Source organism: Homo sapiens, chromosome 2 (genome assembly GCF_000001405.40).
Source record: "Homo sapiens chromosome 2, GRCh38.p14 Primary Assembly".
NCBI lineage: Eukaryota > Metazoa > Chordata > Mammalia > Primates > Hominidae > Homo > Homo sapiens.
The window spans coordinates 220,676,111-220,964,468 of NC_000002.12; the positions used below are offsets into that span (position 1 = coordinate 220,676,111).

A 288,358-nucleotide genomic window follows, 5' to 3' on the forward strand; every position below is an offset into this window, starting at 1 on the left:
AAAATGGGCTGAGTAAGGCTGGAGGTACACGTTTGAGAGTCACTAGCACCAAAGTGGCAAACCGCTCAATGGAAGTAATTATCCAGCAAGCATTTGGAAAGAGAAAAGCATCAGTGTTGAAACCCTGCTGTGTGAAGACATTTAAGAAGGGAGAAGAGTTATCACCAGAAGGGGTCAATAAAGAACAGTCAGAGATATACTAAGAGTTGAGGGTAGGGATAGGAGTTATAGAAAATAATATAAGAACCATAAGCTATAAAACCATTAAATCAGAGTTTTAATGACACAGAGAAATGCTTACTTGAAAATAAAGAAAAGGAAAGGAGGGAAGAAAAAGAGGGGAGGGGAGAGAGAAAGAGAAGAAGCACAGTAAAAAGGCTTTCTTCTTTGTTGACTTTTTTCACTAAAAATACAGATTAGACTCTTAGGCTAATGTGGCAGTGATAGGAAAAGCCTGCATGAACAAGAAGAGAGAGATGACAAGGGACATTTTCACACCTGAGTTTGGAATTTGATGTGCGTGAAAGAGGGTGTCAAAAGATGAAGTCGGCATCTAGGCGGTGCCAAGGAGCTTCAACTTTATCTCAAAGGAAACATCAAAGCATTTTAAGCAGGGCAGAGATAAATCCAGGGTTTTGCTTTAGAAAGAACATTCTGACAGCTATGCAGAGGAAGGCTGGACCAGAGCAGGCCTACAAAAGGAGATTAGTCAAGAGGTTGGTGAAATCCCAGCCAGGGAAGATGAGACCCTTCATGAGGGTATGCCAAGTGGGCACCAACCCCATGACTGCTTGGAGATTTTCTTATCTGTCTTTGATAGAGTGTGGCTTGTTGGTCCATCCTGGGGGTCCTAATAATAGCCAGCAGTAGGAGCAACAAACCAATTGCCCAGCTTGCTCAGAAGGCAGATACTAAGCGTTGCTGCTACTTTGTATGACCATTCTTGGCTTTCAACAGAACAGTGTTTCTACTCTCCCCTTCACCATGCTGCAGCTCTAGTCTGGAAGAAGGATTGTGATTTCAGCACAACACAATTGCTCAGCTCAGCTCTAGAGGTGCATTTGCATCTGAGCTCTATGAATGGTACCCACCAAAGGCTTGCAGTATGCAGCTTTTAGCCTTTGAAGGGATTTTCCACCTTTTCTGCCATCCCTCACATAGAAGAATTACTAACAGTAATCCTGCAATCTTCTTGACCTATATTTTAAAGCTGTGGTTCTCAACCAGAGGCAATTTTGCTGGCCCAGGGGACAATTGACAATGTCTGCAGACATTTTGGTTGTCACAACTGGGAAGAAAGATGCCAGTAGATTGTTACTGGCATCTAGTGGGTACAGGCCAGGGATGTTGCAAAATATTCTACAAGGCACTGGACAGTTGCCTCACCTGCCCCAGCCCCCTACAAGAAAGAATTATCTGGTTCTAAATGCCAACAGTGTCAAGGTTGAGAAACTGTATTCTAAAAAGCTGGAACACTGTTTTCTTCAGAACATTTTATTTCATCGCTTATCACAAAAATGTATTTGTCAGGTTATCTCTTTCCAGCCATCTTGTATCTACTGCAAAGTGAAATGAAGGGTTGAATAAGTTGTCTGGCTAGGTTAAACCAAAAATTTAAAAAGAATTTTACTCATTTATTAAGTATTACTCTAATTATTTTTTTAAAAAACATTAATGGTTCAAAGTGTGCCTAAAGGTGCTAAAATTCTCCACTGTAGTTTCAGCTTTGGACCGTGAATTGATTGAGAAAACAAAAGTTGAAACATGCAGATAGGTTATCTTACAAGATTTTGGTCAAAAATATTAGTATTTTCAAGTACCTGTAAGCTTTTCCTACATATACTTAAACTCTGGTAAATCAGAGAAGATACCATCCTCTCTCACCCACTCCACTGAAATAGGATCCAAAAAAACAAATGCCCCAAACTTCAAGTTTGTACATTGAGATTTAGTCAACAGGTATAGGGCATTGACCCTCTTGAGAAATAGCCATCATCTAGCAGCTTCTCTCTAGAATATTAGCTTCATTTTCTTTTATTTTACTCAGAAAAGAGATTGTATTCATGTTATAATCCTCTCTTCCGGGATATTTCGAGGAAAGAACACATTCTGGCAGAATGCAATAGATCTATGCCTCTATAAGGCAGAAGACAATTCACACATCCCACAATTACTAAAAATGTATTAGGCTTATATTAGAAAGATAATCTGTCTTCTTAGCAAAGTTTCACTTAGTTTTTGCCACATTCTGACTTCCACTTTTTTCTAGCCATTATATATGATGTTAAAAAAAATTCAAACAGAATGCTGTATTTATCATAAACTAAAAATAAAACATATGTCATCAGGGCAGGTATTTAAGCATTCAACAACTCAAGTGAATGGTTAAAAAAAAAGTGTTCTCTGGAAGGATTATTTTATACTGTAATAAGTGAACTCCTTAGGATTAGCATGGGGACCAGTGAATTGCACAGGAACCTCAGAAAGGTAGTCTGGGGTGGAGTCAGAGCCCACTGTGTTCTTCCTCTTGGCAGCATGCTGATCAGGACCTTTGTCTAAATTGAATCTGAAATTGCTTTTCAATGTCATCTTGGAATTTCTAGAAGGGCACTCTGGCACCATATGTTCCCTTCTGACTTTGAGTAGGATTACCATGAGAGGCAAAGTCCTAAAATGTACCGAAAGTCATTTTTTTATGGTTAAAATATTTTCAAATAAAATAAAAATCCAATATGATTGTAGAGAAACCTGTTGCTGTTGTTTGTTTTGGAACACACTTCTAATCTTTGGTTATATGACTTCAAAATAAAAGGAGTCTGGCAGTTTAGACAATAGTTTGTATTATTACATACCCTCTACTCTGAGCTTCTTTAATAATCCATGCATATCTCTGCCACTGCATTTATCATATTAAATTTGAATTATCCCTTTATGTGGCTGTCTCCTTCATTAGAGTGGAAGAATTCAAGATAAGGACTATGTATTTGTCCATGTGTCATACCCAATGCCTAGTCCAATTACAAAAATAAATGCACAGATAGGTGGATGGAATGGAATTGGGCACTGAGAGATAGCATTGAGAATAGGTTGGAGGTGGCATTAATTTGGGCTCAGGGATAGCTGGAGCATATACTATTAATGAATTTTCAGGGAAAAGTCAAAGCATCAGGGTAAAATATATTTAGAAAATGCTGGGTTTGTTTTTTATAAACAGAAAGAGAGTTTATCATTTGTCTATATGCATTGTAAAATTTTGAAAAGAAATAGAGCATATAACGTTTCAGAAATTTATTTGACCACATCACACCCATTAACTATTTCAGAAATGGTATTCAGCGAAACATCATTTGGAGAGTGTTGGCTTATATCCAGAGGCCTTCTTCAGTGAACCATCTTTATTTTATTTTATTAATGTTATTATTATTATTACTGTTTTTAGAGACAGGGTCTCGCTCTGTTGCCCAGGCTGGAGTGTGTTGGTGTGATCATAGCTCACTGCAACCTCGACTTCCTGGCCTCAAGTGAGCCTCCCTCTTTGGTCTCCCAAAGTGCTGGTGTTATAGGCATAAGCCACCATGCCTGGCCCACTGCACCATCTTTAAAAGAAAGTCCAGAGCTATTGGTGAGAAAAAAAAGGAAGAAAATAGGAACTTGAAAGGTTAGGTTCTGGAAACTTAATTCTCTGAGTGAGTAGTGTGGGTTTGTGGAAAAGGTAAATTATTATTAGAAATTATTGGAAATTAGAATATTATTATAGAATTATTAGAAATTATTAGAAAACTATGAGTTGGGTAAGTGCCAAGCTTCAGGGGGGGAAAAAATACAAAAAAACCCTAGAGATTTAAAGAAGTAGGGTTCCTAAGTCAAACTAGTGACAAGATACCCAATTGTACTTGTTTTTAATACATTTTTAACCCTTCATAGTTATATATGAAAGTGGCTTTAACTACTGTTTTTCTTGCCTAATCAATGACCTTCAAACCACTACCTCAATGTTATCATCTCTTAAGACTCTGTCTCTCTCTTCCAACTTTAGCCACAGGAAATCATTGCTGTCCTTCAAACACGCTGATCACACTCTGGCCTCAGAGTCCTTGTGTCATTTTTTTTTTTTTCCCTATGTCTGAAAAACAGTTCCCTAAATACAACTTCTTATTCTGCTCTCCCAAAGGGCACTCCCTCAAAGATTCCTTCTCTATCTAAAATATCCTGCCAATACTGTCTCTTAATCTTCTTTACTTTTCTTCACAGTGCTTACTACGGCTTGAAATATTACATATATATGCATGGTTTGTTTTCCTTTACTGGAGTATAATGTTAATAGGGCACTGGATCAGATATTAAGGGTATAAAGACAAATAAGAGACAGTCCTTGCCTTCATGGAGCTTCCAGGCTTAGGTGAATATAGGTCCTTCTCTGTCCTCCATTCCCTGGACACCCCAGTCCTAATGAAGATGCCTTAGAATCTGTGACAAAGTAAGAAAACCAAGAATGGTTCAGTAATACCGAATTTTGCACAAATTTGCCAAAGATGTGAGAAAATCCTAGTCATAGAACTTCTTCACAATGTGGTTGTGAATTAAACACAACTTTGTAAAAGGTGAAATACTGTAAAACCACATATTTGGCCGGGCGCGGTGGCTCACGCCTGTAATCCCAGCACTTTGGGAGGCCGAGGCGGGCGGATCACGAGGTCAGGAGATCGAGACCATCCCGGCTAAAACGGTGAAACCCCGTCTCTACTAAAAATACAAAAAATTAGCCGGGCGTAGTGGCGGGCGCCTGTAGTCCCAGCTACTCGGGAGGCTGAGGCAGGAGAATGGCGTGAGCCCGGGAGGCGGAGCTTGCAGTGAGCCGAGATCCCGCCACTGCACTCCAGTCTGGGCGACAGAGCGAGACTCCGTCTCAAAAAAAAAAAACCCACATATTTATTATTATTATTAGTGTTTAACCAGCACTTACTTTTTATTTAAGCTTGTATTTCTGAGCTAAACTAATAAATTCGTCTTTCAAATGAACAACTTGTCTCTAGGCATAAATTGGGTACATTCAGAAACACATTAGCAATTTTAGGCTCACCAACTTTTAGAATTCTAATGCTGGAAGGGACCTCAGAGATCACCTAGTACAATCCCCTCATTTTCGTATTTATGCTTATGGCACTAATTATTACAATCTACTGCAATGAACAGTGGTCAATAGGCATTAACAGAGCCAGAGGAGCGCTCTACCAACTTGGCCTCTAATTGGCGGTTGCAACTCAATCTTGGCATAAGAGAAGGATTTTTTTTTCTTTCCTATAAACATATAACCTTGGTCTACATAAAGTGTTTCTTTCCATATTGAAGAGTGAGACAGTGGAGAAATTATACATTAGAAATTAACTGAGCTTTTCTGTCTTTGCCAAAGTGCATTTTTGCAGTAGGGAGAAAATAATCTGGATTGAAAATTGTTCATTTAATGTTCTGAGCCATTCTGAGATAAATATTCTGATGTGAAAATTCAATGGACTGCGTGATCTAAAGGAACATTCAAACAGGAAGTAGTCAAATCAATAGTGCAATGATCACGCTAGAGAAAGAAAAATGTGTTCTTTTATTAAGACACATTTCAAGAACCAGGGTGGCCTTCCTTGATAATTCACTTCAAAAATCAGCTTGTGGAAATGAGTGCAGGCATTTGTCAGTGACTCTGAGGACTTTAAGAAGTCTTTGCACTGTTTGCACTGTTTTTATAATTCCACTATCATTTTTTTAATCCCCTGCTATAAAGTACAAATGTCATTAAAGGGTCATTTTGGGCTTTTTGTTGTTGTTGTTGTTGGAGGGTGGGATAAGAAGTGAACATTATCCAAATTTTAACACTTTTTTTTCTTTTTCTTTTTTCTTTTCTTTTCTTTCCTTTTCTTTTCTTTTCTTTTCTTTTTTGGAGATAGTCCCACTCTGCTGCCTAGGCTGGAGTGCAGTGGCAAGATCTTGGCTCACTGCAACCTCCACCTCCCTGGTTCAAGCAATTCTCATAGCAATTCTCATGCCTCAGTCTCCCAAGTAACTGGGATTACAGGCGCAGGCCACCGCACCTGACTAATTTTATATTTTTTATAGAGACAGGTTTTCACCATGTTTCCCAGGCTGGCCTCAAACTCCTGGCCTCAAGTGATCCATCCACCTCAGCCTCTCAAAGTGCTCGGATTACAGGCATGAGCTACTATGCCCAGCCCCCTTTTTATTCTTCATTATTTTCATCGATTAAATTAAGGATGATTGAAATATTCTTATCACCATAATTATTACTTAATATTTACAGATCTGACTTAAATTTTTATTATAATTGGTTTTAAATATTTTTAAAAGAGTTTGCAAGGAGCAGGATTGATCAATTCAACATATAAAGGATAGCAAAATAATACTCTTGACTTGGATATAAACTATTATATGTTGGAGTTTATATATACTGCACACTAAAAAAAAACTTTTAAAAGTTGTACAACAGTTAAATGGCTTTTTAATTCAACAATACACAGCATCTGGTTTAACTGACTCTTACTGGCATTCACTTGTCACTTTGGGATTGTGGACAGAGGCTAAACTGTTTACCAAATGAATACTCAAGCAAAGCTCCACTGTTACAATTGAAGAGGGATAACAGCAGTCAAGCATTGTACCAGCGTATGACTAATAACTCCAGGCAATAAGCTGCCTTAGATATAGATCTGTGTTTTGTAATGAAAATGTAATCATAAAACTTAGACTGGAGTTTCTATCCTGCTAAGCCAAGTTACCATCAACAAACATGTTAATACCTGACAGCACATTTCAGCACCTTAGTGTCAGAAAATCAGGGCATGCCAATTTTATTCAGAGCTCAATGAATTCCACCTACTTAGGCATCTCCCAGCTTGTGGGTTAAATGTAATTTTAAAATTCTGATTGCTCGATAATTGATAGTCATATTTTAGGAATTGTATTGTGTTTCTTTCTTTCTTTTTTTTTTTTTGAGATGGAGTCTCACTTTTGTTGCTCAGACTGGAGTGTAGTGGCGCGATCTTGGCTCACTGCAACCTCCGCCTCCCAGGTTCAAGAGATTCTCCTGTCTCAGCCTCCAGAGTAGCTGGGATTACAGGCATGCGCCACCACACCCTGCTAATTTTTGTACTTTTTTAGTAGAGACAGGGTTTTGCCAAGTTGGCCAGGCTGGTCTCAAACTCCTGACCTCAGGTGATCCACCCGCCTTGGCCTCCCAAAGTGCTGGGATTACAGGTACGAGCCACCGTGCCTGGCTGGAATTGTGTTTCTTATTCAAGAGGCAAGTAATAATTTATAGTAAAGGGTTTTTTTTTTTTTAAGTAAAATGTGTCTAATGTTTCACAGTTTTAAATACCCTGTGGCTTATTTAACAAGGATATTTTATAACAGAATTATTCTATTCCTCTTTTTCCTTCTCTCATGTCCTGTGTTGTACCTTATCCCATGTGTCAAGACAAATGTTTCCTATTAACAAGACTGCGTTATACGTTTTAGGACTTATTTTTAGTCATTCATTCCCCAAACATTTATTAAGTTTCTTTTCTAGGGCAAACAACACTGTTAGGTGCTAAAGCTACAAAAATGAATAAAACAAGAGTCCCTTCTCACTGGGAGCACACAGGATAGACGTTCATGTAAATAGATACCCACAATATATTTTCATAAATAATGTAATCAAGTTAGGGATGAAGACAGTAGAAGTTTGGGAGAAAGAACAACTCAAGTAGACCAAGCAAAGCCTGTAAAGAGGAGGCATTGGTTTTAAATCTAGAGAAGAAGTAGGAATTTCTTAAGGAAAAAAAAAAAAAAAGAAGAAAGTTTATTCTAGGGACAGAGATGGCATGGCCAGGGCCCAGAATGGCTTGTAAAGGGACATTTACCTTTGAGGAATGGTGAGGAGTCGGGTGGACCTGGATTGAAGAAACCAGTTGGGAAAAATGCCCTGGGGAATATGTGGGCAATATTGTTAAGAGCCTTAAATGGGCTTTGCCAAACTAGTTGGACTTTATCCTGACAAAACGAAACAGTACATGGTATTAAAATACTAATTTAGACTTTTAAGATTATTTCCTGTTTTTTCACCTGTCAGTTAAAAAAATAACGTTTTGGTTGGCTTCACTTACTTTGCATATGTTTCCATGGGTTACTTTAACACCAGAATGGCATCTGTGGAAAACAATCTGAGCCCAAGACTAGAGTCTAAACGCACAGGGTTTCTCTGAATGACAATATTCAAGAGACTCACATAAAGCCCTGATCATCAATCCCCAAAAAGATTAATGTCCAGAACAAGTTCGGAAGATCAATTAGGGAACTTCAGAACAAAGCCATGAAGCATGTCTCTACGGCTATGGCGGGTGGAGTAGGTAGACGGCTGCATGTTGATATTTATGGAACGTTAAAATAAATAACTGTGCCCAAATATCTAACATCCATAATTGAATGTATTGAGGTGGGGAAGGCACTGTCCCCTGAAATTGCTATTAAAGCACTAGCATCTTGCCTAGAAGTTACTGTGTGAGCATATTAGCATCAAGCGCCCCAGCCACCTAAAACACACCAGGTATTCAGTGAACTCTCAATTGGAAAGGAAATTTGAATCTGAGGTATCGCCTTCCCCACACTGGCCAAATAATGGCATGGCAGAAAGTCCAAAGGAGGCAGAGAGATGGGATGGAACTAGGGAGAGGTGTGAAAAAGCTTTAGTTTCTTCTGACCCAACTATCACATCCATCATCATTCTGAAGGTTTAAAAGCCTGAGTCACTAAGTCATAGAAACTAAATTGGGGGAAACAGAAGCAAAACAAAGACACTTGTGGCTAAATACATTCAGGTGTCTGTGAGGTACCAGGTGTTAGATTTGAGTTAACTCCTTTTCCAGATCGGAAAGGACCCTCAGGTCTCCCTAGATCTTTGTCATTTGGTCTGACCACCATCAACCTTTCTTTCTGGCATCATCTTGGCTCCACTTGTCCCCTGGAAGGAAAAGATCTTTCTTACATAAACTCAGTATTTTATCTCTCTGAATTCAGACTGACTTCGCAGTTGCTCCCATCCCCAGTGTCCTAGACAATTCTAGGGTTCCTGGTAGGGCCTGACCAGTCCGTGGCAGCTTTTGTGACATGCTGATCATTGTCTGATACATGTCCCTAGCCAGCTTAAAGCTGAATGTCTCTAGCTCCCAGCCATCGACCTCAGTGGTGGTCCCACCTCATGTTGCACTATTCTCTTCCTTGTCAGCCCTCTGTGACAGCTTAAGGTGGAGTGCTCTTCTCCCGCATCAAATCCCCTTGTATCCTTCTTTCCACCTAGTGAATGACTATCTCCATTCTACTTGAATGTAGAAAACGTCAAGGATTGACAATACAGAACTCACTGACTGGCCAAGCATCCAGTCCAGATTACTTCATCCATAATAATTTCCCTGGGATGTGTATATGTGTGAGGGGAGGATGGGGCTAGGGTTGCGTAGCAGAATCCCAGAGTCTCCATTATCACTGTGTATTCACATAAATGAAATATGTGCTACAGTCATCATTATTATAAATTGAAAATAGTTATTGAACACTTACGGTGTGCCAAGCATGTAAAAATGTTTTTCATAATTTTACAATTTTAGCTCTAAATGTCATAATGTACTGCCCTTAGAAAAAAGATGCCAGTTCTCTACATTTGCAGAGCATTAGGCTTGATATGACATTTTTCCAGAGCTCCTTCTGGTTTCCTCAATAGAAATCACCACTCTGCCTCTCTTGACTTAATGCGGGAATATTGCCTGTCTCTCAGACACGTACACACACAGGCACACAGCCATGTGCACACGCACACACACACACACACTCACACACGATTTTCAATTTCCTCCTGCTTTGTGTTTCATCGGGGTTACGGTCACAGCGGCTCCCCTGCGGGCCCCCCACTTTGTTAGCATTCTGATGTTCACTTATCAGTGAGTGAATCAAGAACAACACATCCCCTGGTAAATTGGGAGTTTAAAAGGTGTAGTCACAATACGACAAAAAGTGCACATACGACATTATGAGCCAAAGTGAAGTTTTTGAGCAATGTAAAAAAAATAAAATAAAATAAGCATTTTTCTGCAACATTTCTCACCTAAGAATAGCAAAGTTGGAACATAAAGACAAATTTCTTAAGGCTCCCAGAAAGCCCAGGATTTAAAGAAAGTGAAAGGAAGCATAGATCCCACCTGTGCCTTGACCCATTTTCTGAGATAATAAACCAAAGATCCCCTGCCTCCTCACTCGCCACCCCCCGCCCAGAAAAAAAACTCATGATGTTACACAGAATTCTTTATTATTTCCACAATTTGTCAATACCCTATTTTCAATTTTCCCATGGAGAAGGAATTTCTGCCTGGTTGAAAGGAACATAAAAAAGCTATCTGGATATAATTCTGCTAAATACCCATGATTTCATAATAAAGCACTCAATTTAAATAGCTGTTCTCCAGGGCACTGATTATGGTATTTCCTCCTTAAACTGAACAAATTTCCCTTCCCTTTTCACAGATAAGTGCCAAATCTTAGACATAACAACCTGCTTTTATAAATTCAGAGTATTTCTAGAGTGGCAGGACATCAAATCTGAAATATGTAATATCACCAAACTAATGTTTTGGTTTGTCCTCAGAGCCCAAATCATGTTTTAAATCAACATCAGCAAGCACTTTACTAAAGATCTCTGAAGAGTTAAAAAGATCATATAGTATGGCACATAAAAGTAGCATATTTTCCTGGTATATACCTATTTAACGGTGTTAATTATATAATCATGGATTTAATGCATTTGAGTTTTACTTCCTTTTTTATTGGGAAGCAACTAAAATATTTTTCTTACCTTAAAGATACTCTATTATATAATAGGACTATTAAAGCACCTCAAATATCATAATATGTTTAGATTTATCCACATTTGAGACTTCCAAAAGTCATTATTCTTGAAATATGTATTATTTTGATAGATGTCCATTTTAATTATTTGAAAGATTCAACTTTAGACTCCACCTTAGGGGAGGCCTTTGATCTAGGCTAGTTGATAATTAATGTCCACAAATTCAGTATTCTCTTTGGACTATTTTCTCCCTTTCCATGCTTGTAACTTTTAATACCTGGTGCTTACACCTTACGAAGTTTATTTTAGTGTACATGTCCTTCAGGATGGATTGTTATTAAATTGTAGTAACCAACAACCCCCAAACTGTAGAGAGGCTTCCGACGAGGAAGGTGGATTTCAGTCATGCTGTACTTCCATCTGGAGTCAGCAGGGGGCTCTGTTCTACACTGTTCTCTCTCCGGGGCCCAGCCCGCCCAAGCAGGACAATCTAAAATATTGCAGATCATGGTCATGAAGGGAGGGAACATGGTGAATCATACACCGGCTTTACCCAGAAAGTAGAAATTTTTTTTTGGTTTTTACCCAAAAGCGAGACACAAATCTTTTGCTCACATCCTCATGACCGAAACAAGTAATAATGTGAAGGGGTGCAGCAATGCCATGGTATCACGTGCCTGGATGAAGGGGACCCGGAAACGCTAGTGAAGAGCATTAAGGAGCCATCCCGTTCTGAAATACATAGTACACTGTCCTTTGCACGTGCAAAATATGCTCAGCCTTTTTTTTTCGGGTGAGACAACCCAAAATTGCCATTCGGTCACAGCATGTAGCTCAAAGTGCAGGATCTCTGGGTGACAGGAAGGATGGGAAGTCTTCACAGCAGGGGGTGAGGTGCAATAGTCTGTAAGTCCAGTGCCAGTTATGCTCCCCACATGCTCAGGACCCCAAAATGGAGCAACCAAAGGACTACTGAAATAAAGACTCGCATTCAGACAGAAGAATGGGGGCACACACAGCAGACATAGGACTGGCTGTAGCAACTCTAAATTCTTATTTCTCAAGTATTTTGAGGACTACCTTTACATTTTTATTTTTTGAGACAGGGTTTCACTCCGCCACCCAGGCTGGAGTGCAGTGACACGATCTCTATTCACTGAAACCTTGACTTCCGGTGGTCAAGCTCCCATCTCAGCCTCCCAAGTAGCCGGGACTACAGGCATGCACCACCACACCCAACTAACTTTTGTATTTTTAGTAGAGACAGGTTTTCACCACATTGCCCAGGCTGGTCCTGAACTCCCGAGCTCAAGTGATCTGCCCACCTTGGCCTCCCAAAGTGCTGGGATTACAGGAGGACTACCTTTAATTAGGCACTGTTTTCACTTCCTGGAAGTAACCCCCTTGTCCTTGGATCTCTGTGGCTCCTGGTTCTGCCCTCTGGGAGAGTCCTCCTCTCCATTACTCTCCTTCAAATCCAAAGTGGGTATCCGAAGAATATGCCCACCTGAAAACTGAGCAGTCTTCTTGCCACACTTGCTGCCTGCAGACAATTGGGGGTCCCTGGGTCATTTGGAATTTCAAACAGTCAATCAATTTTAATGTAAGTTGATGATCCTTTTGGTAGTATAACTCCCTCAAAAATTAAGTTGGCTTCCTATATACTTGACAGTGAGCTCTGTCTCAACCACAGTCCTTTTAGAGACAAAATTCTGACATTCTTTGGCTTTCTCATGCTCATACCTTTCGCTTCCTGCTTCATTAAAGCTCTGCTGAGCCCATCAAGCTTTAGTGGAAGAATTACATACTTAGCCTCCTTTTTGTTCAATTGAGTGGATTTAATGGACACCACATCTTTGGTGAGACCTTTGATCTGAGACCCCTTAATTCTTTCAGTGATTTTAACAGTAGGTGTGAAGGCCGTACTCTAAATTTACCTTTGTGAAAAGGCTACATGTTCTTGCCTTTGTTCCTCTAAGATTTTTCAGTTTTATCTTTTGCTGTTAAGGAATGAAACACAGATGCTACTTCAAATTCTAAATGTTCTCTAATTTATGGACTCCCTCTATTTCCTTTCACCTTATTGCAAATTTCTCATTTGTTCTCTGGGCTTATCCCTTTTTCTGTAATATACCTTCTGAAGCAACCACCAGCAACCGATACATACTAGCAGTTTTCAATCTCTTCCCTTAAAGCTACCAATGCATTAGGTACATAATCTGCTGCCCAGACTACTGTGCGGTTTTTGAGACAATTTCACTAAAGGTTTCACTGTGGTATTGTGTTGGTCATCACCTTGTTTGCCTTCAGTGATAGCTTCCGTGTCACCTGTTGCCTGAACACTAAGCCACTGTCATAGAGTTTGGGATTGTGGTCTCATAGTACTCCCCTTCAAGTTTCCATTTTCTGTGTTAATCCAGAATGACTGGGTTAATGCTGAGGCAAGAAGAAATTTCTCAAATCTCAGTGGCTTAAAACAACACAAGTTTATTTTCACTGGTTCTACATGTCCATCTCGCAACCTGAGGAGGCTGTGCTTACATATGTCTCACCTAGAGATCCAGGCTACGGAGCCTCCACTATCTGCCCTGTCCTCAGGAAGAGGGAAGGGTGTGTAGTGAATCAAGGATAGGCTTTTAAGATCTTCTGCCTTGAAGTGGCCATTTTGAATCATTGGCCAAAGAAAGTCACATTGTGGTGCCTAATTTCAAATGGTTGCCGGGAAGTGCGAAGTCCTTCCTAAGCACGCCGTAAATCCTTTAATACTAATTTCCGCTTCATCTCTGAGCATTTGCACATGTTGTTTGCTCTTCCTGGAACATCCTTTCCTTTCTCTCCTCTGCCTTATAAAGTCCTAATTCAAAACACAGTTCACAGGTCCCCTATGTCAGTGGTCACCAAACTTTTTGGCACCAGGGGCCAATTTCATGGAAGACAAATTTTCCCTGGACAAGGGCTGTTGTGTGTGTGGAGTGGGGGTGGGTTTCAGGATGAAACTGCTCCTCCTCAGATCATCAGGCATTAGATTCTTATAAGGAGCGCACAACCTAGATCCCTTGGATGCGAAGGTCACAATAGGGTTTGCACTCCTGTGAGAATCTACTGCCCCCTGCTAATCTGACAGGAGGAGGAGCTCAGATAGTAATGCTTACCTCTGCTATGTGGCCCAGTTACTAACACGCCACAGACCAGTACCAGTCTGCTGTCCAGGGGTTGGGGGTCCCTGCCCTATGTTACAAAACATTTCTCAATATGACATTGAAGAAAAAAACCCTACTCTCTGGTGTTCTTATGGAATGTTGCTCCAGCATTTGCCAAACTGCATCCTAATTATGCATTCATGTGATTTTTCCCACTGGACTTTGGACTCTTGGAGGATATGATTTGATTATTTTTTCAATTCCAAGTACCTACACAGTGCCAGGCACATGGTAGATGCTAAAGGAATTATTATGGAGTGAATTTGGTTTTGAGATATCAATTATAAAATCGAAGGCTGATTCTTTCCTTTAGATTAAGATGTTAATTATACTTTTTGTTATAATAATTTTGAATGAAGGATTTGGTCTTGCAGTTATTTTTATTTGAGATGATCTTCCATTTCTTTCCTTTCATTCCGTCTTCTATTATCACAGTGAAGGCTTTCAAAACAATGCGCTTGGACTACTCTAACAACTTCTTAGCTAATGTGCTTAGTTTTACTCCTTCTCATTCATTCTATGGCTAAGATAATTTCTTCTCATCATGAAAAAGCCATTGTTTTGACCACACCATGCCCCATAACCTACAAGGATTTTCTATCATTTGTCGGTTCTTGCTCTTAAAATACTATCAAATTTGGAACTCAGTTTTCATCTCACAACCTATTTCTGGTTGTCATTATCCATTCCTTCTCAAATCTTCCACTCTCCTTCAGTCTCAACTAACTTCCCATTGATTTCAAAATAAAGTCAAGGCAACTTTAGGGTTTTCTAAGACCCTTCATGACCTGCCTCCTTTCTTTCAACTCTAGACTCAACTTTCTCCTTATTCAATTCTCTACTTCCATATACAACTAGAGCTACATCTAACTTACCCAATTTCTTCAAATCTGTCTCTTCTCTCTCATTTCTAGAACTTTGACCTCACTGCCTGAAACTCTCTTCCCCTTCCTTTTAAGAGACCAATTCTACTTTCAGTATGACATTCTTCCAGTATGCCTTTAACTGTTACTTCATTGGAATGCAATCATTCTCGACTCTGCTGGACTTGGTCATGGATCTGTTTAGTATGCTATACTCCCACATAACATCACCTGCCACGTTTTGTTATTTTCATCCATTTAATGGTCTAGGGCTGAGTGCTGGATCATATCTGCATGTCTACAATGATAATCATAATGGTTAATATTTATTACACACTTTTGCATCAGACATTTTGATAGGAATTTTGTATAATGTTGCAGATACTAGCTAGTAGTTCACTAAATCCTTTCTATTTCCTGGAAACTCAGCTGGATGGCATTTCCCAGGCTCCTGTGTAGTTAGATGTAAGCAAATGATCACATTCTATCCAATGAGAGGTGAGTGGGATGATAAGCGTCACTGTAAGATCTAGTGTGTAAATCCTCTCGCCCAAGATCATCTTAGTTCTCTCCCATTTCCCTGAAGAGTACAGCCTGAATAATCCTGTAGAATGGTATCATACCAAATCAAATACCGATTGACCTCATAGGAACCAAAAATAAACTTCAACTGTATTAGGCTATTTTTGGTTACATTTTTACAGCACCTACCATTTTCTAATCAATGCAAACACATTTTTATTAAATTATTGGGTATGAATATTATTATAATTACCACTTTTTATATGATTAAACTCAGATAAGGAAAGATGAAGTAACTGCTCGAAGGTTACACAGGTAACTGATGGGGCCTAGATCTAAATCCAGACAGGCTGACCTCAAAGCTCAAATTTTAACAATAGTGCCCTCTATTATTATATTACATATTAAAATGACAACAACATATTAAAGTGATAAAAAATCAAGCAGAAACATGTTTTAAAGCTACAGTGATTGAAAGAGTGAAAGAAAACAGAGAATACTGGAGTAGAATCATGAAGCTCAGAATCAGTCCTATTTTATAACTATTGAGCCAATAATGGTAATGTTTCAAATTAGAAGTGAAAGTTACATATTTTCATACTTGTAGATATATATTATAGATGGATTAAAAATATTAAATATAAAAATAAAATCACAATAAAATTATAATAAAATGGCAGATTGTATTCTGATTTTATTTCTAACTTTTAACAAAACATTCAGTACTTAGTAATATGTTCAACAAATATGTTAACAATGAATCTGATTTTATGACTACCTGTCATCTGACTTCATGCCCCCATCCATTCACTTTGTTTCAGAAAATATGTGTTTTGCATACCTGTAGAGAAAAAAAAACCCTACTAGAGGTATAGTTTTCAGGTTCTGTGAGATTTTACGTTACAGAGGATATTTTAGTTTATTTTAGAAGTGTTAAACAGTCTTATTAAAGAGTATGAATAGAAAAAAATGTACCTGGGTAAAAATCATGAAAACTTAAATCTTATATTTCTAAGGACAGAGATCAGTTCAGAATTGTTTAGTTCATACTCATGTTCATTTTACTTATAGGATGTTTACTGCTAACATGATTAGTTGAGGCATTTGCTCAATATATTGAAAGGCAAATAAAATGTCATATTCTATGTGTTCATTAGCAGAGAGTTCAAAATGATTTTCTGTTTATTAGGTCCCCAGTTCTTCAAAATCAAAACTTGGAAAATCTACTCAGAAAATTTCTAGTGGCCAGGAATCTTTTATGAAGAAGACCTAGGGGCTTAGGTCAGTATTAGTGTTTTTAATAGAAAAATACATATATTTTATCATATGTCAATTTTTATTTCAATTAAAGAACTTATATGAGAATGCCTGAAATATCTGTGATTTTTCCCAGACCTAATATATAATCGTTTTAGCAGGATGTCAAGGATTAAAAATTTGCCACTCTTCCTCTGGAGTGGTGAGGTCTATCTTTCCTTCCCTTGAATATATCTGACCGGACGTCTAGTAGAATGCAGTGGAAGTGATGCTGTGTGGCTTTAGGAGCCAGACCTTAAGATATCTGCAGCTTGTGCTTTTGTCTTCTTAGAGTCCTGCTTCTAGAAAGCAAGCCACCATGTAAGAAGTCTGTGTTAGTTTGCTGAAGATAATAGCTTCCAAATTCATCCATGTCCCTGCAAAGGACATGGTCTCTTTCCTTTTGATGGCTGCATAGTATTCCATAGGTTATATGTACCACATTTTCTTTATCCAGTCTATCACTGATGGACATTTGGGTTGATTCCGTGTTTTTGCTGTTGTGAATGGTGCTGCATTTATTGAACATACATGTGCATGTATCTTTATAATAAAATGTATCTTTATAATCATTTAGGTATATACCCAGTAATGGAATTGCTGCATCAAATGGTATTTCCTGTTCTAAATCTTTGAGGAATCACCACACTGTCTTCCACAGTGGTTGAACTAATTTATATTCCCACCAACAGTATAAAAGCGTTAGGAAAAATAGCTAATGCATGCTGGGCTTAATACCTAGGTGATGGGTTTGTAGGTGCAGCAAACCACTATGGCATACATTTACCTATGTAAAAAACTTGCACATTCTGCACATCTACTCCAGAGCTTAAAATAAAATAAAATAAAAAGTCTGTGATGCCAGTAGCCAAAGACGTTCCTTTATGCTACCAGCCATTCCTATTATGCATGCCTTTAGGAGTTCCCTTTGCTAAAATCTGGGCTGGGCCTGTGACTTGCTCTTGATTAATAGAGAGTGGCCAGGGTGATACTGTGTCACTTGGAATTCAGGTCATAGGAAGCCTAGAAATTTCTTGTCTGAACTTTTCTAGATACACACTCTTGGGATGCTCCCTCTTAACACCCAGCTGCCATGATGTGTGAAGTCAAAGTCACATAGAGGAGGCCAGGTGTAGGTGCTCCCAGTGATGCTTACATTTGTGCTCCCAGAAACAGTCAACATCAACGGCCAGTCCTGGGCCCAAGCTTTTGGGTATCCAGATCAGTCAAGCCTTAGCATAACTATACCCCAGTTAATATCTGACAGCAGCCACATAAGAGACCTCAATACTACGAGAAATTATCATAAATTATTGTACTGTTACAAACAATGGACAGCTGGAGCAAAATCTGACTACTCTGAGACTTTCATAACAGAGCAGCCTTCTCTGCCACTGTGAAGGATGGCAGTATGACTTCCCCAGAGGAGCTACTGGATTGGCTGAGAGTCTTATTATCTCTTAGCCATGCAAGAAGAAAGAGACCACATTCAAGAACACAAAGAGCCAGATATGCAAGTGAAACCTTTTTGGACTGGCCAGCCCAGGCTAGCCACTCATGAACACAGATGAGTGAATAACCCCAGGTGACACCACAGGGAGCAGAGAAATTCTTCTCTGAGCCCTGCCTAAGCTCCTAGCACCCAGAATGGTGAGCAAACGAAAGGTTGTTGCTTTATACCACAATATTGTGCAGTAATTTGTAATGAAGCATAAGATAACTCTGTATTTTGATAATCTCAAAATACAGAGTATCTGAGATTAGATCTATACATTCAAAGCTAGATCTTTTTAGACTTTGATTTTAATGTGTGTATAAATTAACAGGAGCAATGGACTAAAGTGTGAAAGTGCTTTAGGATAACTTGCTGAGTGCATCGAGAAGAAATGAAATTATTTAAATACTTATGGCCAAAGTGTTGGATGGGAACAGTGATGGAAAAGGTCGGAGAAGGAGGCTGAGCTGCTCCTCTATTTGTGGAGGACATGGGATAGGTTATCTTGGAGGATGTAGGACTCTGGTTGCTCAGACCTGTCACTATCTACCCATGGCACACAGAGCATGCATTTGTGGGCTGCTTCTCTCTCCCACCTCCTTCCCTTTGACACCTTTTTCATCACTTCTACATCTCCCCAGAAACATAGGCATATTCTCACTCCTCACTGTAGTGTTACCAGCATGTCAACTGATCACCAACATTTGAGTTGTTGGGAGAAAACCAAAGAACACAACCAATACATAAATCTCCCTATGACGGATAATTCTCTCTTCCAGTTGCTTTTTCCTCCAGCCACTTCTCCAGATAGACAACAAGCTCAGTGGGTGCTGCTAGAATCAAGGCATCTGCTTACCCACAGTCCCCTGCACTAGAGCTATCAGCAGTTTGTATGTAGAGCAGGGAAGCCAGTTGATATTAGCTGCTCCCCAAAACCATGCATCCTGTCATTTCTCTTCACATTGTCACACTAGTTTGAAGCCCACCACTTTCCAGAAAGCTCCACCCCCAGAACTTGGTTGTTTATTTATGGACAACATGCTCTTGGACCCTAAAATTCTGGTTGGAGTTTGATCTGAGCAATTGTTAATTGAACAGTGTAATTGGAACAGAAAACAGAGCAACAATCTCTGCCACTGTGAAGGTCAGAAACATGACTGCCCCAGAGGAGCTGCTGTATTTGCTGAGAGTCCTGACTGTCAGGTCTTTGACACTGTTCCCTTGGATCCAGCCCTCAGAGAAAGAGTGCTTTTCCAGAGTGTCTCCCTGTCCCCATCCATGTGCAGGTCAGCTCTGCAGAGCACGGCCTGAGATTTTTCATTTCTTTCATTAAAAAAAAAAAATCTAAAGTATGCAAATGTTTAGCCTGAAGGAAGAGCTGGCACTTTCATCTTTCAGTAAGTAAAGGAAGCAGTGGTGGGAACGACTAGTCTGGATTTAATTCTAACCTACAAGGAAGGACATGTCGATGGGCTCTGAATAACAGGAAACTTAGAAGAAAGAAGTGATCTCATGTTAGAGTTGCTAATTATAAAACACAAATATAATGAGTATATCAGACACAGACTCAGGCTTTATAAAAGCAAATTTCAAAAGGTTCCAAGAAAATGTACAAAATAAATGTCTCAGTTGGCTAGAAATTCTAAAGTAATGGAAGATGGACATTCTAAAAATAAGTAAGCCAGGAGCAAGGAAACAGAAAAGGACATGACAGTCCCATAAATGTTTTCAATGAGGAAAACATCTGGAAGAGCCTGGAGTGGAAGGTGATACAAAAAGAAATCAGTGGCTGGCTGTGGTGGCTCACGCCTGTAATCCCAGCGCTTTGGGAGGCTGAGGCAGGTGGATCACGAGGTCAGGAGATCAAGACCATCTTGGCCAACATGTTGAAACCCCATCTGTACTAAAAATACAAAAATTAGCCAGGCGTGGTGGCATGCACCTGTAGTCCCAGCTATTCGGGAGTCTGAGGCAGGAGAATTGCTTGAGCCAGGGAGGCAGAGGTTGCAGTGAGCCGAGACTGCACCATTGCATGCCAGCCTGGAGACGGAGCGAGACTCTGTCTCAAAAAAAAAAAACCAAAAAACAAACAAAAAAGAAATTAGTGTGGCTGCACAAGAAACCTCTGACTCATTCATATTTTAAAATACCATACATGGAAGACAGAGGGAAGAATGATGGCCCAAGCCAAATAAAAATGAGTGACAAACTCGGCAGGTATAATGACAAGAAAGTTAATGATTCACAGTAAATTAAGGCTTGTAGAAAATGCATGTAACACTTAAAACATCTTTGGGTGAATTTAGGTTATAAAGAATAGGGAGGACATAGACTTGTTACTGAGGCAGGATTATTTACAAATGAAAGAGAATGAAATAACAAAACCAATAAACAAATACTCTACTTCAATAATTCCTATAAGGAGAAAGGAAATCTAGATATTAAAAAGGTAAAAGACTGTATTTAAATAAAATTGGTGTCTAAAATGGGTTAACAAGGCACTGACCCAACAGCCTGAAATGGTTCCCTTCTCTGTGCCCAGGCAAACTGTTCCCCAGAGTACTGCAGAAGGAGAGAAGCATAGCCAATCTGAGGGACAGTGGCCGATAAGAAGCCTCACTACTTGAAGTTTGCTCCACATCCTGGCAGTGCCATATCACCTCGAAACTTGATGAAAATACAGTCACAGGCTTCACCTCAAGCCTTCTGAAGCTGCATTTTAACTGTATGTCTTGTGATACACACACACAGTAAAGTCTGGAAAGCTCTGTTAAAAAAAAAAAAAGAGAGACAAATAACATGACTTTCAATACAGGTCAACTCTGTACACTAAAGCTTGCTGAGTTTTGACACTAATCTCAGCAGAATTGGAGGAAGAAGGATTCCAGAGATGGCTTATGTGCATATTGAAGGGCTGTAGTCATCTCTAGGCCTGGGAGAAGTTCCCTAGGAACTAAGCACACGCACTCAAGCCATCTCAAAGTAAAATGAGGGTGGTATATCAGAATGTCAGGTACTTTTGTGTGTTTGTGAGAGAACACAGCATAAGGGTTAAAAAAAAAAAAGGCTCAGCTGGGCGCGGTGGCTCACGCCTGTAATCCCATCACTTTGGGAGGCCAAGGCGGGTGGATCAGCTGAGGTCAGGAGTTTGAGACCAGCTTGGCCAACGTGGTGAAACCCCACCTCTACTAAAAATACAAAAATTAGCCAGGCGTGATGGTGGGTGCCTGTAATCCCAGCTACTCGGGAGGCTGAGGCAGGAGGATCACTTGAACCTGGGAGGTGGAGGTTGCAGTGAGCCGAGATCGCACCATTGCACTCCAGCATGGGCGACAAGAGTGAAACTCCATCTCAAAAAAAAAAAAAAAAAAAAAAAAGGCTGGGGAGCCAGGGTTCTGAATTCAGATCCTAGTTTTGCCACTTGCTGTGTGACTTTCACCAATGGCTTATGTTCTCTGTGTCAGTTTCCTCATCTGTAAAACAGAAAAAAACAAAACAACAACAACAAACAACAATGTTGCCTGTAGCATAGGTTTCTGTGAGGAGGAAATAAGCTGATAAAAGTAAAGCACTTCTAAACACATATGGAACCTGGATTGGATCTTGGAACAGAAAGAGAACAGTGATGAAAACTGGTAAATTCCAAATAAAACCTGTAGTTGTAGTTAATAGCAGTACATCACTGTTATTTTCTTAGTTTTGACAAATGTGCATAGTTATGTAGGATGCCAACATTGGAGGGAAGTGGGTGAAGGGCATAAGAACTTCCTGTACTATCTTTGCAATTTTGCTACAAATCCAAAATTTTCTCAAAGTTTACTTTTCCAAAAAATAAATACTTCCTTACGTAATAAACACTCTATAAATGCAAGGCTAATTGTGCCTAACACATAACAGCACCTAACATATAACAGCACCTAACATGTAATAAACACTCAGTAATGTGAGCTATTATAATTGTTTTAAAAGTTTGTTTATTGATAGTCAGTACATAAAAATTGAGAGAGTCTAATATAGGAATACTAATCCTGATTCAGCAATGCCTCTTGGATAAAGATTTAGAAGATACAATTATCATGTTTTGAGTTAGGATAAAACTCAAAGACAGCTAGTATATTTAAAGCTTCAATCCACTAGATTTCCTTTAAGCAAAAGACATCCACTTTAGCTTTAGTGTGGCTTATAAAATCAGAGGAGGTGCAGGATAACAGGCCCTGGAAAGGGAGGATTAGGGAAACTCTGGCGATCTAAGAAGCAGGAATGAATGGATAGTCTATTCAGCAGGCAGCTCAGGGAGGTAAAAACCACGGTAGTTTTCGTCTTTGGGTCCCTGCAAGACTCATATTCCAAGGAGCAAGAGCAACTAATTAGCCCAACCTGAGTTATACATTCCCTCTGGAATCCAGCACATGAACAGAGAAGGGAGGAGGAAGCTGTAACAAGAAGGAAGGGAAATAGACCCTAGGCAGGCAAAAGGAACAGAAATCCAGAGGAGACCAGAGTTTTGAAAAGATCTTAACAAAATGGAAAAGGATTCAAATACTATAAAATCTGGCAACACAGTGGGACTCAATCTGCCACCTACCTGCCCAGACAATTCACTAGGAGGAGGTTAGAGAGCATCCTCAGTGGGTGAAGGTCCTCCTGACACAGCACTGATGAGAAGGCCTTCCTGCTCTTGTTTGGGTTCCATATTTTAGTGGAAATTTTTAATCTGAAATAAATAAGGTAATGTTCCTGGAGTTTCCATTGCTGGGTACCATGATCTCTAAAGTGAGATATATGTAACCCAGAGAGGAGCAAAATAGTTCTTTGTGGGAAGGTAAAATTATTAGAACTGCTATTAATATTTACATTTTATAGAGAGAAAGAAATTCATTGAACCTAAGTGATCTTTGTTCTACAGATTGTCACTGGCATGCTCTCTGGGACCAGAAGTTAGATGATGGTGTGTCACGTACCCTGTACCATATATGGGGTTGGAGCAAAGGTTTCATCCTGGTGCCCACACTCCCATGTGCTCTGGGGATCACGACATACTTCAACTTAAACAGACCCAGTTAAGTGGGTTTGAGAAGGGACTTGAGAAGTTTCTCTCAATGAGGCACCAGATCAAAAGTAAAACTAATGGTAGAACAAGGAAACCAAACAAGATAGGAGAACTTGTACTTCTGTTCCCAGCACAAACTGCTTATTAGCCACATGAAGAGCTAAAAGCAATAGCAATCTAAATAAGCCTAAAGAAGCTGGCTAACACATTTGAAATAGTCAAGAAGAACATCTGAACTATGGATCTGTAACATTGAATGATAAACCTTGCCCTAAATCAATGGTTCTAAATCAGGGGTGACCATGCCCCTGAAGAGACATTTGGAATACTAGCAATGCCTAGATATTTTTAGTTATTAAAACTGAAACGTGCTATTGGCCTCTAATTGGGAGAGACCAGGGATGTAGTTAAACCTCCTATAATGTACATTGTATAGCTCCCACCACCAACAAAGAATTATCTGGCCCCAAATCAATAGTGTTGATGTTGAGAAACCTTGAACTAAATTAAATATGTATTGTGCCTTGAGATAGCAAATGTATATTATCTAGGCATATACAATTTATAAAGTAACATATAAAGTTAAACTTATAACAATATATATTCAAAATACATTTATGGGAGACAACTGTAAATCAGTAAAAGAGTTCGGACACCATCAGAATAGCACATATCAGATGCTTGTAAAAGTTATTGTTCGCCTTTATTTAAAGGCTGGTTAAAGTTTTTGAAACCATGTCACTGGACTTATTGAAGAATCTGTGATTATAGAATATAAAATAGAAGATGAAGAAGCGCATTAGCTGCCTTCAGAAAGCTGAAAGAGTATTCTGTAGAAGAAAGATTTGTCTTAGTGGTGTATCTCCAGAGAGTCAGAGCTAAGATCACTTAAAAACCAAAAGGACTATTTTGATGGAATAGAAGGAAGATTTTTCTAACAATTTTCTTGTCCAGGTGATGAAATGAGCCGATGCACTATAGGCTGTTCTCACTTGGGATGGAATGTTGGCCAAGATGAGCTATATGGGCCTCAGCTTGACAATTCTGCAAATTTCTTCTTAAAAGTGTAAACAGCTTCTCATGCAGTTTGTGCTGTACTCCAATGTGCCACACTATGTCTTTAAAGTAGAGGTTGCTAAGTTGTGGTTCTTAGAAATGTGGTTTGTTTTCAGAATGGTGTTTAAAAGCAATTATAAAATAATACTCAATATTTAGCAATTTTTTTTTCTTATTCAACTTTTATTTTAGAATAAAGAGGATACATGTGCAGGTTTGTTACAAAGGTATATTGTGTGATGCTAAGGTTTAGAGTATGACTGAATCCGTCACCCAGGTAGTGATCAGGGTACCCAATAGGAAGTTTTTCAGCCCTTTCCTTCCTCCTGCTCTTCCTGCTTTAGTTGACCCCATTGTTTATTATTCCCATCTTTATGTTTAGCTCCCACTTATGAGTGAGAACAAATGGTATTTGGATTTCTGTTTCCATATTAGTTCTCTTAGGATCATGCCCTCCAGCTGCATCCATGTTGCTATAAAGAACATGATTCCATTCTTTTTGATAGCTGTATAGTATTCCATAGTGTATATGTACCACATTTTCTTTATCCAATCCACCACTGATGAGTACTTGGGTTGATTCCAAGTTTTTGCTATTGTGAATATTGCTGCAATAAACATAGGGTTGCATGTGTCCTTTCAGTAGAATGGCTTATTTCCCTTTGGGTACAACTTATGGTAGTTCAACTCTTCATTTTTGAGAAATCTTCAGATTGCTCTCCACAGTGGCTGGGCTAATTTACATTCCCACCAAGAGTTTGTAAGTGTCTCCTTTTCTCCACAGCCTTGCCAATATCTGTTGTTTTTTGACTTTCTAACAAAAGTCATTCTGACTGGCGTGAGATGGTATCTCATTGTGGTTTTGGTTTGTGTTTCTCTGATGATTCACGATGATGAGCATTTTTTCATATGTTTATGGGCCACTTACATGTTTTCTGTTGAGAAGTGTCTGTTCATGTCTTTTGCCTATTTTTTGTTGAACTTGTGTGGATCAGCTGGTTGTAAATGTGTGGCTTCATTTCTGGGTTCTGTAATCTGGTCTATTGGTCTATGTGTCTGTTTTTGTGCCATTACTATGCTGTTTTGGTTACTATAGCCTTATAGTATAGTTTGAAGTCAGGTAATGCGATGCCTCTGGCTTTGTTCTTTTTGCTTAGGGTTGCTTTGGCTATTTGTGCTCTTTTTTGGTTCCATATGAATTTTATAGTTTTTTATAGTTATGTGAAAAGTGACATTGGCAGTTTGATAGAAATAGAATTGAATCTGTAAATGGCTTTGGGAAGTATGGCCATTTTAACACTATTGATTCTTCTGATTCACGAGCATGAAATATTTGTCCATTTATTTGTGTCATCTCTGATTTTTTTCAGCAGTGTTTTGTAGTTCTTGTAGAGATCTTTCACCTCCTTGGTTAGCTGTATTCCTAGGTATTTAATTTTCTTCATGGCTATTATAAATGGAATTGTGGTCTTAATTTGGCTCTTGGGTAGAACATTATTGGTGTATAGAAATGCTGCTGACTTTTGTATATTGATTTTGTATCCTAAGACTTTACTGAAGTCATTTGTCAGTTCTAAGAGCTTTTGGGTGAAGTTTTTAGGGTTTTCTAAGTATGGAACCATATCGTTAACAAAGAGACATAGTTTGACTTCTTTCCCTATTTGGATGCCTTTTATTTCTTTCTCTTGCCCGATTGCTCTGGCTAGGACTTCCTGTGCTATGTGGAATAGGAGTGGTGAGAGTAGGCATTCTTGTCTTGTTCCAGTTCTCAACATTTGGAAAGCAAATGGACTTAACATAAGCAATCCAGGTTTCAGGTTTCAGATTTCTTCTGTAATATGAATAGATATGTCAATATCAAGTCCATATTACTACCTAGCAACCAGAAGCTGGGATTGTCTGCTTTGCTCATTTCTATAACCTGCTTTAACCCTACAGTACTTGAGTTTTGGAGGTAAGTAGTCGTTTAGGAAGCTGACTATAGCCACAAGACTTGGCTGCTTATCCTTCTGCCTTCATTTACTAGTGGTGTAACCTTTGGCAAGGTACTTACCTTCTCTTTAATTTTTTCATCTGGGATATGAAGATAACAATAATACCTACCTCATAGGGGTATATAAAGATTAATTGAACTCACTACATACAAAGTCCCTGGAATAGTTCCTGACACATAGCAGGTGTTCAGTAAACGTGACAATTATTTCAGTTTGTGGCCCCTGATAGAAAGGCTGCCTGCTATCACACATTCTTGGAAGAGTGTTTGAGTCAGCATGGGTCCATTGATCTGACATTACCATTTTAATGGATGTTGCACTAGGAACACAAGTCATGTTTCCATGCAGAAATTGAAGCAATAGTCTAGACCATTTTTATATGTCAGCCCTATGACTACATAGAGTAATGAAAATGAAATAAAAAGTGGTTGGGGAGATGAGAAAGGACAGTTTGCTCTGTTTTATGTATCTTTGATAATTTCATGTCAGAAGTTCACCGTGGAAACATGAATCTACACAACTATGACTTTGGGGGAACAATGGACACTATCACTATAGTTCAGCACAATGACACTGGAGACTAGAGGAGAGAACTTGAAAGAGAAATTTAGACGAGATGGAAAGAATAATGTTCAAAGATGTCTATTCAAGCACCAAAGGATAACTTCAGTTCCCAAAGACAACTAACCTAGCATTTCATCATCTAGGATATTCCAATCAGTTAATTTCAAACGAAGCTTGAGTTAAAATTGCATTGTCATCTTGCCTTGCTCGAATTAAAGGTTTATTTTTATTAGTTGGATAGGTTTTCTTTCAGTTTTACGGAAAAAATTGAAAAATGGACAGAGTCCATTAGGAGATATATGGGATTTAGTGAATTTTTACCCAATGAACAAAACCTGGCTTTGAAATTGGTTGTATAACCTTCTTATTTCAGGATCAGGCTGATCAGAGATGCCACACATACCTTCTGCCATTGGTTGCTATGCAGAGCAAAACCACAAGGCCTAGAAATTGCAGGTTCGTTCATTCTTCAGTGCTTAACAATCTCCCAAGGAAGGTAGATGCATTTTCCAAGATAGCAGTTTCATCAAAGAACAGCCGATAATGACAGATAAAGAGCAGCCTGGCGGCTTGAGCTTATGTCCGTTTCAAGGATTTACTGAATACTAATAGAACACAGCTTTTGTTGAGAAAATGCCTTTGCAGTCAGTGATTGCCTTGTGTCGTTAAACCTAGCCACCAATTGTTTTGCCCCACAGGATCTGTAATACTTTACCAAATCAGGGAAAAATATTAATTAGATTTTTTTTAATTTAGGAAGAAGTTCGACTTTAAGTATGTATTTATTTATTCAATAGTGAAAAGATTTGTGTGTATGGTGAGTGATTTCCGTTTCGTTACTATAGAGTGACACATGGTACATGTGGGAGGCAGAATGAAATGATCTGTAATCCCATTCTAATAAAGGCAGTTTGAAGCATATGTTATTGGGCCATCCCGTACATACACACCCTGAACTACACAATTATGCTTTTCATTACATGTTATGTTACACTTTCTCTATTTGTATACATTGGTTTTTACCTCTCAAGCTGTAATATACATTTCACAAGGTCATGGTCCTAGTACTTCTTTTACTCGTCCATGTTGTTATTAAGAGAAATTGGGCACATGTCATAGGTTGAAAATACATGTTAATTGAGTAGCACAGATTGTGAGTTCAGAAAGTGACAGGAAAAAAGAAGGCGGCTTTGGCAGATTCCAACAGAAGCTGAGTTTTTAAAGGAGTAAATGGAAACATATGAAAAATTTGACCTAAGTGATGGAAAAAATAAAACTCTGGGAAGGCGGCTTGTTCCAACTTTCTGCTAAGCCAAGACCTTCAAAACAGGAATTGACAATTTTGAATGATGAAGAGAAATCTTTGGCTATACCAAAATAGATGTAATCTTCAAATTACTTAGATTACGGAGATGTAAAACCAGATTAAAAATCTCAGTTCTTTGAATATTTGATATACAAGTTTCCCTCTCACTTCTCTCTGTTTTTCATCTTCATGACTTTTGGCCTAATAAAGACTTCATTAAAAATAAACAAAGGGGTGTCTGGTTGCCTTATTTACTGGTGATAATCATAGGAAATATGTTTACTTTCCTTCTGAAACCAATGGTCTTATCTCCATTCACTTGCATTTGTATCAATGAAAGTTACTTGAAATCAGCATCACATAAGAATTTCAACCCGGTATCTTAATATGGTATCAGTCAAATATTTGGGCTGAGGTCACAAACACAGCCGTGAGGTGGGATTAGTGCCTTCAGCACTTTCTCTGAAGTTGTTAGAGGGGGTGAATGCCATGCCCACTGTCATGGCTTTTGAACAAAAGTTCTGATGATTTTTTATGTAAATACCAGCATTTTTGAAATGTACAATTAATCTGTGTGTGAATCAAAATGCTGCCTCCTCTCCTACAATGGATGAGTGATGGATTTTGATTGTATCAGGGCATACTCAGGCCCTCCTGTGTTTGGGTAGCTTTCAGAAAATCAATACATCACTGAAGTCCTTCCTACAGAATTTAAAGTAACGGAAGCAACCACCTTGAGTCACCACATCTATAAATTTTTACAGTGCAGTTCACCAGACATATGTCCTTTATTCTTTTCTTTTTTTTTTTTTTTTTTGAGACGGAGTCTCTCGCTCTGTCACCCAGGCTAGAGTGCAGTGGCGCGATCTCAGCTCACTGCAAACTCCACCTCCCGGGTTCATGCCATTCTCCTGCTTCAGCCTCCCGAGTAGCTGGAACTACAGGCACCCGCCACCACACCCGGTTAATTTTTTGTATTTTTAGTAGAGACGGGGTTTCACCGTGTTAGCCAGGATGCTCTCAATCTCCTGACCTCGTGATCTGCCTGCCTCGGCCTCCCAAAGTGCTGGGATTACAGGCGTGAGGCACCACGCCCAGCCCTATTCTTCTATTTATTGCATAAGAGAAAAGACGGTAACTTAACATTTGTTGAACAAGTCCTATGGGTCAAGTTTTGTTTAGGGCCTTAACATGATTGACTCTTCCGTAACACTCTGAGTGAGGTGTGGTTATTGTCATTTGTACAAAAGGAAATTGAAGCAGAGGAGTTAAGTGACTTGCTCAAGGCACACACAGCTAATGGATATTAGAGTGGGGATTTGAATCTAGATCTATCTTAAAACATAGTCCATGATGATTATTATTTTTCTTTGTCTCCCATTAAAAATAACAATTTTCAATTTTCTGCAATTCTAGCACCCTAATTATATCATATTTATAGAACTGGCATTTACTAGGTATGACCACATTCCACAGCTTCACTTTACTGCTTTAAACGTATGCTTTTAATCCTCATCATAATTCTGCAAAGTCGGTAAAATTATTACCTCTTCTACATTATAAATGTGGAAACTAAGGCATAGGAATGCTATTTAAATTTCCCAAGGTCATGTGACGATTTAGTGGCAAAGCAGGATTTGAGCCCAGGCATGTGGCTCTAGAGTCTGTCCTTGCAATCACTATCCTCAACTGATATACTCTGTATGCTGCACCGTGTTAAACAGAGCACAGACATAGCTCTGATCTTGAAGTATGCCATTTAGTATATTGATATCTAATTACCTAATAGGGACTCAAAATAGAGTTTCTCTGGGTGTCTCCTTTCAAAATAGTTTATGCACTAGCTGAATTGGGGTGAATAAATAACATTTCTCTGTGCTATGAGTTTTATGTGTTTAGGAGTTAATTTCTCCTACTTAATAACACTGTATCTGTAAAAGACCAATTCTCTCTATTCTGTTAAAAACACAGGAGATTCTTTAATAAAAGTATAATTTATGTGATGTTTGCCCACCAAATTATCTTTTCTGTTCACTTTAAATTAATTACAGATGGTATATGGGCCAAAGTGGGTTACAATATATTCAGGCATTCACATTATTTCCAATAGAGGACTCAAAGTAACATCTTACAATTGCTTTGACTTTTTTTTTAATAAAATAAAATAAATGGGCATCTTGCTTGCCTTTGAAGATCCCTTTGCTAATCTCAGATTGCCATCTGAAATTTTAATTAGTGAATTGAAATGTGCTTACACAAAGAACCTTGTCCAAGTTGTCTGTTTCTGCCAAATTAAACTATTAAACTAAGTAACCTAATTAAAATCCTTTTAGCTTTTAATCAATATTTTATTTACATCCATATTTCCCAGGAAGCTTAATGAGTTTTTTGGAAGTGATAGTTATTTCTGTCCCATTTATCAGAGTTCAATTTTAAGAAGTAAGTTATCTCCTCTAAGGCCATGGAGGCAGCAAGAAACAGATGAGGACATCTTTGGTGCAGACCCCTCTGTCCTCTACCAGCCCTGGGTGCACAGGAAGCTGGGCAATGCTCCTGCAGCTTCCGGGTGAGGTAGACAGCTGTGGGAAAAGATAGGAGCAGCTCCACTGCCCTACACACAGCCAGCCCCTCTGCCCTTTCCTCCCAGAGACGCTGGCAACATACCTGGCAGTGATTACAGAGGGTGAAAACCACAATGTGCTCTCCAAGGAAAAAAGTAGGTTTCCCTATTGCTTATTCTTGAGAGTCAAATAGTTTCATGAGGGGCCTGGGCATGGTGGCTCACGCCTGTAATCTCAGCATTTTGGGAGGCCAAGGCAGGTGGATCGCTTGAGGACAGGAGTTCAAGACCAGCTTGGCCAACATGGTGAAACTCCATCTCTACAAAAAACGCAAAAATTAGCCAGGCATGGTAGCAGGCACCTGTAATCCCAACTACTCAGGTGGCTGAGGCACAAGAATTGCCTGAACCTGGGAGGCTCAGGCTGCAGTGAGCAGAGATTACACCACTACACTCCAGCCTGGGCAACAGAGTGAGAGTCCATTTCCAAAAAAAATAGTTTAATGAGGTTTATGAAAATAGCATTCTTTTTATTCATTCCCTGGTCATCCTTCCTCGCTCATCCCGTTTACCAGAGGCAAGCACTTTCAGATCACTTTATAAATTTATCAGTGTCTCTAAAAAGCATACTTACGTGACAACTTCCTGATTTCTAAATTTTAGACCTCAACTATTAATTTCCTACTGTACAAAATAATGACTTAGCTTTCTTTAATCTCCCCTACTCCCATCCACATCCACATTTCAACCACACATCCCATTCTCTCAATACAAATACAGCAGAATTTTGGTTCTATAGGTATTTAATGTTGATAAACACTATTCTTACTTAAATCAGTAGGATAGAATAATTTCTTCTCTTGCCTTGAAAACTCTTTTTTCTTGGGTTTTATGTCCTTGTCTCCTTAGTTTTCTGTGTCCATCTCTAACCTCAATTTCTTCCCTAATGGATTAAATCTTCCTGAATACAATCAAACATCCTACATTGTAAAAATGTGATACTCTTGGAGACATCACTCCCAGAGCCTCTGTCCAGGCTGGTTGGTCTTTACAGGTGGTAGACAACTGCCACTCTGAGATCACCCTTCACCATCCTGGGGAGTCCTTCATCTCTCTATGGAGTCAGGCCTCTGCATTCCTGGATTTCAGTCGTCATATTTGTTGGTTTATTCTCATGTCTTGGTAAGGCACATTCTCCTACATATTCCTGAGAATAAGTACCTGGAAGGTAAATTTTCTAACATCTGACATGTTTGAAAAATATCTTCATCCAACCTTTGCACTTAATTAATAAATAGTTTATCTGGGTACGGAATTCTGGGTTGATGTGGGATATTATATTTTCCAAAAGTAGCTACAACAGCTCCCATCCCACATGCTATTAGAATGTGACTTTGATGCTCCTCTCATAGAGATGGGAAGGGGTCTCTGTTCCCTGATCTGAATTGAACAGACATGTGACTCTGGTGGTAGTGACGCTATGTGACATCCAAGGGTAAGACACAAAATGTTGTCTAGGGTTAGGGTTTTCTTCTTTTTCTTTTTTTTTCTTGAGACAGTTGCTCTTGGAACCTGACCAATGGGTTGTGTTCCTCATGCTGTGAGGAAGCAGAAACCACTCAGTGGAGACACCCACATGAAGTGGAAATGATAGCAGCAGCAACTCACCAGCTGCGTGAGTAAGCTCACTTGGAAGGGAATTCTCCTGATCAGCCACGCCATCCTGGTTCATGCTACATGGAGCAGGCAAGCATTCTCTTGTGAACCTTATCCAAAGTGCAGATTTGGGAGAAAAATATATGATTTAGAGGTTTGGAATTGTTTGCTACATAGCAAGAAATAACTGGGACTGTTAAGGAAAAAATCCCTAAGAGTTTTGAAGGTAGCACTCCTGTCTCTTAGACTTCCATACTGTTGTGATAAGCATGAAGGAATTCTAATTTCTGATTGGCTTCACATAACATTTTAAAATTTTTATGGAAATTTGTATGGTTTCATTTCTGGCTCTATGCTGAAATTTCACAATGCTGAGCCCTGGTGTGAGTCTTCTTTCATCCATTGTGCTGAATACCCACTTGATGGACCCCTTAATCGTGGTAAATGATCTTGCATTTGATCTTTGATGTCTTTTTCTCTTGCCTCTATTCTTTCGTTTTGAATATCTATATAAATATTGAATCTCCTGGACTGATTCCCCAAATTACCTATGCTCTATTTCATTGTTTTGTTCTTCCCCCTTTTCTATCTTTTTTATGATTTGTTTTACTTTCTGGCATATTTCCAATTCTTTGTCATTCAACCATTCTTTGAGACTTTAAATTTCTTTGAGCATATTTTGAATTCTCCAGCATTTGCTCTTTGCTCTTTGAGTTTTGATAGTTTCCTGTTTTTTCTTCTCATGAATATACCATCTTTACTTACCTCTAAGATAATACTAATGATAAACATAGTTTTTAAAAAAACTCCCTTTTTTCCTTTATGTTCTTATATGTCGTTTCTTGTGTCTCCTAAGAAATCAGCCCTAGAAAAAACAAACACATTTAGTTACAAATATGGCATTTTTCTTTTTTTTTTTTTTCTGTTGGCTCTTTAGACTAAAACAAAACAAAACAACTTTCTGCATTGTCTGCCTCCTTCAGGTTACCTTTTTCTTTGTATTTGTCTTGACCTCTGTCTTTTGTGTTAGAGAATTTCCATGGAAATTGAATGCTCATCAGCAATCCAGTTGCACTAAGTGTGGTGCACCAAAAAGCAGAATAAGCTCTGTGCTACACTCTTGTCAATCGTGAGCTCCACTTCAGGGTTAATTTGGGTGACTGGCCATTCCACTGGAGGAGCACAGATGTCAGTATATGGGTCTCTTCTGTTGATCAAATTTATGTGGAAATAATCTTTTTCTTTCTTTCTTTCTTTCTTTCTTTCTTTCTTTCTTTTTTTCTTTTTTCAATAAGATTGGCTTTCTGAGTTCTGAGAGGTGAGTGGAAAAAGAGAGCTGGAGCTCACAAAATGCAGAATATGAGATTTCACTTAACTCTCTGTTTCTCAGCCTTCATTAGGACCCTCAACTGTGCCTGATGTTCTCTACTCCAGAGGCCCTCTTTTTATCTCATTCATACCAAAGGAGTGAAGTACAATAAAACCTCACTCCTTTTCTCTGGGTGGCCTATGGAGAGAGTCGAGATTGGATCTCAAACTATGTTTCTCAAAGGGACTTTAAAAAAATCATTTGTTTTATGTCTCTCTCACATAAACATATCCCTGCAAGGGCCCTGGTGTCGTAAATTTCTGATCATCTTGGAGTTTCTGCACGAAGAATTGCGTTTCTTCTCATTGTTTTCCTATTGCTAAGCCAGCTTGTGTGTGTGTGTGTGTGTATGTGTGTGTGCACGCATGTGTGTGTGTCTGCTAAATCCATCATTAAGTGGTCCTTTTGTTTTTGAGCTTCCAAAATGTTGTTTCTCTATTCTGTCCATTTTTTCTTTATCCTTGTGGGATAAAAACAAAACAACAGTAATGGATACAACCCTTTATTGTCATTAGACTGAGTTTTTGAGAGAAGTGGAGATAAACACCAATATCATTATGCTATTTTTGTGTGACGAACTATCAAACGACTTTACAACTGAGTGTCTTAAAGCAGTAAATATTGAATATTGCTGAGAGTCCTTGGATCAGCTGCATAGTTCAGGTAATCTCACCCAGGTCTAGCCGACCTCTCCTGGACTCACTTAGATATTATGGTGAGCTGACAAGTTGGCTGGACTCTGACTGTCCTAGGATGGTCTGATTCATATATCAGAACATCAGCTGGTTGACCAGCTGTTTGCTGAGGTGATGAGTTTGCCCAAGCCATGGGTCTCTCATCATCCAGGCTGTTCTAGGCTTGTTCTCTGATGGTTCTTAGGATGAGCTTTCCAAAGGCAAAAGCGAAGCATGTAACCCTTATGATTGCGCATGGCACATCATCACTTCCACCACAGTCTATTCACCAAAACAGGTCACAAGGGCAATCCAGATTCAAGTAGTGAGGAAATCTTGGTGGACAGAACTACAAAGAGACATTTCAAAGGCTTCGATATGGGGAGTGGTGAAGATGTGAGGATATTCCTGCAATCAATCTACTACTTAAGTTCAATCCAGTGATTTTAATCAGAATTCCCCTTGTGATAAATAGAATAATGGTCCCCCAAAGATGTTCACGGAATAATCCCTGGAACCTGTGAATATGTTATCTTTCGTGGGAAATGGGGCTTTGCAGGTATGATTAAATTAGGGATGTTGAGATGGGGAGGTGATCTGAGATTATCCTGGTGGGTCCAATGTAATCATAAGGGTCCTTCTAAGGGGTGGTAGAAGAGGAGGAGTCAGAGGAGATGTGAAGACAAATCAGAAGTCTGAAAGATGCCATCACAGGTAGGGCCCACAAACCAAGGAAGGCAGAGAGTTTCTATGATATGATTTGGCTGTGTCCCTACCCAAATCTCGTCTTGATTATAACTACCACAATTCCCACATGTCCTGGGGGGAACCTGGTAGGAAGTGATTGAATCATGGGGGCGGGTCTTTCCCATGCTGTTCTCATGATAGTGAATAAGTCTCATGAGATATGATGGTTTTAAAAATGGGAGTTTCCCTGCACAAGAACTTTTCTCTTGTCTGCCACCATGTGAGACGTGCCTTTCACCTTTCACAATGATGGTGAGGCCTTCCCAGCCACGTGGAACTATAAGTCTATTAAACTTTTTTCTTTTGTAAATTGCCCAGTCTTGGGGATGGCTTCAGCAGCAGCATGAAAATGGACCAATACATCCTATAAGGTAGAAAAAGCAAGCAACAGATTCTCCTCTGGAGCCTCCAGAAGTCACGCAGCTATTTCAACAAATGGATTTTAAGACTTTTGATTTCTGAAAGTTTTAGATAATAAACTTATGTTGTCTTTTAAGCCATTAAGTTTTTGATAGTTTATTGTATATTATTAGAGAAAACTAACACATCTCACTGTTCTTTCAGTTCAGCCATGATATATTTGGATTTTTGCCATAACTACATGCCACTTCTATTATTATTTTCTTCAAAAAAGAAAATCTATTTTGAAAAAAATATATTCCTATGTAAACATTAATATATCTGAAATAAAGAGGTATTCCAGTTTTTTTAACACACATAAAATAAATGAAGTTATTAAGAAAACGATTTGTTCATATTCCACAAGAGGGGTATATAGTATGCAGCATTGCTCAATTTTATTTGACTATGTTGCTCTTTCTTCGTGAAACTCTAATTCACTAATTAGCTGATTGAATATTTTATTGAGCACTTACTATGCACGAGACATGTGTGAACAAGAAAGATGAAATCTTGTCTTCATAGAGCTAACACTGTAGTGCAAAACACAGACCACACATACATTTTTAAAAGTGCATAATAAAATACAGGCTCTGATAAAGGAAAGAAAGTGCTGTGCTAGAGGACAACTGGGCAGTGTGGGGTGAAGGTCTGGGGTATGGGCTAGGCTAGTATCTGGCAAGATTAGTTCCCTGGAAAGAGGTCATTTACAGGCTCATATTCTACTTATTTCTACATTGAAATCATCCAGCTCCCTGGGGTCAAAATTAAGGAAAGGATTTTCTCATTCTGGCCCTTCTAATTTTTGGCCCCACTAATCCATCAGCAAATTCTGTTGATCATTGTTTGTAAATCCTCTTGCGTCACTTACTTATTTCCATTCTCAATTTCTCACCCAGGCTAAAATTCTTATAGCAATTCTTACAAAGCCTCTTATAAAGTGACTTTTCATCTTTTTCTGCACTGGTAGCCTGGATGGATGCAACATGCTCCCCAAGGATTGAAATAAGTTCTGAAGATGAGGGTCAGGGCTAGAAGTCCCACAGGTGATTGACAGTGTTTCCACAGGCAGGGACAGTTATACTTTAGTGACTCCATCACTTTGAGGAGGGGGTGCCTCATTCCTACTTTAGGACAACATAAGTGTGGCTTCAAGGCTGGGCATGGTGGCCCATGCCTGTAATCCCAGTACTTTGAGAGGCTGAAGTGGGTGAATCACGAGGTCAGGAGTTCAAGACCAGCCTGGCCAACATGGTGAAACCCCATCTCTACTAAAAATACAAATTAGCTGGGAGTAGTGGCAGGTACTTGTAATCTCAGCTACTCAGGAGACTGAGGCAGGAGAATCGCTTGAACCCAGGAGGAGGAGGTTGCAGTGAGCTGAGATCATGCCACTGTACTCTAGCCTGGGTGACAGAGTGAGACTCTGCCTCAAAAAAAAAAAAAAAAAATGTGCCTTCTCCAGAGAAGCAACTGAGAGCTACAGGTGCTTAAACGGAAACTGTGGGTCTACTTCCCTGGCTGCTTGTGCCCTTCCTGACCCAACGCTCTCTTTTTTACACTGCCAACCAGGAGCAAGCCTGAGAGCTTTCAAGGTGCACCAAGATAAAGAGTAATCAGTTTCCCAATATTCTTTAAACTGCCAATCCACAAAGGCAAATAGGAGCATGTTTACATCAGTTTTAGGCTTGTCTTCAAGTTCAGTCTTTCCCACCAAGTGCAATCTCTGACCACTTGTTTTGATGTGCAGGTGGGTGTGCTTTCTGCTTTATGCAACATCATCATGCCTTTTAGAGTAAAAATGTATTTTAGAGATTATTTAGTTCAAACAGAACAGTTTAAGAGATAAAGTCTAGAGACATCATGCAACTGGCTAGAAATCACATAGCTAGTCAGTAACAAATCTAGGATTCAAATTTGGGATTCCTGACTTGTATTCCAAGTCAAAGCTACCATATTGACTTTCATGCTGATAAAACGTAGAATTGAGACAAATGGTTGCTTTAAAGTGTATTTACAACTCTTGTTTGAAATTATATAATACACTCTTAGATTTATTTTACTTTATTAGAGTATAAATATTTGTTGGTTGTAATTGCCTACAATACAGTCTATGACATATATATTTTTGGCTGAATTCTTTCTTCCTTAACTTGTGTGTCCTTGATAGTAAAGGATTCATTATCTTCTCACTGTCCCTATGTCTAGGGAATTTTACAATAAATGTTTCGTCATTCTTTTTGTTTCCCCGCAACAATTTTCAGTGTCCTTACTATGTTAATTAGAAGAAAATATAGCAATGCTTCAGAGATGTCCTGGAGGGCCACTTCTTGAAACTTTCTCTGCTATAAATCACAATGTGTTTTCTTTCTTTTTTTTGTGGGGGTGGTTGGAGCAAGGAATACAGCTTTAAATATAGACCTTCCAAGAACAAATTGCAAGGGGGTTTTCTCCGGTTAACTACTCTCAGAAACATGTTTAGAATTGTTTCTACACAGTATCCTTCTTTAGCAGTCCCCAAATATTATAGGAAATCATTAGATAACAGCTATTTCAATTCCCTGTTCTTCATCCAACCAGTGCAAGGTGACCACGAAAGCATTTGATTTCTCATGTTCTGATTTTCAAAAAAAACTTCAAAACTCTTTTTAAACAAACTATCCACTCTATTGACAGGAAAATGGAATACACAAAGCTAATCAAAGGTTTTTATACTCTTTACCTAGTGTCATGGGCAAACTTAAACTATGGTGTTCCTAACCAGTACATGTTTACTTGTACTTTGGGTACTTCAGGCACAACAAAGTGCAGCACACATGCCGTTTCTCTCATTCCCTGAGCCAGGCAGACATAACCAACCAATCACAGAACCTTGATGCCAAGGCTTTATGTGTCCTCAAAATCTTTCTTAATACAGCCTCTAGGGAGCCACTACACAATAGTCACCTTACGTATGTGGATTTCAAGCCTAGTAAGCAAAGCTGTACTACTATAGTTATTATATCTATCTTTAGAAAGCACAGATAAGAAATCCTAAACATGAACAAATAAGTGATTCATATAATATTGTTACCCCCCCTCCCCTTTTTTTTTTTTTTTTGAGACAGAGTCTGGCTCTGTTGCCCAGGCTGGAGTGCAGTGGCACAATCTCGGCTCACTGCAGCCTCTGTCTCCCAGGTTCAAGTGATTCTCCTGCCTCAGCCTCCCAAGTAGCTGGGATTACAGGTGCCCACCACCACGCCTGGCTAATTTTTTTATTTTTAGTAGAGACAGGGCTTAACCACATTGGCCAGGCTGGTCTCGAACTCCTGACCTCAAATGATCTGCCTGACTTGGCCTCCCAAAGTGCTTGGATTACAGGCGTGATCCACTGTACCTGGCCGATATATTGTTACTCTTATCACTTTCCCTTGATGTTGTCCATTGTAAACATTTTTTTTTTAGTTGACAAAGGCTTCCCAGAAATTCTTCTTTCCTTAGTGTAAAAAACTTTTCAGAACTTTAATACTCCCTGTATCATTAGTTAATTCTCACACTGCCATAAAGAACTACCTGAGACTTGGCAATTTATACACAAAAGAGGTTTAATTGACTCACAGTTACTCATAGCTAGGGAGATCTCAGGAAACTTACAATCATGGCGGAAGGTGAAGGAGAAGCAAGGCACCTTCTTCACAAGGCAGCAGGAGAGAGAGAACAAGAAGGGAAGTGCCATACTTTTAAAGTATCAGATCTCATGAGAACTCACTCACTATCACAAGAACAGTGAGGGAAAAATCTCCCCCATGATCCAATCACCTCCCACCAGGCTCTTCCCTTGACACATGAAGATTACAATTTAACACAAGACTTGGGTGGGGACACAGAGCCAAACCATATTATTCTGCTGCTGGCCCCTCCCAAATCTCATATCCTTTTCACATTTCAAAACCAATCATGCCTTCCCAACAGTCCATCAAAGTCTTAACTCATTCCAGCATTAATTCAAAATTCCAAGTCCAAAGTCTCATCTGAGAGAAGGAAAGGCCCCTCCACTTATGAGCCTGTAAAATCAAAAAAAGTTAGTTACTTCCAAGATACAATGTGGATATACGCATTGGGTAAATGCTCCCTTTCCAAATGGAAGAAATTGGCCAAAACAAAGGGGCTACAGGCCCCATGCAATTCCAAAACCCAACAGGGCAGCCATTAAATCTTAAAGCTCCAAAATCTCCTTTGACTCCATGTCTTATATCCAGGTCACACTGACACAATAGATGGGCTCCCAAGGTCCTGGGTGGGTCTGTCTCTGTGGCTCTGCAGGGTACAGCCCCTTCGGCTGCTTTCACAGGCTGGGGTTGAGTCCTGCAGCTTTTCCAGGCACACAGTGCAAGCTGTTGGTGGATCTACCATTCTGGGGTCTGGAAGATGGTGGCCCTCTTCTCATAGCTCCACTAGGCAGTGCCCCAGTGGAACTCTGTATGGGGGATCGAACTCCACATTTCCCCAATGCATGCCCTAGTAGAGGTTCTCCATGAGGGCTCCCTGCAGCAGACTTCTGCCTGGACATCCAGGCAATTCCACACATCCTCTGAAATCTAGGTAGAGGCTGCTAAGCCTCAACTCTTGACCTTTGTGCACCCACAGGCTCAACATCACGTGGAAGCCACCAAAGCTTGGGGCTTGCACCCTCTGAAGCAATGGCCCATGCTGTACCTTTGCTTCTTTTAGCCATGGCTATCTTGAGCCACTGGGACACAGGGCACCAAGTCCCAAGGCTGCACACAAAACCATTTATTCCTCCAGGTCTGTAATGGGAAGGGCTGCCATGAAGATCTCTGAAATTTCCTGGAGACATTTTCCCCATTGCCTTGGCTATTAACATTCAGCTACTCCTTACTCATGCAAATTTCTATAGCCAGCTTGAATTTCTCCCCAGAAAATGAGTTTTTATTTTCTATTACATGGTCAGGCTGCAAATTTTTGAAACTTTTATTCTCTGCTTCCCTTTTAAACATAAGTTCCAATTTCAGATCCTCTCTTTATGAGCACATATTAGCATACATTTTTGGAAAAAGCCAGGTCATATCTTGAATGCTTTGCTGCTTAGAAATTTCCTGTACCAGATACCCTAAATTATCTCTCTCAAGTTCAAAGTTCCACAGATCTCTAGGGCAGGGGCAAAATGCTTCCAGTCTCTTTGCTAAAGCATAGCAAGAGTGACCTTTACTCCAGTTCCCAATAAGTTCCTCATCTCCATCTGAGAACACATTAGCCTGGACTTCATTGTCTGTATTACTATCAGTATTTTGGTCACAACCATTCAACAAGTCTCTAGGAAGTTCCAAACTTTCCTTCAAGTTTCTCTCTTCTTCTGAGCCCTCCAAACTGTTCCAACCTTCCTTTGTTACCCAGTTCCAAAGTCACTTCCACATTTCTAGGTGTCTTTATAGCAGTACCCTACTCTCAGTACCAGTCTTCTGTATTAGTTCATTCTCACACTGCTATAAAAACTACTGGAGACAGGGTAATTTATGAAGGAAAGAGTTTAATTAAATCACAGTTCTGCATGGCTGAGGAGGCCTCAGAAAACTTACAATCATGGCAGAAAGTGAAGAAGAAGCAAGCACCTTCTTCACAAGGTGGCAGGAAAGAGAAAGCGAGAAGGGAAGTGCCACACTTTTAAACCATCAGATCTTGTGAGAACTCACTCACTGTCATGAGGACAGCGAGGGGGAAATTTGCCTTCATTATGCAATCACATCTCACCAGGCCCCTCCCTGACATGTGGGGATTACAATTTGACATGAGATTTGGGTGGGGACCCAGAGCCAAACCACAGCATTCTCATTGGTAAAATGTAGATGTGACTTGAATTAAGTTTCTCAGTTCTGAAAATATGTAGGTCTATTATTTGTATCCAAGAACATTTGCGAAGAAAACCCATTTACACTGCTGTAGAAATTAGTATTTAACTAGAGACATTGTCGATTTAAAAATTTCCCAAAAAGAAATGTTTCTGAAACTCTAGTGTGTATAAAAAGTACTAAAAGAATGTTTTCAAGTTACATGATTATATATACCAATAACATGTAAGTAGAACTGGTACATAATACATTTTTCTATCATTAGTAAAATGTGTTATTTCAAAATGGAATTAGTGCCATCATGTAACATGCCTGTGAATGTGTCTTTGTCACTCAACCAGCATCTAGCTTAAAAAGAAAAAGCAAACAAACAAAAATGGGAAAAAGATTGTGGCTTAATATGGCCAAGGACAGTCAAACCTTTGGGTCTTGGAGTCATGAAGTATGGATATCCTTCTTAGGATTATACTCCTATTTTTTCCCACCCCACATAGGTCTTCTACTTTATCAGCAGTGTAGGGAATGCATTTTAGTTGAGGGGAATGGAGGATATGATTCATTAATGTTTACAAGTCTCGAGTTGTAGAGAGCCTGTCATGTTCAGGAGAGATGGAGATTAGGCTGACCTTCTATACTAGTTTCTTACACAGGGAGAAATAAAATGAAAATAACTAAGGATAGGTCAACTCAGAGTCACTACCATATAATAGGTCAGGAAGTCCAATAACAGCAATAACTAAAAACAAAAGAAAGTGAGATGATTAAACCACAAAGCCCTCAGGCAGAAATTGGCTTTAGAAACCTAGCCATCTCTGTTGTGATGGGCTGGGTATCACTCTATATTCATAACAATAAAGTGAATTTGAAAGAGAAATTGAACTTTGTAAATGAATATTTACATATGTAAATGAATATAAGCTCTCTCCTAAAGATACAGTTTGGGCACAGCTCACTTAGAAATAATCATGTTCCTCCTTTTAAAAAAATATATTTTTGTACTGATTTTATAGTAGATATTGATACTATCTCAATCAGAGAGAAATACAGAAGACACAAGACAAATATGTTTATTTATGTAGATAGTTTTTTATCATGCATATTTAGCCAAAAGTTTTACTCTATTTATTAATGGTAGATCCCTAACCTGTGGTAATCATTAGGGTTGTTACCAGTGTTTCAATTCTGGTGGAATTTTACATCCCTTAGACCATGTGACTTCCATTGGCCAATATAGCATGATGAGGAACATGAGCAGCAATGAGGTGTTTAATTCTGGGTGGAAGCCTTGGTGAGCCCGCATGAGATCAACTATGTTCCTTTTTTCCTGCTCTCGTGACATTATAGATGTAGAGGTTCTGTCATCCTGAGTCCCTGAGTGGGAGTGACATGGAATAGAGCTGCTGTCAACCTAAGAGGGCAATGTAACATACATGGGAAATATATTTTGGTTAAGACACTCAGATTTGGAGGTTGTTACTGCAGCCTAGTGTAGCTCATTCTAACTGATAAGCAGGATTTCTCCAGCATTTAGTGTTGTAGCAGAATTGCATGATGAAAAAGCAGTAACACCAACTTAGCTGGAGAGAATATTGGATTCAAATCACTTAGCTGTAATACAATCCCTTCTCAATACTCTATAGTCAGTTAAGTGCAAATCTCTCTGGTGGCTGAAACTCTCCTTACTAGTACTTTGTGGATACTCCCAAATCGTAGAAATAAACAGATTGATCCAGGGTCTGGTGGGGGAAGAGAATCAGAGTAATGATTAAATGCGGGAGACTCAATGGGTAGAGGGATCAGTTTTACTGGAACACATGTCAGAAAGAACCTAATAGTTCTACAAAGTGAGTAGTAAGGATTTCTAAATTCATTATAAGATTTGAAAATTCAATAACCTTGTACTTCTGTATATCAGGGATCTATGATAGGCTAAAACTGTAAGACCAACAAATAATTAAATTGTTTGAACAGTTAGATTATAAAAACCTGAAAATCAGGATGTCATTTACTTATAGTGTGACTTACTGAAGTCATTTAACCCCTTGGCCTCAGCCGCCTCACGTGCAAAACAAAAATGTTTTAAATAGAAATGAAATTAACATTTGAGCTAGATTTTGATAAGTTCCCTTACATACGATGGTAGGCTGGTAAATTTATCAACTGTGTCTGTGTGTGTGTGTGTTTTTCTTAGTATTTGCCCCTTTTTTTGGTATAAATATTTCCAACCGAGACAGTTTCATGCTGTTAACCTAATGTGACTGAATGCAGAGCTGGCAAAACTTGCTGATGATCATCCTTCATTGGAGCAAGAACAGGCTAGCTTCAGCACCTCATGATTATAGTTGGTTGGTGCAAAAGTAATTGCGGTTTCTTGTAATTACTTTCAATGGCTAAAACAGCAATTACTTTCATATTAACCAATATCTTTACTGGTATGATCCTTGCAACTAAGATGACTAGTGAGAGCTTCATGATTTGTTCTGATTTCCAGGATCTTGACTCTTCTCTGAATTTTTAGGATTTACTGTATGCGCCATTCACTTGGCATTTAACTGCATGCTTTCTTAGACATGTCTCACATTTACATCTTGTTATTTTGTTTAATTTAAAAATATTTTGTAACTGTTTGATAGAGATATGTCTTATTTTTCAAGCTGGAAAATACATTACATGGGGGAAAATTTTTGTTTTGTGCCTCTCAGTGTCTCTTCCATATCTTGGCCCATTTAATGGTTTTTTAGGTAAAAGTAACATTTAAATGTTTCCCCTGCTTATTTCTGTGCTGAATAAAGTCAGCTTAATATTTTCATGTATATACATGTTTAGCAAACAATAAGCCTAAGTGGTTATTTTGCATGTAAGGTGCTGTGCCAAATGACATTTGTCAGTTTTATGTGCAGTTATTCTAAATTACAGATTTCAAATATAATAATAATTATGAGGAAGAGGTTGAGAAAAATGAATATTTGGTAGAGTTTTACGTTAAAATAAATTCCTCAGAAAATCTATATAATAATCTATACAATAATATAGCCTACTTCCAATATAAGTGATCAGATTGTAAAATACTGACAGAGCTGCAGACTTAAAGAATAATACACCATTTTATTGTTTACAGGCACAAATGCCCAATCTGATGACAAAATATGCTTCAAACATCTGCTAAAAGGTTCTTTGGTTCATTTTTGTTTCTAAGAAAGGGAATATTAATATTGTTGGATGTTCAAATTATGCAAGTGGCATTCATTGTAGAGCATAGTATTAATTACCAACTGAATCAATGAAAGAAACAAAAAGCAATTGTTTGATTCAAAATAAAAGGTTGGAGACATTTATATGTCTGTGTACGTGTTTATTTTCTGTTTCTCTAATATCCTGCTTCAAGAGACAAACTGGTATTCATCAAAACGAGCTAGTTTTATGGAAAATCAGTGCAATTCAGCATCCTTTCCCAAATTGGAGTAATTTAGATAGAAATAAATCATAATGGTGCTTATTTCAGGCTTCTTAGCATGTGCAAAAAAGTGTTCATTAGCTGTCCCTATAGAGGTTCAGGACACTAAGAACCACTGTATCTGGATAGTGGCACACAGCCATAGCACCACCACAAGCAGCATTGGTCGATAAGATCACTCATATTTTCAAGACCAAGAAAACTAAATAACATAAATCATTTCAGTTATGTATGAATGTGCTAAAAAATGAGAAGATAACTTTTTTCCTAATGGCTTCATTTACACTGAATTTGGATTTGTGTGTTGTTATTTTAAAAAAGGAAGAAAAGGTGAAACACTGGAAATCATGGTCTGTGTCTAGGAAGTAGATGAAAAACCAACAGCTGAGTGAATAAATTCAAATTCTAGAGGATATTTCTGTAATTCATAGGCTATCACAAGTGATAAATGAAAGCAATGTTCTAATTCCTCCAGTTAGCCAATTTTTTTGAAATGTAAATCTTTGGTGGCTTTTCTTGGTTTATTTCTTGGTTTATGTTTTTACTGTAAGCACTTTATATCACTAAACTTGAGGAAAGATCAATTGAATTTAAAAAGTCTGAAAAACAGAGAAAAATAAACTAAAATACATGAGGACCTGTGGAATAATAGCAGAAGATCCAGCATTTGTATTATTGTAGCCAATAATACAAATTGACTATTTCTGTAGACTACTATTATTGTAGTCAAAGAAGGGCAGGAAGAAGAGTGAGGAGCTAAAACAGCGTTTGAAGAAATAGTGGGTGAGAACTTTCCAAATTTAGTGAAAGATGCAAACCTACAGATTCAAGAAACTGAATAAAATTCGCATATTTACATATTTTTTATTTCCATAGATTTTGGGGAACAGGTGGTGTTTGGTTACATGAATAAGTTCTTTAGTGGTGATTGCTAAAATTTTGGGACACCTGTCACCTGAGCAGTACACACTGTACCCAACTTGTAGTCTTTTATCCCTCATACCTCTCCCACCATTTCCCGAGTCCGCAAAGTCCACTGTATCATTCTTAAGGCTTTGCAGCCTCATAGTTTAGTTCCATTTCTAAGTGAGAACATATGATGTTTGGTTTTCCATTTCTGAGTTACTTCACTTACCATCCAGGTTGCTGCAAATGCCATTATATTGTTCCTTTTTATGGTGAGTAGTATTCCATGGTGTATATATATATATATATATTTATATATACACATACATATATACACACACACATACCATGAATTCTTTATCCACTCACTGATGATGGGCATTTGGGTTGGTTCCATATTTTTGCAATTGCAAATTGTGTTGCTATAAACATGAATGTGCAGGTATCTATTTGGTATAATGACTTATTTTCCTCTGGGTAAATACCCAGTAGTCAGATTGCTGGATCAAATGGTAATTCTACTTTTAGTTCTTCAAGGAATACCCACAATGTTTTCCATAGTGGTTGTAATAGTTTACATTCCCATCAGCAGTGTGAAAGTGTTCCCTTTTCACCAAATTCCCTCCAAAATCTATTATTTTTAAATTTTTTTTAATTTTGGCCATTCATGCAGGAGTAAGGTGGTATCACATTGTGCTTCTCATTTACATTTCTCTGATTATTAGTAATGTTGATCTTTTTGCATATTTTTGTTGGCCCTTTGTATATCGTTTTTTGAGAATTGTCTATTCATGTCCTTAGCCCACTTTTTGATGGGATTGTGTGTTTTTTTCTTGCTGATTTGTTTGAGTTCCTTGTAGATTCTGCATATTAGTCCTTTGTCAGATATATAGATTGGGAAGATTTTCTCCCACTCTGGGGGTTGTCTGTTTACTCTGCTGATTGTTTCTTTTGCTGTGAGGAAGCTTTTTCATTTAATTAAGTCCGATCTATTTATCTTTGTTTTTGTTGCATTTGCTTTTGGGCTCTTGGTCATGAAGTCTTTGCCTAAGCCAATGTCCAGAAGGGTTTTCCTGATGTTGTCTTCCAGAATTTTTATGGTTTCAGATCTTAGATTGAAGACCTTGATCCATCTTGAGTTGATTTTTGTGCAAGGTAAGAGATGAGGATCCAGTTTCATTCTTTTACAGGTGGCTTGCCAATTATCCCAGCATCATTTGTTGAATAGGGTGTTCTTTCCCCACTTTATGTTTTTGTTTGCTTTGTTAAAGATCAGTTGCCTGTAAGTATTTGGCTTTATTTCTGGTTTATTTATTCTGTTTCATTGGTGTACGTGCCTATTTTTATACCAGTACCATGCTGTTTTGGTGAATGTTTGAAGTCAGGTAATGTGATGCCTCCAGATTTGTTCTTTTCGCTTTGGCTATGTGGGCTCTTTTTGGTTTCATATGAATTTTAGGATTGTTTTTTCTAGTTCTGTAAAGAATGGTGGTGGTATTTTGATGGGAATTGCATTGAATTTGTGGATTGCTTTTGGCAGTATAGTCATTTTCACAATATTGACTCTATTCATCCATGAGCATGGGATATGTTTCCATTTGTTTGTGTCATCTATTTCTTTCAGCAGTGTTTTGTAGTTTACCTTGTAGAGGTCTTTAACCTCCTTAGTTAGGTATATTCCTAAGTATTTTACTTTTCTTGCAGCTATTATAAAAAGGGTTGAGTTCTTGATTTGATTCTCAGCTTGGTCTCTGTTGGTGTATAGCAGGGCTACTGATTTGTGTACATTAATTATGTATCCTGAAACTTTGCTGAATTCATTTATTAGTTCTAGGAGCTTTTTGGAGGAGTCTTTAAGGTTTTGTAAGTATACAATCATATTATCAGCAAACAGCAACAGGCTGACTTCCTCTTTATTGATTTGAATGGTCTTTCTTTCTCTTGTCTGATTGCTCTGGCTAGGACTTCCAGTACCAACTGAATGGAAGTGGTGAGAGTGGGCACCCTTGTCTTGTTCCAGTTCTCAGAGGAAATGCCTTCATCTTTTCCCTGTTCAGTATTATATTGGCTGTGAGTTTGTCATAGATGGCTTTTATTACATTAAGGAGTGTCCCTTCTATGCTGATTTTGCTGAGGATTTTAATCAAAAAGGGATGCTAGATTTTGTCAAATGCTTTTTCTGTGTCTATTGAGATGATCATGTGATTTTTGTTTTTAATTCTGTTTATGTGGTATATCACATTTATTGACTTCATATGTTAAACCATCCCTGCATCTCTCGTATGAAAACCACTTGATCATGGTGGATTGTCTTTTTGATATGCTGTTGGATTTGGTTAGCTAGTTTTGTGTTAGGGATTTATGCATCTATATTCATCAGGGATATTGGTCTGTAGTTTTTTGTTTTGTCCTTTCTTAGTTTTGGTATTAGGGTGATACTGGCTTCATAAAATGATTTAGGGAGGATTCCCTCTTTATCTTGGAAATTGTGTAAATAGAATTGGTATCAATTCATCTTTGAATGTCTGATAGGATTCAACTGTGAATCCATCTGGTCCTGGACTTTTTTTGGCAATTTTTTTAAATTAACATTTCAATCTCACTGTTATTGGTCTGTTCAGAGTTTCTAATCCTTCCTGGTTTAATCTAGAAGGGTGTATATTTCCAGGAATTTATTAATCTCTGCTAGGTTTTCTAGTTTATATGCATAAATGTGTTCATAGTAGTCTTGAATGATCGTTTGTATTTCTGTGGTATTGGTTGTAATATCTCCCGTTTTGTTACTAATTAAGCTTATTTGGATCTTCTCTCTTCTTTTCTTGGTTAATCTTGCTAATGGTCTATCAATTTTATTTATCCTTTCAAAGAACCAGCTTTTTGTTCCATTTATCTTTTGTATTAAAACTCATATATTTAAAAGTGAGAAAGGTTAAGGGACCTAAATGGAATGGAAACTACAGACCAGTATCCCTGTACACTTACTTGAGTAGTACGACATTGAGATATCTTCATTTATATCTAAATCCATATTAGCAGAGATCCAGAGCAACAACTACAAAGATTATACAAAAGATACACTGTTATATACTGCAAGGAAACACTAAAAATAAATCAAGATGGAATCTCCAAAATGTTCAAGATCCCACTAAAAGACAAGGAAAGACAGACATAGGAATGAGGAAACAGACAAGACAATCAGAAAACAAATAATAAAATGGTAAATTTAAGCTTTAAAATGGTAATAAGTACCTTCAATATAAACGGTCTAAACACACTACTCAAAAGATGGAAATTGGCAGAGTGGATAAAAAGCATAATCATGTTCATGTATATGCCATTTGCAAGAAATTCACTTAAAATTCAATAACATAGGAGGGTGGAAAAGAAAATGGAAACACACACACATACACACACACACACAATACCTTTTAAACAATCAGAAAACCCAAGCAGAATTGGCACTATTAATATCAGATGAAAAGATTTCAGAGCAAAGAAAATTACCACAGACAAATAAAACGTTACGTAACGATAAAAGAATCAATCCACCAAGAAGAGATTACAATTTGATTTGTGTACACACAGAACAACAGAGCCTCAAAACATGTGAAGCAAAAATTCAAAGATGAAAGACGAAATAGACAATTCCACAATTATAACTGGGGACTTCAACACTGTTTTCAGCAATTGATAGAATTAGTACATGCAAATCAGCAGGAATACAGAAATTCTGAAAAATACAATCAACCAACAGGATCTAAATGACACACCTGGGACACTTCACTCAACAATAGCAAAAAACATAATTTTTTCAAATGCCGTGGAACATTCACCAATACATACCATATCTGACCATAAAACAAATGTCAACAATTTAAATGCATTGGTATCACATTGAGTGTATCCTCTAACCATAATGTAATAGGTAGTCAATAATGGAAAGACCACAGTAAAATACCTAAGTATGTGGAAATTAAACATCACCCTTCTAAATAATTAAAGGATCAAAGAGAAAGTCTCAAAGGAAAGGAAAAAAATGCATTGGACTAAAAGGAAAGGAAAATAAAACATAAAAATATTTGGTGCATAGCAAAGCAGTGTGGAGAGGGAAACTTGTCACACTCAGTGCTTACATTAGAAATGAAGAAAGGTCTTAAATCAATACTATAAGTTACTACATAGAGAGACTAGAAAAAGGACAAAAACTGAAAGCAAGCAGGAGAAGGAAATAAAGAGCAGAAATCAATGAAATTGAACATAAGAAAACAATAGAAAACATCAATGAAACAAAAAGCTGGTTATTTTTTAAAAATCAATAACATTGATCAACCTCTAGGAAGGCTGAAGAAAATAAAAGTGAGAAGACATAAATCACCAATATCAGAAATAAAATGTAATACATCATTACAGATCATGCAGTCATTAAAAGAATCTGAAGGGAATCCTATGAACAACTTTGCACTATTGAACTTGACAACTTAGTAGAAATAGACCAATTCCTTGAAAACCACAAGCAACTAAAACTCAATCTAGATGAAATAAATGATCTAAATTGTTAATATACCATTAAAGAAATGTAATTTATAATTTAAAAGCCCTCTAAAAAATTTTCCAGACTCAAATTTCTTCACTGGTGATTTCTACCAAAATTTAAAAATTAACAGAAATTTTACACAATCTTTTCCAGAAAATAGAGAGAACACTTCCCACAGCAATTTATAAGGCCAGTTTCAGACTCATACCCCAAACAGACAAAGATGGTATAAAAAAAGAAAACAAAATGAACTTAAATCCTCAAGAAAACAGTAGCACATATAACACATAATATATATATGAAAGTATACATTATGACCAAGTGGAATTTATTTCAGGTACATAAGTCTCTATGTATTCTTTAAATTTCCTTTGAACATTTGAATATCCATAGGAAATCTATCATATCAATAAGCTAAAGAAGAAAAATTATATAATATGATAATATCAGTTGATACAGAAAAAGCATTTAACAAAATCTGACATTTATTCCTGATAAAACCTCTCAGAAAATTAGAAATAAAGAAAAATTATTTCAACTTGATAAAGAACTAATAAGTTAGTTTGGCAAAATCACAGGGTCCAAGAGCAACACACGAAAGTCAATTACAGTTTTATATAATAACATGGAACATGAGGAAATTAAAATAAAAAAATACAATTTACAATAAATCCAAAGAATGCTTAACAAACATGTACGGGTTCTGTGTGCTAGAAATTACAAATTTCTGATAGAAGAAATAAAAGAAGACCTAAATAAATTGAGAGACCTAATATATTTGTGGATTGGAAGGTTCAACTGTGCCCAAACTGATCTATAGATTTAATATAATTCCTATTAAAATCACAGCAAGAATTTCTTAAATGTAGGTAAGTTTATTTTTAAAATTATATAAAACCAATGCCCTAGAGTGGCTGAAGCAATCCTGGCTAGGGCTAGTAAAGCACAAGTCACTCTACCCAATAGTAAGTCTAATAATATAGCTACCTTAATAATGCAATGGAAACATGAAAAAGACATGAAAAGATAGTTAATAGAAAGGCAAGTGGCAAATAAACTATAAAAAGATTGTCAATGTTACAAGTAATTTAGTAAATATAATAGAAAAAGATGTTATATTTTACTTAAATTGTCAAACATTCAAAAGTTTGTCAATAACTGCATGAGAAAATACATACTCTTATAAACTTTCTATAGAACCCTAATTTTCTATTACTTCTTTGGAGAGCGCCTTATCAATATCTTTGAACTTTAAAATATGCATGTGCTTTTTAGAGTTTTTGTTTGTTTTCTTCTAGTCCTTCTGTTATTTCCTTTTCCTATAGGGCTGGTGGTTGTAATTCTGTTTATCTATGATAAGAATTGTATTGTTGTTGTTGTTGTTTTTTTTTTTTTGTAGGAGGGCTTCCTCAAATATTTCAGAGTGAGACAATAAAAAGTTGTTTATAGGCCAGGCGCGGTGGCTCCCGCCTGTAATCCCAGCACTTTAGGAGGCTGAGGAGGGCAGATCGCAAGATCAAGAGATCAAAACCATCCTGGCCAAATGGTGAAACCCTATCTCTACTAAAAATACGAAAATTAGCCGGGCGTGGTGGCGGGTGCCTGTAGTCCCAGCTGCTTGGGAGGCTGAGGCAGGAGAATCACTTGAACCCAAGAGACAGAGGTTGTAGTGACCCAAGATTGCACCACTGCACTCTAACCTGCGTGACAGAGCGAGACTTCGTCTCAAAAAAAAAAAAAATTTGTTTATCGTCTGTCTATATGGGTAATATTATTCTTTAATAATGATAGTCTGTCAAAGTGTGAAGTCTTTCCTCTAGAATATTTTCAATTTTTAGAGAAGGAAATTTTAAAATATTTTTCTATAGCTGAAGACGTTCTCTGAAAAAAAAAAAAAAAAAATAGGGTGTAGTGGGAGGGAGAGCCCTCCATACACAGACTTTCAATTCATCCCCCTAGTTTCAGCCCAATGCCGCTCTCACATCTTTATTTTTCTGCTTTCTATTTTCCTCCTCAGCTTTGTGTCTCTTTTCTGTTTTCTGCAAGGTAAATTGGCTCATTCTTTGGATTTATCTGTCTCTGTGGTTTTCCATGTACTGCTTTAGCAATTTCTACTGTTCCATCAGCTCTGTAGAAATATGTTCTGATCACTCCTATCATACAGACCATCTCTTTGTAAAAAAAATTATTCATTATGTTTTTAAATGATTTTAGGACTCTTTATTATTGCTCTACAGAGGCCTCTGAGGCGGCAGGATATGAGGCTTATCTGTTTTTTAAAAATATACATTTAGAGGTTCCATTAACATACGAATAATCTTTCCTCATATTTTTTTCCATATGCACTCGTTTTTTCTTTTATTAGAAACATAAAACTAAGTCCACAGTAAATTTAGTTTTTGTAAGCAATTTTGTGGAGATGGAAAGTATCTTCCAGGAAAATTCAGTCCCTAAAGCAAGAAACCAGAGTCTTCTCCTGGCAGTCTATCTCTGCTGGCAAAATTAGAGAAAATACGAAATAAAAAAGGAAAAATACATAAGAATGACTCTAATATTGATTCTATATACATTGTCCTTTACATTGAATTTCGTATTATTTTATTATATAATAAATGAGAAGAATGACAGCACAATACAAAGGCAAATTAGGAAAAAATGAATAGAAAGGCAATTAGAGACTCCAGGGAAAACTGAAAGCTACACAAGAAGGAATAAAATCAAATGAAAATAAAGGAAACAAAAATGGAAGACTAGCTCTGTTATGAAATATTTATATTGTCAAAATAATGAAACATTTTTATTGATTTATTTATAAAATATATTTGTTTATTTTAAACTTTTAAAGATAATTTTATAAAAAGTATAAAAAATAGGACTACATTTATACGAAAAAAATACAATATAATTAACCTTGATAGTGCAAAAGAAAAAAATTCTGATACTAGAAGTTGAAAAGATATTGAGGGAGAGTAGTTAGAGAGCTAAAGATAATTAGGCTTTACTACAAACCTCATTTTGTAAAGTGAGGTGTAGTAAAAAAGAAAATAAAGATATTAATTGCCATAGTAAAATACCTAATATTTCAAATCTTATCAACAAAATAACTTAGAGATAGATCTACACTGGAATCTTTTAAGTAAACAGAAGATAGCAATATAAATATGTTAAAATCAATAAACAAGACCAACGGGTTGAAGCATATTATCTAGACAAGTGAAAATAAGTATCAGAAAAAAAAAGTTAACAGAGTTATAAGCGTTTACTCCTAGAGAATGGGATTTGATGGCAAGAAGTAGCATGGGAGGGAGGCGGCCGGGCGCAGTGGCTCACGCCTGTAACCCCAGCGCTTTGGGAGGCCAAGGCGGGCGGATCACGAGGTCAAGAGATCGAGACCATTCTGGCTAACATGGTGAAACCCCATCTCTACTAAAAATACAAAAAACATTAGCCAGGCGTGGAGGCGGCGCCTGTAGTCCCAGCTTCTTAGGAGGCTGAGGCAGGAGAATGGCGTGAACCCAGGAGGAGGAGCTTGCAGTGAGCCGAGATCGCACCACTGCCCTCCAGCCTGGGCCACAGAGTGAGACTCCATCTCAACAACAACAACAACAAGAAGTATGGGAGGGAGGCAGATAATAATATTTTTGAACCTGTGTACTTAATTACTTTAACTAAATATAAAAGTGATCTAAAACCTATGTTCATTTATTTACAAGAATAATTGTGTGGTTTCACTGTGATTTGAAGGTTTTTTGTTCCCATAATGACAGAGAAATATATAAATCTTTTAAGAGAATTTGAAAAATAGAGAAAATTTCAAAATATATGAATACTTAGCATATTATTAACGTCCTGTTATTTGTCTACCTTATTCTTAGCACAAATATGTATTTTATAAAACTTGTATTAAAAGCTCTTTTTAAAAAATCCTGTCTTGAATATTTTTATATTAATAGTTTATAAAAACAGGTTTTAATTAAACTTATTGTATTACTTTATATAATAATTTAACTAATCATTGATTGTTAGGCTTTTTTCTTTTAAAAATACCTTTCTTAACAAATATTTTTATGGTTAACCATGATTATTCCTCAGGACAAATTTCTACATGTTATTGTCATCTAGCCAGCCGCTCTTCATAAAGATTGTATGAATACATATTCTCAACTAAAGTGCACGCTATAACTATATCTATGTAACCTCATTCACACAAGTTAATGAGATTATTTTAATCTTTGCAAAATTTAATAGGGAACAGGCATCTTCTTACAGTTCTTTGAAAACTAGTAATAGGCTGATTTTGTGTGTGCATTGGCCATTTTTAATTTTTTGAAATTATCTTTTTTATATTGACTTGCACAATTTTTATATTGATTTATAAGTATTATTTTCATACTAGTTTGTAAGACTTCTTTACATATTAAGGGTATTAGCAGATCTTAAAAATGATTAATAAAATGTAAGCATGGTAATATAATGGACCACATTTATAAAACAGACTCTTAGGAAGGAGGAGATGTTTATGGGTCCTGTTAGAATTGGGAACTCATATTCTGATGCTGGACAGGGAACTGGGGAGTCTGAAAGAGGTTAACAGAAGGAGGTTTTTAGCTTTATTAAACATCCCTTTGCAGAGGATGACTTAATTTGAATTTCCTAGTTGGCTGGAAGCTATATGTTGATATTTAGTTGGTTCTAGGGAAATAAGTACAATATTTCCTGCATATGTTAATTTATGGACTGTGACCTAAACCCACTATGTTGATTATATAAGCATATGTTCCATAATTTCATGGAAAGATTTTGTGAAGACAGGCCTTGACAACTCTTGATAATTGCTACTTCTGAGAAGTGGCATGGAATCTAGGGACGTAAGATAGAATGGAACTCACTATTTATCGAAAACATGTTTGTAATGTTCAGTTTTGTTAAACCAAACTGAACATTTAATTTTTCATTAGCTGTATAATAGAAAATTAAAAATGGAGACCTCCATATACCACATATTTACAAATTATACAATATGCATGTTTATTCATCGTATTATATGAACAGTATATATGAATATCCATATTTTAATATTTGAAATAGCTATTTTTATAGCTTTAAAAAATTATGTTTAAGGTTTGCAATACATTTTCATACTATGAATCTGCATTTTGTACTAATTGTTGGTTTTTTAATGTTTGCCATAGGAAGGATATTTTATTAAATGAAGGGCATGTAATGTTCTTAATAACAGACAAACGGCCTGCTATTTAAATATATCTGGAGAGAGGGTATGAAGAAATACACTGATTTTAACTGCTCTTAATTTTCTCTCTCTCTGTATCTCTCTATCGTTCCTTTATCTCTATCTCTGTCTCTATCCATCTCTGCTTACCAAGCGTAATACTCTTGTTGAGATGAAGAAAAAATGCCCCCTTTTTGGCTTCCTGATCCCACCTTTCATCTGTCTTTAGAATTCAACAGGCATAGAAAAAGTTATATTTTCATGGATGCTACTGACACTTTTCAGCCAAAATGGGCTAATCCTTATTCTTCTCTTGAACAGAGGCGAACAACTGTCCATGCTTTCTGAAGCTGGAGCTAGAATATATATATAAATTTAAAGACACTTTTCATTCACATGAGCTGCTTCTCTGTTAGATCCTTTTGTGCCACGAGATGACTACCAGGCAACAACATCCAAATGCTTGTTTCAGGATAGCTTAACAAAAGGATTTCTCAAAGTCGCTTTACAAAAGATTTCATATACCACATATAACAAAAGCCATATTTATTTTATTTATTTATTAATTCAGAGATGGAGTCTTGCTCTGTCATCCAGGCTGGAGTGCAGTGCGTGATCTCGGCTCACTGTAACCTCCGTCTCCCGGGCTCAAGCGATTCTTCTGCCTCAGCCTCCCAAGTAGCTGGGATTACAGGTGGGTGCCACCACGCCCAGCTAATTTTTTGTAGTTTTAGTAGAGACAGGGTTTCACCATGTTGGCCAGGCTGGTCTTGAACTCCTGACCTGAAGTGAACTCCTGACCTGAAGTGATCTTCCTGCCTCGGCCTCCCAAAGGGCTGGGATTATAGGCATGGGCCACTGTGCCTGGCCAAAAACCATATTTAAAGAGAAAAAAAGATAACCCATATTTTAAATGAATTTGTAAAACCTTTCTTTAAAATGAAACTCACAATAATCAGATTTTTATGTGGGTTGATATTATTCTACTAAATGTACTTTTTACCACCTAAATTTGATGAAAAAGAGGAAGAGGTTATCCATCAAATACAACTTTACCCATGAACATAAATCTGAGAGAGAGAGAGGGAGAGAGAGAGAAACAGACTGACTCAAAGAAAGGTGGCCAAATATTCATTCTTTGGCCAAGGCATGAAATTATATTTTGGCCTCATTATAGATACAAAACCAAATCTCAAGGCAATGACAAGTATGATATTCTATGATACTTACTGGCTGGCCCTGTGTACACATAAATCAATAAAAAATTGATCATCTTTGTGCATTTGATCCAACTTTCTCCATCAATATAAATGCCTGGTAAAAGGCCATCATTTTCAATAGTAAATCAGCTGTGATTGATCAGATTTATCAGCTGGTATGGCAAGAGATTATTTGACTTAATCTTTTTTTTTAATCCAAGCATTATAGACAGAGGTTTTGATTTTTACCTTCTTGCTCAGCAAGAGAAACATGATCAGAAATGCATATTTAAAAACAGTCAGTACAGTGCTGAAGATGTTTGTTTCTTGATCTGAGTGAATGGTAACTTGGAGGTATTCACCTTCTGAAAATTCATCCAAATTTAGGCCTATGATGTGTGTAGTTTTATGAATGTGTGTTACATGGAGATTTTTGAAAAGCGATAAAGAGTCACTATTCTCTAAGATATGGTGATGTGTGTGATTTTTATCTAGAGGCAATGAAATTGACCACAAGTGACATTTGAATGCTTTTTAAAATCATTTTCTGACTCATGCCCAAAGCATAATTTTTCCAACCAAAGGAGTTGCATGAATACAATTGTTCTCTCATCTGTATAGTTTCATATTCCATAGCCCTTTAAAATGATTTTCTTTGGCTTTGTCAGATTAATATATGAGTTGGTCATTTTGAGCACTTTGATTATGATTGTATAATTTCCAGTTCAAGAGACAGAAGCATTATTGAAAATAATTGTTTTCTGGGTGAGCACAAAGGAGAGGTAAATGCAATGAAATCTCAACCACAAGTGTGCTAATATTATCCACAGATTTAAAACATCACCTTAGGTTGAAAGCGTGGCTCACAAATTTTGAAATGTTTGAAACAAATTTGTGATGAATAAAAAATTTCTGCAGAATCCAGTTGATTTTTCTATAAACTCACAAGAGATCTTGGTTTCCCAAAGTTCCTGGATCCCAAGATTTCCTCCCTCAATATGTATGTATTCTTATAGGAGTCTTTCATTGGTGTAGCAGAAGTTATCTACCTTAAAAAAATAGGTAAGTCTTGTGTTTTCAGGATGCCTTAAAGGAAACTGACAAGTAGTCTGATGTTTTGTTGAACATAAAGATGAACAAAAGCAACAGTAAACATGACAGTATTAAGCTTATCCATCATTACTATCACTGTTGTCACAATGGCCATTTTCATTGATTTATCTGCTAAGTCAAATGCCAGGTGTTTTACCTGTAACACCTAGAATAAAAACTAATCTATTACTATCCAAAACCCTATTAAATACTATATTTAGTATTTAACCATATATTTGATGGGGTTATTGAATTCTCTATTATATTCATTTTATAGGTTAAGAACAAAAAAATAGAGAGCCTGTGATATTAAGTTTCTAAAATTCAAGATAAAGTAACTTCTTGAGAGAGGGAGAAAGATGGGATTCAGGCAGGGCACGTAAGGAGCTTCACAGACCAAGTTTTTTACTTTCTTGAACTAGATAAGTGAATAGTACATTGAAGAATGAATGCTGTATCACTCTCATACCTTGTGATTACTTATAAATGTTATTTTGTATTTAATCAAAATTTTAACAAGCAAAACCTGAGACACAGAGCGGTGTGGAGGGACTGGTTACAGTGTCCACTGTGCAATACTGCCTCTCACATTCATTTTATAACCATTTTAAGATTTCACTGTATTTCTGCTTTTCAATGTAGCAACCAGTTATGTCTCTCTTGTATCTACTTTTTGATTACTCAATAAAATCAGTGTGCCTATAGTTGAAAATTGTGCAATTTAGTTACTTCAGTGTAGGAGGAGTAAGCTGTTACAAACATGGTGTTTTAACAATGGGCCCCAATCTCAAAGCACTACACTAATTTTAGTTTAGTGGAAGCTAGGAATCAGAAAAGGACACGTGTATTTCTTATTAAACTGAAGTACTGAAGTGAAGAAATCTAGGTGATCTAGACCAACCTAAAGAACGCAGCAGGACCAAGGAATACGGAAAAAAAAAAAAAAAAAAAAAAAAAAAAAAGAAGAAAGAAAGAAAAGAAAGAAAGAAAGAAAGAAAGAAAAGAAAGAAAAGAAACAAAGAAAGAAAGAAAGAAAGAAAGAAAGAAAGAAAGAAAGAAAGAAAGAAAGAAAGAAAGAGAAAATTTCCAGATTCTAAAAGGAAATAAGATAAGATTGGGATGGGGATAGGGAAGTTGAAGGGAAATATCTAAGATGAAATATTTTAACTGAACTTGTGAGTCAAGACATTTAAAACATCTAATAGACCAGAAGGAGACTGAAACAGGGAACCTTCAAATAATATTTTGATTAGCCTCTACTTCCATTCACCTTGGAAAAAAATTAGTTGTTGAATAAATAAGACATGGCAATCTCTTCTAGCTAATTGAAATGTCCAATATTGGTTTGAATGTGTATGGATAACACTGCAAATAATTCAAAAGCATATTAATTAATGAGAGTAAAATTAGATTCCTAGTGGGTGACCTATCTGGTGCATCACTCAAAAGAATTATATTTATCAAAATGTTACCTAAGTTTACTTAGTGTTAACCATGCAAGAAAATGAGGACATATTCATTTTTAACTTCAGCAAGTGTTCCATTTGGGAATAGTTGAATTAAAAGCAAACCCTTACCCTCTATGCTGGCAATAAGCAGAGAGAGAGCCTAGAGATAAATAAAATGATCTAGTCAGATTTAGCATGATACTAAAAAACAGAAAATGCTTTTGATGAAGCAAGTTCTGAGGCTATATTAAAAAAAAGTATCCTATAATTACAGCTGTGATAAATATCCTCACTACAACATGAATTTGGGTCCAATAAACTCGTTCCAAATCCCCTGATTACCTCTTTCTTACCTCTAGTCTCAGTTCAAGATATTTCAGAAATTAACAGACATTTTTCAACTGGTTGCATTGGAGAAATTGTTTTTATTGACTGGACTGGTTTCCAGTAAGTCAGAAGAGTGAGGAAGAATCTGTCAAGGTAGGCTAAACCAATTCAACTGATTCTTACCCAACCTAACAGTAAATAAACCAACAATAATGATGTGCTTTTCACGTAGCATATATAAATGCTGTCTGTGAAAGTTGAAATTGAATCTCTCGTAAGTTTTAGTCAATTAGATTTATGAGAACAGTAATACAGATTGAACATCCCTAATGTGAAAACCTGAAACTTGAAGTGCTCCAAAATCCGAAACTTTTGGGGTGCCACCATAATGCCAGAAATAGATTTCACACGTAAGTACTTAACACAAACTTTTGTTTCATGCCTAAAATTATTTTAAAATATTGTATAAAATAATCTTTAGGCTACATGTATAAGATGTACATAAAATATAAGTGAATTTAGTGTTTACACTTGAGTCCCATCTCCAAGCTATCTCATGATGTATTTGCAAATATTCCAAAATCCGAAAAAAATCAAAATCCAAAACACTTCTGGTTCTAAGTGTTTAGAATAAGGAATACTCAATTTATAGTATATCAACTGTAGTCTATGGACCTGAGATCAAAACTTCCTAATTAAGCTATATCAATACCGATTGAAAATATCCATCTTGTTCATTCATATAAAAAGGAATGAATATATTTTGATAAATTAGTGAACAGGGTAAATATTTAAGTGTAATAAATATCCAAGGGTGACAACACTAAAATCAGACTTAGGAGGTATTAATTTCAGGATTGTTTTGGCTGCCTTAACAAAAACTAAATGAAAGTGGCTTGAGCAAGGTAGAAGATTTATTTCTCTCTCATGTAAACTGTGAGTTGATGGGTGGTCTAGGCATGTGGAGCATCTTTGCTTTGTAAGGCCATCCACTGCCTCAGGTTCCTCCAATTTTACTTGTCTATTCTCATGAGAATGGCCAAAGCTGGCTCGCTCCTACCATACTTCATGACCAGCACACATCTACATTCCAGCAGATGAAGGAGGCAGAGAGTAAGCATCTTGCTTTCAAGAACGTGACCCAAAAGGGTCACACATCAGTTTTACTCATTCACCGTCCAGAACTAAGTCACATGACAGCATATGCTGCAAGGAAGGCTGGGAAATGTAGTCTCTGGAAGAGCAGCCACATACCTCTGTGAAGACTAGGTTGGCTCTTTTCACAAAAGAAAAAGGGGGAAAATGGTTATTAGGGGAAATTATAAGTCTCATCAAATAAGACAGCCGAATATTGGAAAGGACCTTAGTTTTCTCATTTAGGAATTAATTCTATTATCCAATGATATCATTTTTCTATGACCAAACATTAGCCTTCAGCTTATTTGGAAGTTATTCCTGCTACCCAACATACTTTCGACAATGCGATTATTATCTTGTGGATTTGGAGAAACTTCACCTGCCCCCAAATATTTCTCCACAACTTGGCTTTCATGGCTCCTGAAATTTCCATTTATTCTTTAAAGAAAAGTATAGATTTTAGGTTAGAGCGACCCAGCTAGTAGGTTTCAAATCTGGGTCGATCTAACCTAAAATCTATGTTTTCTTCTTTATGAAATGGAGTGGTACTAACTTCTTGTATGAGATTTGGAGATAATATATGTAAAGCCCCTTTTAGTATAGGAATTATAATATCTTCAGATAATCCTTATTTAAATGTGGAACTATATATTATTAAATGAAGGTAACATCTATAAAATAGACTTAGTGCTTATTTCATCAAAAGCACATTTTAGACATTGAGTTTTATGGGAACAGCAATTTCTCTTAGCTCTCTGTCTTTACTATCACCTCCAAAGGGTTTAAATTTATTTCAAGACTCTTTTGAGAATGCAGGCTCCTTCCAAATTTTCAAGCTCCCTTTTAACACCCTATGTGTTTACCTTATTTTTTCTAGTAAGTCACCATGACAGCAGCATGTTTTTTCCTGTCTCTGTAATTATTTTTTATATTTTAGAGAAGTTTCAGTTTGCAGATAAAATTAACTGAAACTACAGAGCTCCTACTTATTCTCTCACTGCTCCCTCAATAGTTTCCCCTATAATTAATATCTTGCATTAGTGTATTACATGTGTTACAATTGATGTCAATATTGATACATTTTTATTAACTAAAGTCTATATTTCACATTAGGGTTCACTCTTTACATTATACATTCCACGGGTTTTGGCAAATGTATAGTGGCATGTATCTACCACTACAGGATCATACAGAATAGTTTCACTATCCCCCAAATCCCCTGCACTCCACTTATGCATCCCTCCTTCCCTCCCCTGGAGTCCCTTTCAAACGCTGATCTTTTTATTGTCTCCATAGTTTTGCCTTTTCCAGAATGTCATAAAGCTTGAATACATACTACGTAGCCTTTTTAGAATGGTGTCTTTCACTTGGCAATATACATTTAAAGTTTCTCCATGTCTTTTTGTAGCTTGATTGCTCATTTCTTATCATTGCTGAAGAGTATCTTATTGTACATATGTAGCACAATTAGTTTATGCACTTACCTGTTGAAGGCCATCTTGGTTCTTTCAAGTTTGGGCAATTATGAATAAAGCTGCTATAAACATCTATGTGCAGGTTTTTGTGTGAACAGAAGTTTTCAACTTATTTGGTTAGATACCAAGGAGTGTAATTGCTGGATAATATGATTAAGTGTTCATTTAATTTGGTAAGAAACTGCCAAACGGAATTACAAAGTGGTGGTACTATTTAACATTCCTATCACCATTGATGAGAATTCTTTTTTGTTCCAGAAGAACATTTCTTGTTAATGTTTTGGATTTTAGCCATTCTAATAGATGCATAGTGGTATCTCACTGTTGTTTTAATTTGCAATCCACTAATGACATATGATGCTGAACATCTTTTCATGTGCTTATCTGCATCCATACATCTTCTTTGGTGAAATTTCTGTTTAAATCTTTTGCCCATTTTTTTTTTAAAGTAGGTTGGTTGTTTTCTTATTGTAGAGTTTTAAGAGTTCTTTGTATATGTTGAATACTAGTCCTTTATAAAATGTGCTCTGCAAAAATTTTCTCCAAATCTGTGGCTTGTCTTTTAATTGTCGTAATGTCTTTTGTAGAGCAGAAGTTTTTAATTTTAACGAAGTGCAACTTATTGATTTTTTTCTTTCATGGATTGTACTTTTGGTGTTGCATCTAAAAAGTCATCACCAAACCCAAAGTCACCTAGATTTCCTCCCGTGCTATCTTCTAGGGATTGTGTGGCTTTGCATTTATTAGCATGCTATTTTTTACCAGCCTTTATATATACACACACATAATTGATGGCATGTTTTATTGGTGGAAATTTATAGCAGAAATATCTCTGACTAACCTGTAGAAACTACAATTTATTTATGGCATGAATTAATCCAAATTTGTTTTTCTTTTTCAAAATTATTTTTACTAGTCTAGTCGTTTGCATTTTAATATAAATTAGAATCAGTTTGCCAAGTATGACCCAAAAAGCCTGCGGAATTTTGATTAAAACTGCACTGAACCTGTACATCAATTAGTGAGAACTGACACCTGTGATTCGTGAGCTACCAGGGTAATCCCTCTGTTTGATTAAGTGTTCTTTGATTTCACTCAGCAAATCTTTGTAGTTTTTACTGTACAGAATTTTGCATTTTTATGCTGTTGTAAGTGGTATTTTTAAAACTTACTTCTGATTATGCAGTGCTAACATACAGTATACAGTAATACAACTGATTTTTGTCTGTTGACCTTGTATCCTACCACCTTACTAAGCTCTCTTATTAGTTCAATAGCCTTTTCATAGTCTTTGGAATTATAGACAATTATGTCATCTGCATTTAGAGACGATTTTATTTTTTCCTTTCCAATCTGTGGCCTTTTATTTCTTTTCCTTGTCTTATTGCTACTTCCTATGACCTCCTGTTCAATGTTGAAAATGATTGGTGAGAATCATCATTCTTGCCTTATTCCCAATCTTAGTAGGAAAGCATTCAGTCTTGACCTCTTGGGCTCAAGCTATCCTCCCACCTCAGCCTCTAGAGTATCTGAGACTATAGGGACATGCCACCATATCCCCCTAGTTTTTAAATTTTTTGTAGAGTAGGTTTTTGCTCTGTTCTCTAGGCTGGTCTTGAGCACCTAGGCTCAAGCAATCTTCCCACCTCAGTCTCCCAAAGTGCTGAGATTACAGGCATGAGCTACCACAGCTAGCCTGAAATGTAGTTTAATATGGTAAATTGCATATACTTATTCTCAAATGTTAAACCAGCCTTGAATTCAAGGGATAAACCCCACTAATCATGTTGAATTTAATTTGCCAAATTTTTGTGAATAATTTTTGCATCTTTTTTTAGGATATTTAGTCCATACTGTACTATTCTTATAATGTCATTGTCTGGTTTTTCTATCAGGTTACTGCTGGCAGAACAGAGAAAGAGAGAGAGCAGGAGAGAGAGAGACAGACAGAATCCACTAGTAGAATAAGCCATGATCACCACTCAAAACTTGTAAGTTTACTTCTTTGCTAATAGATATTGGAATCATTAAGTTTGCTCTTAAAAAAGTATTTTTGTTTTGTTTTGTTTTTTCAGTTGCTACTACTTGATCAGTACCTGGAATTCTGAGGAAAACCCTATTAGAGATTGCAAATCCAGTAAATAAAGGCAGCAGTGGTACCTTGTTAAAAACATCAAATCCAAAGTGCTCTGAGGAGGAATATGTACGGTGTGTTCTAGGGACAGAAAATAAGACAAACGTGGCTGGAGTATTGGAAGGGGAAGTGAGTGTTACTAGAGAAGGTCATGAGGTGAGGCGGGCCAGATCATATGGGTCTGTGTAAGCTATGGCAAGGAGTGTGGATTTTATTCCAAGTAAGATGGAAAGCCTTTATGAAGTTTTAAAAACGGCAGTGTTATGATTTGTAACATCTGAGTTTATGTTTACATCGTGGCCAAATTATTTTATAAAATAATGTAATAATGGTTCAACAGTTTGATTGTGTTGCCCTTAAAATTTCACAAGACTTAAAATTTTCTACACTATTCATTTCAGTATTGACTGTAATTTAATAACTCAATTAGTAATGTTAAATAAATTATTTGTTACTACCTATTGAAATTATATATATATATACACACACACATATCTGTTTAATATAATATACATGTGTCTGATATATATATATATATTTATGAATTATATATGAAAACACTGGCTTTCTTGATTTCGTCGTCGGATGTTTTCCTTGAACATTTACCAAGCCATTGGTATTCTAATGCTATAGAAACTGGTGTTAATAACTCTATTATAAAATGTCTATTGATAACCTTTAAATATTCTTATAGAAATAGTCTTTTCAGGGGGCTGGGCATGGTGGTTCATGCCTGTAATCTCAGCACTTTGAGAGGCCAAGGCAGGTGGATAACCTGAGGTCAGGAGTTCCAGACCTGCCTGGTTAATGTGGCGAAACCCCATCTTTACTAAAAATACAAAATGTAGCCGGGCATGTTGGCGAGCACCTCTAATCCCAGCTACTTGGGAGCCTGAGGCAGAAGAATCACTTGAACACTGGAGGCAGAGGTTGCAGTGAGCCGAGATCGTGCCATTACACTTCAACCTGGGTGACAGAGGGAGACTCCATCTCAAAAAAAAAAAAAAAAAAAAAATAGTCCTCCCAGTTTTGCCTAAAATATCAAAACAGCCAATCAATATTTAATTGGTGTTTCCAACTTAGATATATAATTTGGAAAAACATTTTAGTAGGCCTGTGCTTATTCATATGAAATAAGTAACTGCATATATGTTACAAATAATAAGGCCTCAGGATATCTGGCTCCCCAAAACACCCTTAATTTGAAGGAGTCAGGGAAGTAGCATCCACATTAAATGTATTTATGAGAACAGTCTAAGTTACTTCAGTTGTTAAGATAGTTGTCTGGTAGCAGAATATAAAAACCTATGAGAACAGGAAAATTATATTTTAAAGAGAAAGGTTTTCGAAATCTAAAATTCCAGGTGTGTAGGTATCATGAAAGGAAGGGCAGGTAGGGCACCCTTTGCCCATCTCATAGGTCTGCCAAATTTGACCTTAGTTTTTACAATATTTTAAATCACCTAATTTTTAGTTACAAGTTACCTTCATAGATTCAATTGCCTTGATGAGGTTCAATTTCTTCTTAAAAAGGGTATTACCATTACACCACATTTTAATATACATTTTATGGCTATCCATCAGCAATACATGACTTGTTCAAAATTAAAACTATATTTTTATGTGAGTTACATTTGGTGACACTTCAAACTAATTTTGAAGATTCACTGAGTATAATCAAGATCATAACAAATTTCCCCACATGTTTTGTAAATAAAAAATGTATTTATAGATATTAGTAAGACTATTTGGTGTTCCGTTTTTTAAGCCCGTTAGAAAAGCGCAGTATTACCGTGGGAGTGACCTGATTTTCCAGGTGCCATCTGTCACCCCTTTCTTTGACTAGGAAAGGGAATTCCCTGACCCCTCGCGCTTCCCAGGTGAGGCAATACCTTGCCCTGCTTTGGCTCGTGCACGGTGCGCTGCACCCACTGTCCTGCACCTACTGTCTGGCACACACACACAAAAAGACTATTTGGGAACACGAAGCTATAAGATTAAACAAAATGTTATAATCTTTTCTTGTTGGGGATCATCTGTTCTTTAATTTCAAACTAGAGTCTAAGATGATGTAGAAAATATGTTAGCTATTTCTTAAAGTGAACTTATTAAAAATGAGGAATTGTAGTATAATTCCAAGATTGAAGGGTGATGAAGTATCTGTTGTTTGTGATCTTTTCCCCTCACTCAAAATCATATGATTAAGAATGGGTGTGAAATTACAAGCAATTAATATTTATATTATTTTTGAGACTGTTACAGAGTTAGATTTGTGATTAACAAGACAAAATTCTATCAAAGACTGTGGTTTTGCCTTTAATTTCACATAATGTTAAGTATTCTTACTTAAAAGGAGTATGTTGACACTTTCTATGCAATATGGTACAAAAGAAAATTTATTTATTAATTTTCTCTCTTCTTGGAGTATCAAAATATATTAGCCGTTGGTAATGAACAAACATGCTAAATTTTATGAAGTGAGTTCCCTTCTCTTTTTCCTTTTTTTAAACACTAGAACATCACAAGGTCAAATGGCAGATGGTTTGAGAGCCCCATCACAGACATTTTACATAGCAACTTTAAATGAAAATTGTATTATTTTTTCTATTGTTTCATAAAGAAATTACTTCAAAGCTTAAGGTTAAAATAAGAAATATTTATTATAACACACAGTTTCTAAGGGTCAGGGAAATGAGAGCTGCTGGTGCTTCTGGCTGGATGGTTCTCTTAGAGTTGCAGTGAAGATGTCAGCCAGGGCTACAGTCATTTCAAGGGTTGACTGGGGCTGGTTAACTCACGTGACAGTTGTCTAGAGGTCTCAACTCCTTGCCACATGGGCCTTTCTGGAAGGCTACCTAAGTGTCTTCAAGACACTGCCTCTGGCTTCCCCCCATAACTCTCAGAAAAAGCAAGGCAGAAACCACAGTGTCTTTCATAACCCTGACTCAGAGGCATCAAACCATCACTTCTGCCATGTTCTGTTTGTTACCTAAACCCACCACTGATACAACATGGGAAGGAACTACACAATGGCATAAACACCAGGAGGCAGAGATCACTGGGTATCGTCTTGGAGACTGGACACCACAAAATAAGAGTAAATTGAGTGTGAGGAGGTTAGTTTGATTTCTTTTCCTCCTTCCTCTCCTCTGCCTCTTCCCTCTCCTTCTCTTCTTCCTCCTCTAATTTCTAAGAGACACATTGTAATCACCATTAGTCCTGCATTAGCTACAAATCTAAGGACACTCATGCTCATGTATATACATGAGCCAATAAACAAATAGACCTATTTACTTGCAATTTAGCATATGAAATTTTTCCACATGCAAAACAATTTAAAATGTTGATTCAGAGCCAAAAAAGAATCCATATTCAAGCAACTATTGCTCACTATTTTACCGGAAAAATGCCATGTTGGCAATCTTTATTAAGTTAATAGTGACAATTTTCATAGTTTTATTCATTTTTATTTTCTTGGTTCACCTAATAGTTTCTGAACATTGTAAACTATCTTGAAATGTATTTTAAGAAAATAAAGATTTCTCATCATTTGAGTAAATCTTTTCTACTAATTTGCACATAAGTAGATTAATCATAGGTAATAAATAAATAAATAATTGAAAGAAATTTTACATGCCATGTTGGCAATCTTTATTAAGTTGATAGTGACAATTTTCATAGTTTTACTCATTTTTATTTTCTTGGTTCACCTAATAGTTTCTGAACATTGTAAACTATCTTGAAATGTATTTTAAGAAAATAAAGATTTCTCATCATTTGAGTAAATCTTTTCTACTAATTTGCACATAAGTAGATTAATCATAGGTAATAAATAAATAAATAATTGAAAGAAATTTTACATAGAAACTTCCATATGTGTGTTTTTGAATGATGCATATCAAAATGGTCTTTTCAAGTATTTTTCAGTGTGATTCATTAACCAGCAGCATTACTAGCAATGCTTACAAAAAACTGTGGATTCTTAGACCCTACCCAAAGCCTACTGAAGTTTGAAGCTACTGAGTTTGAAGTCCACATTTTAGCAAGCTGTTAGGTGATCCTTATGCATACTGAAGAGGTCAAGCTCCTTCTCTTTGCAATATACTTTTCAGATTTAGCAAAACCCTATTTCCCATATTTGCACTAGCCATGCTCTTTTGGGTGCTAGTTTTCCTTGTTGTGCTTGAGCTTTAATTTACTACACACCCATAACATGCAATCACAGTATAAAGAAGGATGTGTTCCCCACTTGGGTAGAACCTTGCCAGATGCCCCACTTTATGTGGGTGGAGAAGAATCTGAAAGTTGAGACTTCAATTCAGGGCTAGCAAGTCCATACACACATCAGCACCACTTAATCCTTTAAAATGCTCTATATTTTAAATGTTTTCCATTTTTCTTTAGTGGAAATAATAAAGTGGCTTTAAATAAACAGTTTCTTCTGTTTCAGAAAGTTGTGTGTTTATCTCAGTGTGGCCAATCAATGGATTCCAAAAGGTTTATGGTTTTTTTACTCCTATGGGGCAACCAAAGGCTAAATTCTAAAGGATTTGGAAATGTCAGCTTGTAATACAAACTGTGTTGGCCTTGGGGCCTGAGATCACAACCGTTACTCACCATGTTTACAAATTATATCATTTAGTCTAGTATACTAACTGTAAACTCACCGACAATTATAGTAGAGAAAGAATTACAGTCAGCCTTTTTCCTTTTTTTTTTTTTGTTGTCTGAACTGTCATGACATATGGATTCCTCATCAGTCCTCAAATCACATAGAGGGCCTCCCTAGAAGCTACTCTTGAAATCAATAGGCAGCTAGGCTTTCAGATGAAATACGGAATTGCTATAGACTTTTTCAGAAGGAGAACAAATGGTTTCACTAAACGAGTCCCGTATGTTATTCCAGGCAGATGTATACACATCTGTGATTTTTAATAGAAAGGATGAAAGTATTACATTTCATTAGGTAAGTTACACATTTGAAAAGTCGGTTTTTTCTTCAGGCTATTATTTTTCTGTTTGTTGTTCCTTCTTACCCAATTCTCTCCAATTGTGCTCAGAAAGGCATGATTGTGCACCCTTCTGAGGACAGAATGGTGATTCTTTACTTCTCTCTCAATATCCTCTTTTCCTTTTTCTTTCTCTACCCCACCTCCTCTTTTCTGTCTGTCCTCTTCTCTTCCCATTAATGTAGCTTTCAAAGTTGTATTAACTTTTTATTTGGCCTAAACAAGATCTGCTCACTTTTAAGACTTTGCGCAAGAGAAAGGTAAGTAGTTTGTGGCTCTTCGCAACTGGCTGCTTCCATTGCCAAGTTGTGCAGTCTAGGGAATGCATAAATCCTAAACTGTCAAATATTGCCACTGAGCTTGTGCTCAAAGGATTTGGCAACTTCAACAGAGTGAAGAAACATTGGCCAACTACGGTGGCTCATGCCTGCAATCCTACACTTTGGGAGGCCGAGGCGGGTGGATCACCTGAGGTCAGAAGTTCGAGAGCAGCCTGGCCAACATGATGAAACCCCGTCTCTACTAAAAATACAAAAATTAGTCAGGCGTGGTGGCATGCCCCTGTAACCCCAGCTACTCGGGAGGCTAAGGTGGGAGAATTGCTTGAACTCAAACCCAGGAGGCAGAGGCTGCTGTGAGCTGAGATCGTGCCACTGCAGTACAGCCTGGGTGACAGAGTGAAACCCCGTCTCAAAAAAAAAAAAAAAAAAAGAAAAAAAAAAGAAAGAAACACTACTTATCCGCTAAAAGCCTGATAGGTGGTACATTTGCTTTTAGAACATTGTACAATATTGACTCTGGATTATATTAATATTGATATAAATATAGATATATAGATACCAATACAGATATATCTGAGAAAATGTAACTCCTTTACATTTCACATACTATATATATAATTATTTCATATTTCATGTGAAGTTATGTATTTCACATATAATGAATATACTAATATATATGGTATTATGTATTTCATATATATTATTATTTGCATTATATCCATAATATGTATTTCATATATATTAGTATATCCATATTTGGAGGGGCTAATAAAAGTGGCAGAAATTAAGGGACAAAGAGGAATAGTGATAAGACAGATGATATATTTATATTTTTATTCTAATAAATACATTAGCTGACATATTAAGAAGTACTAGTGCCTGTGGAGAGGGGGATGTATGTGTGTGTGGTACCATCTGTGAAAATTTTCTTTCCAGCCAAAAGGTCTTGTGAACCATCAGCCATCGTATTTCTTGGGTAGCTGTCATTGATCTATACCTGACATTCTAGGCAAGATCCCATTAGAGATTGCAAATCCAGTAAAGATAGAAGCCAGGAGGATGGGTCACAAGAAAAGATGGGTCACAAGAAAAGATATAGGAAAATGCTATACATTTTAAGGTAGAAATAATGACATTTTGTTAAAAGTGCTTAGAAAATAATATGTTTTAGAAATTATTTGTAGAATGATATTAAGAAAGTGGAGAAACAAGTTATTACAAAAAAATGAGAGTTTTCTCTCTCCAACTTCAAAACTGGACTAGTGCATCGATTGGCAAGACTGGTCAGAACCATCCAGGAAAAGTCAATAGTGAGGGCAGCCCTCCACAGAATCTAGCCCGTCAGATTTCCTAGAGTTCCTTCAACCTCCACCCAGCAGCTACGGGAGCTAAGGGCTTTGCAGTGACCCAGGAAAACAGTCTGATGGAAACAGAACAGCTCCTTTCAGGTGATTCCTTGGGTCTGAAACTCAAAGTCAGTCCCCAAACCCCCAACATTTGCCAAGGCCAAGCATTGAGCTCTGTTCCCTCCTATCTATGCATACTTCTTATAATCTCTGTTCTTCTTTAGGGACCAATTTAGTGTTCATTATAATTTGATATAATGTCTAAAAACTGTACATTTTCCTTGGGCTCAACCACTTTCCAGAAGTATAGTAATCATCTTGTCCTATGTGATCAGTGTAATGGTGGGAGCTTCATCGTATTTTATTGTGGCATATTTTTATGTGAAGAGTAATGCTTATATGCATTTTTAAAATAATCTACTTTAAGGTTACCCACTAGTGAATTTTTCTTCTCAGGTCAACACTATTTCTTATTTAATCATCAGCTTGGTTTTTTAAAATACCACAAATCTCTCTAAATTCAATATTGGTCTATTACTTTGGCTTCCTTTTTTTGTCTATAACAATAAAAAATGAGATAGAGATGTTCTATCAGCACCTTTATGAATATTGATATTTCTCAAAAGTGTGCTCTTATACTTCAGGCCTACTGTAAAGAAAATATGGAAAGAGCTTCTGGTTTCTTTGAAAAAAAAATCAATGAAAATCTCAAGACAAGGCATAATGTCAAGTAAGTCCAATAATCAGACCATAGCTAATGACTAAAAAATCATGACGTGGCAAAAATGAAGTTTCATGCCTGTTCAGGTTACTAAACAAAAAATTGACTGATCTTCAACTAAAGCAAAAACAATGGAGAATGTATTGTACATCCCATCAAGCCTTCTGAAAGGTCATCTAATTAACATTTTGCATTAACTCTTACTCTTCAATTTGACCTCAAAATACCAGAAATATACTGTGGCATATTAGAGTTTCATAGTGATTATAAACACAAAGAAACAGAAAGCTAGAAAGCACTGCAAGTAGGGAGGACTTCTCCCTTTGCATCAGAGATGTCAGAAGAGATAAGGATACTGAGAAGACAGCTGGACATGGAGGTGAGCATAAGATGGACTCAGGACGGTGATCCAAATACCCTGATACAGAAAAAGGCAGCTTAGTTCAAGAGTTCTTAAATAGGAGTCATCGGAGACCCACAGCTATGTTGCTCTCAGGATAAAGGCAGTCCTGAATCTTGATTATATTAAATCACGTTAGGCGTGTTTGCAGAGTTGGCTGCACAAATAGACTGGAGAGGATGCTTATAATATAAAATGTAGATACTCAAATAAAATGTTTCCTATTCTGCTTATCATGGTGGTTCAAATTCCATCACTATTGATTACTCTCTGAAATGCTGAGTTGCTGCAAACAGTAAGAGACTGGGAGTACAGAAGAAACAAGACATATAAGAGGTTCATTAAAAAGTCAATGAAATATTTAATAAGCAACTATTACATCAATATATTTGTATGAAGAAGGAGGAAGGGATATAAGATGGAATTTATTTTTTCAATGAGTAAACATTTGCAGAATACCCAGGATGATCATGCATTGTATTTGCAGATAGACAGATTGAATGACAAATAACAACCTCAGCCCTAGAGAAGCTTTAACTTTTATAATTTTTTCCCAATTTTCATATTAAAGAGACAAAATTGATAAAGTTTAAATTTTCTCAAAAAAGTACCATAATAAGCATGTGAATCCCTCCCTGGCAAGCAAGGTATCCAGGTTCTCTCATCAGAACTGACTAGAAGGCTGGTGCGATCCATAGAGAGGAAGAACAGTGTGGTGCGGAAGCCTGTCTGAGAGCCACACGGGCAGGGGAGCCCCCTCTCCCGAGCCAAGGAAGGCAGCGAGTGAGCATGCTACCCAGCCAAGGAAACCGTGCTGTTACCACGGAATTGTGCAACTCATGGATCAGATTCCACTTGCGAACCCACGCCACCAGGGCCTAGCATCCCAACCCTGGAGCTGTGCAGATTCTCAACAGCCTCTCAGCTGGAGCCTACTGAACTCCCAGCGGAAGGGGAAACCGGCACCAATGCTGCGGCTGTATGCTGTCTAAGCCCTTTGAACTCCTTGGGGGAGGAGCAGCAGCCAGCACTGGGTCTGGCAACTAACATGCTAAGCCCCCTGGGCAGGGGAAGGACAGCATCCATCTCTACAGCTCCTGGCTGCACTTTCCCCTGCTAAAGCCAGGGAGGCTGGAGGGCTTAGTCTCAAGATGTGTCCCCTAAAGTGCAACACACTGGCTGTGGCAGGCTGCAGCCAGGGCACCTCTTCAGGCCTGACCCTGACCCATCCTTCCTCATTGGTTGGGGCTTCCCTGCAGGAACTCCAATAGCTCCAACCAGAGGCTCAAGGACAGAACAGAACAGGGCAGGGGAGCAATCCTACAGGCATCAGATTGGTGCCCGTCGAGGTCCGAGATCCCAGAAGAAGGAGCAGGCATCCACCTTTGCTGTTCTCCAGCTTCCTTGAGTGACATCTCCAAGTGAGGGGGCGAACCAGATGAATAGGACCTGAAGTGAACCCCTGGAAAACTGCAGGAGCCCTACAGAAGAGGGACCTGACCATTGAAAGAAAAACAAACAAACAGAAAGCAACAACAGCATCAACAACAACAAAAAGTACCCACAGAATAGCCCTCCAAGGATCAGCAGCCTCAAAGATCAAAACTAGTTAAACTCACAAAGATGAGAAAGAATCAGCAAAAACAAAAAACAAAAAACTGAAAATCCAAAAAGCCAGTGTGACTCTTCTCCTCCAAATGATTGCAGCGTCTCTCCAGTAAGGATGCAGAACTGGATGGAGGATCAGATGGACGAATTGACAAAAGTCCGGCCCTCTAGGTGGTAAATTCTGAGTCATTCTTCAATCTCCAGGACAAAAACACTTTGCAATTGTGTCTGGGTTAGTTCCGAGTCTTACGCTAAAGGGCTTTAAATTCAACTATAATTAAGACTTACCTGAGAAAATGTAACTCCTTTACCTGTTAGCAGAAAGTTACTCTGCGTGTGAATGGAGGATCTGTGGCTGAGGTGGATGGGGTTTTCTAAATATAAAAATCATGTCGTCTGCGAACAGAGACAATTTGACTTTCCCTCTTCCTATTTGAGTATGCTTTATTTCTTTCTCTCGCCTGATTGCCCTGGCCAGAACTTCCAATACTATGTTGAATAACAGTGGTGAGAGAGAGCATCCTTGACTTGTACCAGTTTTCAAAGGGAATGGTTCCAGTTTTTGCCCATTCAATATGATATTGGCTGTGGGTTTGTCACAAATAGCTCTTATTATTTTGAGATATGTTCCATCAATATCTAGTTTATTGAGAGTTTTCACATGAAGGGACATTGAATTTTATCAAAGGCCTTTTCTGCTTCTATTGAGATAATCATGTGGTTTTTGTCTTTGGTTCTGTTTATGTGATGTATTACATTTATTGATTTGCATATGTTGGACCAGCCTTGCATCCCAAGGATGAAGTCAACTTGATCGTGGTGGATAAGTTTTTTGATGTGCTGCTGGATTCAGTTTGCCAGGATTTTATTGAGGATTTTTACACCTATGTTCATCAGGGATATTGGCCTAAAATTTTCTTTTTTTGTTTTGTCTCTGCCAGGTTTTGGTATCAGGATGATGCTGGCTTCATGAAATTAGTTATGGAGGAGTCCCTCCTTTTCAATTGTTTGGAACAGTTTCAGAAGGAATGGTTTCAGCTCCTCTTTGTATTTCTGGTAGAATTTAACTGTGAATCTGTCTGGTCCTCGGTTTTTTGTTGGTTGGTAGGCTATTAATTACTGCCTCAATTTTGGAACTTGTTTTTGGTCTATTAGGAATTCAACCTCTTCCTGGTTTAGTCTTGGGAGGGTGTATGTGTCCAGGAATTTATCCATTTCTTCTAGATTTTCTAGTTTATTTGGGTAGATGTATTATAGTATTCTCTGATACTAGTTTGTGTTTCTGTGGGGTCAGTGTCATTTTTGTCATTTTTGTTGTGTCTATTTGATTCTTCTCTCTCATATTCTTTATTAGTCTAGGTAGTGGTGTATCTATTTTGTTAATTTTTTCAAAAAAATCAGCTCCTGGATTCATTGATTTTTTTGGAGGGTTTTTCATGTCTCTATCTCCCTCAATTCTGCTCTGATATTAGTTATTTCTTGTCTTCTGCTAGCTTTTGGATTAGTTTGCTCTTGCCTCTTTAGCTCTTTTAATTGTGATGTTAGGGTGTCGATTTGAGACCTTTCTAGCTTTCTGATGTGAGCATTTAGTGCTATAAATTTCCCTCTTAGCACTGCTTTAGCCATGTCCCAGAGATTCTGGTATGTTGTCTCTTTGTTCTCATTGGTTTCAAAGAACTTCTTGATTTCTGTCTTAATTTCATTATTTACCCAGGAATCATTCAGGAGCAGGTTGTTCAATTTCCACGTAATTGTGTGGTTTTGTGTGGTTTTGAGTGAGTTTCTTTCTTTCTTTTTTTTTTTTTTTTTTTGAGACGTAGTCTTGTTCTTTCGCCCAGGCGGGACTGCAGTGGCGCCATCTTGGCTCACTGCAAGCTCCGCCTACTGGGTTCACACCATTCTCCTGCCTCAGCCTCCCAAGTAGCTGGGACTACTACAGGTGCCCACCACCACACCTGGCTAATATTTTTTGTATTTTTAGTAGAGATGGGGTTTCACTGTGTTAGCCAGGACGGTCTCGATCTCCTGACCTCGTGATCCGCCCGCCAGGGCAATCAGGCAAGAGAAAGAAAGAAGCATACTCAAATAGGAAGGGAGAAAGTCAAATTGTCTCTGTTTGCAGACGACATGATTTTTATATTTAGAAAACCTCATCCACCTCAGCCACAGCAGGGCAAACTCAGGTATCTGGTCAGTGAGTGTTAGCATGTAGTGTTAGGTATGTAGTTGTTCTCTTCCAAATAATAGAATGCAGGATTATAAATACAACATAATCAACTTAATATCAAATTTAAAATTAAAATAACAAGCTCCATGCACTGTCATCATCAAGGTCAAGGTGACCAAAGTCCAGCCCTCTAGGTGGTAAATTCTGAGTCATTCTTCAATCTCCAGCACAAAAACACTTTGCAGTTGTGTCTGGGTTAGTTCCGAGTCTTACGCTAAAGGGCTTTAAATTCAATTATAATTAAGATTTACCTGAAAAAATGTAACTCCTTTACCTGTTAGCAGAAACTTACTCTGAGTGTGAATGGAGGATCTGACTGAGAATGTTAAGAGGAGTGAGGACATGGAAGGACCACACAGGATCAATGCACCTTTGCATGATTGAGGGCCTAGAATAGGGAGAGGTGTAGCCCCTGCCTTTGGACATAGGACATAGGGCACCTATGTGTAGGGATATATGTGCAGGGTTAGCCGGATGCTCCTCACCTTAAGATGAAGTAATGGCCCAGCACTGTGGCTCACACCTGTAATCCCAGTACTTTGGGAGGCCAAGGTGGGCAGATCACCTGAGGTCAGGAGTTCAAGACTAGCCTGGCCAATATGGTAAAACCCCATCTCTACTAAAAATAAAAAAATTAGCCTGGCGTGGTGGCAGGCACCTGTAGTCCCAGCTACTTGGGAGGCTGAGGCAAAAGAATCACTTGAACCTGGGAGGTGGAGGTTGCAGTGAGCCAAGATCGTGCCACTGCACTCCAGCCTGGGTGACAGAGTGAGACTCTGTCTCAAAAAAAAAAAAAAAAAAAAAGGTGAAGTAACACCCCAACAAACCCATCCTAAGTTAAAAATATCGTAAGTCAAAATGCATGTAATATACCTAACCCACAGAACATCACATCTTAGCTTAGCCTACCTTAAATGTGCTCAGAACACTTACTGTGTAAAGTTGTCTAACACAAAGCCTGTTTTATAATAAAGTGTTGAATAGTGCATGTAATTTATTGAACACTATACTAAAAGTGAAAAACAGAATGGTTTTATGGGCACTCAAAGTACAGTTTTTACTGAATGTGTATCACTTTGCACCATCCTCAAGTTGAAAATGATAAGTGGAACCATCGTGAGTCAGGGATCTTCCGCACGGGGATAAGTACAGAGGTTTCTGGAGCCTTACCAATTCAGGAAAATTTTGGGACTTAATAAGCACAAGGAGACATGGAGGACTGGACAATTGGGCATAAAAGGAATATACACTTAAGGGATATGAGCCTAGAAAAATTGGACGGATGGTATTTTATATTTTCACTGAATTTTCTTGTAAATGTGAGCAGTCAATAAATGCTTGAGGGAATTAGAAAATCTGGTCAATGAGTGTTACCATTTATATAATATTTTGGACCCTTAAGTTGTTTTTCTCGAACTTGTTTTTATATTAGTCAATAAGTATGCACAATTTCATGTTTCAAATGTTTTGGCAAATTTCTTCATTGGTTTTTTCCCAGCTTTAATTTTTGCATCTGGCAAGAGTTTCTGCAAATTCCCTGTGGTAAAGATGGCAGGCTGCCCTGGAGATCTTCTCTTCCTTGTGGGTTGGCTGTGGCTCGGAAGTGGCGGCTTCCTGGAGCCTGTGTGTCCATTCCCAACTTCCTTGCATCTAGGTAAGGCCTCATGACTAAATTCTGGTCAATAAAATATGGGCAGAATTGATGTTTACCACTTGTATGCCTCAGTCATGTTAAAAAACAACAACAACAAAAAACAAAAAACCACCTGTGCAATCCTGTGGTCTCTTACTTAGTGTCAGCTGGATGTTGTCTCCCAGGATCCCAGGATAACCCCCAGAGCCACGTGTTGAAGATGATGGTTTGGTCAGTCTGGATCCCTCTGTCTCCCACTCCAGCTGTAGATTGAACTTTCTGTGAGCAAGAAATGAATCTCTGTTTAAAGTCATTTAGGTCTTGCATGTGATGTGACTTTGTGTCTTTTCTTATATAATCGGGTATCCTCTTGGTGCACAATGAAACCCACTTAATAATTCCTTTTAATGTTGGTGTTTTGGCCCTAAAGAGCTGGCACATTGCATACATGTCTGCTAAGAAACCTATAAATAGCTTGTAGTCAACTGTGTGTATCTGGTCTCAGATTCTTTCATAGAGACAGGTCTCCTTTGAAAGACGAGCCTCACAAACTTGGCCACCATGTGATAAGGCCTTGTCAGCAACAGATAATTGGGGGTTCAACTTCAAGAAAATCCTAACTATAGTCATTGTCTCCAAAGGTCATTCACAGAAGGTGGTGGTGGCCATTATACAACTATAATGGGATTCCAAATCAAACACACAAATGAGGCAAGAAGACTTTTATTTTTTGTATTCTGCCTTTTTTCCTTCTGAAGCTTTAGAGAAGTGAAAGAACAAGGGCAAAAGTGGCTTGTACTTGTTATCCAAATACTCTATTCTGAATGCTATGGGACACCGGCACAGCAGTGCCAGCCACAGCTGAAAAGAAAAGGTTGTACTTAAGTATCCGTAGCAAAAAGAAACACAAGCAACAAATAGTTCTGCCATCCATGGCCAGTATTTTGATTATGAATCCTGAGATGTACTTAACCAAAGATATCTAAATGATTAACTTTATAGAAAGTCAATGACAATGTTCAGTCAAATACAATAAAGTTAAACTAAGGGATGGAGAAAATGCCCCATTAAGAAGAAATTGCATAAGCCACTGCTGTGGTTCTATTTTTGCAGGATAATTAAACCGATTTAAGGGAAAGATGGGATTAAGAGACAGAAAGTGAGAGGTCATCTAATCTACCAGTTTTTCAAAAGCCAATTCTCTGATCTATGCTAGTCCGAGATAATGTCTTCCCCGTTAATGGACAAATGAAATAAATTAGGAAAATGAATGAGCTTTTAATAAAGTATGCAACATAAATTATATTCTTTATCCTATGAACATGTGCTTCTTAATTTTTATACTAAATGTTCTTTCTTCAAAGAAATTTTAGTCATAATAGTGTTTATTGATGGTTTTATTTTCTTTTTAATATCTTTTACTGAAAAATAAAGTAGCCCTTAGTTCTTTTATTTATTTATTTATTTTTGGAAATTGTACTGGTTTCTGAAATTCTAGAAGCTATTCTAATTTATTCCTTGAATTCAAACAGGACTATAATTCACACTCTGAAACAGAATCCTACATCACGTTTTTTAGAAAGAGGGAGCATTTTATAAAATCTCTGAATAATACTTGTCTATGCTAAAGATATTTCACCATTAGAAATGCTCTATTTTCTCTGATACTAAGGGTTAGATGGGTTAAATTACTTTACAAATTTTTTTTCATGCCCAGTATCATAGAAATGTAGAGCTAGACTGGGCACTGAAAAACATCTGGTTAAATTACTTTCTTTTATATAGAGATGCAGGTGGAGACACACAACAGTAAGGTCATTGGATCAGTATCCTATGATTGGGTAATTGCACAAATAGGTCCTTTGAACTCTCAGCCATACTGTTTTCTATGTACCATATCGGCACCTTAATTAAATAGCACAGCCCACTTCTCAGGTGAAGCTCTTTCAAGTTTTGACAAGCTTTGGTTTAATTTGATTCTTACCTGAACCACATCTATATTATAAAAATAATAATTCTTAATATAAATTGCATGTCATTTGAATGTTAGAGTAATTGTATACTCCTTTATATATATCCCGTGTAGGGAAAGCCTTCATATGGGGAAGCACTTGCCAACAGGGTGATCATGATGCCAATGGAAGGCTCTATAATTGGGAGAGTTGGGCTTACTTCAAGGATAGAGAAGGGAGGAGAGCCAAACTAAAACAATTTTTTTTCTTAAAATAGCTTACATTTTGTCAAACAACAATTTTTATTTACAACTGATACACAAATGAAAACAAGATATGGAGAAAACTTGTGTACAGTTTTTAAACAAACTGAACTCTTTTACATCCCATATTATGAGAGAATTCCAAACTTTTACAGGAAATGGAGTTCCCTTAAAACATGATCCAACTTGAATCTGTGTCGCTGGCAGTTTTGAGTCTTCAAAAGATAGCTATTTTAAGCTAAGCTTTCTAAAATCTATTTCCTTACAACTGTATATATAAAAAGTGTACTATTATAGGAATATTAATACAATCCCCATTTACAAATTGTAGAGGGGATATAAGTGGAAAATATGAAGTAGAACATTCAGAATGGTGCAGAAAATGAAATGGGAAATTGCTGCTGCTGTGTTAGCCCTCCTTCTCCCAGAAACCAGAGAAAATAACTCCTCTCCTCCCCTTAGCTGTGAAAGCAGGGAGGGTGCTTGGGGAGAGGGTCAGAGCACACCCCATGCGGGTGTCAAAATTGTGCTTTGCCTGGTTGGAAAATGAGTGTCTGACTTATGGAAGAATCACCCTTTGGCACATCTGACATGTATAAAATTCTCCTCAGTGGAGTATCCCACTAGGATGAAGCAAGTATTGCATAAATGAAAACCTTTATGATGCTATCATTTACTTGTTAATGTGTATACAGATGTATAACAAGCATATATGTGTGTGTGTGTGTTTCTGTACAACCATATGTATAACTGAATCAGCCTTTGTCTTCTTTCACTATCTTATTCTACTTGCACATTTAGGAGTGGTAGGAATCACTTATAACCCTGGCCTATCCACTCCTACCCCCGCTCATTTCCGCTTCCTTGGTACAAAGGCTCTAACTGTGCTCACCTGGGCTCCGTGGGCGTGTCTCTTCCTCTGGGTACTCACTGCCATAAACAGCGCTTCCTGCTGTATGAAATTTCACTCATTCCTTCCTGCCTACCTTCCAAGTTCAAAACTTCTGGTCCTATCTGTAACTGCCCGCCTTTCCAACTCAATCCCTTATCAGAGTTCACATTTTTCCCCTTTTCCCTGATAATTGCCCCCATTCTTCTGCTCACACCAACTGTTACATTCTTAAGTTGAGATCTGTCCTTTTTTTTGTTGTTTGGTTTACCCTATCAAGAGTTTATATTAAACAAAAGGGTGCAGTTTAGATAAATAAGTATGTGTGCATTATTATTCTAGAGAGAATTTTGTTCACAATGGGATATATAATTGATACACATTTCTCTATAAAATTTTTAAGATTTAAATGGGAACGGTAGGCAAGTAAACTTACATGGGAACTAGAATAATGACCCTAGGATTTGGTACTGTGGCTTTTGTTTTTGAACTGAAAATTTCTACTGTCAGTTGATTCACTTGATAACCTAGGTAAAAATACTGAATGGTTTTGTTTTAGCGCGCGCGCGCGCGTGTGTGTGTGTGTGTGTGTGTGTGTGTAAAAATACATTTTGACATGATGGAGATAGGGTTAGCACTGTTCTAACTCCTACTTCAATCTCTACATTTCCACTTCATGCCCCACCAGTCATGCTTAGTAAATAGTGAATTCTAGGAAGTTTGAAATATATGTTTTCCATAGTAAAATTTATTATAACTACGGTCAAAAATATACCAGTTGCCTAAATTAACTTGAAGTAAATATTATTCAGACACATAGACTGACTCCTAATGTGTAGACTTCAGCATCTGTTGTAATATTTTCATGTTTCTGTTTACAACTGACTACTTGGAAGCCATTATTTCATAGAGTTGGCATCACTGGGCTATTCAGTGAATGTAGAGTAGGGGTGATGGGCATGGTATGTACATCCTCTGGCTTTTGTAACTGTGTTTTAAGAAGTGGATTGGCATGCCTCTTATCAGTCAATGGGCTAAAGGGATTCTGTTGCTATTCTGTAGTATTTCAAATATAGAGAAGAGCTCATGAATGTGTGGGTCATTATACTCTTGCTGGCTTTACGTGTGGATAAAGATGGATGACTCCCAGGTGTGATGTGACAGGCTCTACAAAAACCTTTCCCCAACATTTTCTCTCTTCTCTTTGCTTCTTACACTACTGAAAACAGAAACAACAGGGTACTAGCCTGTGGGGTTAAGGTAGTGCAGCCTAGCATGGACTCTGGAGCTGGATTACTGAGTCCAAAGTTCAGTTCCAATAACTATCAGCTGTGTGGCTTTGATCATCTACCTAACCTCTCTGAGCTTCAATTTCCTCATCTCTATTGATGAAGAAAATAATAGCACCTGATCATTGTTGTGGGGTTAAATATGTAGATATGTACAAAGTACTTAGAACAGTGGTTGCCAGCTACATAGGATGTGCCACTGTGGCTATTATGATTGAGGATTTTTCTGGAGATAAAAAACACTGAACTAAAACCGGAAATCAGTAACTTTACTGTGTCCATAGGAAGTCTACTGGGTAGAGGAACTCTGAAAGAAAGAGAGGATATCAAAGATAAACTAATTTGTTTGGAGGTTCACCAAATCTTCATAGTTCTAAATATCATATCCTCTGAAAAGCAGATATGTTTGCATTTTTATTTATTTATTTATTTATTTATTTATTTATTTATTTTTCAATGTTGGATTTTTTTTAAATTATACTTCAAGTTTTAGGGTACATGTGCACAACGTGCAGGTTAGTTACATGTGTATACATGTGCCATGTTGGTGTGCTGCACCCATTAACTCGTCTGGAAACCATCATTCTCAGCAAACTATCGCAAGGACAAAAAACCAAACACCGCATGTTCTCACTCATAGGTGGGAATTGAACAATGAGAACACAGGGACACAGGAAGGGGAACATCACACACTGGGGCCTGTTGCGGGGTGGGGGGAGAGGGGAGGGATAGCATTAGGAGATATACCTAATATTTTTGCATTTTTACAACCAAACAAAAGTATTCTGAGAAATGCTAGAATGGCAGCCTCTGGCAAATGACTTGGGATCCAAAGCAACTTGCCATCTTAAGGGAGCAATTTGGGCCTCCAAGTACACTTATCCATGCCTACTGCATTGAGTTAGTCCTGCCCCCAGTGTAAAACCAGAGGAGCCAAGCTTTACAGGCCATTCTAGTTTCTTCTGGGCTGGCCCCAGAACAAGTTCCAGGATGGTCATGTCTTCACTGCGGCAATCCCAGAATACTAAGTTTCTCTGATGATGAGTTCTTTGGTATGTAAATGACAAAAATTCTCCCTAAGGACAATCCTTAAAAGCAAAGAGCATATGAAGTTGCCTGTGTGATGTCACTTAAGATAAAAAGGGGATGTATAGCCACCCCAAAACATAGTTTAAAAATGAAATAATATAAACATTGAAAGGGATGTTAAGTATAAATTATTCTAGTGGGCATTATTCACATTGTCTGGCATGTAGCAGTTGCTCAATAAATGTTGAATAAATGAATGGATTAATTAAAATATGGCCCAGCTTCTGATGTAGCTATAAATTTCATTGTGTAAAGCTGGAACATTGGTAGTTATAAAAAATTTACCACCCAATCCAAGATTAATCAACCTCTTTTTTGTGCCATGGATTTCTTTAGCAGTCTGATGAAGGCCATGAACTTCTACTTAGGATAAGGTTTTTTTTTTTTTTTAGACAGAGTTTCGCTCTTGTTTCCCAGGCTGGAGTGCAATGGGCTCACCATAACCTCTGCCTCCTGGGTTCAAGTGATTCTCCTGCCTCAGCCTCCCGAGTAGCTGGGATTACAGGCATGCACCACCAGGACCGGCTAATTTTTTGTAGTTTTTTTTTTTTTAGTAGAGATGGGGTTTCTCCATGTTGGTCAGGCTGGTTGCAAACTCCCAACCTCAATTGATCCACCCACCTCGGCCTCCCAAAGTGCTGGGATCACAGGCGTGAGCCACCGCATCTGGCCGGATAAGGTTTTTTTTTGATGACTTTATTGAGATGTAATTGAAGCACAATCAACTTTACATATTTATGTTGAACAATGTGATGAGTTTTTACATGCACAAATATCCATGAATACATCACCACAATCAAGATAAAAACATTTAATCACTTTCCAAGGATCCTTCATGCTCATTTGCAACCTATTATTCCCCAGGCAACCACTGATCTTTTTTTTTTGGTTTGAGACAGAGTCTCGCTCTGTTGCCCAGGCTGGAGTGCAGTGGCGCGATCTCAGCTCACTGCAAGCTCCACCTCCTGGGTTCACGCCATTCTCCTGCCTCAGCCTCCTGAGTAGTTGGGACTAAAGGCATCCGGCACCACGCCTGGCTAATTTTTGTATTTTTAGTAGAGATGAGGTTTCACCATGTTAGTCAGGGTGGTCTCGAACTCCTGACCTCAGGTGATCCACCTGCCTTGGCCTCCCAAAGTGCTGGTATTACAGGCGTGAGCCACTGCACCTGGCCGATCTTCTTTTTATACTTATTTTATATTTTCTAGAATTTTTTATAAGTGGGAGCACACAGTATATGCTCTTTTTGTCATTTATAAATGTCAGTTCAATGAAGATGGTTAATAATGTTATTCTGGTCTGTGTCTTTGCTAAATTTTTTGTTTAGTGTGTTATCAATTACTGAGAGGTAGTTATAAAAATTTCTGCTATAATTGTGGACTTGTCTATTTCTATTTAATTCAGTCGATTGTTGCTTCATGTATCTTGAGTATCTGCTATTAGGCACTTACACATTTATAATTGTTATTTCTCTTTTATCATTATGAAAAAAATCCTTTGTATAAGCAGTACTACTTTCTATATTGAAGTATACTTATCAGATATCAAAACAGTCAGTCCAGCCTTTTATTGCTTACTGTTTGTGTGGTATTATTTTTTTCCTTTCATTCACTTTCAACTTATCTGTGTTTTTATATTGTCTCTAATAGGAAACATAAAATAGAGTCTTGCTTGAGTATCCACTCTGTTAATTTATGCTTCTTAATTGTAGTTTTTGGACATTTGACATTTAATGTAATTATTAATATTGTTTGATTTAGTTCTACTATTTTATTGTTTGTTTTCTGTTTTTCTCCTGTGTATTCTGTTTCCTTTTTTCTTCCTTTCTTTGGCATGCCAGAGTATTTTTTAACGTTCTAATTTAAGTTTTCACTACTTGGCTATATTCCTTTGGATTTTCTTTTTTCTTAATGGTTGTTCTAGTGATTAAAATATACATATCTAACCTATTAAGTCTATCTATATTGTACTACCTCATTCAAATGTAGACATTTATATTGCATTTATCGTATATGTACTTACACTATACATATGTACATAGTTTATACATTACTTATATATACATACATATATTACCCCATTCAATAATTTTATTTTTTGCTTTCTATAATTACACATATTTTAAGGAACTTAAGAGGATAATACACTCTATTATATTTACCCATATTTTTACCATTTATGTTGCTGTGCCTTTATTTCTGAAGAAACAACTTACCCTTGGATATAATTTCCCTTCAGCCTGTAGACCCTCCCTTGAATATTTGTAGAACAAGGCTGATGGTGGGAAATTATTTTAGTTTCTCTACATCTGAAATGTCTTCATTTCACCTTCATTTCTGAAGAATATTTTCACTATATATTGTACTCCGATTTCACTTTTTTTTCTTTCAGTGCTTTAAAGATGTCATTTTACTGTTTTCTCACCTCCACATTAGCTGATAAGAGGTCCATGGCCAATTAGGTCATTGCTACACTGTCCATAATATGTCTTTCTCTCTAGCCACTTTCAAGGTACATATGTATCTTAGGTTTACAACAATTTGACGAAGATATTTACAAGCATGATTTTCAATGAGCTTATCCTGCTTGAGATTAACTGAACTCTTTGAATCTCTAAATTGATGTCTTTCCCCAAAATTGGGGAGTTTAGAGCCATGATTTCTTCATACTTTTTTCTGTTCCAAACTTTTTCTTTTACTTCCAGCACTCCAGTGATGTGTATATTTGAATTTTTTAATATCGTCTCGCAAATTCCTGCAGTTGTTTTCTCCCCCATCCCTCATTTCATTTCTCTCTCTGTTCTTCACATTGGACAATTTCCATTGTCTATCTTCAAATTGACTGAGTTTTTCCTTTGTATCTCGATTTTGTTGATGATCCCATTCAATGACTTTTTTCATGTTAGAGATTCCATTTTGGGGTTGAAATTTATCACTTGGTTCTTTTTTATATATAGTTTATGTTTCTCTGATGAGAATTCCTCTTTCCATTCATGTCAAGTGTATTCTCTTCAACTTAGAAAGCATGTTATAATAGCTGCTTTAAAGCCTTTATCTAACAATTCTAACACCTTGGTCATGTCAGAGTTGGTATCTGCTAGTTGCCTGGTCCCTTGAAAACTGATCACATTTTCCTGGTTTTCTCATGTTGGGAATTTGGGAGCATATCCCAGACCTTGTGTACGTTCTGTTGCTTAGACTCTGATTCCTCTAGAGGATGTTGAGGTGTTACGTTTTAGTAGAAAATCAGCTCAATGAGGGTCAGACTGCAAACTCTGCTCATCATCTTAGGGCTGTGTTCAAATTTCAGTTCAGTTTTAAAATATTTGCTGTGGTTTGGGTCTGCTGTATGTGTATATAGAACCTGAGATTTCTATGGGTTCAGACACAGAAATAAGGGAACTCTTCTGGATTTCTCCCCTCCAAGATTTGCTCTCAGACTCTCCAGCCCACAGCTACCTATTTTCCTGGTTCCTCTGGCAAGAAAATGATCTCTTTTGGAGCTTAACTGCCTGCACCGCAAAGACTGCTTTGCTGCAAATGGGGCTTTCCCTCAGGCGAAAAAAAAAAGGTGAAACTCGCCTACATATGGTTTATTTCTACAAGATGTGAGTCCCCTTAAGAAGCAACCTGTATAGTTGTTTTTTGTTTCTTATCCATGAGTTTCTAGTTGTAATCAATGGGATATAAGGGCCATTTTGTGCTTAGGCTCCACCATGCTGAAACTGAAACTCCCAGAAAAGGATTTTGTTAGTTTTTCAAACCTAAACAGGTGTATTTTATTATCCATTTTGCATTCAGGAATTTTACCAGTTCTCTAGTGAGAAGAAATTTACGTATAATCAGAATGCCATTATACGTAATTTGTGGTTTTGTTGTATATTATTAGGCTTCAATTAACTATATGATAATATGTTTATAATTCTCCTTTTGAATGTCATTGCCATTCCTTTTGCTGTCTTTGCAAAACGAAGTCCCAAACTGGAGAAACAAGTCATTCAAAATCTGGGTACAACTTTAGAATAAGATTTTGAATGCTGAAAATAAATACATAAGACAAGGAAAGTTGATTGTGTAATATCCTCATTAGATTGTGCATCGTATCTTAATTCTCCCATTAAGCCATGTCATTACAAAATGTTAAACTGGGGAAGTCCTTCCAAGTCACTCAGTTTGCTCTCATTATTATGCAAGTGAGCTGTTGAAGACAATAAAAACAGAGTGACATTTCAAAAGTCTAGAGTCTATTAATATCAGAACTCTACTTTAACCCAGATCAATTCTATTCTGATCAATTCTATTGGTCTAGTCCAATTCCATTTCCCCACATTAGAATTAGGTATTGAATCCTTTAAACTGAGGCATTGTATTTTCAAGATTTGTCACGGAAAGATCATTATACTTATATGTCCATAAGCCTTATTAACTGCAAAACATTTTAAGTGAGTTTTTTCCAGGAATATTATGAGTCATTTTATTTAATCAACAAATAATGCTCTGAACTATGTATCATTTTTAGCTCCATTTTCCAGATGAGGAAACTGTTAAGAGGTTAGTGATATTAAGTATCTTGTCCAAGGTTGCAAAGCAAGTATATTGGCCAAAGCTAACTCCAAAATTTATAAATTGACCATTTTGGCCCCGAAGTTCATAGTCCTAAATCTATTAAATGGTGTCTCATGATCTGGCAAAAACAAATGGACAAAAGCTTTTGTAAATTTATTCATATGAAATTATGTAACATTACATGTAATAAGATTTATCCTGGAAAATCTGGGCTGTGATTTACACATAGGCAACCAATATATAGTTCTTGAATAAATGAATGATACCATCATCTTCATCATCATCATCACTACTAATAAATGTTATGTATCATTTGTTGTGTGTCATGCACTGTTATAAACATGTCATATGCATTGTCTTTCTAAGATCTCAGAACAAGTCTTTTTAATATAATAGAAGTGGGAATTGAGACACACAGAAGTTGAGTAACTTTCCTAAGTTTGTAAAGTTAGTTAGTGGTAAAGCTTGGGGCAAAAGCCCAGGCAGCTCTGCAAACAGTGTTTTTACCCAATGTAAAAAGAAGAGCACATGTCCAGTACTTTTTCAGTGAGGAAATTACCTTTAAATATTGGTTTTATTTAGTAACACATCATTAGGCACCGTTTGACATTGGTTATCACGTCATTATTTACTTTTGCAATTTCAACACCCCCGCTCCTGCCGTCTTGGCTACCGTGCTTCAAATGGAAGCAGTATGTAAGAGTTCAATCTTGCTTTCTGGCCCTCTTTCCTTAATCATGAACATTTTACTCTTTTAAAAAGTTTAAGTAGAAACAGACCTATTTAGGAAAATAGATTAAATAACCATACAACAGTATTTTTAAAGACAACTTTTAAAAAATGTATTAAAGACAAAATAAATACGGTATGATTTTGTGCCTTTACCAGTAGACTCTCCCATTTCCTTTACCTGCTTACCCCTAGTTCCTCCCTGAAGGCCATTATGAAGCCTAACTCAGTCAAAGCTTTTGCTTCAATGGGTGCGTTCCCTGCATTTTGATATGTCACCTGTATCTTTAGAATTGGTCCTTCCAGTTGTGTCATTCTAATAAAGTATATTCTCTTTTTTAGAGAGATCAAAGAAAGATTCTTTGAGGCTAGTGGGACCATATGTTATTCCTCTTCATACTCACCATATGTCTAATACTCAAAAGTGTTTGGTAAAGTCTCACTTAATGATTGAATGGGGAGAGTCCTGAGCCAGGTTATCACAAGTGCTGATAAATGTTAAACTGAAACAGAATGAGTGAGAAAAAAATGCCCTTCCTCCATTTCCTCACTCTTCCGCAATGATTTTTTTTTTCTGAAGAGAACTCCAACTGTTTTCTTTCTGGTCCTCAACTTCTCCCCTCTCCACTTTATATTTTTCTGACCTGGCTGGGTGGCAAAATGCTTGCATTTAACCTTTGTTTTCTTCTCTAATTGTCTCTTCCATCTGGCTTTCCATTGCCAAGTATTTCTTCAAAATAATTTTCTCAAAAATACACTTTCATTCCCCAAAGTATTTTAAACAAAACTTAAACGTGGCTGTTGAACAAATGTTTAGTTCAATGTCATGATATCTAGAGCTAATTTTCAGGAAGCAATGCCTTGGTGAGAAAACTTAAGCCTGAAATATCCTTCAGTAATTGCAATTGTATAAAGAGGAATTTTTGGAAAGTGCAAACATAGACTTGTTTATTGTGATGTCTGTGGATGTAAAAATAAAATTAATAGGCAAAATAACATGAATTAATTATCTTGCCTCAAATAAAAGATTATTTCCTCAGCATCAAGTGAAAAAACAAAAACAAAAACAAAGATGGGTTCTGAAGGCATCCATGCTCATTATAGCAGAAAAATAAAATATTTTACAAGTTAATATTTGCTAATGTACAAGATGCGTCCAAGGTTTGGATTCTATGCTACTCTCCTGGGAACTTGTTCAGTAATGTATGTGTGAGCTAGAGATTGGAAGTGCTTTAAATGAGCCCCTCCAGGTTCTCTGAAACAATTTTGATTCAGCTCTACATCTCCTTATTAAACTCATGTGGGACTTGCGGGTGCTTGGACATGAAAGCTGCAGATTCCTGACACGGTTGTGACCCTTGGTGGTGGGCTTTGCAAGACAATAAAAAGGGTGAGTCCCCAGCTGTGTACATGTCAACTAGTGAACCTCAAAAATAGGGTCATTGACGAGAGAGAAAGACTTAATTTTATATAGGTTAAAAAAAAAAAAAAGGAGCACCAGGCAGAGAGTAGAGAGATGGCAAAACATGGAATAAGAAATAGGCTTAAGATGTGGGGGAGGATGGAAACCTGTACCTTGCTGGCCTCTTAAATAGAAAAAGGAGAAAGCAATAAGCAACAGAAGATTCTTAATGATCTGAATATGGCCACAGATGCCTGAGGCTGGGCCTATTTCAGGCCAATAATGAGCTTTTGGGCTTATGGAGTCATTTATTTGGCTCTACAGTGTGGAGCCCAAAGGCGCTGTTCATTAGGAAGCAGGAACTTTACCTAAGGGTTGTTTGTGTTGGTCTTTCTTGCCAGAATGAATTGTTCATTAGTGTCGGAGAGAGATCCACCCTCTCTCTCTACAGATAAATGGTTTAAAATAAAACCTGTTGATTGGGGTTTGGGTGAGGGAAGGGAAAGAAGTGTTCAATAGAAGCTGCTAAGCCCCTTTGATGATGGTTGAGGGACAAACAAGCCTGCGCAGCGTAAATAAATCCCAAATCACTGCCTGACTAACCTGGTTTTATCATTAAAATGGTAAATTAACTTGGCCCTGTGTATGGTCCAGTTATTTGGGTTAACTTAATGATGTAATTGGATCAACTAAGTGATAATCCACTTGCTAATTCAAGCTATCAGCTGTAAGTCCCATTATATAGTTACTGCACCTTACCATCACCATCAACCAGCCCAAGGATTTTCCCGCAGTGTGGAAACACGTAGAGGTGAGTAGGAGATGGAGAGTTCTAGAATTTGGAATGCCAAAGGCTTGTTGAATGTAGCAGCCATGCAGCAACTCCTTGCTTGTCTTACCTCGTGTGATAGTATAGACATCTCTTACTTTTTACTGGAAAATCTGGGTTTAATAGTATTTTACAAGTGATTATTCCCTTTCATTGTAGACCTTTTGTCAGTAATGGCATGATCATGTTAACATGTTTCTTTGTTTCTCTTTTTACTGAAATTCTCCAGAAAGTATTTTGGAGAGTTGAAAATACATGTAGCCTAGAGACTATAGTAGAAAAACTGTAAAAATAAAAATACAAATGAATTAGCCAAAAATAAACTTTCTTTCCAGATGGAGATTTTGGTAGTCTGGAATGAAATGCACAAGAAGGTTTATGTAACTGATTAGTGACAGAAAGCCTGGAAAACAAATGCTAAGCTACATGAAGGGTGCTGCTGGTGACACTGGCGATGCAGATTTGATGAACACTTTCCCAAAGGGTAGAAGCAACTGACTGCTGCAAATCAGAAAATCAGCTTTGTCCTGGAGGTTCCTCTTAATTGAGGTGAATTACTATGTTGCCTTAATTACTGTGCTTTTCCCTAGTACTTCTGGCAAATATTCCATTGGCCTTGATTCCAGCACTATCCATTGAAATGTTGTAAAATTACCGATGACTGAAAGAGGGAGCAACACATTAGAGAGACCCTTAAAGATTGGATTCATTTTTGTGAAGGTCCACTGCTAATGCTTTCTCAGCAAATTGAGCTGTGTAATTTAAACAGAACACATCTTTTTTCACAATAGACTCGTAGGATATGGAAGTATACAAATGCTTTCACAGCCCAAAGTGACAAATTAATAACCTATAAATTAATTATAGGTGTTTTTTTGTATCTTTCCCCCTGATTAGTTTAATGTTCCTTTCCTTTTTTATTCAAAAAGTTCTCTTTCCATCAATTCTGCCAGGACTGGGAATCGCAAACCTTTCAGCTATTTCTAATCTTCAGTACTTGGAATCACTAAGCAGTGAGGACTGTCAACATAAAAATTCATTGTACCCACCAGCTGCATTAACATATTTTTTTTTCCAGGAGCATCTCCTGCTGCTGGTTTTCATGTTAATGCATTTCCAGTGTCTTGCTTCAAGTGAAAAGTATCCTGTTTCTCTCTGCCCTAGGTCCATATGAATCTTTTCCAGTGAACAACTATTATCACTCTTGGAAAGTGTGAAATTTTGTGAATGTAACAGAGTAAATTATTATTTTTAAAAGTCAATTTAGCTACCCTCTGTCTGTTTCACTTGGCTTAAAACGAATCAAATTACCAGTGCCAAGCTCAGCAGTTGGAACTGTCTACCTACAGAATCAGACTGAAGAAACGAGAAAATGATATGCATTTTCTCCAAAGCAAATGTTTGCCATTTGCTCTATAACTTCTAATGCCTTATAATTTCATAACATAATGAGCTATGAATCAGCAAAAGTTGCTTTATTATTTAACCTTGTTACTATTTCCAATCACATATTGCCTAGACTATGTCATGCCTTCCTGATATTGGCAGTACATAACTTTCATTATAAAAGACAATATTTAAATCATTTGAAGGTGTTGCAGACTGGAGATTCAGATGGATTTCTTTTTACCAGGGGCATTTTCTTGGAACAGTAATTTCTTGACTACTTCTTGTAGTCTCTGGATACTTGCCATTTATCGATTTCATAGTGTGTTTCAAAAACTGACAGCTTAGTTGTGAATTACCAAGGAAACTTTATAAGAAATACACAACTGAGCAAACCATGGCTCTTCATCCATATGCATCATTTTAATACTTACCAACATAAAGATGGAAGGAGATATATTAATACTTTAAAAAAATTGGTAAACATAAATACAAAAAATTATGTGAATAGTATTAAAATTCTCATATACCCAGTAACCAGTGTTTAAAATGATAAAACTGGGCAGGGCGTGGTGTCTCACGCCTGTAATCCCAGCACCTTGGAAGGCTGAGGTAGGTGCATCACCTGAGGTCAGGAGTTCGAGACCAACCTGGCCAACATGGTGAAACCCTGTCTCTACTAAAAAAATACCAAAAAAATAAAATAATAAAATTAAATAAAAATTAGCCGGGCATGGTGGCAGGCACTTGTCGAACCAGCTACTCAGGAGGCTGAGGCAGAGAATTGCTTGAACCCAGGAGGCAGAGGTTGCACTGAGCCAAGATTTCGCCACTGCACTCCAGCCTGGGTAACAAAGACTCTGTCTCAAACAAAACAAACAAAATTATAAAACTGTCTTCATCTTGCTTCTTTGCACTAAACATGCTTCTGAGATTTATATATGGAAACCAGTAGCTCCATCTTGTTCTTGATCACTGTGGTGTGTTCTTTTATTTTCCATAATGTATGTATAGATTTTCTTACTGTTTGATATTTAAGTTGTTTTTATTCTTATAGCCATGGTAAGCAAGGCTTCAAGAGATATTGTTGACAAGTCTCCTGATGCATATGTGCAAGGATTTTCCTGTAATGTATATTTGAAATTGCAGCCGTGGTTCCTAGAGCAAACAGGTTTTTAACTTACTAGGTATTGCCAAGTTGTTCTCCAAAGTTTCTCTCATTTTGGAGGACAATTTTCTTTTGCAGCGTCAGTGACTATTCCTTCACAATTCATCAGTTTATGGTATTTTGATACTTTAAACAAATCTTGCCAAATGAATAGTTACACAATAACTTTTCTTTAAGAAAAGGAATAGATTCTGTTTTCCTGATGCCTTGTTAGATTGTGTACACTTTCATGAATGATTTGCCTTTGGTCTGACTTTTCTGTAAATTGCTTTTCTAGATCTTGTGTCCATTTTTCTACAAGGTAGCTTGATTATTTCTTATACGTACATAGGACAATTTTCAAATTTGGGTACTAATCCTTTATTTTACTCATTGTGAATATTATCTTCAGTTTTTGCTTATTCAACTTTGTTCATTATTCCTTTTATGGGAAGCATGTTTACATTTTAATGCAGCTAGTCTTAATTATCTATATATTTTTTGAGTTATGCTTTCAGCTAGGAAATACATTCCCATCAGAGTTTAAAAAGAAATTTTATTAAACATTTATTTAATAATTGTAAAGTTGTTTATTTCCTATTTTGTTTTTTAATCTCTTAAAATTAATTTGGAGATATAATATGAAGTAGAAATTTAATTTAATTTTTTCTGTGAAGAAAACGAGTTGGGAGGCTGAGGCAAGCGAATCATGCGGTCAGAAGTTCGAGACCAGCCTGGCAGACATGGTGAAACCCCATCTCTACTAAAAATACAAAATTTAGCTGGGCGGGGTGGTGCGTGCCTGTAGTCCCAGCTACTGCAGAGTCTGAGGTAGCAGAATCACTTGAACGCGGCAGGTGGAGGTTGCAGCGAGCCAAGATCTCACCACTGCACCCCAGCCTGGGCGACAGAGTGAGACTCAGTCTCAAAAAAAAAAAAAAGAAAGAAAGAAAAAAAAAAGAAAACGAGTTGAACTAATTGGCCTAACACCATCCCTCACGGATGTGTGATGCTGTTTGTCACATCCCAAATTCCGAGACATGCTTGGTCTTTCTACAGGCTCTGAATTCCACTGCATCTAGTCTTTCATCTGTTCCTCCATTAATATACACTGCTTTAAATCTGTAGCTCTTTTAACAGTTTTTACTCTCTGGTAGAGTAAGTCTCCAAACCTTCTTTATTCTTTTAAACTGTCATGGCTGCTATTGGAACCATATTCTTTAATATGAATTTCAATAATAGTGTTTTTAGTTCCATCAAAAATGTGTTTGAGATTTTTATAAAATATGTAAATATATAGACTAATATGGAGGGGAGGATAGATATGATATTAAATATCTCTATTCATAAATAAGAAATATATCCCTATTGAATCAAGGGTTTTTTAGGAGCTTTTAATTGTATTTTGTACATTCTTCTGTTTTTGTTCATCTTTTGTTTGAGTTATTACTAGGCTGCTTAAAATTTTTTGATATTATTTAACTGTATGTTTAAAAAAATATTTTAAATGACTTTTTTATGCTTATATCAATTCCAGCAATCCTAATGAAAATTCTTATACATTTTAATTCTTTGTTTTAGTTTCTTTTGGATTTTCTTTATAGAGAATTGTCTCTTTATCATCATGCTCATTTCTTTTTCTTTATTATTAGGTAGGAAAGAACTGCTAGTAAAATGTTGAGTAGAGGTGATACTAAGCATCCTTATCTTATTCCTGACTTAATTAGAACTGCTTTTGAACTCCATCATTAAGTACTGTTTGATATAGATAAACTTACTAGGAAAAGAAAGCATATTCAATTAAATATTGAAAGCATATCAATTTTATATTAAATAGAGCAATTGCTTTTGCTATGACAGTTGAGATGATTATATGATTTCTATTTCCTGATCTGTTAATGTGGTGAATTACATTACTATATTGACATGTAATACCATTGTTGTATGTTTTGAATAGTTGAATGTATGCATTATATATACTCAGATATTTTACCACAACACATTGTTGAACTTGGTTTTCTAATATTTATATTTTTCCATCTACATTCATAATAAGATTGGGCAATAATTTTATTTTTGAACTGTCTGTTAACAGATTTAAGCATCAAAGATATACAGATACATACTCTGAAAAGCATGGGTCTCTCTCTTTTTCTCTTCTCTCAAATAGTTCAAATAAGACAGAATTCATGCATTCCTTAAAAGTTCACTGAGATGCCAATAACACAGTTTGAAACTGGTGTTTTGTGCATTGTGTGTGTAGAAAAAGTATTACTATATGGAAAGTAACCATTTACTATTAATTCAATTCTTCTAATGGTATTATTTGTCTAACCATTTCATGTTTATCTATTCTATAATAAATTATAGTTAATTATGATTTTGTGTAAAATTTTACAGTTACCTCAGTTTGCAGATTTATTGGCATACATTTTTTCATAGAATTCTCTTCTGAATCTTTAAATTTCTACTATATTTGAAATCATGGCACCTATGATAATCATTGATATTGCTTCTCTGTGCCTTCTCTCTTACTTTCTATAACTGAAGCCCAACATTAGCATTCTTGGCTGTCATTTTCATTATTATGTCCTTCTTCAGTGGAAATGTCCTTTCCCCTCCAGGTGTTAATGTGTCTCCTCTCTTGTCCATCTCAAAATATGAGAAGACCTGGTAGGCACTTACAGTTTATGAGATTTAAAACAATTTTTTTTTCGTAGGGATATTTATAGCTCAGATGAAACAAAGAAGGATGGTTTAGAAGAAGGGATCTATAATAGAAGTTCCAGCCCAGGAAAGTCGTGGGCATTTGTGGGTTCAGAAATACCTTCAGAACTTCCCTAAAATCATGTTATATAAATAATTTCCTCTGACCAAAGGCCACCTCTACCATTAATAAAAATCAAACTTAGTAATATGTGTGTCTGAGAATATTTTGCTCGTATGGTTTGAGAATATTGTTCAGAAGTATAACAAATACATTAAAATAATTATTTGGGAATTTCTTACATTTAGAATCATTCTATGTGCTTCAATTTTTGAGCTTTATAAGCTTAAAATACAGTAAAAAAGTGATAAGGACTTATTTTAACTTCATTGTATATCTTTTAAGCAATAAAGTATGGAATAAGAATACATAAATATGAAATTATTTGATGAGATCATATGCCAGAGAGTCTTACCAGAGAGTTTTCAATTTTGTTGAGCTTCTCACTGCCATGAGAAAATGACAAGAGATTTCAACAATTCTCCCAGAAAAATATTTGCATAAAATTTGGAGGTACAATGATCCTAAAGCCCAAATCTGAATTCAGGTGATAACCTCTGATTCTGGACCATCCAATACGTTTTAGCATATGGGTAAAACTAATCCTGAACAATCCCAGAAATAGAACTGTTAACATGTTTTACTGTGGTAGTATCTTGTTATTAACAAGTTTTCTGAAATCAGATGTGTGAGGTCAGTGATATCAGTTTTAATTCAGGACCGTTAAGCAAAACAAACAAAAATAGCAGATGCCTTTTTAATGCAAAACATAAAATTCATGATTTATATTGGAAAGATACTCTTTCTTCCCAGGTTTCCTTACCCTCCTGTCCTCACATATGTTCTTTTGCTACTTACTTGAATTAGATGACATTCACCCCCAAGGATCAGATCTAATATTCTGTAAGATTTTTTTTCTAAATCTCTTTTGCACTATTAGATTTTTGCAATTTTAGAGTAAAATAAACCTCAAGGACATAAGGCCCCCTGAGAAATAAAATTTAAATCTATTTCTGGTTACTATTTTGTGACTCCCAACTTAAACATATTCTCTTTCTTCATTTTTTGTCTCTCTCTAGCACACAAAAGCCCAAATTGGCATATACTTATTTTTTGAAGTTAATGGGGTGAGGTATATATTAGATTTTTTTAAGCATTTGGGAAGAGTTTCTGGAAAACTTTTAAGATATTTAAGATAGTTCATGAGTGTTGAAAATCACTATTTTTATATGTTATGTATTTGTATTAAACCAACTCTTCTGGAACATTGCTTGGGTAAATTAATGTCATTCTGCACTCTTTTAATGCTTTCAGAATTTTATGGCCTTTTACAAAATGGGATAACTCATTTCTATGTAGCAGATAATTTATTTTACCCATTAAAAGGGGTCTACAGGGTCAAAAGTGATGTTCACTATAATCTAAATAAATCATTTGGCTTTTTACAAATAATATTTATTAAAACCTCTATCAGAAATGGAAAAACAAAATGTAAAGTTTCCAAACAGATCTTCATCTTACTTAGCAAATAATGGAACATTAACATGATTATTCATGAGACTTATTCTTGAAGGGTATTCTAATTAAAGGATATACTAGAGTTCATGAGTTTCAATTTGGAAGGAAAGAAGCTCTACTTTTCATATAAATATCTTGATACTCATTAGGAATAATCATTGAAATGATTTTCTAAAATGAGGGATTATGTTATAGTTAATGAAGCTTGTATTCAACAGGGCCTATTAAGAAAAGGCAAATATCCTCACTTATAAAATTTCCCAGGATGTTAAAAGATGTAGCGTTGCTCTCACTGCTGTGCTTGTGTGCTGACAAGCAGAGCCTGGCTTCATCTGTACCCACTGCATAATGTGGAGGATTTATGTAAATGATATTAGTGCAGGTGCTAGGAGACTGTGGACAATTCCTTTCAGGGGATCTCAATAAAATGACACTGAGCTAAATCCTTGAATTCGATAAAGCAATCAGCTGGGCAAAGCTGCAGTTCATTCTCTTAGATACATATAATATACTTTACTTTTATAATGCCATAAATCAATTTAGTTTTTATGTTTTTATGAAATGTGCATGTGTGTGTGTGTGTGCATGTGTGTGTTCTCTCAGTTTTTGCACTCATGGCTGATCTTCTCAAATAAAGAATGAAAGCTTGTTGTCTGTTGCAGTGATGCTCACAGGCTGCGTAATCAAACTTGTAAGTCCTGCAAACAGTCCTGTGTGATATTGGACATGTTTCTCTAAATTCCCAATTTCTTCATATGTACAAAGTTGGTCTACTCTATTTGAGCTACTGTAACAAAATGGCAGGAAACATGGCAAACTGGGTAGCTTTATTTCTTACAGTTCTGGAGGCTGGGAAGTCCAAGATCTAGGCATCAATAGGTTTGGTGTCTGGTGAGGACCCCCTTTCTGATTCATAGATGCAGCTTCTAGCTGCATCCTTACATGGTGGAAAGGGCAAGGCAGCCCTCTGAAGCCTCTTTTATAAGGGCAATAATCATATTCATGAGCGCAAAAGGGTAGGGTGACCAACAATCTCAGTTCCTCCAGAATTGAGGGGTTTTCCTAAACACATACTAACACCAAGAAAATCCCAGGCAAACTGGGAGGACCTGGTCACGCTAACAAATGGGAAAGTAAAGATATCTACTACGAGTGGTGTGCTGGAACCAGCTTCTACTAGCTAGGAGACCCAATTGTTAAATAGTCAGGAATTTTGTGGGCCAACTTTAATATACTCAGAAATTTTGTGAGCTATTGGTAGCTTTAAATTATCTATGCTAGGAATGTTTACACCATAGTAATAAGCAGATGCTACAAATTAGGGTATTTTTTTTTCTCCTCATAGAGCCTGTTTACTAGCATGTCACTGCCTATCACACAATAAGGCTGGTGAAATTCTATTGAAATAATCCATGTAAAATGCTCAGTGGAGTGCACGATACAAGGTAAGTGCTAATTCAGCGTTGTTGATTAGTAATTTATTATTATCCCTATTAATTATGCATTAGCAGTCAGTAAATATCTGTTAAATTGAACTGAACTGTGCCTGAAGTCACTCTATGTAACTTATTTCAATGAATTAAAAAAAAGTTCAGAAGATAGACTAAGTTTATCTTCTAGGTCTCCAAACTGGTGGTTTTGTCCTCCCTCTTCACTTTCTCTACATTTCCTCTCTATGAACCTAAAAAGGCCCTTGTCCCCCAGTCTGGCTAGGCCAGTGTCTCTAGCTCCAGGAGTGTGTAAGAATTATACATTGCTGCTGTGCATGCATGGGGTGAAGCAAATAGGGTTATGTTAATTAGGTCTCTTCCAAGAGGACACAATGAAGATGGCCCCTCTGTTGTGACTGACACCACCACCACTTGACTTGCCCTTGCCCACTGACCAAATCTTCCCATTTCTCTGACATCCAAAGCTGCTAAAAGTTCTTATATTTAGTCTTTGAATTATAGAGTTTCAGACACCTCTGTCCGTGCATGTCTGTTACGTACTTGGAAAGGTAACACACATATTAGATCATCAACAAAGTGCAAATTAGGTTATCAAGTTAACTCTAGCAAAGATCCTTGCTTTAAGGAAATTGGCCCAGGAAAGTGGCCAGATGAAGTTCGGAAACTGGAATGTTACAGGAGAGGGCAGGCCTAAGGGGAAAGGTTATAGACATCCAGTAGGCAGCATTGGAAAATTCAAGTTCTTGGGATGAAGGAGTGAATTAAAGGTGTGGAGGGCAGAGCTGGTACATGAATAAAGCCAAGATAAATAAAGACACTTATGCATCTACAATTCTTGATTTTAGGGAAGCAACCCTCTGAATGTCCAGATTGTAGAAAGAAGTTGTAGTGAAGAGAGGTAAAATGGTTTTAAGCCTCATCATAGCTTTGTCAGGCCAAGCCTAGATCTTCAAGCATAAAAATGTGTGACTAAGAGTAAATATGTCTAAGTAATTTAACCTCTGGTTTATTAGGAATCCTAAGTTATGAAAATGAAGACACTGCCCGGACTGATACAAGACAAATGTATCCTAATCCCAATGTATTAATCATCATTTAAAGGCTTTGTCCCCTCTCTGGCTTTGTCCAGCCACAGTCAGCAGGCATTCCCTCCTAGGGAGGAACAGATCAATCCCTTAGGATGTTGATTTGTGCTGAAGAGCCCTACTGGTCTCCCAGCAAGCTATTTCAAGGAGAAGCAGTGTGTGAGCCAGTCAGTTCCTTCTCAGTGTTGAGGGATTTCCAGCTGATCGCTCTGATTGCTCTCACAGAGATAATGTAGCATCATAAAAGGGGAGTTTCTGTAGCAGCTTACTTGCAATCAATGGCTGCCTGTGGTGTTCCAGCTTTCCTTGATGTGAATGCTAGTTTCAGTCTTCTATACAGTTTAAGAGAGAAAGGGAAGGGATGGCTAAGGGCTACAGGTGAATTTCTGTCCAGACCTAGGTTTTCAAAAGTGCTGGCATAGTAAGAGGGACCAACTGGAAATAGCAGCCACCAAGGTATTCCCAATACATGGACATGCATTAGACACCCCAGCCCTTGTTTTTTTTTTTTAAAGATTCAATCTCTCTATTGAACGATATGCTCTTTCCTGTATCTGTTTTTATTCTTGCTCTCTCTTCAATGGTCCCTTGGCATTTAAAACTATTGACTGAAAGCTTTTTTCCTTTCCTCAAGTCAATTCACTTCAGAAAGTATCTACCCCCGTGTCCCCAGCAGCACATTTCATCCACACCACGAAGCGAACAGAAAGAGACCTAAAGCTTGGTCTATGTGCTTCTGCCACTCACGTCTGAGGTGAGTATCCACTGCACATTTTTTAAAGAAGTGAAACATTAAATAGTTACAACATCATACATGATGTTAGGAAACGAAGAATTTATTGTGGATAAAGAATTGAAGCAAATGTTCTAGACCTTTTTGGGAATGCTGCTAATTATAAAATAAAAGATAATGCAAAGAAAAGAACAAAATTTTAGGCAAAGAAAACTAGAGCATTGAAAGCACAGGGTTTGGAATAAACAGCATGTGGTGTTGGGGTGTTTGTGTGTGTGTTGTTTGTTCTTTCATGCAACAAATATATCCCGAGCTGCTACATGTGCTGGCATTGTTCTAGGGAGCTAGGATGCAGCCTTGAAAGGAACAGTCATTGGTCCCCTGCAGTTCATTTTCTAGTAGAGCCAGTAAGTAAATGAATGATTTTTCAAATATTAGAGATTAGTACAAGTAAGACAATAATACAGGATAAAGTGACAGAAAGTGTCTGGCGGGGGGAGGATGCTTAGAGTTAAGATGGCCAGGGAAGGCTTTTCTTAGTTGATGGCAATGAAGAGAAAACAAGACCTGTGGAGCGGAGGCAGAGCTTTACAGACAGAGGGATCAAGTCAAGGCTGCAAAAAGGAAACATTTTGGCAGGCGAGAAGCAACCCTGATTCTACATTAGAATTACCTGCAGAGCTTCTACAACTATATCCCTAATTGGGCCCACCCCCAGAGAAATTGAGTTAATTGTTTTTGGGTGGTGCCCAGACATGAGTATTTTAAAAACCTTCTCAGGAGATTCAGATGTCAAGGAAAGCTGAGAACTGCTGGGGTGGAGCGCAGTGATTCTCAAACTCAGGAATCAAAATCGTTGGGGAGGCTTATCATATTGAGATGGCTTAGCCCCATCCCTAGAGTTTCCGATTCAGTAAGTCTGGGGTGGGGCTCAAGGATTTGTAGTTTTAACAAGTTTCCAGCTGGTGCTAATGCTGGTCTGGGAACCTCACTTGAAAACCAGTGGGTTAGAGAACAGAAACAGGAGCCAGTATTGAAAGAGGGTGTGAGCGATATGGAGGAAAATAGAAGGAAGTTGGAACTTCTGTCCTGTAAGGGAGAAAATACAGAGCACAGCTACAATCACAGAAATGACGAGGGCAGAGGCAAAACTAGATCATTCTGGACAACGAAGGAGAAGATATACAAAGCAAAGTCCAGACACAGATGGCAGGACAGAGCAGAAACCAGAGGAACTGTTCTGGATGAGCTGGGTAAGACACGAATGTGGAAAGGTAGACACACACACAGAAAAGACAAGCACAGAAATGGCTGGGGAAAGAGGGACAACTGGAAGGACTATTCTGGAGTTTGAGAGAATGGCCAAATGTAGAGTCATCGGCACTTATAGATGGAGTTTCAGCGATCTTGTAGAGCGCCTTTAGGTAGGTAAGTGAAACTAGAAGTGAAGGCAGGCTGCGAATGAGAGAAAAGTTGAGGAGGTAGAGGGAAATCAGATGCATATCCTTGAAACCGCTGTGGATCTGCTAACTCATTCAGGGAGCAGGCAGGTAATGGAAGTCAGTGAAGGGGGTCAGTTGTGAGCACCTGGAACAAGCATGCTTGGTCTAAATAGATAGCAGAGACAGCTCCGGGTGATTGTGGTCATTCAGGATCACAAGTCTTACTGCCCTGCTAAGGGTGCCAATGTATGCAGCTCTTGAAAATGGGCTTCAATTTGTCTTTAAGACATCACGCTTGCCAAATCTGTGTATACCAAATCAACTGGGTTTGTGGGCTAGTTTGCTACCTTTGGACTACTTAGTATCTATGATCCTTTATATCTCTCAATTTTCATCATGTGAGTAAAGGATTAGAGATGTCACCCAGGAGTGTTGTCCAGTACTTCAAAAAAAGAGAAAGACAGTTGCCTTACACATGTGAGTTGCCTTATGTAAGCATAATGGGAGTCAAGAATAGTCACTAACAGGCTGCCTTGATCAAAGCATAGAACTAAGCACAAAGAAGATGTACTTTATATCACACTAATGGGTCTGTTCTCCGTTTGGAGCATGAACTATAAAAAATAGCAAGCTTGATCACTTGTATGTCTTTTCCTTGAAGAAGTGTCTGTTCATGTCTTTTGTCCACTTTTTCATGGGGCTATTTGTTTATTCTTGTCAAGTTCCTTATAGATTCTGGATGTTAGACCTTTGTCAGATGCATTGTTTGCAAATATTTTCTCCCATCCTGTAGACTGTTTATTCTGTTGATAGCTCCTTTTGCTGTGCAGAAGCTCTTTAGTTTAATTAGGTCCCACTTGTCAATTTTTGTTTTTGTTGCAATTGCTTTTGAGGACTTAGTTATAAATTCTTTCCCAGGGCTGATAATCCAGAATGATGTTTCCTATGTTAGTAATAATGAGAAAAATGCAAACTGAAACCACAATGAGATACCATCTCACACCAGTCAGAATGGCTATTATTAAAAAGTCAAATAACAACAGATGCTGGTGAGGCTATGGAGAAAAAGGAATGCTTAGACACTGTTGGTGGGAATGTAAATTAGTTCAGCTACTGTGGAAAGTAGTTTGGAGATTTCTCAGAGAACTTTAAAAAGAACTACCATTCAACCCAGCAATCTCATTACTGGGTACATATTTAAAAGAAAATGAAACATTTTACCAAAAGACACATGCACTCATATGTTCATTGCAGCACTATTCACAATAGCAGAGACATGGAATCAACCTCGGTGCTCATCAGTAGTAGACTGGATTAAAAAAAAGTCATATACACTGTGGAATATATGCAGCCATAAAAAAGAACAAAATCATGTTTTTTTGCAGCAAACCAGATGCATCTGGAGGCCATTATCTTAAACAAATTGACCCAGGAATAGAAAACCAAATATCACATGTTTTCACTTATAAGTGTGAGCTAAATATTGGGTACTCATGGACATAATGATGGCAACAATGACACTGGGGACTACTGGAGTGGGAAGGGAGGGAGGGAGCAAGGGTGTAAAAACTATTGGGTACTATGCTCACTACCTGGCTGACAGGTTCAGTTATATCCCAAACCTCAGCATCATACAATATACCTTTGTAACAAACTTGCACATGTACCCCCCTTATTCTAAAGTAAAAGTTAAAATTATATTAAACAAATGATAAGGATACACTAGTCGGCATTCAGAGAAAACTGGCCAGGAATGTGAGGCTCTTCTTTTTCCAAGTCTAAAGAGAAATTGTTGAATTACTTGGCTATCATTCAACAATGAGTCAGTGGAACTGTTTTCACATTTCGAAAGAATGTCTTTAGAAAGAGGAATTTAATTTATTCCAACCAGCACAAGTGGACTTTGTGATAGAATTTCCTCCCATTTAATGAGTGTCTTTCCATTGTCAGAACCATCTGTGTGGGAGTGAACTGCCCAGGGAGCAGGAGCTTCCCATCTCTGGAAGGGACCATACACAAAATGCACAACCACCAGAATTAGTGTTGAAGGAACTCAAACATGCAGTGGATTTTTGTAAGACGACCGTTTATGAGCCTGTAATCTGTGTTTTTATTATTCTATGTTTCCTCGCAAATGAACAAAGTTTTGAAGAACTTGCGTGAAGTCAACCCGAATATGTGCCCCAACGATCCTGTAGCTCTGGTTTGTCACCATCACTTCCCTGGCTAACTCAGTAAGCCACAAGGCATGAGTGACTGCAATTTTGGGCCATGTTCAATCTGAACACATTCCCGGATTCTTTAACACGTTTGCAACATCAAAGGATAGGAAGCAGGAGAGGCAATTAGACGCAGTGCTTGGTAATCAAGTTGAAATCCTTTTACTACTTGTAAGGAGCATTTATTAAGCCCCTGCTAGGTACCATTTCTATGCTAAGCCTTTCCTTAATTTATCTCATTTTGTCTTTTTAACACCCCTATGTGGTTGCTACACTCTCAGTACCTATTTAACACTTGAGGGAAGTTAGGGCCCCAAATCAGAGCCAACAAATGAACCCAGGTCTCTCTGAGATCCATACAACCTTGGACAAGTCATTTAGTCCCTGGAAAAATTAGTTTTGACATTTTTTAAATGAAGATACTCTTTTTAGCTTGGAAGTTTGTAGTTTCAAGTGAGCACCTCCATGTGAACTTTCTGTAAATTTTAACGTGCAGATATTACTGTAAAAATATGTGAATCCATGAAAAAGAACCTCAGTGTGTTTTTCTATTGCTACATAGGTAGAAGAGGTAGAAGAAGATGTCTTGTGATTATGGACTTTTTGAGTTAGCAGTGATTTAAAACCTTTTATAATTCTATGCTATGCCCTGGAAGTAATGAAGAAAAGAATTAAAAAGACAAACTGCCACGTAGACAGATCTCAGTATTTAAAAATCAAGCTTATAATGGGATAAGCAATTGTCTCTATGTGAGACCTGGCAATTTAAATGCTAAAAGTAGAAAAGCTGGAAAATAATATTTACATTTTAATGCAATATTCAACTAAGTGGCTCCTCATCTTTAAAATATTTGAGAAGCCTGATTTTCTAGAATATAAAAATACAAATTATATTGTATTTCTTTGAACAGGAGTGGCTGTGTACTAGTAGTGAGAGTGCACTAGGTACAATTTATCTCAATTAAAATCAGCCACATCTTCCTTGATCTTTATTGAGTGTGTGTGTTTCATTTAAATAAAGTCATAATCCCTTCTCCAGATACACACACCCTTTCACCAAACTCCTTAGAAAATGAGCTCCCATTTTATTGTGTTTATGTATAAACAGAACAGTTATTTGGAAAAAGTATTTGAGAGTCCACCTATCTAGCTGACAATGATAAGTTCAATTTGTGGGTTTTTCTTAATCTTCTTGTTCTCATGCTTTGAAAAATATCTTCACGATTAGAAACCATTTCTGTATACATTATTAACATATTTGACACTACACGAGGTAGCCTATGTTTGTATCACATTTCCTTCTGAGAAGAGCAGCTGGTTCCTTTTGCTGCTTAGTAAAGACGAAGGTTATTTTTCTCCGTCTTAAATGTTTGCCTTCTATCAGGCCTACCCTTGGGTTAGTTCTGGCCCTATTCCCTCCTTAAAGCCTGAATCAAATACTGACTGGAGTTTGGTTTCTTTCCTATCTCTACAGCAATTACCGTTGACACTACCTACTAAAACACTTACAAGACAGCAGGACTCAATTGTTTTTCCCCTCAGCAGAATACAGTAGTGAAAGAGAATCCTTAAATGGATGCCTAATATGTAAAATAGGAAGAGCCTAGCAGGGCCTTTCTGTTACAATCCATTAGACCTGAGTTAGGAACCTCTAGTGAATTCTTATAATTTTATGTTGCCTTGACATCTATTTTCTTTCTTTCTTTCTCTTTCTTTCTTTCTTTCTTTCTTTCTTTCTTTCTTTCTTTCTTTCTTTCTTTCTTTCTTTCTTTCTTCCTTTCTTTCTTTCTTTCTTTCTTTCTTTCTCTTTCTTTCTTTTTTTTTTTTTTTTGATGGAGTCTTGCTCTGTCACCCAGACTGGATGCAGTGGCACGATCTCCGCTCACTGCAACATCTGCCTCCCAGGTTCAAGCGATTCTCCTACCTAAGCCTCCTGAGTAGCTGGGATTATAGACGCCCAGCTAATTTTTCTATTTTTTGTAGAGACAGGGTTTCACCATCTTGGCCAGGCTGGTCTTGAACTCCTGACCTCATGATCCACACACCTCAGCCTCCCAAAGTGCTGGGACATCTATTTTCAATACAAGTTTAGCTTTTTCATGCCATAAGGGCTCAGTCACCCTTCACAGTTTCCAGTTCTACACTACACCCAGATGGCTCAAGCCTATAGCCAGAGATAAAAACTTAGAGGCATCTCTTTCATCTTGTTTCCCAGAAACTTCCTTTAAAGGGACCATTCAGGTGTTTATTTTTCAATTGGTGCAAAAAAAAAAAAAAAAAAAACGCAATTACTTTTGCACCAACCTAATCTTTGCCCATGAACTTAAAGTGACATGCATCCTATTCCCTTATATATACTGCTAGTTGCCACAATCTGTGCACTCACTCACTCTCTCTCTCTGACTCTTCATTCCTGCATCACGTGACTGGGACAGTCCTTATTGCCAGAGCAATGGTCAGGCAGTTGCACACGGGTCATACAAGAGCTACAAGGGCATCTTCCAGTATAAACAAGTTTCCCGTGTGAGGGACCTCCTTTCATGGGTTGAAAAATGAGGCATTAGGCTCTCCACCAGGTCCAAAAGTATTCCGTGAAAGGCATACTTCCACACTCATGTCCAGGTCCCTTCGTTTTCTGTTAGGGGAGGGTTGTTGGTCACCTCCATTTAGCTGGGGGCTCTCAAAACAGAACCCCTTCTGTATCTGACCAGCTGAGGCCCTCATTGGAACTCCTGATTCCACAGAGAAGGATTTGAAAACCACTAGAAAAAAAGTGACAAATTCTAGTTTCTACAGGGGCAAGGCAGATAATATAAAGGAAGGAAATGTACTGGTGGGATCTGGGCTACACGAGGGGAGCATGCTCAGTCTAAAGGGACTGCTACATCTCACACTAATGTCAAGTAGAAACTAAAGGCCCGGTCTTTCCAGATCATTATCATTCTTCAAGAGAAGACAGATTTCCAGATTGCCTTTAATATGATATTCTCAACTTACGAATATTGGCAATAAATTTATTTTTATTTTTTATAAAATGATGGATAGGCAAAATAAAGCACATCTGCTAGCCAAATCTAGCCTGCAAACTCCCAGATAGTGACCTCTGCATCTTTAAATGTAGACCTGAGTAAAGAAAAGATCATGCTTGTTATATTTGTTACTTTGTCTTCAGTGCCAAATATAATAACCCCTGGTGCAGAGCAGGTGTTCAAATTTGTTGAATGAAAGAATAAGTGATGAATGGCTAGATTGTCTAGACCACTGTCATAATGTTTCCAGTAATTTCATTGTTTTCTGCCTTAAGTGAAGGCAATGTGGTATGATAGAAAGACACCTGGTAAGAAGAGAAGGTGTGGTTCACAGTATAAATCTGTCTACTCTTATTTTACTTGCGTCTTAGTTTGCTTATCTACAAAATGAAGCTGAGATTAGATGACTATATTATTTTTTTCAACCAATACTTCAAGGAGCTTTTAAAACTTTGGTAAGAGATGACTCAAGTGGCTTCTGAAGGGATGAGATGAATGCCTGATAAGGAGAGTCTTTGGGATTTAGGGATTCAGAAGGTTACATTTGCTTTTTGGTAAATGATAGCAGTATAAACATAATTATTTTTCTACTTCTTTCCAGAACCTTGCAGAAATGACAAGAAAGGTTTGATTGTTCGATTTTGTAATATAAGGCATAAGAGAACAGACTAAGAGACAGGCCAAGAGAGCGAAGAACAATACAAGAGCAAAAAGAAATGAGAAACTGGGGACTTAGCCAACTCAAGAATGTTTAATTCTAAGTCAGACTGCTACTTTTTACACCAAGTCAAGTCTTGTAGAACTCTTTGATTCTTTGGACTATGTCCATGTATAACCTTTAAAATGTATTTTAAAAGGATACATTTTAGCAGAAAGTTCTAATGTTAAAAATATTGTAAACCCCTTGAATAGAAAGTCCTCCAGGATTTACTATTCTATGATTATATCCAGCACAGTAGGCTGCATTGTATGGAGTTGTGGGTTTTGTACATTCCTCTAAGTCCTGATACAACACATGTTAGATGGGCATACAGCTTCAGATTCATAAATGCTTCTTGTCAAGACCACATTGTTCTGGCATCTTTACACACAAAAATCAGAAGGAGAGGCTGGGCACGGTGGCTCACACCTGTAATCCCAGCACTTTGGGAGGCTGAGGCGGGTAGATCACGAGGTCTAGAGATCGAGACCATCCTGGCCAACATGGTGAAACCCTGTCTCTACTAAAAATACAAAAATCAGCTGGGTGTGATGGCGCACTCCTGCATTCCCAGCTACTTGGGAGGCTGAGTCAGGAGAATCACTTGAACCCAGGAGGTGGAGGCTGCAGTGAGCCAAGATCGCACCACTTCACTCCGGTCCAACAGAGCAAGACTCTGTCTCAAAAAAAAAAGAAAAATCAGAAGGAGAGTCTGAGGAAAGACACATAGCACCTTCCCTGGTAATGAGTTCTGTGAAATTCTGTGCTTTTAAAGCTCACTGTCACATCTTTCATTTATGAAATCTCTGTAAGAATCCAGGATCCAAGTCATTTGTTTTAGAAATTCATTAATTGGCCTTTCAGAGCCAAGACAACAAGTATGGCCAAAGAATCATTTCTGATGAGATCAGTAATAGCAAATCTGAAGCAATCTCATTTTAGAAAATATCTAAATGGGTCTCACTCATCAATGTGTTTCAGATTCTTTCACGGCTTCAAATATAATGGACAGAGCTGGGTTTCTTTGAGATAGCATTTCAGTGAAACACTTTTTAATTCATTTTACACAGCTCTTATTAGATTTGTAAGAGGATACACACTGAATAAGCACTCCATGGTCACTTGAGAGGAGAGTAGTTACGTGACTCATTTAACAGGCAATTACCTGTTTAAAAAGAGACAAATATCCTGTGTCTGACAGAGGCTATGACTGCATGACATGAACCAAATGTTTGAGACTATTGAAAAATCCTACAATGAAGGGGATTCTGGGCTCCTATACAGAATTCACTGACCTTCAACTAGTAAAAAATAGATGCTTGATGGAACTGTTACGAATCTCGCCATCTTAATCATGGTAATGGTTACACAGAGCTACACGTGTGATAAAAACGCATAAAAATACACACACACATACGAGAATGCACATAAAACTAGTAAAATCTGAATAAGGTTGGTGAATTGTGTCAATGTCAGTGTTCTGGTTGTGATATTATACTGCAATGTTAAAAGAGTTTACCATTAGGGGAAAGTGGGTGAGGAGTATACAGTCTCTCTATATATTATATCTTACACTGCATGTGAATCTACAATTATCTCAAGATAAAAATTCACAAAACCTAGCAGTTTTTGACTGCATCTATTGATGCGGTATCACCCACTCTACCAGATGGCTTACTGTCATCATCCCACTTATATGTACTGTGAGATAAGGGTGTGGCTCTTACTTCTGGGCAGGTGGGCTTCACATGGAAGAGCAGCTTCTAAAAGACTCGTGTGTTTCAGAATAGTATTGCTGATGCTGGAATTTAGGTTAAGATGTAATTCTTTTTTCTCCCTATTCTCATGCATGCTTTGGAATTTGACATCAAGAGAGTTGGCATGGCACCCTGCCTTTGTTTCCTATACTATATATGCTGATGGTTTTGTTTAGCTCTGGATCAGTTTGATAGAGATATTAGAGATGGTCACCTGACAGACAGGTTATTGGATTCTTCTGAGAGTATATTTGTGAATTGCATTAATGGTTTCTTTCTGTGCCCTTTGCCATGTAACTTTGTAGACATCCATCTACAAATAGGGCTTTGTTTCTACCCCTTGACTCTGGGCTTGGCCTCGTGCTTGTTTGGGGTAATGTTAGCAGACATGAGCAAGCAGAGACTTGAAAATCATTTGTGCGGTTGAGCTTTCCCTTTTGGACTTAGAACATCGCCAGGACAAGAATGTGCCTGGAGTAGCCTATCCTTTAGCAGGAGGACGATGAAAGAAAGGTGGAGCAGAGCTGCCCAATTAAACTGCACCAGCAAAAGTTCAGCCTGAAGCAGAGTCCCTGGTTGACCCACAGACTTATAATAAGCCCAGTCCAAAGTAGCTGCCCCACGGACACATGAATTCTAATTGTTGATTGTTGTTTGAAACCATAGGGTTTTGAGGTGATTTTATATGCAGGAGTAGTTGGTAATCATTATAATTGTGAAGGATGGCCTTTTGGATTTCAGATAGGCGACGGGGATCTGAAAGATCGAAATAGAAGGGCAGTGTGTGTGGTGGGGGACATCTGTTAATTCTCCACACTTGTAGGAACTAGAATACCAAACGGCAACCGAGTTACAGAAAATGGACAGCTACCCATTATTACAGTGTAGGAGATAAGGTCTCCTTAGGTCATGAAGTTAAACTGATGCTCAGATACCTGAGCTTTTTAATTAAGTTCATTTGAACAAAGACCAAGTGGGGTTGAACCAGCAACAACGAATTAAGTGGCCTAAACTATTAGGTCTATGGAGAAAGAAATCAAGCAGTATGTTGAGGTTAGATCTAGATCAGGAGGTAGAATTTTTTTTGTGAAGGTCCAGATAGCAAATATTTTACACTTTGTGGGCTCTACACTCTCTATCACAACTTTTCAACATTCAACATTGCTAACATGCAAATAAATGTGATTGACTACATTCAATAAAATTTTATTTACAAAAACATAGAGTGTCTGGAATTGGCCCACAGGTTATAGTTTGCTCACTTCTCATCTAGATTCTTGTAATAATATTGTATTATTGAATAAAACATTTAAAACTAAATATTTGTGAGAAATTTAAGGTAAAAATGGTAAATATGTGGCATGTATACTCAAAGTTCTCCCTTTGAGCCAACAATAGACATCACAGTCTTTCCTGGAATTATTTCTCCCAGATTGGAAATGTCCTCTGAATTCTTCATGTCTCAGCAATCCAGACAGTCTTTACCAATTTGTCATAGCTTGTAAGCTACATAAAGGAAAATAATAATAACCACAACTCAAAGGCTTCTCTTTTATCAGCCATAGAAAAATGTTACAACTTTACAAAGTGACTGTGAATTTAAGTTAAACCCTCTGACAACAAATTGGAGGTAAGTGTAATAGAATAATAATAAAAACATTGAAATTATAAGAATTTCTTAATGTTATTTTATGTCAAAGCATTTGCTTTTGATGTATACATATTTGCTTTTGATATATACATATTTGCTTTTGAAGCTGTGAAACTTGGATTGAAGATACAGTAGGGAACATGAAGACCCATACTAGGGATCATCTGGTTAAGGTGGAGAGTAGAGTTGTAAAAAAGTAGGGACATTGGAGGTGGAGTGAGGAAAGAGTTGTTTGTAAAATTAGATAGGTTCCTTGGTGTGATGCTCCATGAATGTAGCTACACCATGTGTCTGTGGACAGTGAGATATGATGATGAGACAGATTGGATAAGAATTTTGGTAACTAATTCCCTAAACTCAGTGGAGGTGAATGTAGTCTTTGCCACAGAGCTGTGATGGCTGCAGATGGAAGAAGGTTTGAAGAAAAACAGTGAACACTGCAAGCTATTTTGAGGAAATCTGTCAAAATTGAAAAGTATTTTCTCCTCAGTGGTCCAACATAAGTCCAATATGGATTATTGATCATGGTTTTGGTAATTTCACTTGAACTGAGCCTAAATAATCAGGCACGTGCTGTGCTGAGTACTGCCAAGGTTGTTTAATTGCAAAATCAATTCCAAGGCACTGTACCTCCTAGCCAAAGCCTCTTTGCTAATCAGGCCTGAATGCATTGGATGGGGGTAGCCAATAAGATGCAACACTGGCCTTCTGTTATAACAATGGGATTTCCTTTTTACAGTTCTTTATGGGGCCCTCATCCCTTGGTAATGGCTTGTGAACAGTTTGAACTCCTCAGGCAATTCTTGAATAATCTTTTCCCCCACACAGCCATAAAGAAGGCCAGCCTGGAAACTTGTATCACATGATTTGATCAGTCTGCTGAGAGGGCTGGAGAGTTCTCTTGATATGACACTTGTGAAGTGGTAATAAAGCTGGGTCGGATCCACAGTGGCAGGTGGCTCAGGCATCAGCAATGCAGTCATTTAATGAGATAAACTTGAAAACACCAAGCAAAAGTTTGGAGGACTGAATGTTTAGTGAGAGAGTTCAATGAGTAGAGTTATTCTTTGGAGAGGGTCCCCCCAAAGCCTTGGAAGAAGTAAAAATTGTAGGGCTATGACTTTGGAGTGAGCCCATAAAACTTTCTAATTCTTGCCAAAACAGAAAGGATTTTAAAATGTCAAGTTGGATGTGATTCCTCTTGAAGCAGGACTTACAGTTGCCCTGGAGTCACAGGGGGTTGGGCTGAGGACAACTTTGACTTAATTTGCATTTTCCCAGCCTTAGTCCGTTTTCACACTGCTGTAAAGATACCACCTGAGATTGGGTAATTTACAAAAACAGAAGACATTTAATTTACTCACAGTTCTGCATGGCTAGAGAGGCCTCAGGAAACCTACAATCATGGCAGAAGGTGAAGGGGAAGAAAGGCATGTCTTACCTGGTGGCACAAGAGAGAGAGATGTGGGCAAAACTGCCATTTTTAAACCATCAGATCTCATGAGAACTCCCTCAGTATCACGAGAACAGCATGGTGGAAACCACCCTAATCGCCTCTCTCCCACCAGGTTCCTCCCTCGACACATGGGGATTACAATTTGAGATGAGACTTGAGTGGGAACACAGACTCAAACCATGTCACCAACCTATGCCCTACTGAAAGACGGGTATTCTGAGATCAAGTGACACTAATCATCCTGAGCTGAGATTTCCCAGTATTCCTCTCTACCTCCACTCTTCCTTTGACACCTCTCTGACCACTCCTCAACCGCCAACCCCCATGCACATCTTCGATCATGAGAAAAAAAAAGAAGACGGGACCTCTCCTCTTTATCTTGTTTTTGTGTTCCAGACTCAGAGTCTCTTGTCCAAAATGGTTGGTCAGACAACTTATGAGTGAAGCTGAATCTAACAGTGTCAAGTGTCTATAAATTGTTACGCTCTCAGCAGATCACAAGGTCAAGAGATCGAGACCAACCTCACCAACATGGTGAAACTCTGTCTCTACTAAAAATACAAAAATTAGCTGAGCATGTTGATGTGTACCTGTAGTCCCAGCTACTCAGGAGGCTGAAGCAGGAGAATCTCTTGAACCCAGGAGGCAGATGTTGCAGTGAGCTGAGATCACACCACTGTGCTCCAGCCTGGGCGACAGAGTGAGACTCCGTCTCAAAAAAAAAAAATTGTTACGCTCTCTTGTCCACTAAATCTCAGGTAGAAAATATCTGTCAAAAGTATAGATACCCTCAGTATGTCAAAACATGAAGTTTCTAGACACAAACTCCATTGACCCAATTCCTAAAATTCTTCCAAAATTCTTCTCTTCACTCTGAATCCCCTGAGGGGGATAAAGATGAGAGGGGTGTTCAAGACTATGGGGCCAAGAGGTAGGGAAGGGATAAAAAATGTTGTAAGACCTTGAATGTGTGAGGCTTCTGAAGGAGTCTTTGCAAGACAAGAGTTGGTTTTTATTTGCCATAAAGGATTTCAGTAATGCTGCTCCTCATGTGACTCATGCACTTGTAGACTGGCCAGCTAACAACACATTTGTTTACAGAAAAGTGATGAAATATGGAAAGTATCACTGCTAATTGTATTTCTATTGTACCCCTTTCATTTTCTTTCCGGACTAGAAGCTCTGGAGCTTTCTTCATTCTTTTATTAAGAACAAAATGACCAGCAGGAGAACAATGTGAAATTCACTGAGACCTGAATGAAATGCAAGAAAATATTATTATGAAATGGTCTACCTAATTAATAATGTTGGTAAATTGAACTTCAGTGTCTGGTTGACAGCTGACTTAATATAACCTAAATAGGAAGACAATAAAACTCATCTAGGGAAACTCATTTTAAAGTTTATTAATGTTGTTTTCCTCAGTCTGTACGCCTGCTGGCAAATCATTTTATTTTCAGTGATAGAGTCCTGCAGAACCCCATTATAGGCTGTATGACCTACATTATGGTCCTTCTGTGTTAGAGTGGGAGTGACAGACAGTCCATCCCCATCTGGAAATATCATTTAATGCATGCTATGACTGATTAGATGGAACAACCTCTTTCTACATAATGAAGTTTACTACAGAGAAATTTACAGGAAAAATATTCAGTAAACACTAAAATACCAAATATTTGCATCTCTATCAATGATCATCTGGTCTCTCTCCCTAAAATCCTATAACTGTACATTTTAACATAGCTGTAAACACAGTGTGTGCACGCGGTTTTGTGTTTTTACTTTCTTCACCTAACATATCGCATGCATATTTCCATAATGGAATACACAATACAGTTTTAAAGCCCACAGACGGTTTAACATATTGATGTATTTAGTGAATATTTTAATACCACTTTTCTGTGCTGAAGCTAATATCCTAACATCTGCCAATTGGAAGTAATTTTTAACTGAATTAAACATGTATGTACTTGTTTCCCAGGACACACAAGCCTAAAAGATGAACGATACGGTGTTTATACTTCTCCCTAGGAAGAGCCATAGGCCTTGGGCCCCATCAAGGTAATTCTGGACCCTAGCCCCAGGTCCCTTTCTTGTGATGATAGAATTCTTTTGAGGCTTTGCATATGTTCTTGGAGAGCCATTATCATTTTCCTCTTTGCCCCCATATGGCTCTCCAGCTGCTACATATTGAGCATGCTTAGTGTCTTTCTATCACCCCTTGACTGCCTTTCTGAATGTTGGTATTTCCTTTCTTGGTGTGGTTCTAGTTGCATAACCCTCAGGAAGTTGCTGTCCTGATTTGGGGAAGGAATCTCTTTCCATCATGGATAAAATCATGCTATTGCTTCTCAGCTTTTATCCATGCACTCATTCATTCATCAGATAGCAATGAGCACTTTCTAAGGCTTTGGTCCAATGCATGACACTGGGGATATAGTGGTAGACATGCAGATACAGTCTCTCCCTATGAAGATTACAGTCTTGCAGTTGTCTTCCATGACTCCACGTTAGTGTTGTTGTTATTTTTACTTACTTTTTAAATGTAGTATTACCTCACTACCACCAACCTCCATGAACATAGTGAATTTAGACTATACTGTCACCACTGATATCCAATCAATATCCCCAGGGCATTATAATATATTGTCTCCCCTAAGGAGCAAAATTTTTCCTCCTCTAACTTATTCATTGAAAGGTTAAGTTTGTCCCCTGAACTTCCTCTCAGCCTCATTTTTATAAGTATGAATGCATCTCATCCATCTGTTGCTTCACTCCCAGACTCTAACAATGAGTGCCTTTGGAGATACACAGAATAAGACCATTTGGAACTTCATTACATATATATGTGTGTGTATATATATATATATATATATATATTTTTTTTTTTTTTTTTTTTTTTTTTTTGAGACAGAGTCTCGCTTTGTTGCCCAGGCTGGAGTGCAGTGGCGTCATCTCGGCTCACTGCAACCTCTGCCTCCCAGGTTCAAGTGATTCTCCTGCCTCAGCCTCCCTAGTAGCTGGGGCTACAGGTGCACGCCACCACGCCCAGCTAATTTTTTGTATTTTTAGTAGAGATGGGCTTTCACCATGTTAGCCAGGATGGTCTCGATCTCCTGACCTTGTGATCCACCTGCCTCAGCCTCCCAAAGTGCTGGGATTACAATCGTGAGTCACTGTGCCCGGCCACCTATATATAACCTATATATAAATTTTTATACCTAACAATGTATGTAAGGTGCCTCACTTTGAATTAAGTAATGTAGACTCATGTGTTTCATATATTGATATAACACAACATGCTAAAATGGCTAAAAATGAGAGCTATAGAAATAAATTTGCTGTTCATATTCAGGATTTCTGAGGCTGGTGACAGTATCCTAGCAACCACTACCTGTTACTTGAAGCCACCTAAGTTAAAAGTTGATTGCAGAATGAGGAGATGAAGGGGGTTAGAAAGGAAGGTGAAATGGAAAATCAACCATTGAAAACCCCCAGGGATGAAAGCCTTCTATTTTATTATCTTAAAATGTCTGAAGTGTAATATGGGAGAGGACTTGGTGAAGTTCCTTCAACATTTTATATAATATCCTGGGGGTAAAGAGGAAAGCTTGACTTCCTCCTTTCCTTCAAAGAGCTCTTAATTCCCTTGTGTTTTTACTTACTGTCCCCAGTGTGCTAGCTACTGCAGGGACACGAAGACAAATAGGACATCTGGGATGAGCCAGATGGAGCTTAATTTAGGCTTTGACATGGGCAGATGACCTTTCTTAATTTTAGATTCTTCAAGTCACAAGAGATAAAATTATGACCTTTCAGATTGTTGAGAACATATTTAAAAGTCTCCTGCACCTTGTATTGGCATATGGTTAACCAGTCGCTTCCTTCCTTCCTGTTTCTTTTCTTCATTTTCCCTATTTCCTCCCTTCTTTCCCTACAAGCCTTTATTTCTCCCTTTCAATATTAAAAAGATGATAAGCTCCTTTCTAAGGTCAAACTAATTTTAATGATAAACATTTATATCTCAACATCAAATTTTATATATATATATATATATATATATATATACACACACACATATAAATGTATACTTGTTAGATTAGAATAGGAATGCCACAGAACTTCATAAAGGGTTATAAAAAATACATGTACTAAAATATGTAACAACATGTAACCGTAACAAAAGACATAAAGGCTCTGATATGGTTTGGCTGTGTCCCCACCCAAATCTCATCTTGAATTGTAGTTCCCATAATTCCCACATGTTGTGGAAGGGACCTGGTGGGAGATAAATGGAATCATGGGGGCAGTTTCCCTCATACTGTTCTCATGGTAGTGAATAAGTCTCACAAGATCTGATGGTTTTATAAGGGGTTTCCCCTTTCACTTGGCTCTCACACTCTCTTGCCTGATGCCATATAAGACATGCCTTTTGCCTTCCACCATTATTGTGAGGCAGCCCCAGCCACGTGGAACTGTGAGTTCCTGAAACCTCTTTTTTCTTTATAAATTACCCAGTCTTGGGTTTATCAGCAGCATGAAAATGGACTAATACATGCTCCATTTGGCTACAGTTGTTATGCAAATATATGTGCATCTCATGTCAGATGTGATGTCAGTAAGGGAAGGTGGTGAGAAAAAGTATACATGTATTTTGGAGGGGACACATTGAAACCACAGCAGAAGACATGGAGGTAGAGTTGGGGAGTGGGTTGGTATGATTTGGCTGTGTCCCCACCCAAAATATCATCTTGAATTATAATCCCCACTTGTCAAGGGTGGAACCAGGTGGAGGTAATTGGCTCATGGGGGCGGTTCCCCTATGCTGTTCTGGTGATAGTGCATGAGTCTCACGAGAGCTGATGGTTTTATAAGCATCTGGCATTTCCCCTGCATGTACTCACTCTGTCCTGCCGCCCTTGAAGAAGGTGCCTGCTTCTCCTTTGCCTTCCGCCATGATTGTACTTTTCCTAAGGCCTCCCCAGCAACGCGGAACTGTGAGTTAATTAAACCTCTTCCCTGTATAAATTACCCAGTCTTGGGCAGTTCTTCATAGAAAGATGTATTCATAATTTCATAAAACATTACAACCCATCAGAATCTGATTGAGAAAATCAAAGTGATATTCATGATAAAAACAACCAATATTTATGATAGTAACAATAAAAGCACAAGAACATTTATTAGGGATTTATGCATAGATCATCTCTTCTGATCCTTACTATAATCCTGTGACACAGTTTTTATTGTCACTTTCAAAAAGACTAAAGTTTAAGGTATGAGATCCCTATGAAATGGTAGAGGTAGGTAGAATTTGAAACCAACTCTTATGATTCTAAATCCTATGTTCTTTCTCCTATAGTATGCTGTTCATATTTTCAAATAATTATATATATAAGAAGCCCTCCCTTATAGAAGTATAGAAGTTTATATCAAAGATTAGGGGAGAAAACTGTAGTTTTTCTCACCACCTTCCCTTACCCATATCACATCTGACACAGAGACACACACACATTTGCATACACAGTTGTAACCAAATGGAGCCTTCATGTCTTTTGCTAGATACATGTTGTTACATATTTTAGTACATTTTTAAATAACACTTTATGAAGCTCTGTGACATTCCCGTTCTAGTCTAGCAGGTTTTTCTCAAATAATGACTTCTTAAAGAATAGATTTTTAAATGAATTTAATCTTTCATTTTGAACAAATGATTTGATCTTGAACAATATTTATTTAGACCTTATTGAATAGATATGCTTGGAATTTTATGTCATTAGCCAATATACATTAATCCCTTTGGCTCTTATTTCACAAACCTTTAAGAATGGCACCAATTCTTTTGTTGCATCTCAACTTGCCTTCTATCAGCAAGGAACTCTGCTACTGACTGTGGTAACATATCCATACTTGAGTGTGCGATGAGTGTTGTGATAATGGCAGAGAGAAAGGAAATGCATTTCCCAAAGCAAACGGGCAAGAGAAAAAAGAATTTTTGTGGCCATTGGAAATTTAAATTAAATAGTTTGAATTCTGGCTCAAGAGTTTTGTGCTCTTTTGACTCATTCCCCATCTCTACCACCATACCTTCTGCTATGGTTTGAATATGTCCCTTCCAAAATACATGTGTTAAAACTTAGTGGTCAGTATAATGGTATTAAGAAGTGGGACCTTTAAGAGGTGATTAGGTCATGAGGGCTCCTCCTCTTATTAATGGAATTAAGGCCTTTATGAAAGAGGCTTTGGACAGAACTGGGCTGGCTTACCCTTCTGCCTTTCACTTTGTGAGGACACAGCATTCCTCCCCTCTGAAGGATGCAAGAACAAGGTGCCATCTTGAAAGCAGAGAGCAGTTCTCACCAGATAACCTACTAGTACCTTGATCTTGAACTTCCCAGTCTCTACAACTGTGAGAAAATAGATTTCTGTTCTTCCTAAATCACCCAGTCTTAGATATTTTGTTATAGCAGCACAAACGGACTAAAACATCTGCCTCTGCATGTTCGATAGGTTTGAACAAGCAGCGGGAATTAAAAATGGCAAAATAATAGGACCTCAGCTATTGGCAGATGCATAAGTGACCATGGTACTAGTTGGAGGAGAGAGATGACCCTGTGAAAGAATGAGCAATACTCAGTTCAACAGGAAATTCAGCCAAGTCATGAGCAAGAGATGGGCTGCTGCAATCTTGTGGGAACCCCTGTATCAGCAGCTTTAGAAATACCTCTTCTTGGCTAGAACTCGGCTATGGATTGAAATAGATCTCAGAGTAGATCCAGGGTTCTAGAGATTATAGCACAGCCGTCTTCAAGGACAAGACTGACGTCATTCTTAGCCACACATATCACATTACTGAAAAGATTAAACCTTAATTAGTTAGATTGTAGTGAATAAAACTTACTCAAATTGTGTATCCCTCCAGCTACCCAATCACCTACAAACACACAGTGATAATAAGAATGAACACAAGGCTGTATTTTAGACTTACTCTGTAGGTCCAAAGGCATCTCTTTTGAACTGTGATACAAGTAAAAGTATAACACACACATTAAAAGAATATTCTTCAGAGATGGTGAAAATGAGTTCAATTTGTATGAAATGATAGAAAATGAAACCATCCAAATATCAGTACTCTCATTCTTCTCTGAGGCACAAAATGCCACAGCTTAATAGGAAAGTTACAAATTAGCTACAAGGGAGAAAAAATCTTCAGACATACAGAGAGCCTTTTCTTTATTGTTGCCTTGATAAAACTATAGTCTTTCAAGAAAAATTACCATCTTCACAAACTCTGATCATTCATATTACAACCAGTGATGAGAAAGTAATGGTTAAGGACAAAGTTAAAAGATTTGCCTCAAATTATTACCATCACCACTGCATTTTGATATACAAATATGAAATAACAATTACTTGGCAATCATTTATAAATTCTAAATTATACCAAATAGTACATGTTCTTAGATACAATGAAGAAACATGAAGGAATCCTATTAGCTAATAAGTGCCTCTATCCATATGCCAGCCTAAATCTCTGCTTGCCCATTATGTTGTAATGAATTCAGAAAATCTCCATGGTAACTTCTAGACACATATCTATCCAAATAACTGAGTATTTTCCATTTGTCTCACATATTTTACTTTACACATGGACTTGCCTTGTCACCTGACTGCATTTATGTGAAAATTATATACACACATACAAACACATGTGTATATACATATACCCACCCAAATTTCTAAAAATAATTTCAAACAACTCAGGAAAAACTGATACAGTTAGCACAGAGCAGTTAGAGACATTCTATTGAGGTTGTTAGAAGGAGAAAGATAGTGGTACTAGGAAAATGAGATAAGATAATTTAAATGTTCTGCTAGTCCAGTAGTCTGGGTAGAAAGAAAAATGTATTTCTTCCTTATATAGTTGTCATTTGACAAAAAAGAAGTAGAAGACAAACTCATCTTCATCCTTAATTGAAATAGGAATTAATTGAGTTGTAGCTTACATAAAAGACATTCATATTGTGATTAAAAAAACACTCCTACCAAACTGAGGAAACATCTAAACACAAGCTGTATAGAAACACATGTCAATTTCATTTACAGTTGACAAAGCCCAAGGGACAGAGTTGACACTATACAAGTCTTGAATACCTTTATGGAGGTAACATGCCTGAATATGCTCTGAGAGGTCAACCAAAGGTTACCTAGGTACATAGTGAACTAGGTGAGGTTGTTCTGCTTCCATACTCTTTCATCTAATTTTCCCCCGCTGCCATCCAGTCACATTCTGCTCACTCCTACATATTGAAGCCTATTCCTAGGGAGGATCTGATGGTTCCTTAATTAAGTCTTTTTATTTTAGGACTCTTCAGTGTTTGAATTTTAAGATTTGCCTCCAGTATGAAACGAGAGGACTTTGCCTTCACTACTCAGCTTGAAGAAAGAGGAAGAGATTTATTTGGGGTGGAGAATGTGAAGCCATCCCAGTGACTGCCTCTTCCACAAATTGTCTTTCTGTTCCAAGGCAATGACCTCAGTGTTGTCAACTAGGAGGCACCTGAGCTAGTAAGGAGAAGCCAAGCAAGAGAGAGATTTGCCTCATCCCCACTGGTTAAATAGTTTGCTCATAAAAAATTTCGGAAATATATTTATTAAGGATAACTATGTGCAACAGTTTCTAAAATGTCATTTGGGATGTTGCATGAGTGATCAATGTTAGGGTGGCATGAAAATCCTGAACTGTAGCTAGCAGGCTTTAGCAGCTGAAGGCATTTTGTTTAATACTGTAAATACAGTACCAGAGTTTAACTGCATTGACGATTATTTTACTGCTGACCCATGGACCACAGAGTGGTTAAAAGCAAGGGCATTTGAGGCAGGTGGCCTGAGGGTTCATGTCCCTGCTGCATCATTTACAATCTCCATGACCATGGGCAAGTTACTTAACTTCTGTAAGCCTTAGTTTTCTCCCCATAAGTTAAAATAAAGCTGTACCTTCCTTATGAGTTTGGTAAGACAAATACCTTAGACAGTGCATATAAAGTAATTAACACCATGCCTTGAATGCAGTAGTTGCTCCAAAAATATTAATTATTGCCACTACCATTCTACTATCATTACAATTGTTATTTTTTCATATATTTGCTCAAAAATACAGTGGAAATGTAAGCATGTAAACGTTATTGTGTTCAGTATAATATACAAACATTAGCATAAGTATTTCCTTTCTCATGAGCTTTTGCAGAGATCACCTGCTAATGAATGTGGAAAAATAGAAATAAATTTAGAACATTTCTGTAGAATCAAAGTTATTTTCAGGTTCTCTAACACTTGAAAACAATAAAAGCATTAAAAAAATTTTATCGCAGAGAACTCCCTTAAATCAAATGCTTTGAAATATTTTAAAGAAATGCTAATTTGGAGATCTTAAAAAAGAATGAGATCTAAAAGATATCAGATGGCAGACCAAAAGAAAACTGGGCATAATTTTCCAAAAAAAATATTTTATACTCTGTCCTTCATTTTCATTTATTTTGGGGTAAGTTTCCATGGAGTTCTATCTTTGTGGAGTAATTGAACTAGGCTGATGTCTAAAAAGCAAGAAAATATTCTAGAAAATTAAGCCTGAAAGCTAACATAACTTTCCCTCTTGAAGCATTTAAGAAGATGGGATTTCTCAAACCGGTAATCAAAGATTACCTGGATCAGAGTCACCTGGGGGCATTTGTTAACAAGGCCGATTCCTAAACCCCAGAGGCCACACTAAATCAGAGTGTTGTCCCAGTAATACACATCTTAAAAAGAGTCTCTTTACATTGTTTGTCATTTTGATAAATGCTGGGTGAATAAATACCTTCTTTGGATATTTTAAAGGAAAGCACTTCTTTTGCTAGTATTTATTTTAAGTGAAAGATCATCATGGCCAGGTTTTTTAAATTATTGTTATTCATTTTTGGCTTTACAAGGCTGGCGAATATGCTTCTCATTTCTGGCTACAGCCAAGCATTAGAAATGGGTCATCACAGCGTTAATGAAGGAGTGCACTGAAATAAAGGTGTGAGGTAGGGGCATTTCCTATGCAGTGCCTGTGCGGTTGCTTGCCTGTTCAATCATGTGTTCATTTATACCTCCAAGACATTTCTTAATTGAATCAGGTCTATTTAACCCAGTCCATATAATACCTAAAAGCAGCCTTATATACATATATATGGGATCTCAGATAACAGGCAGAACGTGAGGGAGAACATTAGCTGTCTCTATGCAAAAATTTTTAAATGGATTATTAATGAAACATTAAAACCAGTCTTCAAAGGACAGCATTTTTTTACATGATCCCCATAGGCTGTATCTTTTTTGCAATAAATCTATTTGTGTAAATTGGGAGCCATAGTCTGTCAGATCTGTGAGTAGCATTTCCACATACAGTGTTAGAAGAATCATTGAAAGAAAGATGCTAGATTTGAGAAAGATGAAAGAAAAAAACATTAAAATGGCCTAATAAAATTTCAATTTGCAAAATATGATTTTATACATTTTCATCTGGGCATAAATTTAATAGATCACCACCTAGATATATTTGGGGTCTCTGCCAAATCTCTTTAATTTCTTTGCAACGGAAATTATAAAAGCAGAGAAGGGTGTGTGTGTGTGTGTGTGTGTGTGTGTGTGTGTGTGAAACAGTCAAATGCTATAAATTGTCTTTTACTGTAACTTAAGTCTCCTTGAAATTCTCTTTTTTTTTCTTTTTGAGATGGAGTCTCACTCTTTCACCCAGGCTGGAGTGCAGTGGCACAATCTCGGCTCAGTGCAACCTCCGCCTCCCAGGTTCAACTGTTTCTCCTGTCTCAGCCTCCCAAGTAGCTGGGACTACATGCGTGTGCCACCACACCCGGCTAATTTTTGTATTTTTAGTAGAGACGGGTTTCACCATGTTGGCCAGGCTGGTCTTGAGGTCCTGACCTCAGGTGATCCACTCACCTAGGGCTCCCAAAGTGCTGGGATTACAGGCGTGAGCCACTGCGCCCGGCCTGCTTGAAATTCTTTAGTATGATTTTAAAAACATGAAAGAAGGCTTGAACACTAAAAGATTTCCTAGAAAATGAGGTAAGTTTGTGCCTGCCAGTATTTTTGAGTCCTACCATTAAAAAAGTACTCAGAATTCTCTGAGTAATGTTTTAAATATCTATAGCACAGTAAAATAAAACTAACCAAAAACCCTACACACACACACACACACACACACACACACACACACACACTCCTTACTACTAAGGAATATCTATCTTCAGAAAAAAAAAAAATGAATTTCAGGAGATTGGAGACAGCTTATTCACATTTCTTGTTCCTCTAAATGCTAAAAGTTTCTTTGCCTAATATTCCTTTATTTTTCTCATCCCTAATATTGCTTTCTGGTATGGACAGGCATTTGGGTGGCAGCCAATCAGCAAGTTATCAATTGGGGGAGTTTGAAAATTACTGGAAACCACAAAGTTGCTCCTCGTTGCTGCATGGTGAAAATGCTTATATTATGCGTGCAATGGCATTCATCGTCCATCCCACCCTTGATTCTTGAGGAATTTGTTTTCTAGGCCCCAGAACTGGATTTATGGTTTTCTTAATGAATCCAAAGCCATGTGACCAACATGGTGATTATTAAGATCTTTATTTCCAGCAACTTAGAAATTCGTGGCCAGTGATGACCATTTTCTGATTTCCATCCCCAACCTTTTGGCATGTTAGATTGATGTCTATTTTGGATTGGGTTCATTTGTGAAACCTGTGAGAATTAACTTCTTTCTTAATCCATCATGGCTTTCTGGTAACTCCCGTAAAGTTTCTGAGATGGGGCCTTTCCTCCATCCAGTACATCCCCTAATTTTATGCCAGGATGCGTTCTGAGCTTTCTGATCCTTTCTAAGTCCCTCCTTTCTTAGAGAATCCCATCTTTAGGTCAATACTGGCTTTCCTTTCTAGATTTTACTACTTCTGGCAATCAGTCCTAAGATCTTTTCCATCATCTTGGAGATAAGATGGTCTGGTTGATGTTTCATCCTCAGTGTTTGAAAGAAGATCTCCATTTCTCCTGGGCTCTGCCCTTGGCTGATTTCTACACAACCCTATTCATGTTGCTAATGCCCCAAACAACCCCCAGACTTGGAATCAATAAACCAACCCATTTATCTATTGCTGCCTGTGTTGAAGGGGCAGCATGTCTGAGTTCCTTCTTTGTACATCTCCAGGATCTTCAGGTTATCTTCCAGCACAACAGCAAAGTTTTTGGAAGTTCATGCGCACATCCAACCTCTTCCTACCTTCCCTCAGTATCACCTTTAAATTACTGAACTGATTGTAGGCAGGCGAGACTCTACCTCAAGGATTCTCTAGGAGTTCATGGATTTATGAAGAGAATGTGAGAGAATCCATGGGGGGAATCACTTTAAGGAAAACCAAACATAATGGTTTTTAGGTGGTGTATTAGGCTGTTCTTGCATTGCTATAAAGAAATACCTGAAACTAGGTAATTTGTAGAGAAAAGAGGTTTAATTGGCTCACAGTTCTGCAGGCTATATAGGAAGCATAATGGCATCTGCTTCTGGGGAGACCTCAAGGGGTATAAAATAATGGCAGAAGGTGAAGTGGGAACAGGCATATCATGAGCAAGAGTGAGTGAGCCAGGTACCACACACTTTTTTTTTTTTTTGAGACAGAGTCTCACTCTGTCACCCAGGCTGGAGTGCAGTGGCGTGATCTCAGCTCACTGCAGCCTTGGCCTCCAGGGTTCAAGTGATTTGACTGCCTCAGCCTCCCGAGTAGCTGGGACTACAGGCGCATGACACCACGCCCGGCTAATTTTTTGTATTTTTTAGTAGAGACAGGGTTTCACCGTGTTAGCCAGGATGGTCTCGATCTCCTGACCTTGTGATCCCCCGACCTGGGCCTCCCAAAGTGTTGGGATTACAGGCGTGAGCCACCGTGCCTGGCCGGTGCCACACACTTTTAAACAGCCAGATCTAGTGAGAACTCACTATCGTGAAGAGAGCACCATGTGGATAGTGAAATTTACTTATGAGATATCCACCACCATGATCCAGTCACCTCCCACCAGGCCCCACCTCCAATATTAGGGATTACAATTCAATATGAGATTTGAGTGGGACAAATATCCAAACTATATAAGCTGGTGACCACAGATGATAATGTCTCATTAGCAAAATGTTAATGTTCTCTTGACACTCAGGGTGCCCAGGGTGTCTTTCTTATTATCACCACCTCCATCATCACACTATCGCCATATATTTGGGTAGCACTTTTTTTTTTAACTTTCAAAAGTGCTATCACCCCTCTTGTTCACTTAACCTCACAGCCACTCATTAGCTCTGACATTTACTAGAGTGCATTCATTACTTAAATGAGATTAAATCTAAAATCAGCACATCAGGCAAAAATTGTGTAGAATTAAAATTGCCCTTCAAAAATCTCTTTAAAAGCTCATAAAATGTAGCACAAATGATTTTGTGTTTATTTTGTCTTCCTTATGAGGGCAATGTAACCAGTTTTCCTACTGCATTGAAAAAGATTACTTTTTTTTTTTTTGGTTGCGTACCAGAAGATGTAGTTTATATGCATTTGGGGCTTTGTGGTAGGAAAACTATCAGTGCTGCTGTTATTTGCTGAATATGTATAGTTGAATTTGCAAAGTCAAATGCTCATATGACATAATGCTACTGAAGTCTCTCCAGGTAAAGATCAGGAGGGATACAGGCAAAGGGAAGTTAAGTAATTTGCCTAAAGTCACAGCTAGCTACTGAAAGAAATGAGTTTGATATCCCAGTCCTAATTTAGGGTTTCCTCCTATTAGATGGAAATTGGCTAATTACATCTACCTTTGGGAACTGATTGATTGCTAATGTTTGCCTGGTTTCCTGAATTGATTAGGGTTCTGAAGCCGAGTCTAGGCTCAGCAAAGAAGAGCACAAAAGTCATCAGCCTGGCCAGGTGTGGTGGCTCACGTCTGTAATCCCAGCACTTTGGGAGGCCCAGGCGGGCGGATCACTCGAGGTTCAGGAGTTCTAGACCAGACTGGCCAATATGGCGAAACCTCGTCTTTACTAAAAATACAAAAAAACTAGCTGGGCATGGTGGTGCACCCCTGTTATCCTAGCTACTAGGAAGGCTGAGACAGGCGAACTGCTTGAACCCAGCAGGTGAAGGTTACAGTGAGTGGAGATCCTGTCCCACTGCCTTCAGACTGGGTGACAGAGTGAGACTCCATCTCAAAAAAAAAAAAAAAAAAAAAAAAAATCATCAGCTTGCCATGGGGCAGAGGTGAACTGCTCATCTCAAATTTGCAATTTCCCCACTAGACCACACTACCCAAGAATTTGAAATGGGAATATGGAGCAAAAACAGGGGAAAAATCAGAAATACTTTTTTCCTTTCTCAACCTATCTGTACAAGCACATGAAAATCTTAAATTCAAGAATTAATCAAATATTTCCAGTATGGTTTCATTAAATGAGAAGGTATAAGAAACGGGAGAAAACATTAAGAAAAGAGATAATTGATTAACTTTTAAGTGTATCTTTATGATGGACAAGTTCTCAGAGTATTCATTAACTAATGGAATTATGGCAGTGTGTGATTGCTGTCTCTACAGAATAGGAGGTTAAAAAGTGCAAGGGCGTAATAGCCCCTCATCTCTCAAAGAGCTGGGAAATGGCCCCAGCACACTCACCTATGCTGAGAAGGATCAAGGATCTTATTGATATTCATGGTTATATTCGTCTAAGCCTCAGTAGATGCTTCCACTTACGGACAGTCCTAGAGGATTAGGGGAAAAGAGAAAAGAAAAACCTGACATTACATGCGGGAAACAGCCATTTAGAGATGGTGTGTCATCGCGTTCATGATTCCAGGGGGATTCATCTTGACAAAACATTTTACCCAATCTCCCTCAAGGCTGCTGGAAACCAATCCCTGTTAGTTGTCCAAGCATGTATGGTGCCTGCCCCTAGTAGTGGTCCCTGGTTAGGCATGAGGACAAGACAGCATGGGAACAATTGTATAGACCTGCCCCCTAGAAGTCTCCTTTCACAGAACCAGCAGGGTTGGGTTTATTTTACTCTGACATAAAGGGTCACCTTCTAGTTCGATGGGAAAGGAAGGCTCATCTGTGTCTACTGCAGAATGGCCAAGAGAGCAGCCTGCTTCCTGCTGTTACTGGACATTGTTTGTCTTCAGTACCTTTAACTGCATGGGTGGGCCACCCATCCTCCTTCAGCCTTTAGGAAAAACTCTAGCTGCCCAGGGTCTTTGTAGGTGGCAAATTTTTACTCAAAATTTGAGTGTTCATAATGATGTCAGGGTACAGTGAGGAGACATTCTGATACTTCAGAATTGGAGACAACTTAGTCTTGAATAATAGACATTAGCTCTTCTAATGTGTTCTTTGGTTATTCTGGTTATCTGGATTATCTCTCTGCCCATTTCCCCTCTTGGTGGTCACTGCCTCCCTCACGGCCTCTTCCTGCCCTCTCCTTCCTTGCCTTGGACGTGTCTAGCATAGCTCTTCTGGGCTACTCTGGAGGAGCCCTCACCCCTAGACTTCTTGGTTGTCATCTGGAGCTCCTAAATTCCTAAAGTCCATTATTTTACTATGCCTTTGAGTTTCACATATCCCTCTAATTTGGAACTGTGGCAAGTTTTTGTTTGTTTTGTTAGTTGTTTCAAAGAGAGAAAGAGAGAACTAAAATGTACTGAGTCTCTATTAAATGCTAGGTATGATACTGGGAACATTTAAATGATTTTATCATTTAAGAAATAAACTACCTCTATTTCTCACAGTGTTTTGGCACCTGAGTGCTGAATTCAGGTAAGACCAGGTTCTCATCCCAGCCCCAACACTCTCATAAGCTCTTAGGCAAGGTTATTTAGGTTATTTAACATTTCAATTTGTTCATCTGTAAAGCAGGCATAACAACCCCTGAAACATGGACTTCATGTGAAAATTAAGACACCGTGAAAGAAATGCACATGGAACCTCGATTAACCACATACTGCTGCTACAATTACTAGTAATATTATTATGAAATTATTAACTGTTTCTGAACAGTTCAGTTGGAGAGACAAAATACATGCTTACTTCCATTTCTATGACATGATCACTCCCTGGGAGATCAAAGCCAAAGTGGTCCAAAGATAATTCCTGCCAAAGCACCCTCATAGTGTCAGAGGCATTTGAACCAGAGCAACTCCATCTTGAACAGATGCTGGGTAAAATAAGGCTGAGACCTACTGGGCTGCAGTCCCAGATAGTTAGGCATTCTAAGTCATAGGATGAGATAGGAGGTCGGTACAAGATACAGGTCATGAAGACCTTGCTGATAAAACAGATTGGAGTAAAGAAACCAGCTAAAACCCATCAAAACCAAAATGGTGATGGGAGTGACCTCTGGTCATCCTCACTGGTACACTCCCATCAGCGCCAGGACAGTTTACAAATGTCATGGCAACGTCCAGAGATTACCCCATGTGGTCTAAAAAGTGGAGGAACCCTCAGCTCTGGAATTACCCGTGTTTTTTCCAGGAAATTCATGGAAAATCCACCCACCCCTTGTTTAGCATATAATCAAGAAATAATCATAAAAAGGGGCAATCAGAGGCCCATGCTTCTGCTCTGCCTATGAATTATTTCTTTACTTTCTTAATAAACTTGCTTTCACTTTATTCTCTGGATTAGCCTCAAATTCTTTCTTGCACAAGATCCACGAACGCTCTTTTGGGGTCTGGATTGGGACACCTTTCCTGTAAAAATAGCATACTGTGTCTGCAGGGTGTTGGATTTACTGAGGACCCATCAAGAAGGGGATCACTCCCATCATCACAGGTCTCAAGGGTCATACACCAGCCTATCCATGCTTGTTTTCAGAGACTGATAGTCATAGAAAATCCATTTCCATTCCTGAAAGCTTCAGATACACTTATATATTAGTGTTTTCTCATTACTAATAGAGTATAAGAAAAGAATGGTGAACGTTAAGAAAACAAACAAAAAAGCAATGTGAACCTCTTACCTTGTGCCCTGAATGCTCCTTGACTGCTGCTTTCTCCCTGTCCAGCCGCTGTTGCACCCTGGCCCTGCTTGTTTTTCTCCCGCTAGGCTCTTACAGCAATAGAACAGAATGCCATTTTACAAAAAACATAGAAACCAAGAGCTTTCCTCCCCAACTTAACTCTTTCTGTGCCAGCCATACTCAGAGCAATAGAGCAGAACACTGATTCATGTGAAACACACAAAAAATGAGAGCTTTCCTAAAGACTTGTAATAACTACTTATCATTTTATAATGGATACGAAGATTTCATTTATCATCTCAATAGAAACTATTACCATATGTAGGAGTAAAATTAATCCTGAAAAATATGCGAGATCTATATGAAGGATAAACAAGAAATTTTGGTGAAAGTCTTAAACAGCCGGGATATGAGAATAGATATTCATGGAACATGGGGAGCTTTTGATTTATCTTTATTATAAGTTAATGCCTCATCTCGCTATGTGGCTAGATACAAACTTAAGCTGGCAAAGACTGTCAAAAACTCACCATTGGTGCTCCTATTCACTAACACCCCTCCTCCTAATTTCTTCATATTAATGATCCCAACATTCCCCATACCATTAAATCTTAACCTCATCTTTAATGCCCCCTTCTTCATACAACTAATCTGTTTCCATGTCTTACTGAACCCATACACTATACCAGGAGCTGCTTGATAAAAACTTACAAAGCTGACATTTCCTAACACTGAGATACTCTTCCCTAGTATATCACAATATACTCCTAAGTCTCCCTGCTTCCCCTCCCTGTGGTCACTAACCTGGTCCAGGTGGAACAATGGCAATCCTCTTCTCGCTGATCTTGTTATACACCCTCGGTATTCATCCTTATCTTATACAGTCATTGCAGTCATCTCCCAATGCAGCTCTGAACTTGTTACTTCCTCGATTACAAAGTCTCAATTGCTTTCCATTTTATACCCTCAAAAGTCCCAAATTTAGAATTGTCATGAAAGCCCTCCACAATGAACGTACTTCTTACAGTCTTAGGGCCTTCTCTTGATTATTTCGAATTTTAATTTTATTGTGAAATATGTACAACCTTCAAAAAGTATAAGAGTCTCATGCACTGCTAAGCCTAAACAAAATTAAACAATACAATTGTTAAAAGGAATAGTTCTTCCCTATATCTTTTATTTCTTTTCATGCAAGGGGCACCCAGTTGGCATAACGCACTAATGTATCTTGAGAGGTGGAGTAATTAGCAGATTGGAAAACCTTGGAATGTGGAGCTCAGTTTCTCCTGCCTTTCTCTGGGGAATGAATCTGACTGCAGAAAGCTCAAGTTTGTATCTGCAACTTCTTGCTGGGATTACCTGTGGCAAGGTGGTTGAATTTGCCTAAACCTAAAATCCATTTAGCAGATCTGAGCTACATTTTTGAGTTTTGTCTTTTTTGTTAACAAACAGGTATTTTGCTGTATAAATGGAGTCATGACTAGATAACATTTGAGGATGGCTTTTTTTCATTCAGCCTAATTGCTTTGATCTATGGTAGACAGCATAATGCTTCCCCACCTCAAAAGATGTCCACGTTTTTATTCTCTGAAACTATGAATATAGAAAATACAGCAAAAGAGATATCATTGCTGTGATTAAGGACTTTGAGATGAGAAGAGCATCCTGGGCTCTCCAGGTGGACTTAAAATAATCCCAACGGCCCTTTTAAGAGGGAGATAGGCCCAGCGCAGTGGCTTCCGCCTGTAATCCCAGCACTTTGGGAGGCCGAGGTGGGCAGATCACGAGGTCAGGAGATCAAGGCCATCCTGACCAACATGGTGAAACCCCGTCTCTACTAAAATATAAATAATTAGCTGAGTGTGATGGCGAGTGCCTGTACTCCCAGCTAGTAGGGAGGCTGAGGCAGGGGAATCGCTTGAACCTGGAAGGCAGAGGTTGCAGTGAGCCGAGATTATGCCACTGCACTCCAGCCTGGTACAGAGCACGACTCTGTCTCAAAAAAAAAAAAAAAAAAAGGTTAAAGAAAAGTAGGAGATGTGACAATGGAAGCAAGAAATTAGAGTGATATAAGGAAAGGGTCATGAGCCAATGATTGCAGGCAGCTTCTAGAAGCTGAAAAGGGGGAAGGAAACAGCTTCTTCCCTGAAGCCTCTGGAAGGGAGTTAGCCTAGCTAAAATGTTGATTTTATAATTTCAACCTCCAGAACTGTCAGAGAAGAAATTTGTGCTGTTTTAAGCCACTGTATTTGTGGTCATTACAGAAGCAATAGGAAGCTAATACAAAATCAATCTATTCTGTGCACGTGTCCCTAGTTTTTCTATTTTGATTGCTGAGTAGTATTCCATGGTGTGGAGGTACCACAGAGTTTAATTATTCTTCTGTTGAAGGATATTTGGGTCATTTCTAGTTTTGGGCTGTTACAAATAAACCCACTACGTACATTTTCCTTCAGGTTTTTGAATGAACATATATTTTCACTTCCCTGGCATTAGTGCTGTAGAGTATAATGGCTAAGTCATATGGTAAACACATGTTCAAATTTGTAAGGGACTGCCATATTTTCCCCCTGCTATTTTTTTGAGATAACTAAATTGAAAGATATTGCAAGACTGGCATAAAAAATATCTCTGACCATTTGAGCTCTAATACAATTCTTGAGTCCCCAAAGTTATATAAGCAGGAAGCAAGATCCAGTTTCTATATAGCCCCCAAGGATTATACACTTCCTAACCCATTTCAGACATTTTAGAAAGAATGATGGGCAAAAGGAATCTCTAGGGGTGCTGAGGACAAGATAATTCCTCCCAAAGAGCAGAATTGAGATATAACCAAAAAATGATTCCAATGTCAGGCAGAGGGAACTCATAATACCCACCCAACAGAATTAGATGGCTTTCTTCCTGGTATGTGCTCCCATTGTCACTTTTGTGAATGGATATGTTTTTTGGAGTTATACTATCCATGATGATAGTGGAGGTGGGGACGGGAGGGAGTATATGATTTTCCTTTTGATTCATAAATCACTGGATGACAAAAAGCCCCATTCAGACCTAATGCAGAGGAATGCATGTCACCTGGAACGCTGACTTTGAACTGAATTTCCCACAAGATAGGACTTTGGATGTTTCTCTGAGCAAGAGTGGATATGCTTTATGCATGATGTTTTAATGAACAATTTAATTTAAGAGTTTAATTTAATTTAATATGTTTTAATGAAATAGGTATTTGGTAACTACAAAATAAAGACTCAATCAGTAACTGCTAGGTGAATAGCCAACTCATTTTCTCTTCTTTCTGGTCCAAATTTCAGTCTACATTTTCAAATAGTCTAAATTTCTCAACCTCTTTTAGTTAGGCGTGGCAGTGTTACCTGTTGACCAGAAACAACTTTGCTGGTTGCATTAAAATTCTGATAATGTGAGATTTATCTGCTAACAGCAAGCATTGCCCCTAGCTAATACACTGTCTTATTCCATAAATAATTCTATTATTTTACAAAAAGTATGTTTTCTAAAGTTTGTATAGCTATTGTTCTTTAGGTTAAAGAAGTTTCTTTCTGTTCCTGATTTTCTAAGAATTCTTAATATAAATGCATGTTGAACTTTTCCAAAAGGTTTTTCTTTCTGTAGCAGCTAATGTAATTGCATATACAGATTTTCCATGGTTAAACTACCCCAATATTTCTCAAATAAACCCTATTTGTTTTACCTATAATGCTGAATTTGGTTTTTGTGATTTTTGTATCTATATTCATAATTAATACTGTCCTATACTATAATTTTACTTTCTTTTACTATTCCTCTCTGATGTTTGTGTAAATGCCATATTATAAAATGAGTTATCTTTCAATGGAGTTAGTCTGCCAAATATATCAAGTCACATGTAGATTTAGAGAGAAACTCATCCATAAGATTTGCATTCTGAATAGATGCCATTTCTGAGTTCCTTGCTCCCTTTTTCTCGGGCTGCCCCATGGACCCTTCTTAAGGAGTCCAAATAGATCTCTTAAAAGAGTGGCATACAAGGCTTGCTTATTTCTTGGATAAGAGAGATAGAAGGCGATCTATTTGGACTCTTTCTCTGACTTACTGAGCTTACTTTGCTAAATTTTAGGCTCAGCTTTATGTGTTTATCTCTTTTTTGGCTTCAAACAAGAGATCGTCCTACATCTAGCCTCAGCACCACAAAAGTGACAACCTTGGAGCAAATGAGAGGGACTAATGTTGCAATCAAACAAGATTATTTGATGTTTGCCTAATCCCTGGCAAATCGTCACCTCTGTAGCTTTGCACACATTGTTCCATCTACCTGGAATGGGCTTCTTTCTCATCCCTGCATTTCTAAATCCTGTTATTTTTCAAGGCTTCACTCAAATGCTATGTCTTCCATGAAACCTTTCCTCATAACCCCTATATCACTTTGGATTTTTCTTAGTGCATTTTTTTCTTTACTATTTAATTAATTATTGCTGCAAAACATTACTCCAAACCTTACTAGTTTAAATGACAAAAACATTTATCATCTCACAGTTTCTATCAGTCAGGAACTCAGGAGTGGTTTTGTCCTTCTGTTTCAGGGTCTCTCCTGGAGTTTCAGTCAAGAAGTCAGCTTGACTGGCTCTGGAATATTGGCTTCCACACTGGCTCCTTGCATGGCTGGCAGGCTGATGCTGGCTACTGATGGCAGGCCTCAGTTTCTCTCTACACAACCCATGGCTGCTTGGATGTCTTCCCATGCAACTGGCTTCCTCCAGAGCAGGTGATTCAAGAAAGAGCAAGGCAGAACCTAGAATATTTTTTATGACTAAATCTCAGAAGTCACTCCCTGTCATTTTGTTGGTATTTTATTGGTAACACAGGCAGCCACAATTCAGCACAGGAGGGGACTACACAAAGGGGTAAAAACCAGGGGGCAATCGTTGAGGGTCATCTTGAAAGCTGAGTACTGCACTTACTCTTTTGCATTGTGATTAGTTTTGTTTAATGTCATACCATCCTGAGAGGGAAAATTCATTCTGGGGTTCTCTTTTTCATCTTTTTATCTTCTACATAATCAGCATGTGGTAAATATATGATGCATGTTTCATGAGAGAACAAATAAACAACGATAAGAAATTCAGGTGGCATCATAGAGACTATTAGTCCTTTCATTTAATGATACCATCCAGACAGACAAATGTTAGTCATAGTTTTTGGAACAGGAACAGAAGTGGCTGTCTGGAAACTACTGTAACTGCAAAAAAAAAAAAAAAAAAAAAAAGTGACCTATGTTTGCCATTTGCTTTTGCCTTAATATATTTTATATACATCATTCAAAAATATGTGTATTTAGGAGAAGGGGCTCAGTCTTTAATATACGGCACACTTAGAAATGTTTCAATCATATGGTGGTATCTGCCATCACAGAACAAAATACTTTATGGAAAAGATTGATGTTACTTTAGTTTAAGGTGTCACACTTTTATTGTGCACTCATTTTAGGCCATTTTATGTTTGGTAAAAAATGGGACAAAACAAAAAAACAAAACTAACTCTAAAACATTAAGTCATTCTTCTTGCTGTAAAGAAATTCACAATACATGCCAGCACTTATAAAATGAAAATGATGCAGAATTTATAGAGTTAAGTTACAGAAGGAAGGCACTGAGATTTTCATACATTCAATTATCTAGAAAAGCAAATCAATTTTGTTTTTGTTAATAGCAATGAAATATGCATGCCACTCTTTTAATTAAAGCCGTTGAGAACACATGTGTTCATTTTATGCCTATAGATTTCCTCTGGGAACAGGTCAAGCTCTATGATAAAGCATAGTGAAAATAATTTATATGTAAAACAATAAACTCAATTCACTAACCTAGAATGTTTCAAATGAGGTGTTTTCAGATCACCCATCTCAGGATCTCTCTGGGAAAGGGTGGTATTAGCTAAATTGTTGATGACTAGGATTCACCTGAAATCTACAAATAAATTGCCCTAGGGGGAGGCCAGGAAATGTTTAATAAATGACTCAGGTAATTTGTGTACACACTAATTTTGGAAACCAGTTATCTAACAGCAAAAGTCAGTGTACAATAAATGGTAAAGGACAAACTTCAGAAATGCAATCCTGAACCCAAAAGAAAGAAAAAAGGCAGCTCTCTGCACCTCTCTCTGTGACCTGCCAAGTGTCTGGAGATTGTGAACAACTTCCAATACACTTTCTGTTAGACAATGATATCACAATTCATATCAGAATTCTTTCTAAGTCTAGCAGTCCTGACCTGAGACGAGAATAATAATGCATATAACCACAAAATGAGTCAGTACATTTCTGCTTAGCCTGGGACAAAAAAAAAGAAAAAAGAAGAGGAGTTTTCCTGAGTTTTTTTTTTTTTTTTTTTTTTTTTTTTTTTTTTTTTTGAGACAGAGTCTCACTCTGTCACCAGGCTGGAGTGCAGTGGCACAGTCTCAGCTCACTGCAACCTTCACCTTCCGGGTTCAAGCGATTCTCCTGCCTCAGCCTTCCGAGTAGCTGAGACTATAGGCTTGTGCCACCATGCCCAGCTAATTTTTGTATTTTTAGTAGAGATGGGATTTTACCATGTTGGCCAGGATGGTCTTGATCTCTTGACCTCGTGGTCCACCTACCTTGGCCTGACTTTTTTTCCTTCTGTGATTTTGCAGAATTAACTGCTGCAACAAGTGTGAATTTGGAGCTGGGGCCAATAGTTTCATCTATTGAGGAAATATCTCTCATTCTCATTTTCTTCAAACACCTAGAGGGGAGGAGGTAGAAAAAATATTAAAAGCCAAAAAAATGAAAGGAAGCAAAAGACACAGAGACTAGTGCCATGAAGCAATTTGTACATACTCCCTATACAAACAATGGTGAAGCCGACCAAATTCATCCAGGTCTCTTTTCCATACCTCACATGTTTTATTCTATTAGGTTTGTGCAAAACTAATTGTGGTTTTTGCCATTGAAAGTAATTGCAAAAACCTCAATTGCTTTTGTACCAACCTAGCATTCTGAGACGTGGTAGAGGAGAACTAAAGGGACCGTGGTCATCCACTCTCCTACCCATAAGATATTCCTCATAAGAAGAGGTGCACAATCAGAAAAGAATACTGAGCATGTTTTCCCCTGAAAATGGAAACAATGCTTCTGGTTGGTCAAAGTACCATCTTGTTTAATTTCATTGAACAATTAATATATGTTCATACAGGTTATAAAGGCATTAGAAGCAACATTGAGGGAAAACAAACTTTACATGTTTTTTGCTTAATTAATGTTAACATTTCCACCATCTTCCTCTTAATTTCACTTCAGTAACTACTGAAGAGTTCTACTTTAAATCAGGATAAATAAAGGCTAACCCATGAAACACATTCACCCCCCAATCTTGGTGACTTAAGAACGGTTTGATTTTCTCATATCAGGGTCCATACAGGGATACGGGTGTGTAGCATGTCTCTATTTCCAGGTTTCCATGATTTTCGAAGGAGTACAAAGGAAACATGAGGAAACATACACTGCCTCATCAAGTGTCCACCCAAAAATGAAATGTATTTTGTAGGCCAAAGTAAGTCATATGGCCGCATCTAGCTGCAAGAAGTGGGAAGCACAAGCCAGCTATATTCCAAAAGGAAGAAAGTGAGAAATATTTGGCAACCAACACTAACAACTACCACAAGTCTCAATCAAACCTAACGTCCACATTTACCAAGAAAGTGTAGTCCCAACTTGAAACATTTTTAATTGAACTTTTTTCCTACTTTTAATTTTCCTTAGATGGTAAATAGCATCTACTCAAATTCACTTAATATATATTCAGACATCCTATAGTTCTTATCCTATTTGGTTCACCTTATTTAAGGTGATGTGTGTCAATACCTCCTCCTACTACTATTGTGATTTTGCTACATTTTTTGCTTTCATTTTTCTCTTGATAAATATGTGTGTGTGTGTGTGTGTGTGTGTGTGTGTGTATAGGTAAATTAAAATACTGAATTGTTTGTCCTGTAATGGTTCATAGTTATTACAGCTTTGTTTATGAATTGTGCCCTCATTATAGGGCAGGAGTTAGTCATGTGAAGAAATGTGTATAGAGTAATAACATTCCAGCACCTATGAAGGGGTACAGATAGAGTATAGAATAAAGAGGTACCTTCTAGATAGTAGAAAACCTGCATTCAAGCACGTTAAGAGAACAGGGAGCTTGCACTAAGAATTACAAGAAGTAGTTGCTTCCTTTTGGAGCAACAGTATCAGGCAAGGAATTGTGAGAAACGGGAACTGGAGAGTTAGACAGGGTCTGGGTGATATATCATTTTTATCTTTCTTATTCCTGGGATGATTATGCTGAAGCAAAATTAAGTACAATAACTCTCAACAAAAATGTTTGAGAATGATGTGATCATTAAAGTCATCTCATACTTAAACAAACATGTTCAATCAAAATGACTTGAATCTCAGTTATAGAGTCACTGAAATTGCGGAAATTAGTTTTGGCATGGAGTTACGTTACCACAGAAACACCATGATCTGATGGAAAAAATTCTCAATGGGGCACATGAAGATTCATGCCCTATTCCTGTTTTTTGTGGTTAAGCAGTTTTACGACTTTAGATAACTTAGGTAACCTTTGTGTCTCAACTTCTTCATAAGTAAGATTGATGTTTTTACAGTTTTTGTATTTAAAGCATAAGGTTATAGCATAATGGGTGTGTAAAGGTCTCTTGAAAAATAAAATTAAAATTATCATAAATGAGATATTCTTGATCCCCATGATAAACAATTCATAGGACATGCCATCAATATTCAAAGTAATAAAAATCTGACATTTAGTCTAGGCCTTCAGTGCTGATGAAATATTCTATTAGATTTTATTTGCAATAAATCCCATCAAGACTAGAAGTACTTCCTAAATAAAAATGTAATATTTGAAGATCAAGCCTCTCAAAAAATTAGACTGATGTAAACTAGACCAAATTTTAAACATCTCTTTTAAACATACATATGTATGACTTATAATAAGGGCCTCGTCATGACTGGCTGCTTGGGCATTCATTTAAGAACTCATCACAATAATTAGGATGATCACTTTTAATTCTGGACAATGTCATTTTGTAAACCATTGTAATTTTCCATTAATTATAAATGTTGACCTCTTGACCAATCAGAACATTTTCAATCAGTTTAATTATTCCTCAAGAATCCCAATTACTTTGTCAATAATCAAAATAAATGCCATTAGTCATAAACTTTTTACGTGCCATTTAGTGAAATCTACATTCATTTGAAAGTTAAACCGCCTTTCCCATGTTTCCTTTAAATTTGATTCTCATGATGCTCAATGGCATGACAAGAGCTAAGAGGACGTTGGGGACCCAAAGTACCAGGAAGCAGGAAGTCATCTAAACAGACTCTAAAAAGGTTTCCACATCATCAGATTTCTCAGCAGAATCCAGTGCACTGATAAGAATTAGGCCTTGCCTTCCTATTTTAACAAAACACTTTATTCAATATGTATTTAATGAGTATTTAATATGTACCAAGCACTGTAGTCATCTTTGAAATTTCAGAGAAAAGATAAGGTAGACAATATCTCTGACTACAAAGAAACCATAGCTTTTTGTTTTTGTTTTCAATTAAGGCAAAATATACATAGTACAATGCTCAGAAATTAAATGGACAATTGCATGAATATTGACAAGTGTATTCACATGTGTCACAAGTGTATTCACATGTGTCACAATAAAACATGTATCTTTGGTCTTTTATCTCGGTTCCTGATATAGAGTTTCTAAAACCCTTGTAATTTCCTGAATGATGGAGAAATAGGAGTGACTTACAAAGAGCTCCTAAAGCCTTTGGAACTTTTGGGTGGAAGAAGCAGCCTTTGTTCTAATTTGACGACTCTAGCTGGACTCCTGGATAGTCGGGTTACCAGAAAGACCAAGCCATGATTGAAGGTTTGGAGTAGATTTTAGCCTCATCCTCACCCTCCAGAAAGGAAGAGGGGCTGGAGATTGATTTGAGTTAATAATGGAACATGCCTACATCATGAAGCTTCCATAAAAAATCCATAAAGTTTAGAGTTCAGAGAATTTCTGGGTTGGTAAATGTGTCCACATGACAGCAGAGTGGTACATTCCAGCTCCACGGGGATAGATATTCCTGTGCTCCAGACCTTTCCAGAACACACCCTATGTACCTCTTCCTCTGCCTATTTATATGTATCCTTTATAATAAACCAGAAAACGTAAGTAAAATGTTTCTTTCAGTTTTGTGAGTAATTACAGTAAATTATTGAAACTGAGGAGGAGGTTGTGGGAACCACTGATGTGTAGACAAGTTGGACAGAAATGTGGGCACCCTGGAATCTACTACTTGCAATCAGCATCAGAAATGGGAGGCAATCTTGTGGGACTGAGGTGGGTTTTGTTTGTTTGTTTGAGACAGAGTCTCGCTCTGTTGCCAGGCTGGAGTGCAGTTGCACAATCTCGGCTCACTGCAACCTCCACCTTCCCGGTTCAAGCAATTCTCCTGCCTCAGTTTCCTGAGTAGCTGGGACTACAGGCACCCGCCACCATGCCCAGCTATTTTTTGTATTTTTAGTAGAGATGGGGTTTCACTCTCTTGGCCAGGATGCTCTCGATCTCTTGACCTCATGATCTGCCCGACTCGGCCTTCCAAAGTGCTGGGATTACAGGCATGAGCCACCGCGCCCGGCCAGGACTGAGTTCTTAATCTGTGACTTTGCTCTAACTCTATGTAGAATTAGTGTCAGAATTAAACTGAATTGTTGGACACCCAGTTGGTTGGTTGGTTTGGAAAACAAAACAAAACCAACTTCCACACTTTCACATTTGGTGCCAGAAGTGTGAACAGAGGAGCAGTTTTTCTTTAGGAACCAGCAACCCATTTAAGATGCAGCTTCTATCCATTGCCGAAGTTTCCCCATGCTCCTTTCAGTGGATTTCCAACCCTCATGGGCAAACTCTGCCCTGATTTCTATCAACACAGATTCTTTTGGCCTGTCTTAGAAATTCATGAAGGGGGATTCCTACAATTCATATTCTTTTGTGTCTAGCATCTTTTGCTTTCATCTAATGTAACATTCTCAAGATTCATTTTTTCCTTCTCATGTTCATTTTTTTTTTATTACTTGGGTGGTATTCCATTGTATAAATATGTCACTATAGTATTTGTTTTTGAAAATTTGTGTTATTTCCTGTTTTGGCTATAATTTATAAAGCTGCTACAAATATTCAATAATGGACTTTTTATGAATATGTTTTTATTTCCCTTGGGTATATACCTAGAAGGGAATAGTTGAATTGTATGGTAAGAGCATGTTTAACTTTAAAGGAAATTGCCAGTTTTCCAACATAATTGTAACATTTTACACTTTAACCAGAAATGTATTTTTCGTTTGTTTGGTTTGAGACAGGGTCTCACTATGTCACCCAGGCTGGAGTACAGTGGTGTGATCTCAGCTCACCACAGCCTCAACCTTCCTGGCTGAAGCAGTCCTCCCACCTCAGCCTCCTGAGTAGCTGAGACTACAGGCATGCACCACCACGCCCAGCTGATTTTTGTATTTTTTGTAGAGACAGTGTCTTGCCATGTTGTCCAGGCTGGTCTCGAACTTTTGGGCTCAAGCGGTCTGCTCACCTAGACCTCCCAAAATGCTGGGATTACAGATGTAACCAGAAATGTTTGATCCTTCCAATTGTTCCATGTCATCATCAACGTTTGCTGTGGTCAGTGAAGTTTCCCTTTTCATGTGCTTGTTAGACATTTCTTCTTTTGTAAAGCTTCTGTTCAAGTCGTACAATTTTTAAACTTGAGTCGTGTTATCACTAAGTTTTAAGAGTTTCTAAAAATACATTCTGAATATAAATAATCTGTTAGGTATATGTATTTCAAATATTTCTCTCAGTTTGGGGCTTGTCTTTTATATTTTCTTAATACTATGTTTTTGATGAGGAAAGTCATTTAAATTTGGTGAAGTCACTTTATAACTTCTATTTTTTATAGTTAGGGATTTTTGTATTTTCCAATAAATTTGTTTCTTACTATAAGATAATAAATACATTTTCAAAAAGCTTTATAATATTAGCTTTTATATGTAGGTCTATGATACACTTCAAATACATTTTGTGTGATGTGAGGTAGGGATCAATGTACATACTTTTCCAGTCATTTATCTAGTTGATGCAGTGCCATTTGTAGGTGAAAAAAAAAAAAAAACAACTTTCTCCATTAAATTGCCTTGAATCTTTACTTAAAATCAATTGACTTGATATTTGAGAATTTATTTCTGGATTCTATTTTCTTTCATTGATCTATTTGTCCATCCATGTGCCAATACCACTGTTGCAACTTAAGGTAAGCTGTGAAATCAAATGTATACAGCCTCCATTTCTCCCCTTATTTTTCAAGACTGTTTCGGCTTTTTATAGGTCTTTTTTATTTCCATATTAAGTTTTAAAATTGATTCGCCCATTTTGGTAAAAACAGTTGCTTTGGTTGCAACTAGGATTTCATTAAATCTGTACATCAATTTGGTGAGAATTGTTATCTTAACTGTTAATAACATTGAGTCTTCCAATCCACGAACACACTGGTTGGACCAGACCTCCATCATCTTCCAGTTCTATGCAAAAATCATCTACCACTGTGAAGCTCTCAGTCCTGTAGCAGGTGCTGCCACCTTCTCCTTGGCTTTGTGAGTTCTCTCCCTATGAAGGCACAGCTCAACCTTCAGTCCAGAACCTACTGGAAACTCTTATGCAGACTTTTCCTGAGCTCCTTTCTCCTTGGCTCTACTATTTCCATCCCTTCCAGCAACACCATATTTAAATCTCAGCCTTCTTGGCTCAGCAAGACCACCTCACTCTGCCTGAGATCTACTTCTGTGCGCACTGGTTTAGAATGTATTCCCAGGAAGAAAGCCAGAGTAAGCAAACATGACGCTAAACTCATGTTTATTCCCTTTTCTCAAAGATCACAATCTTACGTAGACTTTTTTTTTTAATGTACGGAAATAGTTGCCTCATAATTTCTCAAATTTTATGTTCTTTTTTTAATGGGAGAGGGTAGTCTTGATCAGTTACATCATCATGGCAAGCAGCAGAATTATTGCAATTTATGGCTTTAAAGAGTTGGACAAACATTTAACATGTGATTTCGAAATTTCAAAATAAATACTGTACTGTTTGTGTGTGTGTGTGTGTGTGTGTGTAAGAGAGAAGCTGCCATAGTTTAGAGGTTCAAAAAAGGCCTCTTGGAGCAATTGATGTTAAGTATACACCTGAAAGTTTAAGTAGAATCAGGCAGATGGAGAGAGAGGGAGAGAGTTAAAGTGCTCTGTTTTTAAATTATGAAGCATGAAGACTATGATCAGATGCTATTGCAAGGAATCAGTGGCTAAGTCTCAAGCATGTGTGAAAACATCATTATATTCTTCAAATGTCCTTCTCTCTAGGGCCTGTCATATTTCCACTTGCTTCCAGAGGAAGGGCATGCCTCACACTGCTAGGACTCCCAGTAACTGAAGTTTAAATAGCATTTCTATGATGGGTACTTTCTGTCTCCAAAAGATTACATGCCAAATTATCTAGATAACTCAGAATTCCTTTGTATAATATCATTTTTCTAGATAAAGGAATATAAAACAATTTTAGACTAGGATTAGCAAAATGGTCTTTTATGTTCAAATTTTATCATGAAAATTTCCACATTAAATTTGTTTGAGGAACACAGGAATCTCGCCTCTACTAAAAAAGAGAAAACCTTGAAATATATCCATAAATTAAACTGCACTAATTACCTACTTCAAAAAAAATACAATACTCTGTTATCTAAATGACAAATGAACTGACTTACGATCTCTGTCTTGGACTGTCCCCTGGAACCTGCTCCAAAAGGAGCCAAGGAAAAGCCCTTCTCCGCCATCTTGGTTTTGATTTTGGTATTGTTGTAACTCTCTAGGGATACAAAAGACTTGTATATAATATAACTGGGGTTTACCTTTTTCTTATTTTAGCAACATTAAAGATTAGTAAAATTTTCCTGATACACTCATTTGTGTATTGAGAATTTAAATTACATTAGGAATTCCCATTTTCAATTAAATTTTATTCCCTATGTCTTTCAAATATCAGGAGGGAAAGTATCAGGCAAAAGGAAAATTATTAGCCAAGGATGTAATCTCAACGTGTCTCGTTATCCCACAGTTTTTAGTGTCTTTCTCTTCTTCTGTACCTTGGAGACTGTAGTCAAGCTACATTCACATTTGCAATCTTATGGTCTATTTTAGATTTTTAGCTAGACCAGCTTTCAAAAAAATTCTGTTCACTCTGCAGTCGTATATATTTATAGTCCTCTGGAGGATAACTCCTCTTCAAGGCATTAAACTTACAGACTCAGGTCATATTCCAGCCCATGTTGTCTGAGGTTCAGAAAGTACAATAACATTTGGCCATTTTGGTTTGTTTTTGAACATCCGTTCTTCTGTTGAAATGTCAGAAAACCCATTCTCAAGTCAAAAGATAAAAAATGGGATTGATTCTTTCTTTATGTGTACCCAGCTAGGCATTCATGCAAAATACTAATGAAACTCCCAGTAGGGGTGAGGGAGGTAAGATTTGACAAGAAGCAAGTTGAATTATTTAGACAATGTTAACGTTATTTTACAACTAAATAAGGACCTTTTAATTTTTTAAAATAAACCTAATATTTTGGAATCTATTTAGATTTACAGAAAAGTTGCAAAGGCAGTACAGAGACGTCCTGTGTACCTCACACCCAGTCTCCCTTATTATCAGCAGTTTTATTAGCATGGTATATTTGTCACAATTAACAAACTAATATTTATATATTATTATTCACTACAGGCCATATTTTATTCAGCCATTTTAAGATTTTACTAATGTCCTTTCTCCGACCCTGCAGAGGATAACAAACCACATTTAGTCATCATTGCTTCTTAGGTTCCTCTTGCATGGACAGTGTCACAAACTTTCCTTCTTTTAGATGACTTTGATAGGAATCTTGTAGGTTTTTCTCTCAGTTGAATTTGTCTGATGGTTTTTCTCATAATTAGGCTGTGATTATAGATTTTGGGAAGAAAACACACAGAATTAAAAGGCCATTTTCAGCTGGGCATGGTGGCTCATCCCTGTAATCCCAGCATTTTGGGAGGAGGCCGAGGTGGGTGGATCGCTTGAGGCCAGGAGTTTGAGACCAGCCTAGTCAACATAGTGAGACCCCCATCTCTACAAAAACTACAAAAATTAGCCAGGCGTGATGGCAGACACCTGTAGTTCCAGCTACTTGGGAGGCTAAGGCAGGAGAATAACTTGAGCCCGGGAGGCGAAGGTTGCAGTGAGCCAAGATTGCACCATTGTACTTCACTCTGGGTGATGGAAGTGAAACCTTGTCTCAAAAAATAAAGATAAGATAAATAAATAGCCATTCTCATTATATCTCACAAAGGGTATATATGAACAATATGAGTGATCTCTGTTGATGTTAATCTTGATCACTTGACTGAGGTAGTGTTCGTCAGGTTTCTCTCCCTTAACATTACTTTTTTCTCCTTCCTTTTCCACCCTATCCTCTTTGGAAAGATATTATTATAGCCCACACTTTAGGAGTGAGATGTTATTCTCCACCTCCTTGAGGGCAAGAGTATCTACATAAATAATTTGAAATTCTTCTGCATGGGAATTTGTCTATTCATCCTCATTTGTTTATTCAATGGTTTATTTATATCCTTGTGGACTCATGAATATTTATTTATATTCAGCTTATAATCCAACACTACTTCATTTATTTTGTTGCTCAACTTGGTCCATTTTTGGCCATTGAGAGATCTTTCAATTGGCTCCTGTGTGCCCTTGACATAAACAATGTGTTCTTGTTGTTTATCATCTTTTTGTTGAAATGCAATAAAGAAAAAATACAGTAGGACAAAATTTATAATGCATATATATGTTGGTAAAATACACAAATGGGTAAAATTTGTTGTTTGGAGCTGGAAATTTCATCATGGACCCAACACTAGGTTGTCCCTGCAATTGTTCCAACAGCACCAAAAATGTATATGAAATTTCTAGAAAATGCAGGTTTTTTAAAAATTGGTTTTGATTTTAATTTTGTTGCAAAATGCTTAAAACAATAGAGTAAAATCACAATTTATTGCCTAGGTTAGAGAAGTAAATGAAATGTACTTCCTTTATTTATTTTTTTTCTTTTGGAAGCAATACCACTAATGCCAGTGCTCGAGCCTTTGAGTTGCTTTTATCTCTTGCTTTTGTCATCCTTCGTGATTCCTTTCAGTTTTTTTTTCCCCCTCTTAATCTTGTTTCAAGTACCGCCTTCTTCTCCCTGATCCCCTTCCTCATCTGTCCCTCCAGGCAAGTCTCTGCTACTTGCTTATCCTCAGACAACAATTTCCTGATACAAACTAGACCTTGTATAAGATCCTCTTCCTCCTGGGCTTGAATTATTTCATTTGAAAATATAATGTTTGGACTAGATGATGTCCCAAATATCATGTATATCTAAAATTTCATGATTCTGGCAACCTATGGTTTTGCCAATTATTAAGAGATTATGCCACAGAATCCCCTGCAAAGCTGCAAATTGCGAAAACAAGTTGCACACAGAGTAAGTGACAGAGCCAGGAATAGCTCCAAGTCTCTGACCATCAAGAATCACCTGAGGCAGGAGAATGGCGTGAACCAGGGAGGCGGAGCTTGCAGTGAGCCGGGGATCTCGCCACTGCACTCCCGCCTGGGTGACAGAGCGAGACTCCGTCTCAAGAAGAAAAAAAAAGAATCACCTCAGGCCAGGCGCGGTGGCTCACGCCTGTAATCCCAGCACTTTGGGAGGCCGAGGAGGGCGGATCATGAGGTCAGGAGATCGAGACCACCCTGGCTAACACAGTGAAACCCTGTCTCTACTAAAAATACAAAAAAATTAGCCGGGCGTGGTGGCGGGCGCCTGTGGTCCCAGCTACTCGGGAGGCTGAGGCGGGAGAATGGCTTGAACCCGAGAGGCGGAGCTTGCAGTGAGCCGAGATCGCGCCACTGCACTCCAGCCTGGGCGACAGAGTGAGACTCTGTCTCAAAAAATTAAATAAATAAATAAATAAATAAATAAATAAATAAATATATATATATATATGAACCACCTCTCCAAGCCTCTCCACTCTACTGCTTTATGCATGGTGTTTAGCCTTCCTTCCTTCCTTCCTTTTCCTTCTTCCCTTTCCTTTCCTTTCTCTCTTTTCTCTCTCTCCTTTCTTTCTTTCCTTTCTTTCTTTCTTATTTCCTTCCTTCCCTCCTCCCTCCCTCCCTACCTCCCTCCATCCCTCTTCTTCCTTCCTTCCTCCCCTTCCTCCCCTCCCTTCCTTCCTTTCCTCCCTCCCTCCCTCCTTTCCTTCCTCCCTCCCTCCTTTCTTTCCTCCCTTCCTCCTTTCCTTCCTCCCTCCCTTTCCTCCCTCCCTCCCTCCTTTCCTTCCTCCCTCCCTCCTTTCTTTCCTCCCTTCCTCCTTTCCTTCCTCCCTCCCTCCTTTCCTTCCTCCCTCCCTCCTTTCCTTCCTCCCTCCCTTTCCTTCCTCCCTCCCTCCCTCCTTTCCTTCCTCCTCTTCCTTCCTCCCCTTCCTCTCCTTCCTCCCTCCCCTTCCTCTTCTTCCTCCCTCCCCTTCCTCTCCTTCCTCCTTTTCCTCCCCTTCCTTCCTTCTTCCCTCCCTCCCTCCCTTCCTCCCCTTCCTTCCTTCCTTCTTTCCTTCCTCCCTCCCTTCCTCTCTCTCTCTGTCTTCTTTCTTTTTCTCCAGGCTCTGAAATTAATTACCCTCACAATTCCTTGAAGCCTTTATTCTACTCTATTTGATCAGCACCAATAGCTTAAGAAGAGAAATTCATCTTCATGATCCTTAGTATATTGCACTGTGAAAAGAGCCTGTACTCTTCTCCAAGCAGATTGAAATGCATAATTTTTCAACTGAATGCAAAAGAGGAACAACAAGGATTATTTAATACAGTGACTAATTCCCTTTCTCTCTCCAATTAGTCTGGGTTTAAAGAAGTGAAAAAAAATGCAAGAATTTCCAAAGACTTAGCCCTGTTTCAAGTGCTTTGAGAGATAGGAAAGGAATATAAAATACATTGCAGGTATGAAATTAACAGTCTGCCATCGGAAGGGCAGTATTAGTATACCTGAAATCATCAGTTTACAATACAACGTTATGTAATTAATGGCTAAGTTGTGTGGGACTGCCTCCTTGCCCACCATAATACCTAATTCTGGATATCCTTTCAAATGTGCTTTTGATTCAGAATAACAAAGTTATAACAAGTTGAAAATAACACAAAAGTACTTTCTTGGCCTGAATCATTATATTTTCTCTTTAGTGCTGCCATTGTAAAGATGAACTGTATAATGTATGGGGTGCTTCTTGACATGTTTTCTAAACAGGGCTTCAGGCCAGGTGATGTTCCTGAATATTTGTAATAAAAGTGACAACTAAGGAGAAAGATTATGGCATCTGATACCATGTGGCCATTTGGTAGCAGCTCAATAAATATATATCAATTGCTTTCCTTCCAGGTGTGATGAAAGAGCACCTGGTTCCCTTAGAATCACAGAAGTAAAGAAGTAGTTGGGATTCATCAGAGCATGCTGTGCCAGCTTCTCAGATGAGTGTATCCTTGAATACCCAGTATCCAGAGCTTCTCTCTGCATCCCTTTGACTTTTACCAGTAAGGCTCTTTTCCCTTTACTCAGAATGAGCATGCCAACCTTTTTCCATTTTTTTTCCAAGTCTTGCTAGTAACCTTTTGTGGAACCCACCAGCTAACTCTTCTGAGAAGAGAGAAACTAGAGCTGTCTATTGCAACTCTCTCATCTTTCTACTCTGGTCTACAAAGGCTTCTGCAATCCTACTCAACATTTCTTTTCTCGGTACATTTTCTCAGTGGAAAACATTTCTGCCTTCAATCCAAGACTAAATTCTCTGCCTGTGTCCCTGGGCTTCTGTGATGAGTATTCTCTCTCCCTAGAACTCCCTTTTCTCACTGCCCTTGTAATGGAACTCAGCTCCAGTCTTGCCTCCTCTAAGTAGGGTGTCTTCTCTTTTTCTGGGCACCATTACACACTCAGGAACCTCAAAGGAATGCAAACCCATGGCAGCGATTTCATCTCCCCTAGCATGTTAGGTTGGTGTCCTCATTAGAACTATTATGCCCTCAAATGAGGAAGCTTATCTTATTTGACAGATGGATATTTGTCTGAAATTTTCCATATTTGTTTTAATACTTATTAAAAGTGTGATAAATCTTTATTGAGGAAAGTTCAGAAAACAGAAACCTATAAGAACATACAAATAATTACTGATGTCCCACTTCAGAAATGGTTACTCTTCAGTTGTGTAAATTTCCCTCTAGTCATTTTCTTTACCAAATTTATAGAAATAACATTCCATTTTACATTTGTAAAATGTTTATAATTTATATCTTTCTTTCCGGCTCAACATTATATTATAAGCAGTAGTTCACAGCATTAAAAGGCCTTCAAATATATAATATTTATTCCTATAACTTATTTAACCTTTCCAGAAATGTTTTTTGTTGCTGTTGCAAATTTCTACATATATATAAAGTTATGGTAAAAAAATTTTTATATATAAATACTGTCCACATCTATTAAGATTTTTCCCTTAAATCAGCATTATTGGCTCAAAGGTACATACCTCATAAATATTATTAAAAATGTTTAAGATTCTTAACTATACTTGGCAAATTGTTTCCTAGAAGTTAGCACTAACTCGTATTTTCATGTGTATCATATGAAAATGACAATGTCAGTGTCCACTCATTAGTATCAATGACTATTTTTGAAATCTGCTAGTTTGATTGGAAAAAGTTAGTATCTGACTTTTAAACTGGCATTTCCTTGATAATAAGTTGAAAATTTGGCATTTCCTTAATAAGTTGAAAATTTATCATTTACAGGTGTTAGTTATTTGTATATCTGCTTTTGGTGAACTGTCTACATTAGTATTTTGGGAGGAGGTTTTTTTTTCTGCTGGTGTCTTGGCAATGAACTCTTTAGGTATGAAAGACATAAACATTTATTATTTGTATTTTTTAAAATTTATGAAATTTTAAATGTAATTTTTAAAAATTCAAAAATTTATCCTTTTGGTTTATAATAATTCATTCTCCTTTTATATTTATCAAATACTTCTTCATCTACATAAATGTATAATTATATGTGAGATTTTTATGGTTTAATTATTTGCATGGTACTAGAATGTTCTTGAGAGTATAGTGTTGTCTAGAATTCTAAATAAAGTTTTTATTTCCTTATAACTTAATTTTCTATAGCATGTTTAAGTATCCCATTTTTCACCAATGTTTAGTATTCTTCTATTACATATTTACCAAGTTTATTAACTGTTTATGTAAAACACCTTATGTATTCATTTATATATTATGTTTATTATATATACTTATAATATCCATATATAAAACTTATTTAAATGTATATACACACTTATATACATTATGCCTATAAACATTGCTGTATACATGAAATGTATATATAACAGATACCTAGTATATACTAATATGTTCTGACTATATATTTTTATATGACTATTGTGTGTGAATATGTGTGTATGTGTTTCCTGGGTTATCTAATCAATTTCATGGATCTACTGATCTATTTATGCAATAGTAAGACTATTTTAATTATTGCAGTTTAAAAATACCTGGTAAGAAGGCCCCACCCTTTATTCTTCTTTTTCAATGTTATAACAATAGCCTAACATTTTATGTAATATAAATATTATATAAATAAAACTTGAGAATAGCTGTTGCTATCATATGAATGTTTCTGTCTTCCCAAAATTCATACATTGAAATCCTGGTGCCAAAGATGATGGGATTAGTAGGTGTGGCCTTTGGGAGGTGATTGGATCTGAAGGCTTCATGAGTGGAATTAGTGGCCTCATAAAAGAGGCCCAGGGGAGCTCAGTTGTTCTTCTACCATGCTAGGAAATGATGAGAAGGTGCCATCTATGAACTAGGAGGTAGGCCCTAGACAGACATCAAATCTGACAGCATCTTGATCCAGACTCTAGAAGTGTGAGAAATAAAATGTCTCTGGTTTACAAACCACCCAGTTTACAGTATTTTGCTAGAGCAGACTGAATGGATTAATAGTTCACTATGCCATCTCTGCTCCTTCCTTACTGTCCACCATCAAAATCCTTAAAATTCACTTGAAGTTTTTTGGATTCTATGTATTATCTTGGAAACAAATAGAATTTTTATAATATTCACGTTTTGTCTTTGGGAATATGACCTGTCTCTCCAAATCTTCAAATCTTCTTTGACATTGTGTTTCAGTTTTATAGTTTTGTTCATATAGGTCTAGGTCCAATTTGGGGCTGTTATTGGATTTTTATCCATTTTCTAATTGGTTATTTATGATCTACAGAAAATGATTTGTATATTTATAACAATCTGATTTCTGTATTTTTTAAACTCAGAAAGTTTTTGCAGTTAGTTTTTTTTAATTATAAAAAGTTACAGATGTACAGGAAGTTTTATATGATAATGTAATAAATATCCTCTGTAAGGGATTTTATATCTATATTTATACATGAATTTATATTTTCATTTCATCAATTCATTAATTATCCTTTTTAAAGTGTTATGCATATATTTTTATGGTTTTCAGATTATGTTTAATACCTTCTTGGTATTTCAGAAGCAGCAATATTTTGAAAATAGCTAAACATAATCTTTGGCATGTGTTGTTAAGGAGTTAAAAATATGATAACAAGCTCTGAAATTGAGGCAGTAATTAATAGCCTACCAACCAAAAAAACCCAGGACCAGACGGATTCACAACCAAATTTTACCAGAGGTACAAAGAGAAGCTGGTACCGTTCCTTCTGAAACAATTCCAAACAACAGACAAAGAGGGACTCCTCCCTAACTCATTTTATGAGGCCAGCATCATCCTGATACCAAAACCTGGCAGAAACACAACAAAAAAAGAAAATTTCAGGCCAATATCCCTCATGAACATCAATGCGAAAATCCTCAATAAAATACTGGCAAAGCAAATCCAGCAGCATATTATAAAGCTTATCCACCACGATCAAGTCGGCTTCATCCCTGGGATGCAAGGCTGGTTCAACATATGCAAATCAATAAACATAATCCATCACATAAACAGAACTGATGACAAAAACCACGTGACTATCTCAACAGATGCAGAAAAGGCCTTTGACAAAATTCAACACCCCTTCATATTAAAAACTCTCAATAAACTAGGCATTGATAAAACGTATCTCACAATAATAAGAGCTATTTACGACAAAACCCACAGCCAATATCATATTGAATGGGCAAAAGCTGGAAGCATTCCCTCTGAAAACCAGCACAAAACAAGAATGCCCACTCTCACCACTCCTATTCAACATAGTATTGGAAGTTCTGGCCAGGGCAATCAGGCAAGAGAAAGAAATAAAGGATATACAAATAGAAAGAGAGGAAGTTAAATTTTCTCTGTTTGCAGATGACATGATTGTATATTTAGAAAACCCCATCGTCTCAGCCCAAAATCTCCTTAAGCTGATAAGCAACTTCAGCAAAGTCTAAGGATACAAAGCCAATGTGCAAAAATCACAAGCATTCCTATACACCAATAGACAGAGAGCCAAATCATGAGTGAATTCCTATTCACAATTGCTACAAAGAGAATAAAATACCTAAGAATACAACTAACAAGGGATGGGAAGGACCTCTTCAAGGAGAACTACAAACCACTGCTCAAAGAAACAAAAGAGGACACAAACAAATGGAAAAACATTCCATGCTCATGCACAGGAAGAATCAATTTCGTGAAAATGGCCATACTGCCTAAAGTAATTTATAGATTCAATGCTATCCCCATCAAGATACCATTGACTTTCTTCACAGAATTAGAAAATCTACTTTAAATTTCATATGGAACCAAAAAAGAGCCCATATAGCCAAGACAATCCTAAGCAAAAAGAGCAAAGCTGGAGGCATCACGCTACCTGACTTCAAGCTATACTACAAGGCTACAGTAACCAAAACAGCATGGTACTGGTACCAAAACAGGTATATAGACCAATGGAACAGAACAGAAGCCTTAGAAATAACACCTCACATCTACAAATGTCTGATCTTTGACAAACCTGACGAAAACAAGCAATGGGGAAAGGATTCCCCATTTAATAAACGGTGTTGGAAAAACTGACTAGCCATATGCAGAAAACTGAAACTGGGCCCCTTCCTTACACCTTATATAAAAATTAACTCAAGATGGATTAAAGACTTAAATGGTAAGACCTACAACCATAAAAACCCTAGAAGAAAACCTAGGCAATACCATTCAGGACATAGGCATGGGTAAGGACTTCATGTCTAAAACACCAAAAGCAATTGCAACAAAAGCCAAAATAGACAAATGGGATCTAAATAAACTTAAGAGCTTCTGCACAGAAAAAGAAACTATCATCAGAGTGAACAGGCAACCTACAGAATGGGAGAAAATTTTTGCAATCTATCCACCTGACAAAGGGCTAATATCCAGAATGTACAAGGAACTTGAACAAATTTACAAGAAAAATACAACCCCATCAAAAAGTGGGTGAAGGATATGAGCAGACACTTTTCAAAAGAAGACATTTATGCAGCCAACAAACATATGAAAAAAAAGCTCCTCATCACTCGTCATTAGAGAAATGCAAATCAAAACCATAATGAGATACCATCTCATGCCAGTTAGAATGGTGATCATTAAAAAGTCAGGAAACAACAGATGCTGGAGAGGATGTGGAGAAATAGGAACGCTTTTACACTGTTGGTGGGAGTGTAAATTAGTTCAACTGTTGTGGAAGACAGTGTGGCAATTCCTTAAGGATCTAGAAGCAGAAATGCCATGTGACCCAGCAATCCCATAACTGGGTATACACCCAAAGGATTACAAATCATTCCACTATAAAGACACATGCACATGTATGTTTATTGCAGCACTATTCACAATAGCAAAGACTTGGAACCAACCCAAATGCCCATCAATGATAGACTGGATAAAGAAAATGTGGCACATCTACACCATGGAATACTATGCAGCCATAAAAAGGATGAGTTCATGTCCTTTGCAGGGACATGGATGAAGCTGGAAACCATCATTCTCAGCAAACTAACACAGGAACAGAAAACCAAACACCGCATGTTCTCACTCATAAGTGGGAGTTGAACAATGAGAACACACAAACACAGGGAGGGGAACATCACATACCAGTCAGGGGAGGGATAGCACTAGGAGAAATACCTAATGTAGGTGACAGGTTGATGGGTGCAGCAAACCACCATGGCACATGTATACCTATGGTAACAAACCTGCACGTTCTGCACTTGTATCCCAGAACTTAAAGTAAAATAAAACCCAATAAATAAATAAATAAGTTAAAAATAGATCCAAACTTTTATTGAATTATTGCTGAGGTATACATTAATAGGGTATTGGAAAGACAGTCTGTGATGAGAAAATAGGTTTTATCTTTTGCATCAGCTGCATGTGGCTGTTAGTGGCTGCTTGAAGCATTCTCTTGAAAAGGATAATAAGTCTAAGACTAAACTCAATGAAAAGGAATGGTGCACTTGATTATTAATACCTGACATGGATGCAGAAGAAAGAAATAATGACACCTGCAGTACAAAATTGACATCTGTGGGCCAAATCCTCACTAGATGAAGCAAAAGTCTTAAGTCATATTTAAACAAAACTAACATTTAATTTTTTGTTTTTTTTGTGTTAAGTACAATTTCATGCTAATAAAAATTAACATTATCAAACTTTAGTTTATGAATCGCTAACCACACATTTCAAAGTTTGAAAGGTACACAAGGTGTAAAGTTAAAAACTCTGCTTCCCATTACAAGAAAAAGACCATTATTCAGAGTAGTTTCAGGTTCACAGCAAAATTGAGAGGAAAGTACAGAAACTTCCTATTTCCCCCATGCTCCCACCCATGCCTAACCTCCATTATCAACATCCTCCTGCAGAAGAGTAGGTTTGCTGCAATTGATGAAGCTACTTTGATACATCATTGCTACCCAGAGTCCATAGTTTATATTAGGGTTCCCTCTTTGGTGTTGTACACTCTATGGTTTTTTTTAGAGCAGTGATTTCCAGACTTCTTACTTTTGAAGACTTCTTTTTTTATGATAGAACTATCATGGACTTCACTGTAGTATTGTAAGATTACATATTTTCTCAAGCAATGGATATTTAAAGTCCAACTATTATATGCCCAATTAACATGTTTAATTTGTGGCCGGGCACTGTGGCTCATGCCTGTAATCCCAGCACTCTAGGAGGCCGAGGTGGGCAGATCACGAAGTCAGGAGTTCGAGACCAGCCTGGCCAATATGGTGAAACCTTATGTCTACTAAAAGTACAAAAAAATTGGCCAGGGGTGGTGGCGTGTGCCTGTAATACCAGCTAATCGGGAGGCTGAGACAGGAGAATTGCTTGATCCTGGGAGGTGGAGGTTGCAGTGAGTCGAGATTGCACCACTGCACTCCATCCTGGTCCACAAAGCAAGACTCCGTCTCAAAATAAATAAATAAAATAAAATAAATAAATAAATAAATAAATAAAATTGTTATTCTGTTAATTACAATTGCATCCACATGTACTTGAAAAAATTATTTATGAAATATATGGTTTTATTTATTCAGTGAATTGACAGTACTTGAAAGACATATAGACCCTCAACTCCCTTTGCAGTTCAATGGTAAAATGACCAAAACCGCAATGATAATGAACAATACTTAACCATTTCCCAACCAAAACAATTCAGAGAAACAAAATCTGCAATAGTAAGAGAACAGAAAATTTTAAATCATGATGATTTATAGGGTTTCTATTTAAGGAGTGTTTGCTGTCTGTCAAGGATTAAACTAAATACTTTTCATTCCTCCTTTCTTTTAGTTATCATGACTATGCTATGATCACATATTAAGTTTGCACAGTGGATAAGTTGTGCACCTAGGCTTTAAGGATGGATCTCGCTGGCTCTAATCCGTGTGTTGTTGCCACACATCTCCTGCCCATCTAAGCATCTAGTTAGTCTAAGGCATTCTGCTTTGGGGTTTAGAATACATTATATATTGTAAATTTAATTTCAGGCTTATCTTTTAATTATCATTGTCTTAGGTCAAGATTAAGATAAATCGGCTGGGTGCGGTGGCTCACGCCTGTAATCCCAGCACTTTGGGAGGCCGAGGCGGGCGGATCATGAGGTCAGGAGATCGAGACCATCCTGGCTAACACGGTGAAACCCCATCTCTACTAAAAATACAAAAAATTAGCTGGGCGTGGTGGCGGGCGCCTGTAGTCCCAGCTACTCGGGAGGCTGAGGCAGGAGAATGGCGTGAACCCTGGAGGTGGAGCTTGCAGTGAGCCGAGATTTGCGCCACTGCACTCCAGCCTGGGCGACAGAGCGAGACTCAGTCTCAAAAAAAAAAAAAAAAAAAAAAAAAAAGATTAAGATAAATCTATATGTTTTGAATACACATTAGCTGAGGACCACTTGGGATAATCCAGAATAAAATATGTGGTAAGAAAAATTTAGGTGGGTATTAGATTATTACAATGGGTGACTGGAAACTGGGATGCCCTATATCCAAGAACACACCCATGGTTCTTGAAATACATATTTCATTTAACCCTATATAAAGGGAGATAAGACGAATCAATAAAGCTCAAATGGCTTACATTTGATAAACTGAAGAAATAATGTTTAGATGACATAGAAGTAGAGAAAAAATTAGGCACCTTAGAATAAAAGAAGACTCACTTTTTTTTTCCTTTTTTTGGGACAGAGTCTTGCTCTGTCACCCAGGCTGGAGTGCAGTGGAGCGGTCTCCGCTCACTGCAACCTCTGCCTCCCAGGTTCACGCCATTCTCCTGCCTCAGCCTCCCGAGTAGCTGGGACTACAGGCGCCCACCACCACGCCCGGCTAATTTTTTGTATTTTTAGTAGAGACGGGGTTTCACCATGTTAGCCAGGATGGTCTCAATCTCCTGACCTCGTGATCCACCCGCCTCGGCCTCCCAAAGTGCTGGGATTACAGAAAGACTCACTTTTAATTTTACTTTTACAATTTGACCAGTCTTGGCTATGTCACATAGGTAATTTAAACACACACATACACACACACACACACACACACACACAATTATTTTAATGTTTGAACAAAATTTGAAACTGTTAAGTTTCAGTTTCCCTTACAATCAGCCCTGTTTTCCAGTCCCCTGGATAATATTGTAGGTCCTTATGTGAACTGCTTTTTTTTTTTTTTTAAATTTGGCTCAAGTGCACACATTCTATTGGCCTCTGTATCTATAAAAGGGATCTCTTTCATAAACACTTTTCATTGCCAGTACTGTAGGAAATGCAAATATACCGCATGGCATCTGTTTTGCAATTAATTAGTGTTAAAAAGAGACAGCAGCTTTATTATTATTTCTCCAATAGCTACTTCCCAAGACAAGATATGCTTCTTTACTTATCACTGTGGGAATAATTCTGTATTGAGTGCCCTGTGACTAGAAGAACTAAAAACATCAACATTTAAATTCACCTTCTCCCCCTAGCTGGAGAATTGAAATCACTACATCACAAATATTCCATCACTTCTACAGGCTATGAATCAGGGCACAAGGTGAAATATTACAGAATGACATCTAGCATTAATTATTATGACATGGCATGAATCCTTATATAGATATATTTACAGCAGCAGCCATTATTGTTATAAGAAGTATTAATTACATACTATTAATCCATTGTCCTCCGTGGGTTGACTCATACTAATAAACATTAAAAATGATTCAGATTTATATTTGAGATCATTTTAGTCTTTTATAATTGGTGAAAATTGAGAAATATCAAAAGGTTTACGTTATGGGTTAGTCCACTGAGATTATCTTATATCACATGATCCCCCTAGGTTGGTGGGAATAAAGAAGTCACTAATTGATGGCTGGGCATGGTGGCTCACACCTGTAATCCCAGCACTTTGGGAGGCTGAAGGCGGGTGGATCACCTGAGGTCAGGAGTTCAAGACCAGCCTGGCCAACATGGTGAAACCCTGTCTCTACTAAAAATACAAAAAGTAGCTGGGCATGGTGGCACATGCCTATAATCCCAGCTACTTGGGAGGCTGAGGCAGGAGACTCTCTTGAGACCGGGAGGCAGAGGTTGCAGTGAGCCGAGATTGCACCATTGCACTCCAGCCTGGGGGACAGAGCAAGACTCCGTCTCAAAAAAAAAAAAAAAAAAAAAAAATGAAGTCACTAATTGAACTAAAAATATGTGGGAAGCATGAAAGTGGGAGTCAAAGTGTTTGGCCCCTTAGCACTTTGTAAACATAAACGCAGTTGTGTCTATACAGATGTGTTTGCTGTTTACTAAGCAAATATTATCTTTGCCAAAAATTCAAGTGCCATAACTTTGTTTCCTTTTGTGTAAGATCAGTTAAGAGTTTATGTAAAGTGCGTGCTTTTACGTAAATAGCATGTTTAATATTACACTGAAGACAATTCAAAATACAAACATGAAAGCTACTATTTTTTTGTTTCTTATGCTTTCATTTATGTTGGTTGGCAAACAGTCTAGTCGTGTTCCTTAATGTGGCACTTTTGGTCAGTTCATCATATTCAACAACTTTACGTTGACTCAACAGGAGAACTTTTAAGAAACTTGTTGCAAGTTATGAATGGAAAGAGAATGTCAAAACCAGTAATGCAAGAACTTGTTTTCAACGTTGTATTCCAGTCTGTCACATCTCTACTTTTTCTCAGGTTTTCCATTTTGTGTTAAAAAATAAATTATACTGTAGTCTGAAAGTTGACATTCAGTTTACCAGGCTGTAATAATTTTTAAGACAACAGTTTAAATAGTCTGTTAGGCAATAGGAGTTTTATTCTTTAGTCAAATGCCATTGGTAATTTTAGAATGATGTATTTCCCTTCAGCACTATAGAAGTTGAAGATTATATGCTCTGGCAGCCACATTCTGTGACAAATCTGAGTAAATTTACATAATATTTCATCAATTCCTAGTGGGGGAAGGGCATTTACAAAGGAATTACAGGTCCTTAGAAAGACGGCACTACACAGTGCAAATAATCACATAAATTAGGTTTTTGTAGTAATCAAATTTGGGAAAAATGTAATTGAATTCTGGGGAAAGGGATCAACAAAGGAATGCAGAGACTGTGGGACTTAGCACTTCATTTGTGCTCAACTCAGACGCAAAATTTAAAACTCCAAAGGAAACTAAGACACGGTGGACATTTTTATATTCTCTGTCCTTTGTAAGATTTCAGAAGACATGTGGAGATATCCAATTTACTACAAAGAGTAAAAGGAACTGTACAGGTCTACAGAACTGACACTCGAGATTAGTGATGCCATTTCCTGTATCAAAAATTCAAAATCATGAAAGTCACGATGACTCATGACAGAGCAGGACATTGTGACGTGGCTCATCTGGTACTGTAAGTATTCTGGGATCCTTTCTCCCAGCCTCCCACTGTACCCATGACTTCAGCCACATCCCTGCAATTGACCTCATCCCTGACCCTCACCCCTCATACTCACTGTAGCCCGGACTCCTACCCTTTCATTGGTCATTTATTGTCACCTTCTCCTTTATTCTTATTCCCCCAGAAATCAGCTCCATCCTGAGCTGCATCCTGTAGTTGAGAGAAGCAGCTATCAGTGATAGATAGGTCAGGCTCAGAGACAGGGTGAATGATACATCTTATTTGATAAAGAAAAAACAATAATAACATCAAAATGGCAATGGTTGGGCCAGGTGCAGTGGCTCACACCTGTAATCCCAGCACTTTGGGAGGCCGAGGCGGGCAGATCACAAGGTCAGGAGATCAAGACCATCCTGGCCAACATGGTGAAACCCCATCACTACTAAAAATACAAAAATTAAGCCAGGCATGGTGGTATGCGCCTGTAGTCCCAGTTACTCGGGAGGCTAAGGAAGGAGAATTGCTTGAACCTGGGAGATGAAGGCTGCAGTGAGCCGAGATTGCACCACTGCACTCCAGCCTGGGCAACAGAGTGGGCAACAGAGACCTGGGCAACAGAGACTCTATCTCAAAAAAAAAAAAAAAAAATGGCAATGGTTGTTGTTGTAAGCCTTAACATAAACTGGATGTGAGAATCAAATGTTCCTCCTATTAAAATACGTGGTGTCCAAATGCCACACACCCCCTGTGGCAATACTGTCTGGGGCACTGGCTTGGCCCTGAGAGGAAAGTAAAAAATGCCCTGTGGATTCTAATAGGTTGCAGTCAAATCAATCCTACCCGACATGCAGGGAGTCAGATGGAGAATCATGCTATTGTCACTGCTAGTTTGACTCTGAAGAGACTTAGATCCAAATTCATCAGGCATTCCTCTGCTCAAATGTGGAATATAGAGTTTATCCATATGACTTGCATGAAGGCAGCATTGTTGTAAGATAAAGGAGGCAATTATTTTGTAAAGGATTGTACCTTTTCCTTAGCATTTTAATGTTGATGGTGTGGGATCATATGTTTCATAAGCTGAAAGAAACTTAAGGTGACTATTTGCTTTACTGATGTTTGTGTTTCAGATAGGAATGCCTGAGGTTGAATGGCACACAGAGCGAGAAAGCTTCTGACGCTATTTAAGTCTCTTGGTGCCGAATGGCTGGTGGGCTTGTCAAGGCTGGGAATGTCGAGGAGTTGTAAGTGGGTGGCAGAGTTAAGAAAAAATGACAAAGTGAGAGCTGGTTTTTTTTGAACTCATATTTTCCTCTTTTTCTCCTCTGAAAATATGGTCACTCTATTAATTTCTTGTTAACCAACTGTATTGGGAGACAACGGGTCCTGAAGTAATGTCTCACCTCATATTATGAATTGGAAACAAAATTCCTCATAAATCTCTAAACAGTCTGTCTTGTTTTGATATTAAAGGGGAGAGGGAGAAGTAGAGGAGGGGTGAAGGAGAGAAGCAGGCAGGGAGGGGAAGCAAGGGGACGAAGAAGAAGGGACAATGTCTAGAGCTGCAACATAGAGCAATGCCTCTCTCATGGCGGCAGCACTTTTCCTAAGTGGGATTGAGCTCTCCAGGGTGCTCCCTTCCTCCTCTCTGCCCTGGGAATTTTTAGCAACAGCTGCTTGCAAAAGACCTCTGGATCCCTAACCATGTTATTGACTTCTCCAGCCCTTCTGCAGGATACTGGCTCAGTCACCACACACAGAGCATCAAGTCAAAGGTGAAAAGTGTTCAGGGGAGCTCTGGAGAGATAGTGGGCTGTCTCTAGGACAGCCATGCAGCAGGCCCCCCTCCAAACCTTCCTGCTCTAAGTAACCAGGCTTCTTAGAATAAATATTTCCCTAAATGATTCACTGAAGTGGTATAACATGTCATGTTCACAAATCTAAACTCATATATAAATACATGAACGATTATGTTTCTTCCTGAACCAGAATGTTGTCTTTCTTTTGGTAGGCAAAAGTACTACTGGGTTTTCACAACTATTATTATTAGTGAACTAAAATGAGCATAGAAGACAGAATGCAGTTTTTCTTGGGAAATATAGTGGTGAATTCTCAACAATAGTTTATGTCATTCCTATATGTAACTGTTTAAAATGTGATAAAAATTAGGTTCTAAATCATCTATGTAGGAAGCATTTTAAAACATTAAAGATTAAATCATTAAAATAAGATACTGATATATTTAATAATAGGGATGTAAAACATTTTATAGAGATATATACCATGAAAAAAATTTAAAAAGATAAATAAAAACTGAAAAGAATTTGCAACACACACGTTTGGAAAAAATTAATAACCTTGCTGTATAAAAGGTTCTTATATATCGCAAGAAAATGCTGCTATAGATAATGGAAAATAAATACAAATGGTACAAATATGAATGCTTAATCTTACTAGAAATGAAATGATTGCAAATTAAAATATGTATAGACTTATCAATCTCAAATAAGACCAGTTTATAGAGATATTGTTAGAAATGAAGGGTAAGAAAACTCTAAAATGCTTGTGGGAAATAAATTATTTTACAAACTTTTGGGAATTACAAAGCTGACATTATTTAGTGATTCCGCTTTTAGAAATTTATCCCATGAAATTTGGTGTTGAGTTCACAATACAGTTGTGAAAAGCAATGCTCATTGCAGATTTTATAATATTGGAAATTATCAAAACCTACTTTTAATAAAAGAGTATTAGAGACATTCTAGGGTATTTATATGATGGATATATTAGGAATCATGTGCTCATAAATATTAATAAGTTATAAATATTAATATATAAATTAACAAATATTAATGCATTACTACATGTAAGTTTAAAAGAACTTCAAGTATGCAATGTCTGCAAATAATTGTGTTTGTTAATAATGGAAATATACATTTATATAATTCTTTTTAAACTCTGTGCATACATGTATGTGTATATATATTCATATATATAGTATCTATCTCTCTATATGCATATATATGCACCTCTCAGTGTTAATGATAATTAATTCTAGGTGTCATAAATGCATAAAAATATTATGTGCTTTTATATTTAAACAAAAAATTTGCATAAATAAATCTTTCTCCTCCCTGTCCCTCATCTCTCTTACTTACCTATACTGACTTCCCTGACCCTATTCAATGCTCCAGATAGCAACAGAAGGCTGTAGTGGCGTTGGGAAAAAGAAGTAGAATAAGTTGAATATTTAGTTCACCTTGCTTTGGAGACAGCCTGCCACTCTCTTTAGGTCTCTAAGGAATGAATAGGCACATCCTCTTCTAGACCCGCTACTGGTATTTTGCTAGCACCTTCTGTGCTCTGACATCCCCTGCACATGCTTCGGATAGCTATGTCCAAGAAAAAAAACCGTTCCTTCACAATCCTCAATTTTTATCTAAAATGAACACTGGTCTTTTTATGTAGCTATAATTCTCATAACAGCTTTTAGAAAATACTTTAGTCAGGAGAAAAACAACTTCAAGTCATCCTGCAAGACAAGGTGCTTCATGGTTAGTATTCACTCCTTGAAAGCAAACATTTCATGAGAAGGAGGGGAAATAAGGAAGGGAGAGGAGAAAGAAGAAGGATACAGTTATCCCTTAGTCTGTATAAATGTGGCTTTGGGAAATTTCAAAATACTGATGTGATCTAGGCAAACTGATTCACCCTAAATAATTTAAAATCTTAAATAAGATTTCCAAGCTGGATCAATTAGATGAATGATTCTACCGATCATAGGGAAGCTAAGCTCTCTTAGGCACTGTAATAGAGAATGCCTTCTGAAAAATAAGAAAGGAAGACAAAATGCTCCTAGTTTCGGTGAAAAAAAATCATGGGAGACATTCTTATAGTCCAGAGACAGCAGTGAGTCTGTCAATATCAGTAGAGAGAAAGATTCTGGAGCGGCAAAATGCCGCAAAGGACAAAGACTGACTTGCTGAATTCGTCTGAAAATGTAAGCCAGAGTAACCGTTCTAGTGCTAAAAAATCACCACCATGCCTGAACATATTTCTGCTACACCTAAATTCTCCACTTACTGTCATTTTTATTTCTTTTCTCTTTAGAACAAGTAAAAAACAGGTCTCAATTTTAGGAAAAACGTAATTCATTCTACAACTGACTTGGCTTGGCCATTCCTATCATAAGATGTGAAAGAAGAGCTGGAAAGTAAGTGTTATTAAAAGACTAGTTTTTCAATAATAGAATAATCGAAGAAGTAAAAATGCATTTAGGCATGAAAGCAATCGTTTGAACATAAGGTGAACTTTAACTGTTAGTGCAAAACAGTATAAAATTATAAAGAAAGCATTCGTTCGAGTTTACGTTTAAACTTCCAGAAGAAAAATAATCTTAAAATAGTCCCAAACATTTGGAGCACTTTTGAATTAGGATTCTTTGAAGCATGAAGATAAATTGATTCCAGGATGATTCCACAAAGGCACCAAAAGAAGTCATAAAGCTGCTGAGTGCATACAACTGTTGAATGTTTAGTCTATAAGCTCAGCACATTTTCTAGACCTGGGATGATGGAGATTTTATTGCAGATGGGCAAGATGGTTTAAGTTGGGATAAAGCTATCATTTTGATATACCTGTGAGGCTTAATGTCTCTAGCCCTCAAAAAGTCCTTAAAATGCAAATGTCAACCACACCTAATTGCTTCTGAAGTTTTAGCTCATTTTAAAGGATTTACAAAGAGTCAATGTTTCCTACCTAGCAACCTACATTGTGTTAGTTGTGTATGAACATATGTGAAACTTCCTAGTGTAATATAATTTTATTAGACAACCTGAAAACTTTACAGACATAATGTATTAGGTAATACAGTAATTCATTAACACATTGTGTGGCTTTTATTTTATTTATTTATTTATTTATTTTTTTACTTTGAGAATTTGGTTGGCTGAGGGAAAGAGGATAGTACAACAAACTATTAATGGTTACCTGGAATCAGTACTTCAAATAGTTTAAATAGTCAGAATGTTAATTTGGAGTCATTTAATCAAGATACTGATTAGGTGCTATAATTTATATCCAGAAAGATAATATGAACCAGGCATTCTACTATTTAGAATCTTGGTCCACGTGTCAGTTCCAATGGAGCTGTTCATGTTTAATTGCATTCTGGGACCACATGTGTGTTCCTGCTTATTTACAAGTCTTCTCTCCCCACCTCCTGGGATTCCTTTATCAATCTTTCATTTATCCTTTTAATCTTCACAGGGCTCAGTGCATTCCTTCCTACAGAGAAAACAAAACAGCTTGTGTACCTCCCACAATTCTTTACAAGATCTCATTTCTTGATGGTTGCATGGTAGCTCATTAAGCTGCTCTCACTGAGGGTATGAGATGCTAAAGAAGAGGGGAGGTGGCTGAATGAAAAGGAAAACCAAATATGCACAGGTCCCATGGGCATGTGGGCTTCATCTATATTAGGGAAAAAGGGGGGAAATCCTGTTTTTCTCCATGTGGATTCCATTATCTTCTTCTCAGAAGGACAAGCTTGATAGGTCTGCTTTGATGGTGCAGTATTTAGAAAAGAAAATATCAGGCTTGGAGCCAGATAGTCCTGAACTGCAATTCAGATCTTAGTTCTGCTGCATTTTGTCTCCATGGCATTGGATGAGTTGCTTGAATTCTTTAAGCTACAGTTTCCTTAACTACAAAGTGTCAATAAAAGTTCTTAATTTAGCACATTATTTTGAATATGAAACAATATAAATAATTTTGATTGCATGTCTCATAGAATTCAATAAATGGCAGCAATTGCTATTATTAATCCTACTAAATGGTTCAGAAAATAGTCCAGCTTCTTGTACACCTACAAACTCATGGCTTATGTAGCCCTAAGCCCAAGAATAGCCTTGGTTACCTTTCAAGATGACCTAATTTAATTGGTTTAAGTCTATAACCTGAGAATCTATCTCCTCCCTGGGTCTGAATAATCTGGCCCCTCCCAGTTCAAAAACGCTGGCTACTAGGTATAAAAATGTTTTATGGGGAAAAAAATGTAACAATCACAATGGAAAAGAAAGAGCAAAGAACTGTAACTCTCTTACATTTTTTTTGGTTTTGGATTTTTGATTTCAAAATATCCATAGGCTGCATGTGGTGGCTCACACCTGTAATCCCAGCACTTTGGGAGGCTGAGGCGGGTGGATCATGAGGTCAGGAGATCAAGACCAGCCTGGCTAACATGGTGAAACCCCATCTCTACTAAAAATACAAAAAATTAGCCGGGCGTAGTGGTACACGCCTGTAGTCCCAGCTACACGGGAGGCTGAAGCAGCAGAATGCCTTGAACCAGGGAGGTGGAGGTTGCAGTGAGCCGAGATCACGCCACTGCACTCCAGCCTCAGTGACAGAGCGAGACTCCATCTCAAAATAAATAAATAAATAAATAAACCGCTAAATATTTGGTCACTGTTAACTCTTTGCCAGAGTATGTATGCATACATTTAAATATGTATACACATATATGTGGGTGTGTATTTATATATAGGCATAAAATGCATTGAAATATTCTGAAAGTTTCACAATCTATTATTAACCAGTAACCATGGGGAAGTGAGTGGGATTCAATGGGTAGTGAATGGGAATTTTTAAGATTTTTAAATTCTAAGTCTGTATTATAATTATTACAAAATCATATTTCATCTATTATTTTTTCATTTTTGTTTTTAAAGAGCAGTATTCATTTACCTTTAACAATTCTTCATCTTCTCCTTCCTTACTAATTACTGCAACCCAATTTCTGTCCCTACCACTTCATAAAAACAACACTCGCAAATCTCATCAGTGACTTACTAATTGTTAAACTCAGCAACCCCACTTGAGTTTTGATTGTACTTGACTTTCTGTAGCATTTGCCACCGTTATGCTTATGGCCCTTCTTTGAAATTCTCACCTTCTATGACATTACACTCTGTTGCTTCCTCTCCTACTTCTGTAATTATTCTGTACTTTATTTAATTTTATTCTGCTCCTTATTAGTTCCTTAATTGAAGGCATCTATACAAATTTTCTCTTGAGCTGTCTTAAGCATACTATTTTCCTGAGCGGCTCTAACAATACTCAGTGATACAACTTGCACATTTCTAAGCAGAAGATTCACAAATATTCATCCTAGTCACTCTCATAATTTTCTGCACTCAATTTCTAGTTTATAAGCCAGAGAGCTACCCATCAATCTTTCTTGGGTAACTTAAACTCTGTATGTAAAATACTGATCACGTAACTGTTATCGCTACAACTTTCTCCCCATCCTGGGTTTCATATCTCACTTACATCATCTGCCAGAGAATGAACTCATCTCATCTGTGCATATAGGGTGGAAAGGTAATTCCCCAAATTTAAGAGCTATGTCTTTGGGAAAATTGTTAAAACTACCAGAATATTAGATTCATCATCAAAGAGGTAAATGTTAGTAATTATAATGTTCCCTAATGGTTGATGAGATTTATATATATGTAAATAACTCAGTAAGATGTGAAAAGATTTTTTAAAATAATCTTACTGGACACTGAGACTAGAAACCTTTGTGTAAGTTTATTTCTTTCTATTCTTATAATTGCTTTCCCCCACAAAATGCCTTTATTAATAAGAGTATCAGAACCTACCAATTATTTTGCTGAATCATCTCTTATTTCACTCCCTTCTTTCAAGAACCTCATCTTTTCTAAATTGGATTATGACAATAGCCCTCACTAGTCTCCTTGCCCTCTATCTCAATAGCATTTATTCGCTCCCATTGCCATCCTAATAATTTCCAAATTCGTGAATTCATTAACACTTAAGCCCAGGACTTCTACAATCAGGATCCCATCTCTCCTTCCAGCCTTATTCCTTACCACCAGCTCTATGCTCTAATCAATTCAAACAATATACTTCTGTCTCTCTTTCTTGCTTGCTTGCTTGCTTGGTTGCTCTATCACCCAGGCTGGAGTGCAGTGGCATGATCTCCGCTCACTGAAACCTTTGCCTCCCAGGTTCAAGTGATTTTCATGTCTCAGCCTCCCGAGTAGCTGGAATTACCGGTGTGCACAAGTATTCCACTCAGCTATTTTTTTTCCTGTATTTTTAATTGAGATAGGGTTTTGCCATGTTGACCAGGCTGGTCTCGAACTCCTGACCTCAAGTAATCCGTCTGCCTTGGCCTTTCAAAGTGCTGAGATTACAGGCATGAGCCACCACACCCAGCCTCTTCTGTACCTTTACTCATATTTGTCTCTTTGTCTAAACACCTCTTGCTTCTTCCTTCTTTATGTATTGAAACACTATAAAGTTCATCTCAAAAGCTTCTGCCACCATTAGAGATTTTCTGGTGACCTGTCATCCTATAAAGAATTCATTACATCCTAATTTTCTCTTCTACAACCATTGACTTTTATTTCTATGCTACCATTATATCATGCCTTCTTGTATCCATTCACTTATGCATTCATTCAGCAAAGACTTTCAGAGTGGATCTACTATGTTGGCTTCTGTAAATTACCCCAGTGGCCCAAAGAGGTGCAACCTGTGTAGTTTTCTTTCTTATACTATTTAAGTTCCTGCAAGATATTTCTGAGTCCTTTCATCTCTACAGTTCAGCTCATTGTTTGCATAAAACAGATGGTTATCAGATGTTCGTTGACTGAATCAGGTCAGCATTTACAACACCCTCTGCAGAGTCCATCTCTAGAAATAAAGTGTTAGGTCAATGATACTGTCTCCAGAAGATTAGCTCGCTTATTTGTAATCAAATTCTCTCTGAACATCTGAGGTACAAACTAGGTTTTCTTTTTTCAGGGAGTCCAAACTTTCTAAGTCTGTTTCTGCCATATTTATGAGAAAATATTGACTGAAAGAAAGCCTAAGTTCAGGCATCTCCATAGAATTATTTCTTATCAGACCTGGAATTTTCAAAGTACTCCAGCCAATATTCACCTTGGGTATACACTGATTAAGCTTCTTTGGAAATAGTGAAATTATCTTGGGCTCTCCAGGGAGGGTGATAGCTCCAAATCCCCAGTCCTAGCTGAAGTTAGCTCTCACCTTTGAAATCTGGATGGCCAATAGTCTTGTCTTAAATACTGCTAAATCTTTTTAAGTAACATGAGCAAAAGGAATGGGAGAGTGGTGCTAGTGAAGTCAGGGAGTGAGGGCATAGAGGAGGTAGAGTCCAAGCAGAGGGCTTAGAATCCTTGTTCTAAGTCAGCAGACCCCAAAGAGAAAGGAGGTTTAGTGGCAATTTGTGTTTCACAGCCTGTAAATCATGTCTGCGCTCTACCAGGTCAAGATGTTTTCGAGATTTCTTTTAGTTTCATATTGCACATCACACTCACCTTTTCCATGCAAAGTGTTAGAAGGTTGATTATTTTTTTGTTAGTGAACATTTGCATATGTAAAAGTCCCTAAGGTTTTTTAAAATAAGCTTCCTGTATAGAAATTTTAAAAATATATTAAATCCCTATTCTGTTTCTGAATTCATCAAATATGTAATTCCATATACTACTACAAATAATATATGACCTTGTAACTTTATAAGGAGACAATGAGAAAATGCTTTCAAAAATAATGATAGCCTTTCTTTTTCCAATCCAGGTGCTTGTTTCTTTTTAGTGGCAGTTAAAATTATTTAAATAACTGGATATTTTTTCTATGTGAAACTACTAATTGATTTGTGTGATTTTCAAATAGTTACTATTCTTTTACAAATGAAAGGGTTTATTTTTAATTAACATCAGAGAAATAATTATGACTCTATCATCTACAGAGGAAGGAAACAATTGTATAGCCGCATAACAAATGCATTCATTAAAAGTATTTTGTGGAGGGGGGAGTTTTAACCTTGGAACAAGATTACCAGTTTTCAAATATGATGCAATGAATATGACTTTTTACTTTTTTTAAGCAAAATTTTTATTTGGCAGTAAGGGAAAACCAGATTAATTTTTGTTAATTGCATGTGGTTATGAACATCTATGATTAATCATTTCAAGTTTATTAAGATGAACACATTGGAATTATCTTTAAACAAATGTAATGATTTTTGTGAAAATATACTGTTCAGATAACCTAAAATCAAAGGACCAGCATAGGAAAAAAAGAAGAAATGAGGGAAGGGAAAGGGAAAGGAAAAGGGAAAGGGAAAGGGAAATGGAAAGGAAAAGGGAAAGGAAGGGAAGGGAAGGGAAGGAGGGAAGGAAGGGAGAGGGAAAGAGGGCTGCTATTTAAGAATTTAGGAGTAATAAGAGGAATCCAAAGTAAAAACTTTGTAATAGCTCCTTGGGCAATATATTTTCCTGAATATAGATCTAAGGTTTGAACTATAAATTACAGAGTATTTGAACTGAGTGATATAAAGTCTGCTAAATGGTACCTGATTCCCAAATATCTAGGCATCTGATACTAAAATTAGTTTCTTAAAATATTTGCATAAAATAACAACGGTAGCTAATATTTATTAAGCACTTGTCATATGGCAAGCATTGTTTTAATTTCTTTATTTGTATCATCTTCTTTCAATCACTTAAGCACCCTATGAGATGGTTGATATTATTACCTCCATTTCACAGATAAGAAAACTGAGGAAAATTAAGTAATTTGCACACATTTTGTACAGTTAGAAAATGGTAACTGGAGGTCTAATTCCCAAACTCACATCATTAACCATTATTTTAGTCCACATGAAAGTGAACATTTTATTCTGAAATGATCGTTAACTTTTTTTAATCTTAGAAGACCAAAGTTATACACCTCTCCTGCCACAGGGAGTCAAGGGATGCTTGGAACAGACATAGCCATCTTCCCAAATACATATGGTCTCATTTTTCCGCCACTTTCTCTAAAATTGTTTAAATAGTCATCTTAATAAACTCCATGTCAGCATATGGCCTGGCCAATAGTTATTAAGGTATCATTTTGGACAAAAGCTTTGAGCTCGGGAAGATAAAATATTCCTGCTGTTACTTCTCCACTCTCCTACCCTAACCAGCTACATTTCTGAAGTTCAGGTACATCCTCACCAATGCATTCATTTAAGTTCCAAATATTTAATCATTTACTCCAGGAAGACAAAACACGGAGGACCCTGAAGAGATGTGTTTTAGAAGCCTTGGTGCTGCCTATGGTCTAAGTGAAATTACTTTGGCTTCCAAGTTACTGAGCTCAGTGTAAAACGACATGCAGATCCGAATGCTTCTTTGATATTTTTGATGTGAAAAGAAGCTCTCAGCATTGCTCCCTTTATGTTCACTCGTAATGCTGAAAAGATTTTGCAGATTTTATGGAATTCCCACTGAGAGAGATGAAATGCTCCCTTTAGACGGCCCACGTTTTAATGATTGAATAGGCACTCAGCACATTGTAGTTGCTCAATAAAGGCTTGTTGAAAGGAATTAAGTTTTATCAATGGCTTGATTCCAAGAAAAGCATCTGTTAGGATGATGCAAGTTCAAATTTGGATGCTCCTTGTGTGGCTTATTTAGGCCAGGTGTTCAGTAAAGAGACTTTGAACTGAAATGTTAAAATAAAGAAAGGTGGAAGCATTTTAAAGGTAAATCAAGCATAGTGATACCTTACCTTTTTATCACAGTTGCCAGTTTTTTATCATCCTATGAGGCAGGCAGAAAATATTGTCTCAATTTGGCAGGTTAAGACAATTGAGACTAGGAGCAGCAGGAGTTGCATCTGCAAGATTAGTTGGTGCATGATAACACTGAGACCAGAGTGGAGGAGATTTAACTCCAGGCAACCACGCCACACTGCCACTCAAAAGAAAGCTCTCCTGAAACCAGACAGCATTGTTTCTGTGCCAGATCTATTTACTCTACCTCCACCCGAACTTTCCTTCCCACAAGACTTAATTACTCATTGCTAGTACCATGCACATTCAACAGTCATGTGTATGGTATTCATTAAGAGAGAAAAATAACATAAAATAGCTCAGCTATGTATCTGCTTTCCCCCAGGAAGAGTGAAATGACTCCCACAGACAGTGGTGGAGCCTTAGGGTGCAGATGATGGAGAGGAATGAGAAGGGAAGAGGAGGCGGGAAGGCTGGTCTCAGTGGGTGGGGCGGATATTTACATGAGCTCCTCGCCTCACTCCATCAACTTTATGACTCACCAGTGCACAGCAATTACTCCTCCTTCTCTAATATTTCCCTTGGACAAGCTGTCTCATTGTGCTGCTGATGTTCATAAGGTTTGGGGGAGATGAGTGTCCCTGAAGATTAGATACATTTTTGTTAGCAAGGAATCCATCTTGCATAATTCTTACAGTGCAAATTAAACATAACTTTGAGTATCATAGCTGATACTTTTATTGCTGTGTGGTGGCTGAACTGCTGTTAGAAACACTGAATTTAACATTGTTCATTGTTCTGAGCCATGCAGGTGCTCTGCAGCGTGTGAATAAATGCCTAAGTTGTTTGTGGTTCAGCAACGAAATAATCTCAGGCTCTGACCCAAAATATACACAAACGTGAATTCTTTATTTTCCAAAATTTGTTTAGCTTTCATTTAGGAGATGAGGAGGGGAGGTATTAAAATGTGGGAATTTGGCTGCATGTGAAAATAAGGAACATTGAAAATGAAGTTAAGCATCTTCTGAAACTCTCAAACCTGTTTTGGATATCCAAATAAATGCAGCAAAAATAATTTATTGATTTAGAGAATTCTGGAAGACTCCAGGTTGATGGAGCACATGTTAATTATTAGATCTTTGTCTTCATAAGACTTTATTGATAACAGAACATCTAAGACAAGTTTCCTCACTGTCATTGGAGAAGACCCAAATTCTAGGAACTGGGCCTTATCCTCCAGAACTTAAAGAAAGATATCAGTGCTAAATAGCCACATTGAGTCTAGGAACACTTTAGTCATTAACTTATTTTTGGCTCCCCTCTGTGTAACGGCAACAACAGTCTTTTTAAGGGAAAAACATATTTTTGTAGGTAAAATAACTATGTACTGAAAGTATTATAATCATAAACTCCACATATCTGGGCTCTGAGTAAGTCTATTAGTCCATTTTCACACTGCTGATAAAGACGTACCTGAGACTAGGCAATTTACAAAAAAAGAGGTTTAACTGGACTCACAGTTCCATGTGGCTGGGGAGGCCTCACAATCATGGCAGAAGGCAAGGAGGAGCAAGTCACATCTTACATGGATGGCAGCTCACAAAGAGAGTTTGTGCACTAAAACTCCCCCTTATAATAACCACCAGATCTTGTGAGACTTACTATCAGGAGAAGAGCAGGGGAAAGACCTGCCCCCATGATTCAATTACCTCCCACCAGGCCCCTCCCACAACACGTGGTAATTCAATATGAGATTTGGGTGAGGACACAGCCAAACCTTATCAGTAAGCAAGTAAAACAGCATAGGATACTAAAAGGTAGTTAAGGTCAATGACTGGGGCTTAAAATGAACACCCATATTAGGCCAGCTTTGAATATCTTTTCAAAGAATAAGTGTCCGGAGGTGCTGTTTATCTGACCATCGAATTAGCCTAGATCACGCTGGTAACTGGTAACAAAGGAAAAAAATCACAGTGCAGCTACAGGGCTAGAGGGTGGAGGGGAGCCAGGGGAAAATAACCTGGCCAGACGGGAGAAAATAATACTGATTCATTTTTCTTAGGAGTAAATACATGTTGAGCACCTATTAATACAAGGTGTAAGCCCAGGCACTTCAGCACTTTGACTTAGACGTGTGTATTACCTTCACTGGATATAATATGCACCTGTAAATACTCTTAATGAATGGCAGAAAGTAATACATTGCGTAAAGGAGTGATAGCAAATGAGCTGTGTCAGCTGAAAGGAGTCTAAAATCACTCCAGAGATGACGAGCACGTGAGGCTTTTAAGCCAGAATTAAAGAAATGTGGGGCATGGGGTGGTGTCGGCCATTTCAGACAAGAGGAATATTATTTTAATAAATGTATAATAACACAAACAATATTAACAAAAGCACAAAATTGAAGAAGTATAAAATTGGCATATGAAATGACTTAGCTGGCTAAAAGGATAGAGTAAGGATTCAGGGTGAAAATTATGTAAGAATAAGTTGTTTGGGGTTCTTTCTTTACATAACTGTTGAAGGTTTTATGTGTCTACTGATCAAACAAGTTATACAGGGGCTGTATTTAGGATTAATATGACAGTTGTGTATATGTAAGGTACATTGATAAGGAGACCTGTAGAGAGAACATTGCTGTAGTTTAAATAAGAAGTAACAGGGCAAAAGCTTGCTTGTCCCAGGCACAGCAGAGAGACAATGATACCAGGAATTTGGGGTGAGTTCCCAGAGAGGCTAAAACATTAACAGAACTGGGAAATCAGAAAAAGGGGAAGCTTTGCAATGGAAAATGAATGAGCTCAGCTCCAGATAATGCCTTAGAGATCACGATTCAGATAATCTAACTCCAACAGGAGTTAGAAATCCAATCTTGAAACCCAGGAGAGAGACCAAGATGGTAAATATAGATTCGAGAGTCATCCGCTGCCTAGATGCAATCACTGAAGCTGACAGATGAGATGAGAGTGTTAAGGGAATGATTGCAAAGGGAAAGAGGAAAGTCAAGGACAAAAGCCCTAATGTCTTTCTTTTGGGAGTGAAAATCTTGGACTTCTAAATAGTCACTGCTTCACCAAGTGCATTTCTTTTCTTCCAAAATATTGTAGGACTGTTTGCAATATTCTTAAGACAGAAGTTGCCAATATGTTACTTAGCAGTAGTTAACAAATTTCTCTAGAAAGTTGAGTTTCTAATGCACCTCAAGTGTGTTGTGTGTAACAATGGTGAGAAGAATAATGATAGTAGTTGTCCATCTGTGTGTGTTGGGGGGGCAGGAATAGCCAGATTTTCTTTATCATAAAAGAGCTAAATAGGGAAATGTATATAACTATTTCCACCATAATATTAGCGGTATTACTAAAGCTATTAATAGTTACATACTATACATGCCATTTACCCTTGCAACAATTATTTGAGGTGGGCACCGTTATCATCCACAGTTGATACACAAGGAAGTGAGTCTCAGTATAGTTCAACATCTCTCTCAGCATCACAAAACTATTAAGCAGCTGAAAAAGATGCCAGTTACTGACTCTAAAACTGAGATATTAATCACTGTATTTTTCTGCTTTGACGTTATTTCTGAATCAATGGTAAATCAGTCTGCTAACCTATGCTATTATCATTATATACTTGTCCATTTATACTTTGCTTGATTTAATTTAATTTTTGAATTTATATGCAGTAAAATGGTCTTTTTTTGGTATACAGTTCTATGATTTTTAACACAGGTATAAACTTCTGTAACATTTACCACAATCAGAATACACAACACATCCATCATCTCAAAAGCTCTCTGGTGCCATCCCTTTGCAGTTAAACCTTCCCCTTCCCATAGTCCCTGGAAACTGCTGATCTATTCTCCATCACTGTGTCTTTCTCTTTTCAAGAGTGTCTAATCTAAATGGAATCATGCCATATGTAATCTTTTGAGACAGTCTTCTTTATCTCAGTACAATGTCTTTGAGATTCATCCAAGTTTTTGCAAATATCATTATTTTTTTGAGTAGTTTTCCATTTTATTGATGTAATCCCTTCAGCTTATCCATTCACCAGTGGGTGAACATTTGTTTTTTGTTTTTTTTTTCTCCAGTTTTTAGCAATTATTAATAGAACTGCTATAAACATTCTCATCACACTTATTCTGTAAACATAAGTTTTCATTTCTCTAGGGTAAATACCCAGAAATGGAATTGAGTCATGTAGCAAATGTACTTATATCATTTTTTTGAAAAAGCCATTTGAGGTAAGAGAAACCTGTTGTAACACCTACAGGAAGCCATCTTGGCTATCTGTGAAAAAACACTTCCAAAAACATGCCGTTGGCTGGGCACAGTGGCTCACGCCTGTAATCCTAGCACTTTGGGAGGCTGAGGTGGATGGATCATGAGGTCAGGAGTTCAAGACCAGCCTGACTAATATGGTGAAACCCCGTTTCTACTAAAAATACAAAAATTAGCTGGTGTGGTGGTGCATGCCTGTAATCCCAGCTACTCAGGAGGCTGAGGCAGGAGAATCACTTGAACCTGGGAGGCGGAGGTTGCAGTGAGCTTAGATCGCGCCACTGCACTCCAGCCTGGGCGACAGAGTGAGACTCCATCTCAGAAAAAAAAAAAAAAGCTGCCAGTAAAGCAAAGAGTTGTTTACTAATGTCAGGCTAGGACACACAGAATCCAGAAAGGCATCAGCAGAATCTCCAGACTTCTGTAGAAATCATGTAGAGCCTTCTTAATAGTCTACAGGAAATCAGTTGAGGCCCCAATATACTATGGCTTGTCACGTCATGAGTTTTTACGTGGCTGAGGCCAAACTAGGATCCTTAACTCCCAAACCATGGGAAAGAACTGTTATGGAAAGGCAAATGGAACTCTTCTCCCAGGAGAAGCCACAACCATAGTGGGAGTAGGGTTAACAATTACACGTTTTGAAGACAAAGAAATATATGCCCTGTTTTAGACTTTAAGGACTTTTTAATGGTGTACATGAGTATGCTTATCAAAAATTTCTCTATTTCAATGTTCCGAAGTTATAAACATGAATTTTAAGTTTTCTGTAAATATTTAAACATGAATGATATCCTTTTGTAAATATAACATCATATAAAGAAGTTGTGAAGAGTTGGTTTTATTCTGGGCATTTTGAGGTCATCTGATGTAAAACAAATGTTTAATGCTAACCAAATAACCCACTATGTAAATAACTATACCTCAAGTTATACTAAACAACATGAGGTATAATAGCTTATGAAGTCTATGTGTTTAAGAGCAATGTTCATTTGCTATAAATAGCGTAATTATTATAACTTTTGCTTTCCCATTAGTTGAATTCCTCATGAAATGCTTTGTTTTAAGGTCTGCTGAGTTTGGCAGATAATAAAATAATAAAAATTCTAGTATTTTCCAACTGAAAAAGAGAAGCATAATGGAATTCAGTGGTCAACAAGGGCGTATTTAAAAATAGCATTGATTCCTACCTCAAATATAATGTCTGTGAGGAGGACTGCTATCCAAGGAAGTGTGAATTTAGTGGAGGAGGCAGAAGCAGAAAAGGGTAAAAATGATGAGATCACTGTGCATCTGATGTAAAGATTATTGATAGAATTACACAGAAATCATGTGTGGCTAAGAAGACCACCACGGATTTGTGGTGGTCTGAGAATCTGCTATGTATTTTTGGCATGGATCAATGTCCAACTCTGTCTGTGTAGCTAGTGAGGACGCAGAAGCCAGCTCAGCTCCAGAGTAGTGACAGATGATGTTCTACATAGATCGTTTACTTCCTTTATAACCAATAAAATATAGTTTGTTATTTTTTTAAATGAAGAAAATGATGAAAAGCACCAAGTTAGAGAAAAAAAAATACAGAAGTGATACTGGGTAAAAAATAGAGACTCCCAACATAGAGGAGAGGAAAAGGTGGTACTCACAGCACCAGATGGTACCCTGAAGATCCTGGTCCTCATCATTTCTCTGATGACAACTGTCAATCTTGATGTTTCTTAAGGGACTGGCTTTTTTTGCAGGATTGTTGATATTCATGTGCAATCTGTTGACTTAATGTTTAATGCTGTTTTATGGCAAATGGTACATGTTTTCAGTGGCTTGAGGGATCCCTCAGTGATTTCTTTTCCACTTTGTAAATCCCAGTGTCTTATTCAGGTCCCTGTGCCAGTAGTCCACCGAAGACAATGTCCTGGACACTCTCATCACCCAGGAACCATCTTCCTGGTGACCCCGTCCACAACGAACGTGGACAGAGAGGATATGGAGAGACTCCTTTATTAATCTGTAATGGAACATCAGCAGAATGAGACTAGGAGATGATAATACAGAGGAAGAAACAATTCAGGGCAGGGAAATGGAGGGGAAGCAAATTCAGAGTAAGGGCAGATGAGGCCAGGGCCGGAGATGAAGTTCGAGAGTGCTGGAGCTCTGGGTTCGTACTCCAGTGGCGCCATGCAAAAGCCAGTGGCTTCCCCAGTATTATCCCCCATGGTGGTGTTGGAAAACTTTCTTCATTTTGCATGGAGGCCAGGCTGTAATTGCGAAGTAGAGGCTGGAGTGAGTAGGGACTCAGGGAACACAGTGTGAAGACCAAAAGTCTTGGCCAACAGCAGAGACATGAAGAAGTGCTGTATACCCAAAGACAAATCTGAAGAGATCAGAGCAAAAATTAAATTTGGGATACCAGAGCAAGCACTCATTAATATATATGTTAATAGCAAGTATTAGTATCAATACTGCTGTTAGTAATTATAATAGACTGATTGACTATCTGTGACTTCTTTTCCTACCTTGCCTTAATGATAACATTCTCTTTAAGCCAGATGTTCTGGGAGTGGATGCCTGGTTTTAATTCACTAGTTAACATTTGTTAATGTCGCTGGGTCAAGATACTATACATGGGCTGGGAGAGCTAGGAGAAAGAAACTGTTGTGGAACAAATCACTTTCTACTCTCTGGAGACACTTGTGTCACAGAGCTCTAGGAGAAAGTATAGGTGCTTTTTGATTACCAAGCATTCAGACCAGGCATGCTAACTGGTTAACTATCTGTCATGTGAACCCCCCACCCCGGAATCTTCTCAAAGGTCTTATTTCTCATTGCTGGAGAGAGTTTACTCACCTTAAGAGATACACTGCTTCATTCACATTGCAAACACATGAAAACAATTGAAATGCCACATACAAATATGCGTCACCATCCATTTATCCTGCAGACACATACCATTGTGAGTAGGGTAAGTACAAGTGTACTTACAGCAAGATGTAACCTTTGTGAGTGCTGTTTCATTTGAGGTAATTATGTTGTTCATCTTTAGAATTGAGCTGAATAAGAAAAGAGAGTTTTTAATCTATTACCCCTGAATTTCTCCTGATCCCCTTTCCATGAAGAAGCTGGACTCAAACTCCAACATTTCTGGAAGTCATCATTTAATTTTTTTTAAATTATGATATACCAATCATATTAAAGAACATCCTGATAATAAATTCTCAGTATTCCTTAATTCCTGAAACACTAAGTATTCATTTTTTCATATTTCCTCATTATTATCCAAGGAAATGCATATTTTCCTAGTTACATTTCATATATTCTGCTTCTTCTCCACAGTGGATCATAATTTTTTCTTAGTTTTTCTAAGTAGCTTTCAGATTTATAATTTTAATAACTAATAATTCTTATTTTAAGGCTGACAATGTCTTCTACCTAATTTAAGACGAAGAGTCTTGTCTATTTATGTACAGTTAGAGAATAAATACAACTATAATATAGCTATGGATATTCATTGCTAAGACCATATTGAAATAATGGAGATTCTTGATTATATTACTATAACCAAGGCTAAGTCCTGAATTTGGCAGCTCAAGTACTTTAAAATGGCTTTTTTGTTGTGCTAAATATTAAATTTAGACATAACTTTCTGGTGGATAGTAATCAGGTTAGATATATCTAGGATATAAGTGACTATCCGTATTGTTAAATATAAGAAGGGAAAACATGCCTAAACATGTTTGTGGTTCACCCATCACTAATCTCCTTAACACTGAGTCCTGAGACTCCAGTGAGTGCTTTGAGGAATGTTTTGAGCATCAGTAGGCCTTTGTACTTGACTCTTCAGCTAACTCTCTGGGTCGATGACAGCTGCTCTTGCAATTAGCCCTTCCCCTGACCTCATGGTCAACCACAATAGCCTTGGAGATTTCAGGAAGGGAAACTATTGCTTTTTAGGTATCTGGACAAGACCTGCATGTGTGCAAATTAATAGGGGAACTGTTTTCTGTGCTTTATTCTCCTTCTTCTCTCTTGGTTACAAATTGTCCTCATTCATATGTGACAGGCACATCTGGTTACCTATTCTAATGGGTGCAGAAATGGATCTAACAGGAAGGGGAAGCCATATAATACTCCCCAGGAATGTTTAAAAGAGGATTCTTCAGGCTTTCATGGAAAACAGGAGTTTTAAGGGGACATCCTAGGTAAGTTATTATATAAAAAGGAGAATTTGCTTGCATGACTTGTCTCTCTTATTTCTCTCTTAGAAGGTAGAAATATGTAGAATAAGATGATACTAGGATGTGTCAAGAGTATAAAAACACAACATATGAAGCAGTTAAAATCTTTAACAAGTTACCGTGATAGGTTTATAATGAGCTAAATTCCCTTCCTTTTCCTTATCATCATTGAATCCTCCCCTTTTATGAAAGGGTTGTAGGCCTTGAATGACCACTCTCTTCAGGCCTGTGTCTGCTGAGTCCAGAAGGCAGACTGCAGCTCAGAATCTAGGTTGGAGTCATCTGGGAACGGGGTAAGTGACCCCATGTCAATAAGCCCAGCTCCCTTTCCCCTTCGTGCTTTCCTTTCATTTCAAACAGGTAGAGTTGTCTGTAATTTGTGAGAAATAGAGTTGAACTGGAGAAGATCAGTCAATGAGCATGCCCACAGAAACTTGTTACATAAGAAACCTAAGAATCAAGAGAGGAATTGGAACAATGAGAAAATAACTGCCAGGAAAGGAGGTGCTAACAGCAGAGTAGACTGAGATATGGTTCTGGGAGTAGCAGGAGAAAGTCAAAGGGGAGATTGAAAGTGGAGCTGGAGAATAAGCCAGTGGTGAGCTCTTAGTGGAAATGATGGAGGCAGTCAAAATGGTGAACACATACTAAGGCAAAATTCCATAGTAAAGCATTTTTTTCTAAGCCTTTTCAAGCGATGGTGACATGTAAAAACTTGACCAAACACATCAAGGAGAAGAGGAATGACAAAACTAACTCTAGTCCCAACTATCCTTTAGTCTCAAAGGAAGTAAAAAAAAGGAACGATTGTTTTCCAGAATGCCTATGGAAACAACATTCCAGAAATGCTGTTCACTTTCCTCTTGATCAGACTACCAGAGTCTTCCATAATTAAGAGGGTTACACAACTAACTTCCCCAATTATATTTTGTGTATTATGACAATCCTGCCTAAGTTGCTTTAGAGGAAAAAATAGAAATATAAGTTAATAAACATCAGGAAAATTGAATTGATAAAATAAGGACATTTTTACAGTACAGCCCAAATAATTCAATAATGTATTGTGATAAAAAAGATCACAGCAAAAACGTTCTTTAGAATAATAATTTTAATCTGCCCATTATAGTTGTCCCATTCTATATGAGAACGCTGAAAAATTAGAACATGTTTTTCATATTTACTCATTGAGCTGTTTTAGTTGTCAAAGCACAGAGAGAAATCTATGCCAGGAAGAATATGACTTAATTTTATTATCTTTTATTGGTGTGACAATGGGAGCTGCCACACTACATAGAAAATGTTTCATAAATGTTTGTGAAATGAACTAAGTAAAAAAATAAAAGGAGTTGCAAAAATAAAGGGAGTTGTTGTTATTTAAATATCACAAACGACTTTCAAATAAAAGAAAATTTTAAAAATAGTTCTAAGAGGGGGCAAATGTCCCCACTGTGAGGTGCTTCAGAAGGAGATAGGAGTATAGGCTAGGAACAAGTCATTAAGGACAGTAGTCATTCCAGGAATTCCTGATGAAATTAGCATTTTTAAATATTTCCAGTAGAATTAAAATTTAAATTCTCCTGTGAAACATCATTTGGCAATAGGCGGAGAGGTTCTACCCATGGAGGTCAGGGAGCATTCCCAGAAGACAGGAAGAGCAGATAACTCTTTTATCTTGAGTCTCTCACACACACTGCCAAGTTTTTGGCAGCTGCCTCTATTTAAGCTGCATCAGATCAGTGCCTGAGAGATTTTGGATTACTCTGAAGTTGCTGCTTTGACTGTATTAGTGATATTAAACCAATAAGACCATGGATTATTCAAATTGGCATCCTTGAATGATCTCAAAACCTTTTTAGCAGGGAAATTCTGAGTGCCAAGAAATTTGAGTTAATTAATGCTAACGGCATTGATCTTTAATAAAAATTTTCCTGTAACAAAAGTAATTGTTAATTTCTTTAAAATAGAGATGGAAGGTGTACACCAGTGGGACTTACTGAAAGTCAATTTTTTTCCCATGACCCCAGGGGGCATGTGCCAGTGTCTGGAGACATTTTTGGTGTTACACCTGGGCAGGAAGTGGGCTATGGGCATCTAGTAAGTAGAGGCCAGGGATGCTGTTAAACATCCTGTAATGCTTACAGCAGCCCATTATCCCACAACAACGAATGATCAGTCCAAAATGTCTATAGTGCTACTATTAAGAAACTGATATAGAAGTATAAAGATAAATTATCATGTTATTTGAGGGAGCACCAGATTAAAGATACTTGGAGATTTTGATGTATAGTCATGAAAACTTCTTACATAGTACATTTCCCCTGTGTCTGAACTACTCCCTAATAATAAATTAGGCCTCTTATGATGCTGCATTAACTGTTTAAAACCACTAGGGAGCTATCAGCATGTTACTACTGTGGTGTATTAAATACAGCCTTAGGGTATTTAGAAAGTTATTGGGATTTTCAAAGGTACGTAATTTACAAGTGAGCATTAAGAAAACCAACACTTGTGAAAGGGACATAAATGCACTTAAAAAGGAAGACATAAACAAGCCCAAATGTTCAGAGGACACAATCTTAGTTACGTGTGTGTTTGTGTGTTAAAGGGAAGGGAGTCATTAGTTAGGAATGGCTGGAGGTGAGTTTTGATCTGGGTTTTCAAGAAAAAGAAAATTATAGATTAGTTAGGAGTACATTCTAGCAATTCAGTAGCCTTTGTTAATGTAAAACAGAAAGTGGTTAAATGCTAATTCAATTTCCTAAAGGCTTTCAACAAATAGGAGTTGAAGAGAGATTAGTATCTACTGAGCAAAAACTATTTAAAATTAACACATCTTTTGATAAATTTTACATAGATTTTTATGATAACATTAATAAAATGTTCTGCATACCTAGAGTATGATTGATGACTTTGAGCTATATGTGTATATATATATATACACACATATATATATACACATATATATATACACACATATATATACATATATATATACACACACACATATATATATAAAATAACATTTTACAACATCACAAATTTAGCTCACTAATTGCGTGGCGGGAGAAGTTGACTTAAATCTGTGTTGGTATTCTTTATTAAAAAGAATTGACAAGTTTAAAAGGGGGGTCTTTAACCATGGGTTTAAAATACAGTGGGAATAATTTTTATTTTTACTTTTGAGAGATACTTCTGGAGAAAAGAAGAGATTATAGCTCTCCTTGTTAGACCTGTTTGTTCCCTGACCCTCTAGCAGGGTACTTTCTGCACATGCAAACAGAGATGGGAGGAAGACTTAGTCAAGTTTGAAATAGCCCAGGAGAAATAATAAAATAATATGGTTAAGAGCAGATATTTTATTTTCTAAATATGCTTTATACATTAACTTTGGTAGCTATAATATTTCATTGTCAATCTAAATAACAAAGAGAGGCTCTCTAAAAGAAAATGATGTTTACTGGGGAATAGTGCATTGAAGTGAATACGCATGCCATAGTAAACTATGTGTGTATTCAGGTTGGTGAAGAAAGACAAAGGTGCTGGGCGCGGTGGCTCACACCTGTAATCTCAGCACTTTGGGAAGCCAAGCGGGTGGATCACCTGAGGTCAGGAGTTTGAGACCAGCCTGACCAATATGGTGAAACTCCATCTCTACTAACAATACAGAAAATAGTAAGGCATGGTGACGTGCACCTGTGTAGTCCCAGCTACTTGGGAGGCTGAGACAGGAGAATTGCTTGAACCCAGGAGGCAGAGGTTGCAGTGAGCCGAGATTGCACCATTGCACTCCAGCCTGGGCAACAGAGCAAGACTCTGCCTCAAAAAAAAAAAAAAAAAAAAAGAAAGAAAGAAAGAAAGAAAGACAAAGGGTTTTTAAAGCAAATAAGGAGGATTGCATACTTGTTTTGAAATAATTATCCTTGACTACAAAGATCTACAGCAAGGGTGATGCCAGTCTGAGGTTGGACAGGCAGCTGTTAGGCAGATGTCTTGCAGAAGTCTTTTCTGTGTAAGGTTGTGATGGCCTTTGCACAAGGTTGTGTTGTTTGCAGTCTTTTGTGATAGTTTTTGTTGTCAGGTATACATGCGTGAGAACTCTCCATAGCCTTCCTCAGCTCTAGCTGTCAGGATTTTTCTAACATTAGTGACTTCATTTTGATTCTGACAACTTTCACATTATCTTTTGGGAGGTCTTGAGGGGTGAAAACAATTTTGTAACAGAGTGGTTTTTAGAGAAACTTAAGAATTTTGGAATATTATGTCCTCTGCCCAAATCCGGCTAACCTTTGGCCTCCATGGTGGCTGGAACTCCAAAGACAATGTGATGGTTAATAGAGTGTCAACTTGATTGGATTGAATCATGTGCAGTATTGTTCCTGGGTGTGTCTATGAAGGTATTGCCAAAGGAGATTAATATTTGAGTCAGTGGACTGGGAGAGACCCACCCTCAATCAGAGTGGGCACCATCTAATCGGCTGCCATAATGGCTAGAATAAAGTGGCAAAAGAAGGTGGAAGGAGCAGACTTGCTGAGTCTTCTGGCCTTCATCTTTCTCCCATGCTGGATGCTTCCTGCTCTCGGACTCCAAGTTCTTCAGATTTTGGACTCTTGAACTTATGTCAGTGGTTTACCAGGGGCTGTCAGTCCTTTGGTCACACACTAAAGGCTGCACTTTCAGATTCTCTACTTTTGAGGTTCTGGGACTCAGGACTGGCTTCCTTGCCCCTCAGCTTGCAGATGGCCTGTTGTAGGACTTCACTTTGTAATCATGTGCATCAATTCTCCTTAGTAAACTCCCTTTCATATATACATCTATTCTATTAGTTTCGTCCCTTTAGAGAGCCCTGACTAATACAGACAATATCATTACCAAAACAAGATTTCAACAGACCTTTGATGGTTAATTTTACATGTCAACTTGACTAGGCTGGGGTACCCAAATATTTGGCCAAGCATTATTTTAGATGTTTCTGTGAAAGTATTTTTTAGATGAGAATAACAGTTAAATGAGTAGACATTGAGCAAAGCAGATTACCCTCCATAATATGGGTTGATCTTATCTAATTGAGTTGAGGTCCTTAATAAAGCAAGGACTGATGTTCCTGGAGGAAAAGAGACTTTTGCACCAGACTGCCTCTGTACTCAAGGTGCAACTCTTCCTGGGCCTCCAGCCTTCCAGCCTACCTTACAGATTTTGGACATGTTTGCCTCCATGATCCTGTGAGACAACTCTTTAAAATATCTTTCTTTCTCTCTTTCTCTCTCTTTCACTGGTGCCCTTCTCACAATGGTTCAACTTAACAATTTGTTTGGCTTTATGGTGGTACCCATACAACCATTCTGGCTTTTGCTTTTAAAATAATATTCAATAAATTACAGAAGATATTCAACACTTTATTATAAAGTAGGCTTAGTGTTGGATAATTTTGCCCAACTGTAGGGTAATGTAAGTGTTCTGAGCACATTTAATATAAGTTAGGCTAAGCTAGGATGTTTGGTAGGTTAGGTGTGTTAAATGCATTTTTGACTCACAATACATTCAACTTACAGTGGATTTATTGGGGTGTAATTCTATAAGTCAAGGAACATCTGTATACACACACATGCACACACACACACACACACACACACACACACACACACACACACCCTATTGCTTCTGTTTCTATGAATAACCCTAATATCGAACCAAAGACCACAGATCCAGACTACAGGGAATCTATATACTACTTTTCTTCACACTCTCTTTCCTTCCACAAATATTTGGTAGATGTTATTATGTAGAAGTTACTGCAATAATGTCTGACTTATGATGCTGAGCAAGATCAGACATTATAAATGCTGATACAGAGCTACAGAATCTACACTAACCTAGCTAAAAATAGACTGTAAGGCAAGGAGAAATACAAGAGGTAAGGGGGGATATTTCATAATGACTAGAGTTAAAAACAGACATTTGGAATATATCATAAATGTAATTTGCATAATCCTGATACCAAAGCTTCAAAATATGTAAGTGAAACTGATAGAATAACAAAAGATTGGTAGATAAACCTACAAACACAGCGAAAGACTTTAACACACCTTTCACACCAGTTGACAGGGCAGGCAGACATGAAATGAGCCACGATTTGGAAGATCTAAATAATTTACAAAGATCTGAAAATTAATAAAATTGGCCTCATTCTTGTAAATATGATTGTGCTCATATTCCTTTCATGAGCACATAGAACTACAAAAATCAATCATATAGTTAGTCATAAATTAAGCCTCAATTATTTTTCAAAATTCGGGATAATTTAGGGTATATTCTCTGATTATATTGGCAGTAAGCTGGAACTAAACAACTAGAAATCCCAAATCACCTAAACAGTAAATAAAACATTAAACATTACAATTCAAACATGAGTGAAAGAAGAAAACAAAATAAAAATAGGGATAATTTTAAAGGGAGTGGTACATCATTTCAAAAATGCAGCCAAAGGGCCAGGTGTGGTGGCTCACGCCTGTAATCCCAGTAGTTTGGGAGGCCAAGGCGGGTGGATCATGAGGTCAAGAGATAGAGACCATCCTGGCCAACATGGTGAAACCCCGTCTCTACTAAAAATACAAAAATTAGCTGGGCGTGGTCATTGCGCCTGTGTCCCAGCTACTTGGGAGGCTGAGGCAGGAGAATCTCTTGAACCAGGGAAGCGGAGGTTGCTGTGAGCCAAGATCATGCCGCTGCACTTCAGCCTGGAGACAGAGCACAACTCTGTCTAAAAAAAAAAAAAAAATGCAGCCAAAGGAGTACTTAGAAAAAAGTACACTTGAAATGTACATATTACATAAAACGACTAAAATACTTAAGCCTCCATTTCAAGCCATGACAACAAAAATAGCAAATTAAGGGAAGAAAGTAAATTACAAAGATTAAAAAGAGAAATGAATTTAAAAATATAGAAAAAAATATACCGTTGAAGATTCAACAAAGCAAAAGTCTGTTTAAAAGATAACAAAACGGTAGCTCTTGAGGAAGATAGATTAAAATATAGAGAGATTTTCAATATCAGGAATAAAAGAGACTCTCATTACAGACACTGCAGACATCAAAATGTTATTAAGAATAAGAGTAGCAGTAATATGACAATTTGGATTAAGTTTTTAAAATTCTTTTAAAAAAAGACTTACCAAAACTCACAAAAAAGTTCTTGTAAGAAATTGAAACTTATTAAAAACGTCCTCACATAAATAATTCTGGGGTTATTTAGCTTCACTGATTCTTCCAAACGCGGTGGTAGAAATAACACTGATCTTGTGCACATTCATCCAAGAAATGAACAAGTGTTTAAGACATTCACACTGAAAACTCAAAACATTATTGGGAGAAATTTTTAAAGACATAAATAAATAGAGACTATAATATGTTCATGGATTAGAAAACTCATCATTGTAAATATTTTTATTCTCCACAAATTTAACCTATGGATTTCATATCATACTAATAGAAAATGGAAAAGTCTTCCTAAAATGCATATGGTGATGAAAAGTGCTGAAAATAACCAAGACTATTTTAAATGTCAAAGTTGGGAGACTAACAGTAAGAGATAGTAAGACTGAATCAGGCTGTAATTATAGCAGTTTTATACTGGTACAAGGAAAGACAAACTAATAGTACTGAATAGAGTCCACAAATCAATACACATGTGCAAACACATGATTTACACCAAAACAACACTAGAGTGGAATAGAAAAGATGGCCTTTTCAATGAGCAATGCTGGGTCAACTTGTTATCCACATGGATTAGTAACGTGTGTCTTGGCTTCTATTTTGTATCATATACAAAATGCAACTCCAGATGGATTGCAGATCTAAATGTGGAAGGAGAAACAATAAAGCTTTTAGAGGAAAATACAGGAGGACATTCTTGTGACCTTGGTGTTGGCAATGATTTCATAAACAGGACACAAAAGGACCTAACTATAAACAAACAAAAAAGACAGATCAAAGACAAATTTATTTTAACATCAAGAACTTGCGTTCATCAAAAGACATCACTGAGTAAAAATACAGCCCCAAAAGTAGTTGAAGTTATTCTCAATATGTGTATCTGGCAATAAGTCACATCCAGAATACATAAACAATCCCAACAAATTAATAATAATAAAAAAGACAGACCATAGAATAAAAAAAGTCAAAAGACACTTGAATAGACCCTTAAAAACAGAAGATATTAAATGACAAGTATATGATAAGGTGCTCATATTTATTAGTCATTAGGGAAATACCTATGAAAACCGTAATGTGATAAAACTGAATATCCATCATAATAACCAAAATGTAAAAGACATTTAATGCCAAGTGTTGACAAGGATGTGGAACAACTGGAACCCTATATACTATTCATGGGGGTGTAAGTGGTTTATCCTCTTTGTATCTTCTATAGATAAACACACATAGATCCTATTAAGATCCTATTATGTATGCAGCAGCTCCACTCCTAAGTGCATATGCAGAAGCAAGGAGTCCAGTCCCAAACTAGAAACAGCTCAAATGCCCATCAATTTTAATATGGATGAGGAAATTGCCATATATTCATACAGTGGAATTATACAATAAGAATAAATAGGCCAAGTGTGGCGGTGGAAGCCTGTAATCTAGCACTTTAGGAAGCCAAGGCTGGAGGATTGCTTGAGCCCAGGAGTTTAAGACCAGCCTTGGGCAACACGCAAAACTCTGTCTCTACAAAACAAAAAAAATTAGCTGGGCCTGGTGGCACGTTCCTGTAGTCCCAGCTACTTGGGAGGCTGAGGTAGGAGGATTACTTGAGCCCAGGAGGTTGAGGCTGCAGTGAGCCATGATCATGCCACTGCGCTCCAGCCTGGACAACAGGATGAGACCCTATCTCAAAAAAAAAAAAAAAAAAAAAAAGAACAATACGCACCCACATAAAAAATATCAATGAATCTCACCAATAAAATACTGAATTTGAAAAAGTCAAATACAAAAGAGCACATGCTATAATGCTTCCAATTATTTACAAAGTGCAAAACAGGCAAAGATAATCTATGCTGGTAGAAGCCATGATAGTGGTTTAGCTGGTTTAGGATCGTGTTTCAGGAGGGAAGGGGAGGCACTAAAAGGAAAGCAGCAGGAATGCTTCTGGGGTGTTGATAATGTTATGTTTCTTGAACTGAGTGCTGGCTACTAATATGGGTTCCGTGTGTAAAAATTTACCAAGCCGTACATTTGTAATGTATTCATTTTTGTGTATGTATATTATACTTTTTAAGCATTAGGACAAATACCTAAGGCATGCAGGGCTTAAAGCCTAGATGATGGGTTGATAGGTGCAGCAAACCACCATGGCACATGTATACCTATTTAACAAACCTTCACATTCTGCACATGTATCTCAGAACTTAAGGTAAAATAATAATAATAAAAAAGCAGTAAGCTTAAAAATCAGAAAAAAACACAAAAACAAAAACAAAACCAATAAACCTTGGCTCTGGAGGTCAGAGTACTTGGGTCTATGTCCCACACTTACTAATTAAGTAATCTTGGGCAGGTTATTTACCTGTACTGTGCCTCACTCTTTATATGGAAGATGGCCATAGAAGAGTACTTAGTTCCCAAGCTGTGAGGATCACCTAACGATGCATTTAAAACACGCAAAACACTTCTCAAAAAAAAGTGACCACTCAAATACTGGTTGTCAAAGAATGGCTCATAGGCAATTTAGCTAGAACTCAGCTGAAGTTTACTCACCTAAGAGGGAGTTCAATCATATGTAGACTGTCTCTCCGAAAGGTAGAATTTTAAAAGGCAAAATCTGCAGATGGACTATGAAATAGAAAATCTTATTTTATTTTCTCCTAGGGTAAATTGATTGACTAAAGTTACCAAGGAGGGCAATTTTCCCTTGAGCAGACTGGAAGAGTTATTGAGGAGAGAAGAGGAGGTCTTTGAAGGTTTTCCAGAACCTTCTGCTCTCTAGGTAGAAGAGTGATTGGTCCTTAAATGAGTGCCTCCTCCTTAAGCTAAGGCTACAGCTTCTCCGTCATTGTGATTCTCATTTTCCTCTTCTGGTCAACCTCAGCTTCCAAAGGAACTAAGGTGACCATGAGGACTTCTGTCTTAGAAATGGTGTAATCAGCTGCATGTCAGCTCAGGATAATGGCTGCGTAGCATCTTAAAGTAATTGCAAATCAAATAGTGGAGAAAGGCAAGAAATATGAATGACATTATAAGAAACATTTAGGACTTACTTGGTTTCAGTTTTTTGATTCACCTAGGCATAACCAAAAAAACAGTTCTGGCCAGGCATGGTGGCTCCCAGTGCTTTAGGAGGCCAAGGCAGGAGTATTGCTTGAGCCTAGGAGTTTGAAGTTACAGTGAGCTGTGATCACACCACTGCACTTTGGCCTGGGAGGCAGAGCAAAACTCTGTCTCTAAGACTCATTTTGGCTGACTTTAGATAACCAGATGACTGTTCATCTTAATTAATTGTTTTACTTCCTAAATTGCTTTCCCAGATGAAACAAGATATTTTAGTAATTACATAGGCTCCACATTTGATGGCCAGTCTCTATGGTTGTGGGCAACTTTTATTGCCTCGAACTACTTTAATTGGTTAATACATACTGCTGTATCAGGCCTCTAAAAGTTATCCTGTTTAATTTCTATCTGGACCAGAGTCAGGGATAAATTACAGAACACATTGTTTACTTGGGGAGATGCTAGACAACGTAGAATTTCTTACAAGCCAGTGAATTCCAGTATCTTAGACTTCTAAGAAATGAACGTAGGCCAGGCACGGTGGCTCATGCCTCTAATCCCAGCACTTTGGGAGGCCGAGGTGTGTGGATCACTTGAGGTCAGGAGTTCGAGACCAGCCTGGCCAACAAGGTGAAATCCTGTCTCTACTACAAATACAAAAATTAGCTGGGCATGGTGGTGGGTGCCTGTAATCCCAGCTACTCAGGAGGCTGAGGCAGAAAAATCACTTGAACCCAAGAGACGGAGGTTGTAGTGAGCCAAGATGGAACCACTCCTCTCCAGCCTAGGTGACAGAGCAAGACTCCATCTCAAAAAAAAAAAAAAAAAGAAAGAAAAGGAGAAAAGAAAAGAAGAAGAAGAAGAAGAAGAAGAAGAAGAAGAAGAAGAAGAAGAAGAAGAGAAAGAAAGAAAAAAATAGAGAAATGAATGTAGCTTTATCTGAATGAAATTCAAGCAACCCTTTCTGGGCTGATGAACACATCCCTGTGCTGGGAAGATGGCAGGCTCCAACTCCACAGGGACAGAAGCTCCTGTGCTTGGGATCCTTCCTGACTTCATTCTGTATGTACTTCTTCATCTGGCCATTCATCCGTATTCTTCATAATAAATTGGAAAAATGTTTCCCTGAATTCTGTGAGCTGTCCTAGCAAGTTATCAAACCCAAGGAGGGACAGCCATGGGAGCCATTTATAGCCAGTCAGAAGAACAGGTCACAATTGCCACTTGTGTCATCTGAAGTGGTGGGCAGTCTTGAAGGGTGGAGCCTTTAACCTGTAGGACCCAATGCTATCTTCAGATAGTGACTGTCAGAATTTTAATTGAATTATAGGACATCTAGTTGGTGTCCACTGCAGAACTGCTGCTTAGTAGGAAGAAACCCCAAACACCTGGTCACAGAAGTGTCCTGTGCTCTGTTAAGTGTGAGAGAAGGAAAAATTGTTTTTTTCTATCTCATACACAGCCAGAGGGAAAAAATAATAAAACGTAAGAAAGAAAAGAAGAAAACATAAGACATTATTATTCTGATCATAGATTTTGATTCAATGGTCTTAGAAAGATGTCTACAACTGATATAGTCTTGACCCTCAGATACTTGATATAACTGTCTACTACTGGGCCAAAACTCTTCTGAGGCATTTTAGTGAGCCTCAGAGCTAGATCTCCAGGTGAACTGAGTGTCCAGATTGTAAGATCTGCAGCATATTTATATTGGGAATGCTGGATCCATGGGAGATATGTTGTAGAGTTGAAGAATTGGTTAATGTAATTGAAATGTTTCTTTCTAATGTGATGCCAAGGCTGACTTCAACTTGTGTCTTTTCAATATAGCCAATCTCTCCAGGCTGTGTGTCAGATGGGGATGTGTCTGGTTGTATCACTTTTGGAAGGGCAGCTTATCCCTCTTGGGCATGAAGCAATGTACGTAACATTCATTTTTAATAATACCTAACAAAATCAGAATAAAACATGGTAGACTCTGACAAGTTCTTAAGTTGCCACTGCTGATAGAAAAAGCCAGTTTACTAAACATAGTCCTTAATGCCTTGAGAATACTTGCCAGTGGTGCTTACGGCTGCAGCATTTACTCTGAGATAACTTTGCTATGATGGATCTCATTTTTATTATTATTTTTGCATTGCTCTAATATATCGACTTTGGAAACAATAGACATCATTCTATTTATTCTGTGCTTAGTGGTGGTATTTCTATTTACAAAACATAGTAAATCTCAATCACTGAAAATGTCAAATCCTAGAAAATGTAGCATTCCTTTGGGGCATGGTGGCTCATGCCTGTAGTCCCAGCATTTTGGGAGGCTGAGGTGAGTGGATTGCTTGAGCCCAGGAGTTTGAGACCAGCCTGGACAACATAACAAGACCCCATCTCCTAAAGTAAATTAGTTAAATTTGCAAAAAGAAAAATGTAGCATTTCTATATTATTACCTGATGTTAGCATCATTCTCAAAAAGTTGTTGGTCAAAGATTCATTTGATAAGTTCGAGTTTTCTGAAACAGATGATTCTGATGCTTCAGACAATTCTGATGTCAGTTCTGTTTAGAAATAACTCCAAGAACAGATTTATATTTTATTTTCACATTAAAAATCAGTCAGATTTGCTTCAGCCTTGTATTTTTCCATTCTCACGCTGCTATGAAGAAGTACCCAACACTGGGTAATTTATAAAGAAAACAGGTTTAATTGACACACAGTTCAGCATGGCTGGGGAGATCTCGGGAAACTTACAATCATGGCAGAAGGGGAAGAAAACATGTCCTTCTTCAAAAGGCAGCAGGAGAGAGAAGGGCTGAGCAAAGGGGGGGAAAAGCCACTTATAAAACCATCAAATCTCATGAGGACTCGCTATCATGAGAACAGCATGGAGGTAACTGCCCCCATGATTAAATTACCGTCTACCAGGTCCCTCCCACAACACATGGGGACTATGGGAACTACAATTCAAGATGAGATTTAGGTGAGGAAACAGCCAAACCATATCAAGACTCAAAGAGCATGTTTATGTAAAATTAAATGAGTCCTGGCAGCGAGATGCACTTTTTTTTTTTAATTGAGACAGAGTCTTGCTCTGTTGCCCAGGCTGGAGTGCAGTGGCATGATCTCGGCTCACTGCAACCTCCACCTCCGGGATTCAAGCAATTCTCCTGCCTCAGCCTCCCAAGTAGCTGGGACTACAGGCACACACTGCCATGCCTGGCTAATTTTTTTGTATTTAGTAGAGATGGGGTTTCATCGTGTTGCCCAGACTGGTCTCGAACTCCTGAGCACCTTTTTTTTTCTAAACAGGAAAAAGGTTAAATTCCCTTTTCTCATTTTCATATGGGAGCCAAAAGTCATTTTTCCAAAGATTGCCTTCAGTATGAACTTCTTTTCACAACCAAGGCAATAATTTAAATAGCTGTTTCACCACCACATGTCATGTGTATCCCAATCCTTGAATAGATGGATTTTTAGTGCCTTCAGTTTTCTAGACCAGAGAACTCATTCCAGACTTCTTCCATTTCCTCCATGTCTTGCTTTGGTGCCTGCTGTCCACTGCCAGTCCCAACCTCTCCACCAATAAGAAGGGCTATGATTGCAAACAACTAACTCTGATTAATTTAATCAGAAAAGGACTATATAGGAAAATATTGGGTAGTTCAGAGAATCAACAGGAAACCAGGAGAACACGATTTTAAAAATTAGCAGAAAGCAAGGGCAGCCAGGAAGACTGACAAGATCCCACAACAAAAGTAACCTGATTAAAAATGCCCTGGCCATGGTCCCATGATGGCAACCACACTGCAACTAATACTATCACTACTGCTGCTGCCACCATTGCTGGATAATGTCCACCAATGCCAGCACCGCTGCCACAGAACCACTGGGTGAATATGAGTGGTCTTCTGTCCCTGCGTCTGTGCATCACTCCATTTAAACTCAAAGTTCAAGGTGAGAACATTGGAGTGTCTCAACTTTGATTTTGCATTTGAGCTCTACATGCCAGCAATTTGGGAAAGTTGAAGGCAAAAAATAATATTTTACAAACATTAGAGGAAGTTTTAGACATTAGCATGAAAAAAATGACAAATTTCCCCTGTAAAACCTGCAACAAGATTTTATGCTAGACAGAAAAATAGATACGTAGATACATAGAATTATGCATGAATATATACACATATACATAAAGGAGAAAGATCTTTCAGGCTTTGGGAGAAGAGCCATAGAAGAGATGTATTATTTTATTTATCTGGCTTAAATTCATTTATGCCTCTCATCTCTTTTATATGTTTACTACAACATACAGTTCTGACAATATGGCAAGCTTCATAAGCGAAGAGAATGTATCTTATAAATCTAGCATCCTCTTTAACTCCAAACAGACGATGCTGTACAGAATATGTCCCTGATAAGTAACTATTGATTTATTGATCCTTTAGGTCAATAGCTCCTTGAGCACCAATTGATTCATGAGTAAAAAGAAAGGCCGAGATGTTAGAAGTAACCCACAACTGTGAAGAAAACTATGAATATCAAGGGATGGGCAAGATCAGAGAGTGTGGCATTGAAACTAGTAGGTATGAAAAAGACTCATGGATTTCTGTCTTTGAAATCTAAGGTAAAAATAAATGAAAATCATAACCATTAAGGACTGAAAATCGAACCTAGCTGTTTCATTTCTTTAAAAGCATACTCAATGCAACTATAATATCTACTTAAAATAATACCATACGTGACTATCTTAATAGCATGCACTATTTTCCCCCAGGAACATAAGGAAAGAGATGCCATTTTACTCGAAGCTGAAACCAGACCCACCTGCTGTTAAATATATATATATATATATATATATATATATATATATATATGTATGTATCAGTTTAACTTGTAGATCTAGACGTCTAAAGTAACTAAAGGCCTCTCGTAAAGTACTTGTATTGGCATACTTCATGGCCTCCATTTTGTGCTTGCAATTTTGTACTAATTAGTATTGACCAGCAAAATTATACATATTCCATTGACCCCAAATGATAAGTTTTGCTCACACAACTAAGGCAAAACAATGGCAAGCTTTTTCAGTATTAGGCCCAATGATATTTTTGCAAGAAAATTCTGAAAGGGCAAATTCTTACAAGGAAATATATTGAACTCTTAAAAGCCCAAGAACATTTCTTAATTAAAATGTCATTGCTTGAAAAATTCAATTATGCTTTAATATTTACTCAGCTGGCTCTATTGACATATAGAGATGTACTTCACCATGATGGCAATGTTGAATGGTCTAGAATTTTAATATGCAGAACTTATTAGTGATTATGGAAACCAAGAGGCAGATCAGCAAGGGTCTAAATGACCTAGGTCATAAGTAAAAGTTCTAAGAGAGAAAATGCAAAGATAAAATAACCTGGATTCCTTATAGTATTTATTATTAAAAGTGGAAAAAAAGCACCTGACAGGAAGGCATAAAAGAAAGCATGCTAATATTCTCACATATGAAAGTCAGTTTGCATATGTTTACAAAGATGTTTGAAAGCCAAACCCGGTGTGTGCAGGTGAGGTGTACATTGGGAGAGAAGACTAAGACTGGTAACAATGGCAAACTTGTCTTCAGAAAGAGCATGGCTGGGTTACCCACAAAGGAAGCATGCCATGGAGACTGGAGATGGGAATGGTATCCTGGTTAGTTTTGATGGAGATGGTCAGAACCAGATATTCATATGCTGTTTCTCTTCCCCATACTAGATTCCAGGAGACTGGATACACAGAGGAGTCTCCAAGGACATAGGACACAATCTATTACTAGATAGAATTTTGTGTTCAAATCACCATAGGATATTCTGCACTTGAGAAGGTCAAATGAGCTTAATAAGCCCCAAGCCTCTCTTTACCTTCTTATTGCAAGTTCAGAAACAGGTTACTGGTTCAGAAACAGGTTTAACTGGTCTCTGTCATTGTTCCTTTCACCCAGGCCAGCCCCGGAATTTGGCCCTCTGCATTTCTGTCTTCCTTCCTTCCGGTTTTTTTTTTTTTTTTTTTTTTTTTGAGACAGTCTCGCTCTGTTGCCCAGGCTGGAGTGCAATGGAGCTATCTCGGCTCACTGCAAGTTCCGTCTCCTGAGTTCACGCCATTCTCCTGCCTCAGCCTCCCGAGTAGCTGTGACTACAGGCACCCACCACCACGCACAGCTAATTTTTATATTTTTAGTAGAAACGGGGTTTTGCCATGTTGGCCAGGCTGGTTTTGAACTCCTGACCTCAGGTGATCCACCCTCCTTGGCCTCCCAAAGTGCTGGGATTACAGGTGTGAGGCACTGCGCCTGGCCGGCCCTCTGCATTTCTGCACAGTGAGAAGATGCATGCAAAAGGAAAAAACAGAGCCCTGCAATTCAGACTTGAAACAGATGTGGCCCTCTCCACACACCTTTTCCTGTGGACCTGCCTGTGATTCCTACATGGCCTTCCTAGAATTGGTGATGCTGGATAATCTAGGCCACTGGTTCTCAAATTTAGCTGTATATTGCATCACCTGGGTAGATTTTAAAACTACTGATACCTGGGCCCCACTTCCAGAGATTCTGATTTAATTGGTCTGAGTAATTGCCTGGGCATCAGTTAAAGGGTCTCCAGGTGATTCTAATAGGTAGCCAAGGGTGAGGACAATTGGCCTAGGCCAGAGGCAATACAACAGTTGCAAGCAATGGAGGGACCAGTAAGAGCACCTGCAACGTGGAAAGACAGTCAAGAGAAAGATATGAATAATAATGGGGCAAATGACAGCAAACCATGTAAAGGAGCTTATTTCTTTGCTGCACCATGGAGGACCACTCAATACTAATTCTGACTGCCTAATCTATTTTTTTAACCCAGACTCACCGTGGTGAATAGATACTTCCACCGCAATCAGACTTCTTTAGATGTATAAATGTTTGGTTATTGGCCTTTTCACTTTTATTCAAAAATATAGCCTCTTAATTTAATATACTATCATCATACTCTGTAAGAAAATTGGGACCTGGTTAAAATACATGAGAGGAGAAAAACCTATCCCTTGAAAGAGTAATCTTTAGCAAGTACTATAGGCAGTCAGGATTCATCAGGACAATTTTTTTTAATAAATTTTTTCTAGTGTTATCAAATAGGAGCTGGCCTTTATGACAAAAAATAGCTATGTACTCAGGAAACATGATGAGAAGAAGAAATTGTATAAATAATATGCTTTGAGTGGCAGGAAATAAAACTGAAACTGGTCTAAACAATAAGGAGATTGTATTGGTTCATTTTTATTGCTATAAAGAAATACCCGAGACTTGGTAATTTATAAAGGAAAGGGTTTTAATTAACTCACAGTGCTGCATGGTTGGGGAGGCCTCAGGAAACTTACAATCATGGCAGAAGGAGAGGCAGCCACTTTCTTACTGCGGCGGCAGCAGAGAGAGAGCGTGTGAAGGAGGAACTGTCAAACACTTAACACTTATAAAACCATCAGATCTCATGAGAACTTACTATCACAAGACCAGCATGGGGGAAACTGCCCCCATGATCCAATCACCTCCCACCAGGTTCCTTCTTGAACAGATAGGGATTATGGGGATGGATTATAATTCGATATGAGATTTGGGTGGGGACACAGAGACAAACCATATTCGAGATGTATTGGCTTATATGTAATGGGAAATCTAGAGGCATAAGAGGTTTCAGCTGGCTGGGCGCGGTGGCTCACGCCTGTAATCCCAGCACTTTGGAAGGCCGAGGCGGGCGGATCACGAGGTCAGGAGATCGAGATCATCCTGGCCAACACGGTGAAACCTCGTCTGTACTAAAAAAAAAAAAAAAAAAAAAAAAAAAATTAGCCGGGCGCCATGGCGGGAGCCTGTAGTCCCAGCTACTCGGCGGGCTGAGGCAGGAGAATGGCGTGAACCCAGGAGGCGGAGCCTGCAGTGAGCCGAGACCGCGCCACCGCACTCCAGCCTGGGCGACAGAGCAAGACTCTGTCTCAAAAAAAAAAAAAAAAAAAGGTTTCAGCTGCAGTTTGGTCAGGATTTCAACTCGATTTCTCTACTGTTTTCAGTTCTGTCATCTCTTTTGTATTGGATTTGTCCTCAGGCTAGCTATCCTTATGGGGGCAAAATGGCAGACAGAAGCTACAGAGGAATCTCCTTGGTTGGTGTTTTTCATTTGCAAGAAATTGTATCTTTTGGCTGTGCTCTTGAAGGCATCAGAAAAGTTGTTATATTTTCATTTCAGTCCCCAGAAAACAGCTTCTAAAATCTTATTGTCCCAAATTGGACCACATATCCATCCCTGAATCCATTACCATAGCTAGTAGAATGGAATGGCTTGAGCAAGACAGAGCCCACTCCTGAATCTGGGGGTGCCATCAGGCTTTGTAGAATTATATGAGAGCCCAGATGTAAATTTTTTTAAAAAAGGAAATGAGAAGAAATGGGGCTGGGCAGATAGCAAGCATATGTATAAAATAACTTCTAACAGGGAACCAGGGTAGCTGGGTTCCAATTTAAATTCTACTAGTTTTGTGTCCTTGGTAAACAAGTCACTTTTATTGTTCAAATGAGTGTATTTGACAAGGTGATCTGATTTCTAAGGTCTTGTTAAAACCTAAAATCTTAACTTTATATCTCTAAAATATCTTGTGCCTGAGATACTGGCTTTCAGTTCTATTTTGGGGGACACATTTAAAGAAATAGATTTGGCCGGGCGCGGTGGCTCACGCCTGTAATCCCAGCACTTTGGGAGGCTGAGGCGGGCGGATCACGAGGTCAGGAGATCGAGACCATCCTGGCTAACACGGTGAAACCCCGTCTCTACTAAAAATACAAAAAATTAGCCGGGCGTGGTGGTGGGCGCCTGTAATCCCAGCTACTCGGGAGGCTGAGGCAGGAGAATGGCATGAACCCAAGAGGCAGAGCTTGCAGTGAGCCGGGATAGCGCCACTGCAGTCCAGCTTGGGCGAAAGAGTGAGACTCCGTCTCAAAAAAAAAAAAAAAAAAAAAAGAAATAGATTTGATTTATGGTCTGGGGCAAAATTGTAAAAGGAAATTAGAAGAATGTTTCCACTTTCCTTTGGTAACACAGGCACCTCTGGTCTTTTTAGCATCTACTGATGGAGTCAACTACTGGCTTCTTTTTTACTATTTCTCTGAGTGACTGATAAATGAGAGCAATTTCTCTGACTTGTATAAGAAAGGATTTTCTTATATTTGTTTTAAGACTTCCTAGAATGATTCACTTTCCTACCACCATTCTGTTGCACTTGCGAAATGTTATGTGACACTGCTAAGGTAAATTTATTGAGGCTCTCAATTTTAATTAGTTTTTTTCTCATATTTTCTCTGAAAAGTTAATCCCCTTTTAATGAAATTGTAAAATATAAGCAAATCTTACATGACACTTTTATCACCTGCTCATTTGAGATCAAAAGTCTAACTGTATTGCCTTCTAAAATTCTACCAAATTTTAAGTGCATATTAAGATGGTAATTTTTATCTCAGATCAATGGTTGAGCTTTAATTTATTTGAGCAAAATAAAACAATACAGATGATGGTTTATTGCTGTATTTCAACATATTTTATAGTACTAAGATATTATCGTAGTGATTTTTATCACTGTTTGAAGTAAAGTAGGAAGCAGATTCTTAACTTGAAAACTTAATGGGTCTAAATTTTCCATCAGAAAATAATCTACCAAATAACATCTTCATAATGAAAAAGGGATTTGCTCTCATCTCTCTCCCAAGTTTTATGATGTAAAATAGTACCCACTGTTACATGTGAGTGATTGTAAAAATCTAGCACATGTGAGAGTTTGCTGGAATAATAGTATTATTCCTTTAGCTTAGTGCTAAAGAAAATATTTGTACTCTAATCTCTGTTCTGAATTTTCCAACTATTTCTTACATTGAAGACCTGAAATGGCATGTTTGTCTCCATGAACAGTGCAATGGTATCCTCCATTTAATTTGGGCACCCAGTTTATATTGTTTTAGCTTTCTTCTTTATTTATGATCAAAGTATAGGTTCACTTTGTAGCCTTATGCTGACAATTTACAACCAGCTCATAAATGCCCTATCTTGTGATTTATGGTGGGCCTCCTACTTGCTGTCCATGACCTCTTTCTCCCAGGTCCCCACTCATTGCTCATCTCAGGCAACCAGTTGAAATTCATTAGCTTAGGTATCTGTTGGAAAAGGAAAGCCAGCGTTTAAACAATGTCTACATTATCTCCAAGCTCTTGAAGCCAGTACGTCAAAGGAGTGAAATATAATGATTTGTAATGATTGGGTCTGCCAACTGCTCAGAGTAAGACTCAACTTTGTTGATAAGTGTAGCTAACACTTATCAGAGGCAAAACAAAAGGCAAAACTAGTGTTGGTAATGAAATTAATTGAGAAAAAGCCAGTCTAACTGTCAAACTAGAAGAACCTTGAGAAGAAAGGCAGCTTCTAAAGGTCAATACTCAGCGTGCTGTAATCTTTACCATCTGTGTTCAGGCTGGTAAGATTCTGAGACTGTCATATGTAGCCCTTTTTCTGAAAATAAGAGACAAGGGAAAAAAAGGCTTGCCCAACAGGGAGCCTGGATGTACTTAGCTGGATAGAAAATGAAAACACTATATGGTATAAACTTAGGATGACCCTTAATTTTTCTTCCCCTTGACCTACATGGGTCCACAGATAGTTTCAGAAAAGCAGCGCCATGGCAAATTGGAATAATTCCGTCACCAACGAAATGTAATATTATATTTACAAGGTGGAACACTAGGCAGCTCGATTCAATATGAACACCCTCTATCGTCTGACTCTATCTGATGAAGGCTAACAAGGCCATCACCATGTTTTCCTAGTAAGAAAGTTTTTTTACGTAAGTGGAAAAATGGACTTGGTTTCTCTTTACTTGAAGATTTGAAAAATATATAGAAATCTAGAATGTTGTGATTCTATATATAGTGGCATAGCTTACTCTTATTAGAACAATATTTAGAGGTTTGGTATTATATAGGCTTTTTAGAAGACTTATACCAAATATACCAGATGTTTATTACTACAAGGGATAATTTCATGCACTCTCATTTCTTAAATCAGTAGTGTTTTCACATAATGGAAAATGATCAAAGAATAAATAAAAATATGTAATATTCATATACATATAAATGTATATGATTGTATATATATGCATATATGTGTATGTAAAAATTATATAACATATATTATTTATTAGCTAAATCATGAATAAACTTTAAATGATTCTATCGAAACTTTGTATATTCTAATTAAAGTATAAAATACTATTGTTTTACCTCCCTCTATTATATACAAAGTACAATGTTTTCAATATTGTTCATATAATATCAATTTCTATTTTTTTCTAAAAATCCAATCCTTCAGAGATTTTTCAGCTTTAACTTTTCCTGTTGCACTACCTCCATCTCTAGATGACCTCATCTATAGAGCTCATTTTTTATGCATACGACTTCATTTTATACTCACAACATCCCGAGGATTCATGAATACACATATGACTTCAAAGATCCATGATACTGTCTTATAATAAATCATTTCCCTGGATTCACTGGTGCTATTTTAACCATGAGAGGGGTGGCAGGTTTTACAAAGTATGCTGCCATCTAAACTTCATAAATAAAGCTGTAGGTTAACTGATTTGTTTTTCTCTTCTGTGATTTCCTTGATTTGTTTTAGAAACACAAAAAAGGAATTTCTCGTCTCTGCAACATTTGTCACTGCTTCCACAGCCTCCCAGGAAAATAGGATCCATAAAATCTTAGACATAAAAAATAATAACACTCTCCAAATGCTAGTTAATAAAATGCTCCGCCTCTTTAGGAGAAAGAGATATTTTATTTGTATTCATTAGGGTGACCTAACCACTCACTAGTACACTTTATTATACCTCTCCTGTGTGATGTAATAGCTTGAACACATGAAAATAAAGCATGCAGATCATATTGCTTTCTCTCTTCATGTATTTAAAACACAGGTACCCTTAGCCTCTCCCTTTTCCTATCCTCCCTTTTCATTTCCTCCTCTTACTCGTCTTCTCTTTGTTTCCTTCTCTTTCTCCTCCATGATCTGCCCACCAAGACTCCCCTAACGAGCCATTCATTTTTATATTCTGAAGGCAATCTTGTTGGTTAAAGCCCCTGTGAGATTTCTTGAGTGGGTTAGGTTTATTTTCTTGTTTTGCTTTGATATCGTGGGTTACGTGTTTCTCATTTCAACTGGTTTATGTTGACCTAAAGACCTTTTCTATTTGGAAGAATGCATTGTTTTATAACTAATTAGTAAAGAAAAAATTATTGTAATTAATGAATATAGAATGAAGAATGAAAAGCTGTTCTAGAAAAACAGAAATAGAGAGAAAAAGAAACTTTTTCACAAAGGCTGCTAAATAAATGACTCTTTCCCTTAGTTTTAGGAAAAGGAATGTCACCATTAACAAATGATACTACTCTGAGCCTATTATGTTGAATATTATGTCACTGTCAATCACTTGGCAATCCACAGGGCAATACTTCTCCATAATAACTGCCAACTTTAGTCAATATATTTGCATCATTTTACTTTAGAGGCTTATGAAATGCAAATAAACATTCTACTAATAGTGCTTCTTATTTAATTAGTTCTGCCTGGCGGATATTCTTTTTCTTCAGCACGGCCTTAAAAGTAAGAATTTCAATTCCAAGCCCGATTTGGCCATTTAACAATTCTTTGTATTGTTGACCCATTGTTTTGAGGTTGTTGACCAAAGAGATAGGAATTACAACATGAGAAATAAGACCCTTTTTTGAAAGAAGGTACACAATGCAGAAATCTGTCATTCAGCATATTATTTAAAAACTCAGAAAAGAATCATACCCACATTGGTTTTTAAACTAGTTTTAAAAAACATCTTTGGGAAATGGATACTGTGTTTCTGTCTGAAGTCAAAGCCATCCACTACAAATATTTTGCTCTGTTATTCTACTGCATGTATGCACACGTTTACCCAGCATCATTTATTTTGAGAAAATATTGCCTAATTCAAATGCTTTATTAGCATAATTTTTATTTGCATTTCTCCTTCACCCCATAGTAATTCTGTTTATATAGAGAGTAGACAAGTGACACAGGCCTGGCAAATCAGAATAACCCATGACCCTAAACAATTAAGAATAGAAGCTGCCCAGCTAGTTGTTTGCGGAGCCTAGGACCATTATCTAAGATCTATTTTGCCCTCTGGAAGGGATACCCTATTTCAGAAACCTTGACAGCCAGCTTGGATTGACCAAGGTGCTTTGTTGGATGAAGTGAAACAGGTACTCATCAGCTTTCTATCCTCTTTTCACAATTTTTGACTACGTGGAATATGACCTCAACTCAGTATTGCCAAGGAAGCAAGGCGGTTTGATTGCACTTCAGGCACTTAGGTTTAAACTATGAGGATGATGCGTTCACAGATAATTGAGACCAATGTGAATTACACATTTATATTAAGAGCCTGTTAGAAGATATTCCAGCCTACCTATATCACTAATGTGACACAATCTTAATATGATTTATTTCTTTGGATTAAGGTGGTGGCATTCTTTCTTTTTTTTCTTTTATAACCCCAGTTTAAACTATAAATCTCACATGAATCCAGAAATGTACTTTGAAAAGAAGTTAAGCTACTCTTGTAGAGCAAACAAGAATTTTTTATTATTTATTTATTTATTTATTTATTTATTTATTTTTTGAGATGGAGTCTCACTCTGTCGTCCAGGCTGGAGTGCAGTGGCGCAATCTAGGCTCACTGCAAGCTCCACCTCCCATGTTCACGCCATTCTCCTGCCTCAGCCTCCCAAGTAGCTGGAACTACAGGCACCTGCCACCACGCCCAGCTATTTTTTTTTTTTTTTTTTTTTGTATTTTTAGTAGAGATGGGGTTTCACCATGTTAGCCAGGATGGTCTCGATCTCCTGACCTCGTGATCCGCCCACCTCGGCCTCCCAAAGTCCTGGGATTACAGGCGTGAGCCACCGCACCCGCCCGAAGTTTTTATTTTTTGAGAACTCCTTCTGTTCCAATCTCTTGCACTCCACATGGATCCCAAGATTATTCCATGGAAACACAAGTCTCTGCAAAAATAAATGTTTGAAAAAAATTAAGACATTGAATTATTAAATGTATAAGAATCATCTCTTCAGGTTCAATCATTCCTTGTGGTATATTCCTATGTCACTAATACTCTAGAGGTTACTCATTTTAATTAGTAAGAATATATAGAAATGGGTGAGTGAGTGGAGAGATGGATGGATGACTGAAAGCAGGTATGTATTGATGAAGGAGAAAATGGGAAAAGATAAGTCTGGAGCAAGGGGTAGAGGAGGTGGTAATGCCCCAGTTGAGGGGAACACTGACATGCCAGCAACATTATAGTGGATCCCTAAAGAAGAGAGGTTGGTTTCAGAGAAAATTAAGGATAACAGACATGGAGTCAGTATATTTCATCTACTTCCTAACTTTGCTGAGGGATGAGTCTGTCACAACCAATTTCTTCCTTGACTTAGTATTATATAGATACAGCCATGGCTGATAATAAGGGTGAACCCATGTGGGGCATTAAGACACTGCCACCCACACCCATATGTGTTAATTTACTTCCTGCCAAAACATGTCTTTTGAATCATGTAGGCTTGTGCTAACAGAAAAAGGCAGCATATTCAATGGAATGTAGAAAAATATTCATGAAATCGTGGGTCTGTGACTTCCCACAGGAAGTTTTGGTTTCTGCTTTCAAATTAACCTGTCCAAGTGCTGCTCAGAGGCTTATAGATTATGGAGATCAATTCAAAAAACCTATAGCAATTGCTTGTGTAGTTAAGATTCTTATTTTCTATTAGAAGATTCCTAAGTTGTTAGTAGAACAATAGGCAGAAAACAGTGTTCAAACCATTTACAGGACACAAGGGTCTAGATAGGTTGTTCCTGTGTCAGGGCGGGACAAACAAAACAAAAACAAAAGCTGTAGATCACATTTAAACCCTCAGGGTAAATATGAACAAAGGGTAGACTATATATTTTTAAGGAATCTGGGTGTAAACCTTTTTTTCCCCTCTTTGCCAGAAACCATAGTGTTTATAGGCATGTTTTACTGGAAATCTGCTGCTTCTCACAATGTTTCCTGCACAACTGTCTTAGTAAAACTACATCTGGAAATGACAAGCACACAGTTGTAAATCTGAAAGTCAGTGTGTTGTTGTAATAGCTTGCAGCTACAGTATGGCTGTCTTGCTGAACACCAAAGAGTTATAAAGACAGAGGCCAGCTGTAGCTACTGAAATGAATGCTATTTTTCTGAAGGGATAGAATGAGGTTTAAGAGGGTTATAATGTCTCCTATTAAACTACGAAATGGAGCATTGAGCTGATGGTCTCTTGGACAAATCAATTATTTCAGAAACTCTGACAACCAGCCTGGATAGACCAAAGCATGCTTTGTTGGATGAAGCAAAAACAGGGAGAGATCCATTGACTTGTAGACCTCTAGAGTTAGGTTGGGTCATAGCAACCACCTAAATCAAATGTCTCCCTAAATAATGAACTTCCCTTCTCAAGAGCCACAAAATGCCATCCTCAAATATTAGGTTGAACATTTCAACAGTTCTCAGTCCTAAATGACTGACGAGATCCATATATAGGTCCCAAACAAAGCAACCTATACACTTAGCCTGAAGTTTTCCCTATGCTTTGGTTTGAATGAGTCTTCTCCAAAGTTCATGTGCTGAAATTTAATGGCCAGTGTGATAGAATTAAGGTATGGAGCCTTTAAGAAGTAATTACATCATGAAAACTCCTTTCTTATGAATGGGATTAGGTCCTTATTAAAGAGACTCCACATAGCATTCAGTTCTTTCCCTGTTCTATTCCTTTGGCCTTGTAAAGGCACAGCATTCCTGCCTTTCAGAGAATGCATCTAGGAAGGTGAAGCTGGGCCCCTCATCAAACACTAAAACTACCATTAACTTGATTCTGAACTTCCCAGCCTTCATAACTGTAAGAAATAAATTTCTGTTCTTTATAAATTACCCATTGATAGGATTTTGTTATAGCAGCACAAACAGAATAAGACACCCTGTGTGTGTATCTTTGGATCATTTTCAAATTAACCTGGGGAATCAAAGAACGATTCATCACTATGGGAGTTTCGTTAAACCACATGTTGATATCAAAGCCACCAGTAAGATTGTAGTGATGAGTTAAGCAATGATTAGTTAATAATAAACAAAAGTAAAATATCAACCAAATTTTAATTTATTATTTAAATAATAATTGAGCATTGGTATGTTTAGACACTATGGGCTTTGGTTGTAACATATACATATATGAGCACTTTTTATCTTTAAAAATGGCTTATACTTTCAGTAATGTCTCTAAGCTGTGTATATCAACAGGTGGAAATTTAAAATAACTACAGTGTCTTACTTCTTCTTTGCTCTGCTTCCAGGATGTTAAAAATGGCTTATACTTTCAGTAATATCTCTAAGCTGTGTATATCAACAGGTGGGTATTTAAAATAACTACAATGTCTTACCTCTTCTTTGCTCTGCTTCCAGCATGTTCTTTCTTCCTTCCTTTCTGTGTCAGAGGAAGAACAGATCATCTTTCCTACAGGGCCAAACTAGCTTTTTATATTTCTTTCATTTCACTTCATTCTCAATTTCAAAGAGATCACAGTATTTTATTATTTATTTTTTCTCTTGTGTCTTCAATATTTGAATTCCCCTTCAAAGCCTTTTTTCCTTGCTCTCAATCATACACAAATCTCTCCTACATGAAAACATTTTGAAATGAATTATATGGCCCGCTGAATCTACCAGAATTGAAGAAGAAAAGTCTCATCTTGTCAAAGAATAGCTTTTATAAGATCCATGAGGGTAGGGCAGTGTCTGATTCATTGGTGTTCCCATTTTCTAAAGGCTGCCCAGCCACAGTAGATGCTCAACAGGTATGTGTCAAATAAACGAATGGAAACAGTAAATGGGTGAATAAATAGTAATGCATATAGACTAGCTTAACTTTTACCTTAACTCCCTCACAATTTACTGGCTGTTTTATTTCCCCACGTCAGATTCTTCAAAAGCACCCTCATCTGCTAGACATCAAGTTATTATTTCCATAGCTTGTTCCAGGTCATCATTTTTCTATCTTTGATATATATTTAACATTTAACACTGTGAGCTCCCCATTACCAGCACTGCCCCGAAACACACACACACACACACACACACACACACACACTCACTCACTTATTAATAGAGTTTTGTAGCTTTCATGAGAAACCAGCATAGTTTTCATCCCACCTCTTGCTCTATGCATCACGGACTCCCTCACTGTTTTTGACTTTTCTGAGAGACACTTCTCCCTTGGTTCCAACTCCCCTACGTGCTAAACTTGAACTTGTCTCAGCTCACTTCTTGATGATCTAATGGCTTCTCTTTCCTTAGAGGGAGGAAAAGAGTGGGGAGGAAAGGATAAAGAGAAGAATGGAGGCTGGGCACGGTGGCTCACGCCTGTAATCCCAGCACTTTGGGAGGCTGAGGCGGGCGGATCACAAGGTCAGGAGATAGAGACCATCCTGGCTAACACAGTGAAACCCCGTCTCTACTAAAAAAAATAAAAAAAATTAGCCGGGCATGGTGGCTGGCACCTGTAGTCCCAGCTACTCGGGAGGCTGAGGCACGAGAATGGCGTGAACCCAGGAGGCGGAGCTTGCAGGGAGCCAAGATTGCGCCACTGCACTCCAGCCTGAGCAACAGAGCGAGACTCCGTCTCAAAAAAAAAAAAAAAAAAGAAGAATGGAAAGGTTTAAGTAGGATTTGTAGCTGGAGAAACTCTTTCTAAACAAGCCTAATACTTTTGCTTCTCCTGTTACCTCCTTCCTCTGTTTCTCAAATTGTGCCCTCAGTACAACCTATGTCAGAATTGATACAAATACTGATGTCAGGCTCTACCTTAGTCTATTACTCCTTCTAAAATAGAATTCCAAGGATGGGACCTCCAAAATCTACATTAAAAACAAAACAAAAATCAGTTTTTTCTAGTTTGCAGAGAGGTTTGGGGACCACTGAACCATGTAACACTGCATAGAGGTAAATAAATAATGAGAAAATAGATATGAAAAATTATCCATTCAAAGGCTATGGCACCTGGATCATTCATCATAACCTACAAAATCTACTGCAGCCTCTTCCTCTCCCAATTTTACAAGAGTCCTGTACTGAACTCAGCTGTCTCCAGTATGCTGAAGACTATTTATTACTTCACCTTCACTATGCACAGGCACCTCATCCTATAGGAGATGACTCTAGCAAATAATTTTCTGTGAAGTTGGTAAATCGTTATGGCTTTTCAGAGGAGTTTTCTCAAATAAGCAGAGATCCAACCAAATTATATGATTTGCTGAGACTCTACTACTTCTATTTCATTACAAGTCCTACAAATTTCTACTTCTATTTTCATCTTCACCTTTTTTAATCTTTACTACCTGTACTAAATTTTTACATTTCAAACAAATCAGTTTCAATAACTCTACTTTTTGAAATCAAAATATTCCATTTATGGTGTTATGCATATTAGCAACAAATGTAAAATTACTCCTAAAATTTTAAGGGCAGGGATAACTGCAATACTTGGCATAAAACATGATTTAGTTATATATAATAATGGGACTAGTTTATAGCCACACACAAAATAAGTGACATTTCTTTGTAACTACATGTGTATAGTAGAAAGAGAGAGAAGGGAAAGAGAAAGACTGATTAAAAACCAATGGGCTGGCTGGGCACAGTGGCTCACACCTGCAATCCCAGCACTTTGGGAGGCCGAGGCGGATGGATCACCTGAGGTTGGGAGTTCAAGACCAGCCTAGTCAATATGGTGAAACCCCGTCTCTACCAAAAAAAAAAATACAAAAATTAGCAAAGCATGGTGGCTCATGTCTGTAATCCCAGCTAGTCGGGAGGCTGAGACAGGAGAATCACTTGAACCCCAGAGGAGAGGCAGAGGTTGCAGTGAGCCAAGATTGTGCCACTGCACTCCAGCCTAGGCGACAGAGCGAGACTCCGTCTCAAAAAAATAATTTAAAAAAATTGACTAATATTTGTTTTATTGACACACATATTCATTTCACTCTGTCTACATTCCTATATCTTCCCTTTTTTTTTTTTTTTTTTACTCTGTGACACCCCTAAAGAACAACTGGTTCCTGTCCTGTCCCACTTCCTGGCCATGTTCCTCTTGGTATTTAGCAGTGACTGTTCTCCTAGGGGCCATACTGTGGCATATCCCCTATGCAGGAGCAGAGAAAATCCTGCCACCAAATGTGAGTAAAGAAATGCCTTCAGAACTACAACTTGGTCAAAACCCTACAGCTCTTTTATCAGGCCCTGAAATTAGATTGAGAAACATACAGAGTTTTACAAATAATAATGATACCAATAGCTCCTGGCACTTTTAGTTCCTCAATTTTCTTTTTTTGTTTTTTCTCCTTTCAAGCCACTGCTGTTCAAGAAGGACCTCACTGATACCTGACATGACACATCAGAAAATAAGTGTGAAGTCTGGCTATGCTATGACCCTGAGAGTTCACATTTGTGGTTCAATCGTGGCTACATGTGAGCTGTTTACACTCTAGTTATCTCTTGAAATTTGGCAGTCATTACTTATCTATGTACAATTTGACTTCTCTCTTCCCGCCGGGGAAAAACTATGCCTCGTTACCATCTTTATATCTTTTATCCATCTTCTTTTTAAAATTAGTTTGTTGATGTTTCTCTAATTATAACATTTGGGAAATACAGAAAATTCTACTGGACATGAAAACTCATGATATAACAACACTCACAATATCATTATCCAAAGGTATCCACTGTTAGCATTTTTAGTACTTCCACTCAACCCTTTTCCTTTCCTGCCTTTTTAGAGGTAAAAATCATACAATGCATTTTTAATTTTTTCTTCACTTTTCTCAGTATTTTATTATAAGCATTTCCCATTTAATACAAAACTTCATAAATATTATTGGTTTCATGATTCCCTACTAAAGGACAATCATATAATTTATTTGAACAGTTTCCTAATTGGGGATATTCAGACTATTTCCAAGGGTATGAATAGCACACATTTGATAAATGAACATGAAAGAGCATTTTATTTATGCGTCTAACCAATTTGTTTCCCTAGAAGTACAGAGGCAGACTCAATGAATCAGAGTGAGTATTTTTGTGGCTCTCAATACATATAACTTCTGCCTGTTTTCAAACCTGATTTTAAGTTTTACCTAGTTCCAGATAGTTGTGACTACATGTAGTTAATGTTCATCTATGAGAATTGCTGACTAAATATAAGAGAAGGTAATTGAAGGGAAATGTAATGAGAAGGGGGTAATTTTCTTGGAATTTCCATTTTGAAGAGTTATTTTATCCTTGATTAAGTTATACGTCAATTTTAGTGTGACTTTTCTGACTAGAGAGAACATGCCAGATCTTTTAGCTTTCCTTTAGAAGTGGTCTTCAGGATTTTTCTTGTTTGCTTTTTCTTCCAATTCTTAAGTGAATTTAGGCTCTCTCTTCATTTTTCTGATGCAAATATCCATGTGGTCTGGACAAAGGAGATGCATTCTTCTTTTGTCCTTCCCTACTATTGGGTTCACTTTAATCTGTAACACAAAGCAAGTTATCCCTCTATTTTCTAAACATTTTTGTGCTCTCAGTTTTATTCGTCCAGTTTCTTGTTTAGCTGCCTAAATTCTCCCAGCTCATTCACTCACAGCCACTTCTGGATGATACCTGTTGCTTCAGGTTAATCACTCCTGTATTAGTCCATTTTCATGCTGTTGATAAACACATACCCGAGACTGGGCAATTTACAAAAGAGGTTTAATGGACTCACAGCTCCACCTGGCTGGAGAGGCCTCACAATCATGGTGGAAGGTGAAAGGTATATCTCACATGGCGGCAGACAAGAGAAGAGAGTTCGTGCAGGGAAACTCCCCTTTATAAAACCATCAGATCTTGTGAGAATTATTCACTGTCAACAGAATAGCATGGGAAAGACCTGTCCCCGTGATTCAATGATCTCGCACCAGATCCCTCCCACAACACTTGGGAATTGTGGGAACTACAATTCAACATAAGATTTGGGTGGGGATACAGCCAAACCATATCAGCCTTATCCAAACTGTGGCCAGAGAGCTATGTACTCAGAAGGGTTTCCAATGCCACCATTCCACAATCTTACAGTAAAATGTCATCAAACATTCCTGTTAAATGTTGTTCACTTTGTTCTCACTCTGACATAATTCTCTTTCTTTTCTCTCTTCAGGAAAGAGAGCTAAATCCTTCCACTGAGTCCTATCTTGTAAGCAGATCATTCCTTCTCTACGCAGAGCTGTCGAAGTCACAGAAAGCACTAACATTCCAATGGTGATTTTCCTTAAGAAACAGCATTTTAAACAGTGACTGGGGAGATGAGTAGCTATGGCTTCTCTCTAACTGTGGTTTTGTGCGTCTTTGTGTATGAGCAACAGAGGGCAGTGAAATGGGCGGAGGGATAAAAATAACCAGTCCTTTTATGTTTGGATTGAAAAAAATATCTTGCTAATGCAGTTCTACATTTAACAATTTTTCTTAGGTAAGTTAGACATTTAATAGCAAAAGTCACTGATGTTCTATGGAAGGACTTCACCAGTCTTCTCTATAAATGACAAACTGCTGGAATGTAAAACATTTGGTTTTTTACAAATGCCTTTACTCGGGTTGGAAGTCGTGATCTATGTTTCAGGTCAAAGGCAAGAACATGCTTTCCCCTGTTTCCTGTCTCCAAGCGATCAATCATTTATTTCCCCAGGGAATTGTAGTTCTTGGGCATGTGGCCTGTTTTCCATTGGCTTCTATTATCTTTTGCTAATTAGATTACAACCTAGTATTTACCTTACTATGTGGCTTTGAGACATTCCCCTCCCCCCGCGCAGTGTTTTTCTGTTCACTTTACGAATGCTGCACCTCATGAGTTCTCTTGGCCTGCTTTGTTAAACCAGGCAAAGTGAGGAGCTCTACATTCACATTTGAGGGGAAAGGAGTAAAAAAAAAAAAGAAAATTAATTAATCTTACTCTATGTTCAGATCTAATTCACCTTTGAGGATACGCCCTCAGGAAATTTTATAGTTGTTGCTATCTCTAGACTACTTTAGATTTTATTTTATAACTCTCACCTTGAATTTACATTTTGCTTATACTAGGTAAAAATTTATTATCTGACACCAAATAGTATTGCGTCCCACTGTGATGATTAATTTTATGTGTCAATTTGGTTAGGTTATGATGACCAGTTGTTTGGTCAAACACCAGTCTAGATATTGCTGTGAAGGTATTTTTTAGATGTGATTAACATTTAAATTAATAGAATTTGAAAAGCAGGTTATCCTATATAATATGGGTGGGCTTTAGTAAGTCAGACAAAGGCCTTAAAAGACAAGGACCCACAAAGAGAAAGGAAGTTTTGCCTCCAGACTGCACGACAGAATTTCTAGCTTTTACCATCAAGACTGCGACATCAATTCTTACCAGAATTTCTAGCCTGCCCTGTAGATTTTCAACTTGTGAGTCCCCACAAACGCATGAACCAATTACTTGAAACTTCTCTCTCTCTCTCCCCCTGTGGGTGTGTGTGGTGTGTGTGTGGTATGTGTGTATGTGTGTGTGTTTGCATATATATGTATCCTCTGGGTTCTGTTTCTCTGGAGAACCCTGACTAATACACACACTTTGCCCCATTCACCCTCAGTCTTTTCTGATTTTTTTTTCCCAAAGATTCTATTTATGAAGAAACTTTCTTCTAAAACTCTGTATTAATCCAAGCACCCATATCCTTCAGTTTCTATTAATATTCTGAGCTTGTAAGGATAGATACATTGATTTCTAGTCAATTAAAAGGTCTTAGAGCCTTAGGTACGTACGTATCACAAGGGAATATAAGGTAGTCTAGCTGGAAAGGCAAGAAACCTTTCTCTACAGCACAGAAGAGACATTTATCATAATGGAATTATTGGCTGTAAAATGTCTAACGAACATTTTCAATTTGGATGGAATCTGGTTTGCCATAAACCTTATATATTAGAGATAACATTTTAAAAGTTGGCTACAGAGGTTCTCTGTAGGGATAGGGGAGCTGTATGGAGCATATATCAAATCTCCTGTGAAGCTTTTGAGAACTTTCTCCTCCATTTTGAGAAGAGCATCTCTGTCCAGGGCATCTCTGCCCATGCTGCTTGCATAAGCTTCCCAGGACACACTCACAGCCCTCCCCCTCCAGCCCCTCCTCCTCACTGTCTTCCATCATCATTTCACTATCACTGGACTCTTGGGAAGAACAGAACAGGCAGAGAAGAGGAGGCTTTCTGACACAGAGTTAGAGAAAATTTTCACCTGAAGGCGCAAAGTTTATTTTAGAACTTCCAAAATATTCTAGACCCCCGCCCCCCAACCAACAAAGACTGGTGTCAGATGATTGGTTGCAAATTTCTTTCTGGGAGGTGCTACCTTACCTCCTAATCTCTCAAACTCTTTCTATCACAGTGTAAAAATAAGAGATGGGAAGAACTGAGGACCAGACAAATGGAACACACATTAAAGAGCTCAATAATTTTGTCAACCTAAAATAACCCAAAAGGTCAGAATCTAGTTTAAAGAGAGTTTATTCAAGTGCAAATGTTGAGGACTGCATCCCAGCCCAGCATACACTTCCAAGTTGCCTTGGGGAATGCCCTGGAGACGAAAAGAGAGGCTCAAGTTTTTAAGGAAAAAAAAGGATGAATCAGGAGAAGGGCAATTATGAAAGTTGTTCATTGGGAATTCTCATTGGTTTACAGAAATCACATTGGTTAATGATTGGCTATACATTGCTGAACTATAGGGAGTATAGGGTTTTATAGATACTTGGAATCAGTTAGTCTAGAGCCTGCATAGCAAGTGGTTTCAAGACTTAATTATTTAGCTCAAGGGAGAGTGAGATGTGACTGTTGGTACATTTTAAATGACTTTCTGAGCCTGATAATTTCAAAGGGCTTGCATTCCTCTGATGAATTTTTTTTCTTTCTCAATTCTTTGGGGTATTTTTGTGGTGGGGGCACAGGGGAACAGCATCTCACTCTGTTGCCCATGCTGGAGTGCAATGGTGCAATCATAGTTCACTGCAGCCTCAACCTGGTCTCCAGCAATCCTCCCACCTCAATTTCCCAAGTACTGCTTGGGAGGCCCACAGACACGTGCCATCGAGCGTGGCTTTTTTTTTTTTTTTTTAACTTTTTTTTTTTTTTTGTAGAGAAGGGGTCTCCCTGTGTTGCCCAGGCTGGTCTCAAACTTCTGGGCTCAAGAGCTCCTCCTGCCTCAGCCACCCAAAATGCTTGGACTGCAGGCATGAGGCATGGTGCCCAGCCAATTCTTTGGTTCTTATTGAGCATTTCATTTAAGTGGTACATTGGTAGAATGTGTACTGGGTAAATGTAAGACATAATCTTCAATATATGGCTAGCTGAACATTTCTCATGGTTGAAAACTTTAAGTGACATTAGAAAATGAAAATGTGGTACATTTCCTACCTTCACCAAGGTTCCAATTCAGTTGAGAAGAGAAGGCAGATAGCCCCAAAACATAATGATAGGACTGAAGAAATTCCCAAGAAAGAGCTTTCAGTGTTAAAACTAGAAGAGCCTCAGGTAACCAAGGATGAGTTTGTCACTGTTGAGTATCAAGCAAGGGTGAGGGCCAAGAGTGGTGGAAAATAAAGAGAAGTCATATAGATGAAGCAGAATTGTGAGGGAAGTCATTCTGGATTAGGTGGAACTCTACGGATTTAAGATTAGGGAGGAAATGCTGAGGCAGGAGGAAGGAGGCATTCCAAGAAGAAAGCTCTGGAGGAACAAGGAAATGAGGCTAGATTAAGCCTAATGCATCCGAAAGACAGCAGGGAGATAAGAAAGGCTAGTTGGATCAAACCCACGCATTTAAATTTTATTCTGTTAACAATAAGAACCAATGGATTTTGAGCAGGGTCCTGTCATGATCTAAAGAATATTTTCATTTTAGGTCATAAAAAAGTTGGATAGGAGATAGAGCAGACTAGAGTCTGAGAGATCAGATATTTTCCTAATTAATGTTTGAGGAAATTAAAAAATATAAATTCATTTGATTGCATTAGAAATACAAAAGTCAGAACACATATGAGAAGCATGTCAAGGAAAAGCTGGCAGAAAACTATAACTGATTTGGAAAAGGAGTGGATAAAGAACATGGAATCAATGATGCTGTCAGACCTTCTGGAGTCAGAATCACCAAGATCCTGGCATCCTGCGAACTCATTCCCTACCAGGAAAAGCTGATGCCTTTGGTTCTTAGGATGACATCATCCCTGAGGCATGTAAAGGGATTTAGCCTCCTATTGCTAATGCCTTAGATCATCTGCTAGCTGGTCTTGGGTACATGTTTGTTTTGGGTCTGTGTCATGGGTCCACAAACTAAATATATATATGTATATATATATATATTTATATATATTATTATATATATTTATATATATTATTATATATATTTATATATATTATTATATATTATATATTATATATATTATATATTATTATATTATATATTTATAAATCTATTTCAACTTAATTTCTATTTTGAGCTCACTTGAGCCAGGGTAGCAACATTTTCTACACAGGTTTTTGAGCCACAATAGTTTTACTAAAATCATACCTAAATTTTGAGTGTTTAAGGTGTGGCCAGAAGCATGGGGGAAAGGCAGCCACAATCTGGGCTTCAAGTCATCTTTCCAGGTGGCCTCTGAGATATCAGTCATGTTCTGGGGACCCACAAAGGTAGCTGCTGAAATAACCCTCATTCTCTCCCAACGAACTGTTGCATGGCCGTTTTCTCCTCCAGCGATGTCTCTGCTTTGCTTGTGGGCTTGTGTCTGCAGCATGCCTGGCTTGCTGGGTCATAGAAATCTCTGCCAGTTGGCTAGGGTTCCAACCACCCCAATCCACTGTGCAGCTGCCCCTTTTCTGGGGTTTGTTTGCCTCCCTTAAAAAGGAGGCAGCCAAGCCCCATTAGCTGGGGCTCACTGATACTAACCTGGGCCCCTCAAACTGATGAAAAATCGCTCCTCTACTCGTTTTTCTTTTTCTCTTTCCTTCCTTTCTCTTCCTTTCTTCCTTCCTTTCTTTCCCTCCCTCTTTCTTTCTCTCTCTTTTTCTTTCTTTCTTCCTTTCCTTTCCTTTCCTTCCTTCTTTTTTTTTTTTTTTTTTTTTTTTTCAGAGTCTTATTCTATTGCCTAGGCTGGAGTGCATTGTTGCAATCATGGCTCACTGCAGCCTCAACCTCTGGGTCTCAAGCTATCTTATCTCAGCCTCCCAAGTAGCTGGGACCACAGGCATACAGCACCAAGCCCAGCTAATTTTTTTATTTTTCTGTCGAGATGGGGTCATCCTATGTTGCCTAGGCTGGTCTTGAACTCCTGGGCCCAAGTGATCCTCCTGCCTGTGCCTCCCAAAATGTTAGGATTACAGATGTGAGCCACCATGCCCAGCCAGCCCCCAATTCTTCACTTTGCCATGGATGGACTGATACTTTTATAAATAAAAAAGTAATAAATAAAAGTAAAATATAAAAAAGACAAGCTTATTTTTTATATCTGGGTCATTAGACATAAAATTACCATGTCCAATTTTGATAAACATTTCTAAATGCTTCCTCCTAATATCTGTACTCATTTTATTGAGGACTAGTCATACCCATGGGTCCTCTTCCATGATCCACACCTTAACTGGCATAAATCTACCTCTTCATTTTTGGCCCAGAAGGACCTTTTCTGATTGGGGATAGAGTTGAAAAGAAATCACAGAAATTATCAAGAGAAAAATAATATCTCAAGATTCTTTTGCCACATATTTAGCATTAAAGTTAAGGTTCTCTGAGCACTGCATTCTACCCCAAACCACACACACACACACACACATTGAGTATTTTAAAATTAGAAACTGGGCAACTTACTGAAACTCTGGGAAACGTCATCTGTAAAATGGGACTGAACATCACATCTATGAAAGTTCATAAGTACAGAGGATTTCATAAGAAAATGTCCATAAAGTGTCTGCCTTTCATAGGTGATTGGGAATTGAGGCTGTAGCTATTACCATAAAGATACAGGCTCAAGGAAAAATGAAGTTAGGGGTGAAGGGCTCTGAAATCCATTTCAGGAAATAGGCTTTCAAAGCAAGAAAGATGAGAAGTACTTGGTATGTCTTTGGGTCTTTATCACGGAGCTCTAAGTTCTTGCTGAGTGTAATCTAATTAATCTTGCTCATACTTATGGAGGTGTCATGTGCTAAGCATAGTGTGAGCTATTAGACCATTAACCACCAGGAGCCTCCCCACTCTGTGACTCAGATACCTATCTGCTAGACTTCTTTACCACTTGAGAGTTTAACAAGTCCCTTGTATTTATGGTTTTTAAAGCACTTTTGGATGCTGGAGGATTAAGCGCACTATAAGAATGTCTAGCTTGCAATAATAATATCATAGCTTATTCTTGCAATGTTAACTACTCCAACATACGGGATTTTCAATATAATCTAGGCAAACAAATCTTTAAGCTATCTTTCTTGTTAACTAAAAATGACACAAATTTAAATTAATAGCCGATATAGCAATAAAACTGCTAAAAGATAGGATTCATTGTGCATTAAGCTCTAGATTCTTTATTTAGGTTAGGAGTGATTATGTGATAATAGGATAAATGCTTTGCTAAAAAAACTAAAATACTCTGTATATCACAGAGGCATATTACATTTGTAGGGCATTAATTTACCTCATTATGCAATAAAATTTTTCTTTTTAAGTGAAATCTCAAGAAGAAATCAATTTGCTGAATGGAACTCAAGATACGTTAACCTTGGATAAGAATCAGCATTTGGCATATGTTCCATGTCATCCAAATAGCTTCCTCTTGACCTTTAAAAAGAGGAAATGATTCTAGAGAAATCCTAACACATCTTGGCAAAAATTCAGGCATACTATTCTACTCACTCAAGATGTTTTCCTTGAAAGAATCATGGCTTATCCCTAACACCTAAGGGCATTGAATAGTTTGAACAGAGTTGTGCTGCTCTGAGTCAAAATAGTTTAACACTATATCAAGAAAATATATTAGAGTAAATATTTTAATTTAGTAATGACTCTACAAAGTTACTGATTTAAAAATCAAGCAAAATTTCATTTACATATTGTTTGACTACTAAGAAGACTACCTCTGGTTCCATTGTAGTAGCCTGTTTAGATGGCCATGGAAGTAACTTCAGTACAATCTACTTAGGTGTCCAAGTCAAAAGCCAAGAGTTAGCTCTTCCTTCTGTTTCTTTCCTTCATCCTCTCCACATCCAATCCATCACTCCATCCTGCTGGTTTATCTGCCCAATTATATCTCAAACCTATACATTTCTGTCTATCTTTATCAAAATCTCAGTCTCAGCCCTCATCATCTTTTTCCTGCCTGGAGGGTGCAATTGCTTCCTAAATGGGCTCCCAGCTTTCTATCTTACACTGTTATGGTCTATTCTTTATATAGCCTAGAAGGATATTTTAAAAATGTACATCAGATCATATTGCTCCACTGATAAAGCTTCAGGTGACATTCTACTACATTAGGATAAAATCGATGTCATTCTCTGGGTCAGGTCTACTTCTGCTTTTTATTTCATACCACTCTCCTCCCTTTTCACCATGATCTATCCAGATGGGCCTGTTGCTTTTACTTTAGATACTCAAAAGTTGTTTTCAGTTTATTTCCCACTGTTATTCACTTGGATGGAATACATTTCCCCCAAATTTTTGCAAGCATGGCTCGTTCTTATTAGGCAGGTCTTACCTCCAATATTTTCTTCTCAGAAAGGTCTCTGACCATCCTATATGTTGTGATCATTTTCAGTTACTTTCTATTCCATTATTTTCTTTGTATGACTTAACACAAAGAAATACCTTACAGCCCGGTTGATTGGTTTGTGGTTTATTTCCCTGGACCAGAGGCTTCATGAGAATCATGACTGGATCTGCCTTATCACTCTGAATCTCTAGACCAGCACTGTGCCTGGAACTCAGGAGACCCTCAATAAATATTTATTGAATGTGCTCCTTGACTAAAGCATGTAGATTCTGATAGGCAAAGTGCTGGCTGATGAAAGGGCGTCCTGGCCTGTCCAAAACAGAAATACAAAAGGACAAGTATTCAGCCTATTTGCATCATCTTAGTAAGCTGTCATCAAAGACCTCTTTTAAACAAGCAAATTCATTTAGAAATGATTGGCTTGTTAAGCCCTTTGAACTACCTCTAGAGGCTTATGACTGACTGATGACATTTCACGCACCTTTAGAGCGGTGTTCTTAATGTGACTACATTCTCTTGTGGACTATTTCAGCAATATGTTACTATTTGCCATTTTTATTTTCACCCCATAAAGTACATAAATCAAAAAGAATGTTGCTATCATGGATGATCGACATTTTGTCAATTTTTGCTGCCAGGATTAAAAATAATGTTTGGACTGTTCTCCCAAGAGATATTTAATTCTCTTGATAAATTAATGGCTGGCCTCTGACAGAATAAATGAAACTCTTCTTAATCTATGCAATTAAGGAAATTGGCTCATATATATGCTTGCTTCAGGATGCTAACAACATAGGCAGTACATGGCCAGAAACATAGATTACAATCAGGAAGGCAACCTGGAATACTGGCAGCCAAATTCACTCCATTTGCCTTAAAATGTTTAAATACAGCTGATGTAAAATGGAAACTTCATATAGAGAAGGTGGTAGGAAAAACGTGTCACCCTAAGAAAGATGACATGAAGAAAATGAAAAAGCAAAACACAAAAATGCATTTCAATTTAAGACCTTCAAGTGGATTAAGTAGACTAGAACATATTTTGGTTATACACATTTCATTTTTTAATTAGAAATCCCTTTGAGATACTGTTTCATCTAGGCCTCCATCAGCATTTTCTCCTGTCCCTTTCTTTATTTTTCTATGACTTCATCTGGGACATTCCTCCAAAGGTCAATCGCCTCGCCAGAATGATCCACACAATTTTTAAATGTCAGGGATCAATGACGGTGGCGGGGGTGCGGCAGAGGTGGGAGGAGGTAGGGCAAGTGTATAGATGCACCTGGGACTTGTCTCAACAGGGGTGTGGGAGGAATGGAAAGGCAGGCTCAAAGAGGTGGGGAGAAGAGCAAAAGGCAGAATCTAGAATTTGTAACTTCTGGGGCCAGAGGAAGCCGCAGCCTGACATAGAGCCATGTGGAGCACACCCTTTATGCCTCCTTTGCAAGGGAGGCTGGCGAGATGCAGGTCTCACTAATGAGAAAGACAGTGACAGAGTACAAGGCAGGGGATGCAGCAGACATAGAAGGATGGAACAGACATGGGGATTTTCTAGCAAGGCACATTTGGATTGTGCTTACCTTGGGGTACACTCTGGGCCTTCATGCAATTAGGGTGATGAAAATTAGGAAGCAACCTAAAAGTTTTATCTAATTGCCACTCCTGTCTTATCCCCTATTCTTTGTAATACATAGAATTTTTGTGGTTGTTCTCCAGAATCTCTATTCTCAAGAATCCTGTAAGTATCTTTGTGCTATCAATGTTCCATCTGATGCATTCGTCCTTCTACTTCAGTTCCCGCTGCCCTTCTGGCCTCTCCTTCCAGACTACTCTCCATTCATACTGTTGTTGGATGAATGACTGATACAGTAGCATTACCTCTTTTAGGAGTCTGTGTGTTAACTACCATTAGATCCTTAAGTTAAAAAGATGAGGGAAAGTGAAAATGTAATGGAACATAAGTAATACAGTCTACTTACTGTTGTTTACAAACACAGTGGTCATTTTGAAAAGATTCATATTTATCCAGCATGAACCTAAAGTCTACTAAAAAAAAAGGCATGCAAGAAATGTCCATTTATTTTATTTAAATGAAACTGAATAATATGAAGCCTCCATCCTTGTCGAAAGATGAGACAGTCAATCTTAGAAATTGCTACTCTTGTTCCCTTTCTCTGACCTGACTCCTGATCAAGTCAGACCAAATACTTGGAAAGTTATGTGATGCCCAGAAAGCAGGGTCGTGGCTGTGAGCTGCAGGTGTCTTCTCTGTCCAGAGCTGGCTGCAGGCACATCTGCTGCTTCTTAGCCACGCATGCAGCTGGGAAACTTTGCTGAGTCCCAACCATGCTCCTACTCCTCCTTGGGACACAGCAATGAGGCAATGCAGAGAGAGATCCATGAGTGCAGAGTCAGACTTCCCATTTGAGACATGCTGGTCATGGAGACCTCACCAGGGGGTATCTTTTCAGCAAAGGCTGAAGGAAGTGAGGGGGAATCACATAGAGTGGTAGACTAACAGCCTACAAGCATGGCCGGGCACGGTGGATCATGCCTGTAATCCTACCACTTTGGGAGGCCAAGGCAGATGGATCATGAGGTCAGGAGTTCGAGACCAGCCCGGCCAACATAGTGAAACCCCATCTCTACTAAAAATACAAAAAAAAAAAAAAAAATTAGCAGGGTGTGGTGGCGGGAGCCTGTAATCCCGGCTACTTGAGAAGCTGAGGCGAGAAGAATCACTGGTACCCAGGAGACGGAGGTTGGAGTGAGCTGAGATTGTGCCACTGCACTCCAGCCCAGGTGACTGTGAAACTCCATCTCCAAAAACAAAATTGAAAAATAAATAAATAAATAAAGTGCTACAAGCCATAGGCTTCTCAACCTAAAGGGAGATTCCTCCTCCCAGGGGCCATTTTCAACTGTGTAGGTGTGTGTTTGGTTGTCACAATAACTGGTAAGGGGTGAGGGATAAAGGAGGCACTCTTGTTGGTAAATAGGTGACAGAAGCAAGGAACCTCAAAATCCTGGGATGCACAGGACATCCACAGACAATGAAGAACTCAAGAAGAGTCCGACAAAAAAAATGCCAGTAACATCCTTGTTGAGAAATGGGAAGCAGAAAGAGCAAGTGAAAAGCCATGAGGCTGGAGCACTCCCACACAGCCCCATGTACACTTTTTGTTAGCCTAAAGCAGGACTGCTGTGGTCTCCACCCCCTCATACCTTCTCCAATCGCACTGCAGCTCAGCAGCTCAGACGCAGCTTGTGCTGTGTATCTGCCCCTTGGTGATGTGTGCATTTTATCCCAGAACTTGGAGTACCACAGGGCTCAGGAACTCCATGATGAGAGCACGCATGCTTGTCCTTCAGACTTGTGGGTGAATTTGCTGGTGGTGACTGATTTACATAAAGTAGGAAAATCACTGGGATTTCCTACAGTGGGAGACCAAAGGTCCTGTGTACTTTGCTCACATGCAAAAAATGCTCTTTACCTGGAGAGTTATTTTGTAAATAAAATAAAATATAAAATAAAATAAAATAGGGGAAGTTCAATACTCCCCAAGAATTTCATCCACTTTGCTGGGAACACTAGAGGAAAATAGCTAACACTTTTCATAGATAACTTAGACTCTAATTGATCAATTTATGGACTATATTTGTGAAGAAATGAAGAATTTTGCATTTTCCATTTCCATATATATATATGGAATATATATATATTCATATATAAAAAATTCATATATAAATTCATATATAAAAATATATATATATTCATATATGTTTTTTGACAGGCTCTTGCTCTGTTTCCCAGGCTGGAGTGCAGTGGCACGATCTCAGCTCACTGTAACCTCCGCCTCCTGGGTTCAAGTGATTCTTCTGCCTCACCCTCTCGAGTAGCTGGGATTACAGGCACATGCCTCCACGTCCAGCTAGGTTTTGTATTGTTTAGTAAAGAAGGAGTTTCACCATATTGGCCAGTAGGCTGGAACTCCTGGCCTTAAGTGAACCACCCACTTCGGCCTCCCAAAGTGCTGGGATTACAGGCATGAGATACCACGCCCAGCCCATAATTTCTTTGACAATGAAATTGTCTGGCATAGTTGTTCTACAGTTCAGATCCTCTCTATAATTTTTTTCCTTTCTCATTTTAGTACAAGCTTCTAAAATAGTAGGATAAAAATATTAGGCTATACTTTGATAAATTTAACTTTTTTAAACAATAAATTTCCTCGTGGCTTTAAAAATCCATTTAATAGAATCCTCCTGTGTGTTTGAGCTACGCTTTCTCCATACAATGAAATCACACATGCTTATTAATAATTCTGTTGTTTTACCACCTTTGAAGAAAAACATTAAGCATTACATTTTTATTCCACATTTTATTTTATTGAATAGGATCCCAGAAGAGGCATCAAAAAAAATTTGCCTCCAACTATGGTTCAGAGTACAATGCCTCGCAAGGCCCACTAGCTAGCAAGCCATGCTATAACCTAACTCTAGCAACAGATTCCAGTAAATAGAGCTGCCTTGGTTGACTGGATCATTGCTCCCTTATCAAGGCTACTTTGTTGTAAATAAGGGAGCAAGGTCAGAATGAAGGCATGAGTTGAAGCAGGACTGTCATACCTTATCTCTGACCATTTTCTCACTCAAAGATATTTTCTGTCCTTTGGTAATTCTTTATTAACTCTTGCAGAACTGGTTGAACAGAAATACACTTCACCAAATTTCTTTTCTAGCCCTGAAGGACATAACAATACATCTTCTCTAGCAGGGAAGAAGGGCCAGACCTGCCTTTGCTCTTTGCATATTTAACCTAAGCTGAATTTATAATCAATTGCTAGGATGGAATATTTAACGCTCACTGAGAGCCTAGGCAGCAACTGTTCAAGGCACTTTTCAGCAGACTCTGAGAGACACCTGGAAATGCTCCCATGAATGATTTGGGTCACTCTGAACCTGAAAATCTAAACCATGTCCTAACATTTCCTATTCATATTGATTATAGCCACGTGGACACCATCAGAGAAGCTAAATCTTTTCAAAAATTTAAACTTTCCTATAAGAGGGAAATAGAAAAATGTATGTTTTATTTATTGCATAACCTAATTCTTTTACCTGCGGGTTTTCATTTCATCCCTGGAGTAAGTTATCAACGGTTTGCAGTGGAATGAGGAAACACATAGTATTCTTTCTGCAGCATCTGTGCATCATTCAACCTGTGGCATATTTTGAGATTTGACATGATATCCAATATTGCCAAAGAGAAACCGCTAAGATATGACACCATCATTATCCTAAACATTGAGGGAAAACAGTTTCAATTAGGTCAGAAGTTCTTCAATAACTCCCCCTAATTATCTCCACTTTTGAAGTCTCATTGCAATTAACTCAAACACTTATTATGGTGTTCATTCTTGTTTCTTTCTTATACGTGTACTGTTTATTTTTATGCTTGATCTTCTGAATTGGATTAAAAATCCTTTTAGGATTTTATCATTTCTGTTTTTCCACAACACCTGCAGTAGGAGGAAACTACTGTACATGCCCATGAAACGTGGATTAAATAAATAAATTCAAAATTAGCCATGAACCTACCCAGTATTGTTACTATTTCAAGAATTGTGAAGGATGATCATTACTAATAATTGAAGGTAGAAGACTTGCAGGTAGAACAGCTTGCTTCGGTAATATAAACTTTGTTGAATTGCTCAGCTTTTAAATAAAATGCAACACACGCTATTTTCACGAGCAAGAAGATTTTTTTGCCCCAAAATGCTCACAAAAATCCATAAACATTATCCATTATCAGAATAAATGTTCCCTAGGTAGAGTGTGGATCTCATTAGGGCAGATATCATTCTTCCTCTAGATAGAAATTAAATATAACTATAATGTTTATATGTCAGTGCTTTACATGTGGTAAGTACTCAATAAATGTTTAATTTATTTTCTAGAAATTTCTCATATTTTGGCAATAAATTAAATGAATAATTTAATTTTTTTGTCTCTTACTAGAATAAATGCAGACTTTAGGGCTCAATGTATGGCCTTTTAAAGGGATAACAAACTGGATTATCCAAGTGTGGCATGCCACCTGTGTGGGGAAAAAACAACCAATCTTGCTTCTTCCCCAATCCCAGGATCTGAGTGGTGTGGCTTATGCAAATTACCATGAGAACACCTGGAGCATCATGGAAAACTGGCAATAAGTCCATGAGTATGGCAAACCCAGGGCTAAGAGCGCTAGCCTTGCAGGGGAGATGATGCCCAAAAAGAAGACATGATGACCCTAATTACTCTGTCTGTGATCTGAGATCTGAGCTGTCTAAGTGGGCTTCATCTGACCACATCGGCAAGGACCCCAGCCTTAGGAGTCTCTGGACACCAAAGACAATTCTGTTGCAATTACAGAGATGGCCGGGGGTCCATTTGAGCTAAAATAGGGCCCTAGTCTGGGGTCTAGAGTAAGGGGTATGGGGTTTACTGTGCCATACACCGATTCTAGTAACAGGTAACACCACCCAAGGTTATTTGGCATTCGAAATAGTGCACAAGCACAGTTGAGCATGTGGCCTTAACCCCAAAGGTGAGGGTTAGTAGGTGGTGCTACTGTTCAATGACATCAAGTTATTGGGATATGACTCTTAATAATATCACATGTTAGCCTGTGATTGGTTCAAGGACTGGGCTAAGCTGAGCAGGCAGTGCTTAAGTATAGCTAGTCTCAGTGCTTAAGTATAGGTAGTCTCAGTGCTTAAGTACAGGAAAAGCCAGCCCATTCAGTCCTAGGTCTCTAAACCTGATTATATCTCAATACCTGGTGTTTCATCTTACGTCCTTAAACAATCCTTGAATGGCCATCAGTATGTTATTTCTAAATCACCCTGCCTATGTGAAATGATTTCTCTCATTGGCTAGCTTCTCAGCTGACCCCTGAAGTTTCCTAAAGGGTCTTAGCCACTAAATACCAGTAAGTCAACCTTGTCATTGATATGGTCGTTTTCATGACGTATGTAAGAAATTGACACACAGAGATGATATGTGGCTTGTCACAGAAAAATTAGTTCCAGGGCTAGCAATAAGAGTAAGGCCTCTAATATGCTCTATCATGCAATGTTGCATTTTCTTTGTCCATTTCCAAAATGATTTTTTTGCTTTACCTATTTAAAAACCTCTTATTCTAAACTAGGTTCTTTCACTATTTGTTGATTCTTAATAAACTCTATCTGTAGCCAGCTTCAGGCTAAGTTTTCCCTGTAAAGGAGCAAAAGAAGTAATCACAATATTGGGATTTTTTAATGAGAGAATCACCAAGCCAACCTAATTAAAGAAGGTCAATTAAACATAGCACTAAACCATCTGAAGTACAAAGAGCAATTTTCTGTTTAGAAATTCAGGATACAGCAATTAACTGGTTAATTTGACATGTAACCAGGATACAGATTCCCAAAGCACAACGCTGTTTCTTAGACTTTCAAGTACTGTAGTTACTTTACACTCATTTTAACAAGCATTCGTTTGTGGGTTAAAATTTCTTTTGTAGGTTGCTTTGGAAACCACATAGTTGAGTAAGATTCAAAAATCAGTTTAATGTAGTCTGCCTCTATCCTGTTGTTATCCTACCAGACCCATCTCTTGGTTAATTCTTGATTTAGCATCCAACTGGGAAGACAGTTAAAACTAATGTCCTTTGGAAGAAAGCAGCCAAGTAAAATCATTCTCAATTAATCCAGAAAACCTTCAATTTCTCATGAAGTGGTTCTCAGAATTTGGGGTTAAAATACTACCTAGAGATGTGAAAAATATATTAATTAGCAGGCTTTCCAGAAATTCAGTTGGTAAAAGGTGAGGTCCAAGAATCTGCATTTTAGTAAGAAGACACTAGTGATTTCTATGTGCTGCACAGACTGTATTTGGAAATATTCATTCTTTATAAAATGATGTATTAAACACCCTCCAAAACCTCTCTGTGCACCTACTTGTCCCAATTACAATATTAACTTAAATTTGATAGTCTTGTGTAATAGAGAACCCAAGGATCAAAAAAGGCTGTTCAGTTCTACCTACTGCTTTGTGATTTATCTTACAGAGCTAAATAGAAGGACCACATCTTGAAACTACATCACCTTAAGTTTATTCCTCCCTACCCCGACCAAAGTCCAGAGCCTGTATATATTTGAAACCTAATCTCCTTAATCATGTGTGTCTCTTGACTTAAGGTTTTTATTTACTACTTTTCTGTGTCCCTACAGAATTGATTACTGGGTAAACCATTTCTGGCTCTCTCCAAAAGTTGATGTCTGTGTGTTATATAGAGTTAGACAGACCCGTCAGGAGTTTCAAGGATATTATACAGGTGGCTACGTAACAGTTAGAGTTAACAGAGATGTGAGAATATGTCCCACAGGGAACAGAGGTTTCCTTTTTTCAAAAACAGAAGATTGATGTAAACAGAACATTAGCAAAGCTTCTATTCTTCAGCAGGATTTCATTTAAAAAGCGAGAGAGAGAGTGCACAAATTTTTAGGTTGAGGCCTTCTGCCTCTTGATCGTGCAACAGAGATATATGAAAAATAAACCGATTCATTTTCAGAGCCTGACAATAGTCAATATGATGAATTGAATAAATGCTACCCCAAGGAGTGCTTTTTAACCTGCTGCTCTTTTTTCATTCTAGCAAAAATGCCTGTCCTCAAAGCAGAGCCCGGGTCAACCTTCACAAACTGGCATGAACTCCAAGCCCATCTCCTGAGCAAAGGGAGTCCTGACTTAGTGCATTTGAAATGCAGGCCCATTGTGATGCCCATCTAACCCCTGAAACTGGGTCACTGATAGCTCTGCTTATACCCAAACAGCATTCAGTTCTGGGGTGTCTCAGTGCTTAATGTTAGTGGTCTGGAACTCTCTAAGGCAGAGTTTCATAACTCCAAGCAAATTGTTTTACTATTGTATCTGTACATCTCTGAAACCAGCCACAAATTCAAAGAGCCCCTGGAATCACCCTTTGTTCTGGAATCCCTGAATTCCTAGGCCTTCTGAGTAACCACTACAGAATCTTCTTGAGCCCAAAGTGGTGCCTTAGCATGACAAAGACGCCAAGATTTTCACCGCCATATGAATGTGCTCCTAACCAAAACAGACCAGTCATATCTGTTCATATGACATTTTAACTACCCATCACTCCAAATCATAGACCTATGAGGCCTCAGATGACATGAAACCCAAGAATAATCTATTGCTATTTAAATTGGTTCATACGTAGCTCAAGGATTACCTGGTAATTGTACCAGGGAGGTACCTAAGCCCATAAGATTTAAGTGAGGCACAATTTTCTGCAACATGAAATTTGCTTTTAAAAGCACGAAAGAGTGGCCGGGCACGGTGGCTCACGCCTGTAATCCCAGCATTTTGGGAGGCTGAGGCTGGCGGATCATGAGGTCAGGAGATCTAGACCATCCTGGCTAATATGGTGAAACCCCGTCTCTACTAAAAATACAAAAAAAAAAAAAAAAAAAAAAATTAGCCGGGCAGGGTGGCAGGCGCCTGTAGTCCCAGCTACTTGGGAAGCTGAGGCAGGAGAATCGCTTGAATCCAGAAGGCAGAGGTTGCAGTGAGCCCTGAGATCGCACCACTGCACTCCAGCCTCCGCGACAGAGCAAGACTCCATCTCAAAAAAAAAAAAAAAAAAAAAGTACGAAAGTACGAAAGAGGCCGGGTGTGGGGGCTCACGCCTGTAATCCCAGCACTTTGGGAGGCCAAGGCGGGTGTGGATCACCTGAGGTCAGGAGTCCGAAACCAGCCTGGCCAACATGGTGAAACTCCGTCTCTGCAAAAGTACAAAAAATTAGCCGGGCATGGTGTCACGTGCCTTTAATGCCAGCTACTCTGGAGGGTGAGGCAGGAGAGTTGTTTGAACCCGGGAGGCGGAGGTAGCAGTCTGCGGAGATCACGCCACTGCACTCCAGCCTGGAGGACAAAGCAAGACTCCATCTCAAAATAAATAAATAAATAAAAATAAAAATAAAAAGTATGAAAGAAAAGTACATGTTTATATTTATATTTAAATATTATGGAGCAGGGCACACAATTTGACTGGACTTTGTAACATAAAAGTAAGATTCCAAAGAAAATTTTTGCTTGCATTCCTCTCTTAGGGACTAATACCTTAGGGATATCTTAGGGAATATATTCATTCTCTTTTGTCGCTGAGGCATGTGTTTGGAAAAGTTGGGAACCACCATGCCAATATTCTCATTTCATAGAAAAAAGAAAGTGAAGCCATGATTTGTTCGAAATCAACAATAAACTGGTATCAGAACTAGCTATGTTTCCTTTTCATAGCCTTCACTTGTATTATTTCTTGCTCAGTCTCCCTTGTTACATCATAAATCCCGGGAAGGTCATTTTTATTTTTAGATTCTGCTAAGGTTTACATGCAAATAATTCCAATAAAGATATAAGATGATATAAGACTGACATATTTTCAAAAGTCATGTATAATTAATATGTCTAATTATTTTCTTGAGTATTTTCACAGGAAAAGGGAGAAACAGAATTTAATAGTGGTCTGGGAGTGAACATAGCTTTCTTAAGAATGTGCGTATGTGTGTGTGTGCTGTGCACGTGTATAAATGTAAATGTAAGTGAGTCTAGATTTCTGAGTTTTGCAGTAGAAATGCATTAGGTAAGACAAATATAGCATAAAATAAGGGGAAGCCCAAAGCACTGAATACACATTTCCCTATTTGCAATTGTGCACAATATTATAGCAGTTGTTATAACCCAAATATTGCATACCTAACCTCGGCCTTTTCCTTAGAAAAATCATGCCTTCTTGAGTGTTTCCATCACTCATGTGAAAATACAGCTAAACATCTTTCCACTTGCAGCTGCTCGAAGTAATGGATTATGCCTTTGAACTTGCCAGTAAACTTCACGGTCCCGGTATAAATATCAAACTTGTCAAACTTGCTTTCCATGGAAGCCCTATAATGAAAGGCTTATCTGTTTGGGGGTAAGTTAATGCCTCAATGTTGCCTCAAAGCAAGATCCTGAGAAAATTTAGGTTGTAGAGAAGTTCCTGCCAGCTATCAGGGTCATCTCTGGCCAGGCCCAGAGGCTGGTTTCACTGAAGTTTGGATCCAGCCACTCTTCTGGCTTCCACAAAGCCCGGCGCTTTCCGGGTGAACTCTATGCCTTCTCTGCTCTCCCCTTCCCTTTGAATCAGCACTTCAGAGGATCAAAGAGGTCCACATGCAAGAGCTACCATGGAAAACAGTCAGGAGGGTATGATGGGATTTCACCAGGGACCTAAGGGGTGCCTAATGCTGCCAGGCGAATAGTTGAACAAATACGGCTCAGCCAGCTCATTACCAGGCTTCAGGTGGCAGTCTGTGAGGGCCAAGGACAATTTCTCTGAATCTGGGTTGTAAGGGAATAGCTAACAGTTTTCTTCTTTCTGGGAAATATAGATTTAAAAAAAGAGAGAGAAAACCCTGAAACAAGATATCTGCAATCTGATAATGACAAAACCACATTTCAGTGTTGAATTGCAGAGGGCAAAAGAGTATTTTTTAAAAAAGGGGAGTTAGAACAGAAATAATATTAATAAAGTAATAAGAGTGGCTTTGGAACACTTGCCTTACTGATCTGTTCCTTGCAAACACTTAAGTCTAAATCATGTTTTTATCATGAAAAGCTGGCCTCCCGTGTGGATGGGCTGTTGATTTCTTAGCCATCCCTACTAGGCGCTGAGCATCTGAGCATCAATCATCAAGAGTCTTATTGTATAGGAAGACCAGGGGTCTTTTGTTTTCTCCTTTAGGGTAGTTGAGGAATGATTTTCTAATGAGAACCTTCTGGTCTTCTTTAGACAAGAAACTTTGTGATCTCAAGTTTCCACACTACACCCTAGAAAAAGGCTGTGGGTTTTAATATGCTCTGTGGTACAGAACCAAAGGAAAAACTCAAGGAACAATTGCTGGTCATCAGATAAAGCCCTCTGAACAAATGTTTCTACCTGGCCCCACTAATAAAGATGCCAGACCTGTTGTTTCTTTTTCTTTTTTCTTTTTTTTTTCCCACTTCTAGATCTGTGGCCAGCTGTATTGTAGTTAAATTTCAAAATACTCATTTGGCAGCTTTGTATAGTGGTACTATAATGTTTATAAAGCCCACGGTGCTAGTTTGAAAGTGACATGCACAGATATGCACTTTAAAGGGGGCATAAAATGAACAATATGCATTACCAAATGCAATACCCTGTATTAACCACATTCATATGAGTTTTGTATTTACTCCAATAAACCAGTAGTGCCAGATGTAAAATTAGCCTGTAAAACTTTCCCTCTACTTTACCATCCACTATTACTACTCTCAAATACCAATGTACAAAGGTGGCATCTTTCTTTAAAACAAGACGTTTAAGAAAAAGCTGTATAATACATACCACATGCAGCACACATATATTCATTATATACCATACATATTTATATATATATATAACATACACAACATATTTCACTATTTATGATGTGTGTATGTATATATACACACATATATAAAATAGTTACAATAATTTTAATTATTGAGGAAATTGAATGAGGCTCTCTCATTTCCAATTTGACTTGCTCATGCCATATATTAAAGGGATTTAAAAAGCCCTGTGTCCTTGAAAATTGTTCCCCTGATGTGTATCAATATTCTATTTTTGAAAGAGAACAATATTTTGTAAAGGACTTTGGTGGTGGTTGCCCAGCCAGTGCACATTACTCATCCTTGAGATAAAACCATTGGAATTTTCCTTGGGGAACCCACTTGTAGCTTAAGCAAGTTAACCCCATCCCCTCCTCTGTAAGCTGGGGCAGCAGTGGGCACAGAAGCCAGGCATGGATAAGCAGGTCACTTGGCCACCACTGTCAGCAGTTATTTCGTCTTGGATGGACATATGAACCACACCAGGGCCATGAGCTGTGGTACAGACTTTCATTAGAACCTTTGGGAAAAGAAGACACTTGCATCATTAGACTTGAAGCTATGAAGATGCGTGTCTATTGCATGCATCTGGGACTGCAGAGGAGGCCACCCAAGAATGGAGCTTACCCATTGGAAAGCCCAGTTAAAGAATGGAGAGAAGCCAGTCCGAGTTTATAAGTTGAGAGATGGCTCCAAGTGTGCCGAAGGCCAGTTCTTCCATGGACTTTTCGGGTAAGTGAGTTGGTAAATCCCTTTGTTGGCTAAGCCATGTTAAGTTAGAGTTTCTCTCTCTTGCAACTAAAAGTATGTTGACTAATACATCTTTATTTCATAAGTTCCAGTTAATTTTCTCAGAATAATCTGTAAGTTAAATATTATTATCTTCATTTAACAAATTAAATATCTGAGACTCAGAGGAGAAAACTAAGTTAACTCACTAGTCCAAGACAATTAGTCAGTCACAGAAGAGAGACCTGCCTAACTCCAGAACCTAGGTTTTTAATATACATGAATCTAGGGTTTTAAGTGTATCTTTAAATGTGAATATATTTGAAAGGAGAAATAATTTAAGCAAGTTATAAATAATTTAAATCTTAATTAAATGAAAGATCTAAGTGTACCTTTAGTTCAAAAAATGAACTTCAAAGGAAGCGGAATCTGAAAGAAGGCCAGATGTGTGACTATACTGATGAGAAACACTTGGAGATAGCAATTAGCAAGAGGTGACATTCACTGAGGGCACATAAATGAACGGATGTAATCCCCCCCCCAAACCCCATGAGATAGATACTATTATTATCCCCATTGTGTAGATGGGAAAACCAAGGCACACACAGGTATAATAACATGTTCAAAGTTATGCAGCTTCTAGATGCAAGCAGCCCTCCACATCTGAATCTTATTTTAATGTACACGGAAAAGTAGAAGATGCATTCTTAAATAGAATGTATTACTTGTGCTAACAAATACTGTAAATTGCTTTGACAGAAATATTCCTCTAGAATTCTGCAGTCTCTAGAACATGGTTTGATAAACCACCTGATCAAACAAACGATTTAGCCTTTAAGACTTCACTTTAAGAAAACCTTGCTAGAAGGAGGATATTAAATGTTTCCAACACACACACAAAAATGACAATTGTTTGAGGTAATGAATGTGCTAATTACCCTAATCTGGTCACTCACTATACATTATATGAATGGAAACATCATGATCTGTCCAATGAATTTGTAAATTATTATTTGTCAATTAAAAAAGTTAAATTAATTACTTTAAAAAGAAAACCACTGTTCTATGGAAATGTATTATAAACCGTTATTTTCCACTGACATACCTAGAAGGATGGAAATTATAAAGACAATAGCTCTCATCACTGAGAAGTTTATTTAGCAGATTCTGAAGTCCTAAGGTCTTTATATTTTAGAAAAAAAAAAAGTGGGGGAAGTATCAAAGACTTTTCTTGCAGCCTAACTGCCAGAGATGTTACTGGAAGTTATTTGATAATTACAGACACAGTGCTGGCTCTGGGGTAATCAATATGATTTTCAATAACTGTTTAACATGACTCTTGAGAATCTAGGTGAGTTCTGAAAATATAAGAGCAAAAATTGTGTATGAAAAGGTGTATTCGTAGGTGACATATCTGCACTAGTGATCTCCAAACCTTCAGAGGGTTCATTGATAAGGAAGGGGTAAAGGTCACCTAAAATACTTCTCTTTAAGCAACATGGATTTGAGTGGTCCTGTTCTCTGTCCATTTTCAATGGTCTACGGCCTTTTAGACAGCTATGAAAAGAGCTTTGTCTAAAGCAAATCTTTAGATGGTCCTATATGACCTTACCCTAATTTCCCAGAGACATTGGGTGACTTTTCCTTTGTGAGGAAGATCAGGCAGAGAATATCTTAAAAGAGGATAAAAAAGATGCTGAAGAAATGAAGGGAATGTAATTCTTTCAAAACCTTGCCATAAAGCTACCTCCATGTGCTAAGAATAATTTCACATTATAGATGTCTGCTACTTTCGGGTCTTTTATGTAAAAATAGTAACTTTCAAGTAGCGTATATAATGGTCATTTTAACCAGCTGGAGCAGGGTTCTTCATGTTAAGCCCCAGCAGCCTGACCATGACTTCCTGGGACATAACTAAGAAACAGACTGGTCCAATCCATTGGCTCATGAAAATGCCTATAAATGCATTTTTTATAGACCTTGCTGCTTATGGGAGTGTGTAGGGAGGACATGGCTGAGACGTTACAAAATATCCCATTTAATTACTCGGTAATAGGGTAGAGTAGGTCTCACAAAAGAGGAATCATTACTTTAGAAATGAAAATACAATTTTCTAGAACTCTCTTCTAAATATTTGGAATAACAACCCAGGGCCCCATATTGCTATTTTTGCCCTGAAAGCTTTTCCAGATACAACACAAGGGAACACACTTGTGAAGGGAACACACTTCAAAGTTCACAATTTTTAAATTTTATTTCTATTTTTTTGCAGAGACGGCAGTCTCACTATGTTGCCAAGGCTGGTTCAAACTCCTGGGCTCAAGCGATTCTCCTGCTCCAGCCTCCCAAAGTTCTGGGATTACAGGTGTGAGCCACCACACCCAGCCCAAAGTTGATAACTTATTTCTCCATTTCGTTATGAATGGCCATGTTAAAAACCAAAGAATAAAAAAAGAGAGAGAGAAAAAGCAAAGCAGTGCATAATGGAATACAAAAGTAGTGTTCTACAAAAGAGTTCACTTACATAGGCCTTAAATACATCTAAAATGTAATTTTCTTCTTAGAAATACAACTTTTATGTCACCTATCAGTATAATATCTTACTATGTAAAGTAGATTTCAAATGTTACTTGATAAGTCAAATTTTATTGCAGTTTTTACTCCCCGCAACTGGAAGTACTCACTGCCTGCATGGAAAAAAACTATCATCTTGCCATCAGATCTTAGTGTTTGATTGATATGCATTAATACTAACATTATAATTCACAAACTATAATATGGGATGAAACTCAGAAACAATAAGAGAAAAAATGGCCATAACTACCCTATGCTATATCTGTATTAGCTTTTGCGTTATCCATATTTTGGTTCTCCTTCATTTGTGTGGGTAATGAAGAACTGACTGTAATTGCATTCAGTTCATTGATGCTGAATTCAATCTTAGGTCTGAGGTCATTACCTGACTATTACACATTGGCATTATAAATGCTCTCTAGTGCTGCAACGGGTAGTCTTAGATCTGCCGGAAGCCCGAATTTTTTAAATTTGAGTTTAAGAATTTGTCTAATGTCCTTACGAAATAAAGATTAATAAAACTCTGCCCTGCGTAAGATAAATCAAGCAAAGATAATTATATTCATTTTCATAATTTCTCATTATAATAGCCTTTCATAAAAGAAATCAAAAGTACTTAGATTTGGTTACTAATAGGTATATCTAACTAATATATGACAGATAATAAAAGATAATTTATGTAAAAAAATTCAATGTGTTAACATTGATTGTGAAACAATTCTGGAGTATCAAAGCAAACAATATGACAGAAGAGCAATATCCTTGAAATAATTTCTTGCTACCTATATTTTGGTTAGGATGTTTTCTATCTTTTTCCTTTTAATATTTCTTCACTCGTGCTGGAATTTGTTTCCAACTCTAAAATGAACCATTACTTGAATAACAAGATTTTTCTCAAAAAAAGAAACCTTAAAGTATCCACTTTTGAATTTACTAATCATAAAATAAATATGTATCCCTGTAATTATACAACCTATTTTCTTCTGTATTGCAAAGTTTGAGTCTAATTATTTTTATAATCAAAAGATTAATATTTGTTGAATCATTTTGATGTTTGTCATTATGTAGGGCTTCAAAATAACTTTTTTCCCCCAAGCCCGTGTTCTCCACCTTCATGTCTTTAGTACTTTTAAGATTGATAGTATTTCAGCATATACAAAAAATACTAAGATATATAATCTGCATTTCTATTTGGTAAACTATATTACTGTGTTACATTTTTTGTTCTTCATCGATTACCTACTTTTAGAAGTTCTACAAGGTCTCTTAAATGTCAGTCAGAAGATATTGACAGATGTTCATCTCCCTTAAGCTTTCAGAATTCAAGAACAGATTATATTAAGTTCTCCTACCTTTCAACATTTGATGATGATTTCCAAGAGTTTTAGCTATTTCTATTGTTTTTAGTTGCAGGTAACCTGCTCCATAGAGAATGCATTTTCGTTTTGACTCCACATTCTGTTATAATGTTAAAAATAAATTTTACTTGAAAAATTGAATTTTAATCTTTAGTGAAAATTCAACTGCATGTGGAGCCACCATTGCCAAAAATGTAATTAAGGTGACAAGAGAAGGAAAGTCACCTCTACACACAGCTGATCTCACATATGTGCAGTCAAAGATCAGTGCTTCACAATTACTCCCTGCCTGGTACTGATAGTAATATGCAACTCAATATCACTAATATTAAATTAAACAAAACAAAACTGTACCTTAGACTAAGGTATTTCTGCTTTCTGAAATTCCCTTAATGTCTCCCATATTTGTTTTTCAGATTCTGAAATTTTCAAGGCCTTTGTGTTCTTTGGCAAAGGAATCCTTCTCTCCTACAACCTCCTCTAATGCATGTTATTTCATGGTTATTTATGCATCTGTCTTATTTATTCTAGTAGATTGTAACTGTTGAAGCATGCATGGAGGACTGTGTTTCTCTAGCTGCTTTTAGCCTGGCTTTCTGTGCCAACATATTCCTGCATAGCTCTGAGAGTTTCACCAAAATTCATTCAGTGCAAAGGTATAGGGACTACCATTAGCTATACTTTGTTAAACTGGCCATATTACAGAGTTATCGAACACACAGATTAGTGAGAGTTCTAATCGTGGGTCCCTTCTGCTGTATATCTGAGGAAATCCATTTTTCTTTCTTCCAAAATAATTATAGTGAGAATGTTCTGCATGCCAAAAATGTTCATTCTTAGATATAAAGATAGGTTATGAAGAAGAGGCAGGATTCATATTCCTCCTTACAGTAGTACATAGCAAATGCTGTTGAATGAGCGATTTAATATCTGTTGAATGAGTGATCATATAAATTACAGTCTCTGTGTATTCATGATCTATTGCTGCATAACAAATTACCCCAAAACTTAGCAGCTCAAAACAGCAAATATTAATTCACACTTTCAGTGGGTCAGGATACTGGGTGTGCTTTTAGCTAGCTACCGCTGGTGCAAGGTCTCTGATGATATTGCAGTTACACTGTCTTCAGGGGCTACAGTCATCTCAAGGCTCAAATGGGCCTGAAGGATCTGCCTTCAAGCTCACTCATGTGATATTAGCAGGTTATAGTTGGATTTGGGGCCTTTATTCCTCATCATGCTGTGAGGAATCCTCACAGCATAATAGCTTTACTTCACCCAGCATGAGTAATCCAGAGAGAGGGAGAGAGAGAGAAACTTCAAATGCTCAAGATGGAAGTCACAGTCTATTTTTTTTAATAACCTAATCTCAGAAGTGGCTTTTCACCATTTCTCCCATATTTTATATCTCAGAAAGAGACAGTAGTGTAGCTGACATGCAAGGGGAGGGGATTACACAGGGCATGAATACTAGGAGATAAGGAATATTGTGGGGTTCTTCTAGAGGCTGCCTACCACAAAGTACATGTGACAAAATATTGCTCTATCATGCTGAATATAATAAACTTGCCAGAAATGGCTGCATGTAGCTTGGAGGTCAAGAGAAATAAAGGGAAAGTGGCTTAGCACCTCATATCTGTAGAGGCTATCATGTAGAATAACTTGTTTCCCACCTTGTTTGACTTCAGAGTGTGTTCTTGTTCAGGCTTATTAAAGATTATTGTTGAGGACAATAATCTACCACTGAAGCCTCACATTGATAGCATCAATTTTATTTGTTTTTATTTATTTATTTTTATTTTTTTTAGAGACAGAGTCTCGCTCTCTCACCCAGACTGGAATGGAGTGGTGAAATCTCTGCTCGCAGCAGCCTCCACCTCCTGGGTTCTAGCAATTCTCCTGCCTCAGCCTCCTGAGTGACTGGGACTACAGGCATGCGCCACTAAGGCTGGCTAATTTTTTGTATTTTTTTTTTTTAGTAGAGATGGGGTTTCACCCTGTTGCCCAAGCTGGTCTCAAACTCCTGAGCTCAGACAATCAGTGCTAGGATTACAGGCGTGAGCCACCTCACCTGGCCAATAGCATCAATATTAACCAGTGACTTCCATTTTTAAAAACATATTTTATGAGATGATCTAGTAAAAATTCCAAATACCCAGTGATACCCAGTGAGATGAATAGAATAGAATAGAATAGAATAGAATAGAATAGAATAGAAGACGATTGTGTTTCAGTTATTGCAGTTATTAATTATGGGAAATCATTTGATGTATCTTTTTTTAAAAAATCAAGTAAAAAGAGAATTATTTTCTTTTTTACCATTTTTTTTACTTCAACTTTTTTTTAAACAATTTCTTGAGTATAGCTCAATGCAAAAGAGGGAGGAAAATCTTCCTAGTTCAATTGTTCAGTTTGCTTTTATTAATTGAAATATCAATACAATAGAAAAAACTATAATATTCTTACAGTTGCCACATTTCTTGATATTTTGGAATTAGCCACTGAGCATTCAAGCCTGAAAATGGCTCTTAAAGAGAATGCCTAACAACATAGAACAGCCAATGGAATGTGTGGAAATTATTCTTTCTAGGATTAGGAAATCCTAGAACTAATCTGGGAGGAGCAAATGCAAGTGCCATGAAAGGTTTATCCTTTCTACTTCCTGAGCAGTACATTTTTCTGGGAGAGAATGGAAAAAACATTCAGCAATAGCTGTGGGTGAAAAGAGGAGTCACCCCTACGCAAGGGGAGTCGGTGCCTAGAAAATCAAGGCTGCATGGAGCACAAAGCCTCAGATCATGGCCTCCATCTTAGGTGAGCAAAAAGCAGACTCAACAAGCTGCTCAAGATCACATGTAAGTTAGTGTTGAAGTTGCCAGCAAGTAGAAACTCCCTCACTTTCCAGTATCCCCCACAGTGCATTGCAATCACCAGCTACCCTGAACACTCCAGCTGTCTCTTAATTTGGCTTCCTTCTGAGTGTCCTCTCTCCACTTCCCAGATCTGAGTCAGAAAATCTCCGGTAGGTAGGCCTATGGGTCACACCCACTCCACTCTCTGCATCTGCTTTTACCTCTGCCAACCATCTCAGACCTAAGAATTTATGAACTCAGTGACAACATAATTCCTTTCAAAAATGCAGACATTGAGCATACACAGATTTATACCCCTGTATCTTCTCAGCAAGCAGGAACCTGTAAGCTAATGATTGACTGTTCTGCACTGAATGTGCAGATTGCTCCCGTAGAAAGCCATGGAAGACTCATTTAGGAAGGGGACAGGCAATTCTGTTCCCTTCTCATAGCACCTTGCTGGCTTTTTTACTGTCTCCTTTTTCATGTTTTTTATCTCTATTGTTCTTTCTACTTATCTGATATTGATGGATAATTTGCTATACATATTGGGAAGGAGAGATTCTTGTGCAGCTTGTTTGGGAATCCAGCTTCATGGAGATCTTATAGAATAGTCAGTAAGACTCTTGACCCAGAGTGCCAGGGTTCAAATCCAGGCTGAGTCTCCTATTAGCTGTGCAAATGATGTTACTTCTTCCTCTGCTATTGTGAAGACTGAACAAATATGGAAAAGCTTTTAACAGGGCCTGTTAAAAGTTAGCTATTCTAATTGGCCTGTTATTGCAAATTACCCTATAAATTTAGACAATCCCTAGGGCTGGGGAGGGACAGAGACCTGAGCAGAGTAGATCACTAACTGAGATTAGAACACTGAATCACAAAATAATCATGACTTTGACTGACTTTACCTAGAAAGGAAGAAATGGCATTTTTTGTCTGTTTTGTTCTTGGGTAGAAATGGGGATATGAAGTAGAAATTAAGGTGCATAATAGAAATATATTTTTAAATTACTGTTGTTATCTGAGTTTGTAAATTGTGAAAAGATTACAGCTACTACCCATATAGTCACAACAGGGTAGAGTAAGACCTTAACTGGGGATAGAGTAGGAAGTTCAAATGCAGAATAAAAGAAGTCTTCAGAGGAGATATAACTTTGCCGAAACCAAACAAGACTAGGGGGAGACAAGGGGCAGGTGATCCAGGTGGAGAGTATCCCTTTTTTTCAGCTCAAGAAGTGACAAAGAGATTGGCAATCCCAAAATGGGCATATTCGGCAAGGCTGCAGGTGGTACCTGGAAGGATGCCTGTTAAGGAGGTAAGGCTGGATATGTAAAGAAAGGATAGATCATGAGGGGATTGATAAAGGTGTGTTAAGAAGCTGGGACTTGACTGAAACAATGCTCTTGAGTCTTTAGGGGTTGATAGGGTTTGGCTCTGTGTCCCCACGCAAATCTCACTGCTTTTTGTTTTGTTTTGTTTTGTTTTGTTTTGTTTTGAGATGGAGTCTTGCTCTGTCACCAGGCTGGAGTGCAGTGGTGCGATCTCAGCTCACTGCAACCTCTGCCTCCTGGGTTCAAGGATTCTTCTGCCTAGCCTGCCGAGTAGCTGGGGTTATAGGTGTGTGCCACCACGCCCAGCTAATTTTTGTACTTTTAGTAGAGACAGGGTCTCACCATGTTGGCCAGGATGGTCTCGATCTCTTGACCTCATGATCTACCCATCTCAGCCTCCCAAAGTGCTGGGATTACAGGCGTGAGCCTCCGCACCCAGCCCAAATCTCACTTTTAATTGTAATCCCCATAATCCCCTCGTGTCAAGGGTGGGACCAGGTGGAGGTAATTGGATCATGGGGGCAGTTTCCCCTATGCTGTTCTCATGATAGTGAGTGAGTCTCATGAGATCTGATGGTTTTGTAAGCTTCTGGCATTTCCCCTGCTGGCACTCATTCTCTCTCCTGCCGCTGTGCGAAGAGGTGCTTTCTGCTATGATTGTAAGTTTCTTGAAGCCGCCCAGCCATGCAGAACTGTGAGTCAATTAAACTTCTTTTTTTATAAATTATCCAGTCTCAGGTATTTCCTTTTCCTTATAGCTATGTGAGAACAGACTAATGCAGGGGTTTAAGCAGAAGATTTATAAAGTTACTTCAAGTTTAAATATTAAAGTTTTATTTTTAACTGTTTTCTTTTCCCAATGGACAACTCTCCTCATTGTCTACACAGATATATAAAATATATATGGTTATATAATATATATATTTATCTATAATGTATTTATTACATATATTTATATATAATATTATATATATATATTAGCAGGGCATTGTATGGAAGGGGCATAAAATGAAAGAAGGGAAGAGCATCTATGGTAGGTAAAGAGAAAGATTTCTGGGAGTTGTTTTCTTTTTTCTTTTTTTTTTTTTTTTTTTGACAAGAGTCTTGCTCTGTCACCTAGGCTGGAGTGCAGTGGCACCATCTCGGCTCACTGCAAGCTCCACCTCCCGGGTTCACACAATTCTCCTGCCTCAGCCTCCCACGTAGCTGGGACTACAGGCGCCCACCACCACGACCAGCTAATTTTTTGTATTTTTAGTAGAGACAGGGTTTCACCGTGTTAGCCAGGATGGTCTCGATCTCCTGACGTCATGACCCACCTGCCTTGGCCTCCCAAAGTGCTGGAATTACAGGAGTGAGCCACTGCGCCCAGCCCCTTGTTTTCTTCTTTTAATGAAAACAACACAATCTTGTTTTTTGTTTTTTCCACCTCTGTTCAACCAGTGATTTTTGCAAAAAAGTGAGCATCCTTTGACTTTTTGATTCTCTAAGGGAGCTATTGCCAAAAGGAACTGAGAGAAAGAGAGCTTGAGTCCTTAAGAAAAGAATGTATTGGTAGAGAAAGAAAAGAAATCATTCCACCCATATTCTCCAATGAAAGCTTCTTTTCCAGCTTTGACTTGTTTTGCACTCTCTTATCCTTTCTCGCCAGCATACAAACACACATATATATTTTTTTACATGAAGTATTTCTAAAACATTTGGTTCCAGAGATATTCAAACACATTGAGTAAAGTGATTGCCTAATATCTTGATTTTCACTCTCATATTCTATCAGAAGACCTTGTGATCATTCTGTGATGATGAAGAGAAACAGAAGAATTTAAGACCAAAAACTCAGCTGTCTCTTAATCCTTGAACCATTTCTTACTCTATTTTTTTGAATACGTTGGTAAAGAGATGGAAATGGATCCCTTTAGAAAGGGCAAAAATGATTTGTGGAAAATATATAAAGAGGTGGGAATGGACATTCCAAACATCTCTAGTCAGTTTATATATTATGTTCTTTTTAAAAGGACAGAAAAATCTTCTTTGGAAGAGAGTGGATCATTCAAATATGGTCAATAGCCCTATGATTTTATTATCAAATTTGAGTGTCTCAGAAAGTGTGAAAACCCATGGGCTAGAAGAGGGAGAGGTCAGAAGCTTCTTGTTATCTGTACCAATCTTTCGTCCTTGTCTTCACTACATGTCACCACTGAAAGCAGCAAGGGACCCTCATTGTCTCAAGGCAAAAATCTATGAAAATCAATTGTTATATTTAATGCTCATTTAAGATGTAAATAATGTCATTGATTTTTTCTTAATATTCTTTATTTTAAAATTGTGTTTATAAAAGTTCTCTCTCGTATCTATGTGTTTCTCTATCTGTAGGTTTCAAAGTTTTCAGTTTAATCAAGTTCTCCCAACCCTGAGTCCATAAAGTCTGACATTACTCAACCTTACATCTTCAATCATAATTGTTATGAGGTGTCTAAACTACCCTATATTGCTTTGTAAACACTCTCAAGGGTTTAATGGATAGTTCAATTAACCAGATTATACCTTAAGCATGTTTGAACTGAAGGGAGTTATCCAGTCTTCAAGTATACATCCCTCCTCTCAAGTCTTTTACCCCCTAGACACAATGTTACATGGAACATCAATGTAACCAATGTATCACCAAGTAAGCATATAATTACTTTTTCTGAAGCAAGGAGAAAGGACTTGGGACCCTGCCTATTTGGTTTTGACCTTCTCATCCTCTTTTCTCAAGGACTGCCTTGCAGTTTAAGGCTGTTCACGACCCCTTAGGAAAGCACAAATCTGTTTCAAACCATTCATTTCACTAGTGAGGAATCTATAATCCAAAAGAGTTGATTCTTGTAACATCTCACAGACAGTGTTCACCAAAACTAAGACTTTCATTCAGGGGTTCTAAAGTCAAATCTTGGCTTTTTCAACTATAAGATCCTGGATGTAGAAACCATGGTTTTTTGAATTTATTTTTAGTCTTCTTGCTCATTCAAATCAAATTGTGAGTATGACATAGGCTATTTATTAATTAGATGGGTGTGTTTATCAAATTGGACAGAGCTGAGTGAACCGTTAGTGTTGGGGATTTAAAGTTTAAGTAAACAACAAAGGTATGAATGGAATTGGGGGATTGACCCTAAAGCAAGGAGAGGGGCTGATTGTAAACGTCTCGTGCCAATATTTCTCAGAACGGTACTAGCATTGCCTAGATTCATGACGATGCACTATGTTCCCAATAAAATAGTTTCCAAAATATTATATTGCTCATTCTGAGGTATTTCTTTGTAATATAACTTAATTATACTATCTAAAGTAATAAGAATGCCAATAATGTCAGACATACTCATATCCAAAAATAAATACAAAACATTTTAAACTCAAGTTTACATGCCTTTTGGATTACCTACTATTTTGGGATTATTTTTGGATTGTTTCTCCTCATTAACACTAATGATTAAGGACTAATGATAAAATTAGCTGATGGGAGAACATCACATGTCATAATAAATTCTTTCTGTCTTTTGTAATAAAGACCACACTCAAATGTTAACTTGTTGAAAAGTAGAAATTATAGAAAACCACAATTACATTTCACCAGAAAAGGAATGTAGATGCTCATGTTTTGCACATCTAAATCCAAATGCCTTAAAAAAGCAGTCATACATAAATATACCAAAAACATTTTAAACCTAGTAATATAAATATTTATTGGCCCAAACAATTGATTTTATCTAACCTTTTCAGGTGTTAGAATTGTAAATATTTTGCAATTACCATAGCACCATTTGGAAATCAATTTGGATTATTACTATTGAAGCCACGTGTTTTGGATTTTCAAGAAGAGTTCTGACTTCCAGGGCAGTCCTGATTGCCAATATCCTGTCCTGTTATTAGGCCATGTGTTCCACGAATGTTTACTATTTTTTTTAAGGAAAATATTCACTAAGCTCCCAGTTAAGTTGTTTGGATAACAGATCATCATTCCCATTCTCCCATCTTGGAAGTTCACTCAAGCCAGAGTTTATCCCAAAGCTCTAATACTCCCCCAAAGAAAGTGAGGAGGACAACCTGAACATTCTAATCCATTGTGGGAGAAATATGAGACCTCTATTTCAAACTATAACAACCTCAGCGACTCAGGATTCCACAGGGTAAGAGCAGCAGACGCAGACCCATTTTCAAACCAAAGCTTGCCCTTTTTTGAAGATAAGTTGTCAGGCTGACTTTGGTCTTTCATGGACCCAAATCCCTGGGATGGTGCTAGAAGCCATTTGGGTGCTCTAGGAGAGGCTTGTTAGTGCTTCCACGCCCCATCCCCCACTTTTGTAGATAAACTGCACACAAAGACTGCAGATTCCAAACTCTATGGTTTGATGAATGTCATGCAGCTGGAAAGCATAAGGGAGGTCAGAGTTGGTTGCCATTGTGCTAAGGTTGTCCTATTTTCATGTAAGCAAAAAAGATGACTAGGAAAATATAAAACTATTGTTCACGCAGAACTAATGCTAACTAATGAAACTTCTTTAATAAATAACAGAACTTGTCAGTGGTAAAAGTCTCATCTGGCAGTTCACATGACTTTAAATACTGTTTAGCCACCCACATGTCATAAGCAATATCAGTAGATGAGAAAAATGGTGGCATCTGTTTTTCTTAATATATGTGTGCATCTATGTATGTGTGTATGTGCATGTCTCTATCTTTAATCCATTTAGAAACTAATGAGTATAAATTTACTGTAAGTAAAGCACTTAAATTATTACTTTTAGAAGCAAGGTCTCATTCTAGGTTGGCCAAGCTGGAGTGTAGTGGCTGTCATCATTATAATTCACTGCAGCCTCAAATTCCTGGCCTCAAATGATTCTCCCACCTCAGCCTCCCAAGTCATTGGAATTATAGGTATGAATCACCATGCCTGCCTCCTAAATGAATTTGTTTTTAAACTTCACCAGACAACACAGGGGGAAATAAACAATCCTAGAGTTCAAATACTTGCTTGATTTGGAGTATTTTCCACATATGTTAAATTTGTCTTCACCTTGATATATTAGTCCATTCTCACATTGCTATAAAGAAATACCTGAGACTGGGTCATTTATAAAGAAAAGAGGTGTAATTTGCTCATGATTCCACAGGCTGTACAGAAAGCATGACGCTGGCATCTGCTCGGCTTCTGCAAAGGCCTCGTGTCACTTACAATTGTGGCAGGAGGTGAAGGAGAAACACACACATCACATGTTTGGAATAGGAGCAAGAGGGTGGGGGGAAGGTGCTACACACTTTCATACAACAAGATCTCATGATAACTCACTTGTACACCGTCATGAGAACAGCACCAAGGAGATGGTGCTAAACCATTCAGGAAGGACCAACTTCATGATCCAATCACCTCCCATCAAGACCCACAACCAACACTGAGGATTACCATTTGACATGAGATTTGGGTGGGGACACAAATCCAAACCCTATCACTTGGTGAGTATCAAGTAGTGGGAATGCCACTGGATGGGATCTTGGTGGATGAACGGTTACTTCCTCCATAAGTTAGCCATTCTCAAAGGTGCTCTAACTGTTACAGAATCCTCAAGTACCCTTTTAACAAGCTTTCCCAAGTGGTCTCACGATCCTAAAGCTTTAGGACCCAATTAGCAGAATTTATCTTGGGCTGTGACTATGCAGCTGGTTACACAGCTGGGAAACCAGACAAAAGAACAGTCAATCAATTCATTTTGGCTATTTCCATGATTACCAGTAATTGCTCCAGCTGTACTAATGTATAGTGATCAATATTCATTGTAAAGAGGCAAAAATGGACAGCATGGATGCCCCTTTGTCATTTTATTTCACACATGTTGTCCTGGCACATATACATAGAATGATTCATTCAACTGGCAGCACCTAGCTTCTAATTCTCCCCTTGCAGAATGCCACTATTGACTATCAATGACTATTAAAAACAAAGCAAAACAAAACACTCTAACAACTGGGTGCCTTAATTAACTCAAAAAATAGTTTGGAGGATAGATGGATGGATAGAGAGGATGGCAAAATGCCAGTGGTCCAACATCTGCAGCGTTTAGATACTCAAAGTTGCATCCCAGCAGGTCAGTTGAGTCCTTGAATCTACCCAAAAAGTTGGATGATAAGATAACTAAGAAAGTGAGCTACAGCGAGGACTCCAAGGAATCCCAAATATCATAGGACAACGAGAGATGCCATCTTACTCTTATCCTTGGGCTTACGTCAACTGTACTCCTGAAGGAGAACTACCCTTTCTGTGTCTCCTTTGTCCATACTGAACAAGTTTCTTAGAGATGGCTTTCAAAAGTTTGCATGAAGTATCAGCCTCAAAAATGTTGAGGCCAATTGAGACCATTGCCAGGCCACTCAGAGGTTTCCAATTTTTTTTATTTTTTTGCAGAGGAGGGGACCAAAAAGGGAAGAAGGGCATCTCCTGGGGACCCTGGCAATTGGCCTTGAAATCTGAGCCCATTTTTATTCTTTCTTTGAGAAAACCAAAGAGTTTTTGCTAGCATGATTCTTTGTCTCTTATCTAAGGGCTTTTGGCTCTATTGAATGAAAGATTAAATTTCTATCAGAACATTTTAAAAATTAGGTGATCGAAAGAATGAGTGAATGATATCAGACATATGTATAATCAAAATTCTCTCTATAGGTAGAAATATGGAAAGTTTTTGGTTTGAATTTCCTTTTTAAAATAAAACATTAATTCAATTAAATGTCATAATTGTATCTAGAGAGCAAAACACAAACGCTTAGCCATGCCAAATCTCCTTTTTATGAATTGTCTTCACTGTCTAACATTCAGCTGCTAATATATTTTTCTCCCCTAACTGAGCTCCGCTCAACAGCATTAGGTTTAGGCTTTAACTTTTACCTGGACTCAGTGTATGTTCTAAATCAATCATTTTATCACCTGAGGCTTCAGTTATTTTGTTAATAACAAAGGTTTAACCTAGCCTTCTCCAGATGCTAGGAGACTTTAGACTAGAAATTACTTATAAGGTGGGGGCATAGTAATTAATTTTGTGTTAAGAGCTCTTGAGACATGGCTCTTTACTTCACACTCTCACCTCTTCATAATGGAAATTTTCTTCCACTATAGAATGGAGGCCATGTAACACCAGGTATTCTCAGCAAATTACTATCTGATTCAATTTAACAAGAATGCAATTGGTTATAAGAGAAATGCATAATATTAATCCTCATTATTACATAAAGCTTTCTTTCTTATGACTTACTTTCACATATGTTATCTTATCTTTATGCTCACAATACCTTATAAGCTACTAATTAGGTAATGCTCTATGATTTGCACCCTTACGGAGTTTTTAGGCTTTCAATTACAGGACTGGCCCAGGTTCTACTTGATCAATTTTTCTTAGTATGGTGTTTTCAGAAAAGCTGGTGTTTGGCTCTAGTTGTGAACTCAAAGAGGAGCAGCAGAGCAGGTTTTGTGAATAAGCCTGGGTGTAGGCCTGGCACAACTTCTTGGGAAATTTAAAGGAGAAAGTAACTTTTTCTCTCCAGATTTTAGCTTCATTAGTTGGAAAATAAAGGCATTTGTCCTAATGATCCAAAACTCCCTTCTAGCGCTTTGTGATTCTTTGGAACTGATGGCAGAGCATAATTTAAATTATGTGTATTGGCCAGGTACGGTGGCTCATGCCTGTAATCCCAACACTTTGGGAGGATTAGCAAGAGGATCACTTGGGTCCAGGAGTTTGAGACTGGCCTGGGTGTCATAGTGAGATCCTGTCTCCATTAAAAAAAAAAAATCAAAAAAATTAACTGGGCATAGTGGTGCATGCCTGTAGTCCCAGCTAGCTGGGAGGCTAAGGTGGGAGGATCACTGAAGCCTGAGAGGTTAAGGCTTCAGTGAGCAGTGATTTTGCCACTGCACTCCAGCCTGGGAAACAGAGTAGACCTTTTCTCAAAAAATGAATAAATTAATTTTAGGTACTGAATTTTCAAATTATTTCAAATACTGATCATATTTCACTTTTAAATTATTAATACTAATGACTTCCATTGCAGCTAAATCCTTGGCATGTTCCTGGCCCTTGGTTTGATTCATGTCACTCCAGATGGGGTAATAAACAGAAAATCTGGGAGTCTGAGCTGAATGTACCAGGATGCAGAAAGGTCTTTTGGTTGGAAGACTATTATTAATATTAATTGGGGACAGGGCATTGCCTTTTAACTCTGTGTGAAACACAATGTTAAGGATTTCATACACTTTATCTCATTTAATTCTTTAGATAACTCTCCAATGTGCTTGTCAATATTTCCATTGTATGGGGAAACAGAAGCTCAGAAAATTTAGATTACTTGTCAAAAACCACACAGATAATGAGTGATGGATCTAGGGTTCAAACTTATGTGTGACTGATTCTAAAGTCAATATTCTTTATGATTACCTACCACTGCCTACTTAGAAATTGAAAGGCACACACAAATGCACATGTATACACACACATATATACACATATATGTACTCCAGAAAATGTGTCTGCATAGAAGTAAATAAATGCTTAATTGAGAAATGGGTTGCATATATGAATGCAGGTGACAGTGTTTCTGTGGGTGACCTGGTCTGTACTGGTTTTAAAGGGTCTAAACAAAGTTGTATGAACCTAACCCTCCCGTCCAGGTGCCAATGAGTCTGTATTAGTCTGTTCTCATGCTGGTAATAAAGACATACCAGATACTGGGTAATTTATAAAGAAAAAGAAGTTTAATGGACTCACAGTTCTACATGGTTGGGGAGGCCTCACAATCATGGCAGAAGGCAAAGAAAAAGCAAAGGCATGTCTTGCATGGTGGCAGGCAAGAGAGCATGTGCAGAGGAACTGCCCTTTGTAAAACCATCAGATCTCATGAGACTTATTCACTATCATGAGAACAGCATGGGAAAAACCCATTCCCATGATTTAATTACCTCCTACTGGGTCCCTCCCATGACACGTGGGGATTATGCAAGTTACAATACAAGATGAGATTTGAGTGGGGATACAGCCAAACCATATTATGCTGCCCCTGGCCCATCCCAAATCTCATGTCTTCAAATTTCAAAACCAATCATGCCTTCCCAACAGTCCCCCAAAGTCATAACTCATTTCAGCATTAACTTAAAAGTCCACAGTCCAAAGTCTCATCTGAGACAGGCTCCCTTCCACCAATAAGCCTGTAATATCAAGAGCAAGTTAGTTACTTCCTGGATACAGTGGGGGAACAGGCATTGGGTAAATACACTCATTCCAAATGGGAGAAATTGGTGGAAAAAAAGGGTTTAAAGGCTCCATGCAAGTCCGAAATCGAATACGGCAGTCATTAAACCTTAAAGATCCAAAAAGATCTCCATTGACTCCATGTCTCACATCTGGTTCATGCTGATGCAAGAGGTTGGCTCCCACGGCCTTGGGCAGTTCCATCCTTGTGGCTCTCTGGGGTACAGCCCTTTTCCTTGCTGCTTTCATGGCCTGGCATTGAGTGTCTTCAGCTTTTCCAGGCACACAGCGCAAACTGTCAGTGGATCTACCATTCTGGGGTCTAAAGGATGATGGGCCTCTTCTCACAGATCGACTAGGCAGTGCCCCAGTGGGGACTCTGTGTGGGGGCTCCAATCCCACATTTCCCTTCTGCACTGCCCTAGCAGAGGTTCTCCATGAGGGCACCACCACTGCAGCAAAATTTTACCTAGACACCCAGGCATTTCCATACATCCTCTAAAATCTAGGTGGAGGTTCGTAAACCTCAATTTTTGGCTTCTGTTTGCAACTGCAGGCTCAACACCACGCGGAAACTGCCAAGGCTTGGGGCTTGCACCCTCTGAACCCACTACCTGAGCTGTACTTTGGCCCCTTTTAGCCACAGCTGGAGTGGCTGGGACACAGCGCATCAGGTACTTAGGCTGCACACAGCAGGAGGGCCCTGGGCCTGGCCCACAAAACCATTTTGTCCTCCCAGTCCTCTGGGCCTGTTATGAGAGGGGCTGCCATGAAGGTCTCTGACGTCTCCTGGAGACATCATCCCCATTGTGTTGGTGACTAACATTCAGCTCCTTGTTACTTATGCAGTTTTCTGCAGCAGGCTTGAATTTCTCCCCAGAAAATGGGTTTTTCTACTCTATTGCATCATCAGGCTGCAAGTTTTCCTTTCTTTTATGTTCTGCTTCCTCTCAAATGCTTTGCCACTTAGAAATTTCTTCTGCCAGATACCCTAAATCATCTTTCTTAAGTTCAAAGTTCCACAGATCTCTAGGGTGGGAGCAAAATGCTGCCAGTCTCTTTGCATAACAAGTGTCACCTTTGCGGCAGTTCCCAACCAGTTCCTCATCTCCATCTGAGACCACCTCAGCCCGGACTTTATTGTCCATATCATTATCAGCATTTTTGTCAAAGCTATTCAAAAAGTCTCCAGGAATTTCCAAACTGTCCCACATCTTCCTGTCTTCTGAGCTCTTCAAATCTCTAGGAAGTTCCAAACTTTTCCACATTTTCCTGTCTTCTTCTAAGCCCTCCAAACTGTTCTAATCTCTGCCTGTCACCCAGTTCCAAAGTCGCTTAAACATTTTTGGGTATCTTTACAGCAGTGCCCCACTCTCTGTGGTACCAATTTACTGTATTAGTTCATTCTCACACTTCTAATAAAGACATACCTAAGACCGGGTCGTTTATAATGAAAAAGAGGTTTAATGAACTCACAGTTTCATATGGCTGGTGTATTAGTCCATTTTCATGCTGCTTATAAAGACATAACTGAGACTGGGCAAGTAACAGAAGAAAGAGGTTTATTGGACTTATGGTTCCACGTGGCTGGGAGGCCTCACAATCATGGCAGAAGGTAAAAGGTGCATCTCACATGGCAGCAGACAAGAGAAGAGAGCTTGTGCAGGGAGACTCCCATTTTTAAAACCATCAGATCTTGTGAGACTTCTTCACTATCATGAGGACAGCATGGGAAAGGCCTGGCCCCATGATTCAATTACCTCCCATCAGGTTCCTCCCACAACACATGGGAATTCAATATGAGATTTTGGTGGGGACACAGTCAAATCATATCATTCCAACCTTGGCCCCTTCCAAATCTCATGTCTTCACATTTCAGAACCAATTATGCTTTCCTGACAGTACCCAAAGTCTTAACTCATTTCAGCATTAACTCAAAAGTCCACAGTCCAAAGTCTCATCTGAGACAAGGCAAGTCCCTTTCACCTATCAGCCTGTAAGGTCAAAAGCAAGTTAGTTACTTCCTAGATAAAATGGTGGTACAGGCATTGGGTAAATATAGCCATTTCAAATGGGAGACATTGGCCAAAACAAAGGGGCTACAGGCCCCATGCAAGTCCAAAAATCCAGCAGTGCAGTCAAATCTTAAAGCTCCAAAATGATGTCCTTTGACGCTGTCTCACATCCAGGTCAAGCTGATGCAAGAAGTGAGCTCCCATGGCCTTAGGCAGCTCCACCCCTGTGGCTTCACAGGGTATAGTCCCCTTCCTGGCTGCTTTCACAGGCTGGTGTTCAGTGTCTGCAGTTTTTCCAGGTGCACAGTGCAAACTGTAGGTGGATCTACCATTCTGGGGTCCAGAGGATGGCGGCCCTCTGCTCACAGCTCCATGAGTCAGTGCCCTAGTAGGGGCTCTGTGTGGGGGCACCAATCCCACATTTCCCTTCTGCACTGCCCTAGCAGAGGTTCTTCATGAAGGCCCCACCCCTGCAGCAAACTGCTGCCTAGGCATCCAGGCATTTCCATACATCTTCTGAAATCTAGGCAGAGGTTCCCAAATCCCAATTCTTGACTTCTGTGCACTCGCAGGCTCAACACCACATGGAATCTGCCAAGGCTTGGGATTTGCACACTCTGAAGCCATGGCGCAAGCTCTATGTTGGCACCTTTCAGCCACAACCGGAGTAGCTGGGATTCAGGGCACCAAGTACTTAGGCTGCACACAGCATCACAGCATGGGGACCCTGCTTGGCCAATGAAACCACTTTTTCCTCCTAAGCCTCTAGGTCTGTGATGGGAGAGGCTTCCATGAATACCTCTGACAAGCCCTGGAGACATACGCCATTGTCTTAAGGATTAACATTCAGCTCCTCATTACTTATGTAAATTTCTGCAGCCAGCTTGAATTTCTCCTCAGAAAATGAGATTTTCATTTATAGCGCATTGTCAGGCTGTAAATTTTCCAAACTTTTATGCTCTGCTTTCCTTATAAAACTGAATGCCCTTAACATTACCCAAGTAACCTCTTGAATGCTTTGCTGCTTAGAAATTTCTTCAGATACCCTAAATCATCTCTCTTAAGTTCAAAGTTCTACAAATCCCTAGGGCAGAGGCGAAATGCTACCAGTCTCTTTGCTAAACATAACAAGAGTCACCTTTGCTCCAGTTCTCAACAAGTTCCTTATCTCCATCTGAGACCACCTCAGCCTGGATTTAATTGTCCATATCATTATCAGCATTTTGGCCAAAGCCATTCAATAAGTCTCTGGGGAGTTCCAAACTTTCCCACATTTTTCTGTCTTTTTCTGAGCCCTCCAAACTGTTCCAACCTCTGCCTTTTATCCAGTTCCAAAGTCACTTCTAAATTTTTGGGTATCTTTTCAGCAGCACTGCACTCTACTGGTACCAATTTACTGTATTAGTCCATTTTCACACTGCTGATAAAGAAATACCAGAGACTGGACAATTTACAAAATAAAGAGGTTTATTGAACTTACAGTTCCATGTGGCTGGCGAGGCCTCAGAATGATGGCAGAAGGTGAAAGGCACATCTCACATGGCAGCAGACAAGAGAAGCAAGCTTGTGCAGGGAAACTCCCATTTTTTTAAATCATCAGATCTTGTGAGACTTATTCACTATCACAAGAACAACACGGAAAAGACCTGCCCCCATGATTCAGTTCCCTCCCACCGGGTGCCTCCCACAACAGGTGGGAATTCAAGATGAAATTTGCATGGGGATACAGCCAAACCATATCAGCTGGGGAGGCCTCACATCATGGCAGAAGGTGAAGGAGGAGCAAAGGCATGTCTTACATGGTGGCAGGCAAGAGGGAGTGTGCAGGCAAACTGCCCTTTTTGAAGCCACCAGATCTCATAAGACTTATTCACTATCATGAAAACAGCATGGGAAAAACCTGCCCCTCATGATTCAAATACCTCTTACCAGTTCCCTCTCAGGACGCATGGGGATTATGAGAGCTACAATTCAAGATGGGATTTGGGTGGGGACACAGTCAAACCATATCAGAGTCAAATTAGCTGCCAATATCAAGTTTTCTTCCTTATTTTTTTCCCTGCTACCTGCAATGGAACACAAATACAGAGGTGTGAAAGATGTCTAATACATTTTGCAAATATCCACCATTCTTGAGAACCAGCCTCCTCTTGTAGTGGTGGGCAGAATGTGAAGCATGTCTCCTTGAACAAGTCGCTTGCAGGTGGCAACTGACTTTGTTTGCAATCTGGTGACTTCACTAAAGTAGATGTTCTTTTTCAAATGAAGACTATCTATTTGTTAGAAAAATCTGATTTTCCTTAGAATAATACTTTGGGACAAATAGAATTATCATGAGTTGATTATTTGAATAACTAGAGCAGAGCAATAAAGTTGCCTTTAAAAGTTTGTGTATAGCACACAAATTCCCCCGCAGTATGTATTCTATACTGAGTGGTTATGAGCCACTGACTGACCAGAAACATATCTTCCTTAGTGTCTTATGACACAGCTACCATTTCTTTTCTTTAAGAATAAAGACTAGTTTCATTTGGAAGTTATTACCCCTTAGATGACCAAATCCTGACCCAAGATGCCTAATACATATTCTGCCTTTGAAGCATGATAGTTAGTTATTTCCCCATCTGCATGTCTTTTTTAAAAACTTCTTAAAAGTCTGTGTAGTTATGACAGAGACCAAGATTCCACAATGTAAATGTGCTTCATTAATCAACTCGATGATTTGGGGGAGTAATGAACATTTTGCTATTTGACATCTGGTAGTGATTTACAGTAACAGTAACAGGAATTCCTAGTTTACAGAAGTGCACATGTATAATATGATTCCTTTTGGTGTATAAAAAACAATCTCCCTGCTGCTTTTCTTGGAAAAAAAATGGTAGGAGCAAGGGATTTATCAGGATGGGGTTAGACCTTAAACTTCACGTAGATTTATAAGTAACTAACCAGCTTAGAGCAAAATGTTGTGTGAGCTTTGTAATATGTAAAATCTGGTGTTTATGTAAGCTCTCAGGCTGGCTCAATACCAGTTACTGGTGAGTGATATCTAAACATAAAATAATTTCTACATAAACTGTGGGTTTGTAAAAATGTAAGCACTATATTTGTGTGTAGTCTGAAAGAAGGTATTCTTTGAAATAGATTATTAGTGTAGGGCATGATTCTACCCACTGTATTTTTGTGAGTTTTTCTTTTCTTTTTTCTTTCTTGGAAGACTGATTAGGGACTTGGGTCTTTACCAAAAAGTCAACATGTACTTACACAAAACTTGATATGTGATACACTGACTAAAATGAAGTTTACAATTTACTTTAAGTCGACCTTGCTACTGTGCAATGAAAGTTTTAAATGAATGCATAATCATTAGGAATGTGTCGCCTCCAACTAAGCTATTAGAGTACAGGCAGGCTTCTTGGTAGGATTATCTTACCTACAACACCAATGCTATGTTAATGATTAAATATATAGAGAAAAAAGTCACTGGGCTGGAGGCAGAAAGAAAAATGAGATTAGAAAAGATTTTCAAATCATGAGAATTAAGCATTAATGGGTAGTTGTTTAGACTTAAGAAATGCAATACTGTCTTCTAGAGTGGTACATGAAATTAGGTATTTATCCCTTTTAAGAAATTCCACATGTAATGAATAAATATGTCAGTGGGGCAGTTATGATGCTTTTTCAAAGAACTCTTTCAAGACTTCTTTGCATAGTCAAACTTCTTCACAGTCCTCTTAATAGAGTCACTTCTGCATTGAAAGTGGCATTGACATCTAGAGAAAGGAAAATCAAAACCAGAAGGCAAAAGTAGGGATGGGGTGGTTGGGTAATACTGGCAAGAAGAGATGCCACCCCATATGTGACCCTGAATTTGAGGCTAAAAGACAAGCCCAGTGGTTTCTCTCTAATTCCTATCCACATCCTACTAACTGAGGCCAAAGCTAGCAAGACACTTCCTGGTGGTTAGTGCTTTGGAAAGAGAATGGTTTCTTGCTACACCAGTGGTGACTGCTGCTGTTGCAATGACAGAATCTCATCTGAAAATGGCTTAAGAAAAGAAAAGTAATATATTATCTCATCAAATTAAAATCTCAAGGGAATGGCTGGTCTTGGGGATTTGGAATTCACACATTTTCATCATGAATCAGTTTCTTGCTATCATCGTTCTCTGCCTTGCACTGTGTTGTCTTCATCATCAAGCCCCACATAGTGACTCCCAATAACTCCAGGCTCACATTCAATACATGCCTTAGAGCCAAGCAAATTTGGGCTCCAGTCCTGTACCTGTGTGCTTCTGTGGGCCCAAATATTACGAACACAAGAAGCTCAACTTTACTAAAGACACCAGGGTACTTCGTCACTTATAGTTCTGAGCTGAGCTCTGGCACAATGCAACCTATGACCTAAACATCTCTTGTGACTAAGCCTCTTCAGGCCCCAGGGAAATGCTTCCCTCTATTACCCCAAGACAATGATCAGTTGCTTCCAAAGGCTGTTAGGTATGTAGGTTGTTAGGCTGCTGACCCAAGATGTGGGCACTGCTTTGTAGTCAAGGGCTATTTGAGCAGCAGATGCACTTAGGTAGGAGGGAAGACAAATTCATCAACTTGTCAAATCTTTTCAGAAAGCAGGAGTAGAGGACTTCTCCCAAAATGAGATATCCTTCTCAGCTGGTGCGGCCTGCTCATTTTATTGATTCTGTTTTGTATTTGCATCCATAATTCTGGAAGAACACATGACTTAACACAATTCTTAGAACAGTTGGATACAGTGGCTGAGAAATATTTTGCAATATTAAACAATTCAGTTATTCTTAAATTTGTACATATTTAGGTTCAGATAGAACATAAATGAAGTAGGATACAAATTCTTTACAAGGATCACTGGATGGACACTGAGTGCTAGTATAGTAATAGCTTTATTTCTATGAAAGGTTTGATAAGTTTTAAATAGTTTTCAAAAAATAAGATAAAAGTTAACTTTATTTAAGTACTTTTATTTAAAACTGTACAAAAGTTAATTACAATTTATATATTTTGAATATTTTAGAAAAAATGTGAAAATCACAAAAAATTAACTTTGTTAAATTTCAATTTTAATTTACACTTTTTATTAAGATACACGCAGATATGATATACTTTGGTTATAGTTACGTATTATCCTCAACCTTTTTAGATCATTAAGAATAACGAGTAATATTTTCTTAATTTCTAGTCATATAAAAATGGCAGAATTAAGCCTATTTTAAAAATTTTACCATTATGAAGGTATGGCTGTGTCAAGATAGAAAACTAGTACATGTTTTACTTAATCATTTATTACGTTGAGGTGCAACTTTAAAATATGTCTAATGTATATGTCTCCATTTGCATCTCTAGCCCAGGCTCTGCAGACATTTAGGGAGGGTCTGAGCAAACCATTTCAACACCAAGCCCAGCAGAAGAAGTGGCCCTAGAAAGCAGTGAAAGAAATTTTGCTCAAACATAAAGTTCTGGAATTGAGTTTCATTTGTACCATTTGCCTGATGTAGTCAAATTTCTATTATTTTTTACCTATCAAAGACCTGGTTAATATTGCAGTGCAGCAATAAGTGAGTGGACCAATAGTTTTAGAGACCTTTAAGTTTCATAGACTAAGAAAAATGTGAAAATTTCTGACACATGATTTTAGAAAAAAATTAATTTGGCTGAAAGGTGAAAATACAGACCTTAAACTATGCTTCCAGACACCACCTGTAGAGATTTAATTTCAGTTGAAGAAGTTTTGTTTTGTTATGCAAAGGTGAAAATAAAGACTAGGAACCAAAAAACCTAGAAATGATTCCCACATCCTTATGGTTTCACTCGCAAATTTCTCCATAGGTCACTCTCTGCCCGGAAGACTGCTGGCTCCTGTGTAGACACAGGACCAATAACTAGATGTTTCTCTTACTGCACACATAATCAAATTATCTCTAAGCATAAAAATCAATGTTAATAATTTAGAAATACAACCCAGCAAGACATCTGATCTCAAATAGTACACAATAAAAACAGTTCCAAAGGACCCCAAATCAAATTGAAACTTACTAATAATTATGAAACCATACTACATTTTTGAAAGTTTTATATATAATTTTTTCAAAGTCCTCTGACATTTATCATCTTATTCAATGACAATTTGGACAATGTAGTAAACTACACTGATTTGTTTTCCTTTTCAATTAAAGGATAATGTTGCCCTAAGAAAGGTGGTGGGGAATTTCCTTACTTTACAGTTTAGTAGTTTTTTGCTTTGTGAATGTTTGTAAATGTTTTGATCCACGTGGATGTAGTCCAAATAGATGCTTGGGAGGGGTTCAAGTGGTTTCAGCAACAATGTTATACTATTTTCTCATATATAAATAACCAGCCATACCCTTTTTCAATTAAGGGACAAGTATTGGTACCCAAACTGACAAGCTAAACTACTTGCTTAGTAGTCTCCTACAATTTTATAGTGAAGATGAATCATTTCCACTTCCATAATATGGAATTGACCAGAAACCAGTCAAAATTAAAACAAAATTGATCATTTTCATTCATAACATTAAAATTGTTATTTTTGGTCTATTTTGGTTATGTCTAGTGTCCCTGAAGACTAACTAAATGAAAAGTGCAAAGGACAACTTGGAAAGGACAACTTACTGGAGGTTGTTAGTATTAGACAAATACTAACAAGAGGGCTTGGCATCACCTGACTAATATCAGTCATTAAGGGTGATAGACAACCCAGTTGAGCTCTTTGGCCTTTCAAATCTTCCAAGGGGCATATTTACTCCCAATGACTAGAGGTGGGTGTAACTCTTTAACCTACCTGGGTTATATGAATCACTTCTCTTTACAATTGAAATCAGCTTTTACATTTATAAAAGCTTGTTTCTTGGAAGGGCAAAGATGATCGGATTCATTCATGTATTTACTCATTCTCCCAGGAAACCCTTCTTGAGCAGCATCCTGTTCAACTAAGACCACCATTCCTCAGGTAAGTCACATGCACTAAAGCTAGGTCAACAGGGAGCTGTTCTTTTTTTTTTTTTTGAAATGGAGTTTCACTCTTGTTGCCCAGGCTGGAGTGCAATGGTGCAATCTCGGCTCACCTCAACCTCTGCCTCCTGGGTTCAAGCGATTCCCCTGCCTCAGGCTCCCAAGTAGCTGGGATTACAGGCATGCACCACCACACCCGGCTAATTTTGTATTTTTAGTAGAGAAGGGGTTTCTCCATGCTGGTCAGGCTGGTCTCGAACTCCTGACCTCAGGTGATCCGCCTGTCTCAGCCTCCCAAATTGGGGAACTGTTCTATAGGCACCTTACTCACTCATATCCAAACCCTGGCCTTCAAAAGAAAGAAAGGACTTGGGCTGAAACCATGTGCATAATATTCCATTGAAGTTGAAATTTACTTGGGGTTTCTGTCCACACAACCTTCAGAGAGGATCTTTCCAATTCACCTTTTATCTCTTCTTTATCATCTCCAAAAGAGGATTCTGCGGTTGCTTCCAAATCTCACACTAAGAAGGTTATTGTCAACCAAGCCTGCCATTAACATGATTTGTAAGTGAAAGGAGAAATTACAAAAAAAAAAATTGGCCTTTGGCTTAAAGTATTTTTTACTATTTGTAATAATAACATTAGCTGGGTATTTAATATGTTAAAAACTCAATTAAGATATACTTCTTAGTCAATTTATTTTTTGTATTAATTTTCTTGGCCTGTTATACTTCCTACTGGCCAAGGAAACAAAGTTCCTCCTCTAGCCCTTAATTTCTTAACAAAATTGCCATCAAAGCAAGTACCAGAATGATTGCCTTTGCATACACTATCACTTTGCTGGAGCCAGGTGGGAAAATTTGTCTTTGGACTCTGTAATGGAAAATACTAAACTGGCTCATTGTTAAATGACAAAAGCATTTATTTAAAAAATATAGGGATACTACAAGCATAAGCCTCAAAATCGGTGTTTATAAAGTAGAGGATCTCACACCAAAATACTCCATTTCTCAGATCTGTCTCAGCTCCTTTCTTTATAGGCACTGCCAGCCTCCCACTCTTGTCTTGAGGAGCACAGAGTTTTGCATAGCTGTGGACTTAAGGCCAGTCACAATAGAGACTGGTAGACACTGGCCGAGCAGCTGCCTGAGAGGTGGGACAGCGTCCAGTAGGTTGCTCTCAAGGCTGGGCTCTGTTGCTCTGCCATTGTGGCACAGGGTCACCTTGAAGCACTTCCAATATACTTCTAGTGTGTGTGGAGATGACCCTCTTCAATCAAGAAAATTTGGGAGTGAAACTCCCCTGTTAATTCAACTAATCTCATAATTTACATTATGAGTCAATTCTTACGAATATGACTGTGCTGAGTCAAAGTTCACAGTTGCTGTCTAGCTACGATTCCAAAAAAGCCTCTAGCACTTTGTCTCGTTCACGATAGCTGTTCAAAACATAACTGCTGCCATCACTTTTCTTGTTAGAGGAGGGAACACACCGTGGAACGTCTTACCAAGTTCCAGGCAACTTGGGGGTACTGACTCACAAACACTGAAGGGAATGAGTAAAAAGGTAATCTATTTTTGGCTTAAATAAACTCCTATTTGCATGGTTGTTCTAGGCTTCTCTTTAAGGGCCCCATCTTTCTTCATTCCAGACAATCCCCTTTATCCTTCACCTCTACCTCCATCCCATAACACACACACACACACACACACACACACACCCCACCACCACCACCACCACCTCCACTATGGCCACCATAAACAACAAAATAATCTATTTGTCTAAACTCTATCAGCCTGTGTCTCAATTATCATCCTTCACTGTCCTTGGGTGAGAACATATTCTGACATCTCTCAATCCCCCAGAACAGCCTTAGAAGCATCTTGTTCCCTAAGCATTTCCCAGGGTTGCAGGACACCACCCTTGCACACTTGTAGGTAATCCCACAGACCCCAAGAATGTCAGAATGACACAAAGCAGTTCAGATCAATGCTCTCCATTCTCAACCAGATTTTCACAGTTTTGTACAAAACAAAAGACCCTTTCTTTAATGTCAGTTGAGGCATAGTGAGGACTTGTTTTCTCAGGGTTGTGGACCCCTGACCTATTTAGGCAAGAGGTAAGTAAACAGAAGATGAAAGAAAAGTTTACAGAACCTCTACAGACCCGAGGGATGTCCCCAAAGCAAGAAGTTCCTTTGCGGAGACTAAAATCTGCCCCTGCTGCCTGTGCAAAAGGAGGTTTGGGGGAAGGGGAGGGAGAAGGGAAGTTGCTCACCTTGTACTCAAAGCTGGAGCCAGATGTTCGCTTTGACTTTGCTCTGATGCTTTGGGTTCACTTATGCGCCCAATTCATCCCAGCTTCCATCAGTTGCAGATCAATTTCTAAATTGTTCTGGGAAAGCCACATAATGAAAACTTGTCAGTGAAGAAAAATGACTAGTGTCAGTTCTAGCCCTGACTCGTGACCAGTTACTAGTAGGAGTTTAATGTTCCTAGGGTTTCCCTTAGTGGAATATCATATATACCACCTTTCTAATGCACACAGTAGTGTGAATTAGCTTTTTGAAACTGCAGGAGAGCCTATAATTTAAGGACTCAGGGCCATAACCACAGCAAAGGAAAGGATTAGGGTTAAAAATAGAATGGTCCAAAAATACCACTGGAAGCATTTGTACCTAGTATCAAGATTTTGCCAAAAGAAAGAGCAGCCAGTATACTCTCAACACCTCCTTAGAGAACATTAAATTCAGAAACACAGCTTTAGATTTGTCGATAGGATACATAAAACCCAACATTCTGTGGCTATAATTAAATCACTTTAAAATCCCAATCTAAAACACAATAACACATTTTTCAAATCATTTTGTCATATGAAGAGGATGGGAACACTTTAAAAGTGGATATTTGGAAATTTTGTGTTTGAGCTAGTTGGTGAGTTCTGCCAGGAGATAGGTAAATTGCTTACAGGTGCAATTCCATTGTATTCAAATGAAGGTATTTCTAACTCCACCTAAACAAGCAACTGGAAAATGTTGGAGGAGTTATTGTGAATTGAGTGTGGGAAGTGCTTCATGGATCTCCTCTCATTACTAAAACACATTATGAAAAGCAAGTCAGTTGTTTGCATGTCCTGATGGCAGAGTCAGAGGACAGGGCTGGGAGATCCAAGGTACCTTCTTGCATAAAAAGAAGGTATAGATTTAGGGTCTTTACTAAGAAAGAATAAACACAAACAGTCTACAAATTTGATGGTAAGTGTAGGATAATAAACATAAGATTATCGCAGTAATTGTAGGCAAGATTCTGGTTTCCTAATTTTCTTTGACCTGGTTATTCCTACTGATTACATCACACTAAAATGCACTGAAACTCCATATTTAGGGAGTTAACCCTGTCTGTTAATTGCAGTAGCCTCCTAACTGGTTTGCAGTTTTCCCTCTTGTTCCCTTAGCATTACCACACAGAAATAAATCAGACCACACCTTTCTACTGCTCTCATTACGATCCAGCCTCTTACCTTGTGTTTTCAATGCCTGATCTTTCAATCCCTGTCTCCTTCTTCAAGATTGTCTCCCATTCTCTTCCTCCTCACTCCCTCATTTTTAGGCATCCTAGCCTTTGTCATATTCCTAAGAGACATAGAACTAGTTTGCACTTGCTTTTTCCTCTGCCTGAAATGCTCTTCTCTGAGTATTTTCACACAGCTTTCTTATTTCATCCAAGTCTTGGTCAATTGTAACTTTCTCAGGCAGGCTTTATTTGGCTTTCCAAAGAAAGAGCCATTCTGCCACCTCTCCTATCTCTCTGAACACTTTATCTGTCTTTTTTTTCCTTTACATCACTTATCACTACTGGACATTAAATAATAGATGTATGTTATTCAATATTATCTTTATCTCCATTAGAATGCCAAATTCTGAAAGGGAGGAATCTTCTCTTATTTTTATTCACCACTGTATTCTCACTACCTAGAAAAGTAAGAATCCGTAAATGTTTGTTGAAATGGAGAAACATCCATAAAGAGTGAGAAAATAATTCTGAAATAGGTACACACTAAAATGTTCATAAAAATAATCGCATCAACTCGTGCCTCCCAAATTTGCCAGATCATAAAAACCATTTCAGTAGCTTAAAACAAAACAAAACAAAACAAAAACAAGATGAACACTTAGGACCCATCTCAGACTTAGTAATTTCGGGACTTCAGAGGAAGGCCTCTCTGTCTTAGTTTGCTCAGGTTGCCATAACAAAATTCCACAGGCTGAAGCCTTAAACAATAGAAATTAATTTTTTCACAGTTCTGGAGGCCGGAATTCCAAGATCAAGGTGCTTATAGATTCTGTTTCTGGTGAGGCCTCTCTTCCTGTCTTGCAAGCAACCACCTTCTAGCTCTGTCTATGTTCAAGTGGCCTCTTTGTACATGTGCACAGAGAGAGAAATATGGCATCTGCTACTCTTCTTATAGGGACACCAGTCCCATAGGATTAGGGTCTCACCCTTATTCCCTCATTTAACCTTAATTACCTCCCTAAACGCCCAATCTTCAAATATATATTACAGGTTAAAACTTCAACATATCATTTTAGGGGGACATAATTCAGTCCATAATGCTCTTAAAAGCTATATATTTATAACAAGATCCAAAGTTCCTAGGCAATTTTTATGGCCAATAAAGTTTGTGAAGCAGTACTTAAGAATGAAAACAACACCCCCAGCCATATGGAAAACAGTCCTGTGGTTCTTTGTGTTTAAATCAGTCTTACAATATGGGGAAACATCCTTAGAAAAGGATTTTAACATTAAGCTAAGGTTTCCAGTGTATTGAAAGAAGAACTATACAGCTATGAAGGATAGTAACCAAATTCTAACCACCCACCCACCCCCTTTTTTTTTTTTTTTTTTTTACTTTAAAAGTTTCCGGAGAAAGTCAAAGTTGTTCCTCAGTTTTAATGAGATTTACCTAAATGGTCTGTTGATTGAAGAGTCTAAGCAGGGTGCTAGTGATGGGGGCAGGAGGCAGATAAATTCTAGGCAGGCAGGGGCGGGTCCCTGGCGAAACCCCATCCTCAAGCTGAAAAACCTGAGACCACGCCCCAAAGTGAGAACTTATATACCAGTTTTCCCGCTCAAATGCTGCCTTTTCCTAAACCACCCATGGCCCCTCCCTCAGATCACAAGGTCAGGAGATGGAGACCATCCTGGCCAACGTGGTGAAACCCCGTCTCTACTAAAATACAAAAAATTAAGCCTGGTGGTGCGGGCCTGCAGTCCCAGCTACTCGGGCAGCTGAAGCAGGGGAATCGCTTGAACCCGGGAGGCGGAGGTTGCAGTGAGCTGAGATCGCGCCACTGCACTCCAGCCTGGCGACAGAGCGAGACTCAGTCAAAACAAACAAACAAAAAACAAAACAAAACAAACAAAAAAACTCCAGAATCCAGCAGAACCAGAGCAACAGAGAGGAGAAGCATCTGGATGTTGGGGTCTGTAGCTGGATGTCAGAGAGAAGTGTCTTGACTTCAGAGGGACAGCTTGACAGCATAACTTTGGAGAAGAATCCAGCGGGAGATGGCTGGACTTCAGGGGAACATTACCTTCCCACCCCATCCCTTTTTCGGCTCCCTTTCACACTGAGAACCACTTTCATCAGCAAAAAAATCCCCCGCATTTACCATCCTTCAATTCATTCATGCAACGTCATTTTTTCTGGATGCTGGACAAGAACTCAGGAGCCGCGGTGTCGATACAAAGCTGTCCCACTGGCCCTTTGCCCTTTCTGGCGGAGGGCAGCCACCTCATGTGAAAAGGCAGAGGGTCCATTGAGCTGTTAACACCTAAGCTGTCCGTGAATGGCCAAGCTAAAAGAGCATTGTAACACTCCCTCTGGGGCTTCAGGGGTCGCAGGCATCCCCGTGGACACTGCCTTGGGGCTTGCAAGGATTTTGCCCCTGCCAGTGCCCCAAAGTGCTCACCCGGCTTCTGCACCTACTCACCTGCGTGCTCCCTTCCGTGAGGGGTGGAATGTAGCGGGTCCCAGTGATTGGAGTTTGCCCCTGCCAGCACCGAAGCAGCCAGCTTGTTCCAACACTTGGGCACTCCAGTTCCCGCCTTGTTCGCTTCTATGCTACCTCCTGCAAGGCGTTGAGAGCTGCAGGGCTGAGTAAACAAGGAACCCCTGTCACAAGTCTCATGAAGGGGTCAGGAAAATATCCTGCTTCACTAGAGTGACAAGGGTGGGGCAGGTAGACAGCTATTGTTCTAAAGCTCAGCGTTTGCTGGGGGAGGTCTATGTATTAAGGCGGCAGGTCCAGTTTAGGCCAGCTTACCACTTCTATTGCAAGTTCAATTTAGAGCTTACCTCCTCTCAGGCCTGGACTTGGAGAGGGAAGGGGTTGTGTTTTGCCCTTCTACTGCTTCCCACCACCCCTGTTTTTTTAAGCTCCTCAGGGTTAAGTAGGAAGGTGAAGATTAAAAGGACAAAACTATTTTTCATTAGGTGGATCTTGTGGTCTTCCTGTGGCTATCAATGCGCCTCTGTGTGACAGTAGCCTAGCTACTGTCTTGAGGGAACCTAAGTGAACTATGTAAGGCAGTAAGCGGAACATGGGGGGATCTTCCTACTTCCCAGTTCTCTGCTGGAGAGATGTTCTATGTTTTGACCTCTTTTGAAATCCCCTTAGCTTCCTCTCCTGTAGATACACTGTTATCGCTTGTTATTATGATTCCTTTGACTGTATTTCGCAGTATCTTAATGACTGATGGAAGATACAGGTAAAACAGGCCAAGTAGTGAGAGTCTAGAAGGTTTCATGGTGGAATTTTCTCTCTTTCTACTTCCTTTTCCACCTGCTCAAATAGACAAAAAGGAGACAAGCTGGCTTCCCAAGCTGGACTACAACCAGGAATTGAGATGTCAGCTTCTTCCAGCTACAGATATTCCTCATCCCATCTTCCTGGGAGCTTCCTCTTGCTCCCATCTGAGGAAAATCCTGACCTTTCCTCCTAGGCCAAGCCCTCATTAAACTGTTTTGAAATTCCCTCTCTCCCCTGTATCTTCTGATTATGTAAGTGTTGGAAGGAAAGAGGATGTAGCAGAGCTGGCTGATCACATCGTCAGAGGCCCAGGATAGGCTTAGGAGGCACTGGCAGTGTTATTTTTAACCTTACACCAGCAGTCCCAAGCTTTTTGGCACCAGAGACTGGTTTCATGGAAGACAATTTTTCTACAGATGGTGGGTGAGGGTAGAGGATGGTTTCAGGATGAAACTGTTCCACTTCAGATCATCAGGCATTAGATTCTCATAAGGAGTGTGCAACCTAGATCCCTCGCACATGCAGTTGACAGTAGGGCTCGTACTCCTGTGAGAATCTAATGCCACCACTGATCTGCCAGGAGGTAGAGCTCAGGGAGTAATGCTCACCTCCTGCTGTGCTGCCTGGTTCCTTACAGGTCACAGATAGGTACCAGTCCACTGGCCAGGGGTTGGGGATCCCTGCCTTACAGCTTGAGCTGCAATTCTGAAACAATGGGAAAAGTCCGATTCACATCCACTGTCAAAAAGTTTCAGGAGGCTTACATGTTTGATACATAGTTGCAAGTTTCTGCCAATGCAGACTCTATATGATATGTCCTGTGTCACTGAGGGGCTTCTGGAGGCTTCTGATGGACCACTTAGTAGCAGGTTTGATTTTTTTCCTTTACACAGTAAATAAACCCTTGGATAGACTAAATTTTAAAATTCATCGTTATCTTCTCACAGTGTTTGAAGATTTTTTTCCTAATTCCTTTCCCATCAAATTTTGATACCACAGATAAACTTTCTATATTTTATGTAATAACTAATATTTTCATGCTTCCCCTCCCAATAACTGGTTTTCACTTCCTTGGGGGCAGTATTGCCCCTATTGAGAATTCATGGGGTAAATTAATAGCATTGAAACAGCAGATTTCAGAGTACTCTTAAATATAATATTGTTGTATAAAGCTCAATTACCATAACTCTTATCCGAGGTAGTTGTTAAAATTTTTTAAAGAAACACTTCAGGTCTGCTCTGAAGCATCCTCTTGGATTGCACAGCAAAGTTCTTAGTTTGGGAAAACTATGATCACCAAAATGGGTTCCTGAACCCAGTACCCCATTACCTGGGCAAGCTGTTTCATAGTTGTTCCTCTTCAACTTCCATTTCGGCCAAAAAAAAAAAAAAAATCCAAGAATTATAAGCCCTTTCCTTCAGCAGATGTCCTCTTTATAGACACTGGACTTCACTCAAATTTAACCTTTGAGGACAATGCCAACTCTATGTTTCTTTTGATATGTAAGTGCTACACTTTGTCAAAGCCTAATTCTCTACTTGAGTCTGTTATGTCAGAGAGGGACATAATGTGTGATTTTCTGCTTTCACCTTAACTGTAAAGGTGAACTTCAAATTTTCAATTAGAAGTAATAGTCTATAAACTTCCACATAAAAATGTACAATTTTCTTTCCCAATACATAGTCTTATTCTTTCTCATTAGAGAGCTATATTAAACAATGGGGCTTTGCTTGTACATGGTAACGAAAGTGCCATGCCTGAAAAAAAAAAAAAGCCATAAAATGGGAGCCCAAAACAAAGGCTTGAGAAATTTATATAAAGATTTGGGGTTTTGGCTGGGTGCAGTGGCTCACGCTTGTAATCCCAGCACTTTGGGAGGCAGAGACAGGCGGATCATGAGGTCAGGAGTTCAAGACCAGCCTGGCCAAGATGGTGAAAACCTCTCTCTACTAAAAATATGAAAAATTAGCCGGACGTGGTGGGTGGCGGGTGCCTGTAATCCCAGCTGTTCAGGAGGCGGAGGCAGAGAATTGCTTGAACGGAGGAGATGGAGATTGCAGTTAGCCGAGTTCATGCCATTGCACTCCAGCCTGGGTGACAGAGCGAGACTCCGTCTCAAAAAAAAAGATTTTGGGTTTTATTGTAATTCCCCTGAAATAATGCTATACACAGTACCTTTCAAATTTCTTCCATGACAATAGAGAGGAAAATTGGGGAATAATAAACTATTCCTTTATTCATGTACTCTCCTTACCTCTCACCTGCCACCAACCAATGTCATCAGCTAAGCATTCAATTGTAAGAATAATTACAAAATTAGGAGTTAGAATTTGGACTTGTATAGAGTAGTTTTATCTTCTATAAAAAGAATTCCACTGGAATAAAATACAAAAAGCTGAATAAAACGTAATAATAGAAAATTAAGAATGAGAGAGAAAATGCCAAGAAGTAATCTTGTTTTTATAATATACTGCATTCAGCTACAAGTAACAGAGAGCTTCAACAGCTTAAAAAAAAGAAGAATCCCAGAGATAAGGCATGGTTTGGTGACTGGCTCAATCCTGGTGTCCTGGATCCAGGTTCCTTCTACCTCTCTGGTTTGCCATTCAGCCACAGAAGCTACTTTCCTCATGGTGATAAGATAGATGCAGTAGCTCCTGGCACCCCATCCAGGTCTGAGAAGGACAAAGTCAGATTGTTCCTTGTGTTTCTTTTTATTAGTCAGGAAAAGCTTTCCTGGAAGGTTCCTAGCAGACTTCCTTTTATGTCTTCCTGGCTAGAAGTGTGTAGGGCCACCATGAGTGGGTTAGAAAAATTCCCGAGGGCCTGCAAGTGGTAACAACTTCCTAATAAAACCAAATAGTTTAAGCAGAGGAAGATGGAAACCAAGATAACTTTAGAGCACAGCCAGCCAGAAAGAGGGATGGAGTGTGGGGCTGGGGGTTAGCAGTTGGAGCAGTCACCAGATCACCAGAATCTGTTCCATATTTCTAATTCTATGTAACAGAAATAGGTTTCATTTCTCTCTTGAAAGATTTTAAGCTACAAAGTGTTCTGGAGCAATTTTACCTGTTTCATTGAGCAGTATGAAGATACAACCCCAATTTGCATACTACTGAAGTTCAATGTCCATTGTCAGTACCTTGGTGAATGTAAAGGAAAGTTTTAATTTAGACTTTCTGGCTAAATTCTGCAGTTTTGGTGTAGACTCAAGCAACCCTCCTTGAACTCTCCAGCAATTTTTCCTACTGATCTCTTTCCCAGTCCATTCTCCTCAATCTTTTTGTAATTCTCCGTTCTCTTGGTTTTCATAACCATTCACTGCCTTCCCACTATTTTTTTGTTCCTTTGGTTTCACTTCGCTGATCTGTGATCATCTTCTGCCTAAGACCAAGCCCATTGGTCAGGTTGCTCTGTCTCTGTTTCTATTCCTTTGGAAATTTCATGTGCTTTCAGGGCATAAATGGCCTCTTCTCTGAAGCATAGATCAGAAATTGCTAGTCCAGTTTTTATATTCCTTTAGAGAAATTCTCTCAAATTCAACTTGGCTAAAAGTTATCACCACATCTTTTTCCCCAAACTGACTGGTGACCCTGAACTTAATAGTATCATCATTCTGGTGTACTCAGACTCAAAACTTTGTATTGTGATTGACTCATTTTTACATTAGCTTCTGTATGATCAAGTAAGACCTACTGATTTATTCATTTATTTATTTTCTGCTGAGCCGTCTCTTACACTGGCTTCTTAAAAGATATAATGCATATAAAATACTTAAAGTAAGAAATTAATACGTTTGCTGTTATTATAATAGTACAGAATAGTACATTGAGTTACTGAAAAATCCTCCTGTTTCTACTCTATTTAATTTCTTTCTGAATTCATGGTTCACATCTCCTTATAACAATACTAGTACCATGTTATTCCCTTACTTAAGATTTTTTGATTATTTAGTACCTACCTGGCACTATCATTTCATCTCAGTATCTCAACAATGCTATTCATGATCTTTTATTCTAAGATTATCCTATTGATTCCTCAGTAAACCTCTCCTTTCACAGAGTCACTCAATTTTTTGTTTCTTCTTTCCATCTTGCCTCCCTGACCCCCCATTCAGGGGTTAGTGTAAACTGGGAATGTTTAATCTACCTTCCTCTGTGTGTTGGTGTGAAAACCAAGCACCATATTGTTGCCCAAGGTCAATTGATAACTGCTGGAGAGACAGAGCCTTGATTCAAACTCAAATGCTGTCTTCTCATTCAAAGCCCTTTTTAATTCACCACATCTATTGCAGCATGGTATTGCTGCTGGCATATTAAATTCATGCTCAACTCACCCTGCTGTTCATTTTTCACATCAATCCAGCCTTCCTGGTGTCCTGAAACTTTTGACACAAAACAGAAGATTTTTAATGGAGACTCAATATTTTTTAATTGTTTACAGCTGAGTGTTCTGAGTCGGTCAAGATCACATCCTCCATGATGTTCTAGGTACTGGGCAGGACTTAGTAACTACCTGCTGACCTAATGCCCACCAGAGCACAGGTTTAGGTGCTCACATTAGTAAGCCATGGAGGACATAATTTTGTCTCACTTATACTTAAAGCAAACCAGTGAATCCAGCCATATATATATATATATATATATATTTTTTTTTTTTTTTTTGAGACAGAATCTCGTTCTGTCACCCAGGCTGGAGTGCAGTGGTGCAGTCTAGACTCACTGCAAGCCCCCCCTCCTGGGTTCACGCCATTCTCCTGCCTCAGCCTCCTGAGTAGCTGGGACTACAGGTGCCCACCACCATGCCTGGCTAATTTTTTGTATTTTTAGTAGAGACGGGGTTTCACTGTGTTAGCTAGGATGGTCTGGATCTCCTGACCTCATGATCTGCCCGCCTCAGCCTCCCAAAGTGCTGGGATTACAGGCGTGAACCACCGCACCCGGCCCAGCCTCATATAATTTAAAGCAACTTTTCTGACCATGGAGTCAGAACTATGTGTAATGTGGCACATAGTCATATATGTAGCCCGAAAGACACTTTTACAGTGACTCAATATATAAACTTGGAGTGGGTGCAGATAATAAATGGCCAAAGGCTTAATCTGCAATCAGGAATGTGCTTATCAACAGCTTCATGTTCTTAGTGGATGCTTCTCTAGCTTTGGCCTCTAGTTTTCCTTAAAGGGTGCAAAGACAAATAATTAGGTCTTTGTTATTGGAATCTAGTTTTGTGGTTTTTTTTTTTTTTTTTTTTTTTAATGAGACAGAGTCATGCTCTGTCATGCAGGCTGGAGTGCAGTGGCTTAATCACAGCTCCCTGCAGTCTCAAATTCCTGGGCTCAAGTGATCTTCTTCAGCCTTTTGAGTAGCTGGGACTACAGGCATGTGCCACCATGCCCAGCTAATTTTTTAAAAACTTTTTGTAGAGATGGGGTCTCGCTATGTTGCCCAGGCTGGTCTCGAACTTCTGGCCTTAAGTGATTCTCTCACTTCATTCTTCCAAAGTGCTGGGATTACAGACATGAGCCACGATGCACAGCTGAATCTCTATTTTTATATCATGTCCTCATTTACATCACAGTCTTCCTATGTGAAAAATAAGGGAAGATTTCAGTTTAAGACAGAAAAGTAGTGATGGGGACATGAGGTAAGAGAATTGGCAGAAAGAACAGGAATAATCTTTGTTTTAGAAAGTTTAAATGTGGAGCATCTGGATGAATTCAGACCTTATGCATGATCTTATATTAGATCCTGATACCTCCAACCAAGAAACAGGAAATATAAGATAACCAGTGTAGTCAATATACAATAAGTTATATGCAGGAGAGAATAAAATTAGAAACAAAAGCAAGAAGACATGAATGAAACAACATTTTAATGTTTAGTTCTTTTTGGTAATATCTACACAACAAAATCATTTCTCAGCATTTTCTCATAGCTATGCATAAATGCTAACATTGACTATGTGATTGGGGATAAGACTCAGAGGACTTAGTGGTTCAGAAGTGAACAGGAATTATGTCAAAGCTGTGGTCAGCAGGACAGAGTCAATTGCCTTAGAACGATACCAAGTGCAAAGTTGGTTTGCAGATGAAAAATTAGTTTCTCTTAAGCCAAGAGAATACAAATTAGCCATTAGACCACATCTTCTGCTGATTGCATTGTTCTGTCCAGCTGATGTACTCGGTGGCATGTAGATAAGATTTTGGTATCCTTGTTTAAATCCTCATACATTTATCTGGCTTCATTCTTCGTTCATCTGTTTAGGACTATTTGGCTATTAATGAAAACAAAACTGTCTCCTGAGATAGAAATTGTTTTCAAACAGTCTCTAAGCTGACTCTGAATTTTTGTAACTGCCTCTTCTGTTACTCATATCTTTGACCTATTTTAAGTACATCATTGCCCCAGGGAAATTACTATCTCTTATTATTACATGAGATCCAATTATCCAATGCATCATTATCACATAGGAGATAACATATATGTTTTCCCCTTGAATGTTGCTTTAGAAAGATTGACTTGGTTTCCTCTATTAAAGAGAGTAATAGGATTCTCTTCTAAAAGTAGTCACTTATAGCATAATTACTTTCTCATTCAAACCCTCCTCAGATGTGCCATTTGTCCTCTTAGTACAAAGCAGTTATTGAACTATTATTGATATGATTAACAGTATTTCAGCTTCTCCAAATTTAATGATAAACTCCAAATGATAATTATAAGCTATTAAAATCAGCTTATAATGTGTTTTATCTTTCATAGTCCATATAATCCCAAGACGTAGAGGATCAATTAACTTTAAAATAAGTTTAATAGAAAAGGTCTATTAATATTTTAATCATGCTGTCTGAAGTTACCATATTTATTTTCCACCCCCTGGAAAATAGCATCATTCTGATCATCTTCATACAAATAAGTTTCTCACCAGACTAAAAGAAAACCTGTGCCCCCAACTGCCTTACTTGGTTTGATCTAGCATCCTCTTCTTTGTTTTAATATAATATCTAGCATTTCTTAACTGATTTCCATCCCAAGATCATCTCTACCCACTTAGGAAAGATTTGGTTGTAAAGTAACATTTATTTGAGAAGTTTAGGATGCCTGGATGAGTACATGTGACCAAAAAGGAGAGAGGGATGGAAACGGAAATAGAGAAGGGAGGTGGTCATTCGCATGACAAAGGTTCTTGGGAGCAGCAGTTACTTAAATCCACCTTTCCACTAGCCTCCTTCCTTAGGATGATTTGCTTTGCTCTAATCTTTTTGAATTTGGAGAGGAGCTCTTGAAGATCTCTGTACCTCTGCAGTCGAGGGCCTGGGTTAATGAAGAGTACACATTTACGATTTGTTTGTGCAATCTGTTCACTGCACAGCTCTGGCCTATAATCATTGCTCAGTTAACCACTGTACCTTTCACGTCAAAGTATGGCCATCACCCCTCTGGAATTCTCCAGTCAAATGTGTCCATTGACAACATTTCTGTAAGGACAAAGCTCATATCATTGGTAGTTTAGGCTTTTGATTGACAAAGAAGGACAACGATAGACCTCCCTCAATGGAGCCGAGTGACTAGAAAGAAGTGTGGTCTAGCCTCAAAATGGAGGAGTTCCTTAGCCATCCTATCAAATTACATAATGCATGCAAAATCCAAGATGCACTTAGGAATGTTTACACAAGTTAGTGGTCATCTAACAACCGAACAGGCACCTTCAACACAAAGATGAATGGAAACAGAGCCTGCACTTGAGGAGCAACTATTCTAACAGACAGATCGCAAGAGGTGCCTGGAATATGATCAGCACTCATACATGTCTGAATTAAAATACAGTTAAGTAACTAATTGTCCAAAATGAAGGGAGAAATTAGAGCACCCTAGGTTTATCAAAGTAAACGTCACAGAGGAAAGAAGAAAGTCAGTGTCAAAAAATGAACAAGATGTAGAATTAGTCTGTAGTTAATTATACGGTCAGGATTTAATTCATTTCACTAATTACTCCTCAGCTGCTCTACTGCTTGAGTGGTTTACAGTTGCTAATATTATAGCCTGGCTCGGGTTGCATGTGTTTCTACATAAAGCCTGTGTCAGGGTCTGCTAGTAGGTGATAAATGTAAGTGGATTCCTCTCTTCCTGAGTGTGCTGCAGAGAATTTACCATGTCCTGGGAATTAGCAAGTGAAAAACATTTTTTTTTTTTTTAACTTGTGAGGCCAAGTGAGGAATGGAATCAGGGTTAAATCCAAACAAAGCTTGGCCCTCTCAGTTTTGAAAATCTACTTGTTGCTCTTTAATCATTGAGTTCTCAAGATCATGGATTGAACCAGCAGGACTAAAATTCTGGTGAGCTTCAATTACAGGTATCTCCAAAATTTATGTCACTTGTAGTATACCGCTATTGAGAATTGTCCTAATATTTTACGTTGATTGGTATGTGTAAAAGTCTTTATGTATATTTACATTTTTAGCAACACAAATAAATGTGTCCTAAATTTATTGGATCATGTGCCTACTGTGTTGTTTAAAACTAATCTTATCTTTATAATAACTCTATAATTATTTATATTCTCCCATTACAAAGGAGAAAACTGCTCATTCTACTTTGTCCTTACAGTTTCTGCAGAACACAATGTCACACGCATGCTTTGGATGAGCATGAGCTTCAGAAAGCATGTTGAAGCCATATGTCTCCAAGATGATTTTTGCATTTAACCACCCTGGCCAACAGTGTAGGTTTTTTCTCCCCCATTAGCACTGGCACCCATTGGGGCAAGAACTTAATGAATGTGCCTTGATTGAATTAAGAGATGATTATATTCTCTTAAATAGAAGCACATTTTTTTAAATGCCCCTTAAATCCTACAATGACAGCCAATAAAACAAGCTGGAAAATCTATGCCAGGTTAAAGTTTCCTTTGCTTCCCTTAAGTAACCCCTAGAAAGCAAAATCTCTAGGATTCGAATGGACTAGAAATTTATGGCAGAAACGGCTTCATCCTCTACTGAAGTCTTCTTTTCTTTGTTGAGACAGAGTCTCACTCTGTTGCCCAGGCTAGAGTGCAGTGGAGTGATCTTGACTCACTGCAACCTCTGCCTCCCGGGTTAAAGCTATTCTTCTGCCTCAGCCTCCAGAGTAGCTGAGATTACAGGTGTCTGCCACCACACCCAGCTAATGTTTGTATTTTTAGTAGAGACCGGGTCTCACCATGTTGGCCAGGCTGGTCTCAAACTCCTGACCTTAGGAGATCCACCTGCCTTGGCCTCCCAAAGTGCTGGGATTACAGGCGTGAGCCATCACAGCTGGCCCAGAAACCTTCTTTTCTTATGAGCACCTCAAGATAGCTGGGCCTTTTACAATAAGTTATCCTTTAAAATGCAAAAAAGAACACAGGTAAACAAATCTTGACACAGGAGTCCATTTTTCTGCTTACAGGAAATATGCATTTCCAAAGCTCTTTGAAACACACTGACACCTTCTTTTAAAACATTCTCAGTAAATAAATTTTCATCAGTAATTTTTAAATTATAAGGCCACATAAGTGGACTACTAAAAGGAGAACTGAGAGAAATCTTCTGTTGCATATCCTTTTTCTTAGCTTGTATTCGCCTTTCAAAATCTTAAGATACAATATTTTCCTATGTGAGCTCATTAATTCCTTCCAAGGAATGAACAATTTGCAGGATGACCAAGGAAGCCACAAAATGTGGGAATCTAGTTTATGAACAAATGTATTGACCTTAAGATCAGTGTTATAGAAAAGTTACATAGTTGCTTCTTAGAATCATTAGGCAACTATCTGCTGGCATTTTAGTCCATTCCAATGAAAAAAGGCATGTGGCAATATAAAAACAATAGCACCATTAAAGATAAGTAGTCCTGAGCCTTACATTCCTATAATAATAATATTGGCCTTTTGCCTCGGTTACAGCAAATCTATTAAATATTCATGTCGATGTTTATTTTCTAAATGTAAAATGGAATCAGGATAACAAATAAAGTCTACCATCTGGTGATAATATTGGTTATATATTATATTTTTTTGTTTTGTGGGCTTTTATACGTTTGATTCAAGGTAGCTTACTGAATAATGCATAAACGTCTTTAAAAATGCATTTGAATAGTTGACGTTATAGTTGGTTGTCAGGGTCTTCTCTTGAACTAAAAAGTAGTGATTTTCTTTTTGTACTGAACAAAACTACGGAGAAGATAGCCATTAAAAACCTAATTGGTTTTGAGTCAAAATATTTTTATGATGTAGATTCTATGTAAGTGAGTTCACTTTCTAAGAGGAAATCACAATAGTCTCTATAAAGGTTAGGTTTCCTGATGCTTCTTCTTAGGAGAGCTTTGTGTGTGTGTGTGTGGATTGTGAGTAATCTAAAAATAATCTAAAGATCTAAGACATAGGCTGTATTTACAAAATCTAAAATTACAAAATGATATATAGCTATGGAGAATGACATATCTTTTTGTTATAGTTTTGCCTTTTGGAAGGGATCATTTTTATCTTTCTATTCATCATAAACTGGTGGTACATATATTTACACTTTACTTCGGAGGCAGAATAGATATTAAAGGTTTAGCTTCTTTCTTTAGGGCTTTCTAAGTAGTGACTGTCCATAAAGCTGCCACAGTCTGAGTTCTGATTTTCAGTTCTAGATGCTCAGGAACTTGACTGTATAAACATACCTTGCGATTTTTCATGTTTGGTGGTAAACCGTCTTTAATTAAGCAAACTCATAGAAGATGGATTGATAGTGCGAAATCCCCATTTATTAATTTCCAACAAGAAACATAAGCACAAATTAGACTCTGGGCCAGCTACGTTATTGGTAGAGCCCAGTGCAAAATGAAAATATTCAGCCCTCTGTTCAAAATGATCAGGAATTTCAAGGTAGTGATGGTAGAGTATTAAACCAAGCACAAGGCCATTCTACGAGAGGGGGCCTTGTCCAACTGAGTAGGTTACATGCTCATGAAGCTGGCCCTGATTAAACTCATACATCTGTCAAAGGTTTCTTTTAAGTATAGAAATAGGGTAGAGGGATTTGGAGATATACCTGCATTCCTGACAACACCAGTTGAATTACTCTTTCCAGCATTACAGTGTATGGAAACACATTAGCACTTCCTACTGTTGGTTCATTTTATTTAGCTCACTGCCCTTCTGCTGTAGCGAGGCAGTCGCTCTTTCCATCATGTTACAATCCAGTTGAGCTGCTAACAGCTTTTTGCAAAACACCGCGTCTTCTTAATTGGATTCAGTAGATGACCTAGTCTCATCAGCTGCACTTTGAAAACACACCTAAGTGTACATTATATTTTATACATAATTGGCGGGCTTTTAGTAATTTCCATTTCAGAGGATTGCCTTTCTCAGTCCTATCCCTGGACTGAGAAGAAACTTATAACAATCCTCTCTGCACTGACTAGGCTTTATGTATTTATTTAATATGTCTTTATTGAGTACCTACTATGTATGCATTGGGTGTTATAGTATTTAATATTATATCACACATTTTTCACTGAGAATAAACACATGTATTTGTCTGTTATGTTGGGCATATATATTAGTTGGGAGAGTTTTGATTACATTAATAAAATCCAACTCAAACTACCCTAAAAATAGATAGAAAGAAAGAAAAATAGATGGATGGATGGTGAAATGGTTTGGCTGTGTCCCCACCCAAATCTCATCTTGAATTGAAACTCCCACTAGTCCCATGTGTCATAGGAGGAACCCAGTGGGAGGTGATTGAATTATGGGGCTAGGTCTTTCCTGTGCTGTTCTCATGCTAGTAAATGAGTCTCATGAGATCTGATGGTTTTAAAAACGGGAGTTTCTCTGCACAAGATCTCTCTTTGTCTGCTGCCATCCATGTAAGATGTGACTTGCTCCCCCTTGCCTTCTGCCATGATTGTGAGGCCTCCCCAGCCATATGGAACTATAAGTCCATTAAACCTCTTTCTTTTGTAAATTGCCCAGTTTCAGGTATGTCTTTATCAGCAGCATGAAAACATACTAGTACAGACGCATAGACAGACAGACGGGACAGATGGATAGATAGATAGATAGATAGATAGATAGATAGATAGATAGGTGTTTTCAAGTTTGGCTGATTCAGTAGTACAAAACATGCGATTAGAACCTCCTCCTTCTCATCCTCCTACTCCTACTTCTCCTCCTCTCTTATTCTCCCTATTATCTCATTTTTTATGATCTGTATTTATTGTCAAAGCAGGCTCCCTCCATGTGGTGGAAAAAATAAACTCAAATACCTCCAAGCTCACATGCCAGAGGGAGAGAACATCTCCCTGTTTGAGCATCCAAAATGATTATTTCAAAAGATGCCCATTGGCCTTACTCAGGTCACATGCCTACGCTGAACCAATCAATGCATTCTGGGGCCTGGCATACATTTGGCCTTACTCAGGTCACATGCCTACGCTGAACCAATCAATGCATTCTGGGGCCTGGCATACTATTATTAGCTACCTATGAGACCATGATTGACAGCCTCACTGGGAAGTGAAAGGGCAGTTTACGAAAGGAAAAAGGAGAGGTTTCGTTACCAGAGAAGGAGGAAGGAATTCTGGCATGGTAAAAACAATAGATGTCTCCTCCAGCATGACTACATTAGAACCCTATGGTGGAGTGTAAAGAGGGCTTAAGATTTGAACTCTGGAGAAAGTTATGTGCTACTAAGAAAGTTATGTGCTGCTGTGTATGGGAATGGGGTCAAATCGCTGTGGTCAGAAGAGCAAATCATTTTGATTCTTTAGGAAAAAACACAAAGCAAATAGACTGACTTGTTATATGACTCTCAGAAGAAACTCCAGAAAGTCTACAATTCAGCTACCAATTTTGTCCAATCTCACCTCATATGTAGACAGACAATATGTGATTTTTTTGAACTTGGCCAAATGTTTAACTCATAGAATCTAGAGTTCCCAGTCTAGAAAATGGCTGTATATGCTTATTGTACAGCCTTTCACCAAAGACAGAAGGAGGCCAGCACTTTCAGGGTTGAAGATAGGACTTGGGTTTTGATACTTCTAAAAGTTGCATTATTTCTTGTATGCCTCTCTAAATCTATTTCTAAATTCCAAATAAACCATATTTTGGCCACTTCTCCTGACCCTCTATGAGAAATGTCCAGAGTCACTCACACATGGTTCATACCAAACAACATTTAGCATTGTGTAGAGTTGATATTTCCAAGTACTTATAAATTTTTTTCTTGAATTTTATCCTTACAATAAACTTTGAATAAAGGTAATAGTATTATTATATAATGCTAAGGGACTTGGCTAGAAGTAAACAGCTCTCATGAATAAACTTGTACGCAGGTATTATGATAATTGATTTTGTCAGCATTCCATTTCTGCCTCTCTTCATGTAAGATAAGGTACAGCAACATAAAAAGCTGCCATACTCCACACACAAAAGATGCGCTCATGTCTCTTTCAAGCACCACTCCTTCCACCACACCCACACTCCAAGAGTTTGAAAGTGCACTCTGGCCCATATGACAACACATTAGAAAAAATGTCTCTCCTGTGTATATTCTTTATCTGTGGGGTGATGGGACCCTGAAGCTTGTCTCCAAAACTCCTCAATTGCATCAAGCAACACTTCTGAGAGCCACGGTGACAGCTGATGCTTATCCTATTTGAGCCGAGAAGGGGAGGCACACTTTTCCTTCTGCTCCTTTGCAGGGATGCTTGAACAGGTTTAGGAGACAGTAGGTCTCACCTCATGTTTATAATCTTAAAGAGGCATTGCAGTCACTGAAAATCTGAGATCAGTGAATCATCGCCAAATTACTGAGAAGTAATAGTTGCAACAACTATTACAGCTTTTTGCAAAACAACAATACCACAACCACCACCAACAAAATCAGTACCAGAAGAGTCTGCTAACTCCAGCATCTTATCAATACTGCTGTGGTCATTTCAGCATGGTCTAAATGCTATTGTCATCTTGGTGTAGAGTCTCAAAGAAGGAGGTTTTTAGGGACTGGGGCCACTGCATCAAAGAGACAGTGTTGACATTGGGCTGATGAAAAGGGCTGCAGGAGCAGGTTCTTACTGGACAACAAAGAAATTCTCATAGTGTGGATTTGTCACAGACATGGCACTCAGGGAGAAGAGACAGAGAGACAGAGAGTTTATATATGTCATTTTTATTTTTTTTAACCTCAGGTGTAGAAGAAGAACAGGATAAAAGTTAAATAAATGATATGGAGTTAAGTCCCAGGAACCAACTAAGGAAAATTAAAAATAGCAAGATCCCTAAATAGAGTGTCAGGGCTGTCTGCTGCCTAGGGTCCTGGAGACTAGACATTCCAGGGAATCTACCAGGGCCCTAAGAAGGCTTTTGTTTTCTCCCTTAATGGATTCTCTCAGCACTTAAACAGCCCTAAATATCTCTAATGGCATTGACGTTCCCAAAAGACAAGTTGGCAGTTATCTATGAGCAATCATCTTTTCAGAATGCTGTGGTTCTTCCCTGGGTGTGTTCCTCACAGCTCTGAGACCAACAGGGATGCCATCTTGGCTCCTAAAAGAAGGAAAAGCTGTGATTCTATTTCAGAATCTTTTGCTGAAACTTGCTCAAAACAGTCTCCATTTGTAAAATGTCATTAAAATAATCTTGTTTGCATTAAATAATGATATCAGAAAGAGCATAGCTATTCATAGTACAGGCTTCAGGTATAATTTAACCCATTAAAAAATAATTCTTTCACTGCTCCCTTATTCTTAACAACACATGGGTTTTTTAAATGTTATCTTATTTTTAAGACTTGTCAAACCAAAAATGCTTCAGTCCAACCTTTCTACCCTTCAAGTTCAGAGGCTGTTCCCCATCAATCCTTCTTCTTCTCTCCTCACTCATTCATTCAAAGCTGCCCTCAGGCAAAATTGTGAAGTCTGTGTTACTTGCCTGCAGTTTCCCTTTATCCCTCTTTCACCACTTTTCTCTGCTTTTTTAAGAGCCCTTGCCTTCCCTTCCCTTGGGCATTCAGTGTTCTTGAACTGTCTGGCTGTTAAGAAGCCTCTTCAGTAGTGACAATCTAGTCATTAACCCACACTCAGGACGGCTCATTCCAGGATCCCTAGAGGACAACAACAAGTAGGATCAGACCCTCTGAAAGCCCGTTGCAAGCTGTGAAACCCTGGGCAACTCAGTCACTCTGAGCCTTACTTTTCCCATCTGTTCAATGAAACAATACTTGCTTCAAAATCCCCCCTCACATCTGGAGTCCCCCTCACCCCCTACTTGCCCTCACCATCCTACTTGCCCTCACCTCTTTGCTTCACCAGCTCTCTTCGGGCGGGCTCTCCCTTACTCTTTATCAAGTTTTAGCTTAAATTTTATTTTGGGGAGATCTTCCCCAACCAGCCTAAGAAGCTACTTCCCTTCTACTCTAATGGACGCAATTGGAAATACATAATTATATTATGTTATTTCATTCATCTGGTTGATATTAACTTTTTTTTTTAACAGTCTGCCTCCTCTACCAGACTGTAAGCTCTGTGAGGGCAGGTGTCCTATCTTATTCCAACCTCACTGCTACTCCAGACTCTAGCACAACACAGAGTACTTGGCACTGGAAAGTACTCAATACACATTTTGTTTAACCTCTGTGAGCATGTGCAGAGATAAACTAAGACCACCCTAACCAGAACAGAGGCATTTCCTTCAGATTGTGGTAGAGCTAAGAGAGTCAGTCACCTTCTCTTGTGCTTTACAGAGACTCAAAGGCTGATGGAGTTTTATAGTGAAAAAGGGGGAAGACATTATTAAGCTCTGATTGGAGGTTGTCAGCATAGGGAAGCTGGAGGTAGGTGTCTTATGTGATTGGTTTGAGGAGTATATTTGGCTTTCTCAGTTGGTCCTGAGTTAGGAGTGATGGCAAGGAGTAGACCAGCTATCATTCATCGACCAAATCTGGATGTTCTGGGCTGATTCCTGTGGAGGTTGAAGGTCAGAGGTCTATTGTCACATGTGGTCTGGCCATTTAGTCTCTCATAGGATTCCTTCTCCTTTCTTTCTATACCCAGTGCATAACCTATTATTTCAAACAATGTACAAAGGGAATATATTGATTAGCTTAAAATAAGCTGTTAATATATGATAATATATCCAGGCATATCCATTTCAAAGAGAATTGGCATTTATTAGAGCTATCGAGGACTCAAACAAAGGAATGGATAAGAATAATGAAGACCAGTGAGAAGAGCAATATTTAGGAGATGGTTTCCTAATCAAATTGCACTGCAGGAATCATCCTTAGTTTTCTCTTTAAAATGTACAAAGGATAACGGGTTAATCTCTTAAAAGGTATAAATCTCAGTTATGGGAGACCAAATAAGAGACATTTGATGCCTGTGCATTGACGCCAAGACACACCATGCACATTGTCACCCCTAAAGTCCCGGTGTCCCTGGGGCTCTGTGTCTGGGGCCCTTTGCCCCTTATTGTCTCTAATCGAGGCTCAGCCCTTCAAGACACACAACCAAGAGTCATCCCTCTCCAGGCAGTCACTGCCAGCAGCTCCTCTGCTGTCCTCTAAATTTCTGAATTTCTTATCTGTGTCACTCAACACTTTAATGACACTTTGCAGTGGGATATTTCTTATGTTCATGTTTTTTCTTATCAGTTAAATTGGAAGTTTCTGTGACTTTTGTGTATCTACCACAGAAACTATAATAGATACACACTCAATTGATTCAGCTATATAAATGCTTTCCTCTATTAATAACCATAGGAAATCAATAGACATTAACACTTAAAAGAAAAAAATAAGATTATTTTACCTTGCATATGTGTGGATAGCAATGCATAATATTTAAATACATGGGTTCTGGATTAGGCTGGTGTTTGGATCCACAAGAATGTACATCATGTGTACATTCTTAGGCAAGTTTATAAAATGTTCCTAAAGTTGGGCTACCATTTTATAAAATGAGAATAAAAATATATATCCTATGCAGAAAATACTGTATATAAAGTATTTGAGACCTCGTAAGTAATCAATAAACATTCATTTTTGCTATTTAAAATTAACTAAAATTATACATTAATATTTGTTATAAATAGTCTATTTATAATACATATATAGTTCTAAAGGTTGGGTAATTTGAAAAATGTTTGGATTGTTTTTGAAAGTGTTTAATGGACATGAAAATTAAATTGATTAAATCTGTAGAGAATATATTAATATTATGATTATTTACCACAGTTTGAGTTCCAAACCAGAAGAGTCATGGTCTAGCAATAAAAGACATGTGGCAGTGGAGAGGTATTCTTTTCTTGCCTCTCAAGCAATATACTCACCAAATGACAGTTTCCTGAAAGAACAGAGGTCACTATGGTGTGGTATAAAGGCTTCAGCTTGGAATCAAATCTACCATGACTCGAGATCTACCATTTGCTAACCATGTGACTTTGGGTAAATCACCTATCTTCATTAAATCTTTTTCCTCATTTGTAAAATGGAGATAATGAATTATATTTAACTCAGGAAGAATAAAACACAAATATGAAGGGATTTCTGTTTCTGACTATAATTGACATAGTTGCAGCAGAATAATCTGGCACCAAAAATAACTGAGAAAGTCAAATAGAATATATATGTGTGTGTGTGTGTGTGTGTGTGTGTGTGTATGTATACACATACATATATAAGTCTGTGTGTAGGCATTGGGAAATTGTGTAGGTAACCAAAATGTGAGGGTGAAGATCCCAGGAAAAAATGCAGGTCATTAAGATAAGCTCAACTTCTCCATACTTCTCTTCCTCTTGGGGCATTTGTTAATTTTCGGTATGAGTGGTAGTGTGAGAAGCCAGGCAGACAGCTGCCAAAGGGCAGGGGAGCCAGCAGAGCTTCTGAAAATATCATGAGGCTTGGAAGACAAACACTGGAGTTCAGGCCAAGAGGAAATCAAGGGCTTGGGGGACCAAGATCATGGAAAATAAAGAGGCATGGGGAAGTCAGCCTGACAGTCTCTGGTACTCTCCATTAGACATTTGCCAATTCTTTATTGAGCAGTGTCAGGGGTTAAGAAGCTAAGAAAAATTAGCTGAAAAGGAGAAGAGAGTTTTTGGCAGCCTCACAACACTGGGTAAACAAAAACTGGAATTCAGCACTGCCAAGGCAAAGAGGTCATAGTAAACACTCTAGTCTTTTAGTCTGGACCATTGGCAAGCTTCACTCTAGGAATTGGAAATAAACAAAAAATACACTGAGACTTAAAGAGACTGCAAATTAGCATTGGGTCAAATCATTTCCTGGCTATATTAAGATAAACCCTTCTTACTTAACAGTAGGATAGGGTGAATCCTTATTGTAAGAGAACATCATCTAAACTCTATCATACTTATTATAGAGAATGCCTGGCATTCAACCAAAATTGTTATTCCAAAATTGAAAGACAACAGAAACAGAGTTACAGGTTAACTGGATAGATTTTTCAGACATAGACCCTAAGTTGACTCAAATGAACAACTTCAAATAAATAAATAAATGACAAAATGCAAATTTAAAGAAATCAGAGATCTATCTCAATGTTTAATAAAAAATGCCCATGCCTGCAAAAAGAGAATAATGTGACTAAAATCAATGGAAAAATAGACAATAGAAATAGACACAAATGATGCAGCTCTTGGAATTAGCAAAGACTTTAAATAGTTATTAATATTTTAAGAAAACTAAGAAAAATATTAATAAAATAGAGAAAAATAAGAATTTCAACAGAGCAAATATTCATATTTGCATATTAAAAATAGTGCTGTATTATATGAGATTATTTTCTTTAGAACAGGTCCATGCTTTCCTATAGCAGACTGAAAAAGTGGGAGCTTATCACTTTGATCTAATTATGCACTCAGCTGAAGCCATCATTGCAAAGTTAAGGCTCGGTCTACTTCTGTTACAGGAAAGGGGACTCGATCCAGACCCCAAGAGAGGGTTCTTGGATCTCACCCAAGAAAGAATTCAGGGCGACAATTCTCGCAAATAAAAAGCAAGTTTATTAGAAAAGTAAAGTGGTGAAAAAACTGCTACTCCATAGACGAGAGTAGGACGTTCCTGAAAGCAAGAGGAGGAATGTGTCCACCCTAGGGACAATGCTCATATATATAGGGAGATGTGCTCTGCTTCAAGGGTTTGTGATAAAGGGTTAATTTTCTTAATTACTGTATTTTGCCAGAATCGATATTATTATCTTTAAAGCAAAATTAGGAATGCTGTTGTTCTCCAGATATCGGGATATCTGGACACTCCCAAGTCTGGGTCTGTTTAGTAAACATTATTAATTTATTCCCCTAACCATACCATAAGCATCTAGAGGCTGGGAATGCCTAACTTTCTGAGAAAGCAGCCCAGCAAGTCCAAGCCTCATTTTCCTAGGCCTTACTCAAAATGGGTCGCTTTGGTTTGAATGCCTCTGACACCTCTGGTTCTCCCATATTCTTGAAACATAACCCTGCGACTGAGACCAAGGGTATTCACAGGGGCCTAGCCCCTGTTGGGTCCTGCACTCTCATTGTCATCTACTCAACAGTATGGGACTGAGGAACATTCTGCTCTACTTTTTAGATGTTTTCAGCATAGCTCTTTAATTTCCTGTTCTACACAGCTTTAGAATTTGGCAAATGTGTTGAAACACTGGCTGTGTGTCGGAGGACTGTAAAGTCCCCACTTTTGTCTTTCCAGCTTTAGAGAACTGTAAAAGTCTCACTTGTTGGCCATTCCCAGCCTTTCTCCCAGAATAGATCTTGGATCCCTGGCCTGTTGCCCACACCAAGAATCTGCAAATCTTTTTAGGAAAAAAGGCAGCTACAAATGATACACTCACATTTCTTCATTTGTCCTCTCTTTGGAATCTCATTCCTTCTAGTTCTCATTGTTTCAGCAGCTCTCTGATGCCTTTAAGCAAATTTTTCTTTTTGTTTTATGTAGGTTTTGAGTTGATCTCAACATGAGCATTTGTCTGCCTCAAGCTACTCCTTCCTGCTTGATTAGACTAATAATGTCAAGTGTTGGCAACAACATGAGGCAACTGTGACTTTCAAGTGTTGTGACAGAGTGTGAATCAGTACAACTATTTTGGAAATTGGCAATAGTATTCATGTCCCATTGTGACATAGCAATTTTCCACTAAGGACTGTACTAACCCACAAAAATGCATCTATATATTCACCAAAGGACATGCACAAAAGCCCCAAACTGAAAACAACTTAAATGCCCATCACAGCCGAATGGATATATAAATTGTATTATATTTGTTCCAAAAGGAGAAAAAACTACAACCACCGTGATGGCTAAGTCTATGTGTCAATTTGACAGGGCCCAGTGGTATCCATATTAAGCATTATTTTGAGGTGTGTCCAGGAGGATGTTTCTGAATGAGATTTACATTTGAACTGGTGGGCTAAGTAAATTTCCCTCCTCAATATAGATAGACATCATCCAATCCATTGAAGGACAGAATGGAACAAAAGTTGGGAAAAGGAGGAATCTGTGCCTTTTGCTTCCTGCCTGCCTGCCTGAGCTGGGACAATGGTCTTCTACCCTTTGACTGGACTTACAATCTCATCTTTCCTGGGTCTCCAGCTTGCAGATGGGACTTCTCAGCCTCCATAATCACGTGAGCCAGTTTCTCATAATAAATCTCTTCATACACACACACACACACACACACACACACACACACACACACACACACACAGAGGTTGTTTCTCTGGAGAACCGTAATACAACCATACACAACATGATGAATCTCACAATGTTTAGCAAAAAGCTAGACATAAAATAACACTTAACATTTGAAAAAAAAAAATTGCAAACAGCAAAACATCATATCCATAAGGAATTATTATTGCTGAAACATGCACTTAACAATGTATAGAATATTGCTAGGCCTTGGAAATTTTATTCCCTATAAATTTAACTCCTAATAATTTTATGTACTTTCAGTGAAAAATCCATAAACTGAATTTTAAAAAATGCAAGATGAAAACAAAAATATACTGGTCTTGAGATAAACTTAGTAGTCAGTATCAAGACACTCTGCTATCACTACCATAAGTTGCTTTTTATTTCTCTAAACCAGGAAAGCTGCCAATGTGTTCAACATTCCACGGCTTTTATCTCTACAGCTCAAATGCAGAGCTGTATATTTTTGCATTTCTTTGGCCAGATATATGTCTCTCAATTTTGTCACTTATGTTTGAAAGCGTTAAATCCTAATTTGGACTGCTTATCTTCAATCTGATAATTGTGGAGTTTAAGGAATGTAGTGGCTACATCACATGCCTTCTCTCAATGTTTTGACAATAACAAGTATCTTTTCCAATGACCAAATGCTCCTGATTTTGTTCTGTGATTAGGCCTCACAGTACTGCACAGTTTTTTTCCTGCGCAATATTATTTTTACAAAGGGAATATTTCGAAAAAGATCTGAGAAGACAGAAAGACCTTGACTGAAGTTAAACAATGCCAATGTTTACCATAGAAAGGACTTAATATAAAGGACTACTAATACTTGAACACATCTCATAAATAAAATCAATTATATATGAGGCTGGTTTTTCTCAAAAAGACAAATTCTTAAGTTGAGGCATGTCAGCATGCTTGGTAAAAGCAACTTGTCTGAACCTCATTTAGAACTATTGCACATGAGAAGTTAAATATTTTTGCAGCCAGACATTGAACTTACTGCTTCACACATCTGGAATATCACTTCTTACACATGCTGATTTTTTTTCTTAAAAAAAGGAATGTCATCATTGGATGATTTTTTTTTCACATAGAACTTCAAAAAATATCTCTTATTTCTTCTAATTTCAAACTGACTGAATAGTTGCAAGAATAGCACAAGGAATTTCTGTATATCCATATAGTCATGTTCACCAATTATTTACAACAAACCTATCCCTTTGCTTCATCATGTTCTCTCATGTGCACACACACGCAAACATACACACGTATTTTTTCTAAAATAAATACATGTCTTTTATTTGAGAACGAGTTGAAGATATCATGCCCCTTTACCCCTAAATACTTTAGCGATTGTTTCCTAAGAATAAGGAGTATTTCAAATTATCAAAACTTACCATTGGCCTGTATTATTTTCTAATCCACCATTCACATTTTTTTTCAGGCCAGGATCTAAAACAAGATCACACATTAATTTGTCTGTCCTGTCTCTTCAGCCTCCTTTGATCTAGCACAGCCCACCAGCCTTTCTTTGCCATTTTTGATCTTGATATTTTAAAAGAATTAAAGTCAGTTAATTTGTAAAATATCCCTTAATTAGGATGTATCTAATGTTCTTTCATGTTGAGTTTCAGGTTACGCATAAAAAATGCAGGAATGCCATAGAAGGGATGTCGTGTTTTCCGTGTATCACATCAGGAGGAACATAATGCTGGGTTGTCACTGATATTAAGCTTGATCATTTCACCATGGTATCTACCAGGTTTTTCTCAAATATTACCCACAAATTTTACCATCTGTTGGAGATTTTCTCACTTCATCATCCCTTCTATATTGATGAGTTGGCATTCTTCTGTATGAAAAGGCTTTTACTTCTCTCCCATTAATTCATTTATAAATTTATTTAATTACTCTTATAGGGACTCATGGGTTCATATTTTAAGCAATGAGTTATAATCCATTATTATCATTGTTTATTTTTATGCTCAAATTATCCAGGATTTGGAAGCCTCTACAAATGTGCCCCTGCGTGTGCCTCAATGTGTGTGTGTTTACATATTCTCATCATTCTTTGAGAGTTTTCTTATTTCTGGGTACATGTCTTTTTTTGAAGGAACCCAGGTTTCTTTGAGTGGAGAGTGGTATTTTCTGGTATCAGAATGGTATTT

The 288,358-nt window shown here is 38.0% G+C and overlaps 2 long non-coding RNA genes across 6 annotated transcripts, besides 5 other annotated features; both read left to right on the forward strand.

Annotated features, from left to right (window-relative positions):
- Positions 11,159-11,453: an enhancer, noted in NCBI's record as "tiled region #1647; K562 Activating non-DNase unmatched - State 13:Ctcf". NCBI's record gives its function as "activates a minimal TATA promoter and a strong SV40 promoter by Sharpr-MPRA in K562 cells {active_cell/tissue: K562}" and the evidence as "EXISTENCE:reporter gene assay evidence [ECO:0000049][PMID:27701403]".
- Positions 64,175-150,181, forward strand: LOC105373896 (uncharacterized). Of its 5 annotated transcripts, XR_001739890.2 has the most exons (7): positions 64,175-64,269; positions 77,503-77,658; positions 98,808-98,907; positions 100,633-100,752; positions 111,438-111,508; positions 114,967-115,046; positions 134,641-134,724. It is a non-coding gene; the product is annotated as an uncharacterized LOC105373896 (long non-coding RNA). The 5 variants fall into 5 exon arrangements; XR_001739893.1 differs by lacking the exons at positions 64,175-64,269; positions 111,438-111,508; positions 114,967-115,046; positions 134,641-134,724 and adding exons at positions 148,674-148,768; positions 150,077-150,181 and having other exon boundaries at positions 77,579-77,658; XR_001739892.1 differs by lacking the exons at positions 64,175-64,269; positions 111,438-111,508 and having other exon boundaries at positions 77,579-77,658.
- Positions 73,171-73,671: an enhancer, noted in NCBI's record as "H3K4me1 hESC enhancer chr2:221614001-221614501 (GRCh37/hg19 assembly coordinates)". NCBI's record gives its function as "activates a minimal SCP1, AML or CMV promoter by ChIP-STARR-seq in naive H9 embryonic stem cells {active_cell/tissue: H9 hESC(naive)}" and the evidence as "EXISTENCE:reporter gene assay evidence [ECO:0000049][PMID:30033119]".
- Positions 105,631-106,172: an enhancer, noted in NCBI's record as "NANOG hESC enhancer chr2:221646461-221647002 (GRCh37/hg19 assembly coordinates)". NCBI's record gives its function as "activates a minimal SCP1, AML or CMV promoter by ChIP-STARR-seq in primed H9 embryonic stem cells {active_cell/tissue: H9 hESC(primed)}" and the evidence as "EXISTENCE:reporter gene assay evidence [ECO:0000049][PMID:30033119]".
- Positions 159,173-160,372: an enhancer, noted in NCBI's record as "MED14-independent group 3 enhancer chr2:221700003-221701202 (GRCh37/hg19 assembly coordinates)". NCBI's record gives its function as "activates an origin of replication core promoter dependent on BRD2, BRD4, P300/CBP and CDK7 cofactors, and independent of MED14, by STARR-seq in HCT116 cells {active_cell/tissue: HCT116}" and the evidence as "EXISTENCE:reporter gene assay evidence [ECO:0000049][PMID:35650434]".
- On the forward strand, positions 159,514-194,589 carry LOC107985990 (uncharacterized). Its single transcript, XR_001739902.1, has 5 exons — positions 159,514-159,685; positions 163,784-163,886; positions 179,625-179,763; positions 191,891-191,980; positions 194,498-194,589. It is a non-coding gene; the product is annotated as an uncharacterized LOC107985990 (long non-coding RNA).
- Positions 178,883-180,082: an enhancer, noted in NCBI's record as "MED14-independent group 3 enhancer chr2:221719713-221720912 (GRCh37/hg19 assembly coordinates)". NCBI's record gives its function as "activates an origin of replication core promoter dependent on BRD2, BRD4, P300/CBP and CDK7 cofactors, and independent of MED14, by STARR-seq in HCT116 cells {active_cell/tissue: HCT116}" and the evidence as "EXISTENCE:reporter gene assay evidence [ECO:0000049][PMID:35650434]".
- Positions 194,590-288,358: the final 93,769 nt, after the last annotated feature.